Below are 288,358 nucleotides of genomic sequence, written 5' to 3' on the forward strand. Positions count from 1 at the left end.
CCATCATCAAACTCTTACCTCTCTTAATTTTTCCTTTCCTCTGCCCCTATGAGCAACTGAACTGAAAAGGGGACCTTGTGTATGCCCATGGGGTACACTTTTATTTGTGGAGGACTTGAGAGTCAACCTTATACATGGGCAACCTTATGTCTTGATGGATGGTAGATGAAGGACCAATGTGGGCTAGGAATTTGAATGGTATTTTTGTTGTTTCATAGCTAGACAGAACATTTGTCCACTCCTCTTAATCTATATAATAAGTTAAAGAGAACATTTCCAGGAGACCTTCGTCCTTCTGAGTGGGCATCATTTTTTGATCCCTTTTGCCGTGGCTTGGAATAAATATAGATGAGGCAATGGTTAGAAATTTATCCCTCATAATATGCTGTAGAGCAGATTCTACTGCAAAGGCTATAGTTGCACAACAGATTTCTCTAAATTCTCTTGCTAAAGTTGTAGTAGATAATAAAATTGCTCTAGATTGTCTACTGGCCAAACAGAGAAATATCTGTGTAGTTGCCAACATTTCTGTTGTACATGGAGGAATAATATATCAGGTATTATGCAGACTCAGTTATAGGAAATTAACAAACAAGTTGCTTGATTAAAACAAGTATAGGAGATTAACAAACAAGCTGCTTGATTAAAACAAGTAAACTTTTTACCTGGCTCATTCTTTGATCTATTTGACTTTAGTTGGTTTGGTTCATGGAGACCCTGGCTAAGGAGCATACTCCAAACTCTTGTTATTATCCTCCTGATAGTCATAATGGTAGTCTCCCTGATATGCTGTATTCTCTCAAAAGTTTGAAATGTATCCATGCAGCCATCCATAGAATACCAAATAGTCTCTTTTGACTGGAACAGCAAAAACTCAAAGAAATACATGATCTTGTGGATGGACCCTGTAACCTATAAATGACATGTTGACTGGAAACTCAAAATGATGGTAACTGAGAGTAGTGCTAAAGCCCTAAGTCTGTCACACCCACATCTAGGTGAGAACCTGACCAAAAGGGGGGAATTGTTAAACAAAATTATGGCGGGCCATTTTTTTGGATTGAGTTCATGCATTAGGCCCTAACAAAGCAGACCTAAACAAAATGGAGTCACTCTTGCTAAATGCCATATAATCAAATCGAAATTTTAAGAAAGCAGATAGATCCTAAAACAGACTAGTTTTGTTTTCTCTGAAAACAGAAGATTTCAACATAATAAGGTAGTTTTTTTCTGCTCTCTTATAAAAAAGTAACCTGAAGTAGCCTGATATTAACTAGTTTTTTCTATTGTTCTATTTCCTTGTTCCCACCTTACAAAACCCACTGTTCTGTTATTACCCAGAGGGAGTTGAGACCATATAAGTCCATTTGTGATGGTGACAGAGTGACATCAATGTCTACAATGGGGAAATTGTTATATCAAGTTTAGCTCAAAACTACCTCCTTACATATGTTAAGTTCGGCCTAAAGGTTTCTCCATGCATATATCCTATTTTATGTTACCTTTTTTTTTTTTTTTTGAGACAGAGTCTCATTCTGTCACCCAGGTTGGAGTGCAGTGGCGCAATCTTGGCTCACCGCAACCCTCAGGTTCAAGTGATTCTCCTCCCTCAGCCTCCCTAGTAGCTGGGATTACAAGTGTGCACCACCACGCCTGGCTAATTTTTTGTATTTTTTTTTTTTTTTTTAAGTAGAGACGGGGTTTCACCATGTTGGCCAGGCCGGTCTTGAAATCCTGACCTCAACTGATCCACCCACCTCGGCCTCCCAAAGTACTGGGATTACGGGCATGAGCCACTGTGCCTGGCCTATTTTACCAACAATTTTAAAACTAGTTTTTAACTAGTTGCTCAATTAAACTCTGTTAAATTTGTCTGAAGATTTTCTTTTAACAGCTTAAAACTGAACATTGACATTCTAGGTTTGATGGAGAGGACAGTCATGGAAGAATGTGATAGGACAAAGGTATGAGCTACGTATAGTAAACTGGGGCAAACTTGGCAGGGCCTGTTCATTCAGATTCCTCTCAGTATCCCTCTGTCTTCAGAGATAAGAAGGCTCCTTTCCTCCAAGTCATGAAAGGGCATCTCCCACATGAGGCTCTTACGGCCGCTTCAGGGGAAGGTTAGAGAGTTCTTCCTGCACCTGCTGTTTCTCAAATTCCTTCAGCTTAAAATATTCAATATGCCAAAGTACCATATTCTGTGGTTCAGTGTGTCCTGAACCCCATCAACCTCTTGGTTTCCCTGAAGAAAAAAATGAATGAGCATGATACCTGAAGCTAGACTATCCCTTAATCTATTCATTCATTTATCAAGTTCCTACTATGCAATAGACACTGTATTACACAATAGCGATTCAAAGGTAAATTAATCAGCTTCCTTTCACTCATGGGCACAGCCTTCTGATGTATAGGAAATCTTCAGGTTGTCTGTGTCACACAAAGCCAGGGAACATTGTTCACATTATGAATACATGCCTGGAAACCACCTCACAGGCTGCCCAAGGAAATATGCAATACAGTGAATGGTCCTGCCTTAAGTTTCTCAACTCTAACATTCAATGCACTTTGAAACAGAGCTTTAGGTAAGTTAAGCATGGATTTTTAACTTGGATAAAGCTAAATAAGATACTCATTAAAAAGATCTTATAAGCTTTTCAGTCTCTTAGATTTTAGCCTTAAGCAAGTCAAAAATCAAAGAAGGTGACAAAAGTAGTTCCTATTTGGGCACATTCCTAGTCTGTTTAATTCAGACCAGAGCCAAAAATTCCAATGGTTCAAGATGCCTCTGGATTGACATTTCCCAAAGGATGTTCCATGAAACACAAATAAAAGAGTTATTTGGGCAAGGCTTCTGAGGTCAAATAAGTCTGGGAAACACTAGGTCGAATGTTTTTCTTTATTGTAGAAAATCTGAATGACATGGAAGTGCTAGTAAGCCATGTGGATCTCAAAGAGAAGGGAATAGTATGTATTAGATCAACCAAACACTTTCTTCAAGAAGCAGCTGTCAGGCCTGGCCTTCTGTCAAAGACACTTGGGGCAATCTTCTTCCAGATGATTCTTTCACCTTGGCCAGAACCGCCTGTCAATGCACTTACCAGTAAGGGATGTTATATATGGCAATAAAGACTTGGATGGGGGAGGCACAGAGTGTCCCTCAGGGAAAAGGTAAACTTGAATTTTCTGATATTCTGTGGCACTGACCTTTGAAGAATAAGAACTGAGAGCACATGTTCAGCTCCCTGAGAATAAGAATCAGGTTCTCTTCCTCAGTATTTCAGGCAACACTCAGAGTAAATTAGTATTCAAGAAGTGTTTGTCCAACCCCATTAAAAAGTGGGCAAAAGATATGAACAGACACTTTTCAAAAGAAGACACCTATGCAGCCAATAAGCATACTCAACATCACTGATCATTAGAGAAATGCAAATCATAACTACAATGCGATACTATCTCACACTAGCCAGAATGGCTATTATTAAAAAGTCAAAACATAACAGATGCTAGTGAGGTTGCAGAGAAAAAGGAATGCTTATACGCTGTTGGTGAGAATGTAAATTAGTTCAACCATTGTGGAAGACAGCATGGTGATTCCTCAAAGACATAGAAGCAGAAATATCATTCAACCCAGCAATTTCATTATTGGGTATATACCAAAAGGAATATAAATTGTTCTATTATAAAGACACACACACATGTATGTTCACTGCAGCACTATTCACAGTAGGAAAGACATGGAATCAACCTAAATGCCCATTAATGGTAGACTGGATAAAGAAAATGTGGTACATATACACCATGGAATATACTATGCAGCCATAAAACAGAACGAGATCATGTCCTTTGCGGGGACATGGATGGAGCTAGAGGCCATTGTCCTTAGCAAACTAATGCAGTAACAGAAAACCAAATACCAGCATGTTCTCACTTATAAGTGGGAGCTGAATGATGAGAACACATGGACACATAGAGGGGAATAACACACACTGGAGCCTAACGGAGGGAAGAGGGTAGGAGGAGGGAGAGGATCAGGAAAATAACTAGTGGATACTAGGCTTAATACCTGTGTGATGAAATAATCTGTACAACAAACCCCCATGACACAAGTTCACCTATGTAACAAACCTGCACAAGTACCCCGGAACTTAAAAGGTAAATAAAATTTTTTTAAAAAGTGTTTGTCAAAATAAATGTAATGTATTAATATGCATACACATCGCTGATTTTACATGGGCATATGGGTTTCTATGCATGAGCAACCGCATTCATTTCATTCATCATAAGCATTTTGCCATATTATATTTCTAGCGCCACAGGCAGAAAAAACTGCCTTTATCATTTTCACAGAGAATATAGTACTTCCTGGTTCTAATTTCCTCTAAAAGCCAAAACACTGTAATCAGGAGGAAGAAAATCAGCCCTGCTGCTGAGGCTGAGAGGCACTTACAGGTAATCTGTTCAGCATGGAAATTGTTTCCCTCATGGCTGTGCTTGCCCTGAAACTTCCAAGCCCTGGTCTTAGCTACAAGAAAACAGATGGAGGGGCAGCAAATGTTACCCTTGTACCCTGGCTGATTGTGAAATAGCACAGAGCAGCCCCAGAAACAAATACACCTCGATTACATTTAGCTATTCCTTTAAGAAGAAAAAGCAGCCATGACCTGCTGTGGGTCAAATTTTGCAGATAGTATTATTTTTCTTCTGGGTTTTAGAGGATTTTCACATTCTAAAGAAAAAAGGAGAGACTATCTTCTAGAGAGACACAGCCTGCAACCATCGTTTCCTCCATTCTCTCCGGGCGTGTGCCAGCAACAAGTCCAGCATGTTAAGTATTTTGTGGGGCTATTTTTCTTTTCTAAAATGTCAGTGCTGTTGTAATCTAAAAGAAGAAACCAAGCCCCTAGGGGAGCCTTTGGTGAGAGGCTTAGTCATAAGGACACAGATATTGATTCTTACCTCCATTCCCTGAGCTCGGCAAGGACCTGGAGCTTTAGAGAAAAAGCCTTGATTTATTACCTCTATCTTTCGACTGAAATCTCTCCATTAACAAGGCCGAGCTAGTTTAAAAAAAAAAACTTACTGTGAAATATTTTTAATATACCTCAAAGTAAGGTAATTCAATAATTATGTCATTGTTTTGTCTATCCCCACTCCCTTCTCTTGCTGAAATATTTTATTTTATTTTATTGAAACGGAGCCCTCGCTCTGTCGCCAGGCTGGAGTGCAGTGGCGCGATCTCGGCTCAGTGAAACCTGCGGAGGTTTCAAGCGATTCTCCTGCCTCAGCCTCCCGAGTAGCTGGGACTACAGGCATGTGCCACCACGCCCGGCTAATTTTTCGTATTTTCTTTTAGTACAGACGGGGTTTCACGTGTTAGCCATGATGGTCTCAATCTCCTGACCTCATGATCCGCCCGCCTCGGCCTCCCGAAGTGCTGGGATTACAGGCGTGAGCCACAGCGCCCAGCCTTGCTGAAATATTTTAAAGCAAAGCCCAGATATCATGTCATTTTGTCCCTGCATACTTAAATATGCATTTCTAAAAAGAAATAGCCAAACTATCTCATTCAAAGTATGATATAATTCAGTGGGTTATCACATTTGAAATGCTATTATTTTCAAATTCTCCAATTGTCTTCTTTACGTTCATTTTATTCAAATCAGGATATTAAAAACGGGACTACATTTGGTCGTTTAGTTCTTAAGTTTCTTTTAATCTACAGCAGTAACCTTCCCTCCCCTTTTTTAAATGGTGATTGACATGTTGAAAAAGGGTTGAGCTATTTTAAAAAAGAAAAACAACGATAATATCCTTCCCTCTCCTTTCCATCCTCCCCTCTCTACCTAGAAAAGGGGGAGCATTAATATCCATAGCAGAGACCACTTGTTACCGATATTATTTCTCTCCTTCTTCAAAGTAATGGAATTTGAAGCTGGGCCCATGACTGTCCAATATAAAGATGACAGTTCCCAGCCACCCTTATAGTTAAGTGTGGCCATGTGTGCAGAAGTGAGGGTGAACTTTCTAAGTTCCAGAAATTGTGTTCTGCAAGGAGAGAGGCATGCTTGCCTCTTCCTCATTCTTCTTCCCCACTGCCTGAACTGCAGCCATGGGGTGACCATGCAAACAGGACAGCACCACAGGAATGGCAAAGCCACAGAAGAGCAGGTAGCAGGGTCGCTGCTGATTTTGTGGAGCAGAGCTGCCATTCCAGCTCAGACTTTTACATGAGAGGTAAATGTCTACCTTGTTTTTTGTTATTTGTTTTTTGTTTGTTTGTTTGTTTTTTGTTTTTTTGAGACAGGCTCTCTGTCACCCAAGCTGGAGTGCAGTGGTGTGATCTCAGCTCACTGCAACCACCACCTCCCAGGCTCAAGCGATCCTCCCACATCAGCCTCCCAAGTAGCTGGGACTACAGGCTTGCACCACCATGCCTGGCTAATTTTTTATTTTTTATAGTGATGGGGCTTCGCCATGTTGCCCAGACCAGTCTTGAACCCCTGGGCTTAAGTGATCCTCCCACCTCGGCCTCCAAAAGTGCTGGGATTACAGACTTGAGCCACTGTGCCCTGCTCAATGTCTACCTTGTTTAAGCCACTGTTACTTTGGGACTCTGTCACATGCAGCTACATGTATATGCTTACAAATTCAATATCCATATTTCATATGTCTTCAACCTGTCTTCCTGTGCTTTGGGGAATGTATTTTATCTCATTAATTCTGGATTTCCTCCAGTGTTAAAAGAACAATAATATTAATTCCTATCTCAGAGCATTGAAAGAATTAATTCATGCATGCATTTATTCAACAGATATAAATTGAGTATCACAGGTCACTTACTGTGCTGTGCACTGGGCATATAGTGCTGAATAAGACATTCTTCCTGCCCTGTAGAAATTGACAATCTATTAAGGGAGGCAACAAGTTACAGATAATCACTTTAAAGTGCAATCATTTTACAATAAAAGAAATTAGGCACAGTGTGCCATGAAAACACAGAGGAGGAACATCAGCTTTGAGGCCTGAGAGTAAGGCAGAATTAGATTAAAAGGAGTTTGCTTATTAACCATCAAGAGTGCCTACACCCATCAGGAGCTAAGCCTTGGTTACTATTCCTACTTATTCATCTAACAAATGTGCTAAATGCTGTGCATATAGCAATGGCTAAGACCTGGTCTGTGTTCTGCCTGGGGGAAGTACACAGTCTAGTGAGGGAGACAGATGTTAAGAGATAAATTATAAAATACAGTGGGAAGCATTTAAAAAGGATCTTAAATGTAGAGGTAGAAGAAAGGGCACAGATAAAAATATTAATAATAATATTAACCTCTGCTGAGTACTCACTAAAACCTCAGCACTAGGCTAAGCACTTTGTAAACATGCCTGGTTTTCAATGGCAATCACGGTAACACAGGATTTGAGCCAGGCACTCTTCAAAATACGCTGGATGCATTAATTCATTTATTCTTCACAATAATAGCCCAAAGAAGCAGGTAATATTATTATCCCCATTTCTCAGATGAGAAAACTCAGGCACAAGAGGTTAAACAACTTGCCCAAGGTCGTGTGGCACACCAGGATAAGAGCTTGGGCTCTCAGGCTCCAGCTTCACACCTGGCCACTCTGCTGGCACTGCCCCCGCAGAGCATCTCTCCCCCAAGTGGAGGGGAGAGAAGGCTTCCGGGGAGAGACAAGCTGATAAGGACCTGACCTCAAGTAGAGCAGTGGGGAGAAGGCAGAAGAACCTCGCTATCTAAGGGAGACCTGACAGGATTTGATGACCTGTTAGACATTGGTGAGGGTAAAGGGGAGGCAGAGTGAGGTTTCTGAAGAGAGACCTTGGGAGGGTCTAGCATAGGAGGATGAGACGATGACAATGTCGTTAATTAAGAGTATGAGAGGAGGACACGTGTCTTAAGGGAAAGAGAAAGAATCTTGTTTTAATCATGTTCCCTCTGAATGGCCCCATGAATATTCAAGCAGAGATTAAGAGCTGGAGCTCAGGGAAGAGGATACAGCCAGAGAAAGAGACTGCCTAATCATTAGCATGGTGTGGCTGGTCATACAAGCCATGGGATGAGATCATACATGGAGTGTGTGTATGTGTGTGTGTGGCAAGAACAGAAAATAACCAAGGATAGAGCCAGAGGAAACCCCAAGCATTTAAGAGTAGACTAAGGAGGGCCGGGTGCGGTGGCTCACGCCTGTAATCCCAGCACTTTGGGAGGCCAAGGTGGGTGGATCACTTGAGGTAAGGAGTTCGAGACCAGCCTGGCCATCATGGAGAAACCACCTCTCTACTAAAAATATAAAAATTAGTCTGGCGTAGTGGCATGCACCTGTAATCCCAGCTACTTGGGAGGCTGAGGCAGGAGAATCACTTGAACCCAGGAGGTGGAGGTTGCAGTGAGCTGAGATCATGCCACTGCACTCCAGCCTGAGTGACAGAGCAAGACTCCATCTCAAAAAAAAAAAAAAATAGTAGACTAAAGGAAGTGAGACCATGAAATAGATAGTGTTAGGCGAAAGTTTTCTCTTATTACCATGAACATGGATGCTTCAGCAGCCATCTTATAACCATTGTATATCAAGGGCGGGAACCATTAAGAGAATCACAGATATGTTGATCCTAACATAGGGCACCAAATTGCACAAGTAATCGACTTTATATAGACATTGAAAGAAACAACATTATTCGAGAACTTACTGTATGTTGTTTTGCTTAAAGTTGAAGTTTCCAAGAACCTATTGATAATGTTGAAGAGTTATTGTACTCATTAAGCAGTAGAGATTATTCTTAACTATAAAATGAGAGTAATTGTCACATAGGATGGTTGTGAAAGCCAAGCCTAAAACAGCATTTGTTGCATTCTCTACACTCATTAAGCAGATGTGGCACCAAGATACAAGGCTGTAAAATTTTCTTGGCCATTCACACAATAATTTGAGAATAGAATCAAAAAAAGCAAATTATATCTCCAGAGCAGGGGACAAATTATGAGGGGTAGGGTAAGGAGAATGGTAGAGTAAATGGAATGAATGGTGAAAATACAAACTTTCCTTGCCATTAGGTCCAAGGTGGGGAGGGAATGAGATGAATCCAGGCCAGTGCTGACACACTGTTGACACACCACAAGATCCTCCCATCTTGTGGTGAGATTGAGTTCTCTCAAAGAGGACAGACTACAAGACCAGTAGTTTAAAAGGGATAGAGGGGTTACATCTTGTGATCAGAAAAAGGGATTCTCCTACTTTAAAATTTCATAGGTGAAGTGGTTTCAAATAGTGGCAAGCCCAGAAGTAGATGGTTGTAATGCAGTGGAAGTGGAGGCTACTGACAAAATAATCAAAATTAATAGTTTACATTTTATTTTAGTACTTGTCTAGCAGATTCCAGGTGTACTGGTTTACTAGTGCTACCATAACAATGTACCAACTGGGTGGTTTAAAAAACGTAAATTTATTTTCTTACAGTTGTGGAGGCTAGAAGCCCAAGATCAAGGTGTTGGCAGGGTTGGTCTCTTCTGAAGGTTCTCTTCTTAGCTTGTAGATGTTTCTTTTCCCTATGTCTTCACGTGATCTTCCCTCTGAATTTCTGTGTCATAACCTCCCCTTCGTATATGGATACCAGTCATATTGGATTAGGGTCCAACCTAATTCAGAGATCTTAATTGCTTCTTTAAAGACCTTATCTCCAAATACAGTCATGTTCTGAGATGCTAGCGGTTAGGACTTCAACATATAAATTGTAGGGTTGGAGGACACAATTTACCATATAACACCAAGCAACATGTTAAGCTTTTCTCTATATGAGTGCTGTTTCTCTATACATCATCTAATTTTTATACCAGCCCTTTGAGAACAAAAGCATTATTTTCAAGTTTATGTATTAAAAAAATGAATAGAGAGATTAAGCTACTTGCTCAACATCTTAGTCAGTTTGGACTGCTATAACAAAATACTGTAAAATGAGTGGCTTAAACAACACACATTTATTTCTCACAGCTCTGGAGGCTGGGAAGTCCAAGATCAAGATGCCTGTAGATTTGGTATCTGCTGAGGGCCCTCTTCCTGATTTACAGATGGCTGCTCCCTTGCTTTGTTTTCACATGGTAGAGAGAGAGATCTGTCTTCTTCACTTTTTATAAAGACATAATGAGGATCCTACTGTCATGACTTAATCTAACCCTAATAACCTCCCAAATGCCACATCTCCAAATACCACTACATTAGGGATTAGGGCTTCAACATGTGAATTTTGGAGAAACACGAACATTCATCCCATAACACTCAAGTACACACTGCTAATACCCAGTGGTGCTTGTATTCAAGCTCCACTCTGATTCCCAGGCCCATGTGACTTCTTTTCTTTCTTTCTCCTTCCTTTTATGTAAAATTTACACCCTATCTACTTTAAAATGGATTAGAGGAAGCATCTTACAATTATATCTAACATGAATCAAAAATACTTTTTATCCCCAAGCTGTGTTGTAATAGGTAATAAAAAAAATAGAGAGGAGGGACTAATAATGATGCAAGGGAATCAATAATGAAATTTGAAGAAGACCAGTATGGGGAGAAGAACTAAGCAATCTCTTGAGGAGAGCTGTGGATGAGGCATAACTCCAGGATGTTGCATTTCTGATTACCTAAAGTATTTGTTTCTATTGTTGCTATATTAAATTATCACAAAGTTGGTGGCAAAAACAATAAATATATACTATCTAGCAGTTCCGGAGGTCTGAAGTTTGAAGTGGAGTCTTACGGGGCTAAAATCAAGGTGTTGGCTGGGATGCGTTTTTTCTGGAGGCTCCAGAGGAGACTCTATTTCCTTGACTTTTCCAGCTTCTAGAGGTCTCCTGTATTCTTTGGCTCATGGTCCTTTACTACATCTACATAGAGCACTGCTCCAACCTCTGCCTCTGTTCTTCTACCTCCCTTTTCTGACTGTGACTCTCTTCTCTCCCTTTTACAAACACCCTTGTGATTACTTTGGGCCCACTCACATAATTGAGTATAAACACCCCAAGTAAAGATCCTTAAACTGCTCATATCTACAAAGTTTCTTTTGCTACATAAGGCAACATACTCATAGGTATCTGGAATTAAGGCATGGACTTTTAGGGGGGACTGTCACTCATCCTACCATGCTGTTGTCCAGTGTTTAGTTCAACTAGGAGAGAAAGTACAATGGAAATTACTAAGGCAAGTTGCAGTTCTCAGCATTTTAAAACTTTTACAAGAAGAAATTAGGAGTGTAAGCACTGATAAAGCAGTCGAATAATGTTCCTTTATATAATAAAGTGTACAATATGTGTGGTGGAGCAATCAGATGGCTGCTCTTTAATGAACATTCCTAAGTATAAGATGTATGACTCATATTATGTTAATGTTTGGGAGCTTTAAAGCAGAGCATAAATTATGTTCATGATTCTTCCTTTATGTGAGATATGAAAGGTGCAATAAAATGTTACTAGTGTCAAGCATAGGATTTGATTATTTCACTACTTCTTATAGTAAAAATGATTTTAGGTGAGCAAGGTGTACGCTCTCATCTGGATAAATTAAACAATAATTTCCTTGTAGGGTGGTTCAGAGCCTAAGTGGAGGTAGGGGTGGTATGTGAGAGCACTTTGTAATGGGCACCTTAATTAGATTACCCATGGCTGCACCATCGTTCATCAGTATTTGATACCCACTTGTCTTAATCTGTTTTGTGTTACTATGACAGAGTACCTGAGACCGGGAAATTTATAAACAATAGAAGTTTACTGGGCTCACAGTTTTGGAGGTTGGGAAGTCCAAGAGCATGGCACCACCAGCATCTGGTGACAGCCTTCATGCTGTGCCAGCCCATGGCTGAAGATGGAAGAGGAAGACAGGGCAGAAAGCAAGGGGGGGCTGAACTTTATTTTATAACAAACCTGGTCTCTCAATAACTAACCCATTTATGAGATAATGACATTAATCCATTCATGAGGGCAGACCCTTCTGACTCAATCACTTCTTACTAGGCCCTACTTCCCAGCACTGTTGCACGGGGGATTCTGTTCCCAAAACATGAACTTTAGGGAACACATTCAAACTGTAGCATGGTTCCTTCCAGACTGATAGGAAAATTGCTCTTATCCAGCCCTCTTGATGTTAGAAGGGTCCAAATAACTTGCTTTAGCCAACAAAATGTGATTGAAGACTCTCCAGCTATACTTCCTCTGCAGTGGTGATTGTAGGAGCAAGCTTTGACATAAAGTGTGACAAGTACAAAATGCCTGAAGTCCTGAGCCTGCATATGGAGGACAGGCATACTGAAAAGAAGCTCAGAGTCAAAGAAGACTGTATATGAACAAGAAAAAGATTCTCGTTTAAAGCTACTAAAACTCTGGGGGTTGTGATCCTGTAGAATTAAACAACTTAATCTGACTAACATACTATTACAGAGATAAACCTTCAAAGGTGGAAAAAGCTGTCTTGAGGGAATTTGGCGCTAAACTGCTTCAAAGTTTCAAGGCTTTCAGGCTAAGTATGTGTAGTAGCAGTAATAAGGGTAATATAACTGTTGTTGGTGCTTATGAAACTCAAGGCACCATCATAATTACTTTACATTGTTTGTATCATGTCCATATCGTTAACACTGGTATCTGCAGTGCCAAGAACAATGTAAAACACAGCGGGCATATAATTAAATATCTGATGAATTAATACATTTCTGCTTTCTATTAGGAAAGAATTTTGGCATAACTTGAAGAAAACTAGAGTTTGATTAACAGTGAGTGAGCAGGTAACTTGCCTTTACATGGGCAGTTACTCGTTTTCATGTTTACACTTTAGTATTTATTGCCATTATCAGCCAATGTATTGAATGCTTACCCTCAGTAGAATATGTGTACTTCAATTTTTAATCATTTGCCTATGTGTTTTAAGACTGTTATATTAAAAAAAAAAGCATAAAAAATAATGTCCTTATTTCGTACAGGAAATGGTAAAAATATTAATTTATATTAGACATTAATAGGTCAGTAATGCTTGTTGCAATCTCTAGACTAACCATTAAAATTAGTAAAATAATGTGTAAGAAACTTATTTACAAAGAGGAAAGAACTGAATAATAAAAATAAATAACTCAAAAGAAGGCAAGAAAGGAGAGGAGAAAGGAACATGGAACGGGTATAAGTAGAAAGGTGTGGCAAAATGATAGTTGTACACCTAAACATATCTGCAAATGCAGTAAATGTAAACATAATAAATATTTCAATGAAATACGTAGATCATTAGACTGAAGGGAAAAAATGCTGCTTATAAAAGACACATTTCAGATGATTCAGAATAGTTACAAAGATGGAAAAGACATGGAGGAACTCTAAATGCATATTGCTAAGTGAACAAAGCCAGTCTGAAAAGGCTACATCCTGTATGATTCCAACTAGATGACATTATGAAAAAGGCAAAACCATGAATACAGTAAAAAGGCCAGTGGGTGCCAGGGTTAGGAGGGGGAGGGTCAAATGAATAAATGGAGCACAGAGGATTTTTAGGGCAGTGAAACTATTCCGTATGATACTCTAATGGTGGATACATGTCATTATACATTTATCAAAATCCATAGAATGTCAATGCCAAGAGTGACCCCCTAAGTTAAACTGTAGATTCTGGGTGATGATGATGTGTCATTGTAGTTCATCAGTTCTGCCCCACCTCATGGACTGCCCCTCTCCACCCACAGGTGGTCACCATCCTGAACCCTGTGTTCATCATTCCCTTTTTCTCTTCAACTTGTACTTTCTACGTGTATACAAAGGATATATTTTTGCCTATTTTTGAACTTTACATCACACCTGAAATCATATTGATGTATTCTTCTGTGAGTAATTTTATTTTGTTTAATAATGTGTTTTTGAGACTCATCCATATTGATGTGTGTAGGTGGCATCAACCATTTTCATTACTGTAAAGTAGATTGTATGACTTTACAGAAAAACAAATTTATCCATTCGTTTTTGACAGACATTTGGCCATTTCCCTGTTTCTTTTTTAAAGAGACTACGCTGGGAAGAATCCTTATTTATTTCTGTAATATATCCCTCACCACCTCACAATAAAGAGGTAAGGAGTTACTTCCTATTTCTTCTAGAGGCCCTCATGGTTCACTAATCTACAGATCTTAAATTCCTGTTAAACCAACCCCCATAAAACTCCTGTATCACAGTAGCCAACAGCTGATGCATTGCCTACAATTGGGCATTTAATAATTATGTGTTTCATTGAGGTGGAAAGCACTGGGCTTTTTAAAAGTCCTACTGCAGCTATGGGAATACTGAGAAAGGATTTAGTAATTCTAACTGAAGAGCTGGGGAAGGCCTCACAGAGAAGAGTGTTTGAGCCACAGCCTGTAGGATGGAGTCAGTCTTGGTAGGCAAAGAAGAGGGTCAGGCATCCAGGCTGATAGAAGAGCATGAGCAAAGGCATGTTCAGGGAACACTGGAAAATTTAATGGCAGCATAGACTTATAAGGTTGATGGAGGATAAAACTGGAGAAAGGGCTGGAGTCAGATCATGGAGAATCTTGAATGTAAAGTTAAGAATTTGGATTTGACTCTTTAGGTGATTGGGAGCCACTGAAAATTTCTGCAGAAAGAACTTCAGCTGTCCTTTAGAAAATCAGAGAGACAAACTTGGAGGCCAGTGAAGAGGTACTGCAATACTCAAGGTGAAAAGTAATGGATACTTATCATAGAGAGTAACAGCGGGGAATTAAACAGGAGGGGCTAGGCTAGCAAGTCATCAGGGAAGCTCAGACTTCACTGCTGATTTTCTAATTAGTAAATTGAGATGGTTTGTATAACTTAAGGATTACTAGAAAAGTCATGGGACTGCACATTTTTTTTAATCCAGTGGTAGGGGAAGAATTAGTCCTATTAAATAAATGTATAGCAACATGGGAGACACAAATTGGTTTGTAGTAATATCCTGAGTCATGCATTTTTAATATACTGCTTTCTCTACAGTCCTTCTTATGCATTCACCATGAAACCCAGCTTGAAATATCCCTAAGGGCAGGTCAGCATCCTTAGTAAATGGGAATATTTTCATTTATTCATTCAACAGATATTTATTGATCATTCACAATATGCTAAATGCTCTGTATGTAATGAACAAGACACAGTCCTTGCCCTCAAGTTGTTTACTGTCTGGGTGATGTGGGAGTCACATAGGAGAGGCTGTCTCAATGAGGTGGATGGCAGTTATGACAGAGGCAAGCAAGGGGTATCCACAGACCACTGAGGAGGCAACTAACTGAATCTTGAAGGAATAAAAAAGCATTAGCAAGAAAAGCAAGCGGTCAGTGAAAGGAAGGATAGTCAAGTCAAGAAAAGTCTGAATAAAAGCCCCAAGGTGAGAGAAGGGTTGGTATATTCAAGGAAACAAATCACTGTAGGGTGGGAAATAAGAAAGAGGTGGAAATGTGAGAACAGTATTTCACCCAGACTGTGCAGCCTCCCAAACCATCGCAGGGAGTTGGGACTATATCCCAGGGTAATGGAACCACGAAAATCTTTTAAGCCAGGAAGCAACAGTCTTGTGTTTTAGAAAGCTCACTCTGACTGCAGGAAGTGGGGTGGATTAGAGGGCGATGAGGCTGCAGCATGGGTGTTTACCATTCATAATGTGGCTGTTTCTGCCCAGAGCACCCTTCTGCCTATAGAAATCCTCCTCATTCATCAAGATTCAACTCCTGAGACATCTCCTCTGCATCTCCCACACAATCACAGTTAATGATTGCTCCTTCGTAAGTATCTCCGTTATCCAGGTGCATGTACTTCAATTTCTGTCAGTAAGTCCAGCTCTACAATACTTCCTGAAATACCAAAAGAATGAGAGCACCCTTTGTAAATTATAGCGTTATAGAAATGTTTGCAAAGTGATGACAGTAGCAATGAAGTTGTTTGCCTTTCTAGCTAGACTGAAAGATCTCTGAGAACAGTGATTGCATATTAAATCTTCCAAGTCCAAATGTTTCAGCTTGGTAAGTCTTCACGTAAAATGGTCTTTCCTGCTGGAGGGGCGCTGAGACATATAGTAGAAAAGACTGTGGAGCCCAACAGACATGGGTTGGAATCCCAGCTTCTGACTAGTGTATAGTTTTGAGTTCTTTTTACCTCTTGGAGCTTCAGTCTCCATATATGTAAATAGAAATAAATCTAACCCATAAGGTTGTTGTGAGAATCAGAAGTAGCATATAGAAAGTACCTGGCATGGTACATTGTACAAATTAGGCAGTACATATAATTGCTACTCTTAAGTTGCCTCCATTTGTATACCCATGCTGGTGAAACCAAGTCCCAATTTAGAAAATGATACTCTGGCTTCAGAAGGAGGAAATCATGGCAGACGGCAGGCAGGACTAGATTTCCCCTCCCACTCGGATGGGCAGAGCAGCATATAGAGTCCTGCATCATGAACTTTTGCTCCAGAACAACTGCAGGAATAAATCAGGAAAGCTAACAGAACCCACAGACCCTCTGAAGGAAACGGATTGCTCCTGCAGGACGCAGGAGACACCCCAAATACTGTGCTGGTATCCACAGCTGAGAAACCCACAAATGGTTCACATCACAAGACTGTGCAGACAACCCCAAGTACCAGCCCGAAGCCTGGTAGACTTGCTGGGTAGCTAGATCCAGAAGAGATAACAATCACTACAGCTCAGCTCTCAGGAAGCCACATCCTGAGGAAAAGGGAGAGAGTACTACATCAAAGGAACGCCCTGTGGGACAAAAGAATCTGAACAACAGCCTTGAGCCCTAGATCTTCCCTCTGACAGAGCCTACCCAAATGAGAAGGAAACAGAAAAACAACTCTGGTAATATGACAAAACAAAACAAGGTTCTTTAACACCGCCAAGAAATCACACTAGCTCACCAGCAATGGATTCAAAACAAGAAGAAATCCCTGATTTACCTGCAAAAGAATTCAGAAGCTTAGTTATTAAGCTAATCAGGGAGGCACCAGAGAAAGGTGAAGCCCAATTTAAGGAAGTAAAAAAAAAATGATACAAGAAATGAGGGGAGAAATTTTCAATGAAATAGATAGCATAATTAAAAAACAATAAAAACTTCAGGAAACAATGGATGCACTTATAGAAATGCAAAATGCCCTGGAAAGCCTCAGCAATAGAATCAAACAAGCAGAAGAAAGAACTTTAGAGCTCAAAGACAAAGTTTTCGAATTAACCCAAGCCAACAAAGACAAAGTAAAAAGAATAAGCTGGGAAAACTGGCTAGCCATATGCAGAAAACAGAAACTGGACTCCTTCCTTACACCTTATACAAAAATTAACTCGAGATGGATTAAAGACTTAAATGTAAAACCTAAAACCATAAAAACCCTAGAAGAAAACCTAGGCAATACCATTCAGGACATAGGCATGGCAAAAACTTCATGACTAAAACACCAAAAGCAATTGCAACAAAAGCCAAAATTGACAAATGTAATCTAATTAAACTAAAGAGCTTCTGCAAAGCAAAAGAAACTATCATCAGAGTGAGCAGGCAACCTACAGAATAGGAGAACATGTTTGCAATCTATCCATCTGACAAAGGGCTAACATCCAGAATCTACAAGGAGCTCAAACAAATTTACAAAAAAAAACTGCCTCAAAAAGTGTGCTAAGGATGTGAACAGACACTTCTGAAAAGAAGACATTTATGTGGCCAACAAACATATGAAAAAAAGGTCATCATCCCTGGTCATTAGAGAAATGCAAATCAAAACCACAGTGAGATACCATCTCATGCCAGTAAGAATGGCAATCATTAAAAAGTTAGGAAACAACAGATGCTGGTGAGGATGTGGAGAAATAGGAATGCTTTTACACTGTTGGTGGGAGTGTAAACTAGTTCAACCATTGTGGAAGACAGTGTGGTGATTCCTCAAGGATCTAGAACCAGAAATACCATTTGACCCAGCAATCCCATTACTGGGTATATACCCAAAGGATTATAAATCATTCTACCGTAAATACACATGCACATGTATGTTTATTGCAGCATTATTTACAATAGCAAAGACTTGGAACCAACCCAAATGCCCATCAATAGTAGATTGGATAAAGAAAATGTGGCACACATACACCATGGAATACTATGCAGCCATAAAAAAGAATGAGTTCATGTCCTTTACAGGGACATGGATGAAGCAGGAAACCATCATTCTCAGAAAACTAACACAGGAACAGAAAACCAAACACTGCATATTCTCACTCATAAGTGGGAGATGAACAATGAGACACATGGACACAGGGAGGGGAACATCACACACAGGGGCCTGTTGGGGAGTTGGGGGGCAAGGGGAGGGAGAGCATTAGGACAAATACCTAATGCATGTGGGGCTTAAAACCTAGATGATTGGTTGGTAGGTGGAGCAAACCACCATGGCACATGTATACCTATGTGACAAACCTGCATGTTCTGCACATGTATCCCAGAACTTAAAGTAAAATTTAAAAAAGAAAAGAGAGAGAGAAAATACGAACAATGCCTCCAAGAAGTCTCAGATTATGTTAAATGACCAAACCTAAGAATAATTAGCATTCCTGAGGAAGAAGAGAAATCTAAAAGTTTGGAGAACATATTTTGGGGAATAATCAAAGAAAACTTCCCCATCCTTGCTAGAGACCTAGACATCCAAATACAAGAAGCTCAAAGAACACCTGGGAAGTTCATTGCAAAAAGACAATCACCTAGGCACATTGTCATCAGGTTATCTAAAGTTAAGACAAAGAAAAGAATCTTAAGAGCTGTGAGACAGAAGCACCAGGCAACCTATAAAGGAAAACCTATCAGATTAGCAGCAGATTTCTCAGCAGAAACCCTACAAGCTAGAAGGGATTGGGGTCCTACCTTCAGCCTCCTTAAACAAAACAATTATCAGCCAAGAATTTTGTATCCAGTGAAACTAAGCTTTGTAAATGAAGGAAACATACAGTCTTTTTCAGACAAACAAATGCTGACAGAATTTGCCACTACCAAGCCAGCATTACAAAAACTGCTAAAAGAGCTCTAAAATTTGAAATAAATCCTGGAAGCACATCAAACAGAACCTCTTTAAAGCATACATCTCATAGGACCTATAAAACAAAAATATAATTGAAAAAAAAGGTATAAAGGCAACAAATAGCACGATGAATGGAATGGTACCTCACATCTCAATACTAACGTTGAATGTACATGGCCTAAATGCTCCACTTAAAAGATACAGAATTGCAGAATGGATAAGAATTCACCAACCAAGTATCTGCTGTGTTCAAAAGACTCCCCTAACATGTAAGGACTCACATAAGCTTAAGGTAAAGGGGTGGAAAAAGACATTCCGTGCAAATGGACACCAAAAGCTAACAGAAGTAGCTATTCTTACATCAGACAAAACAAACTTTAAAACAACGGCAGTTGAAAAAGACAAAGAGGGACATTATATAATGATAAAAGGCCTTGTCCAAGAGGAAAATACCACAATTTTAAATACATATGCACCTAAAACTGGAGCTTCCAAATTTATAAAACAATTACTAATAGACCTAAGAAAGGAAATGGACAGCAATATGATAATAGTGGGGGAATTCAATACTCCACTGACAGCACTAGACAGGTCATCAAGACAGAAAGTCAACAAAGAAACAATGGATTTAAACTATACCATGGAACAAATGGACTTAACAGATATTTACAGAACATTCTACCCAACAACCACAGAATATACATTCTAGTCATCACTGCATGGAACTTTCTTCAAGATAAACCATATGATAGGCCACAAAACGAGCCTCAACAAATTTAAGAAAATTGAAATTATATCAGGCACTCTCTCAGAGCACAATGGAATAAAACTGGAAGTCAACCCCAAAAGCAACCTTCAAAACCATGCAAATACATGGAAATTAAATAACCTGCTCCTGAATGACCATTGGGTCAAAAATGAAATCAAGATGAAAATTTAAAAATTCTTTGAACTAAACAACAATAGTGACACAACCTATCAAAACCTCTGGGATACAGCAAAAGCAGTGCTAAGAGGAAAGTTCACAGCCCTAAATGCCTATATCAAAAAGTCTGAAAGAGCACAAACAGACAACCTAAGGTCACACCACAAGGAACTAGAGAAACAAGAACAAACCAAACCCAAACCCAGCAGAAGAAAGGAAATAACCAAGATCAGAGCAGAACTAAATGAAATTGAAACAAAAAAAAAATACAAAACAAAAGACAAATGAAACAAAAAGCTGGTTCTTTGAAAAGATAAATAAAATTGGTAGACCATTAGCAAGATTAACCAAGAAAAGAAGACAGAAAATCCAAATAAGCTCAATTAGAAACAAAACAGGAGATATTACAACTGACACCACAGAAATATGAAAGATCATTCAAGGCTACTATGAACACCTTTACGTGTATAAAGTAGAAAACCTAGAGGAGATGGATAAATTCCTGAAAGATACAACCCTCCTACCTTAAGTCAGGAAGAATTAGATACCCTGAACAGACCAATAACAAGCAGCAAGATTGAAATGGTAATTTAAAAAATTACCAATAAAAAAAAGTCCAGGACCAGACAGATTCACAGCAGAATACTATCAGATATTCAGAAGAATTGGTACCAATCCTATTGACACTATTCCACAAGATAGAGAAAGAGGGAATCCTCCCTAAATCATTCTATGAAGCCAGTGTCACCCTAATACCAAAACCAGAAAAGGACATAATTAAAAAAAAAAAAACTACAGACCAATATCCCTGATGAACATAGATGCAAAAATCCTTAACAAAATACTAGCTAACCAAATCCAACAACAGATCTAAAAGATAATCCACCATGGTCAAGTGGGTTTCATACAAAAGTCAATATGAAACCCACTTGATCATGGGTTTCACACAAGTCATACACAAGGGATGCAGGAACGGTTTAACATACACAAGTCAATAAATGTGGTACACGACATAAAAAGGATTAAAAACAAAAATCACATGATCATCTCAATAGATGCAGAAAAAGCATTTGACAAAATCCAGCATTGCTTTATGATTAAAACTCTTAGCAAAATCGGCATACAAGGGACATATCTCAATGTAATAAAAGCCATCTATGACAAACCCACAGCCAACATAATACTGAATGAGGAAAAGTTGAAAGCATTCCCTCTGAGAACCAGAACAAGACAAGAATGCCCACTCTCCCCACTTCTCTTCAACATAGTGCTGGAAGTCCTAGCCAGAGCAATTAGACAAGAGAAAGAAATAAAGGGCATCTAAATCGGTAAAGAGGAAGTTAAACCGTTGCTGTTTGCTGATGATATGATGGTTTACCTAGAAAACCCTAAAGACTTCTCCAGAAAGCTCCTAGATCTGATAAAAGAATTCAGTAACGTTTCCAGACACAAAATTAATGTACGCAAATCAGTAGCTCTCCTATACACCAACAGCAACCAAGCTGAGAATCAAGTCAAGAACTCAACCCCTTTTACAACAGCTGCAAAATAAAATAAAATAAAATGCTTAGGAATATACCTAACCAAGGAAGTGAAATACCTCTACAAGAAAAACTAGAAAACACTGCTGAAAAAATCATAGACAACACAAACAAATGGAAACACATCCCATGCTCGTGGATGGGTGGAATCAATATCGTAAAAATGACCATATTGCCAAAAGCAATCTAAAAATTCAATGCAATTCCCATCAAAATACCACCATCACTCTTTACAGAACTGGAAAAAACAATCCTGAAATTCATATAAAACCAAAAAAGAGCCCGCATAGCCAAAGCAAGACTACACAAAAAAGAACAAATCTGGAGGTATCACATTACCTGACTTCAAACTATACTATAAGGCCATAGCCATCAAAACAGTATGGTACTGATATAGAAATAGGCACATAGACCAGTGGAAAAGAATAGAGAACCCAGAAATAAACTCAAACACTTACAGCCAACTGATCTTCGACAAAGCAAACAGAAACATAAAGTGGGGAAAGGAAACCCTATTCAACAAATGGTGCTGGGATAATTGGCAAGCCAGATGTAGGAGAATGAAACTGGATCCTCATCTCTCACCTATACAAAAATCAACTTGAGATGAATCAAGGACTTAAAGTCCTGAAACTATAAAAATTCTAGATGATAACATTGAAAAAAACCCTTGTAAACCTTGGTGTAGGCAAGGATTTCATGACCAAGAACCCAAATGCAAATGCAATAAAAACAAGGATAAATAACTGGGAGTTAATTAAACTAAAGAGCTTTTGCACAGCAAAAGGGATAGTCAGCAGAGTATACAGAAAACCCACAGAGTGAAAAAAATTTTTTTACAATCTATATATCTGACAAAAGACTAATATCCAGAGTCTACAACGAACTCAAACATATTACCAAGAAAAAAAACCATTAAAAAGTGGGCTAAGGACATGAATAGACAATTCTCAAAAGAAGTTATACAAATGGCCAACAAACATATGAAAAAATGCTCAACATCACTGATTATCAGGGAAATACAAATCAAAACCACAATGCGATACCACCTTACTCATGCCAAGAATGGCCATAATCAAAACATAATAGATGTTGGCATGGATGCAGTGAACAGGGAACAATTCCACATGGTTCATGAGAATGTAAACTATGGAAAACAGTGTGGAGATTCCTTAAAGAACTAAAAGTAGAACTACCATTTGATCCAGCAATCCCACTACTGGGTATCTACTCAGGGGAAAAGAAGTCATTATCAGAAAAAGATACTTGCACACACGTTTATAGCAGCACAATTCTCAATTGCAAAAACGTGGAACCAACCCAAATGCCCATCAGCCAACGAGTGGATAAAGAAACCATGGTGCATAATATATGATGGAATACTACTCAGCCATAAAAATGAATGAATTAGTTGCATTCTCAGTAACCTGGATGAAATTGGAGTTTGTTATTCTAAGTGAAGTAGTAACTCAGGAATGGAAAACCAAACATAGTGTGTTCTCACTCATAAGTGGGAGGTAAGCTATGAAGATGCAAAGGCATAAGAATGACACAATGGACCTTAAGGACTCGGGGAAATGGTGGGGTGGGGGTAAGGGATAACATACTACAAATTGTTTACAGTGTATATTGCTTGGGTGATGGGTGCACCAAAATCTCACAAATCACCGCTAAAGAACTTACTCATGTAACCAAACATCACCTGTTCCCCAATAATCTGTGGAAATTAAAATGTAAAAAAAAAGAAAGAAAATGATAATCTGAAGAAACAATAGATGAATAATAAAAGCTTCAATAAAAAAATCATTTTTCTCAGATGAAATTCAATGAACATGTCCCAGAAAGACAAACATGCTCCTCATAGTGACACTATATTCAAACAGAATATTCTGCAATGATGAAAATGTTATAAATCCATAATGATGAATATGTGGCCGGTAGCCACATGTGGCTCCTGAGTTCTAAAGATGTGACTAGTATAAATTTTTAATTTTAATTTTTTTCATTTTTTTTCCTTTTTAAAAAATTCCAATAGTTTTTGGGGAACAGATGCATTTTGGTTACATGGACAAGTTCTGTAGTAGTAATTTCTGAGATTTTGGTGCACCTGTCACCCAAGCAGTGTACACTGTAACCAATGTGTAGTCTTTTATCCCTCACCCCTCTCCCATCCTTTACTCTGAGTCACTACAGTCCATTGTATAATTCTTATGCCTTTGCACCCTCGTAACTTAGCTCCCACTTATGAGTGAGAAAATAAAATGTTTGGCTTTCCACTCCTGAGTTACTTCACTTAAAATAATGGTCTCCAACTTTATACAGATTCCTGCAAATGCCATTATTTCATTCCTTTTTATCTCTGAGTTATATATATATATATCTCACATTTTCTTTGTCCACTCATTGGTTGATGGGCATTTAGGCTGGTTCCATATTTTTGCAATTGCAAATTGTGCTGTTATACATATGTATGTGAAAGCATGTTTTTCATATGACTTATTTTCCTCTGTGTAGATACCCAGTAGTGGGATTGCTGGATCAAATGGTAGTTCTATTTTTAGTTCTTTAAGAAATCTCCATACTGTTTTCCATAGTGGTTGTACTAGTTTACATTCCCACCAACAGTGTAAAAGTGTTTCCTTTTCACCACATTCACACTAACATCTGTTATTTTTTTATTTTTTGATTATGACCATTTTTGCAGGAGTAAGGTGGTATCACATTGTGGCTTTGATTTGCATTTCCCTGATAATTAGCGATGTTGAGCATTATTTCATATGTTTGTTGGCCATTTGTATATCTTCTTTTGAGAATTGTCTGTTCATGTCCTTAGCCCACTTTTTGATGGGATTATTTGTTTTTTTCTTGCTGATTTGTTTGAGTTCATTGTAGATTCTGGATATCAGTCCTTTGTCAGATGCATAGTTTGTAAATATTTTCTCCCCCTCTGTGGGTTGTCTGTTTACTGATTATCTCTTTTGCTATGCAGAAGCTTTTTAGTTTAATTGGGTCCCATCTATTTATCTTTGTTTTCATTGCATTTGCTTTTGGGTTCTTGGTCATAAAGTCTTTGCCTAAGCCAATTTCTGGAAGGGTTTTTTTGATGTTTTCTTCTAGAATTCTTATGGTTTCAGGTCTTAAGTTTAAGTCTTTGATCCATCTCAGGTTGATTTTTGTATAAGGTGAGAGATGAGGATCCAGTTTTATTCTTCTACATGTGGCTTGCCAGTTATCCCAGCACCATTTGTTGAATAGGTGGTCCTTTCCCCACTTAATGTTTCTGTTTGCTATGTCAAAGATCAGTTGGCTGTAAGTGTTTGGGTTTATTTCTGGATTCCTTATTCTGTTCCATTGGTCTATGTGCCTATTTTTATTCCAGTACCATGCTGTTTTGGTGACTATGGCCTTATAGTATAGTTTGAAGTCAGGTAATGTGATGCTTCTAGATTTGTTTTGTGGTTGTTGTTGATTGTTTAGTCTTGCTTTGGCTATGTGGGCTCTTTTTTGTTTTCATGTGAATTTTAGGATTTTTTTTCTAGTTCTGTGAAGAATGATGATGGTATTTTAGTGGGAATTGCATTGAATCTGTAGATTGTTTTTGGCAGCATGGTCATTTTCACAATATTGATTCTAGCCATCCATGAGCATGAGATGTGATTCCATTTGTTTCTGTCATCTAGGATTACTTTCAGCAGTGTTTTGTAGTTTCATGGTAGAGATCTTTCACCTCCTTGGTTAGGTATATTCCTAAGTATTTTATTATTATTATTATTATTATTATTATTTTGCAGCTGTTGTAAAAAGGGTTGAGTTTTTGGTTTGATTCTCACCTTGGTCATTGTTGGTATATAGCAGTGTTATTGATTTGTGTACACTTATTTTGTAACCTGAAACTTTCCTGAATTTATTTATCAGATCTACGAGCTTTTTGGATGAATCTTTAGGGTTTTCTTGGTATATGATCATATCATCAGCCAACAGCAACAGTTTAATTTCCTCTTTACTGATTTGGATGCCCTTTATTTCTTTCTTTTGTCTGATTGCTCTGGCTAGGAAAATTTTCCTTCATTTACATTTAAGTAGCAACATATTACTAGTGTATGGCAGACATAAGTGACAGCAATACCTTAATGTAAGCATACCCTGCGAATGACCCTATGGTCTAAGAAGAATGTGTTTAGAGTTCCAAGATAAGGAATCCGGGAGTGACCAACCCAGAGATTCATTCCTTATCTATGAGGAACATCCAAACCCCCACCACCACCGACACATGCCCTCTGCCCATCCTGTGGAATGCAGCTCATACAGGGGCTCAAGGCCCTTTGTTTTGGGTTGAATGAAGGTTACCAGGTGGAGGTTGCTAGGGAGAGGATACTAAGTGAAAATGCTATATAAATTGCATACTTGTTAAAAGTGGTGGCAGTTCTCCTCTCTAACCCACTGCCACCAGATCTCCCTGTGTGTAAGTTCCTTCAATAAACCCTATGTCTCATTCACTGGCTCTGGGTCTCTTCAGCCTCTTGAACACAGTGCCATCCCTACTGAAGTCAATAGGGGTCTGACAAGATCGAGTAGATACCATGCTGGACTGTGTAAGTAGATGCTATGCACTGGGCTAGCCCTCAAATTGTGTGTTTTGGTGGGGAGAGCTTAGGAAAGGCATGAAGGGGCAGGAAGGATGGATGGGGAGATCTGTTTTCAAAGCTATACAGAAAAGTTATGTGAGTTTGAATACAGTCATTACAAGAAGTTATAAGAAGGAAGCCCCAAGTGGCCAGGAAACTAGGTAATAGAGGTTAAGGAAGGTAGGTCCCACACCCCAGGATAAGGACAGGGATGATCCTTGCTATGCGCAGGAAAAGAGAAAGCAATTCCCCAAAGCCGGTGCCAAACGCAAGCCCTATCTAAGTATAACAATCTTATAGTGTCCTTGCAAATGAATTACATCAGCAGGTCAGACAGTTTGATATGTAAGGGTTTTATGGTTTTGCTTCCTGTCCTTCAGCTGAACCCTAGATTTTACTCCACAGGGAATACATTTCTGGGGAGTGGTGAGCAAATGTCAGAGATGGCAGAGAAAAGATGAAGTGCTAGAGGAATGTTTTGCCTCTCAGAGGAGGAAACACCTGCTCTGAATTCTCTCCTCCCAGAATATGGGGCATGCATTTCACTCCAGGGCAAGAGAGGAAAGGGACCTGAGACCTTGCCTCCCTCTCCTGCCCCTCCTGCCTGCCTGCCTGCCTGCCTGCAGCAGGAAGACTGTCTATTACATTCCAAGTCCCCATGGAGACAGTCCCAGAAAAGTTCGCCTTCCTGCCTCTTCGTGGGACCATCAGACAAGCCAGAGGGGAAGCAGGCAGATACCACAACCATTGGCCACGTGGAGGAGGAGTAGCAGGCAAGCTGGAGACTGAGAGAAGAGAAGAAAGAGAGTGACAGGAACAAGGGCCGCATGAGGCAGGGGTTTCAGCTTGGTGGCATCTGAAACGTCTCGAAATTCTGGGGAATCAAGAGACTGTTATCCTATGAAACCCACACCCACCTCCTCTCCTGGTTTTTCTCCCTAAGTTTTTCTTTCTAAAGTTAAGCTTGCACATAAAAATGTAGCTCAATTCAACAAATGTTTATTGAGCATCAATGATTAGCCAGGCCCTGAGAGGTTATGCATGAATTCACAAAATCCCCGCCTTCCAGGAAGGAGACAGGAGGCATGCGATAACTGTTGTCTGGGAGATACAGACAAAGCACAGTGGGAGCGAAGGAATAATACTGGTCAAACATCCAGGGCAGTCTGCACAGAACAGTTGGCACTGGAACTGCACCAGAGACATGGAGATGCCCTCAATGATAGGGGGCAGAGTGGTGCAGGGCAGCCGTGGTGTAGAAAGGACAGGATGTGAGAGGAAAGAATGGTGGGCAGTCGGGCAGGAAGTGTGATGATGGCAGCACCTGGAAGCGGCTTTGGATGCCATGCCGAGTTCTTCAGACAGCAGGCGAAAGGTAGAGGGGAGCCAGAGAAGATTTTTAACAAAAAAGTGACATGCTCATTTATGTTTTATTTCTAAAGATGAGAAGACCTGGTCCCTCTTGTTAGGTTTGCAGAGTATAAATGACAAGCTACAGGCTTTTAGAAGGATGCTAGGGCAGTGGTGCAGAGATCAGAGTGGAATTCGAGGGACTACAACAAGGAGGTAAGTTAGGAGGCTGCCAGCCATGAAGCCTTAAACTAGGAGGGTGTGGATGGAAACAGAAGGAAGACATGGTTAGGTGGGAGATACTGAGTTAGCTGAATCAATGCAACTCAGTGACCCATAGGGTGGGGATGCAGAGGGATTATGAGGAGGGGCTGTATGAGGAAACAGGAGGTATGCAAGGTGAATTCCACAACCTGTTTGAAGGGAAATGAGAGGATCAACTCCATGTCTCTCCTACTTGCCCGGTAAAGTGAATTGGAAAAAAAAAAGGCATGAGAAATCTGAGGAAAACCAACTATATATCGTTAATATTGATCATCCTCCTGGGGAAGACCATCAATCATTTTACCAACCTATCCCATTAGCTCTGGATCTGCAAGGCACGTATATGCACACACTTACATACAAATGTGCCCACGCATGAGGCAAATATCTTTGAATTGCTACTTACTCTTACTGACCACCCTTAAATTGTTGTTGTCTAGGGGCAGTCATTCTGTATTCCACAAGGCAATATCTGATATTGAGGGAAAAATGAGTAGCTCAGAATTTACAAACATTATGGTATGTCCACTCCACAGGAAATACATTTCTGGAGAGTGGTAAGCAACTGTCAGAGACGGCAGAGAAAGGCAGGCATCCAAGATAAGCTTACATTTGGGTTTGCCAAATTTACGCAGTGAAGGCTAAAAGGAGGTAACCAGCAAATCAGGATAACACTATAATAGTTTTTTAATTTTTTGAATTTGGTGTTCAATGGTTCATTTTTTTTTAAATGGGCGCTATTAAGAAAGTGAAAGACAACCCACAGAATGGGAGAAAATATTTACAAATCGTATATCTAATAAGGATCAAGAATGCAGAATATACAAAGAACTCTTATAAGTCAAAAATAAAAAGACAATCAATTTTTTTTAATGGGCAAAGGATTTGAAGGGACATTTCTCCAAGGAAGTCATATAAATGGCCAATAAGCACACGAATAGATGCTCAACATCATTAGTCATTAGGGAAATGCAAATCAAGACCACAATGAAATACCACATCACATCCACTACAATGGCTATCATCAAAAACATGGACAAAAACAAGCATTGGCAAGCATGTGGGGAGACCAGAATCCTCGTACATTGTTGGTGGGAATGTAAAATGGTGCAGCTACTTTTGGAAAACTGTTTGTCACTTTATTAGAAACCAAACATAGAGTTATCACATGACCCAGCAATTCCACTTCTAGGTATATTCCAGGAGAATTGAAAACATATGTTCACATAAAAATTTATATATGAATGTTCATAACAGTATAGTTAATAATAGCCAAAAAATGGAAATAACCCAAATGTTTATCAACTGATAAAGGAATAAAGAAAATGTTTAAGAATATTAGTATTATATTACTCAGCCACAAAAAGGAATGAAGTAGTGACTGATACATGTTACAACATGAATGAACCTTGAAAACATTATGCTAAGTGAAAGAAAGCAGGCACGAAAGGCCACATTATATGAGTCTTTTTGTATGAAATGTCAAAAGTAGGTAAATCCATAGAAATAGAAAGTAGAGTATTGGCTGACAGGGGTTGGGGGAAGGGAGTGGAATGCAGAATGATTGCTTAAATGGTACAAGTTTCTTTTGGGGGTAATGAAAATGTTCTGGAACTAGGTAGTGGTGGTGGTTCCACCCTTGTGAAGATACTTAAATAGCTAAATTGTACACTTAAAAAGAGTGAATTTAATGGTCTATGAATTACATCTCCATTTTTAAAAAATCAGATGACTTCTTGGTCAGTGATCTAGGTGCTCTTTTGAGAGTAATTGCTCTTACTGCTTTTAATATACACTATGATGTACCTAGGAATGTATTTATTTTAATTTAACCTGCTCAGAATTCATTGTTCTGTCTGAATTTGAGGATTACAGTCTTTCATCAATTCTGCAGTCATTATCTTTTCAAAAATTTGCCTCTTCACTATTCTCTCTCTTTTCTCCTTTTGAGACTCCATTTAGACTCATGACAGATCTTTTCATTCTGTTTCCCATACCTATTAACCACTTTTTCATATTTTCCATCTTTTTGTCTCTCTTTGCAGCATACTGATTGATCTCTTTAGATTTATTTCTCAGGTCTGTTTTGAGCTATATCTAATCAGCTGTTAAATAATCAATTAAGTGTCTAATTTAATTTATTATTACAATCCACATAATATGAATTCAGTCTACATGAGGCCATATTATGTTTATTAATGCTCAACTGAGTATTTCACTTCTCCAGTAAGTATTTAAGCTCGAGATAGGCAGTGTTCCCATGTATCCTCTGTCAAGAAACAGTGTGAATATTTTCCTGTTTGTGCATGAGCAAAAATTCCTGGCCAAGTATGAGTGAATGGTAAACAAGCCTTAGAATTTCGAGATTGTTTATTACCCCAGAGAGATCTGAAGGTTTATTTTCCCAAAAACTATTATTTATTTACCTTCAAAGGATGTGGACACCTAGGGACCTTCCCCTTCTCTTCCTATAGAGGATTGGTTTACATTAGAGAGCAATGGTTTCTTTTCCTCTCTGCAGAGGAAAGGGCAGCAGTTCCTTCATAAACTCTGAGGTTCATAATTTCTGGGTTTCCCTCCAAAAGGACTGACTCCCTTTGTACATGCAAGGGGAATATCTGCCCTCATCACATCACCACAAAGGGGTAAGTGGAGCATGGAGAACCATTAATGTTACTGCTGTAGGTAAATAATTGGTCTGATCACTAATCTAGAAACCTTGTGTTTGCTATCAAGATAAAATAAGTATAGGGGCCCACCACGGTGGCTCACACCTGTAATCCCAGCACTTTGGGAGGCCGAGGCAGGTGAATCACTTGAGGTCAGGAGTTCAGGACTAGTCAGGCCAACATGATGCAAATGCATCTGTCTAAAAAAAAAAAAAAAAATCACTGGGCATGGTTGACAGGTGCCTGTAATCCCAGCTGAGGCTGAGGCAGGAGAATCGCTTGAACTCAGGAAGCGGAGGTTGAACTGAGCAGAGATCGTGCCACTGCACTCCAGCCTGGGTGACAGAGTGAGACTCTGTCTCAAAAAAAAAAGATAAAGTAATTATAGATAAACATATCCGCTGGGCGGGCAGGGAGTGAGGGACTGGCTTATGTTTTGGTCATCCTTACATTAAAAGTACAGCACGTGGAGGTCCCAGTTTCCTACAGGGGCTCTCCTATTAAACTCTCCGCTTCAGGCTTTTTCTCCTTTCCCCTTGCCCTGACAGGATGTGAGAGGGAAGCTTAGGATCAGTAGAGTTTGGTGTATGCCCTCAGGGTAAAAAACACTCAGAGCAATGTTCAAGTTTGAGTTCCTACTGTCACTTTTTTTTCCGCCTGAGCTAGTCTGGGTATTTTTACTAGGATCTTTGTTACTGTATAATTGAAGTACCATAAACTGCACATATTTGATCAATTTTGGCAATATACATTCATGAAACCATCCTTATAATCAAGAGAGTGAACATTTCCATCACCCCAAAAGCTTCCCCCTGCTCCTTTGTAACAATTCCTCCAACTACTCCTACTCCCATGAAACCACTTACCTAGTTCCTACCACTACAGATTCGTTTGCAGTTTCAGGAATTTTATGTAAATGCAGTCACACAGTATGTATTCTCTTTTGTCTGGCTTCCTTGACTCAGCACAATGGTGTTGAGTTACTCCATACTGTTGCATGTATTAACAGTTTGTTCCTTTTTATTCACTTTGGTTTAGGACTCTCAACTCTCACTGTTTTCATCCCAGCTCCAGCTTGCACTTAATTTTTTAAAAAATATTTTATCCAGACTGTTAAATTGTTTTTGGTAAGACAGCCAGACAGAGCATCTAGTTTTCCATACCATCCTTCCAGAAACAGAAATTTCATCTTAATGTTCTGTTTAAACAGTGTCTTCCAAGACCTCTTGAGAGGCATTGTTGAGGGAATAAATGAGTCATGAGTAATAGACCTAGTCCAGAATCCATATATCCTTGAGAATTTTATTTCTTTTGCTACAGTGTGTTTCTGGCATCTCAGCTTCATCTAGGTAGCATAAGGAATAGGGCTTTCCTTAGAGATCTACACGGGAGTTGAATTTGAGGCAGGGTTTAACTTCCTCCCAAATCTCCATCAGCCCTTTATTCTTTGATGTGGACAACTGGTACTTTTTCAACTTTATATAAAGTACAGGCAAATGCAGTTTCATGCATCCGTGTCTCTTTTCCCTTCCAATCTGTTTACACCTAATAATTTCCTCCCATACTGACATTCTAAACTACATTGTACTTTGTCAAAACTCATATAGCATACAACATCAAGAGTGAACCCTAATGTAAACTATGGACTTTGGGTGATAGTGATGTGTCAGTGCAGGTTCACTGATTGGAACAAATGTCCACTCTGGTGTGGGATGTGGATAGTGGCAGGAGGCTGTGCGTGTGCAGGGTCAGGGGTCTATGGGAACTCTGCACTTTCTGCTCAATTTTGCTGTGAACCAAAAACTGCTCTTCACTTCAGTTGCTGCTTCTTCCCTCACACTCACTCTTCAGCCTTGGAGTTTGATTTTTATTTTTCTCACTTACAGTAACCAACTTATCACAGTTTGCCCAGAATTTTTTTGGTTTTAGCACTGCAAGTCCCACATCCTGGAAACCCCCTCAGTCCCAGGCAATGGAGGACATCTGATCACCTTAGCCACCACCTCACAGAAGCTATCATGGCAAAGAACATCATGTCCTCTCTGTCATTCAATCCAACGGACACTTTTAAAACATCTTATTTTATCTCTCTGAATGTTTCCACTGTTCACCATTCCTTCCTGGCTCCTATGACTTCACTTTATCCTGAATCCCAGTGATTCCTTCCCAGAGGCTCCTCTTTTACTTTTCTCCCTTTATGTGTTTGCCTAAGGTTCAGTCCTCGGGCTGCATCACTTCTTACTAGTTCTCACAGTTTCCTGGGGTGATCTCATTCGCTCCGTGACTTTACCTTCCCTCTCTAGGACCACAATTCAGCCTTCTTTCTCTCATGAGCTCCAGACACCCCCAGTCAACTCTTCTGGATGCCTCGAATCAAGATTTGCTGTGCAGACTGGGGGCCCGATGAGCAGTCCCTCATTGCAGACTGCAAACAAAGCTCCTTTACATCAGGGTGCAAGGTAACTCTGGCAGATACACAAATATGAATGACACATGTTCCCTGGCCTTAAGATATTACATTTACAATAGAGTAGGAAAGACTGGTTGTTTTTCAACTCCCACTAATTCAAGATGAAAAGTACCATAAGTGAGGTCCCAGGAGGGTGACAGAGAGTTCAGAGGAGGAAAACTTTACATTTATCTAGGAAAATCAAGAGTGGTCCAAAGAGTTGAGTATTTAAGCTGGGACATGAGATTGAATGAGACATGCAATGATGCCAGGAAGGACATTCCCAGTGACAGGATTTATGTGTGTGAATGCACTGAAGCAAGCCAGCTTGGAAACTGGTGTAGCAGGCTGCCTGGGTTATACACGTATCCATGCCAGTGTACACACCCTCACAAATCAAGGTGGTAAATTAGAGATTTCCCACACTCCTATGTCTTCCCATTAAGGATGATCACCTGACAGCTTATAAATCTTTTTCAGTTGGCTTCATGATCTTTACAACCAGCACAGTTCATTTAGCAAGCAAACTCCAGCCTGGAGGAAGCAAATATCTCATGGGTCTGAGGGCTCAAGCCCAGGATTCTCTCATTTGCCCCTTTTCTCTGAGACCAACAGGCTTGCAACATTAGGAACAAACAATTTGGTAGAAGCAGCTGAGATGGCAACATTACCACAAAGATATGGGGCCATGCTGTGGTGGAAAGAGAACTGGATAGGGAGGCAGAATACCTGGATTCAAGCCTCAGCTCTGGTTTCTATAACATGTGTAAGCTGTGTGGTTTGCTTAACTTCGAGACTGTTTCTTTCTGTCTTGTATGGGAAAATGCTCACTGTTTTATGGGTTTGTTCTGAGGATCAAATGAGATAAATGTGAAAGGCTTTTGCAAAACAAAAACCATTATATATCATAAAATATCTGTTGCTGTTTTTTTCCTTTTTAATAACACACTTCTCTATAGAGATTATGACCATTCAAAAGGCATTTACCTCCAGCAAGGAAAGGGAAAATGCAGACATATATAACTATGTAACTGATCAGAGATTCAGCCAAGCCCAAACAAGTGCAGTAATGTCTGCCTGTGATTCTAATACCAGCAGTAGAATCTCCCACTGGGAGAAAAATTTAGATGTTGTGTGCACTTTTCTTTCCAGATCCTGGACAGCACACCTAGCAACCAAGAAAATGAGAGTTATAGCTGTTTCTTACATAATAAAGAGTTCTCAAGTTTAATTTTTAAAAAAATTCTCATTGTATTCCTCTCTACCCAACTCATGACATCATTTGTAGCTGAAAGTTCCACATGGGTGAGTCATCCCACACTCCAACCCTTAATTTCACTGACATTTCCTCCACACTACTCCAGCCACCCACTGCATGGTCATTTCCTGCCCTTTGCCATCACCAGAAAATGGGCCACTTCTAACCTCTAGATTCCAAGGACTCATTATCATTGTCATTTTAGCTCACTTTCTCTGGCACCCCACTAGTACAATTCTAGGACTTCTATAAGATCTCTAACCCATTGACTCCTCCATTATTTTCCTCTGTCTGCATACATTGTTATTATATATTATAATATATTACTATTATATATATTATAACTTCTATAACTTTGCAGCTTAGATTCAGAGGGCATCATTACCCCCACTCACATGCAAATATCCCTAACACCCCTGCCCCACTCTTTTCAAGGTTTTCTTCTTAACCCTGAAAGAACCTCTGCATCTGCATCTGATATTTAGCTGGGATGCCTCAGGACAGCTGTACCAGTGCTTACTGCTGGCATCTGCTCTGAATGATTTTCAAAGGTGGATTTACTGTGAATCTGATGAAGCCTAAGTTTCAGGGCCTCCATATGCAAAACACCTTTCAAAGATCCTAGCCATATGTTTATAAGGCCGTATCAGTTTTGTTTTGTTTTAAAAACAAAAAGTCATTGAGAAGACACTTGAAAATTTCTTTTTTTAAAGAAGGCCCTCTCCCCAAAATGTTTAAGCAAAACCAGGTCCACCCCTGCCAGGTGTTGACTATTTTAAATATCGCCCCTGATTATCACCCACGAAGTGGACATGGCTGTCTAATAGATGCAGCATACCCACACACGCTGACATAATCTGCTCTCTGCCCGGGTCTCATCTGCTTTTCTGCCAGGTTCCTCCTCACTCTCCAGCCACACTGGTCTCCCTCTGACCATCATCACTAAAGCAAATGCCCTCCCACCCCACGCTTGCCAGCCCCTCGTCTGCTTCCTTCATAACACGACAAAATGTCATTCTTTGATTTTTCCATTGACTTTTTGTCAGTATCCTCCATACAACTGCATTCTCCACAAGTACAGGGGTAGGGTCTGAACACCCACTGTGTGTCTCCAGGACCTACCACATACATACTTTGAATTAATTACAAATGACACAGACTGCCTGGGTTGTTAGTGAGATTGTTTCCTTCCTACCACTGAAGGGAAAGTCCGTGGAGGCATTTATGCCGCTTTCAGGCTGCTCTGAATTCCTCCTGTGGCTAAGGAGGGGGTGGTCTCCCAAGCACAGAGCAGGCTGGATTTCCAGATTCCTACAGAGCCCTAAATGCTTCCAAAGCCTCTTCAGGAAAGCATTGCCCGATGCTCTGGGAAAGCCACAATGCTCCTTTGCTGTCAGCAGGAGAGAGGCCTCCCATTCCAGTCCCTGGATGCCTCTTCCTTTGCCTGCAGCTTCTTTCAGCTCCTTCCATTAGTTAAGTCTCTCTGGTCCCTGAACAATTGTCCTCTGTATTAGGGGATAGCCCAGGGAAAGAGACACCCGCAGCATGACAACCACAGGGTGTACTACTTTATTAAGTTGGAGACTATTCAACACAGCATGCAAAATTATATACACGTTCATGCATATGCATGTGCATTTTAATTATGTAGAATTTATTTTCTGAATGCCTGGAGCTGAAAATATGGTAACCTTAATCAAGAGTTCCCTGAGGGAGGTGATGTTGACAGCTTGCTGGGATGTGAGGAATTCCAGGTGTATTTGTGAGGAAGTTGTTCTGTAAGAGCAGCTGCTTCTTATTCCCACAAGCAATTACTGTCAATAAACATCTCCCAAACCCATTTATGAATGGAGCACTGTGTTGGCACTGGGTCACCTGATCTTATCTGCCCACTCTAATTTCCATGTGCATAATGTACATTTTTCAGAACTTTCATATGCATTCGCTCATTCAATTCAAAGAATAACGATGACACGAGGAAAAGGGGGTATTAGGCCCCTTTTACAGAAAAGAAAACTGAGACCCTTTAGAACCAACAAGCAATACAAGGTAGCATCTGATATATGCCAAAGCCAATGCCTGTAATGTGTGTTCCAGGTTGAAACCTACAAATTAACGAAGTGTTGTAGGAAGGCAGCACAGTATAGAGGGAAAGGCCAGGCCTAGGGTTCCAAACATCTCTATCTGGTTCCAGCTATTTCCCAAACTGGCTTGTGTTCCCTGTCTACTAAATGAAGCCATGAAGCTAATCAGCGGTTCTTCACCTGGGTTGCACATTGGCATCATCAGGGAAACTTTTAAAATTCCCATACCCAAACCACACCATAGACCTATTAAATACAGTCCCTGAAGCTAACAGACTTGAATTTCCGCATTTTTTTTAATGCTCCCTGGCTATTCCAAAATGTAGTTAAAGTTGAGAAACTTGGCTCTGAACTAAATGATCCCTTGGGTTTTTAAACACACTGTAAACTTCTATCAGAAGACAACTTGCAGCCTCTGACCAAAATAGATGTTCATTAATTAAGTTGACTTCAAATAAACCCATTTAATATTGTTTAACGAAGTCTTTCCCAGCCATATATGACCACAAAAGCCTTTCCTCATGTGATAATTGTTAATACTTTACTAATATCCCAGAATATTAATGTATTCTGGAAAATACTCCATATAGGGTTTACCTTGAGAAGTCCCTTTGAAGAGTTTGATTCTCTAAGCAGTTTGGAGCACTGGAGATTCATGCCTTAGGAAACTCTCTTTAGCAAACTGCTAGCACCTCCCAGCACATCCAGATGGGATGATGGCCACTTCTACTTAACTCTTGTTTTGGGATTCAGTTCTATAATTAGCATCTTCTTTATTATATTCTGTGTCTAGAGGTAAGAAAAGAGGATGTTCTATGTATGTTTAATGTGTTTCAGATGTTTTAAAGAGCCAAACATGAAAGCAAACCTGTGAAAGTATAAAATACAGCAAAATACATCAAGGTACAAAATGCAGAAGCAAGAAAGGAAAGGAAAATAAATTTGGATACATCAAGCTTTCAAATGGTAGAAGGCTCCATAAACTAAAACTAAAAGAAATTATAGACTGGGAGGAAATATCTGCAGCACATGTAACAAATCATAAACATGTGGAATATGTAAAGAAGTCCTATAAATCAACAAGACAAAGACAAATAGCCCCAAATAGAAATAAAAGAAGATATGAGAAGGTAATTCACAGAAGAAAGACAAATAGCCAGTGTCAAAAGATGTGAAAAGATGCACAGCCTCACTAGCAATTAGAGAAAAACAAACTAAAATAATTACAAGACATTTTTCACACAGGAGATTAGCACAAAATGTAGGAAGATTAATAACAGCAGGTTTTCCTGAGGAGTAGCAAAAGGTATATACCTTGTGCACTGTTGGTGAGGATATGAATTGAAAAAGCCTTTTTTTGGAGGACAATTTGGAGTTATCTAAAAAAACTTGTAAATTCACATTGCCTCCCACCTAGCAATTGTACTTCTTGGTCTCTATCCTGCAGAATGACTTGCAAGTTCCCAGGAAGGCAGGTACCAGTATGGTCAATGCCATGCTGCTTATAATGGAGAAAAACTGGGAAACATCTAAATAGCCATCGAATGCCAAAAGAGAAACATCTGTACCCTTCCGGGGGCTGGTATATAGTGCTCAAAGTGGACTGCTTTATCTGCATTATTTAATTCCTTTTTTTGGACGTCATTGTCTTAATGATAGTGCCTACTCATAAAGTTGTTGTATTAGATGAATGAATATATATAAACTATTCAGTGCCTGTCCCATAGTAAGCACTCAAATAAATGTCATTGGTAGTATTTTTGTCATCTTTAGCAATAAAAACTGGTGTTACAGTAACTTCCTGTTACTCAAGAATGACATCTTCCCTCTCCTCTGTCACTGCTGTGGAAGGCCTCATGTCAACCACCTTGGCTTATGAATAGCACTACTTTTAAGTCCCTTTCTCCTCCATTCAACCAGGCTGTGAGCCCTGATTTCGGCTTTTCTGTATCAACATTACAGAGGCCCTGTTCTTTCTCAAGTCTCTGAGATGGGGAGTGCCACCACAGCTACTGTGGGGAAGAAGCAATCACTGGTCATCATGCTTAGTAATGGTGCTTGCTGACCGCCAGATCACTTCTCAAAGAAAACCTGTTTTCCCCTTCTTCAGGGAAAACCTCAGGCCCTGTTGGATTTGGGATGGGGATGTGGAAGAGGAGAAGAAAAGAGCTGAAGGGGCATCACATTCTTGCTTCAGACAATTTCTTAGGCTTAAGGGACAACAATTCAGCTTCTCCTTTAAAATACATGTACATTTAGCCCTGCAAGAATTTAACAGACAACCAAAAAGAAAATGCATTTTAATAGAATAATTTTTCCCCATAGCACTGATGAGGCAATGGTAAAGGGTGGCAGAAGGGCTTATTTTAGAGCTTGGTGAATTGGTGCCACCCAAAGAAGGGAATTCCACTGAATGCCCCAGTGGAGAATCATTGCTCAGGGAAACGTGGAAGAAGCGCAGAGACACAGACTCGAGGACGTTTGCAGTGCCTTACTGGAGGCCTTCTGACTTTTTCTCTCTCTCTCTAGTTGCTTCCTCTAACATGCTCTCTTTTGTCTTTTTTTACTTTAGCCTTGGGACTAAGAAGATGATACATTCTAAGTAAACCCTATTAGCTTTTCCTCCCTGACACCATCTCACTGAAAACGTCTTTCACCCAGAGCACTGCTTCTGGCCTGGATGGGACTTTTATCCTCTTTCGTCTCTTTCTGAATTTGACTGAGTTGACTTCTCTCTATCCAACCCTTTCAAGAGGTTTAATCCAGAGATCTGGTCCTCTTTTCCTCCCTTTCTTCTTTCCCCGCCAGATCACTTCTTTGGGATGGGGATGTGGAAGAGGAGAAGAAAAGAGCTGAAGGGGCATCACACTCTTGCTTCAGACAATTTCTTAGGCTTAAGGGACAACAATTCAGCTCAAATTTTCCCCATGCTCAAATTTTCATTTCTATTTGGAGGTGCACGGTCTTAGAGATTATGTTGCAGACTCCACAATTCTGGCAGGTAGCTGTGGCTTGCAAAGCTCTCTTTCTCCAGCTCCATCTCCTCTGTGGGCACCCTCTGAAGTGCCAGCTACCCTGTGGACACTGAAGGGTGAGGGAACATACCACTCTCCCCATTTCCCTTTGCCAGTACAAATCTCACCAGGTGTAATTCAGTCCTACCTTTCCTAAGAAGGCTTTTGGGACCTCCCCAGCCAGAAGTGATTTCCCCTACTGTGAATTCCTGTGGCACTTAATGTCTGTATCACTTAAACGGCCCACCATCTCTGTAGTCTGTGAAGAACTGTGATGACTATCAGAGATGCTTGCAGACAAGGCTGTATGCACGTGATCAGACAAACATCTCTACCTTCTAGGTGTAATGCTAGGCATAGGCAATGCAAAGATGATCAAGAAATGGTCCCTCCTTTTGTAGGCTTTTATAATCTAGGAAGGAATACACAAATTTAGCCACATTTTCTCTCTGTACACAAACCCCCTGGTTGAATTGAAGGGTGGAAATATTATCATTTGGTCCTTTTGGGGTTGATCTCACCTAATTCCTGAACTAGTAGGTGTGACTTGGGACCTTTGATAAGGTACATGTTACCTTAAGTCAGGGCAGTTTTTAGATGAATTCCTTGAGACAATTAGTTTCATGGGATAATTCCTCATGGAAATATTCCCTACTTTCTTTTCTTACCACAATAAAAAATATCAACTGGGAATGGTAGCTCATGACTGTAACCCTTTGGGAGGCCGAGGCCGAAGGATTGCTTGAGCCCAGAAGCTGAAGGACCAGTGTGAGCAACAAAGTGAGACCTTGTCTCTACAAAAAATTTAAAAAGCAGCTGGGGGTGGTGGCACGTGCCTGTGGTCCCAGCTACTCAGGAGGCCAAGGTGGGAGGATCACTTGAGCCCAGAAGGTTGAGGCTGCAGTGAGCTATGATCTCATCACTGCACTTCAGCCTGGGTGACAGAACAAGACCACGTCTCAAAAAAAAAAAAAAAAATCACACATACAGAGCAAACAACCATCACAACATCATACTAAAATACAGCTTAACAGAAAATGTTTTATAAGATATATATTTCACATTAAATATGCAAACCACATCTAAACACTGAGAATCCCTGGGTGATCTGTTTCTAAAACTCACTCACTCTGCTCACAACTGCTACCCTAACACTCATAACAGTTGGACCCACTTCCAAAAGCTCGGGTTTCCAAGTTTCTTAGCTGTTCTAACTGCTGTATATGTGTTGATTTTGATTCTCTTCAACCTGTTGTAGAAGCAGCTATATCAAGATTTTATGTTGCTCTTACCCACAAGATGCTCCAAGTATTCAGGTTGAGCAGAAAATACCCACTGCGTCTAGAAACACTGTGCCTCTGGATCCTCCTACTTTTAAGTCTCTTCCTCCACTTTTCAGTTTCTCTCCCTTTGGTTCAGAACTTTAAAGTCTGTGCATATTCTTTTAAAAGGTCATGTCACTGGCTAAAACTCTTCCTTTTCTGTTCCATCTTAGATATGTTCACTCTCTTTTCTTCTTTACTTGTGCTTAAGAGTCATTTCAGGTTAAGCTTGGGCCATTCTCCCAGCCTATTAATTTCAAAGGATTTGTCTCTACACATAGCATCCCTATAAGATGGCCCCCTCCCACGTAAATCCCTCCTGTTTCAGCCCTTACTCATTTGTCTCCAGTTCTAAGTTATCCCTCTTGCACCAGAATTCCTGTGGGGCATTCTGATTCACTCATAGTACTTACTACTTTCTGTCTCCATTTAGAATTACTCAGCCCCATAGCTGATATCCCTATTATATTAAAAAGTCCCTGGGAACAGGATCTATGACTGACTCATATTTCTATGAGTCAGTACCTAGTACAATGCCTGGCTCATAATAGGCACTCAAAAATTTTCATTGAATGAATTGATTGATAATGAAAAGATGGATGGATGGATGGACGGATGGATGGATGGATAGATAGATAGATGGTCAGGGAACGTGAGGCAAAATGAAAAAACTTTGGAATTAAATTCAGAAGAACGGAGTTCAGATCCAATTCTACTCCCCTCTATATGACCTTGGATATGCCACTTTACCTTTTTGGATTTCAATTTCTCCATAAGAAAAATGAAGATATTGAGACCTGCCATACCTAAGGTTGTTCTGAAGATCAAATCAGGCAATTTGTGAACTATAAAGAATCTTAAGAAAAATACAAGGAATCAAGTGGTGATTTGCAAACTTTCCACGTGAATTGTATGTAAGGTATTTAAAGGCATCTAGATTATTTCTTAATTTGTATGTGTATACTTCCCTCCTATTACACAACACTGAATGGATGTTCTAGTACCATCACAAGAACACCATGATCCTAAGCATTGTGTTAAATACTCACAATCTTTAAGCTGAAGACTGAAAATATAAAGACAATTAAGTACATTACCACAAACCACCCTTATAAATTGTACTCCCAGTAGCAAATAAGAATGAATTTTGAGAATTAGGTGAGTTTACAATATTGTTATCTTATATTACAAATAGATTACAACATCTTACACCACAAATTTGTGTTGAAAAGCATAAATTGTGTTTTACAAACACTGTATTGCTTTTCTCCTTCTTCCTTGGCAAGAGTTTGATGCTTTGCTTACCATAGAAAGAACAACATGCAAGTCATATCTCCCAGGCCTTATCAGCCTAGAGAGGAAGTAGGGACATGTAACCAAGCAGTAGTTCTCTGGCTCTACCTGTGATTTCCAAGCTTAGAGGACTTTTAGGGGACTTAAGCAGATATTCCCTTCTGCTCAGATCCTAGGTCTCTGGATCACTGTGCTTTTCTGCCATTGCTGGCTTGGCACCCTTCTCCTCCTGGAGTACACAACTGAAGTCCAAATGGGTGTATCTCTTACACACCTGCTGGTGACTCCAAGGATCACTAGGATCTATGTTGCAGCTCCTGGGAGGTAACCCAGGTCCAGCTCACTGACTAGTCTTCCATGATTCTATCCTTCTGAAATGTGGCCACTTCAAGCCAGGTGGAAAAATACTCCTTGCCTCCAAGGCAACTCTATTCTTGTTTCCACTCCCCTTTCCAGGTCTTGGGCAAAACTTCCTGGAGCAAAGGCAAGAACCCACAGAAGAGTAAGTAAGATACCCCCTATTGTAAGTATCCCCCAATAGGGATCGTTTGTCCATATCCAAGCCTGCCTCTTTCAACGGCCTCTTTTCTTAAATTAAGTTCCTTCATATGAAGATCCCTGGACAAGTGGACATACCCCACATGGACCTATCCTTCTCAATATATGAACAAGCACCAATGTATGTGTATACCTCCCTCCCATTATACAACACTGAAAATGGGTTCATTATGTTTCAACTGTGCTAAGTAAAGGCCTTTATTCAAAGCAGATTTTGTAAGATTTTAGACACAGTGTCTTTTTAAGAATTTGCCCGTTTTCCCCTCTTGTGGGTGGAGGCATTATGGCACAGTGTTCAAGAGGATGGACTTAAGATCCAGAATGCCTGAATTCAAATTTCAACTCAACCTTAAACAAGTTTCTTACCCCTCTAGTGCTAGTTTCCTTATGTTTAAAATGGGTCTTTAATAACATATATCTCATAATGTTGTTTTGAGGATGATCAAAATTGTTTGTAAACTGGATCATAAACCAAGCCTCAAATAATTTTGAAGTAATGAATTATTCAAAGTGTGTCCTCTGGAATTAAGTTAAAAATTAATAATGTAAAATCACTTGCTTGGAAATTAGGTAACCCATGGCTCATAGAGGGTGCTCAAGTTTTCCCCACTTGTTTTTTTTTCTGTTTTTTGTTTTTTGTTTTTTGAGATAGCGTCTCACTCTGTCACCCAGGCTGGAGTACAGTGGTGCAATCTCAGCTCACTGCAACCTCCACCTCCCGGGTTTAAGTGATTCTTGTGCCTCAGCCTCCCCAGTAGCCGGGATGACAGGTGCGTGCCACCATGCCCAGCTAATTTTTATATTTTTAGTAGAGACAGGGTTTTGTCATATTGGGCAGGCTGGTCTCGAACTCCTGACCTCAAGTGATCTGCCCTCCTCAGCCTCCCAAAGTGCTGGGATTATAAGCGTGAGCCACTGGGCTGGCCCCCCACTTGGTGTTCTAATATGCACTTGTACCCCTCAATTATCAGTAAAAACTGCTGAAGGGAAAAAAAAATTGCCCAAGTAGGGAACCTAATCAAGTATAATCTGAGTGAGAAGGCTCCCTCACCCATCACATGCAGAAAACTGAGTGAAATAGGATACTTACAATCATTGCTCGGGCTTCTTAAATCAGGTAGAAGCATATGTTCACACTAAACATGAGAGTCACCCCTCTTACTACACATATTTGCACAAGCTCACAACTAGGGCGTGAATTTCTATAATCACTTTCCAAGGAAACAAGCACGTTTTGCAGATTCCTAAAAATGAGGGTTTATAAACAAAGCACAGTTTACCCAGTTCATGCTTTTCTGTCCAATAAATATGGGAATCACAAGAGGGAAAAATCAGGAGACTAAAGATGCTATTTCTGCTTCTCAGATTTACAGACTGGAGGCCTTGCAGGGCAGAAAGGTGCTATCTGACTCACCAGTGTGCTAGCTGGAGGACTGTTTAAATTTTTCCAATTTGCACTTGGCTGGGACCAGAACATTTTGTATTTGCATCCGTGCCCAGCATTTCTGTCACCACGTATGCTAAGGATATATCTCCTAGGAAACATGAGAGATTGATGATAAAAAGTGAATCATCACCCAGGGTTATGAATTAGCCAATCCTATTCCACACAACAAACATTTACAGAGCAATTATATTTAGTTAGACACTGGGCTAGGGCAACGGTGCCACTAAATGTAAACATCCAGGTGGCTCATTATAGAGAGAGCATTGAATCCTCACATCAATTTCACAGACAGGCTGATATCACAGATAAGACATGAACAATGGACATGGAATTGGAAGGTCTGTGTCCTAGTCCTAGCTCTGGCACTTCCTCACTGTGCATCAGCAGGTTAAGTTTGTCACACAAGGGAAAAAAAGAGGAAATCATGCCTAATCCATGTCCAGCCATTTTCAGTGAGATAATGCATGTGAAAGCTGTTTTAGTAAAGTTGAGGAGGTTATTTGTGTAATACTGTGAAATGATCTCCAAGAATGTATTGTTAATTTTTTTAGAAAGGGGTACAGAAAAAATGCTCAATTTTTGTTAAAAAAAAAAAGAGAAAGGAAGAAAGCAAGAAAAAAAGGAAGGAAGGGAGGGAAAAAGAAGGAAGGAAGGAGAAAGACAGAAAGAAGAGAGAAGGAAGGAAGAAAGGGAGAAAGGAAGGAAGGAAAGAAAGAAAGAGAAGAAGGAAAGGAAGAAGAAAGAAAGAAGGGAGAAGAAGGAAAAAAAGAAAGAGAAAGAGAGAAAGAGAAAGGGAGAGAGGAAGGAAGGAAGGAAGGAAAGAAGGAAGGAAGGAAGGAAGGAAAAAAGAAAAAAAGAAAGAAAGGAACATCTACGTACTGTTAAATGCATAGAATATGTTTGGAGGTAAACACAAAAAACCAGTAACACATTGCTAATCCCTGAGAAAAGCTACAGTGTCTATAATAATGAGAGAGAATTTTTACTATATATCATTTTGAACTTCCAAATTATGAACCATAGGAAGTCATTAACTATTCAAAAATAATATTCAGTTTTAAATAGATTTAAATATTAAAACAAGTATTCCTAATATGCTGAGTTTTCCTGTGAAGATCAGTGCTCTCAATATACTGCAAAATTATATAAGTAGACTTTAGTTATTAATGTAAAATCAGTATATTAATCATGATAGGAAAACTTATTTACTAGCAGGAAACAATACCTTGACCCAACAGAGTCAAATCTCAATGGTGCAGTGTCAGCTTTCAGAAATGACATAGAGGCCGGGCGCGGTGGCTCACGCCTGTAATCCCAGGACTTTGGCGGGCGGATCACGAGGTCAGGAGATCGAGACCATCCTGCCTAACACGGTGAAAATCCGTCTCTACTAAAAACACAAAAAATTAGCCGGGCGTGGTGGCGGGCGCCTGTAGTCCCAGCTATTCGGGAGGCTGAGGCAGGAGAATGGCATGAACCCGGGAGGCGGAGCCTGCAGTGAGCCGAGATCGCGCCACTGCACTCCAGCCTGGGCAACAGCGAGACTCCGTCTCAAAAAAAAAAAAAAGAAAAAGAAAAAGAGAAAGAAATGACATAGAGCAGAAGAGACAAATTTTTGGTCACAGCCCTTCAGGAAACCTTAAGTTTTACACTACTAGAAGTCATGGCCAGTGATGATGCTGGGGTAGACATAAGCTAAGCTCTTTTCAGCTCCCTTCTTCAAATGACTCCAAAGGAAACAGGAAGTACATGTTCGATAGTTGGTTGGATGAATGGATGGATCATCCACTCTCAAGGGCTTATAAATTCAAAATCCATTAGTTCTAGTCTCTACTCTGAAATGAGAATATGGGACTGAGGCTAGAAGTATAACAGAATTCGTGGTCTTATGAGTCATTGAGGGTCCCTGTCTGTGTTCCCCAGCTCTGAAGCACTCTATTGAAAACTTCACAATTCGTGAAGAATTTCTGAAATGTCCCTAGGATAGATGCTGACTCTAATTGGAAAATTCCTTCACCCAGAATCTCCCTCTTTGATTTCCCATCTACTATTTTACTGCCATTTATTTAGGTCTTCTTTAATTTCCCTCGGTAATGTTTTATAGTTTCTATTATACAGGTTTTGCACACGTTTCTTTTAATATTTAGTATTATTTAGGATTTAGTAGTTTTATACATGTTTCTTTTAATATTTAGTATTATTATAAATATATTTATATTACAAATGGCATATTTTATTTCTAATTGTGTGAGATTCATTTAATTTTATATATTAACCTTGTATTCTGCTACCTTGCTGAATTCACTTAATAGATTCAATAGTGAGAGCTTTTTGTAGATTCCTTTGTATATTCTATGTACACAATCATGTCATTTGTGAATATAGTTTTATTTTTTCTTTTCCAATCTTTTGACTGTTTTCCTTACTTTATTGTATTTGTAGTGCTTTAAATATGTCATTCTGGTAGGCATCGTTTTTAATAAGTCTGCCATCATTCTTATGGTTCCCTGGAATGTTCTCTGAATTCATTTGGAATTTTCTCTTCATGCTTATATTTTAACAATCTGACTATGGTGCACGTAAGTATGACTTTCTCTGTATTTATCCTGCAGGGGGTGAGATTCGTGGATTTGATGATTAATGTTTTCCATAATAAAAGTTGGAAAAAGTTTTGGCCATTATTCATTTTGAATAATTTCTACTTACTTTCCTTAAGTTCACCGATCCTTTCTTTTGCAGTTTCCATTCTGCTGTTAAACAAATCCGATTTATTTTTTTCTCTCAAAGAGTGTATCTCTAGTTCTAGAATTTTCATTTGGCTTTCTTCACAGTGTCCACTTTCTGCTGAGACTACTCATCTGTTCACCCATTCTTTCCTTCTTTTTCCTATAGTTCATTAAACATATTCATAAAAGTTGTTTGAAATTCTTCTCTGCTAGTTCTAATATGTGGATCATCTATGGGTCTGCTACTGACCATTTTGGTTTTTTTCTCCACATGCCTTATTTTTTATTGTATATAAAAATATAGTGGAGATTGTAAGATTTGATTTTTTTTCTAGTGCGTGCAAGCTCTTTCCTATGTCTGGTAGCTAAGGTGAGGAAGTGAGCATCCAGTATTCACTCAGCATCACGTTTCACTGGGATAGGCCTCAGCTTTATTAAGATTGAGCTTACCTTAGTTAGCCCAGTCCCTAGTTGTGCTGTAGCTGCAGCAGCAGCTACCTAACTTCTTTGCTTTTATTAGCATTTGAGCCAGGGTGGCTGGGTTTCAGTTTCATCCTTGGATTCAATGACTGCAGTCTCCTGGTTCCAGGAACCATGGAAATAATCCATGAATTCCTTCTGGTTTTCAGTTCTGCCAGTGCCATATTAGTAGCAATTCAGGTAGGGGTTGAGGAGAAGCATCCGGCTGATCATTCAGGGCACTTTCAGAGTCCAGTGTCATACTTGCCCCACCATTACCAGTAGCTTGATGGATGTCTCTTCTCCCCAGCAAAGTCTTTTGATCTTTGTAAACTTTCTTTCTTCCCACTCATACCCAGATCCAGAGTTCGCCACCTGGAAACCCCTGCAGCTCCCTGCTTGCCGGTGAAGAACACTTCTCTGTTGAAGTCAGTTCATCAAGGCTTCCTTACATTTACTCTTTGGTAGTCCCGTTCATACCTATGATCTTTGTTTGATCCTGGAGTTACCATGTGTATAGAAGGTTCCTATTTTTACATCTAACCAGAAGTAGATATTATACATATTTTCTCAGTCTAGAGATCCTAATATACAACTATTCTCATGTTAGAATCTATAAAATGTTTAGACAGATATAGATATATAGATATAGGTGATGTGTACCTGAGCACTTACTCTCTACAATTCACTAAGGTGACTTATTATTATTCTTCTACAGATAAGGAAACTGAGACATGTAGAGATTAGATAACTTGCCCAGGGACCCCTAGTTAATATCCAAAAGGGCAGGGATTCAAAGTCAGGTAGTCTGATAATAGAACTCACTGTTATCCCCATGTTACACTGAGACATGGTGTCCTCATGATGGAAAGGTTAATGGCCACCACTCTAGAAGCACAGCTCACTTATTTAGCCATCATCTGTAGAATTTAATCTACTAGCTATTTTTTCCCCATTTCCAGGCTGATGTGTTATCCTGGCTGAGAACATTATGTATTTCATTAAATTACACTTTCTTTTGCACAAATCAATACAAAACCAATGATGATTCCTCCAAAAACACACACAGCATTACTGTTCCAGGTCTGTACTTTTCTTCTTCAGCATCATATCCCTGAAAGCTATAGAAGAATCACTTATTTTAACAGGAATGAACCTTTCTTTGTGACACTAATTGAAATATTGTTTGCGTTTCAGAAAATGGCTGAACAGAAAATGTCAAATGTAATTTGCCGGTGCTTTTCGCAAAGTCGCTGTCCACCTTAGGGATGTTTGGCTAGACATCCTTCGGCTCCGTTTGCTTAATTGGAGATTCAGTCATTGGATTTTTGTTGAGGGGGTGGTTAATGCCTTCCGCTTACCATGCCCTCTAGCTGCCCTGTTTAAATCACCCATCAGTCTATTTTGAACTTCTTCCCAAAATCTTTCCATGAGACCTGCCTGCTTTGAGATTAGAGCTGAAGCTGTTGTTCCTCTTGGTGTCAGTTACCTTAACAGATTTCAAATTGATATCCCACTGCGTCATTTTTATGAACAGTCATCCTCCATTCAGACAAGGCCCGCATCTTCTGGCCCTGCTTTATGCCAATAGCTTCATCTCCATTCCACTGCAGCCATCTCCTGACTCCCATGGCCACACCCAGGCCTCAGCATTACCATTGCCTTGATTTCACCACAAAAATATTAGACTTCAAAATCTCCCAGCCTCACCGCAATGTCATGAAATTTTACCTGTAGACCATAAAACCGTCCCAAAACCTTCAAGGATTCAGTATTCTGAGGACCTCACTCCTCATCTGGCTTCACTTTCTTTCCTGTCCATCCTGGATCCCAAGATCAAATTCTTCAAACCCATTGACAACTGTTTCTGCAGTTCCTCTCTCAACTATCACTCTGCTCCATCTGCTTGAATGGCTCTGAACCCTTCGGGAATCCAGCAAGCCTGTGCCTCTGCCTCTGATCCCTGACTGCCAAGAGTAGAGAAAAGCACATACCTTGCAGATTCATGACTTTGTCAGCTGAAGCCTCAGCTCATGAATCCCTTCACTGGACCCTAGTAAGTTCCCTTTTCCACTCACCATAACTTTAACATGTTCATATTTCAGCTAGGATTGTATTTGAGTACATATCACTGAAACCCAAATAACAGTGGTCCAGATATGCTAAAAGTTTATTTCTCAATCAGGTTGAAAGAAATTCAGAGGCTGACAATCCAAGTGTGCTATGCAGGTACCACAAAATCATCAGAACCTAGTATATTTTTGCTCTGTCATTCTCATCAGATGGCTTCTATCCTCAAGATGATCTCATGATCCAAAATGGCTGCCAGTGCACCAGTCATCGTTTTCACATTCTAGACAGCAAGAAGGTGAAATAATAACAGAGCAAGTAGGGCACACTGAAAGCTGAGTTATCTTCACTTAAGAAGCCTTCTTGTAAGTCCCATACAACACTTCTGTTGACATCCCACTGGCTGTAACTTAATCACATGACATTTTGTTGTAAGAAAAGCTGGGAAATGCAGCCTTTTAACCATGCTTGTTGCCAACCTAAACAAAATCAAGGCTCTTACAAGGGATGAAGAAGATAACGTATTTGGGTTAAGCCTCAAAAAGTCTCTACCACATATCCTTAGCCCCTCTAATCCCACACTTAATGCTTCTCATTTCAATCTGATGATTCAACCTTTTCACTAGGAAAGAAACCATCAAGTCTCAAATCTTCTAATATTGCTCCTTTTGACTTTCAACTTACTTGTTTATAGAACTAGCCCTCATTTCCTCCATTTCTGTGTCAGAGGAAGAATTGTCCCTACTCCTGCTCAAGGCTAAAACTTGTGCTAGTAACATGTGCAGTTTATTATATGTCAAGTATACATCAATACAGCTCTTTTTAAAATTTAAAGATTTTAAACTCATAAACTTCTTAATCCTTTACCATCTGTTTTCCATAGAAACTCACACTTTCCACCATCTACTCCCTCCATTCCTTCAATTCTTTCTTCCTTTCATTTCTTGAACATTGTTTTTTGTTTGTTTGTTTGTTTTTGTTTTCCTTTCTGGTTCTCCACCTGCTTCTTTGACCACATTTGTTCTGTCAATGTTTTGTATTAGTGTATTTTAGAGACTTCTCCAGACTCTTTATTTTGTCCTCTTCTATTCTTGGTTTCCCAGATATTCACATCAATGATTACAGTTCTATTAGAGGAAATGTTATGCTCCTGTCTTCATGTTTCAGGATAAAGAACTTCCATTCCCAAGAAAGAATAGTATTGAAAGAACCCTACTGAATGAACCCCTCCTTTCTCCCACGGGAGAAGTAATTTATCTGACTCCTATTTTTACATAGTCCCTTATAGGGGAGAGGTTGAAATGTTAAAGTCCATGGTTCCCATGTGGCCTGTCCTCTCTCTTTTTGTACCAGCCTGCCTGTGGAAATCACAAATTCTGCTCTTCTGTATATACTACACTGAACTGTAGGTCTGAGGAATAACAGGAATAACTTTAGTAATTTTAAATCCGAAGAGAGCTTTAGGAAACCCCAGTGTGGCAACAGATCTAAGCCAGCCTTGTTACTATTGAAACAGATATATTGATCTCCATCTATTGGTATTTGTATTTATTTCTGTCTGTCTTGGTCCTTAACTCAGAGAGAGAGAGAGAAATATGGTCTAATACTCCCTTAAGCCCCAGTGGGCCCCAACAACCACAGCTGTGCCAACTGCTCCCAGGCCTATCTCTCTGGTCGTGAATTATTATATTTTCAGCTGACCATCTGACTGTCCTCCTCACCCATCCCAGACTTCTGCTATATTATTTTTTGTTTGGCTGGTTTTAAAACATTGAGTTTTATGTAAGCATGATTTTTGAAGTTACAAAATGTATGTCTTTCTTGAGGCTCAAAATTATTAAACATTGGAGAATTGTGTAATTGATAGATTACAAAGTCGAGGAATCTCAGGGATAGGAAGAGCTAAGGAGTCATTTTTTCCATATTCTTGATCTTGAAAAATGGCACAAGTATCCACTCAGTCCCAGGAAGAGGACAAGATGAATGGCAGAACCTCACAGCAGCCTGAAACAAGAATTGGAAGACCATTAAGAACCCAGGTAGCTGCCCTTGTCTCCTTCTAAATTTTCTCATTATTCCAGGAGATATTCCCATGCCCTTCTCGTAAGTACTCCTTTTTGACTTCAGGTTGCTTTAGAAGATTTATATTACTTACAAAAATCATCTGATATTTATCACATTCTTTATACTTCTGATTATTTTCTAGGTTGTTCTTGAGCATGAAACAAATAAAGCACATATTTTTAAGTATAAAATAACATATCCACGTTATCCTGCATTTGCTTCCTTTTTTTCTCTCCTTCAGATTGTCTGTCCACACCGCAGAATCTGGAAAACTTAAAAGCTGCATTTCCAGACGTTTTTGCACCTAGGGTGTAGATACAAATTTTGTCCCACCAAATAGATGCACTTGTGCAAAATACAGAAGGCAGAAATGAGGTAGAGGCCTTTTCCCTGCCCCTTTTAGACTGGTTTTCTTCTGGCCAACATTATCTTGGAGACAGGAGCTATTTCTATAGCAAGGTTGCAGTGTCTATTATCCAGCTTCGTTGTGTAGAAAGTAGTTGCAATAGAGGCAGTGGGGATTGTAGTTTCTTAATCTGGCTTTCTGATCCTTGAAGGTGTCATTCAGATTGTGCAATGCAGGTCTTGACTATGGGGTGGTGAGTTCTTCTACTTCTACTCAAAATTTCCAGGGGTAGCTTCAGAGATGATAACTTCCATAGGGGTTAGGAGTTGCTGTGTTATTCTTGGAGTAAGGATTTTTCTCCTCCCACCTTTCCAATGACTTTTACTAGCAGCTAATTTCCTGCATTAAATCACATCTTGCATAAAATACCTAAAGTGGCTCTCTTTCCTGCACTGAACCCTAACTGATACACTATTCTATTTTCTACCCCCAGCATTAGCAAGGTTAGAATAGGATATGAATCATTTTCATGGCCAGAGACCCAGGAATGCCCAAATCCTGTTCTGCTTATCTTCCCTTCCACTGGAGTTCCTGGGGGAGCTGTCCATGAAAGGAATAATAAATAAAAATCAAAATACCACTTATTACTAGTTTTACACAGGTTAACACCAAATGCAATGCCTGGTAAAGGTTACAATGGGCCCTTTGACCCCAAATATCCATCTTACTGCTTTGGCTGGGATAGGCAGGAAGAATTGGTATAGGCAGTTGAAGAGAAGGTAAGACAACAGAGTCATCTAGAATCTGCTAATTCATCCACCTGTGAGAAGGAGGAGGGAAAAACAAATCTATGCATTTTAAGGTACAGTAACCTTGCTCACTAGTCCACATGGCTCAATGAACAGTCCGAAACTCTGACCACTTAAACTAACTTCTCTACCCATGGTGGGAACAAACAAGGAGTTGAGAGAAGGGGGTTGAGCATGGAAAGAAGTCACAGGGTATATGAGAAGGGGCTGGCCAGGCAGAGCAGAGAGGTAAGAACTATTGAATATCCTTCAGTATGTGTTAGTCTCTTCTTCTGCCCCATCATGGGTGTTTTGATGAAGTGTATATTTATTTACAGTTTTGTCTGTCCCTTTGAAGTTACTTGCAGAGCTAAGACTTTCCAATTTGTACAAGCCTGTAACAGGTCAAAGTGTGTGTGTGAAGGAAAAGGAAGGAATGGTGGTGGGGAAGCTGACCTGTGGGAGCAGTATTGATAAGTCAGAAGGTGTTGATCAATATCATCAAATGTGTATTAACTTTTCATTTTTTTATTAATACACATTGGTACATATTTATGGGGTATATTAGTCCATTCTCATGCTGCTAATAAAGACATACCCAAGACTGGGTAATTTATAAAGGAAAGAGGTTTAATTGACTCACAGTTCCGTAGGGCTTGGGAGGCCTCAGGAAACTTACAATCATGGTGGAAGGGGAAGCAAACACATACTTCTTCATATGGTGGCAGCAAGAAGTGCAGAGTGAAGTGGAGGAAAAGCCCCTCATAAAACCATCAGATCTTGTAAGAACTCACTCACTATCATGAGAACAGCATGGAGGTAACCACCCCCATGATTTAATTACCTCCCACCGGGTCCCTCTCATGACATGTGGGGATTATACAAACTACAGTTCAATATGAGATTTGGGTGGGGACACAGCCAAACCATATCATGAGGTACATGTGATATTTTATTTACATGCACAGAATGTGTAATGATCAGAGTGTTTAGCATCTCCATCATCTTGAGTATTTATCATATCTATGTGTTAGGAACATTTCAAGTCCTTGCTTCCAGCTATTTTGAATTATTGCTAACTATAGTCACCCTACTCTGCTATTAAACATTAGAACTTATTCCTTCTACCTAACTGTATGTTTTCACCCATTAACCAATCTCTCTTTATGCCCCCACACATATCCACACTCTTTACAGCCTCTTTTAACTATCATTCTACTCTCTACCTCCACGAGATCCACTTTTTTAGCTCCCGCATATGAGTGAGAACATGTGATACTAGTCTTTCTGTTTCTGGCTTATTTCACTAACACAGTGGTCTCCAGTTCCATCCATGTTGCCTCAAATGACAAGATTTCATTCTTTTTTGTGGCCAAATAGTATTCCATTGTGTATATATACCACATTTTATTTATTTATCCATTGATGCACACTTAGGTTGATTCCATATCCTTGCTATGGTGTGAGTTTTTAGGATTAATTGGCCTTAATGAAAATACTAGTAGACCCCCTTCTCACTACTGCACCTGACTAGTCTTAAAAAAAATATATGGGTGGGGGGAGGGGGGAGGGATAGCATTAGGAGATATACCTAATGCTAAATGACGAGTTAACGGGTGCAGCACACCAGCATGGCACATGTATACATATGTAACTAACCTGCACATTGTGCACATGTACCTTAAAATTTAAAGTATAATAATAATAAAACAAAATAAAATAAAAGAATGTTTTCATATGAAATAAATGTAATCATAGCAGATGTAAAGCAAAGAAAGGGAACAAAAAAAAAATACTACTAGAAACGTTACTAAACTACACAGATTTTTCTGGGAGGAAGAGACTGAGAGCAGAAATCCTGAATGTGCTTTCAATAGATTATTTGACTTAACCTCTCTGGAAGAAAATGAGTGACATGAACTTTAAAATGTTCTGACTCTACTCTGTACTCTGGAAACATCTCAGAGTTTTTGCCATCTCTAAAGAGCTTCCTGACCCAAATAAATCAACACCAGCCTCTACGCTGGTAATACCTACCTCCTTAAGACATCTCTGCATATTCTCTTTATTTTTGCCTGCACTAAAGAAAAGAATATGTCTTGCTGAAAGTAAAGAAGCTACACTTCCAACTTTTTTTTAAAAAATCAAGTTGACCCTATATTAAAATAGACAGGAGTAAGTTCATTATCCAGGAAATAAAATTCTATTTTGTTTACCTTATTGATGGTACTGTTTGCATTGTTGAATGATCTTATGGACTCAAGTTTACAGCCAAGTACTTAACTAACACTCTGACAACATTTAGGGCCTTACATTAATAGTGTCCTTGAGAATATATTCCAAGAATTGTGTCATTTCTATAAGAGATGAAATTCCTTGGGGGCAAGAACTGTCTCATTAACACCTACATCCTTCACAGCATAGTTGCAACATAGTGGACCCTAGAAATGTAGATGAATGGAGTGATGGTGAAATTGATGGTTAAACAGATGGCTGCACAGATGGTTGGATGGATAAATATGTTATTTTTGTTATCTCAATCAACACACTCCTTTGGAAGGGCTTCAAGATGAATCTGTATAATATTTAATTCTGCTGAAAGAGAGACAGGAGTAAATATGGTTATAGTAAAACTCAGACACAACAGAACAAAACGAATTAATATTAAAGTTTTTTAAAACTTTAAATTTTGAAGTTAAATGAACCCTACTTAAATGTTTTGCTTTTTATAGTTTAGAATCCTCTTTTCCATTCTTATCTTTTGTACCCTCAAAATAATGCTGTGTTAATATTAGCTCCAAGAAGGGTGTTAGAACATAGTTATGCTCTAGTCTAGAAACTAGCTACACAAAGTATGGTCCAGCAGAGCATCCCCATCTCCTAAGACCATGTTAGAAATGCAGAATCTCAGGCTTTTCCCTATACCTACTGAATCAGGATCTGTAGTTAACAAGTTCCCCAGGTGATTGATATACACATTAAAGTCTCAGAAACACTGGCCTATATTCTAGATAATAATGAGTGAGAAGTAGGCTAGTCCAGAAGCCTTGACTTCTGGCATCAGACTCTTAGTCTAAACAGGGTAATAAACCGCAAGTAGTATCTTGCTAGTGGAGAAGTCTAAGACACTGAGGAACAGATTTTGATATGTTGGACTACAGAGAATAAGATTTGGAGGTAGAGGGTGAAGTCTGTGGGGACAGGGGACAGTGTGTATGTGTATGGGGTAGATGGGATAGTACTAAAATTCATTTCATGAGTAACTAGCACCCACAGGAAATTCAAGTGGCTACGATCAGCTGATTGAAGTATAATGCAAGGTCTCTACTAGGTTTCATTGCTCTGAAAGAGGATGGAAAACCCAGGATACTCACATTGTCTCCAGAGAAACCTAACTTCCCTGATATCACTGATGAGCCCTTCAACTTCAGCAGGCACAGCCAAGCCCATGTCCTGCTTGGAGAAGGAAAGAACTGAGAGTTCACTGATGAGCCATGTCAGATTTTTTAAACTTTGGCCAGAGACCAAGCAGTCTGCAGTATGCTGGGTGCTTACTTCAAAAATTTAAGAAAAATCTAGTATGGGAGGACAGAGCCTAACAGTGAGGATGTGTGGCTGGTATTAATGTCCTGAAATGACATATGGAGAAATTGAGGCAGGTAGATAAAGTGTCTTACTTGCACTAGCTTGGTGTAGTGACCCTATGCAAATCAACTCACCTGTTAACTATATATTTTTAGTTATTTTCTTAGTGGCTGCTCTAGAGATTACAATATCCATTTTATTACAATTTATTTCAGGTTAACAGTGACTTAATCCTGTTAAAACATAGCCAACTTTGCTCCAATATAGCTCTATTTCCGTGTTCTTCCTTTGTGCTATTATTGTCATCTATATGGCATCTTATATAGTTTATAAACCCAGCCATACAGTATCACAATCATTGCTTTGAACAATCTATGTCTTCTAAGCAAATTTTTATTTAAAAATTATATGTTTATACTGTCATTTATATTTGCCACTTCTAATGTCCTTCATTTCTTTCTGTGGATTCCAGTTACTGTCTGGTATCATTACCTTTTAGCCTGAAGGACTTCCTTAATACTTTCTGCAAGGCAGGTCTGCTAGCATCAAATTCTCTGTCTTTATTTGGGAATGTCTTTATTTCACCTTTATTTCTCCAAGATAGTTTTGATGAATATAGATTTTTGGTTGACCTTTTTCTTATTTCAGCGCTTTGAATGTGTATCCCATGACCTTCTGACTCCATTGTTTTTGAGAAGTCTGTTAGTTAACCATATAATTGTCTCCCTGTACATAAGTCATTTTTCTTGTTTTCAAGGTTTTCTTGGGTTTTCAACAGTTTCTCTTTGATGTATCTAAGTGTAAATCTCTTTGTATTCACCCTACTTGGTGATGGTTGCATTTCTTGAATCTCTAGATTAACTTTTTTTTTTTTTTTTTTTTTTTTGAGACAGAGTCTCGCTCCATTACCCAGGCTAGAGTGCAGTGGCACAATCTCAGCTCACTGCAATCTCTGCCTCCCAGGTTCATGCCATTCTCCTGCCTCAGCCTCCCAAGCAGCTGGGACTACAGGCGCCCGCCACCACGCCCGGCTAATTTTTTGTATTTTTAGTACAGACAGGATTTCACCGTGTTAGCCAGTACGGTCTCGATCTCCTGACCTCGCGATCCACCCGCCTCCACCTCCGCCTCCCAAAATGCTGGGTTTACAGGCGTGAGCCACTGTGGCCGGCCAGACGAATGTTTTTATTATCAAATTTGCAAATTTGTCAGCCATTATGTCTTCAAATAATTTTACTGCCTTCCTTCTCTCTCCTTGACCTCTGCGATTTTCATTACATGCATATTGACAGTTAGTGTTGCCCCACAGATCTTTGAGAGACATTTTTCTTCAATATTTCTTCTCTATGTTTTCCAGATGGGATAATTTCTGTCTGTCTTCAAGTTACCGGATTCCTTATTCCATGATACCAAATTCGTTATTTATCCCATCTAGTAAATTTTTTGTTTATTGTGTTTTATAACTCTAGATTTCCAGTTTTATAGTATCTATTTATGTATTTATTGAGATTCCCCATTTTTTGAATCATTTTCATCACAATTTCCTTAAATCCTTTACAGGTAGTTTCCTTTAATTCCTTGGACATGTTTATAATAGCTGTTTTGAAGTCTTCGTCTGCTGAATCTATCATCTGGGTTCACTTAGAGATTATGCATATTGGCTGTGTTTTTCCTAAGTAAGGGCTGCACTTTCTGGTATTTGCATATCTCACAATTATTTTTTCAACTGGACATTAATCAAAAATTATCAAAATATATTGTAGTAACTTTGTTTTCTGGTTTATTTCTCTAAACTCTTATTGTTGATTTTTGTTTTCATTATTTATTTAGTAACTTACCCATATGTAATCTGTAGAATCTGTCTCCTCTGCAGTATGCAGTCATAGTTGTCTCTGCTTAGCTTTTTTTTTTTTTTTTTTTTTTAGAGATAGGGTCTCACTCTGCCATCCAGGCTGGAGTGCAGTAGCATGATCATAGCTCACTGCAGCCTTGAACTCCTGGGCTCAAGCTATCCTCCCATTTTAGCCTCCCAAGTAGCTGGGGGGGCCGGGCACAGTGGCTCACACCTGTAATCCCAGCATTTTGGGAGCCTGAGGCGGGTGGATCACCTGAGGTCAGGAGTTCAAGAACAGCCTGGCCAACATGGCGAAACCCTGTCTCCACTAAAAAATACAAAAATTAGCCAGGCATGGTGGCATGTGCCTGTAATCCCAGCTACTCAGGAGACTGAGGCAGGAGAATCGCTTGAACCCAGGAGGCAGAGGTTGTAGTCAAGATCATGCCATTGCACTCCAGCCTGGGTGACAAGGGTGAAATTCTGTCTTTAAATAAAAAAAAAAAAGTCTACCAGATAGCTAGGACCACAGATGAATGATATTATGCCCACATAATTGTTTTATTTTATTTTTGTAGAGATAGGATCTTGCTATGTTGCCCAGGTCGGTCTGGAACTCCTGGCCTCAAGCAATCCTACTGCCTCGGCCTCCCAAAGCACTGGAAGCATTTTTCAATCCTTACTTTTACTTTTTAGTCTAGTTTTCTAGAAGTTGCTCCTGTGTCTGCATAGCTTAGTAGTCAGTAATTGGTCAGAAAATGCTCAAATGCCTTCAGCCAGTAAGACTCCTAGCTATTGTTGATGGACCTGAGTGTGGGTCAAACTTTGTGCATACAAGTTTCAGGTGGGTATCAGGTTGGCCCCAACTTTTACTTTCCATTAGGCCCCACATGGACTTCTTGTGCATGCATATCCTCTCAGTCAACCAGTGATGTGTGGAGAGCTGATTTAATTCCCAAGGTCTTCCTGTTGAATTTCTGGCCACAATCCGAGGCTAGCAAAACTGTAGGCTCTTCTTGTGTGTTTCTAATTTTCTGATTTTACTGACGATGCCCTTCACTCTAAATCAAGTCAGTGCCTTCTGGCACAAGCAGATCTACCCTGGCAACACTATTGTGACAACAGATCTATGGTTATGAGGCATCCCCAAGCAAGAACATCACAGACTCCCATTGTTCTTACCCAGAGATAGGAACTTTGTTCTTACCCAAAGTTCAGCAGGGTTCCATGAATGAATGTTTCCCAGTTTGTTGTTGACCTCTGTCCATTCCCAGAAGACTAAAATGGTTGGTTTGGACAGTTTTCTCCAGTTGTTTTTGGGAAAGAGGATTTGTTATCTTCTCCACTCTGCATTACTGAAAGCCCTGCCTGAAATTCACTTTAAAGGGCTTCGGGTTTCTCATCAATAAAATTAGGTTTCTTCCTCCCTAGTCCTGTGCTATTTCCACTGGATCAGGGTTTCCAAATGTTTTGAGGAACTTGAGGAGTATTAAAAGATGACAGGAATGTATTACCTAAGCTTTGGGAAAGTACAACCTAACCTGACTCTAACTAGCTGAAGCATATTGGAAGGATACAAGGCAGCTCAGAGACAAGACTGCCACTAGCACAAATTTAAAAGGATGCTCCTCCCTCAAATGAAAGATGGTTCCATTAGTATATTATTGCACAACCAAGCACCATATTCAGGCCACCCAGGAAAAGTAGACACCAGGCAGGTAGCTACCTTACCTGCAAATGAAGAGAAGGGGAGGGAAAATAAATTAATGGATAAAACGAGGGGCAAGAGAATGATGGCTGTTATTTCATAAATTGAATGTATCTTTAAAATTGGCAACCCAAATATATGTGTCCCACTCATAAGAAAGTAAAACTAAAGCCTCTTGCTTGGACACACACCCTTGGTTTTCCAGGCCATACAAAGAAAGACTGCAAGGGCCCTGACAGGCAGAGCTACAGGTGCTCTGTAGAGATGGGGTCTTGCTATACACACTCGTGCCCACATTCCTGGCTGCTCGTCCATGTCCTATACTGGAACATACACACTGTTGGCAGAGACACACTCCATGCCCCCAGTCCTATTCCCTAGGCAAAGGGACTGTGTCTAGATAGGTTTCTGAGGGTATCTAAGAGCAGTGGAAGGATGACAGAAACAACCTCATGGAATTCTTGGGGTTGCACAGAACAAAACCAGGTTGTGAGTACATGGGCATCAGCAAGTGTGCGTGTAGGTCTCCAAAGTGAATGTATATTCCTGAATGCTGGTGCAGCCTAACTTCATCAGGAACTCTCCTCTACTACTTCCAGATGCAGCCAGAAATCCCAGACTCTCCATTATCCACCGCCCCTCCCAACCCCCATTCTCACAGGAGTTAATATAGATCTACAGCATGAATGTTTTCTTTCTTTTTAGACATGGTGCCCTTAAGCAGTGCGCAGCCTGTATAATTACACAAAGGAAGGCTGGAAAACCAGAATGTTAAAAGCCCAAGAAGAAGAGTAGCTCCAAAGATCCAGGAAGCAGAGCACCATCACCAGGATAAATGAATTTCAACTATATTGAATCACTGCATTGTTCCATTCAAGATATAAATTCCAGAGAGAAAGCATTTGATTGGTCCATCTTGGGTCACATGCCCATACTTTGGCCAGGGCATGGCAAGGTCCCCTGATTAACACCCACTTCGCACTGCGTCAAATCAAGAGGCACAGTTTCCCAGGCCAAAATTATGGTGCTATTCCCAGAAAAGAGAACACATACTGAGCAGGCAATAACAACAGATGGCCAACACAAAAAATTAATTAGGGATCAGATATCTTTACTGTAGGAGTAGGACTTCTCAGAGCCTTCAATTAGCAAATCTTATTTTCTGAATCCTTCATAGGAGATAAAATATAGAGCATGTCTCAATTATATTACCAAGAAACCATTTTCTGACAGAGCATTTAAAGAGACTAATGAGTTTCCCAAAAAACACTTTTAGGAAAATTAAATCCTTTCCGGTTTTCCACTAAATTGGCCTTTACAATTTTTTCTCTGGGTTTTGAGCATTTGTGTGGTTAAGCTGTTCAATGATGCATAACTTATGATATATTGTTTTTCTTTCAGTATAATTGAGCAATTTTATCATAGAAATTGCACTACTCAATTTTATTAAGAAAAATCTCCCTTTTCCTAAGATAGTAATATATTCAGATTTACAAAATATTTCAAGGCATGGATCAGACAAAACAAGCATTCAAAAAAGCACAATTACAAAATAAGAAAAAGGTGAACTATGTTCCAAAATGAGAGGAGTACAAACAATTTATCAATTTTACTGTTCCAAGTGATTGGACAAGAGCATAAAAATGCATTTAAAAATTTCTATTACCATAAAACTCATAGAGAGACATTTATTTATAGGAAGTAAAATAACAGAATGCTGCATGTAAAATAGGTAGCCTGTTAGCCCCAAAGCTAGAGCCATTTGGGAAAGAGTTCCCAGAAATTAATTAAGAGGATACACTGAAATCAACCAGACATGGGTTGAAATCCAGGACCCATTCTAAAGTAACTACGTGATCTTGAGCAAATTACAAGCTCTCTTCTGTTATCTTATTTCTAAAATAAGAACAATGACACCTACTTTAGAGGCTGGCTAACCAGTGCACTCTTCAATTAACTACTGTCTTACTATTTATAAAGTTTGGAGCAAATTAAAAATACTAATTGTCCCCTTAGCATAGCCTCCTGGCCATGTAGCATAGCTAATGAAATGAGTGTATGACAGTAAAGGGGCATGGATCTGGGTCCACCACAGAGGGAGGGAGGCATAGAAAGGGAAATCACTGAGCAAGTCACAGGCCTCAAGTTTGTGTATCAGTCTATACAGGCAGTTATAGGACCATGATGAAGAGAAGAAACTTTTCAGTCGCTCTGGGTTCTCATCCTCACTCCATCACCCACTAACTAGCTTTGTGATCTAAGAAAAGGTACCTATCCTCTCTTTGCTTCAGTTTCATCATTTTTAAAGGTTGCATTAAAAAGTCTATCTCACTGGATAGCTGAATCAAGTGTGGCTATGTGTGTTGTGTGTTTATCTCAATGCATGGCACATAAATGCTCAGCCAATTCTAGCTAGTAATCCTATTACTAGTAGTACTAGCAGTATTGATAATAGTAGTGGAGTTTCCAGGCTTTGGTTCAGGAATAAAATGTGTGTCTCAACATGATTAAGGATTAAAAAGGAAAATAAGAGTTATCATTCTATATAGATTGGGTTATCCAGGCAGCCACTCAGGACAACAAGGCCAAGATACAGATACAGAAACAAGGTACTTGTGGGAGACCAAGTGATAATAGCAGGGTAGAAACACAGCAACTAAAACTGGGACACGTAATCAAGTTTTAACTAGCATCAAGTATGGCATGATGCAATTGGGCTAAACTTGCTGACATAGAGATCAAGATGGCTCAGCTGTTGGTAGAGAACTCTGGGAAAGGCAGAGAGGCAACTCATAAGCACAGAAAAGGCACAATAACTCCTTATGTATGCAGAGGTCATTTATTCAGTAGTCTCTCTCACAGAGCAAGTAAACAAAAAGGGTTTCTGAGCAATCTTTGTCATAAAGCCCACGAAACAAAACACACATCTTCTACTCAAAAGTAATTTTTCATCTCTTCATTCAGCTCCTGTTTACTGGCATTTTACATACAATTTCCATGAGCATTTGTATCTGGTTTCCTAGCCCAGGACAGATTTAGGGAGAAATGAGAAACTTCTAGTGGCAGGAATCCTGTCAAAAAGGCAAGCACTGTAAAATTATTAAAAAATAGAAACAAGTCTTATAAAGCATAGTGGTCTTGTGCCATTGCATGCAAGGGCAAATTGCCTTGGATGCCTCATAAGCCAAGAAAGCACATTATAATACTAGATGTTCATAATGATAATTTTGAGTCTTCTCATCTTAATAAATAGTATCAACGATCACCAGTGGTCAAGCCAAACATCCAGAAGTCACTATCTTTGCCTTATCCTATATATCTAATCCATCAGCAAGTCTTGATGATCATAAAGCTAAAATATGCTCTGGATCTGTCTGTACACTTCTCGCCACTATCACTGTCATAGCCCAAGCCACTGTAGTCACTTGCCTAGATCACAGCAATGGCCTCCTAGCTGGACTCCTCAATAATCCATTCACCTTGCAGAAGCCAAAGTGAGCTTTTAGAGACAAACATTGTATATGTCAATTCCCTGATTTAAAGCTCTAGGAGCTTTCTACCATCTTAAAAGGGAAATCAAGATGCAGTATTCTGTTTCTGAGACCTGTAAGATCCAACAACTGCTTTCCTGGATGCTTATGTCCTCCTCCATCCAGTCACACTCTCCTCTCTGTTCCTTGAATATGCCAAGATCACAGCTGCCGGGGACTCTCTGCATTTGTTCTTCTATCTTTCTGGCATGCTCTTCCTCCGGATCTTCACAGACACCAGATCAAATGTCACCTCCTCCCACAGGTCTCTCTGATCACCCAGTCCAAAGTAGCTGCCCCATCATTCTATCATTTTGCCTGGTCTGATGTTTTTGGATAGCATTTAACACTCCCCAGATATTTCCTGTTTATTTCATTGAGCATGATCTCTCTCCCACACTGGAATGTGCTCTTGTCTCTCTCATTTGCCCTTGTGTCCCCAGTACCTAGAATAGTGCCAGGCACGAATAAATACTTAATAAGTATTTGTGAAATTTTATAAATGAATAAATATGCCTCAATTTGTTTTAAAAAAATAATAATCTTCAAACCTTAACCATTATTAGTGAATGCACATAAGTCATGTGCAGCCCCCTCATCACTAGTCAGGTCCTACTGATGGCTAAGAACCTCTCCTATGCCCGATGACAAGAGGTGTGAGTGTTTTCTCCCAGGAGAGCAGCATGATGGAGAAGGGCTTTGACAGAGGTGAATCTAGAGGGCGTGTGCAGAATAGATCAAAGGGGGACAAGCAACAGCCAAAGTGGTCAGTTAGATTCCTGTTTTATCTATCCAGGTGGAAAGTGATGAAGCCTGAATTAGTGGCAGGAAAATGAAGGAACAGATGCAAGGATCATTGTGATGAAAGAAATAACAGCATTGGAGGCTGATTAGATTTGCCGGGGGAGCCAAAAGAGGGAAGGAGCTCTGGGAGCTCAAAATCTGACAATGATCTTCTCCTACTTATATGAAGTCTGCTTCCTATAAATGACACCCTGAGTGATTTAATAAAGGAATACAGATTCATTAACTGAGATAGCAGTATGTTCCTCTTTATTTTCCTTATATAATACTTATGAAAATCCTACATTCTTTTAAAAGACTGGGAAGATTTATTTGATATCAATAAACATATCACTTAAAAATGTTTAAGTAATTATATCCATGTACTATATGAATACAATTATTTTGAATGAATTCAATGAAAAACAACAGTTTGGTCTTTTTTAATTCTTTTAACACTTTGATAACTTGACTGAATTTTTCACTTTACCTTTCCTTGGTGTGGTGCGTTCATTTTCTATTGCGGCTGTAACATTGCCGCAAACTTAGCAGCTTAAACACAGTTCTGCAGGTGAGACGTCTGGCCCAAGTCTTCTGGGCTAGCACCAAGGTGTAGGCAGGGCTGCTTTCCTTGCTAGAAGCTCTAAGGGAGAATTCATCTCCTGGCTTTTTCCAGCTTCTAGAGGTCACCTACATTCCATGGCTCCTGGCCCCTTCCTCCATCTTCAGAGCCAGCAACTTTGGAGGACCCTTATAATTATAATTAGATTGGACTCACCCAGAGAATCCAGGTTAATCCCCCATCTCAAATTTTCTAACTTAATAACACTGGCAAATTCCCTTTTCCCACATAAGGTAATACATTCATAGCTTCTGGTCACTGGGGCAAGGACATCTTTGGAAGGCCATTATTCTGCCTGCCACATTTGGCATCATATATTATTGTTTTGTCTATAAGAAGTAATTTTTTCAATGTTGCCTGATCCTGTGTCATACAGCTGGATTCTCTAGTAGCTACCCAAGAGAGGAAGAGCCAAGTGAAAATCCTGACTTGATCAATTTCATTTCCAATTTTTCAGAAAGGTATTTTAGTTCATTTGTGTAGACCTCCATCTTGTCCTAGAAAAATTTTAAGAACGCTTAAAGGTCCTTAAGAATTTGATAAGAATGATATGTCTGGTACAGGAATAACAGCTTCCTCCTCTTTCTTTCTTTTCATCTGGACTGTCTTGCAACCACAGAGCCTAATGGTTCAGAGGGCAGGCTCTGGAGCCAGACTGGTGCAGGGAATGGACTCATGCTTGGCTCTGTCACCTACTAGCTGTGTCTTTGCACACATTACCTAATTTCTCTGTGACTCAGACTCCTCATCCACAAAATGGGAGTTAATTCATGCAACCAATAGTTACTGAGCACTTACTATGTGGGAGTATCATTCTAAGCACTGGGAATTCAGCCAGGACTCACAAGTACAACATCACTGGTTGTTAAGAAACTCCTCATCCTCACCCCTTACTTCACGTCTGCCCCAACCTTTGCCCCAGAACTCTGGACTTCCCACAATCTAGCAACCAAAGGCAGTGTGCCTGGTTCAGCAGGGGCTCTCGGGAAGCCTGCCCCAGTGCTACTGCCTGCATCTGTAGCACCTGTGCAATAGAACTGTTCAATGTGTTTTCATATGACCTGTGAATGCTGCAGTGAAAAAGAGACAGATGAAAATCCCTTTTGGATCCTGGTAGAGAAACAGACAGTGAACAATAAAGAGGGTAATAAGGGCTATGGAGAGAAATCAATCAGGGGAGGGGAAGCGTAAATGTCAAGTTTAAATAAGGCAATCAGAGAAGGCTCACTAAGAGGAAGAAGGATGGTGGCCCTTATCTCGATCACTAAGGGGCTACAATTCTAGGGGGTGATGAGTCTATGAGGCAGATATCTGGTATCCAATGAGTTGTAAAATTGCAGCTGAACCCTTTTCTTACACACACACACACGCATACACATACATGCACACACATCGTAACCAGTAGGTACTGTTGTATGAATTCAGAGCACAGATATGGCCATATCTCTTTTATTTTTTACTTAAGTACTTAAATATCCGCATGCCCTATTAGCAAAAGTGGCATCTTGGGTTATCTTCATCTCTAACGAGTCCAACCATCTCCCTGGAGCTTACACAAGGCAACAATATTCAGACCTGTCCCTCAACACCAAGCTGAAAGAGAAGTGGTTCAATGGATCCAGGGCTGCATGTCTTTTGCCTGGTGTCATTGTAAGGGACTAGTTCTGCCCGCTCACCTCTTCACCTGGACTCTGAGGTTGCAAGTCTTTCAGATGATACTCTCATTCTCAGAAATTCTTCCCTTCATTCTTTTCACTGTGTCCAGAAGGGATAGTGATATGAATGATGCATTGTGTCGGAACCAGCCCTACCTCACACATTTTAAGGTTTTGATCCCATATCATCAGCCTAGATATCCCTACCTTGAGGTTGATTTTTATTTTAGGAACCTCATAGGCCTTCCTTGCCCTGGTTTTAAACGGAGCCCTTCAACCTTTCTCAGAAGCTTTACCTAACCAGACCTCAGGGAATAGTTTGGAATATTGGTCCCTTGTCTCAAAATGCCTGGGGGTCTTATGCAAATCAACTGCCATCTTCCTGCAGATCAGTTTCCCAAGTTCCCGCAATCGACAAAAGTCAGACATGCCCCAAAGCCAGAATAATGAGTGCCTATAGCCCTGTATTAAATGACTAAAGGGACCACTCAAGAAACAGCACAGCAGAGAGGAGACAAGCTTCTCTTGATAACACATATATCCAGACAGTCCTAACTAAAAAGCAAAGGCTGTGGACAAAATCAGATAATGCAGTGTGAGCTATTTGTATCTGACACATTTTCATTTGATCTGTCTAAACATTATAATACATCTCACTAATTTCCTCTTTGTCTAATTTAGGTAAGCCCTGGAAGACTTGAATAATTAAGATGTGCAGACAGGAATACAAATAGTATAACTCTCTTTAAATGTGGTGGTTACCGACAGAGCTTTCAGAAAGACATTTAGATATGAAAAACTCCATCACCCTCTCCTCAGTTAAAAATGTTTATTAATGCACATTGCTAGCAGATGGAAACCCTAAAGATCTCCCATCAAAAGAAGGGAGTATTGCTACTGTGGGCAAGCAATCCACAAAGTCCAAAGAAATCAACCTGTTTCCTCCCTTGTGCTGAAAAGAGGTGATAGCAGGATGCATTGTTTACTCTTAATTGCACACAACAGCATAGAGATGTAATAATTTAAAGCACATGATTTCAAAACCTGGGAGAAACACATTTCACTCATCAGAATTGTTTAATCAGTTGTGAAACACTTTGGAAAGAGGCTGATCCCTGGCCAACAATATCCATGGCCAACTTAACGTGTATATCGGTCTTCCCGGGTCTTTTAGTCTGGAGCTTATTGAAAAACCTCAACTTCCTTTCAGAGAGAACTGATTCAGATTTAGCTTTTTTGATCTCTGAACCATGTATGCCTAAGCCGGGGATAGCAGATTTTCATCTAAAGGGCCAACCTTGATCTATAATAAATTCTACATCTATATCCAGCTGACAGTCAAAAGTAATGTCTACTTGGGCACGGGAGGAGTGTGAACAGGATGAGGAGCTCATCTCTTTTGCCTCAGTATTCCCAGTGTCTTGAACAGTGCCCAGCCCACAGAAGGCACTCAATAAAAAGGCATGTTGAATGAATTAATTAATTAACCTATCATCTCCAGCTTATATCTTTGAAAAAACACAGTGTTGTAGAAAGCACACTAAAAACTAGAAGATGCTTGTTCCAGGGCTACCGTAACTACATGAGTAAGTCTCCTACCACCGCATCTCAGTTTTCCCCTCTGTAAACTGAATATAGCAACATCCACCCTGATTGGTCAGCAGCTGAAATAATGCTCTCCACAAAAAGCAACCCAGCACCATGTATCTTTCTGTAGTTTGATCCATCAGTTCACATTTTCCCATCAGCTTCTCAGAATTAATCTGCCTTTTTCAGCCTGTCTGACCCTCAGGACCTTTCTAAAGACAGGTTTGATGAGTTTTCAGGTGCATGCCCCTCCCGGAAGCCAGCCTCTGGATGGAGAAAGACAATCAGAATGCCAGAAAAGGTAGTTTGCAATGAACAGACTCATCAGTGATGAAATTGTTAACTCCTGAGCAAAATTACACAGAGAACTTTACAATAACATAATAAAAGGAGAACATGAAAAATCTAAGTGCTATACAGTGACATTTAGCTACAAAAGAAGAGGCTTCCAGGGGTATCTCCTTGACAACCAAAGGCAGAGTGGAGGAAGTGTAACCTTCCATAGCCTCTTTCTGTCAAAACAAACTATGACTTCATTACATCTGTTCTAAGCGGAGGCCTCTCCGTGTTCAAAAAAAAACAAAACAAAACATATTTATTCATTAGAACAGATTTCCTGCTCAATTTAAATGATTCAGAAATGAAAATTCTGGGAACATAGGAGAATCGGATTCAAACTATTTGGGACAGCATTGCAGCTTCACAAGGATTAGGCCCCATCTATCTCTCATTCCTTTTCTTTCACTCAGATTTCTCCACAGGCTTTGCATCCTCTTGGAATAAAATTTAAATCCTTGCAATGCTAACAAGGCCTACCTGTTCTGGCCTGGCTAACCTCCCCACCACATATGCATTTGCTACTCTGTTGCCCCCACTCACTCCACGGTAGACATACTATTCCTTAAACCTGCCAAACACAACCCCCCATCCAGACCCTTGCATCTCCTGCGCCCTCGCCCTGGAACACTTTCCACCGGAAGATTCAAAAGACTCTGACTCACTTTTTCAGTTCCCTGTTGACATGTTATCTTAACAAAAAAGACTTTCCTGGCCCTTCTATTTGAATGAGCAGTTCGCACCCCAACTCTCTTGCTTCTTTAACCCTTTTCACATTTTTCTTCTTTGCTTTTATACCATCTGACATTTTTTCCATAGGTGTATATACATATGTATTTAAACATTTATTGCTTATGGCTTATCTCCTCTTATTAGAATGTAAGCCTTGTAAGGTAGAAACATAATTTTTATTTCACTACTCTATCCCCAGTGCCTAGAGCAGTACCTGGTGTATACTCAAACATTCCCTGAATGAATGAGTAAACCCCTCTTCCCAGCCTACCCTTTCATGGTATTCAGGCACTCTTCCTCACATACATCATGCATTGCACCTCCATGCTTATTGCTGTTCCTCCCCCTGAAATACATTTTCCCTTATTTCTGGATCCCAGAGTAATTTCTTTTTTATTTGTTTGCTTGTTTTGAGACAGGGTCTTGCTCTGTCACCCAGGCTAGAATGCAGTGGTGCCATCATAGCTCACTGCAGCCTTTAACTTCTGGGCTCAAGTGATCCTCCCACCTCAGCCTCCAGAGTAGATAAGACTATAGGTGTGCATTATCATGCTGGCTAATTTTAAAATATATATAGAGTTGGGGGTCTTGCTATGTTGCCTAGGCTGCCAAGAGGGATTTCTGTCCAGCACACACAAGAGCTGAACTGATTGGGAGGAATGGGCAGGAGGTAGGAAGGGGGGAACTTTCCAGAAAAAGATTGCAGCAGAAAACAGTTATAATGGTGAACACAGGGAGAATTGGAAGAATAATTTACCATGGAGAAGGAGAAGGGAAAGAGTCAGAGGGGAGACACCAAGCAACCATCTCCACCAAACTCAGCCTTGTGGCTCAGACCTGCATTTAAGAGTCGGCAGGGTTGCCATCGCCTAGAACCTAGTCCTCCCTCCTCTCCATTCTTCTCATATTTCCATCCATCCAAATCTTTCTTACTGAGATCAACATAAATGCCCACCCTGTGGCTCCTCCACTCAGCCCTTCAGAGTCATGTACCCCTGCAGCTTTAGTGAGGGCCTCCACTCAGTGTTCATGAAACTCTACTCTGTATTTGAGAAAGATTTGTGGAGTTTTCCTACTTATTTTTTTCTCCAACTAGATAATAAACTCCTTGAAAAGCAAAGATGTACAGACTTTTGAAATATGTTTCAATTTTGACTTCAATACTGACTACCATATTTCATTGAATCTAAGCTAATATAAGATACATTATTTTATATACCACTAAAAACAGAAAAAGACTTCCACTTGATTGTAAGACACTGCCAATTGTAAAAAGCATCCTGATTTCAGAGATCTGAGAATGTGAAAAGGGAGCATAGAAGAAATGATGGAAGGTATGTGGTCTTAGACATGTGGTAAGCCTCTCTGAACTTCAGACTCACCATTCATGAAATGAAAACCATACTTTTTCATTCATTCAGCAAATGTGTATTGAGTGCTTAGGTGTTGGGAACTTTTTAAGTTGAAAGGAATAGTAACTGGCTCTGGTTAACATAAGCAAAAGAGGATTTACTGGAAGGATACTGGGAGCTCAGAGAAACAGGGGCTGGAGCAGCAGGCTTGGTGATGGCAGGAAGCAGGGGAGCACCAAGGCCTGGGAAATGGAAACCATGGCAACAGCTCTCACCAGGAGGGCTCTGGTGAGGACAGAGATGCTGGGATTCAACTCCTTCTCTTGTCCATGGATAACTCAGGAGCCTCTGATGGACGCAGCCTGCCCCCTGGTGTAGGGGTCTGGGGCAGCATCTGCTTGCTTTGGCTTCCACAGTAAGAGGCAAACACAGAATTTGCCATCCCATCAAGACCACACACAACAGAAGAGAGGAAATTCCCCAAAGTGATTTGGAACATTAGGAAGGTAAGAAAGGGAAATGGACAATATGTGGTCAAAACAGAAACCAAAAGAGATAAATTGCATAACATACTCCTAATATGTGCCAGCCACTATACCCCCAACAGTCATGGTCCCCGTTCTTATAGGGGTTACTGTTACTATCCAGTGAAAGAGGCAAATGAGAAACAAAAAGAGAGATAAAGAGAGAAAGAGAGAAGGAAGGGAAGGGAAGGGAAGGGAAGGGAAGGGAAGGGAAGGGAAGGGAAGGGAAGAGAGAGGGAGGGAGGGAGGGAAAAATCCAGATACTATCAATGAAGAAACGACTGCTACGGGATAGAATAACTGGGGCTGCTTGGCTAAATCCAGTTGCTCATTTTCAGTCCTCATTTTACATAAAACATCAACAGCCTTTGACACAGTTGATCACTCCCTCTCTGTGAAACACTCTCTTCATGCAGCTCTGGGGAAATCATGTCCTCATGGTTTCTCCTCCTTCGCCAGTTGTTCCTTCTCTTTGATGCATCCTGCCTTCATTTCCCCACCCTTAAGTCCTGGAGGGCCCCAGGGCTCAGGCCTCAGACTCCCACTTTATCTGTACTTGCTCCCTTGGTGAGTCCCTCCAATCTCAAGGTTTTAAATATCGGCATACTGAAGATGGCCAACTTTATTTATCCAGCCAGAACCCCTACACTGAACCCCAGACTCGTGTATCCAACTGAAGTCTCAACATCTCCATGGAGATGTCTAAGTTAAAGTTCAAACTTATGTCTAAATCTATTCCTCCACTTACCTCTGCCAAACCTGCCTGACCCATAGTCTTCTCATTCAGGAAACAGCAACTCCATCCTTCCAGAAACCTTGGTGTTATCTTTCGCTCCTGTCTTTCTCTCACCTCTCTCAGCTAATCCACTAGCAATCCCTGTTGGCTCGGGATATAATCACCTCTCACACCTCCACCACTGTCCCGCTGATCCAAGCCATCCTCATCTCTCCCGGACTAGTGTCATAGCCTCCTAATAGATCTCCCTGCTTCTACCCTTGCCCTCTATATTCTAACTTCAACACAATGCCTTGAGTGATGCTTGGATATCTAGATCAGATCATGTACCCCTCCTCAAAATCTTATGATGGCCCCGAAGACCTCAATCTTCCTCCTAACCTCTCCATCTTATTTCCTGGCTGTCTCATTCATTCGCTCTGCTCTAGCATGTTTCTTCCTCTAGGTTTTTGCAGCTGTCCTTGCCTGTTCCCAGAATTCTCTTTCATCAAGCTATCCACAGAGCTTCCTCTCTCACCTTCTTCAGGTCTTTACCAAAATACCATCATCTCAATCAGGCACTCCCTCACCACTATATTTAAATTAGCAACAATACCACCTCCAAACACACACTCACACATAATCCCCTTTCCAGTTCCCATTTTATTTTCTCCATGCCACTCATCACTATCTGGTATATTATATATTTTATCTATGTGTGTGTGCCCCACTAAAACAGAAACTGCATGAGGGCAGGGATTTCCTTCACAACTTACAACACTGCCTTGCACATATTAATAGTATGCTCTCAGTAGAAATTTGTTGAATGAGCCAAGTTGCCTGATATTTCTGAGCATCAGTTGAAGAAAAATGTAGGAAACAACCCTGCCTACAATATAAAATTTACATAAAAGGCCAATGAAATAGTGTGCCTTATAAACCGAGCTACGCTGTGCACGTGTGAGGAAGAATGACAACCTGCTTTCCACATGACCACATTTTAACACCCTGCTCGCTTAGCAATCTCTCACATAGACTGAAAACATGAACATTTGTTTTGCTACTCGCAATACAGGTGAAAGACCAAAAAAACTGTTTCCTTCCCTCTATGATAAAGGTACATTTCCTATCCATTTCTCACCATACCCTTATTACCCTCCCCTCGCAAGCTCCCACATGAAATAGAAAGCCCCCACTGAAAATCAATGTTATTAGATAATAATAGTATTAATTAGGTCAGACACGGTGGCTCATGCCTGTAATCCCAGCACATTGGGAGGCCAAGGCAAGAGGATCCTTGTGCCCAGGAGTTTGACACCAGCCTGGGCAACACAGGGAGATCTTGTCTCTACAAAAAAAAAAAAAAAAAAAAATTTGCCAGGTGTAGTGGCATGCACCTGTGGTCCCAGCTACTCGAGAGACTGAGACGGGAGGATCACTTCAGCCCAGGGAGGTCAAGGCACCAGTGAGCCACGATTGTGCCACTGCACTTGAGCCTGGGTGACAGAGCAGACCCTGTCACAAAATATATATAAATATATATATTTTATATATATATATATATATATATACATACATAGTGTTAATTGGTAACATTTCTGAAAACCTATTTTTAAAGCACCCAAATATTTTAGGCTTTGATAAAAGAAAGTGAAGTATCTGGTGGCCTGAGCTAGTAGGAAAGGGGGAAGAAGATAAATACAGTGGGGACAGCTGGCTGGCTTTGCTGTATAAATATTCCCTGTGGCTGAATCACAGGCACTAGCATCAAGTCAACTTCTTCCCTAGGTAAATCTGTGCTATATTCATACTGTGTGAAGCTCCAAACAAAATGAGTGCTTGGACCTATCCCACCTGAAAGGCTGGGAATACATGATCATAACAGATAGCAATTGTACATGTTCCAATAGATGAGGAAAAGCTACTAAATAGAGAGTAATTTAATTCATTGCAGTGTATTAGGAGGGGGCTGATTTTCCGGCAGCCACATTCCATTCAGGAGCTTCCTCCCTCTCCATCTTCATGGCTTGCCTGTCCAATCAGACAAGTCAATAGCAGAAAGACTCCATCTATGTCAATGCAGTTGGGAGGAAGGATTATCAAGGAGGAGCACCTTCCAGAAGCCAAGTACTAAGAGAACCTGAAAGGGAGTCAGTCATCCTCTCATGACTCATGTGCTTCACTTATTAGATCATGTCTGGCAGGCTGCCCACAACTAAGGCTGGCAAAGAATAGAGTCTTGGAGCAGGGAAAGTGGGGATAAGGGTCACTGTGGAAATAATAATAAGAGCTACCATGTATTAAGTGCTTACTTTGTCCCAGGACTGTGCTAGATACATTATAGGCATGCATTATCTAAGTTCACACTCACACCCCAATGAAGTTGGTACTAATACATACACAACATTCTACAGATGAAGAAAGAGGCTCAGAGAGGTTATCTAAGGCTTCCGATGTTACTCAGTTGCTTGCACTAAGTACCTTTAGAATTAAGGGGCTTTTCATGATATGATATAAGTCCTAGATAGTACATGCACATAGGTACACACTGACACACATGAGCCTTCTTGTAAGAGGCCACAGAAGGATCTTGCTCATAAAACTGCCTCCACCTATGCATATTAAGAGAAGAACTCAGCCGGATGGGCTGCACTTTCAGTGATTTTGACTAGACTCTGGTTGTGTGGCCCTCAAGAATCCACTTTGATGTAGCTAAGAAGGTATGGCTTCTAAATCTGGGCTTTTTTTTAAAGAAATGTTGCCACCTGGTGGACACCCAGCCAATACTTTTAAAAAATATTCATGAGCAATTTTAAAAACAAAGGGAAGGGTGATGTATGTTGAACTTGAGTTGTCTCTTTCGGCCTCAGCTATTTCAGCCTCAGCTGTAGGACTCTTGTTTGTACTATGCAATTAAATAGGGTTTATTCGTTTCGTAGACATGCATCAGGCTTCAGAATTTATGTTCACCTAAAAATAGGACTGTTATCCACTGCCGACCACTCCATACAAACCAAGTCCTCCTCTTGTTTCCACCATCTTGCTAAAGTCACCTCCATCAACCAGGTTTTTCAATCAAGGAACCTGGGAGTCATTCTTGATACTTCCATCTTCCTCTCCCTCCTCTCCTGCACAGCTTCTCATCATGTCTTATCAATTCTATCTCCAAAATACACCTCAGAACTATCCACTTCTCTGTCCATCCCCTGGTACCATCTCTTGCTTGGACTAATACAATTTCTCTGTTTCTGGTCTGGGCCCTACCCATATTGCTAAACTCACCTCATCTTACTCCTCCACTGCTACTCTACATTCCAGCTACACTACCCTTCTTTGGGTTTCTACAACATCCTCAGCTCTTTCCTGCCTCAGGATCTTCACACGTGCTGCTCTCTTGGGCTGAGTTCCTCTTGCTCCCACTGCACTTGAATATTACCTACCCATTTTTCAGGTAAAATTTGAAAATTCTTGACTCTCAATGTAAATTGAGTCTCCGTTATTCTTTTTTTATGACATTTGGTTTTTTGTTTGGTTGTTTTTTTCTTTCAGGGCACATACTTTTTGTGTTTGTTTTATATACTTTTGTGTATTTATTTTTTCTAAGTTTTCTAACTCCTCACCCACTTCAAGATTATAAGTTCCATGAGGAAAACAGCCATATCTGTTCAATTTACCTTTGTATCCCTGGTGCCTAGCACAGAGTGTTATATACAGGGTTTTTTTTTTAAGGTAGAGAGATAGAAATCATGCTATGAACAATATTACTACTATTATGAATACTACTACTACTACCCTCTACATTCTTTTAACACATAGTTTATTAAAAATCCTTGTTGGCATTTAACCAGAGGTACACAGATAGAAAATGCACATAAGAAGATGTTCAACATTGTTAGGGAATTGCAAATTTAAAACATGATGAGATACTATTACACTTCTATCAAAATGGCTAAAATAAAAAATAATGACAACAACACATGCTGATGAGGATGCAGAGAAACTATATCATCCACAAATTACTGATGGGAATGTAAAATGTTTCAGCAATGCTGCAAAACAGTTGGCAATTTCTTTTAAACTCAACATGCAACTACCATACCCGGTAACGTACTCATATACATTTGTCCCAGAGAAATTAAGACTTACGTTCATACAAAAACCTGTACACAGATGTTTATGGCAGCTCTGATGATAACAGTCAAAAAACAGAAATAGTCCGCATATCATTCAGTGAGTGAATGGTTAAACAAACTTCAGTGCATCCATCCCATGGAATACTACTCAACAATAAAAAAGGAATCAACTGTTGATAAACACAACAGCTTGGATAAATCTCCAGAGAATTGTGTAGAGTTTTAAAAAAAGCCTGTTTCACAAAGGTTACATAATGTATTATTCCTTTTTCATAACAACTTTTGAAGTGACAAAATTATAGAAATGAAGAACAGATTACTGATTGCCAGGGTTTCAGGACATGGTGGAAGGGAGTGTGATTATAAAAAGAAACATTACGAATACTTGTGATGATGTAAATGTTTTATATCTTGACTGTATTAGCATCAATGTCCTGGTCATAATCTTATACTACAGCTTTGCAAAAGTCACCACTGGGGAAAACCAGGAAAAGAGCACATGAGATCTTTTTATACTATTTCTCACAATTGTGTGCTATAAGATAAAAAATTTTTAACTCAATAAAAATTTCAATTAAAAAATATTTTAATGCTTTGCTGGTGACAAAAAAAATAAAATAAAAAAGGCCGAGTGGCTCATGCCTGTAATTCCAGCACTTTGGGAGGCCAAGGTGGGAGGATCGCTTGAAGCCAGGAGTTCAAAATCAGCCCGGGCAACATAGTGAGAACTTATCGCCATTAAAAAAAAAAAAAAAATCCAAAGAGGCTTCCATACATGGTGCCCCTGTCTTAGCGGTATAAGGTGCCATTTGTGGCAACTTGTCCTATCTGTGAGGGGTACCCCAGCACACTCCAGTTCCTAGAAATTTCACTACAATGGCAGGCTCCTGAAGTTTTGTGGAGTTTATTTCCCACCTTCTGGCCCTCTTTGTTGTATCAAAAGAGCTTAAGTTATTTGCACTTCCTACAGAAGTTCACCATATTAATGAGAGAAACAATTTGACAAACTGTCTTTTTTCTCATCCTAAGTGCTTCTATCACTCAAATCTCCACATGCTAAAACAGTGCCCGTCTCCAACATTGGCAGTAGCATGAGCCATACAGCCTCACAACATCCAGACATACTGGCTTTTTGTATTGAGGACACAGGAAAGAGATGTGGAAAAACATTTCCCCTAAAGCGTGAGCAGTGTTAGTCATGAAAGCACATGTTTATGAATGCAGGTTGTACTAAGCCAGGACTGAGCATCAGATTCAAGTGAAAGAGGTCCTTGTGCATTCCTTAAGACATTTACAAAGGTTTCTCCACTCATTCATCTTGATTAGTGGGCTCTGTAAGGCATGGGGTCCACGCTAAAGAGCCATGATAGAGGAGACCTCTCTTTCCTGAGTCTAATCTCAGTACTATCTGGCAGGAAACAGATCATTAATTTGATGAAAGTTTAATAGTGGCTACTTACAAAGATTGGACAGTGTTCATGGAAACCAGCAAATAATAACGTAGTATCTAGAAGCTAGCAAGAAGGGGAACCATTACCACCCTAGGCCTGAAGAGGTAAGGGTTACCAGAAGAGGGGGAGTTTAGCTGTGTGGAGACGGCCATCTGATAGGAGCTATGGCTTTCACTGGGGAGATGCAATGAACCCACTGACACCCAGCTGGGAAGAAATTAGGGCAATAAATATCCCAATCTCTTATTCCTTGATTTCCTTCCATTGGCCAAACCCTGCCAGAAGCTAGAGGACAAGGGAGCCCATTGGTGCAGTCCATGCTGGTCAGGCTGCTGGGGCACAGAGCAGGATCTAGTGGGGAAAACAAGATTTACGGCACAGTCAATTTCTTTAAAATCCAGAAATAATTAAATAAATAAATCAAGTCCCTAAACCTCTGTGACAGCAAGAAATCCAACCACCCTTCTAAAAAAGCACTGCCTTCCAAAAAAGGATTCCTGAAGAAGACGTAGGCTTCCTGATAAAGATACACATCTTTTGTTAGCACTTGCCACCTTGCATTCAAGATAGCTTCCCCATCCAGGTTTGCTTGTCTCTTCTTACCATCTCATAACTGCTGCTATAGGCTATTAGCTACTGTCTTGACTTGCACTGTCTTGTCTTGTCTTGTACTGGTACACTGTATTGGTATCTCAACTACAGACTCAACTTTTCCTTTCCTTCCCTTAGTCACTAGCCTGATGCTGGACTGTAGTGATTAACCAGCCTCACTAAAGACTTGAGGATATCCTGGGGTAATTATGATGCACTGCAAGAGTACCACTCAAAACCCAATGTTAGACATTTCTGTTCCTGGTATCCATAGACCAATCCCTGGTAACAGTCAAAGCCTCCTTAGCTGTCACTGATTTGAACCTCAGTACTGGACCTGCTTCCATTAAGATCAAAGTGTTCCCTTCAATTCTCCTCAGAGTCTTTGTCTTTCCCTAACATCGCATCTTTGGCACTACCTTCATACCACTCACAGGAAAATAAGACTCAGTTAACTTCAAAATAATCTCTCTACCCAAGAAGAGTATCTTTTAAATTTTATCATCCTTTGCCAGTTTTACTAAACTGGGCATCTTGTCTCCACCAGTCCTGTCTAATCTAGGCCCTAATTCTTGCTCTATGTAATAACAAAGGCCCACTTATATGTTTTACAAATAAGAACAGCTTTTTGCTCCAAAATTATGTCAACAAGTCTCCTAGATGAGTGTTTTTCAGATTAAGGGTCCTGACTCATTAGTGGGTCAAGTAACCCTGAGTGGGTTGCAATCAGCATCGATTTAAAAGATAAAATAGAAGAAAAAAACATCTGAATGCATTATAAACAGAAAAAAACTGCTGTGCGCAGTGGCTCACGCCTGTAATCCCAGCACTTTGGGAGGCTGAGGCGGGTGGATAACAAGGTCAGGAGATTGAAACCATCCTGGCAAACACAGTGAAACCCTGTCTCTACTAAAATACAAAAAATTAGCCAGGCGTGGTGGTGCGTGCCTGTAATTCCAGCTGCTCGGGAGGCTGAGGCAGGGGAACTGCTTGAACCCGGGAGGCAGAGGTTGCAGTTAGCCAAGGTCGCAGTGAGCCAAGATCACGCCACTGCACTCCAGCCTGGTGACAGAGCAAGATTCCATCTCAAAAAATAAACAAACATATAAACAAACAGAAAAAATAATTCAGATAATTCAATAGTAAAAAAAAAAGTTGTTTTGAATTTAGAATACAGAACTAGCCATAAGCAATGTTTAAATTTTTATCTAAATAGAAATGTTAAGAAGGGAACCTATTTTCTCTTCTCACACTTCCACCTTAACCCATAGAAAAAAGAACGCTTCCACCCAGCTTCTAGGAGAAAGAACATTTCTGCCCATACTTCTAGAGACCAACTCACAGATCCCTAAGGAGGAAGCAAGAGGATGCCAATCCCAGTGGATGGCACCTGGTTCACACTGGATCACTTCCTGATGGCTGCCTTGTCTGTGTCCTATGTCCTCTCCTACTACATGCGCCCACGTGCAGTGGGCCCATTTCCCCATCCTGTTCCCCTATGAGAATCTCACCTAGACACAAGCTGTCTCCTTGAGGGAGGCCTAGCAATACTTGTGCTCTCTGCCCAGCTTTCTGGTCTGCAGTGGTGTGGGTGAGGCAAGCCAGCCTTTCTCTACTGCACAGCTAGTTAGGTCAGTGGATTAGAACCTGCTGTGCAGGCCTAACCATTCTAGACTCAGCCAGTCCCCACTCAAGGGAGTAGAAAACTTCATGTTGGCTTCCAGACTCAACCCTCCAGCACAGCTAACAAGACAATCTCTGCTATTCTATCAAATACATCTGTTTTTTTTGTCTTGTAATTAGCTATTGATCTTTAGATAAGTGGCTCCCTCAGCAGGGAGCCTTAGAGGTTTGGGGTACCAAACCCCACTTCAAACTCCTAATGAGGAATACATATAATTCTAATAATAAATAAAACATGTTCATTTCATGAATATTTTTATAATTTCACTCATTTGCTGTAAGAATTTTAGCAAGTTTTTACTCTCTCTTAGCTTAGATTTTATAAAATAAGGTAGTAAGACTTGATATCTCATCCATAAAGTGGAAATGATACTTCATAAGGTGATAATAGAGATTTCATAAGGCAATGCGTATAAAGCTCTTAGTGCTTTGCACACAGTAAGCGTTTAATGTTTGCCGCTAGTGTTCCTATCATTTCAATTCTTTAAAAAACACTCTTTTATTCTGTAAATCACAATACATGCAGGCAATGACTAGAAATTTAGTCAAAAACATTCTCTCTACATTGATTTAAAATAAGAGATAACGTGAAAGTCAGTAATAGAAGAGAAAATAAAAATGTAATTTGAGGGAGAAGAAAGTTAAATAAAACATGTTCTAAGAATAAGGAGAAAGCAAGTCAATGAGAGAGAGAAAGAAAAAGAGAGAAAGGAAGAAAATGAGCCATAATACTGGGAGGCCTAGAAACATTGATGCTTATGTACCTTTCTGTGATCTCATCCTAAATTCAGACAATACATCTTGACAAAGATGTGACTATAAGAAATCAGAATCTGATACTACCATTACCCAGGCTGCCCCCACTTTTTACCTGTCAAGCAAATAACTTTGTGCCTATATAGGAAGTTGCTGGCACATGGTTAAACACAGTTGACCAAACACAGGATTATCTCTATTCCTCCTTTTTAAAAAAATCCCATTAAAATAACATTATATGAAAAACAAAAAGGTATAAGTCTATAGAAGGAGGAAAATGAGAGAAGACCACAGCAGACAAGAGATGGAAAGTAGATGAACATCCAAGTGACAAGGCAACTGGCTTAGCAGAACAAGGAAAACTGAAATCCAAATATCTAGAATATTTAGTAATCTGAATTACTAAATGTCTCTTTAGTAATTCAGTCTGTTAGGGGGAATGCCAACAAAAGCAAGCTAGCTTATTCCACTAAAACCCAGAAAGGCTCAGAGATTAGAGGCATCAGGTACTTTTGAAAATAGGAATGTAGGTTGAAGCTGAAAACAGGAGGTGTCTTAGTCTGTTTTATGTTGCTATAAAGGAATACCTGGGGCTGGGTAATTTATAAAGAAAAAAGGTTTAGTTGCTCACAATTCTGATGACTGGAAGGTTCAAGATTGGGGATCTGCTTCTGGTGAGGGCCTCAGGCTGAATACAGAGACCCCATAACGAGAGAGGAGGCAAGAGAAGTTGGGGGAGGTGCCAGGCTCTTTTTAACAACCAGGTCTCATGGGAACTAATAGGGAGGGAACTTACTCATTCCCAAGGAGGGTATTAATCTATTCATGAGGAATCCACCCCCATGATCCAAACACCTCCCATTAGACCCCACCTCCAACATTGAGGATCCAATTTCAACATGAGGTTTGGAAGGATCAAATATCCAAACCATAGCAGGAAGACTGGTTGAAAGTCTTTATGAGGGCCCCTTGGAACTCCAGATTTCTGCTACTTCCTTTTGCAGCCAGCCACTCATCCCTCTCTTAACCCTGGCAGAACACTGGACATGTATCCTATTAGAATGTAAGCTCCATGAGGACAGGGATTTTCATCTGTTTTGATTGCTAGTGTATCCCCAAGCACCTAGAACTGTTCCTGGCACAAAGTATTAAGGGGACACTCAATACATATTTAATGAATAAGTGAATGATCAAACAGTAGAATACAGAGTACTGTACTGAAAACAAGAAGATTAAATGAATATCTACATTAAAAACAAGCAAAAACCATGATGAGACATCCAGACTCCTGGAAGGCTGGCAGCCAGGCTTAAATCCTCCCCTTAACCCCAAGTGGGGTATCTGATCTCCTTTTGGGGGTATCCGACTAGCCCTAGAGAAGAAATCTGTAGAAACCAATAGAGTTCTGAAGACAAAATAGCCAAATCTCTGTTCTATTACCTATTGTCACCACTCCGTAAGTTCTGGACACACACAGGGGTTCCAATTAGAATCAGCCAAGAATCAGTCAACATTTAAGCAAAGCTGCTAACATGAAAGACACAGATAAAAAGAAGGTTTTAAAACACACAGAAGAAAAGAAATGCAAAAGAAACAATAAAGACAATAGAAAGAACAGGAAAAAAGTCCAATATATAATTAATACTTTCAAAGAGATGAGAAGATACCGTACCCATATAACCAGAATATTTACTATTAAAAAATAAAGTATATATGTGGAATCAATCAGTGGGGCTGAAGAAGTAGGTATTCAGAGAATAAAAGTTCTTTTTTAAAATGCCAAGAAGACAAAACAATTGTCAAGAAAAATAGACACTATTAGGATGTATATTTCTTAGAGAAGAAATCTATAACTTAGGAAGAAAATTGTAGACCACCATGACATTTAATTTGAAGAATTCATAAGTATTCTTCCTACATAGAGTATACAGTACCATTAAAATACACAAAAATAAATTTTATATGTTTTATAAGGACACATGCAAATAAAAAGATGTATACAAAAATTAGATATACATTAGACTTAGAATGTCTATGAGCAGGAAAGGAATGGGGTAGGAACAGCATAAAAAGGATATGAATGAAAACCATCAGCATAAACCTCCTTGGGAGAGAAATAGCAGATCTAAGCCTTGAAAAAAAAAAAAAAAAGAAAACCATCAATCAATCAATCAAATAAGAGATGGCCATTGCACAGATCAAAAATGAGCATAAGTCACCAACTGAGAAAAATGATTAGCTGAAGCTTTTGCACCTGAGTTAAAAGAGAGAGTGCTATTGCATTATTCCCAATTCTTTTGGATGCAAAGGACATAAACTCCACTTGTGCTAGCCTGAGCACACTGAAAGCAATGGACTGGCTTACTGAAAAACCCAGGGGTAGTCCTGCTGCAGGCAGAGTTGGATCCAGGTATTCAGATGATGTGTACAACTCTCAGGTCTGCTATCCCAAAACTTACAGAAGTAAAATAACCTTTTTACTTTGTTCATGAGTGTGTGTTGCATGTGCATGTGTGTGTGTGTGTTAGGAATTCAGTAAAGGCTCAACTGAGCAGTTCATTTCTAGTCTACTTGGTGTCAGATGAGGAGGCCAGGGCCAAAGGTTCCTCTTCCAAAATATCTTCTTCATTCATGTGTCTGGCACTTTGGTGTTCCCTGCCCCAACCCCTACACACAGACACACCCCACACAGTGTATTGTAGATTCATTTTTACTCTATTGCTACTTCTGTAAACTACTTTGATGGTAAATAACTTCATATATTTAAAGTTTGTTATTTCTATAATCTCTTTAGCAATTCAGTCTGTTAACATGGCACCTAGGAAATATTCATGGCCTTGTACTTGTTCTGGGTCCATAATTTAGTGGACCTGAGAGGCTTCACAGAGAACTAAATATATACAAATCTTGGCTGAGAGCAGACTCATATTCTTCTGAAATCAGAAGCCCTGTAGCCATATTCAGTGCAGTACACAATTACAATGTGCTACATAAATGTGCGGACTAACAAACAATTGCAGACTGGATTTTGAATCTACATAGAAAAACTCCCTTCTTTTCAACTTCAGCTTGCTGCAAAAGTTTTCTTATACTTAAGCCTCAGAGGTGTTGAGGTTTTGTTTGTTTTGCAGAAGAAAGAGGCACAATTAGAGGTGCCTCACAGGAAGAGTAAGCCAGCCTTAACTACAGGGAATTCAGAGATGAGATCTGTGATGTCCAAACATTTTTTATTATATACTTCATCGGTAAGAACTTCGAGCATGTAGTCCTAATATATGTGTCTTTGTAAACTATATACCTGACTTACCATAATAACAAAAGGAAAAGACAAAAATTAAATGTAGCTGTGATTTCTAAAATTTTTTCCTGTACCTCAGAGGACTGTCTTGGAGACTAGAGTCAGAAAAAACAGTAGAGAGGCTTTTGCAATTACCAAGTGAGGTTTTTAAGAAAATTGTTCAATTGTCAAGTCCATCTTTAGGATACTGACTAAATAATTTAAGGATGTTGATAGAAACAGTACCCTATCCTTCCCTTTTTTAGGAAGGAGGAGTAGGCACGTTATTATAGGATAGGAGGGCTGAACACTGCAGTATCCAGTGTTAGCAGTCTAAGAAAAGAGGTCAGGGTGGCAATTCCATTGTGAGACATAATTAATATTTGTTAAGGGCTTAGAGCCAATCAGATTAAGAGGAAGGGTCAAAATCATGATTCATTATTACCGCCATGTTCCTGAATTCCAAGCAGATTCCAAAAATGTGACCTAATCTGCCAAGAGCTTTGGCAGATTTACAGACAGACTAGCTTGAGTAAAGTCACCAGCATTGCAGTGCTCAAGATCCTCACTTTGCAATTGAATAGAACTTGGCCTACATTCTTCTGGTTTCAGAATAGGAGCCTCCACTCTCAGCAAAATCTGTTCAATTTTCCTGTTCATCATTCAAGTTTTCTCATGATCTCCATCCTGGTCTAGCTTTCATTCAGTCATTCAATATTTAATGAGTACTACTATGTGTCAGGCAATGTTATAGGTGCTGGGGAGGTAACAGAAAACAAAACAGACATAGTACTTTCCCTCATGGAGCTTACAGCATGATGAGGGGGGCAGGCAATAATATTAGATAACACTAAGTTAAAAAGAAGAATAACGCATGTTTTAGAGTGACGGGGGCAACTTCTACTTTTAGTCAAGATGGAGTAAAGAACTAGTTTTGCCCTCCTACCCGTAGCAACCTAAAAACAGGTAAAATAAATGAAACCACAGTTTGCAAAACACTGTGCATCAGGTGACAAGAGGACAGTGATCCCTGAGAGATGGGAAACAGATGAGGTGTATCCTACCACTCCCCCAGCACCCTCCCCTGAGGGAGTTTCCAGGCCACAGCAGAGAGGGGGAATTCAGGAAGAATCTGGTGGACTCCTTGAGTTAAGGTGATGGAGACAAGAAGAGATTAAGGCAACTAGAATTCCTAAGACAGAGAACCAGAGAGAAGAAAGTGTACAGAAAGAAAATCCAGAAACTAGCATGAGTATGGTGAGTGATGATGGGCTCTTGCTGGTGAAGCCACTACCCAAGGCTGAGAAAAGAACCATGCGCAAGGTATTAGAGGGAACAGTACCTGATGCTCATACAGGGCCAGGAAGAGTCCCTCTTTCCACCATCCAGGTTGAAAAAAATCTCAAGATTTATGGAGCATTGAATAGACACACAATCCCCTTTTGCTTCAATAGAGGCAAAAAACCTAGAGTGGTAACTGCTCCAATCCTGCTAAACAAATCTTAAAAGCAGAACTGAAAGGACAAATCTGTTTCCAAATAACTTAACTATATTCCAGAATAAAGCTCAAGGATATTTATAGGAATACAGAAATATCCAGCACAATCTATCAAAGACCTCTGCAAGTAGATCCATGCCCAAATTGGTATTGGGACTGCAGATGACTAATAAATAGAAGAAAATGTGCTCAACCTCCCTAGTAATCCAGGAAATAGGAAATAAAATAACAATAAGACACCTGTGGAGGATTTAAACAGGCAAGGAATGTGGTCAGAACACTCTTTAAACTAATGCACTTCTATTACCTTTAAAATTTTAATGTGGTATGTAATTCTCTGGGTAGTCTCAAGACAGAAATCGTTCATATTTTTATTCTCAAAAAATACTGAGATAAATGAATAATACCAACAATAATGCCAGGATTTCAGTACTCTAAAATATGTAATACTGGAACACTGAAAGAAAATAGCATTTTTATTACATTTTCTGAGATTCCCCCATATTCTGAAAAAATATTTTATTTATTTTGGGAACCGTGTAAATTGGAGTCACTGAGGTTGCAGGCTTGGCACTTTCCATTCTCACCAGTATCTAAAGCTAGATGAAATTAACAGGTTTGTTATCAACACGCCAGAGTAAATACTTTCCATTCCCTTTTTAACTTAGCTTACAGGTCCACAGAGTTGCCTGTGTACGAGTCAAAACCCAATAGCATAGGCTATAGGTGAACCAATAATCTAATCATATCACAGGCTGCTTTTCTTTCTGACACCGCAGGGGCCTATGTTTTCTTCAGGGAAGGTCTAAGGTAAGTGGCTGACAAAGAGCGTGTTTCTGTTGAATCATTTAATTACTTGGTATCTGAGTACATTCCATATCAAGGCCAATATCCAGCTTTTCTGGCTGAGTTCTGGAAATGAGCAAGGGCCTGGCATTGCTCAGACTGCCATTAGTTAGCCTTGCTCATGTGAGTTCTGCAAATGGGAGCTTTGATGCTGGATACTGCTGACTGTGAAGGAGAAAAATCCCCAAACCTCCTCTGTATATCTGGAGGCTAGATGGATCGTGTGGGAAGGGTGTGATGAGGGAAGGGGAAAAGAGAGAGATTTACTCCATCTAATTCCCAGCCTTTCCTCTGGAGCTGGACACCCTCCCCTCCTCCTCAGCTGGGCTCCTTCAGCTTCCCTGTTTTTTCTCCTCCAGGTCTACGTCTATTCTTTAGAACTTTGCCTCTCTTCTGCCAGGACAATTTATTTTGTCAAGGACTTCCTCAATTATTCTGTCTTGGAGAGATCCAAGCCAGGGAAGAGAAACCTCAGTTCTCCTCCCGGTACTTTCTCAAGTGGAACAGCATCTGAGGGCAAACTGTAGAATAAGATGATGATCTTATCAGGAGAATGAGAAGGAAGAGGAAGAGGAGGAGGAAAAGAATAAGGAAGAGGAAGAAGAAGGAGAATATACAGACCTTAGCTACCCAAATACTAATACTGTCACTTTGCTCTGTTATAATCACTACTCAGAACTGGGATATACTTTAAAATATACAGCCTATACATATTTTTAATAGAAATTCAGATAAATTGAAATCTGAAAAAGTAAAATCTAGGTTGCAATTTGCCATGCTGAAAACGTTTTCCAGTCCAATTGTCTACACCAGAGGTTGCTACACTTCTTTCCTAAAGGGGCAGATAAAACACTTTAGGCTTTGCAAGCCATAAGCTCTGTTACAGCTATTCAGCTCTTAACCTTTGTAAAAACAAAAGCAGCCGTAGACAACAGGGAAATGAATGAGTGTGGTTGTGTTCCAATTAAACTTTATTTACAAAAGATGTGGTCCTTTGGTCCTCTGGCCATAATTTGCCAACTCCTGGTCTGCACAATGCCTTTTGTCTTTTTATATTATGAAAGAAAGATACATTTACAATATGCAAAAAGACATGATTTATAGAAAAGCTACACATTCACTGTGAAAAAATTCATGCAGTATAAAAAAGGTAGGTTACCTGAAATCTCACCACCCTGAGAAAGTCACTGTTACTATTTTGACAAACATCATTGCAGATACACCTACAGAAGAGATTCGTGTGTATGTATGCTTTTTTATACATGAATGGAAGCGTCTCCACATGATGGTTTATAATCTGCTATCTATGCTCAAGAATGCATTGAGGGCATCTTTTCATGTAAACATATTTAGATCTATATCTTTTTTTCAGAGTGCTTTAGAGGGAGGTATCTTATCTCTTGTGATGGGCATTTGGGTTGCATCGCTGATATCCTCTAAATCTCTACTTTCTAAGAGACCACTGGTTGAACTCCTCCAATGACAGGAAATACATTAACTCTTGAGCCCATATTTTTTACTTCTAGACAACAGTATCTGGGGACTTCCACTCCCTAGAGCTAGAGGGCCTATTGCAGTAATAAGCCAGAGAGCTCATATTGAGTTAGTAATCAACTAACTTGCATGGGTGCCTCCATTTTGGGTCACTCCCACCCAGGCCTCTGAAGGTTTCCACCCATGTAAGCGTGGAACTATGCTAAATTGCCTTCTGATCTGTAGCCACAGTTTTGGTCATAGCTCCTGCCTATGGCAATACACGTTTCAACAGGTTACTTGGGGATTTCCAAGACTGTGGGTGCTTCTCCCTGACCTAACTTCTACATGGAAATATGGCAGCCTCCGACTGAGCAGAAAAACCAGTTTGGAAGACACTTATTCCCAGGTGACCTACTCAAAAGGAGGGAGCTCTCCCTGCCTTCCAGGGCAGGTCCAGACAAAGAGTGAAGCCATGTGCAATAGGACCAATAAAATCCACAGGGAGCAAAGCTGATATCCCAAAAATGTTGTTCTGAAGTGAGATCTCCATCTCTAAACAAATAAAATAAAAAATTGTTCTGAAGTCTGTGGAGACCTGATCACCGAGAGACTGACTGATTTGCCTCACTTTTTAATTTCTTCACCATCTCTTTCTGACTCATCCTTTAGCTACGGTGTTGTTATTGAATATTAAATAGAAATTCACAGTAGATTGACATATGAATTGCAATTCATTAAAAAAAAACAACTGTCCTGAATTATAAAACCACTTCTCTTGCTTGTCTCGTGAGGGATTAAATGGCCAAGAAAGCCACTTTTTAAAACTAAAATCTAATTTCCATAGAATTGGGACTTTAGAGCCATTCTCTTACAATCCCTTTATTTTAAAGACAAGCAGAGACCCAGCAAAGTTAAGTGACTGTCTCAAATTTACACAGCTTGTTAATGGCAAAGCCAGGACTTAATCCCAAAGACCTTATCTCATAAAGCATAAATTTCACTCCACTCCACTGACACTCTTTCATAGTTAACTGATTTATTTGTTTTGAATGCCACTGGGTGAGGGGGTAGAAAATAGTTCATTGACTATTTTATAGCAAGAACATAAAAAAAAGGAAAAAAAAATGTTAAAAGAAGGCTAGAGAAAGAAAAAAAAATAAGAAACCAAACAGGCTCGTGGAATTTGGCCCAACAGCATAGGGAACTCTGTAGACAATGTAGATCCACCCAGTTATCACAAATATGAGCAAAGGAACTGCAATATTTATTCCTCCACACTGGCTAAAGGCTAGGGATGGAGGTGGAGGACATTAATTCTACACATTTCCAGCTGCCCTGTGCCCAGGCAAAGCAAATCCTGCAGCTGGAGCTGGTACTCTGAGAATATGATGTGGGTGCTGGCGGGAGGGAATGAAAGCATGCCTGGAACCAGTGTGCACGAAACTGGAAAAGGACTGGAGGGGGTATCGCCAAGCACTGGCAGCAAGTGCTGGAATTAGGCATGTACTTTAATATAAACTAGAGTAGAAGATTGATGCTTGCTTTTCAAACCCATGATTACATGCTTGGAGTTACTAACTGCCAGGGTAATATATGTACAAAATAACAAAAGTGAGTCAATAAGAAATATAAATAAAAAATAGGAATTACAGTTGTATGAAAATGGAATGTGAATCCTTTAAGTTTGGGAAACATCAGCAGAGTAGAAAGGACACTGGATCGAGGGCATCGATAAAAGCACAAAGTATTGGGTCAGCCAGCCAAGGTTTGAATCCTGGCTCTGCCAGTTTTGCTCTGTAAGACCTAACCTTCCTGTGACTACGTCCTTAGGTTGTTAGGAGGATTAAAAGGTTTAATATATGTAAAGCACTTAAAGCAACATCTGCTATGCAGAAAGTGCTGGTTAAGTATTAGCTCTTATCATTCCTGCCTTGCTATTAGGTTGATGCAAAAGTAATTGCGGTAATAACTTCTGTACTAACCTAATACTATCTCGATCAGTGCTTCTCAAACTATCTGTGATATTTTATTTTCAATCTGTTGCAGGCTGATGCCTTTCCACATAAAAGAAAAATGAAATAGACATAAAATACAAAGCTGCATTTTAAACGATTTAACAGACATAAAATTACTCTGTCAAATTGCTGTAAGTTTCTACATGCTCATCTGCAATTTCTATGCTCATCCCTTTGTAGATGGGTAACGGTTTGCAGACTGTCACTATTCTATGAACCACACTTTGAACAGCACTCAACTAGAAAAACCTTCGACAAGCCGCTTAAGTTACTGGTGGCAATACGTGGTGTTCCAGCTTCCAGGTTTTTTCAAGAGACTAATGAGAGAAAAGTAAGAGTAAGTACATGAAAGCACTTATTAAACTATAAAGTGTCCCAGGAAGGAAAATTAGTAGCATAGCTTAGAGGAGTCTATTCTGTGGTCTGTGGCCAAAAAATACAAACTCCAGTATGCCACCCTCTCAGTCCCTGTGGTGTCAAGCTGTTCTGTTTCAGGTGTATCATTTGAACTGTTAGTACTTGTGAATCAGTCAAGCATTTCCTAATGCTGAACAGAACAGGAAATAAAGACCCCTCTGGCAGTCTGTGGCTTGCATCCCACAAACCATCGCCATCCGCAGCTTGCTAAGACCACACTCCTGGGGCAAGGCATGCATTCATACACCTACTCTACCTGTGACACCTCTTCTACATGTGCAAATGATTTCACTAAGCCTGAAACTTGCTTAGGGGTCAGAAGGAAAGCAAGAGGGAATATAATGCCCTGACTGCAGTCCCTAGTTCCCAGATTCCCCAGGGCCCACTTGTCCTCAGTTGGTGAAACTCAATACACAGACATCCCTCACCAATGCTTTCAGACTCCATTTCAACTGTGGACTCTGCCCACACTGGTTCTAAGTGACCTACTTTGGCCTCACCTCTTTTCTCTCCACCCTGTCAAACAAGAAAGCGGCTACCTAGGAATACTCTAAAAGTCCGCTGAGTGGTTTTCTGAACATCCAGCTTCTTTACTCTTTCTGGACTCCAAGAAGGCAAGCCCCCTGTCTGATTCATCTTTGTACCTCTCCCATCACCTTTAGCATCGCAGTTGGTACACAGCGGGTGCTTGGTAATGTTTGTCGAATGGCCGAAGGAATAGTACAAAATCTATGGAAGCAGAAATGGCTCCTCCATTTACCCGACCTTGAACCCTTCCAGAAAAGACCAACCAAATCCCATTAATTCATTAGGCAGAACTCTGCCAGGTACTGGACATTCGGAAACAAATTTCAGGGGGTCGGGGCAGATGGACGGGAAGCTCATGGTGGGTGGATGTACTACAAATTCTATAATCCGCAGTTATACCTCCACTTTCTGGGAAACGTCTCTCCGTGGCCCCAGGGCCCTTTAAATGTTACTATGAGTGTTTTCCTCCATAGTTTCTGGAACAGAACCAAACTTTCGTGTAGGGGTTTGGCAGCGCTCATCCTCACAGCCCTGGGGACCGCTGGCACAGGGGCAAGCGAGGCGTTCGCACGCGAAGGAAACTTGCGAGGAGTCAGGGCGGCCCCGCGCGAGGGCGGGTCGGAGAGTGGGGGGCCTCAAGTCCTAGAACTTCAGGTCCTCCATGAGAATTAGAGGAAGGGGGATGGCCAAAGACGACCAGACGTCCACCGAGCTTCCCCAGGCCAGGCCTCGCCCCTCCTCCTGCGGGGCCACAACGCGGGCTCCCCGGCCCGGGGCAGCACAGCCAGGGCGTCCGGGCGGGAGGCAGGGCCCGGCGCGGAGGAAGGAGCCCGGGGCCGCCGCCGCCCCGCCCACCCCAGCGAGGCGGAGCCGGCGCCCGGAGGAGCAAGAGGAGGAGGAGGAGAGGTCGGAGCCGTCTCCAGGAGCCCTTAGAGACCGAGTCCCGGCGGCGACGGCGGGGCAGCGCACCGGCAGGCGGGTGAGTACCAAGCGGCGGGCGCGGGTGGTGAGTCGGGTCCCCGCGGGGTCGGGGCGCGGCGCGGCGCGGGGCGTCGGCCAGCGAGTTCGGGGGCCGCCTCCGAGTCCCGGGTGCTGGGAAGCGAGATGGAGGGAGGGAGCGGAGGAAGGAAGGAAGGAGGGGAGAGTGTCCTGCTGGAGGGCGGGGACTGGTCTGAGCGCTGGGCGCCGGAGACCGGGGGGAGGGGGAGGAAGGGGCCAAGGGACACCGAGACCCAGAGGCAGAAACGGTGCGCGCGCCCTCGACGGGCGGCCGCCCGAGGTTGCGGGAAGCCGCCCCCACGGCTGTGGCTGGGGCTAGGGCTGGGGGTGGAAGGAAAGGTCTCCCCTTGAGCTCGCTTGCCTCCTCGCCAGCCTGCGGCCGTGCGCCCCGCGCCGGGGTGGGAGGCCCCCAGTGTTCCCAGCCGTGGCTTGTGGTGGTGTCAGGCGTTGGAGGAGGGCTGGCATGTGGGGGCGACAGGGACGCCACGCCCCTCTGCCTACTTTCTACCTCCCGGGACCAGCCGGCGGGAGCGCAGCCTTGGAATCCGCTGGGCGCTGGGGGTCTAGCAGGGAAATAGCGGGTCGCAGAGGGGAGAGCCCATATGACGCACCCCGCGAGGGACCCCCGAGTGGGGACCCGAGGCTGCTTTTCTGCAGACTGTATTTGCAAGTGGTAAGGGGGAGGTTGAGGCTTAGTCTTGGGTGATTTTTTTTTTAAATTATTGCCCCGACAGTTATCCCGTGGGGCAGGGTGACTTCTGTTTTTCATTTTAATTAGGGCATATCAATTAAAGCTAACTTTAAAACGCTGTCACTTAGCACCTCCCGTCACTCACTCGTCCCTCGCTTTGTGTGTCCTGTAAACTTGGCTTAAATCATTCATAACTCACGATAAGGAAGCCGTGATTCTTGTTCACGTCGCCGCAGTGGAGTGAAACTTTGCCCAACTGGGACTGAGTGGAGGCATTGCTGCGGCCGGTCATCTGGTGGTCATCCTGCCGGGCGTGGTTGTATACAAACAAGTGGGTCGAGAAGGAAATCTCTGAACACCAGAGGTAGAAGGGAGGTTCCTGCGCCCACGTGTCAGGGCGCGTTTAATGGCTGCTCCCAGCGGAAACAAACGGGAATTTATTAGACCGTGTGGAGTTGGACAAACTTCACATGATTAGCTTCCTTCCTATCAGTTACTTCCTCTCCCCCCTGCTGTCTTTGCCGACACAGTTTATATTTCCTGGGGCGGTTGTAGCTTCGCCTGAATAGGCTGTGTATAATGAATCTTTTGGATGTCGTCAGAGGCAGGGTCTGCGTCTGTGCCTTCTCTATTTTAAAAGCGGAGTTTGGCTTTGTTTTTAAAAGTGCTAGTCACCAGACTGCACCCTTGCCAGCGCTTCGCAGCTCTCGAAGTAAATTATCGCAGGATGGCGGCCCTCACCTAGGAGAACCAGGAAGGCAGGCAGCGCTAGAACGACGGGATTGAATTTTACTATTGCCAAAACAATCACATTCAAGTAAGGAGCTGTTTTGTTTTGTTTTTGTTTTTTTAACCGAATTATATGTACTAGCAGGCCCCTTTTCTAGTAAACTAACGTTATTCACACACACAATTTTTAAAGTAATCAAACATTTTACAGAGTCTTAAGTGATAAAAGGACTTTCAGATAAAATGTTCAGTCCCTTTGCCTTCTCTAATAGTTAACCAGCGCCGTAAAGCCCTGGTTTAAGTCCAAAAAATGCTGAAAAGTCTACTGCGTCGTTAGACCTTATAAATAATGCAGTCCTATTTTTGCTGTATTTAACTCATGTAATTTACTAGATATCGAACCCCCAACAGGGCACACAGCACTTAGATTTGTGTAGAAATACATGAAAATGTGAATCTGTGTTTCACAAGAGCCTGAAAAAAATAGAATTATAAAAATTTCCTGTCCAGAAAGCTCCAGTCTTACTTTAAAGCTCTCTAACAATTAGATTTGTGGATTTATGTTGTCACTTGTTAGAGAATATCGGTGGTTTATTAAAGTGTGAGAGCAAAGGGCTTCATGGTCAGAAAACTTGAGGAAGTGGTTAGCCAATATCAAATTAGTTTTTTTAAAAATTAGAATTATGTGATTTATTGTGTTTTGCTTTGTTTTGGAGTTTTATGTCAGCTTAAGCTTAACCTAGGAAGGCAAGTTGTGAAAGTCAAGTAAATTTTTCTGAGCCCTAACTTGGAAGAGAAGCTTGTTTAACAGTGATTTGGGGTGTTGGCTTTGGAGTCAAACAGACTTAGATGAAAATATTAGCTATTTAACCTTTTTCAGTCTGATTTATAAGATGGGGATAATAATGGTCTCTATCTGTAGGGCTTTACAGAAAGTATATGAAAACTTTGTCTTTGGAAAACACTTAAACTGGGCTTAACACGCAGTACATGGTCAAAATTATTAGCTATTTATCTAGCTTGTTCAAGCAGCAGGCTACTGGATAAATTGCAGGGTGGCAGCTTGAACCTTCTGGAAATGCTAGATAGAGCAATTTCAAATTCTACAGAAAGTAACTGGTGTGTGTGTGTTTGTGTGTGTGTATGTGTGATGTTTCTACCACAGCAATATGAATAATTATGATTAAAGGATTAATAGTTTTAATATGCTTTTAGTGCTAAAGTTACAGTTGCATAGTAATTTTGACAGTCAGAAACATTGCATTATCCTTTACATTTAAAGAGAATTTATATTTCAAATAGTTGTGTTTATTAGCCCTAGGTAGGAAATTAAGCCAGGAACAGAAGTATTCATCTTTAACCAAGTGTAATTCTTAATCAAAGTATGAAAACATGTGACCCAAGGGTATCCGGTTATTTACTTTTGCATGTACTGATGTCCAAGGCCAACAGATAAGCCATAAGAAGTGTTAGGCTGATTGTGAGTGGTTGTTTTATTTGTAAACTTTCATGAGATTGGGTGTTCAGTTAATTCAGGAAATCTACTCATCACATTGTTGACTCATTTCCTAAAATCTAAAAAATTTTTTAAATGCCTTCATCTTGCCAGGCGCTGTGGCTCACACCTATAATCCCAGCACTTTGGGAGGCCAAGGTGGGCGGATCACCTGAGGTCGGGAGTTCGAGACCAGCCTGACCCACATGGAGAAACCCCATCTCTACTAAAAATACAAAATAAACCAGGCGTGATGGCGCATGCCTGAAGTCCCAGCTACTCGGGATGCTGAGGCAGGAGAATCACTTGAACCCAGGAGGCGGAGGTTGCGGTGAATCGAGATCGTGCCATTGCACTCCAGCCTGGGCAACAAGAGCAAAAACTCTGTCTCAAAAAAAAAAAAAAAGCCTCCATCTTTAAAACAAACCCTTTAAAGCTTCTTGTTTTTGTCTTAATGCACGTCAGGTGCACAGAATTGGGCTGAACCAGGAGCTTAGCTCATGCCACAGATGATTTCTCATTTTACTAATTGCTCCACTGGGACACAGAGATGTGGTTTATAATAATTTTAAATAACTATAAAGGGTACAGTGTGATTATTAATTGTTTCTTGCCTATGACATTATGCTCTGAAACAACTGAAGCATTTGATTGAGTAAATTATTGATTCGTTTCGCTCCTAGAACATAACATAATGATTTCTGGCTCATACTTCTAGGTGAGTAGACTGTGAGCAAGTTACTTAATCTATGCTTCAATAAGTGTTGTGAGGAATAAATGAGCTAATCTATGTATATAGCATTTGGAATAGTGCCTGGTGCATAGTCCACATTCAATAAATGTTAACATTAAATTATTGAAATTTTCTCTAAATGTTGTATAATGAGCATGCATTATTTTTGTAACAGGAAAACAGCTATACAAAATTTTAATATTTCCCCCAAATCTAAAAAAAGCTCAGTAATTTAAATAGTCCTGCCAAATAGTACTTAAAAAGTAAGAGAATTAGGCAATCATCATTTTGTCTTTTAAATGTGAAATGGTTTGCAATGTTAATTTGTTAAACAAGTTAATTCTTCCAAATCTCAATTCCATTTTCTTTTTTATTAGAGACTTTAAAAAATCAGTAATACATGAAGTCTGTTACAGTTTAAAATGGGGAAAAGCAGTATGCACAGTTACATTGTGTTATTACAATTACAGCTAGCTTAAAAATTATTTTTAAACCATAAGAAAAGCCTAGAAGAAAATACAGACAAATTGGTGATGGGATTATGGTGCTCTCCCACCCCCAACCTGCTTTTCCCCTATTTTCCACAATGTGCCTATATATATACTAAAATATAATTCATTTGTGTAATAGTTACTAAACAAATCTGGTTTATTAACTACAAAAACAAAAAAATTTGCGTAATAGTTACTAAAAAACAAATCTGGCTTGTTAACTACAAATAGCAGGATTTTATTGTTGTTTTGGAAAAAGCACCAACTTTATGGCAGTTGAATGTCCTTCGGTTAAATGTCAGAACCTTTGCAGTGAGAATCGTTTAGCGGTAAAAGAGAAGGCCTTTCAGAAGCTTGTAGTTTGATCGTCATGAAGAATATTTGAAAAATCTACCAGTGGGTTTTTAGGATCTGCATATAGACCTAGTCCACCAACCTTGACTTTATGGAAGTTGTGACTTCCCAGATCCAGGCCTGCCTTGATGAGCTGCGTTTTTACAGCACCTTCAGTATATCAGACACCTGGAAGACAGTAATGAGGCAGATATTGGTGCACTTAGTTTAACAGGAAGGTTGGATAGATAAAAACTAATTACAGCACAGTTGTATATATTATATATCCTGAGCCCTTTCTAAACTCTTCCCATATACAGTCTTGCTCAGTTGTCATAACAGCCCAGAGGAGGAAGCTGAGGTTCCTTAAAGGTCTGAACCTTGCTCAAGTTGCAAGGACAGAATTTGACCCAGAAGCATCTTAACTCCACATCTCATGCCCTCTGCACAGAGATGGAGGTGCATCCAGCCAGAGGTGAGAGTGAAGTGGGCTTTGTGGAGTCAGTTTTGCTTAAAAACTATAAAACTAATCAAGAGAAACATGAGGAGGAGGCTCCTTTTAGGTGACCTTCCCGAGGAGAATCATCAGTGCCTCTCCATCAGGCTTGCCACTCTTTAGCCATAGCAGTTAACACTTCCAAATGGCTGCTGAGACCCAACAGGCCTGAAGCGCACATAAAGGCCCAGTCCTTGGTGACCCTGTGAAGTCTACCTCTTTCATCTCTGGACTTCCAAAGGGGGCCTGGATAGTACAGATGAAGGAACTGACTCGCTAAATCCTGTTCTAGAACCAGCACACACCCACAGATCCTGACCTCCCCACTTTCCTCCCTTAGGAATGACAGGAGAGTAGTTAACAGGTAGCATGGATCCAGGGCAGATGGTGGAGGTGACTTGACTTAAGATAACTTGTAGCTAGATTATTCCGTTTATTGGAGAGTCTCTCTTGAAAATCATTTCTGATGTCACTTAAGTGTTTGGTTTATCATGTTAGGCTTTATTGGGTGTCGTAAAAGTGCTCAGTTGTGAAGTGTCTGGTTACCATCCTGTGACAAGGAGGGTTTTTGTCTTCTTTTAATGGGTCTGCATTTCAGAGAATTACTGTATAATAAAAACTGGAGTGTTGGCTGGGTGCAGTCGCTCACGCCTGTAATCCTAGCACTTTGGGAGGCCGAGGCGGGTGGATCACAAGGTCAGGAGAGCGAGACCATCCTGGCTAACATGATGAAACCCCGTCTCTACTAAAAATACAAAAAATTAGCCGGGCATGGTGGCGGTCGCCTGTAGTCCCAGCTACTCGGAAGGCTGAGGCAGGAAAATGGCGTGAACCTGGGAGGCAGAGCTTGCAGTGAGCCGAGATCGTGCCACTGTACTCAAGCCTGGGCAACAGAGCAAGATGCCATCTTAAAAAAATAAAAAAAAACTGGAGTGTTGAAGACTGTTAAGAATTAATACTTTCAGTTCTGCCAGAGGGTTAGTATCTAAAAGTTCTAAGAGATTGGTTGCTAAAATCTTCTGTAATTTTCAGTTTCATTGATTGTATAATAAGTGGGTGACTTTGGGCCCAGAGAGTCAGAAGGCTTTGTATTCTGTATGCTTTCTGACACAGTAGGCCACCACTCCCCTTGCAGGCAAGGTCATGTAATTGACATAGGATCCCCTTTGGTTGACCGAAGAGAGAAGTATAAGCTCTGGTTGAACTGGAGTTTGCGTGATCACACATGCTCACTGGAGTGAAGTCTGAATCAGTTGCCATCTCTGCACTTGCGTTGTGTGTAGAGAATTGTCTTGATTCAGAATGGCTTTGTGCAAACTCACATGAGCCCATTGGAGGCAGAATCTTAACTTCATTGATGTGAAATAATCAGGCTTTTATTTAGCTTCAGATGGCACTAGCCAAGACGTCCTTGACCACTGGACACTAAACCCTTAACTCCCCACTGGGACCCCAAGCTTGCAGTTACCTCAAATTTTGTGTTGTTTTGGGGGGATAAATTATTGCAGAGGAAAAACATTAAGTTTTTTCTCAAATGAAGACTCAAACTGAAATCCATTAAATCCCAACATGAGCTAAATCTAAGAGTGGAAAGAGGAATCAAAATCTAAAAGCCTCTTGGACTTTATTGAGGCTTATTGAAGACCTTATTGAGATAACATCATCATACCAAGTTTAACCAGAATCTCAGACAAATTAGAAAGGTGTAACCTTTAGACTAGGTGCCTGAGCTGTGCCTAGACTAATGAAATCTTCTGAATTATTAGACCATGGCCTGCACATTAGACCATGGGGCTTCATGTGGGTATATAAGGTCATGATTGGCTGTGCAGATAAGTTGTCATGGGAGGGTTGGATGTCTGGCCAAGAAGCAGAAGGAATGGATTGTGACTTCTTGACAGGGATACCTTGAACTGTTATACAGGTTGTTCACTGCACAAAAGTGCCTGGGCAAGGAGGCAAATGGGAGGCTCACATCTGCTAAACAAACAAAACCACACGCATCCTGGAGTAGGATTGCCTCTGCTAGGACAAAAGGGAACTTCTTTCTGATGCTATCAAGCCTGCAAAAGTCTAGGTGTACATGGAGGGAATGCCTTTTTTTAACACACACAAAGGCACAATATGGCTACCAGCAGCTCTGCTTCTCAAAGCCCCTGTAGCCACAGTAGTCCTCTAGATGCCATCAGCTGGCAGAGTCTGTCACTTAACCATTTGGTTTATCATGTCAGGCTTTATTGGGAAACGTATAAACTTCATGAATGTCAGTGGAATGAAGGAATAAAACCATGTTTTCTGTGGTGTGTCAGCAAGGTACATGTAAAAAAGTAATACTGATTATATATGCTAGGAAACAAACATTCAGTGGTACACATTGCCTATGATGAGTTTCTCTTCAATTCATTATTTCTGAGGGGCAGGTCTTTGGGTGCTGTTGACGTTGTTTATTGCTACTTAAACACCAGCATGCTCAGTATTGCCTAATACTTGCCAGGGTCACCGGCACCCGTTGTGTAGTTGGCCTGGTGCAGGGAATGGAGTAGTAGTAACTCCTGGGAATGTGGAGAGGGATTCATGTTATTTATTGACCAGCCGTAGGCCTTTTTCCTTGGGGACAGGATGCAAGTAACAGTGGTTGCAGGAGCCTTTGGAACTTAACCTATGAGTAGCTGCTGCTTCTGGAAAAAGGCTTCTAGTTTAGGTTAAAAGGTGCGGAGTCTTGTTATCAAAGGTACCACAAACTCAGAGAGTTTGTCTGTGTTCCCCTTAGTACCAACTGGTACTACTTTCATGCTTTTTTAAGTTGATCCTTTAGAAAGCCTGTAGCCAGAATCAACTTCCTTCTCCTGGCTCCTCTTCTGGGAGGCATTTGCACAGCCTGTAGGATCAGCCATGTTTAGTGAATCTAACTGCTAAGGCAGTGGTCCTGAGGATCAAGGTGCTGGTTCATACTTCAGACCTAGGCCATCTGCTGTTTTCTGGAGACAATACACCTTGTGAAAAAAACTAAAAGATGCAGAAACGTGAATGCCTTTCACATTTAACCTGGTTAAATGCAGCCATCTTCAGACATACTCAGATTCCCAAAGCAGAAAGAGCAGAAGATGACAATTCCTAAGAATTTCTTACAGAATTTCTTTAAATAGCAAATTCACCTGTTGTGTTTATAGTATGATTTGATTACACAAAATTCCAGGAGTCTCAAGTTTTCAAGGAATATCTCTGTCAAATTCAGCAGAATATTCCAGCACATGCCTTGCCCTCTTTTTTAACATAAATATTTGATGAGCAGCATGCTTTATCCAAGAGCAAATCAATGCTCCTGGCAGGCTGCCTGGAAGGTAATCCTAGTGTTCCTGTCTTTGCCTCCCATTCACCTACAGTTCTCTGACTTCCTTATGGCTGTAATAAATATCTGGGGGCTCAGAGCCACCCACATCCAGCAGGTAATATAACACAGGGCAGAAATTACCCTCTCCACACTCACTGTGCTTACCTCCTGAATTCTGAACTGAGATTTCTCTGACTGACTTTCACGTGAGAACCTACCTGCCTAAACCCAGGTTTCTTCGACTCCTCCTCCTGAGCTGTTGAACTCCACCTTAGCTTTATCTCTTCCATGCCAATCTTGTCCTGTTCTTCACACTTCTGGGAAAATTGCTTATACAACTTCAATATTTTTGAAAATATATAATATATGATCCTCAAGAAACATTATAACCATATACAAAGGTAAACATTTTTGACAATTTCTTACAAGAATTCCCTACAAGATTTCTTTTCTTTTCTTGCTTCCTTTTTTTTTTTTTTTTTGAGACAGGATCTCACTCTGTCATCCTGGCTGGAGTGCAGTGGCACAATCATGGCTCACTGAAGCATCGACTTCCCTGGCTCAGGTGATCCTCCCACCTCAGCCTCCTGAATAGCTCGGACTATAGGTGCCTGCCACCACACCTGGCAAACTTTTGTGTTTTTTGTAGAAATGGGGTTTCACCATGTTGCCCAGGCTGGTCTCGAACTCCTAGACTCAAGCAATCTGCCAGCCTCAGCCTCCCAAAGTGCTAGGATTACAGGCCTGATCCACCGTGCCCAGCCCCAGGATTTCTTTAAATAGCAAATTCACAAAAATCAAAAGTTTTCAAATTCAAAAACCTTGCTCCCATCTTATTCCCATCCACGCCTTTCCCATATTCTCTGCAAGTAGCAACTTGTAAATACAAGCAAATAAGAATATATGGTATTTTAATTCTTCCTCCTTCTCTCATTAAAGGTGTTGTATATACTCTTCTTTACCTTACCTTTTAAAATTAGCGGTATGTTTTAGACATCTGTCTCTGCAAGTATCTCTTTCTCACACACACACAGAGTAACAAGTTTTCCATCATGTGGATGTACCATGGTTTATTTGACCAATCCCTACTGCTGGACCTTTGGGCTGTTTCCCAGTCTTTTGCTATTACAAACAGTGCTGTGATGAATAAAGATGTAATAAATCATTTTGCTTTGTGAAGGTGTACTTAAGGATTGATTCCCAGAAGTGGGACTGCTGAATCACAGTGCTCTGTAGTACCCCTCCGGAAAGATTGAACCATTTTGCCCTCCCATCAGGAATGTATTGGATGTCCTGGTTCCATACAGCCAATGGCCATAAAAGTGTCAGCTCTTCTTATTTTTGCTAATCTGGTTTCTGCACAATGGTAATTTAGAGCCATTGAAATATTTTTGATTATGAGTGAGATGGCGGTTTGGGGCGGTTCTTACATCTTTTCTAGAATGTTGATCCTCCTGTGGGCATTTGTTGACCTTTCCTCTTGCATACATCTCTGTCAGAATCTCCTAAATACAGACTTACAAATGTGATGGCTCTTTTGGGCCTAAGGGTAGAGTGGGCTGCCAAATTTGTCAGTGCAAAATCAAGAGAAGTGGAAAGTAGGGTTTTATGCCAGTTGCTAATGTCTGAATTAAAAATAGTTTTCAGCTAATGGTATTACTAAACTGGGGCTTCTCCAAAAAACATGATGAAGATGATCTTCTAGCCTAGAATTTCTCCCTCTCAAGCAAAAACAAAAGAGAGAGATTGAGAATATATACATTTCAATAGCATTTCCTGCAAAACTTAAAAACTTCCTTTTAAGAAGCCTAGAATTTTCCACTTGCACTGTATCTCCTGAAAGAAGGTTATACATGCGTATTTTGTTGTTGTTGTTGTTTACTGTCTGAATTGGGCTCCTGTTCTCCCTTTAATTTCACCATCAGAGCTCTGTCTACTGTATTTCCAGGGTGAAAGAGAAGATGAAAGTAAAAGCACAATGTAAGAAGTCAAACCAGAGCTCAGGATTCTACAAAGGATGTGGGATCAGAGTTGCATGGAATCATCTTTCTTTTTGAAGTGCTCTTTCAGTCAGCTCTTGGGATGCTATTTTAATATAAAATTAATTTTCATCTTTTAAAAACTAAATGCCATTGAAAGAGAGGGAAATTATGATTTGATGGGAAGATGGCAGTGGCTTTGTTTTTGGAAATTCACAAGAGGCAGTCTTATGAATTTGAGTATAAAGTTAGCCTATATCTCCATCAAAAAACAAAAAAAAAGCAAATAAACAAAACTAATTTTTAAACTCACAACAAAAAACTCTGTCTCTGGGAGTTCCTACACTAGCAATGAGTGGCCCATGAAAAATCCCAAAGGAAAAATTTTATCTTCCAGGCCCAGTGCTCTGTTTCTTTTTAGCTCCTGAATATGTACATTCTGATTTTTATGAAGGTTGGTTTAAAGCTCTCTGGATGTTTTGTTTTCCTTCTAGCACTTATCTCAATCGTTATATTAACCTACCTCACTGCAGTGTCAGCTTCATAAGGACAGGATCTTGGTCCAGTACCTAGAAGGGGTACCTAGCACCTTTGGGTGCCTAATCAAAAGGGGTTGACTGCTTCTGGAGCTAGCTGGGTCTCTGTGGTCCTGTATCAGACATGGGCCTGAAGGAGGTCATGTCAGCCATTCCTTGGCCTTTTGACAAGATACCCTAGCCCAGGGGTGTCCAATCTTTTGACTTTCCTGGGCCACAGTGGAAGAATTGTCTTGGGCCACACATAAAATACACTAATACTAACGACAGCTTATGAGCTTACAAACAAATTGCAAAATAATCTCATAATGCAGGGCGCATGCGGCCCGAGACGACTTTGAATGCGGCCCAATACAAATTCATAAACTTGCTTAAAACATTATGAGATTTTTTTTGCGATTTTTTTTTTTTTTCAGCTCATCAGCTATCGTTAGTGTATTTTGTTTGTGGCCCAAGACAATTCTTCCCCTTCCAGTGTGGCCCAGGGAAGCCAAAAGATTGGACACCCCTGGTTTAGAGCTTGAGTTTGCGGTTTCAGTCTCCTGGGCAAATCACCTGACTTCTCAGATCCTGTTTTCCCGTTTGCAAAACAGAGATAATAACACTGTATTTCAACAGATTTAAGATGTCATTGATTAGATGTGCCGGTATTCTATGTGCCATTATTCTATGTGCCACTAAGAAAAAAAAAAAGCTGCTGATTAAATTATAATGCACATCAGCTGTAAGAGTGTGTTAGTTTTTCTATGGCTGCTATAACAAATTACCACAAATTTAGCAGCCTAACACAACAAATATGAATTATCTCACAGTTCTGTACATTGAAAGTGAGGGTGGGCTTGGCTGATTTCTCTCATCTGGGTTTTACAAGGCCACAATCAAGGTGTTGGCCTCTTATTGGGAGGCTTTGGGAAGAATTCATTTCTAGGCTCATTTAGGTTGTGGGTAGACTCCAGTTCCCTGCAATTACAGGATGAGGGCCTCCGGCTCTTTGCTGCCTCTTAGCTGGGAGGCATCCTCGACTCCTAGAGATCTCCCTCTGGTCCTTGCCCTTGAGCCCATATCAGAACTAGCAACATTATGACAAATCCTTCTCATGCTTGGGATCTCTCTGATGTTTTTTTTGTTTTTGTTTTTGCTGCATCTCTTTGCCTCCAGCCAGAGAAAATTCTGTTTTTAAGGGCTTCTTTGATTAGATCGGGCCCACCTATAGGGTACTCTCCATATATTAAGGTCAGTAACCTTAATTGCATAATGCAAAGTCCCTTTTGCCATGTAATGTAATATATTCACGTTGCAGGGATTAAGACATAGACATCCTTGGAGCTTTCTGCCTACCATGAAGAATCATTCCAATTATCAGGGATCTTAAAATGTGAACAAAATATGCTTCTTAGAATTGATGAAACACCATATTTGGCTTAGGAATAAAACAGCTACTGATATATTTAAAGTACTTAGGGTGTTACTAGTAAGTGCTCAGATGTTAACTGTTGTTATAATTGACATCATTATCATAGTGGTCACATAATATCCATCATCTTTAATATCAATTAAACTTATTTCTACAGTTAAATACATTTATTAAACCCTAATTGAGAGAGTATAGTGTCCCGGCAGTAAACTGGATGAAGTTGATGATAGTTACCCTTTGAGTATCAGCTGTGTATCAGCATATGCTAGGAACTTCACATACACTTTCTCACTCCTTATAGTAGCTGAGCTAGGGAATACTGGCTCCATTTACAGGTGAGGAAGCAGGTTCTGAAAGGTTGAATACTGTGCTTGGAAGGTTATAGGCACAGTAGTGAGTGGTCTGACTCTGAAATCAGTACTCTTTTCATGGCACCGTTTTGCTGTCCAACAGCCTCTGGTAATACCACATTGAAAAGTGTGACAGGTGAGGCATCCGCCAGGTGGTCTGGAGGAATGGGCTTCTGGGAGTGGAAGGGACACAGGGAGGAGATACTGCCCTGTGTTGTCTCTCTCGTACTTGGATGTTTCTTTGCTATTTTTTGTGGACAAAGGCCCTGTCTCTTCATCTGTTTTTCAGTTGTTAATAAGCTCCAAGTTGATCTTTTTTTTTTTTTGAGATGGAGTCTCACTCTGTCATCCAGGCTGGAGTATAATGGCACTATCTTGGCAACCTCCGCCATCCGGGTTCAAGCAATTCTCCTGTCTCAGTCTCCTGAGTAACTTGGACTATAGGCATATGCCACCACACCCAGCTAATTTTTGTATTTTTAGTAGAGACAGAGTTTCACCATATTGGTCAGGCTGGTCTTGAACTCCTGACCTCAGATGATCTGCCCACCTCGGCCTCCCAAAGTGCTGGGATTACAGGCGTGAGCCGCTGTGCCTGGCTGATCTTTTTTTTTTTTTTTTTAATTCAGCAAATGTTTATTGATTGTCTACTTGGGGGATACAGCTGTGAACAAGATACACAAAATTCCTTGAGTAAAAATCACATGACGAGGTCAATTCAGAAAGGGGTAAGTGCTGTGAAGGTAGCAAAGCAGGGGACTGAGACAGAGAGATGGACTGGGGATGGAGGTGACCAGGAAAGACCACTCTTTGGAGGGGACATTTGAGCTGAGAGCTGAATGAGCAGGAGGCAGCCAGGTTAAATCTGGAGAAGAGCATTCCAGGTAGAGGGAACAGCCAGTGCAAAGGCACTGAGCTGGGAATAAGCTTCGCATGTTTGAGCACAAAAAGAAGGCTCCTGTGGTAGGAGTGTAAAGAACAATGAATGAGTGAATGCATGGTAGGAGATAAGTTTGGAGAAGTAGACAGAGAACAGATCACATAAGCCATTATAAAGAATCTGAATTTAATGAAAATGCAAATAAGAATTTGCAGGGAAATCTGCTTTTTGTTCAGAAATAAGCTGTAATGAGTGTGGCATTTTGCATACACACTGTGTTATTTTTGAAGGGAGGAAAGTTTAGGGTTTTGGAACTGCTGCTTTTTAAACTATTTTAAGTGTAACCAGTGCAAAGGGGAAAGAGGAGGAGGAAAGTGGTTTGGCAGAACTAGGGTAAAAATAGTGACTACCTGAATTCAGTAAACGAAGATCACAGTCTGTAGAATTTTCCTAAGACACAACTGTAGATTGTCTCAGGCTCTTCAAATTCAGATAGACATTTGCTGAAAAGTGATCTCATCATCTTCCCCTTAAAACCTGCTTTCCTGCCTGTTTTCTGTAAGACATTTCCATCCACCCGGGTTGGTAAGCTCTGAACCGTTGAGTCATCAGGAACGCCTCCCTCCCCTTCATCTCTCCCTAGCTCGGACACCCTGCCCCCAACTAAAGCCTGGGTCCACCTCCTAAAGCGCCCGCATGTCTGCTTCTCCCTACCCCCATGCCTCTCACCTGGATTGTTGCTGTGGCTTCCTAACTGACCTTTACCCTGCACACTGCCACCAGCATGATTTCTTGAAAACATAAATTTCAGTGGGTCACTTCCTGAACTCATAGACAATAGAAAATTGTCTATGAGTTCCCCAAAGGCATCGCAGTCTAGTAATGAAGGTTCACACTGCCCAGGTTCAAGGCCTCGTGATGCTTCTTACCACCTCTGGCTTGGGAATGTTTTTAACGGCTGTGTCTCAGTTTACTCATCTCTGAAACGGGTGTGATAATAGCACTTACCTCACAGATAAGTTATGAAATGTAAATGAGTTAATAGATGTGAAGCACTCATAACCATGCCGGCCACACAGAAATCCTCAGTGAACATTATTCTCGATCTCTCTTTCCTTTGTAGAACAAGCTCATCTTTCTTGTGGCTCTCCACAATAGCTCCTACCTCCACCTTTCTCAGTGCCAGGCAAAGCTTGATCAGCAGACAGACCTCTTTGTTAGCAATCTGCAGCTAGATAAGTCCATATTTGGTAATTTTTATAGCAATTTGACCATCATTTTACATCTGTTGAATCTGATTAGGAACTGGACTTGTATTTTGTCCCATTTTTGGCAGTTCCTTTTCGCTGAATTTTTATGAAAGAATTGGTCCATATTGAATTGGAAGTAAAAAAAAAAAAAAAAAAAAAAAACCCTGGTCTTTCCCCATGAATAATTTGAGAAGCACTTCTGTGTCCCCACACACCCACTATGTGATTCACATTGGCCAAGTTGTCCAAACTCACTGTGTAACCTTAAATCTCTCTGGATTTCCTCACACTGTTTCCTCTGCCTAGAATTTGTTAGACATTTATTAAGTACCTGTAATAAGTACAAGACTCTGGGGACATAAGGATGAATAAGGGTCTGCCTTTGCTTTTGAAAATGTTTCCTTCAAACCACCTAGTAAATTCCTACCAGTCTGTCGAAGCCTAGTATAGTTTCATTTTTTCCTTCATCCATTGAGAAAACATTTATTGACCAGGTGCAGTGGCTCACACCTGTAATCCCAGCACTTTGGGAGGCTGAGGTAAGAGGATTGCTTGAGCCCAGGAGTTTGAGACTAGCCTGGGCAACCTAGTGAAACCCTATCGCTACAAAAATTTTAAAAATTAGCTGGGTGCAGTGGTATGTGCCTGTAGTCCTAGCTACTCAGGAGGCTGAGGTGGGAGGATTTTCTGGGCCCAGGAGTTTGAGGCTGCAGTGAGCCATGATTGCACCACTGCACTCCAGCCTGGGCAGCAGAATGAGACATCTCAAAAAAAAAAAAAAAAAAAGAAAGAAGGAAACAAAAGAAAACATTTATTAACATTTATTAAACACCAGACACCAAACACCAACTGTTTACTAAGCACCTGCTGCCTTCCCTTTCTTCCCTAAGGACCAGTAAGCTAATGAGGAAGACAGACACAAAAACAAATAATGACAGAATAATAGGCATGTTATATGGCAGTGTGAATACAGAAGTATGGAAGCACAGAGGAGGGGTGTGCCGGGCTATGCCTGAGCCAGGGCAAGGCACTGGGGAGATCAGGAATGGGGTCATAGTTAGGGTGGAGACAGTGTGTGGAAAGATTATGATCCAGGTTTTGGGCCCACAGCCAAAGCCCAGCTCTGCCATTCACTAGCCATGTGACTTTGAGAGACTGCCTCTCTGAACTTGCCAGGTAGGTAGGTATTGCTTTCCTTATCTGTAAAATGGGGAAAGCAGTACTTACCTACTTCACAAGGTTGTTTTGAGGCTCACTTGAGATTGTATACATAAAGTGCTCAGATGAGTACCTGACCATCAGTGTTTACCTGATGTCACCTTCTTGTCCTCTTCTCTCCCCCATCTCTGGACATATGTAAATTTTCTGCTGTCTGGGTTCCCAGTAGCATGCTATTCAGCCATCATACTAATTATTACATTGAATTATGTAGCTTTATCTACCACATTTCTGTTTCCTCTGTGGAATATATTGTACCCCTTGAATTCAGTGGCCTTTTTTTCATCTTTATATTGTCAGTGATAGGCAGTGTCCCATGCACAGAAGATTCAATTAATGTCTAGAGAAGTTGTATTGTATCAAAATAACTTAAAGCACTTTGCACTTTTCAAAAAGCTTTCTGAGGAGTCTAGTCAAACATTAATTTCCACTTTACAGATGGGGACACTGAGGCACTTTCTAGAAAGCTTCTGTTACTTGCGCAAGGTCATGGGCTAGCAGAGGGCAAAGGTGGAGTTATAGCCCCACACCTCTTGTTCTCCTGCTTTTGTGCTGCCTCATTAAATCTAGTGAGCTGGGAGTTGTCGGGTGCTGGCCAGGCTCAGGACCTCTTGTCACCGGGCCCTACCTGTCCTGGGAGGACGGCTGAGTACGCAGGAGTCAGTCCTGGAGAGAGCCCCATCTATACTCTTCCCCACCCCTCTGGCTCACTGCTGCCCCACAGTTATTTAGGAGTCACACCCTAAGTGGCAGGGCCCACCTGGAAACCTGGGGTGGGGATGAGGGCAGAGGTCTCCAGCTGGCTTGAGCTGGAGGCAGAGGGCCCTGTCCTAAGAGTGAATAATTTGTAACTAGACTGGAGGGTGAGCGTGTCCAGGAGGAACAGGAGTCCAGATGAAGGCAGGGGCTTGGAAAGTCGTGAAAGCCCTTGCACGCATATCCAAAGAGCAGTGAATCTGTTTCTTAAATTTCTTTACTCCCATTCATAAACTTCCCAATACATTTCCCTTCCACCCTCTTTGAAAGGGTGCCCTTTGCACTCTGCCCAGGAGCACGTTCTATGCTCCAGTTACTACGGTTGGCTGTAATCTTCATTAGGGTGGGTGGGGCAAAGGGATAAACTCACACTAAGGACTCTGACCTAAACTTTCTTGACTTGAGGAAAGCTCAAAATGTATGATTTCGTACATTATCTTTTTCTTTCATTAGAAGAAAAGAAAAAAAAGTCTCAAGATAATAGGCTCTAGCAGCTTCCGCAGCCTCACTGAAGGCAGAAGGGACCAGGGCAGCGGTTCATAAACTTATGTGCATGTTAGGATCAGCTGAGGAGTGACTGAAAATCATGGAGCCCCGGCCGCACCCAGCCCTGGCATGGGGCCCAGAGGGTACAGTCTCTAATAAAGCTTCCAGGTAACTCCAGGGCGTGGTCAAGGCAGGAGCACTGGGAGAGCAGCCTTCTTGCTGCCAGAGTGTACTCTAAGTCTCTGCAGTGCAGATGATTGACAGAAGGAGAACTCGGGATTTGGCTGCTGAGGAGTCTTGTGGATCCTGGCTCATTTCCTCATCTAGTTAGGGAGTCTGTGAGAAGCCTTTGGGCACAAATCCTCCCTCATGCCGGCCCTCTGAGCCCCTCCCCCCAGCACATACCGAGCCCTACCTTTGGGCTGTCTAAATCTGTCCATTAAGAAAAAAATGAACAGAAAACTCTTCCTACTTACAAATTATTGGTGTATGCTGCTAGGTAAAAACAAAAGGAATGTCCCTGAAGGAAGAACGTCACCGCTTCCATTTCGACACAGTAACCCACAGGGTAACAGCACAGCACTCTGGGGATGAGGGCCACAGGTACACAAGGAGCCTCCGCAAGGCCTTGTCCTGGCAAGTCGTGTTTCATGGAAAGTTTTCTTGAGAAAGCTAAATCTGAGGATTCTGGGACATGAGTGTTACTCATGGCCAGCGTCATCATATGGAGCCTGGGATTGTTTTTTCAAGAGGCGTATGTAGGCTATTGAATTTTGACTAGAAATGGCTTTAGTGGTCAACATTAATTTTGCTTTATATCCAGCAGCATTTCTTATTTTTATCAGGGATATAAGTGAAGGAAAAATTGTGAGGGAAGGCAACCTGTAAAGTTCTCATTCATAGAAACGATTTGTGGCCTTGATTTCCTGGATACAAATACCATTTAAAAAATTTTTAGAGAGGTTTTGTTTGGATTGAATTTCCAATCCACATGTATTTCTCCATTCCCCCTTGAGAACTAGAAGTCTTTTGTATGGTAACACTTTCCAGAAGCACCTGAAAGGAGTCCTTTGGGAATGGCCACAAACTGGATAAAAATGAAAAATGGAATCTCAAAAGTGCAGCTTGGTTTTGAAACTAACTTTTTACAACTTTGATTATGGGAAGTAACTTTGTTGTGTGTCTGTTGTTGACCTGGCATTACAACTCCATTAGGGCAATATAATTAGTTCATTTTACAGAAGACAGTACAACTCAAGAGAGCTTCAGTAACTTGTACAAGGCTGCAGAGCCAGAATTGAAACCTGTGCCTGTTTGACTACACTACCCCTAGGACTAAAGAAACACATAACTCAAGTGTTAATTTTCTAATAGCTTTAAGAGACGTGTTTCCTTTTACTGTCCACAAAAGATTGTCCTGATAAGCATATAAAACATGAAAGCATATAAAGCATTGTAAAGCTCGAGAATCAGAATCTACAAGAGGACAGAAAGTCCAGGGAAGAGAAAGTGGAACTGTTTCCTGGCAGGTACCATGTTTATAAAAAGCCCAGCAATCACTTATGTAAATTCATTTTTAAACTGTCTCATGACAGCTGCAAAGACTGGAATTGTCAGTTCCCAGCTTCATTGTCTTTTTATTATTGTGACCCACCCTTGTTAAACAAGGAATTAATAGGTAGGAACAGTTTTGCTAATGGTTATTATGCCTTTAGTTGACTGTTACACTACATGCAGGATTTTTAGTTATTTCACCAGAAAACAATGCGGAAGAAGTTCAGAGTGAATGTTGGAAAAATGACAGAATTAAAGAGTTGGCATTCTCTAAAATTTCTAAACAGGAAGGGCTCATGGCTGGCAGTGTAGAAGAGTGCTAAGGGACAAATCTGAAAGCTGTTTGCTAAGCAAGCACAATTTTTTTTTGTTTACTTTATGTGTTTCTGTAATGTTTTCTAATGATGTTTTAAATTTTTACTTTTAAAGGTGGGAAAAGGTTCATTGTCAGTATTAAAAAGGGGGCTCATGTAGTATTAGAGAGCAGGAGCCTGACTGGCAGGGTTTAAATCCCAGCTCTGACACTTGCTACCTATGTAAACTTGAACAAGTTACCTTATCTTCCTCCTGGGGTTACTGTGAGGCATAAGTTTTAATTACATATATATGTGTGTATATACTATTATATACATATATATACACACATATATATATGAATACTTACAACTATGCCTGACACTGAATAGATTAGATACTCAATAAATGCTTGCCATTGTAATTAATTGGAACTTAATTTAATTGGAGGAGGTGATAGAGATAATGGGGGAGGAAAAGATGCAAAAGTTGCCACAATTCAGCCTTCTGCAAATTCTTCCAGTATAATTAATTCTGTTTAGCTCAGTGATTTGAGGTTCATGTATTTTTTATTCTCATCGTATTCCATGTTTATATTCTACAGTATGGTATAGCGGGATCAGTGAACTATTTAATTTTTAAAAACTTAACATTTTAACTCTACTTTTAAAAAGTGTTAAATGTGGCCTCTGCTGAAAATGTACTTTCAGTGGGGTCAAGGAAGACAGGAGCTCTGTGCTGGAGACAGAATTGTTCCAGTTTCCTTGGAACAGGGGCCTCCCATGCTTAGGCCCTAACTGATGCCTAAAAATCATAATGAACAATGTCGTTTTCATTCTGTGGTTAAAAGGAAGCATACCAATTCTTCTGGAGAAATATACTTTTTTTCTGGCCCTAAACTGCAACAGATTTATCATGTAGGTGTAGGTTCTTACGAGAGGGGCTTTGGGGATAGGTTCTTCACTATCTTAAGTGGTTCTTCCTGGTAAATATTTAGAGAAATTTTTCTTGTGGCTATTTCTTATGTTGACCCTTGAAATAATTAGAGGATGCTATTCTTATTCAGCAACTGCATTTCTACGGGAAATAATGAAGTCCAAGAGCATGTTCTCTTGATCTAATTTGATAAAGGGCCCAGTTTGGAAAGAAGAGTGGCCACAGTCAGGAGCTTGCCATCTGGAGCTTTGGGGACAGAATTATGGGATGTTACAACAGAAAGGGGCCATTGTCATTATGGAGTCTAACTTCTTTTTACAAATGAAGAAATGGATGCCCAGAGATTTGCCAAGTTCACATAGCTAATTAATTGGTGGCAGCTCCAGGATTCCTGATTCCAGCTGCCCATTCCAGCAACTATATCCTTGTCATGAAGAGTGTACTTAAGAGCATCTCTGTGCAAAACATTCTGCAATGAAGGACAGGTTCAGTCTGTCTGGTGTCATAGCCACCAGCCACTTGTGCCTCTTGAGCATATGAAATATGACTACTGTAACTTAGGAGTTAAATTTTGCTTTATTTAGTTTTAATTAAACTTGTTAATATATAGCTACCATTTTGGGTAGCTCAGCTTTTATAGACATATAGGAGGAGGAAAGGCCTTATCCTTATCTCCTACCTCATTCTCACCAAGTGAGAGGCCTTCTTTTCGAATGGCTCCTGTGCAGCTGCTTTGTGCCAAACCAAGAAAATCACTCTAAGTCTTATCTCCTCCCCTCCTACCTCTCGAGATGAAAGTTAGCTCCTCTGTAAAATTGACATGAGTGGAGTAGATGGCTCATTGAGGCCTCTTCCATTCTGAAGCATTATGACTTTAGACCTGGCTCTCTAGTGATTATCAGTGACCTTTAGCAGGGCACATAGTCTGCCCATACCTCAGTGTCCTTATCTGTCAGCTGAAATTAACACCCGTTCTGCCCTCTCTCAGATTAGGAGAAGCTCAAAGTAGAAAATCAATGAGATGAGCTCCATTTGCAACCTTTATTTTTTAATAATCTATGGTATCTGGAAATATTTTTGGTTTTGATACAGATTTTTTTTTCCAATAAGCTGCAGCAGATCCTCATTGCCAGAGTAGAGAAAATAATAACCCACAGCCCATATGAAATATGAGCTGGGAGACATGGTACTGATGAAAGATGACTGATTTGATCAGTGGGTGCTAGCTTTTATAATAACTTGCTTAACTTGGCATTCCCTAAGCCATTACTCCATAGTCAGCTGTTTATCTGGAAACCCAAAGCACATCCCTTTTCCTGAGAACTGTGACTGTCTATCTTGATTTTCCTTCTTTGGCTCCTTTACTTATTGTCAGCCTATGTAAGTTTCATTTGAATACTTGGCACTGCATGTTCTTCCGTAAACAAATACAGCAAAAACCCTCCCATGATTGTCTCCTTGGTTATAGCCGCTACATAAGTAGTTTTCAAACTTAATTCCTAGACAGTGATTCTCAACTGGCATGTCTACTGCTTACTGCTGAGCCTCAGCTCTCTTCAGGAGTATGCCACCAAACTTTGATTGAAACATAAAATGTGTTTTTGACACCACAGAGTAAGTAGGTCTTTTGACCTGATGTGAATAGGGTACAGCTTGCTCTGGGCAACAGGCAGTGTAACATCAAGTTGAGGCTAGATGTTGCAAAGATGTAACAAAGAGATGTTGCAAAGAGAGCCAGATGTCACTTCTGAAAATTTTTGTCCCAAGCATGTAAGATAGCCAAGTCAGGCCAGTGATGTGGTACTGGAGGGTGACCCAGTGCAGAGTGGCTTAGTTGTGGATGCCCCTAGAAACCCCGGAAGTATTATTTTACCGCAGCAGGGTTTGCCTTGTAATTATGGTTGAATCGCTTAGTGTTGTGTTAGTCCTTTAATTCTGTCAATGGTGCCACCAAAAATTGTAGTATCTCTAATGGCCAAAGAGCATTTCCCTGCCCCAGAGGTCCCCTGGGGATGGCTGCAGGGAACCAGGTGAGACCTCGAGGTCGCACATCGAGCTCTCCCTACCCAGTTCAATCAGAACCAGTTCAATTGTATGTGTTCCACGGATCAGCTTTCTGAATAAGATCCCTTTTGAAGAAAGGATTCCTCTGCTTATAAAGAAAAAAAGAAAGTTGAAAACTATGACTTCAGAGCAGCAGTTCTCAAATTTTGATGAGCATCAGAATCACTTGGAGGGCTGTTAAAACACAGATTGCTGGGCCCACCACCAGAGGATTCAATGTGCCTGAGTTGCAGCTTGAAAATTTGCATTTTTAACCAGTTTCCAGGTGATGCTGATGCTGCCGGTCCAGGGGGTCGAACCACTGATTCTAGCAAACAGAAATGTTAACACTAACTACCTGTTGTATTACATGTAATAAATTCAGTGTCATTTGGTGCTAAAAACCTTTTAGAGTATTTCCGTCCCCGTGTACAAAGAATAAAACTGAGACATAGTGAGTTTCAGTAACTCATCAGTCATCATTGCGGTCATCACAGAACTGGAGTTAGAACCAGGTCTGGGTAAGGCCAGATCCCTTCCATATCCAAAATGCCACTCGCCTTCCTTGTAGACCTGTCATTCCCAACCTGTGGTCCAAGGTGGGGAGGAGGAGGGAGAATTTATTGTATTGGTTTGCAAATCCAGATGTAAAGCAGACATTGCGGCAGACTAAATGTCTCACAAATCAATCTTTTTTTAGTTTTAATAAACTTTAAATTTTATAGCAGTTTTAGGTTCACAGCAGAATTGAGCAGAAAGTACAGAGAGTTCCTATATACCCACTGTCCCTATGCATAGCCTCCTCCACTATCCACATCCCACACCAGAGTGGTACATTTATTGTAATCAATGAACCTAAGTTGACACATCATTATCAGCCAAAGTTCATAGTTTACATTAGGATTCACTCTTGGTGTTCTACATTCTATGGATTTTGACTAATACATGATGACATGTATTCACCAGTGTAGTATTATACAAAATAGTTTCGCTGTCCTAAAAGTCCTGTGTGCTCTGCCTATTCATTCCTCTCTCCCTCCTAACCCTTTGACAACCACTGATATTTTCACTGTCTCCATAGTGGAATGTCAAATAGTCAGAATCATATAGTATGTAGCCTTTTCATATTGGCTTCTTTCACTTAGTAATACGCATTTAAGTTTCCTCTGTGTCTTTTAATGGCTTGATAGCTCATTTCCTTTTAGCACTGAGTAATATTCTATTGTATGGATGTATCAAAGTTTATTTACCCACCGACTTACTAAAGGACATTTTGGTTTCTTTCGAGTTTTGGCAATTATGTACAAAGCTGTAAACATCCATGTGCAAATTTTCGGGCATATGTCTTCAGTTTATTTTGGTAAATACAAAGTTGTACGATTACTGGATTATATGGTTAAAACTATGTCTAATTTTTTTTTTAACTGCCAAACTGTCTTCCAAAGTGGATGTACCATTTTGCGTTCCCACAGTGAATGAGAGTTTCTGTTGCTCCACATCTTCACCAGCATTTGGTGCCATCAGTGTTTTGGATTTTGGCTATTCTGGTAGGTGTGTGGTGGTATCTCGTTGTTTTCGTTTGTAATTCCCCAGTGACGTAATATTGAACCTATTTTCAGACACTTACTTGCCATCTGTATGTTTTCTTTGGTGAGGTATACTTTCAGGTCACTTTTGATCATTTTTCAATCAAATTATTTTCTTATTCTTGAGTTTTAAGAGTTCTTTATATATATTTTGGATAACAGTCCTTTATCAGAAGTGTCTTCTGCAAATATTTTCTCCCAGTCTGTGGCTTCTCATTCTCTTGACATTGTCTTTGGCAGAGAAGAAGGTTTTCATTTTAATGAAGTGTAGCTTTTTCTCTCTTTTGTGGTTCATGCCTTTGGTGTTGTATGTAAAAAGCCATTGCCATACCCTTGGTCATCTACATTTTCTCCTATGTTTTCTTCTAGGAGTTTTCTAGTTTTGTATTTTACATTTAGTTCTGTGATCAATTTTGACTTAATTCTTGTGAAGGTTATAGGTCTGTGTCTAGATTCTTTCTTTTTTTGGGGGGGCAGGGAATGTGGATGTCCAGTTCTGGCACTATTTGTTGAAAATACTATTTTTGCTCCACTGTATTACCTTTGCTTCTTTGTCAAAGACCAGGTGACTATGTGGGTCTGTTTCTAGGATCTGTTCTGTTTCGTTGACCTGTTAGTCTATTTCTTTACTAATACCACACTGCCTTAATTTCTCTAGCTTTATAATAAGTCTTGAAATCAAGTGGTGTCAGTCCTCCAACTTTGTTCTTCAATATTGAGTTGGCTATTCTAGGCCTTTTGCTTCTTCGTAATACTTTAGATTCAGTTTGTTTATATCCATAAAATAATTTTCTGAGATTTTGATTGTGATTGCACTGAATCTATAGGTCAAGTTAGGGAGAACTGACATCTTGACAATATTGTGTTTTCCTGTCTGTGAACATGGACTCTCTTTCATTTAGTTCTTCTTAGATATATTTCATCAGCATTTTATAGTTTTCCTTATACAGATCTTATACATGTTGTTAGATTTATACCTAAGCATTTCATTTTGGGAGTGCTAATATAAATAGTAATGTGTTTCTAATTTCAAATTCCACTTGTTCATGACTGGTCTATAGGAAAGCAGTTGACTTTTCTGTGTTAACCTTGTATTTTACAGCCTTGCTATTATTTCTCACTAGTCCCAGGAATCTTTTTGTCAGTTTTTTTCAGATTGTTTACATAGATGTTCATGTCATCTTTGAAAAAGGCAGTTTTATTTCCTCTTCCCCTATCTGTGTATCTTTTATTTCTTTTATTTACTATTGCAGTACCTGGGAATTGCAGCAAAAAGTTGAAAAGCAGTGATGAGAGGGACATCTTGGCCTTTTTCCTACTCATAGAGCAGGAAAGCTCCAAGTTACTCACTATTAAATATGGGCTATTTTGTAGATGTTCTTTATCAAGTTGAGGAAGTTCCCCTCTATTTTTAGTTTACATAGTTTTTTTTTTTTTTTAAATCATGAATAGATGTTGGATTTTGTCAAGTGCTTTTTCTGCATCTGTTGATACGATCATGTGACTTTTCTTTTTCAGCCTGTTGGTGGGATGGATTCCATTAATTGATTTTCAAATATTAAACCAGCCTTACTTACCCTGAGGTAAATCCGCTTTGGTAGCAGTGTGTAATTCTTTTTTACATTGTTGGATTCAGTTTGTTAATACTTTATTGAGGATTTTTGCATCTTCATTCATGAGAGATACTCTTTTCTCGTAATGTCTTTATCTGGTTTTGGTCTTAGGGTAGTGTTAGCCTCATAGAATGAGTTAGGATGTATTCTGTCTGCTTCTGTCTTCTGCAAGAGATTCTAGAGAATTGTTATAATTTCATCCTTAAGTGTTTAGAAGAATTCACAAGTGAATCCATCTGAACTTGGTGCTTTCTGTTTTGAACAGTTATTAATTATTGATTCAATTTCATTAATATAAATAGGCCTTTTGAGATTATCTGAGAAATCTTGAGATTATCTTTGAGATTATCTGAGATTATTTTGAGAAATCTTTTGAGATTTGTGAATGTTGGCAGATTGTATCTTTCAAGGAGTATGTCCATTTCATCTGGGTTATCAAATTTGTGTACATAGATTGTGCATTTATTCCCTTATTAGCCTTTTAATGTATATGGGATCTGTAGTAGTGTCCCCTCCTTTATATCTAATATTGGTAATTTGTCTTCTTTCTTTTTTTCTCAGACTCACTAGATGTTTATCAATTTTATTGACCTTGTCAGAGAAACAGCTTTTGGTTTCATTGATTTTTCTCAATTTTTTTTTCTGTTTAATTTCATTGATTTTTTTTGCTTTGATTTTTTTCTTTAATTTGAATTATTTTATTTTATTTTTCTTTGTATATTAATCTTTGCCCATGCTTAATTTGAATTTAATTTATTTTTTCTAGTTTCTTAAGGTGGAAGCTTAAATTACTGGTTTTAGATCTTTCTTTTTTTCTGATATATGCATTTAATGCTGTAAATTTCCCTCTAAGCACTGCTTTTGCTTCAGCCCATAAGTTTTGATTAGGTGTATTTTCATTTTTATTTAGTTCAAAATATTTTTAAATTTCAGATTTCTTCCTTGACTCATGTATTTTATAGAAGTGTGTTGTTTAATCTCTAGGTATTTTGAGATTTTCAAGTTATCTTTCTGTTATTGAATTCTAGCTTAATTTCATTGTTGTCTAAAAGCAGACATTGTATGGTTTATATTCTTTTAAATTTGTTAAGGTTTTTTTTATGGCCCAGTGTGTGGTCTCTGTTAGTGACTGTTCCATGTGAACTTGAAAAGAATGTATATTCTGTTGTTGTTGGATGAAGTAGTCTATAGAAGTCAATTATATCCAATTGATGGGTAGTGCCATTAAGTTCAACTGTTGGCTTTAATGATTGTCTGCCTTATAGATCTGTCCATTTCTGATAGAAGGGCATTGAAATCTCCAATTATAATGGTGGATTGATCTATTTGTCTTTTAAGTTCTATTAGTTTTTTACCTAGCTTATTTTGATACTCTGTTCTTAGGTGCATACATGACAAATATTGTTATGTTGTATTGGAGAATTGACCCCTTTATCATTATGTGATGCCTGTCTTTATTCCTAGTAACTTTCCTTGTCAGCTCTGTCTGAAATTTATAGCTACTCCTGTTTTCTCTGTTAGTTTTAGCATGGTATGTCTTTCTCTATCCCTTTACAGTCATCCCGTGGTATACACAGGGGATTGGTTCCAGGACCATCCCCTCTGCCCTGCATGTAACCAAAATCTGTACATACTTAAGTCCCACAGTTGGCCCTGTGGAACGCACACATATGGAAAGTTGGCCCTCCATATATGTGGGTTTCACATCCCGTAAATATTAAATATTGTATTTTCCATCCTTGTTTGAAAAAAATCCAAGTAGAAGTGGACCTTCTCAGTTCAAACCTGTGTTGTTCCAGGATCAATTGTATGTATGCACATAAACATATATCATTGGATATATTGTTGCTATTTTTTAATCAAAGTATTATCTGTTAAATCAATTAAAATTCACTTATGCATTCTTCACTTATGCATTCTCTGATGCTTTCTTTCTTTATGTAGATCTGAGTTTCTGACCTATATCATTTTCCCTCACTCTGAAGAACTTCTTTTAACATTTCTTACAAGGCAGGTCTACTGGCACCAGATTCCCTCAGTTTTTTTTTTAATCTGAGAACATTTTTATTTCTCTTTTATTTTTGAAGGATAATTTTTCAGGGTATGTAATTCTAGGTTCGTTTTTTTTCTCTCAATACTTTATATGATTCATTCCACTCTCTTGCTTATTACATGAATTCTGAGAAGTCAATGTACTTATCCTTGGTCCTGGATGGGTAAGATTTTTTTTTTTTTTTGTCTTTCAAAAGTTTTTATCTTTGATTTTCTGAGGTTGGAATATGTTATGCCTAGGTTTTTTTTTTAAGTATTTATTCTGATTGGTGTTTCTGAGCTTTCTGAATTCTGTGGTTTGGTGTCTGACATTAATTTGGGGGAATTTTCAGTCACTATTGCCTCAGATAGTGCTTCTGTTTCTTCTGTCCTTATTTTTCTAGCATTCTTGTTACATGTATGTTACACCTTTTGTAGACATGCCATAATCCTTATTCTGTTTTGCTTCTTTTCATGTTTTTTCTCTTTGCTTTTCATATTTTGAGTTTCTGTTGTCGTATCTTCAAGCCTGGAGATTCTTTCCTCAGCCCTGTTCAGTCTACTAATGAACTTATCAAAGGCATTCTTTATTTCTGTCTTTTAAAATTCTTAGAATTTCCATATTTCTACTTACATTATTCATCTGTTCTTGCATGTTGCCTACTTTTTCCATTAAAGCCCTTAGCTTATTAATCTTAAATTTAAAAAATTCCTGGTCTGATTATTCAGCATTCCTGCAATTTCTGATTCTGGTTCTGATGCTTGTTTGGTTCCTTCAGTGTTTTTTGTCTTTTAGTATGCCTTGTAATTTGAATGAAAGGCAGACATGATGTACCAGATGAAGGAAATGTGATAAATAGGCTTTTAGGAACATGGAGGTGAAGTGTGGGATAACAGAAGTGTTCTGTACCTCTGTGGTTAGATCTGAGGCTTTAGATGAGTCTTGCATCCAGGACTATGAACTCACAAGTGCTGCCCAGTATTTTTTCTTCCCTTAGGTGGGACAGGGTAACAGGAGAGTGCTGGAGTTGGGTATTTCTTTTCCCCAGATAAGTTAGGCTCTGATAAAACCCAAACAGATTAGGCTCTGGAAAAATAGTTTCCTCTGAGGGCAGTCCATATTAAGAAGAATAGAATGTTCTGGTATATTTCAAAATGCTTTTTTCACCCTCCCCCTGCTGGAAGCATGAGGGGGTTTTTCTTCCCCATTCAGTGAGGACCTGAGAGAGCTTCTAGAGGTAAAACTCACAAACATATGTCTTCCCCTTCCCCCATTACTAGATTCCCCTGAAGATTTTAACTCCCTGACTTGTCCACACTAAGTCTCTAGCAATTTGTTGGTTACAGCTCAGGTTTTTCCATCTTGGTGCTGGTTCCTACGCAGGCTTCTGCTTGAAGGTTTCTATTCCTGTATACTATGATTTTCTGTGTCTACCTGCCTATCTCTCCAACTTTTGGGGCAGTGGTTTGCCCTGTCACTTTACTTCTCTACTGCATCCAAGAGGAGTTGTTGGTTTTTCCATTTGTTCAGCTTTTTAGTTGTTAGGAGCGAGTGACAACAACTAAACTCCTTGCTTGCCCAACTGGCTAAATGTTTATTTTTCAAATGCATTTTTATGATAAAGACACTATGGAGTCATATCAGTTGTCTCAACTGGACAGAGTTAATGTGCACCTAGCATTTTCTCAGTGCACGCTGAAAGTACAGCTTCTCCAGCTGAGTGCTTGGAAAGTTTTTGGTTTTTGTTTCTAATGGCACGAAGTTGTCTTCATAACTAGAAAAGATGGGGAATTATTTCACTAAAGCACTTTGGTTGCCTTTTCTAAGTCTAGGGTCAGTGGGAAGTAAGAAGGCATAATATTAATTAACTGATTTTTATTTGAGGAGGTTACTGGAGAAAGTAATACTATCATGTTGCTTAATTCCACCAGGAATTCATGCCATGTGACCTCAGCTGCAGGGCCCCAGTGGGAACAGGATTTCTTCCCTCCTGCTCTCTACTGAGGCCCTGCCCTCATCTCTTGCCCACAACCTTTAACCTGCTTTCTCAGCTTCTACCTATCCCTCTTCTTTCTCTCTTGTTTGCCAAAGCCAGCCGTTCTGCCTGGACTCCATCCATCCTGTTGTCTAGATTCCTTACCCACCATCATCTCCTTTCCAGTTGCATGTTTTTTGCTTCACTGCTGTTTCATTCAAATAACGTGGGCTTGTTTTGTTTTGTTTTGTTTTGCTGGTACACTTGCTGTGTAGCAGAAACGTCATTCCCTCCTCTAACAGATGTGTTCAGGCCTGCCTCCTCTGCTCATGGTTATGATAATTAAACCCTTACCCTGTGTCAGACTTGTGCTAAGTATTCATCTTGCATCATTTACCACTGACTAGTTATGGGACATTGGATATGTTATCTACATTTTCTAAGCATCTCTAAAAAGGGAACATAACTTCGTAAGGTTGTTGTGAAGATAAAAGTAAAATAATGCTCGCAAAGCACTTAACACAGGGCCTGATATGTTGTACACACTCATTATAGATATGGCACAGGAGGCTCACCCATGAAGAAAGGGAGAAAAGTCATTGTCACCACTGTTTCCTCGTGATTTGCTTCTGCAGTCAGTCCTTCCAGGCTGCTGTTCTCTCACCCCTTTTACCGAATCACCTTCCTCCAGATCAGTGCTTCTCAACCTTCTTTTCATTGTCACCATATAAGGAGAAACATTAAGATAAATTAACTTTAAAAAAATTTTTTTTAATTTATAGAGATGAGGTCTCACTATGTTGTCTAGGCTGGTCTTGAACTCCCAGCCTCAAGCAATCCTCCTGTCTCAGGCTTCCAAAGTGCTGGGATTATAGGCATGAGCCACTGTGCCCAACCAACTAACTTTAAATTAAAATTTTCTCCCTAATGGGATAAATATCAAGGAATAAAATTTTGGGGATGTAGGATTGAGCTTTGGAGGGCCATAGACCAATGTAATCTAAGAAATGTTTTACTTGTATCCCCTGAGAACCAGCTTCTACTCCCTAGTGGGGGCAATGTCCCTCCAAGGAGAATGCCCACGTTAGACCCCCACCAGTGTTTTCTTTGCGAAATGCACTAGCTTTTTCTGGACTTTATCATTCTTGGTCTCTCTTAACACCTCTTAGCTCCTCTTGCTGCTGCTTCTGTTATGGCTTCATGTCTGTTTTCCTGGCTTCATCAACCATACAACAGGGACTGAGCGTCTGCTGTGTGCAGAGATGTCCAGGGCAAGGGTCATGTGTAGGGAGAGAGAGAGACACCCAGCTTTGCTATAGCAGGAAACCAACCAGGGAGTGGTGGGCAGGAGCAAAGTCCAGTGGGAGCCCTGAGAAAGGAATGAACTGAGGCTGTCTAGACAGGGGCAGAGGGTAGTGTGTGTGTGCTGGGGCATAGAGGATGCAGCAGCAGAGCCTTCAGAGAGGTAGCCTGGGACACTACTGCCTCAGGATGGTGAGAGAGCCCGGGCCTTAAATGATGCCCTCCCTAATGATTTTTTGTTTTGTTTTCCCATAATCTTAATATATGACCTTAAAAATAACAAGTGCCACTTTTTGAGAAACTTTGCTTCTGGGAAAGAGGCAGTGAGAGCAGAGCATGCAGAAGTCTGGAGCCTGAAAGCATGAAATCTCAAGTTTGGCAGAGCAGCAGGAGTGGCTGGCTGGAGATGGGGCTGTAGAGCCAATATGTGCCTGGCCGACAAGGGTTTGGAACCAATTAAATGGTTTTAAGTAGGTGCGTCCTTTTTGTCTCTCAGATCCTGTTTTCTCTCATTTTTCCATTTGCCCTAATTTGCAATATCACATGTCCTGCAAACAATATTGATCCTTCACCCTGTGCCCTTCTTCCTTCATCCATTCCTTCCCTGCAGAGAACCTCCAGGTCTTTGCCCTTTGGTAGCTACAGTACCAGCCTCCTTGGCCCCTTCATATGAGTTCATTCCTCTGGTCACCCAGGCTTGAAATCATGAAATGATCTAATGCCTTTTTCTCATTCTCTGGTCAAGAAACCACAAGCAGGGCTTATAGATTTGCTCTCCCTCTGGCACTGCCCAGGTTCACCCAGGCATTCCACAGATATTTCCTTCCCTCAGCCATATTTCCTCCTCTGTACCTCCCTCCTTTTTCTTCCTCACCCCCTTCCTTCTTTTTTCCTTCCCCCTTCCCTTCCTTCCTCCCTTTTCTTCCACTTTTTTATAGGCAAAATTTATTGAGCGAAGAACGATGCTGGTTGTCTTGTATACATTTTTTCATTTAAACCTCACAACAACTCTATGAAATTATAGATTATTATCATCCCATTCTGCAGATACGGAACGTAATAATCATACAGGAAAGGTAATTTCTCCAAATTCACACCGTTAAGCGAGAATTTGGGGAAACCTGTGAGGTCTGACACTCCCCACCAAGTTAGGCTTTTTCACTGAGAATGCTGAAATAGGACACAAATTGCTCTCTCCTCTTCCTTTTGTTCTCCACTCCAAGCCATCCCAGGTATCGCTGGGTATAATCTTTCGACAGCACGAATGTACTCATGTTACCGTCTTTATAAAAACTTCTTGGTTCATAGACTAACTGCACCAACATCCAAGCCTCCCACTGTATGGCCTGAGTTTCTATCACTTTGAAGAAATCAGCATGTAGGGAAGCGCATGGGATTTGGTGCCCAAAGACCTGGGTTCAATCCTGTGGCCACCACTTCCTAGCTATGTGACCTTGAACAGATAATTCATTTATCTGAGCCTCATTCATATATTCATTCAGTGAATATTTATTGTGTGCTTTCCATGTGCTGACCACTGTGTGAGAGTTCCACATATTCATGAGTGAAGAAAATGGGCATGATCCCTGCCTTCCTTGGCAGGGATGCATAGGTGAGGATGATAAGACCCATCTTCTGGGACCGTTTTGAGGAAGCGACAGGTAATTTGCACATAGTACACCTGGCTGTGTGAAAGACGCTACTCAACTGAGGTTGTGCTTCTCTGTTCTGCTCTAGGAAAGTTTCCTGCCCATTTCTGGCTCTTTGCTTTGTCTTGTGCTCCTCCTAACCTCCTTTACCTTTAAACATCCAGTGTAGTCTTGGTGGCTCAAACGAAAAGGTCTCCTAGACCTTTCCAGAACCTCCCTCCATAATATGAAGTTACATTTGTTTATTGAGATATTCAAGAACATTTATTAAACACTTTTTAAAACAGTGTTTTCAATGTGTGGTACATAGACCCTAGGGGTCTCCATGATCTTTCAAGGAGTTCACAAGGTCAAGTTTAAAATCATATTAAGATATTATTTGATGTTTTCATTGTGTTGACATTTGGAATGATGTTACAAAAACAGAGGTGGATAAAACTGCGAATTAAACAAGGCAGTAGTAATATCCCTTATCATCACACACTCAAAAAAACCAAAATGCCATTTTCACTTAAGAATGTCCTTGAAGCAGTAAAAATTAAGTCTCATAATTTTGAGAGCACATTTAAAAAATTCTCTGTGACATATTAAGGAAACTAAAGCTCTTCTGCTGGTAATAAAGTATGTCTCAAGGAAAAATGCTTGTGTGATTATTTCAATTGCAAGTTGAACTAGCCATCTTTTCACCTGACACTACTTTTACTTGAAAGAATGTCTGACAAGCTCTGATTATTCAGACTTGGATATTTGGCAGACATTTTCTCAAAAAAGAATAGTCTGTCACTTCAAGAAAAATGATTATATTTATTGCTAAAATAATAAAAATTCAAGCCAAACTTGGAATTTGGGAATACTTGTATCTGCCACCATGAGCTTGACCACTTCCCCATATTTCGACTTTGCTGATGAGATCAGGGATGACGTTAATGAGTACATTTTCAATATTGTATAATGTAATGTGTCAACATTTGGAAAACCTGTATAATTCAGTGAACCAATATTTTTCAGTGAACAATGTGTGATGTTAAAAACTCTGCATGGGTTAAAGTTCTGTTCCAATGCAAGAGAGACTAATCAATTTTAATATAGCAGAATACGGGAAGTTCATTGAAAGGATTTCAGCCAGCCTGTAAGAAGCCACTACTTATCAAGTTTTGGTTTAGTTTCAAAGAAGAATATCCACACATACCTTAAAAGACTTTTCATCTGTATCTGAGTGAGGCCAGACTCTTCATACACTAAAACTACAACAACATATCACAAAAATTGGATGTAGAAGCAGAAACCAAAAAAAACCAGCTGTCTCCTATTAAAAAGGTGTGCAAAGAGAATTGAAATTAAAGAGATTTACAAAACTGTAAAACAATTTTCACTAAAATTTCTTCTGTTTTGGAAAACATTGTTTTTATAAATGTTTTTGCCAAGATCTAATGAATTTATTACTATTATATTTTAATGGATTAATAAGTATTTTTTAATTTCTCAGTTTCAATTTCTAACAGTATATGTCAGATTAAGCTAGTAATTGAAAGCTTTTTGGGATTATCAATTTTTTAGGGCCCTGAGACCAAAAAGTTTGAGAAGTACTATAATAGAACTATCTGTAAACAGTTCTAGTTGCTGGTATACACGTGAAAACTAAGTCCTCTAGCAAAGTTTATCCATGAACGTGACTGTGGTCTGGGTTCATTGGCACTACCTAACTAGATACAAAGTCAGGACAAATAAACATGAAATGATTGTAGAATACTATACAATGCTCTGCTGTTTATGGCCAAGCCTGGGGATTTATTATCCTAAGTACAGTAAAGATGTGAAGAAGAGCAGTTCCCTGGAGAGACAAATAAACATGTCTGCCATGCCTTATAGCCCCTTCTTAAAAGGCCCAGTTTCTGCTAAGGGAAGCAGACTCAGACTATTTGGTAAAAATGGGTAGCCACGTTCCTAACTATAGTTGACCCTCGAACAACACAGAGTTTAGTGGTTACAACCCCCATGCAATCGAAAATGTATGTATAACTTTTGGCTCTTCAAAAACATTACTATTAATAGCCTGCTGTTGACAAGCCTTATTAATAACATATACAGTCACTTAACACACATTTTGTATGTTATATATATTACATAATGCATTCTTAGACTAAAGTAAGCTAGAGAAACGTATTAAGAAAAGCATGAGGAGAAAATATATTGACTATTTATTTGTTTATTTATTTTTATTTTTTTTTTTGTGAGACTGAGCCTTGCTCTGCCGCCAGGCTGGAGTGCAGTGGCATGATCTCGGCTCACTGCAACCTCCACCTCCCGGGTTCAAGCGATTCCTCTGCCTCAGCCTCCCGAGTAGCTGGGACTACAGGCTCGTGCCACCACACCCAGCTAATTTTTTGTATTTTAGTAGAGACGGGCTTTCACTATGTTGGCCAGGATGGTCTCGATCTCCTGACCTTGTGATCCACCCACCTCAGCCAACCAAAGTGCTGGGATTACAGGCGTGGGTCACCGTGCCCAGCCAGATTTACTATTTATTAAGTGGAAGTGGATCATCATAAAGGTCTTCCTCCTCATCATATTCACACTGGGTAGGCTGAGGAGAAGGAGGAAGGGGAGGGGTTTGTCTCGCTGTCTCGGGGTGGCAGAGGGGGATGGGGAGGCAGGAAGACAGGGTAACTTTATGGAAATACATCATAATTTCTGTCTGACCTTTTTCTCTTCCATTTCTCTAAAAATATTTCAATACATCAGTGGTCCCCAACCTTTTTGGCACCAGGGACCAGTTTCGTGGAAGACGGTTTTTCCATGGCCGGTGGTCACAGAGGGGTTGGGGATGAAACTGTTCCACCTCAGATCATCAGGCGTTAAGTTAGATTCTCATAAGGAGTGTACAGCCTAGACTCTGCGCATGCGCAGTTCACCATAGGGTTCGTGCTTCCTAAGAAATTGATGCTGCCGCTGAGTCCACAGGAAGCAGAGTTCAGGTGGTACTGCTCGCTTCCTGCCGCTCACCTCGTGCTGTGCAGCCCAGTTCCTAACAGGCCACAAACAGACCAGTCCATGCCTGGGAGTTGGGGACCCTTGGTGTAGGGCATTGGAAAGCAAACAGGAGAGGGCAGACTGAGGCAGAAAGTGAAAGGAACCTCCTATAAGTTCTTGAACATGGGAGCAAAAATGGAGTTTGGGCAAGGGTGGGCTAGTTTAATTAGTAGGATGGATCTGAGGAAAGGGCATTTGAGCCAAAGAGGCTGGTTTCAAGACCACCGTGGTCATCCAGTGGTGCCAGTGGAGACGCGTGTCACCTCAGCCCTGTTTACAATAGAAATTGATAAGCCTGGCCGGTGCAGTCACCTGAGGAAGATCTTGGCTCCGAGGGGATGGTTCTCGCGTTAAATGCTATGTGCCCGCCATGATATGGGTATGTCGTGCCCTGGTTGACTGGAATTGGACTGATGGTTATTTTTTCCATTTCCCATCCTATTTTCTAGGTCAGAACCTCTTCTGGCAAAGTGTAGAGAGTTTAACTGGGAATCATTTGATTGAAATAAGTTGGGATTTTTCAAAAGTCAGAACTATCACAGCAAGGGACTGTTTTCCCTAAGCTGCACACTGCTAGTTGTCTTCTATGGAGTGAGTGTGGAGGGTTACATTTTATTTTTGTGTAGTTCATACTTGAGTTGTTTGGCTTTCACAGGTGATTTAATTTATGGTTTTGTGCTGCCTGACTTTGAATCTCAGTGTTCAACAAGCCACGGGACTTCTTGCTTCTGAATGGTCTTGTGTGGTACTTGGTGAAGCATTTTGGGAGAGTATTTCCACCTTCCATTGACATACAAAGGGCAGGGGGTCTCTGCCTTTCAAGAACCTGTATCTTAATGGCAGGACAAGTTAGGTATGAGTAGAAAAATAATTTTGGAACTTATTCTGATGAGCATGATTGTCTGTGTTTTATCACTTAATTTTTAACTCATGACGGTATAATCCCGTTGAGAATGAGCCAGGGATTGAAATGTGGTTAGCTGAGGTAGGAAACTGACTATCTGATTTAGTTTGGATGTTTGTCCCCTCCAAATCTCATGTTAAAATGTGATCCCCAATGTTGGAGGTGGGGCCTAGAGGGAGATGTTTGGGTCATGGCAGCAGATCCCTCATAAATAACTTGGTGCCCTCCGCATGGTAATGAGTGAGTTCTCACTTTATTAGTTCACGCAAGAGCTGATTGTTTAAAAGAACCTGACATCTCTCTTGCTGTCTGGCTCACCAAGTGACACACCTGTTCCCCCTTTGCCTTTCACCATGAGTGGAAGCCTCCTGAGGCGCTAACCAGAAGCAGATGCCAGCACTATGCTTCTTGTACAGTCTGCAGAACTGTGAGCCCAATAAACCTCTTTTTTTATATAAATTATCCAGCCTCAAGTATTACTTTATAGCAACACAAAATAAACAACACTACCCCATTTCTATTGACCTTAGCAAAATATTGGCCATTAAGTAATTGACTTTACCTATCTGCACCCCACCTATGAAACACTGATAATTATAATACTTCTTTTATAATGTGGACATGAGAGTTACATGAACTAAAGCATAACCCAACTAGTAAATACGTATTTATTGAGTGCCTACTATCTGTCATACACTCTGTATTGAGGTCATACTGGAAAACATGATTGACATGAGCTCATAGGAAAGTGCTTACAGACATACCTAGTATGTAGTAAAATAGTCGTACTCGTTGTTATTATTTGAGAAAGGTACACTCAAGTTCAGGAATTCTTTAACGAACCAGAGTTAGCTAAAAGAAAGGTATGGAAATGCAGGCCTCAAGCAGAAAGCATCCTGAGTGTGCCAGTCTCAGCAGGGAATCGTTGTCCTTGAAAAGGAAAGACTGGGTTATCTGAATGTGCAATGTGAAAAGAGTATGTGTGTCGGGCTTTTCACATACACAGCATTCAGACACTGGGGATAATGTAGTATATGCTTAGCCTGACAAATAAATGAATCCAAATAAATAGATATGTTTAGCCTGCCAAATAAATGGATGTCTTTTGTCAGTAGGGCATTTATTTTCATCATAGGCACATAGAAGGCATGGTTTTCTAAATCGGTCACATGTTAAATTGTGAGCCTGCATTTCATAAGAATTCAATAACATCGATCATAAGAAGGGTATGGAGATTAAACAGAAGAGCCAGTTTTCAATTATTAAATTCTGAATTTTAATTGTACCCGTAGGAGAAAGTATTCTTGTGAGTTCAGCTTCACATTCTCATACCATTTAGTTTCCATGTGCATATTTTTGCATAGCTGGAGTTAGTGTATTTATTCTCTGTTGGTCTGCCTGCCTTTGCATCTGACCTTGGTTCATGTTGCCCTTTTCCTGTGTCCTCACACTCCACATCCTTTTTCTTGTAATGGCAATAAAGGAAACTCCTGTGCTGATAAGTGGCCATTGGTTCAACTTTTCATCCAAATACTGGATATTTGGGTTGTTTCCAGCGTTTCACAGATGAGAACATATTTGCTATAAACCTTGTGTCCAGAGAGCTTAGTCAGCAGCTTATTAAACACCTTCTGGAATGGGACTCTCTGCCAAGGTTTTTGAAGTGATACCAACTCATTAAATTAAGAGTCCTGAGAACTGGCATTCAGGATTTCCTGAGACAGCATCTTATTCTTTGGCTTATTTTTTCTCATACATTTAATCAGCAGATATGTATGGACGACCTAGTGAGTGCCACAGAGTGTACTCAACACAGGTAAGCAAGGTAGAAAAGGTCTCTGACTCGCAGTTCAGACAGCAGCCTGCAGAGGCAAGGTGCGTGCGGTTGAAAAAGAGATCATCATGGTGGGCTGCCATCTTGCAGGCATGGTGTCCGTCAGACTTCTAGGTGGAAAGTGGACCTTTGGTCTGGGTACATCAAATGTCAAGAAAAGGTGCAGTGTAACTAACTGCGGATGGCAGGGTTGGGAACGGTCAAAATTGCAGGATATTAAAAAGCAGTGCAGTTTTTGTTGTTTCCAAATCAGGCCAACAAAGAGATTACTGTTTGAAGCTGCATGGGATAGTAAAAAGCGCAAGGCCTTTGAATTCACACATCCTAGATTTGAATCCTAACTCTACACTTGTAGACTAGGTTCTAGGAAAAACATTGAAACCCTGTACCCCTGTGTCCTTATCTCTAAAATGGGTATCGTATTTTCTGTACTTTGGGTTTTTTGTATCCACAGTGCTTAGTGAAATGCCTGCCTCAGCAGTTGGTTGTTGTTAGAAAAAAAGAAAAAATGGGTTGTCAGGTAGGTGGGTGGATGGTTGGATGGTTGGTTGGTTGGATAGATGGATGGAGCGACCACTCTGGATTGAGAAAGCCGAAGGGCCTCTGTGCTAAATGATATAAATATAGCTGGAGCAAGTCATACTTTCCCTATAAGCTTGAAGTTTGCTAAACAAAAATTTTCTCAATTCTACGTTAGAGGAGACCAAATTAAGAAGCCTTAAGCCTTTCTTTTGTCATCTTATATATATCAAGACTATAAGTAACAGAAAAGCTGAACTAATTTGGCCCTAACAAGTAGGGAGTTGTTTCTCCACATCTTCATAAAGCTTAGAGGAGGCAGCTGCTTCTGCTGTTTGCCATGAAAGACCTATGCTCTTTTCATCTCTGTGATCCACCGTCTTTATTGTATTAAGTTTTTTAAATTGAGACATGCTTTCTCGTGGTCAGCAAGTGGGCGTCACGGTTCTGTGCCTCATGACCAGTTTCAAAGTTGGGAATCAAGGAGGCATGGATCACACTACCCCTGGCTTTTGTGAGGAAGCAGAATCCTTCCCCAGCATTCTCCTGTCATCTCCCCTCAGGCCTCATTGGAGTGAGCAGGGCAAGGACCCACCCTTAAACTACAGCTCTCATCTCTCCTGAGCTCACAGGGTCTCTATTCCAACAAGCCCAGGTTCTGCTAGCAAGGAGATGTTGAGGACTCTCTGGTGGATGGACAACCTTAGGTTGGCCACATTTTCACAAAAGTAATAAGCGGGAAGCAAAAGCAGACATTAAAGTTTAGTGGATATGGTTTACTTGTAAGACTTTATTATCTGGGTTAAGGGATTCAGGATTTGCGAGCCCCCATTTGGTGCCTTAAGATTCTGTTTATGCTGAGGAGAAAGGTTTTTGTGCCTGTTATGTCTATGAGAGTTTATCCCCCCTCCTCCGTTTTGGATGGCAAAAGAAAAGAGTAAACGAATTCAAATAGAGAAATATTTTCTGGAGTCAGTGGTGGGCCTCTAAAAAGCTGCAACAGTGACTAATGCCAGAAACTGTGTGCTGAAACTGGTCAAAGAACTGTTAACAAAATACTTCCCCAACAAAGTGAGTGAAGAGAAAAACATGTGAAACAGTGTTTGAGGAAGGAGGGGACAGGGAGGTGGGCTGGCAGTGAAGCTTTGTAAAAGAGTGCAGGAATTTGGGGGTCGTTCAGAATGTCACCAGTGTGGGGTTTATGTTGGCTCTTCCCAAGTTCATTATTCAGAGAACAGCGGAAGAAAGCCACTTGCACAGCCCGAGAGGGATGCAGACTACAGTGGAATTAAGTCCAGAGTTAAACTGCACAAGCACAACATTCTAGGAGGCCAGATTTGTAGTTTAAAAAAAAAAAAAAGTGCTTGACTTGAATGACCAAATACTTAGTATTTGATATCTACCGTTTTCTTCTTTTGGACAAACCACCTAACAAGCTAAATTCCCAAACAATTGAATAGGATTTCACATCACAAAGATCAACATTTTTAAGCTTTGAAGAAATACATGGAAATCAAAGTTCACCAAGACTTGCAGATGATTTATTGCATTTTATTTATTAAAGAGTTAAAAGGGCAGAACTGATACCCATCTGTGTTTTCTATTTATGTTATCACTAATGTTAGAATTTGACCAGATCTTTGAACTAAGCTGAGTCTGACTTATTTCTCAAATGAGTCAGGATTAAGAATATCCTATTTTTACACAATGATTCCTAAGTCTTATATATAAAAGATCCAGAAAGATTATGCTTTAAGAAAAGGAGAAAAGACACAGGAGACAATTTCCAGTTGACTGAACTCTCTGAAGCTGAGGTTTGCTAAGAGTCCAAGGTGGAATTCACAGAGTGACATTGGTCTCTGTGGGGTGGTATTCACTGTCACACTGGGAAAATGTCAGAGGCTGGGAGAATGACTGTCCCCTGGGAGCTAACTCTGTCCACTGAGTGTGTCATGATAAATGGGTTTCATTCATGAAGGAAACACTGCTCTTCTGAAAAGCACCAATACTGGCCAGGCAGCCAGAAAACCCAAATATATTGGAGACTCCTGGCAGAAGGGGCCTGAACTCCCTTCTAGTCTCTTCCAAGTAGTTGTCTTAATATTCCACAGTGTTTTCTGTGACTGCTAGGCCCAAACTGCGTGGAACCATACAACAAAAGTTGTGTGGCAAACTACTTGGCATTGAAATCTGAGCCAGCCTTATTCAGATACAACTGGAGGGGAGAAAAACTGCCACTACCACAAATAAGGCAGACAATGTCTTTATTAGCTTAATTGTGCAAGCATTTTTTAAAGGTAATAAAGCCTTAAGGCTTTAGTTAGAGGCAAAAGACTACAGAACATGCCAGATGCTTAGTAAAAATTCAGAATGTAGCCATGAGGTTTTATATATCAAAACACCCCAATGGGCAGATACCAGAATCTAGGGGGTAAGGCATACGTAGTTTAAAAATCATGCCTTATCTTATGATTCACTTGGGGAAAGAGGAAATGTTTATTTTTATAATACGAACATCAAGTTCAATAAAATATTTCTGGCCAGTTGAGGATATGCATTCATTCAGTAACCAAAAAATGTGTATTTTTTCTTGAATGCCTAGCCTGTGTCAGGCATTGCCTCAGGCACTGGGAGTACAACGGTAAACAAACAACATCCTTTTCTTATGGCATTGACATTCCAGTGAAGGAGAGGGAATAATTCAATAGATAGAAAATAGAGTGCCAGGAAGGGGGAAGGGGTACGTACCAAGAAGAAAAGCAAAGCAGAGTCTGGGAAGAGAGAGTAGGGCCTTTCTGAGGAGACAACGCTTGACCCAGAGACCTGAAAGAAGTGAGGCAGTGAGATGTGCAGGCCTGCAGTGTCTGTGAGAAGTTTAAGCAGAAGGAAGAACCTGTGTCAAGGCCCCGAGACAGAGCATTGCTTGGCAGATTTAAGGAGAAGAGGGGTTAGTGTGGCTGGATAGAGTGAGCCAAGGCCAGTTCTCATAGCTGCTGATGGGCCAAGGAGTGGACGTGAGTAAGTGTGTTAAGTATGCTGAGAATCTGTTGGAGAGTTTTGAGCTAGGGAATAATGACTGATGGAAACTAGATGGGGGGTTGAGGAGGGAAGCAAGTGTGAAGCCCAGATCAGCAGAGGGAACTCTTTAAGTCATCCAGGTGAGAGATGCTGCTAGTTTGCCCAGATGGGAGCAGAGGAGATGCCAACGCATGATTGGATTCTGGAGGTATTTTGAAGGTAGGGCTGACAGGATTTGCTGATTGATGGGATATGCAGTTGGTGAGAAAGGAGCCAAAAATGAATGAAGATTTTGACTTGAACAAGGGCATGAATGATGGAGTCCTACTGGTACCATTGATGTCCCCTGGGAGCCCCAAGAAGGGAGAGCAGTGTGGGAGATGATTGTGGCCAAGGCACAATTGTTTGTGATGCCTTACTAAGCATCCTAGGGGAGATGTTAAGAAATCAGTCAGACAAGTAAGTCTGACGTTCAAAGAGCAAGCTGAGACTGGAGATAGAGATTTGAGAGTCATCAGATTTGAGGAAGAGGAGAGAATTCAGCAAAGGAGACTGAAAATACATATCATAGTTTGCTAAGACACCTAAGGATGGGTATATCAGAATCTGATTAGGGAACATAAGGTTATCAGAAACGAGTGTGAATTTTAAAAGATTAAGAAAAACTGTATTTACATCATCAGTATCCACAATTGTTCCTGGAATTAGGAGATACATGTTCACAGGAGTAAAAGCTGGCTTTGACAAATAAGATAAATAGAACTGAATTTCAGAATTAACTCTTGTGTTACCCTTCCCATGAGCCACTATGAACATTTCAGTTTTAGAAAATTAGGTATAAATAAGTACATCCAGAGTGTGTTTTTCATTTATGAAAAATCTAGGGCGCTTCAAGTAAAGAAATAATCCTTGTGGGAAGGAAAACAAATACATATAGGAATAAAGTATGGGCTGGGCATGGTGCCTCACACCTGTAATCCCAGCACTTTGAGAGGCCAAGGCGGGTAGATCACGAGGTCAGGAGTTGGAGATCAGCCTGACAAACATGGTGAAACCTTGTCTCTACTAAAAATACAAAAATTAGCCAGACGTGGTGGTGGCACACGCCTGTAATCCCAGCTACTCAGGAGGCCACCCTTGTAAGGAAAGGACTGCTCTTGAAGAGCTTTTCCTTCCTTTTATTGGACAAGAACTGTGTGCCTCAGCTCTGAGCTCCCGCTGCTTTAGTCAACAGCACTGTAGCAAAAGCACAAGTATAGCCTTTATCTCATTCACTGTCCTCATCATTTTCTTTTTCGTAGTTCTGTATGGTCCCACCATCATTCATTCTATAAAGATTTGTCAGCCACTCTCTGCCTGTCAGATATTGCCACAAAGTAATATCCTTTTGTGACTGTATTTATTGGAAACTATAGTGCATTCTTGTTGTCTTCTAAACCTTCTTAAATCTGTCGAACAGTAAGAATGTAAGCCATTGCAATAAGTAAGGCATGGTAGAATTCCTAGTTAACAAAGATATATGAAAATGTGTATACTACTCTTCGTGTGTAAGTAAACTAATTTATTTTAGGAAGATTTTCAATGTCAAAAGTTAAAGCTGGCCAGGCACAGTGGTTCATGCCTTAAATCCTTATGCTTCGGGAGGCCAAGGCAGAAGAATGGCTTGAGGCCAGGAGATTAAGACCAGCCTGGAAAATGTAGCAAGACACTATCTCCTTAAAAAAAAAAATACAAAAACTAGCTGGGTGTGGTGAAGTGCCCCTGTAGTCTCAGCTACCAGGGAAACTCAAGAGGATTGTGTGAGCCCAGGAGGTAGGGGCTGCAGGGAACTGTGACCTGATCGCACCACTATACTCCAGCCTGAGTGACAGAATCAGACACTGTCTCAAAACAAAACAAAACAAAACAGATCAAAAAAGTTAAAGCTGAAAAATATTTGGTTAACTTTCAGTTAACAACAACAACAACTAATTTCAGACCACTCTTCTGGCTAGTTGCTGTGAAGTATGCAATTATTTGACGTTAGCACACAGATAGTAATCACTAAGCCCTCAGCTAGGCTTTTGCTTTGCAAATATTATTCAGTGTAAATTATGGCAAATTATATAGGAGCCTTTGAGAAGCCACTAAGCTATTCCAAAAGGTTCCGTGGTTCAAAGGATTCAAGTTAGCTTGGGGAGGTCAGTCACATGTAACTTTGCACCAGTTCCTATACAAAAACCTGTGTCATAAATCCCATTGCCCACTTCATGTGCCTCACAAACTCTGAGTAGGCTGACCAACCATCTTGGCTTGCATGGCACTGAGGGGATTCCTGGGACATGAGACTTTCCGTACAAAAACTGGGAAGTCCCAGGCAAAGCAAGATGAGTTGGTTTTTCCTAGTCAGAAGCTGGATCAATCAACAGAAAGGAATATTGATAAATACTGTCTTCTAAAACCAGCAACTTACCTGTAAAATGGAAATAATTCTGCCATCCTCTTAGGGTTGTGAATAAGGCCTGCTCACTCTTCCTTTATGTTGGGTTGGGTAGCTGGCTATTGGTTTTTCCTGTGAATTGGAAACCAGCATTGACTCTGATGAGGTTGTGGCCATGGTACAATTTGTCTTCTTGCCCTCTCTCTAGAGGCCTATTACCTAAAAGGGCCTTGGCTGTCCCCCCTGTCAGTGCTCTTTCTGATGTGAAGATGCTAGAGATTCTGGGTCATTTCCGTTGGTCCTGTGGTTTTCACTACAGTTACCTCCTTTAGGTTTTGCCTGACTATTGCCTATTTGTTAATAAGGACTCCACTTGAGAACTCTTTGCTTGACTATTGCCTGTTAGTTTAATAGGACTCCACTAGAGAACTCTTTGCCCCAGTGCACTCCCCAAGCTCTTTGCATCCCCCAGTGTGCTTAGGGACTCACTTCCTCTCAGGCCTTGGCACAAGCTGTTCCCTCTACCTTACTTGTACCTCCCTCCTGTCCTCTTGTGGTAAACCCTGGTCATTCTGTACAGTTTAGCTTCCACGCTGCTTCCTCCTGGAAGCCTTCTATGATCATTCCAGACTGGCATAAGTGTCCCCTGTGTTCTCAGAGTTAGTTGTACTTACTGTGATTAGATTATGTGCCACTGGAGCTATGGTGGCCTCGTGAGTTGTTTATATGACTTACTGTGGGTTCCTTGAGGAGGGGGACTATATATATGTATATATATATACACACACACACATACATACACACACACACACACTTATACACATACATATATACACACACACAGATATACACATATATATACATATATACACAGACACACACACACACACACACACACACATATATATAAGTCTCTGTTACCTAGGCTGGAGTGCAGTGGCTCAATATCTGCTCACTGCAACCTCCACCTCCCAGGTTCAAGCAGTTCTCCTGCTTCAGCCTCCCAAGTAGCTGGGAGTACAGGCACGTGCCATCATGCCTGGCTAGTTTTTTTTGTTGTTGTTTTTGTATTTTTAGTAGAGACGGGGTTTCACTATGTTGGCCAGGCTGGTCTCGAACCCCTGACCTCAAGTGATCTACCCACCTTAGCCTCCCAGAGTGCTGGTATTACAGGCGTGAGCTACTGCATCTGGCCCAGAGAGGGACTAAATTTTGTTCTCTGTTTTGTCTCTACCACCTTCCACATTGCCAAACACATAGTAGGTTCAGAGACACTCACAAGCAGCAGGATGGTGGAAGAGCCAACAAGCTACAAACCCTCTTCCTCTACAGTTTTCTTTGGCCTTGCTCTGTGGCTGTCTGTCATTGTCCCTCCAGTTCTCCTTGGGAGACACAGCTATGCTAGATCTTTCTCAAAAGAGCCCCATCCTCTCTATCTGGGGACCACCGTCCAATTTAGTGTTAGGTCTTAATTTGTCCCACAAGGCACTGGGCACGTTATGGAAATAGACACGAAACAGCTAACCTCAACTGCCAAGGGTTACATAAATATCAGTGGGGAGACACAGAATCTGAAAGTATTGTGTAGGCTGGGGTATTCAGTTTTGTTTATTGGTATATACATGGAATAAAAATATTTCTACTGGTAACATATTTCAATAAAATGTTAAATCATCCCCACTTTTGAAGATCTCATGGCTCACAGGCTATACTGTATTAAATTCTGAATTTTGGATGTTTTCATTTCATAATTTGATCCAGATTATTTTTCTCCCTAGTTAACATTCATCATTTCCTGTGAATTTTCCTAGTATTAGGAAACAGATGTCCCATATTTTTATCTGAGTTTTTCCCAAATGCTGACCAAGACTTTAGTACTTGTGTGCTGTGTGTGTGTCTGTGTTGTGTACACAGATAATTTTTGAGAAATAAGTTTTATCTGAATTTGCAAATAAAAGCATCACAGATATAGTTACATATTTATACAGATTTGTACATAGTTGGAACATTCTTAGACATTCTGTTTAATGTAGTTTAGTATTGTTTGGTTAATGCAGACTTCCAGCCTAAGAATGCATTAGAAGTGTCTCATGATAGTATGCTTGCCAAAATAAGGAATGGTGTAGCAAAGAGAATACAGTTAGTGCAACCTGTACTTTAATGCTCTTATTTTAATTACATTTTTTAAAAAACCGTTGTCTCTTAACTATGTAAAATTCTTCTCCCATATCTCTGTAAAACATCGAACGAGTGCTCCTCCATGCAGAGAAAGATGCCAGGTGATTTAGGAGATACAACTAAAATATGGACCACTGGTACCTTACCACCCAGTCAGAGAAGTGCAACACATTCCCAAATATCTGTGATAAAAAGTAGGAGGTAGAAAAGGTTGTAGAAATTCTAAGAGAAGAGTGGTTTCATTGAGCCAAAGAATGAGGGAATACTTGGGAGAAGAAGTGGTATTTTTGCCAGGTAAAAAATAATAATAATAATCAAGTAAAACTTAATTTAGGTTTAAATTATTTAAATTATTTTGCCTGTATAAAAAACTGTGTGAGGGTGGATCTGTTTTGTGAGCCATTGTTATAGTAAATTTGCTGAAATAATGCTAACATTTCTTGAGATCCTCCAGTGAAGTAAACATGGTTCTCTGATGCTGTGTGTAAAGGCTTTCTTATAGGAAACAATATAGAATTGGTGCTGTGAATAATAATCCATTTTGCACAAAATACTTCTCTTCACTTTTACCTTGCAAACTGCCTTTCACAAGGGGTCCTGTGACTCAGAGAAAGAGGGATTCAGAGTCTGGTTGTGGCCAGCTGCAGGATTCAGTGATCCTGTCTCAGTCACCCTGTTTGGATCTGTTTTCTCTGCCATACAGGCAACATTGTTATACTCCCCAGCTCATTCACAGGGTTGCTATGATGATCAGCGTGGATATAAATTGACTTTGAGACACAATCAAAAGCCAAACATTTTGCCAAGAAGCAATATCATAGCTCTTGAGGTTTATACAAAATATAGCTGTGACACATTATTTATGAAATGCTATATAAGTGAAAAGATACTTATCTTAAAATTGCATAAGTTTTGGGAATCTATTTGTAGCAAATGCATATATTACCTGTTGATTACTGTGCGCTATAAAGAACTTATTCAAACTTACAAGAAAAACATCAGGATCATAGTATATGAATAACCAAAAAATATAAAATTAATTGTTTTTCGAGGTGACACACCATTAATAAACATGTAGAAATGTTGATCCTAATGATCTTACAAATACAAAATAAAACAGTCTTTTTTTTTAAATAGAAATTGGCAAACTGCTTTTATTATTTATTTTTATTTTTTTATTTTTTTATTATTATACTTTAAGTTTTAGGGTACATGTGCACATTGTGCAGGTTAGTTACATATGTATACATGTGCCATGCTGGTGCACTGCACCCACTAACTCGTCATCTAGCATTAGGTATATCTCCCAATGCTATCCCTCCCCCCTCCCCCCGCCCCACAACAGTCCCCAGAGTGTGATGTTCCCCTTCCTGTGTCCATGTGATCTCATTGTTCAATTCCCACCTATGAGTGAGAATATGCGGTGTTTGGTTTTTTGTTCTTGTGATAGTTTACTGAGAATGATGATTTCCAATTTCATCCATGTCCCTACAAAGGACATGAGCTCTTCATTTTTTATGGCTGCATAGTATTCCATGGTGTATATGTGCCACATTTTCTTAATCCAGTCTATCATTGTTGGACATTTGGGTTGGTTCCAAGTCTTTGCTATTGTGAATAATGCCGCAGTAAACATACATGTGCATGTGTCTTTATAGAAGCATGATTTATAGTCCTTTGGGTATATACCCAGTAATGGGATGGCTGGGTCAAATGGTATTTCGAGTTCTAGATCCCTGAGGAATCGCCACACTGACTTCCACAATGGTTGAACTAGTTTACAGTCCCACCAACAGTGTAAAAGTGTCCCTGTTTCTCCACATACTCTCCAGCACCTGTTGTTTCCTGACTTTTTAATGATCGCCATTCTAACTGGTGTGAGATGGTATCTCATTGTGGTTTTGATTTGCATTTCTCTGACGGCCAGTGATGATGAGCATTTTTTCATGTGTTTTTTGGCTGCATAAATGTCTTCTTTTGAGAAGTGCCTGTTCATGTCCTTCGCCCACTTTTTGATGGGGTTGTTTTTTTCTAGTAAATTTGTTTGATTTCATTGTAGATTCTGGATATTAGCCCTTTGTCAGATGAGTAGGTTGCAAAAATTTTCTCCCATTTTGTAGGTTGCTTGTTCACTCTGATGGTAGTTTCTTTTGCTGTGCAGAAGCTCTTCAGTCTTAATACTATTTTATGTATAAAATATGAAGATCTCAGGAACTGTGCATTATTTTGCTGGTGATATTATTGTATGCTAATAAAAACCCTTTTAAAAGCAAAAACTAGTAATTTCACCATTAGGAATTTAGAGAAGCCAGAGAAATAAGATAAAAGAATAAAAAAGCTAAGCCATGAAGATGTCCATTGTAATCATGTTTGTGATAATAAAAACTGGCAGTAACTTAACTATCCAGCATTAGGGGATTGATTTAGGAAATTGTGGCTTTTCAACATGAAACACTTATGTCTATGTGTAGAAATACTGAAATATTTGAAATGAAATTTTAGAAAGAAATAGTAGCCATAATTCATGGAGTTTGTCCTAGTGGCACTGTGCTAAGATTTTCTTTTTTTATCCTTACAGCAAGTATATACAAAAGGTAATATTAGCCCCATTTTACACTTTAGGAAATTGAGGACTAGAGATAAATTGTTCAAGGACTTGCATCTCATTAGTTGAGGATCCGACATTCAAACCTAGATCTGTCCAATTTCGAAGCCTTTACTACTAATAGCATATAAACTATGGCCATAGTCACATAAAAACACATGTTTCTATCAAAGGTAACATGCAAAAATAAATAGCAGCACTAGACTGCTGGAAATATGGGTAAATTCCAAAGAAGCTTGCCATCCTTTTAAAACTGCCATTGTCCTTTCAGTACAAAAATGGGGAAAAAATTATGTTGAGTGTAACGTTTCAATTTCTTGTTTACTCTTTTTCACTTATTCTCTTAAAGTGTGATGAAATAGGAATCTATGTGTATTTTTTTTAAATTTATACTGTCTTTGGCATTATCAGAATACTTTTCCCCCAACTTATCTGCAAGTTAGTTGAGTACATATACCACCAGTTCCTCAATTAAAAACAAAACTTTGTCTTCAGAAGCTCTCTGTGGATTAGGACAGTAACCAGGTAAAAAGAATTTCTCCTGATGAACAGCTTAGACCAGCTCTTCCAGCCAGGAGCCAGTCCCAAGGTGGAGATAATGGGGTGGTACCATTTGGTTAAAATAGGCCAGTTCAACCTTTCGGGGTGTACCATTCTCTGGGACAGAAGCCGTTGTACAATGGGGCAAAATGCCAGCATTTTAACCCACTGTTTTTAACCTTTGGAGCTCAAGAATGAATTTATAATTCTTTGACACATATAGTATTACTTTACAAAGTTGGTAGCCCTCCAAACATCTAATAAAGACAAATTTGTAGGATAGACTTAAAGCATAGGATATATTTCCCTCAACTATGCCCCAATTTTGTGGAGAATTTACCTTTTATCCCTACAGTAGTGTCCTTTATGTGTGTCAAAAGCCCTTTTACATCTGTTTTGCCTTTTGAGATAACATCATATCAGAATTTGCAAGTGAAACCATATAGTACCTGTGCTGTTCCATAGAGTAGCTGCCTCTGTGGCTGCTTGGCCACTTGAAATGTGGCTCATACAACTGGGGAAGTGAGTTTTTAATTGTATTTAAATTTAAAGACCCACATGTACCTATTATTGGACAGCATGGTTCTAGACTTCTTAATGCTTTCTTGACATCCCCCCTTGGATGTCTCAAAGTTAACCAGATCACATCAGAATTCTTGATTTTTTTCTTCCGTCAATCTGTTTTCTCCCTGAGTAAATGAAACCATCATTGACCAAGTTGTTTGACTCCCTGTATCCACTTCATCAGCAAGTCTTAATTGTTTTACCTCCAGAACCTATACTGAATTCATCTATTTCTCTCCATCTGAGGTACCATATCTCACCTGAACAATCAAATGGCCTCATACTTGGTCACCATTTGTTCACTATTGCCTCTTCAATACTCCTCCCTACAGCTGCTGAAGAGACCTTGTTAAACTCTTCATTAGGTCACTTCACTCCTTGCATGTATGAAAAAAATTGTAGAACTTATTGTTTAAAATGATCTTATTTACTTATTTGTATACGTGTTTGTTTGCTGTCCCCGATTACAATGTAAAGGCCTCAAGTCAAGAATGTAATATACTTCATTCACCACTGCATCTCCAGCACCTACAACCATCCCTAGCACATGATTTACATTCAGTATACCTCTCAATAATAAATAAATTAATGTCATTATTTCTTACCATGTAAGGAGATGATATGGCAAGAGTCAGAATACAGATTTATGGTTTGGTTGTTAAGAACAAGTGATGCTGACATCCATCCATGTACATGGGAAGGTAGTGGATTCTTTTACATTCTAGATGCAGTATAAAGGGTGGATGTTATGGCTGACTGCATTTATCTGCAAGTGGGTAGGCTGGGCCACAATCCTGATACAATCTCTGACCAGGCTAGAGAGAGCTCCTTCTCTTCCTAGAGATCTGTATATGTTCTAGATCTTAAAACTTTTTGCCTTTCTCACTGTTAGAGGAAAGTATTCTTCTACAAGTTCAAATTCCATAGCCATCTGAGGGGAGTTTAGATAGTAATGGAAAGAAATATATCCTGGAACTCCAGGGTAGAAATATCCAAGCCATGTCCAGGCAGCCAAAGGAGATTTTTCAGCATGTGTCTTTTCTGGCAGTCCTTGATAATGGCCAGCCAAGACATTGGGTATGCTATTGCTTAAGCATGTTATTACTTAGTTCTACCTGCAAAGTCAAATAAAACTGATGAACTTGGAGGTGTGAGCAAGTCTGCCAAGCTCCGAGTTGCTCCTTCTCCCTCTGGTATTGAACAGGCCTAGGAAGTGACCATCTCCTTGGAACTGGCTGGATTTAAAAGATGAAGTCAAAACTTGCTTTGTTAAAGTGTGTATTTGAAGATTCTTTATCCTGGTGCGTTTTTATCAGGCCTGGGTTGATAGCCTTGGCTCCTATCCTTTCAATGCTATTCCAGTGTTCTCCTGTGTGTGTCTTTACTGAGTATCTACGATATACCAAGTACCTTACTAGGTCCTGGAGAGACAAAAATGAGCTAGACACATTATTAACCTTCAGGGATTCTGCAAACCTGTTGGGGGAGAAACCAATAAATGGAAATCTAAAATACAGGAGACACCAGAGTAAAGTAAGTGCAAGGGCAATGAGAGCAGAGGGAAGTGGACCCTAGTTGGAGGCAGGCATGGAGTGTGAAGTCTAGAACCAAATTGTCTGGGTTTACAATTTGACTCTGCCACTTACAAGCCATGTAACCTTAGACTACTGGCTTAACCTCTGTGCCTCAATTTGCTGTCCTACTAAATGGAATAATGAAAAGAACCTTCCTCATAGGATTACCAAGGGGATTAAAGGAGCATGTAAAGCACTTGAACAGTGCCTAGCACATAAAAAACCAGCTTTTAATATTACCAATAGTACAGTCATATGCGCATAATGAAATTTCAGTCAACTATAGGCTGCATCTGTGGCAGTGGTCCCATAAGACTATAATACCATTGGTACTGACTGAATGTTTTTAAAACAAAACAACCTATTTTAAGGATGATAATACCATGTTTTTACTATACCTTTTCTATGTTTAGATACACAAATAGCATTGTGTTATAGTTGCCTACAGTATTCACAACAGTAACATGCTGTCCAGGTTTATAGCCTAGACACAATAGGCTCTACCATGTAGCCTAGGTGTGTGGTAGGCTGTACCCTCTAGGTTTGTGTAAGTACACCCTACGATATTCACACGATGAAGTCCCCTAACAATTCATTTCTCAGAACGCATCCCCCTCCTTCAGGGACACATAACTATAGTAGTGTATAATTGCCATTTGAATTGAATGAATACTACCTTATTGGCGCTACTGCAGAGAAGTTGTTGCTGAGGCAGTCAAGGATGTTCACACAGACTTCCCAGAGGTGGTGACTTTTGAACTGAGATGTGAAGACCCACTGATACTGTAGGGAAAGGACATGTTGGGCAGAAAGAACAGAATCCACAAAGGCATAGGGGGTGTGCATTTTGGGACCTGTCAGTGAGGCGCCTGAGGGAGAGTCCAGGCATGAGGCCACAGGGGCTTTTTAGAGTAGTCTGAGGAGCTTGGCCTTGATCCTAAAACCTAGAGGAAGCCACGGAAGGATTTTCAGCAGGTTCAGGGCTCTCCATAGGAGACTGGGTGGCAGCACTTTGGCCTCAGCCCTGCGGTGCCACTGACCAGCCTCCGTCTCTGTGATTTGGCAGAAAGCTCACATGTGGGGGTCTGATTTTGCTCACTGAGTGTGATTCTTTTGCGGCCTGTGTATTAATAAAGTGAAAAAGATGTGTTTTCTTAGTTCTTTTACTTGATTCTTTCTAACTCCCTACCCCTGCTGAGACAGATATAGGAATATCTATCTAAAAGACCCATTTGAGAAATCTTTCAGCATCTGATGAAAGCATTAGGCCCTTCCCTCAGAAAAATCACCAAAAGAAGATTTTCCATGGACCTCACATTAACCTCCCCAGCCACCACCTTGGTCATCCAGACAAACCTCCAGACCCGGTGCAGCCTTTTCGACCCCACCTGCTGTGGTTTTTGTGCTCGGATTCCAAATTGTTTTAAATTTAATTTGCTGGTGCATCCAATAACTGTTCCATCTGCCATCACTGCTATTATCTAACCATGTTATCATGAGAGCAGACTTGGATCATTTGATGGTTATAATTAAAACTGAAAGTAATTATCTTATTTTGAGCTGTTCAAATTTAATTGAGAGGGTGGTGGGTAAAAGCATGGACTCTGGAGGCAAACGACTTAGGTTTGAATCCCATCCCTGTCACCGTCTCACAGTCTTGTGTAAATAATGTAACCCCTCTGTGCCTCAGTTGCCTCATTACAAAATGAGAATAATATATTTACCTCGTAAAGTTATTGTGACGTTTAATTGAGGTAAGATGGGGGCATGCCAAGAACAGTTCCTGGCACATAGTAAGTGCTATATATAAGTATTTGCTGTCATTATGTCTGATTTCTGTTAAAATGACATCATGAAATGGGACTAATGATAGATGACTGAGAGAAGGAAAATAGGTGAATAAGATCTTCATATGCGTCGGACTTCTTGAAGCCTTACCAATACCTGAAGGCCAAGATCCTTAGACCTGTGCTGTCTAGTATGGTAGCCACTAGCCATGTGTGGCCATGGACTACTTGAAATGTGGCTAGCTCAAGTTGAGATGTACTGAATCTTGAAGATTTAGTCTAAAAAAGGTAAAATATCTTGTTAATGATTTCTGTATTATGTGTTAACAATAATATTCTAGATAAATTAGGTTAAATTAAATATTAAAATTAATTTCTTTTTTGCTTTTTAAATGTGGCTACTAGAACATTTAACATTATGATTAAATGTATTTTATTATAATTATGTATAGTTATAATTAATATATAATATACATAATTATATATTGTTAATCTATTATTAAATATATTCAATATTATGTTTTAATAGTATGTGGCTTGGGTTATATTTCTATTGAACAACACTACCTTAGGCTCATCATTATCAATTAAGACAAAAATCTGTGTTTATGTATATGATCAGAAAGCCACTATTGGAAAGTCTTATACACTCCTCCTCTGCCCTTCAAGTTATGTTGGACCACCAGTGTTTTAGGTGGTGTCTTAGAGAGGGCCATGGCTGGGTCCTAGCATAAAGAGATTGAGACCAAGGCAAGGGCAACGGCTAGAGAGGCTTCCCCTGACTTGGAGAGGTTTGGAAAAAACACTACCATTTATAGTTACACTGGCCTCAGACTTTGAACACTCCCCGAAGTAGATGAGAGCATGCTCTCTCTATTCAGGAAGTTAAACTGTGTTGGCAAAAAATGTTCCCTCTTCCATCAGGAGCCAGAAAAAGCTTTTTTCATCTTTAAATACATGAATAAATGCTCAACGTTATGGCAGTCACTTGGGATCGAAAGCACACCCTTTCCAAATGTGATTTACTTATGGAATGTTTATTTAATTCTATTTCAGATTCATTCCACTTAAAACCTGAAAACATTGGACCACACAAAGTCTTACTGGTAAGTTCTTCATTTCTTAAACAAAGTGACTGTTTGACTTTATTTTTGAGATGATATTCACACTTCTAAGTTAGATGCTTCCCTACCAGTGCTATGATGAGATGTCTATTTATTTGTACTTTTCTTTAATCTCTATAATTTATGATGTTTCCATGCCTTAAAAAAACAGAGCAACCCATGTTCCTTTGTAAGACCATGGGCAGGATAAAGATCCATGATTACATGCCAAATACTATTAAAATAAAAACTTTTTTGGGTAATGAAACTATTTCCAGGCCCCTGTTGATGGGAGTATCCAAAACAACAGAGTGTTATTTCAGCCAGGGAATTCAGACAGTTTCTTGTAGTGTGTTGTAATGAAAATTGGCTCACAGCTACAACATAAAACATACTGGGGCTCTACTCTTTATTATTGCTCTATTTTTTTTCTCTCATCTCTCATCTCACCTAAATGTGATTATTGTGAGGTAATAGTTCTGCCATGGTAGAAAACTTCCTTAAGAGCTAGGAAAATAATGTACTTTTTAAAAGTGAGAAAGCTTCCGGGGCTTCATATAGCATCACTCCCTAATATTGTGGCTATACAGTTATTTGCAGTGTGTATCAGTTATATTATGCTGCATAACAAATCACCCCAAAATTTACTGCCAGCATTTTGAGTCAAAATTTACTGGCTCAAAATAACAATCCTTTATTTATCTTGCCATTCTGTGGGTTGGTGATTTGGGCTAGGCTCAGCTACGTGATCCTTCTCCTTTCACCTGGGACTATTCATGTATCTACAGGTAGCTGCAGTTCCATGTCAGCTAGGCTTTGTTTCTGGGGGTCACTGGCTGTCAGGTGGAGAGATAATGATGACTAAGCCATGTATCTCATCATCCTGCAAGTTACCCCAAGTTTGTTCATATGGTGATTGGGCAGGGTTCCAGGAGAGAGCAGAAGCATCTTGACACTGAGACTCAGAATTCACACAACATTGTTTCCAGTACATTCTGATTGTTAAAGAAAGCTATATGGTTAGCCTGGATTCAAGAAATATATGACAGAGGAGCTGCAGGGTCCCATTTCAAGGAGCATGGATACAGGGAGGGGAAGAAATGTAGCCATTTTTGGCAATCTGCTATAGTGTTTATGGGGCACATGGAAACAGCTGTGGTGAATGAGAAGAGCATGGAGTGTGAGAGGACTTAGATTCCCATCTTATAGTCCCATTCCTTCACCCCATTCTGACTGCCAACACTGTCAAATCTTAGTCTTACTTCTAGCCGTCTGGCATCTCAGTTCAACAAGTTCCTAGGCGGTCTTGCAAATACCAGGTTTTCTACCCTCCAGCCCTCCCTCCATTCTACACAGCACCACCACACTAGTCATTCTTCAGTTTATCTTTCAGGACGTTACTCCTCAAAAACCACCTCCCTCCCTACCTGCCATCCCCTACACCAGCCTAGGCTCTTCTCTAGCTTCTCCACTCATTTTCCGGCCCCATTCTCTCTTGTTCAAGTCCTGCTATTCCCTTTATTCTTGCCAGACAATCTATTCAGTATCTCTCTTGAAGATATTTCATTCCACTTACCCCTTCTCTACCTGGAAATCCTTCCCATTTTGCAAGACCTACTGGAATTTTCCCTTCTCCATGACATGGCCTTCCTTTCTATTCCTGCCATCTGTGATCTTGCCTGCTCTGACTTCCTTCAAAGCCAAACAGTGCCTTCTTTGGCTCACTCTTTTTCACTTGTTTAGTCTTACCTCCTAGCTCCTACTCACTTCCCAGCTTCTTATTCACTTAGCTCTTTGAGAGCTAAAGGCGATATATGCCTGCCTTGTAGTACTTAGCACAGGGCTGAGGGTACAGCAGGTACTTAATCAACCAAGAAGAAGCATGGGCATTGGACTTGTCCATCCACCAGCAGCTCATCAGAATCACACAAGGCACCTGTTGAAATACAAACTCATACAGTCCCTTCCACTGGGCCATCTATATTCATTAGGTCTGGGGTAGACCCCAGGAACCTTAAAGCACCCAAATGATTCTTTATTTTTTTGCTTTTACAATATCTTCATGACATTCAAAATTCTGATGATTCTGATGTGATTGCACTCTAGTTGGCAACCACTTGTTATGGGAAGAACAAGAAATTTATACAAAACCTGAGTTTGAGCCTGGCTCTGGAACCTTACTAACTCAGTCTTCCTGAGCCTCAGTTTGCCCATCTATAAAATGAGAAGAATGTTTAACTAGACAATTGCTAGGAAGATCAAAAAAGGCTAATGTATGTAAAAATACATTATAAATCATAAATATGATTAAAATGGATTAATTGATTGTGGATCTCCAGTCGGCCAGTGTTCCAAAAAGGGCAGTAGCCTGCGTGGTGGAGGTAAAAGGAATAGACAGTGAGTGATCAAATGGTAGTGGTGGGATTAACAATAACAGCAACAATAGTAATAATGAGTAGCTACTGTGTATTGAGCACTGTGTGCCACGTACTATGCTGCCTTACAGAGAATTACTTGAGATTTACAAGAAAAAATCTCCTTTTCAATTGCTTTTGTACTACTTTTGTAGTATATTCCACCATTAGTGAATTACTTCTATGGGCTTTTTTTTCCTCTTCAAAATGCCTGGTTAAAATGTACCTGTCCTTGAAAGAGACACTATGCTATTATCAACTGTTGACAACATACAGTCAAGCCCAAGGTTCTAGAGAGAGGAGGAAGGCATTTTGATTTGGTGGGAAGAGTTGAGGGAGGGAGAGCAACCAGTAGTACTAAAGAGAGAGTAGGTGTGGATGCTCAGAAATGGCCCAGGGGGAATGGCTGCCCATGGAGAATGGAGCGTAGGGAAGGTGAGCAGGAACACAGGATCCAGGGTGGGGAGAATGAGATATTTGCTGACTTGACGGGTTGGCCCAGGGCTATTCCTGGTTCAAGGCCATCACCCTGTGGCTGCCACTGCATGGCAGCATTTGTAAAACTTTCCTCCACTCACCATCTGGTTTGTTTCCTCTTATGTTAATTACTGTTGATCTGATGTATGTAGCTGTCTTCAAAGATTTTTGAGATGGCCTTTAAACATAGGTGTAAAATAATGCAATTAAGAAAAATAAGTAACGGAGGAAATCTGTGGGGAAGGAAAAGTGGGGTGAAGTCAGAGATAAAATAAGGCCCCAGTTCATGGGAGAGAGGCTATTCATTTGCTGGCAGTTCCCACAGACTTACCTCTGAGCTTCTGAGCAATCAGTACCAGAAGGAAAACATGCTCCGTTGACGACTTACGGTGGCTGGAAGATAAAAGCACACCAGTTACTCAGAAGAAGCAGGGTTGATCATGATTCAAGACTCAGAGAAATGTCTTCAGAGTACTCATAAAGATAATGCCACACAGAGTGGCCGACAGCATCCCTGTAGGTAAAACAATGACGACTGCCTCGGTGCAGGCGAATGATGTGACAGCTGAGTGCAGTCCAAGAGAAACCCTTCTAGGTTCAGGTGTGCATTTCTCTGTTGGTATTGCTTAGTCCAAGGATGAAATGTAATTGTTTCAGCTGAAATAACAAATAAATATATTCACAACCCTCCTCCCCTCCCCACCTTGTAATGGACTTCAGATTGTCATGACCGTCTTGATGCTGAGCCTTGGCATTTTAGTTGTGGACCAGATTGGGCACGTGAGTTGAAATCTACTTACCATCCCTGTTCTAAAAGAAAAATAACTTCCTGATAGTGCTCTGTGAATGTTATTTCTCTCAACTCTCAAGTCATTCTACACTATGACTCAGTCTGTGTTGTGGCTTTTGATACACAGAATTTACATTGACCCTGCATGATCCTCTTCCCTTGCTCCATGTCTCTCTCCTTCTCTTTTGAGCCCCATGGTTCTAGGTTCATTTCTTATACTGGAACATTCAGTGCCTTTTGGGGGCAGTTTGAGAGGCTCATGAGACTTGACTCCAAGTATTTGATGGTAGCGAACTATAAACTAGGCCACCATTGTCCATTTCTGGGTCCCTCCTCTTCTAATGAGTACCCTTAATATTTATTACAAGAGGAAGTATCCAATAGTATAGGGAAGGTGAGCAGGAGTGCAGGATCAAGGGTGGGGAGAATGAGATATTTGCTGACTGGCAGCACTGGTAAGATGAACCATTGGTGCCGAGAATGATAGGGAATAATGTTAAGCCTAGACTTTTTTGCAAGAATGTCGTAGGAAGAAAAAGTTTTAATTCATTCAGGATCGTTGTCAGAGAGGATCCCAGAATTCCACAAGAACTACCCATGAAGGAGAATTTCCTTTGGGACTTTGTTTTGCTTTGGATCAAGTTTATTAGGAGTATTTTGGTTGCAAGCAACAGAAATATAATTTAAACTAGTCTCTTGACTTATATGATTAGGATGGCCATGCTAGTAAGGGCTTCAGGCACAGCTGTATTCAGGAGTTCCAAAGATATCATCAGGCCATTATCTTTCACTCTGTCTTGACTTTGCTTAGCTCTCTCAGCTTCATTCTCAGACATGCTCTCCCTCACCATGGTGGCAGAGGTAGCTATCAGTACTGGGTTTCTGTCATTCTCACAGCTATGGGTGCCTCTTTTGCCATACTTCTAGCAGTAGTGAGTACCAAGGAGGGACCTTGACCAGCCCAGATTGGATTGCCTGCCTGAATCAGCATGGCCAGAAATATGCAGTAGACAATAAGCAGCATCACTTTGGCTAAGGCCTGTTCATGTGTCCCATGAGAGAGGGTAAATCCCACCAGAATTACACCGAATGGGTTCCCCATGGAAAAAGGAGGGGTAGTGTTACAGCTCTTTTAGAATTTGTCTAGCAGGTTTCCTCTTTTCACTGGAAGACTCCCCACGTTATGTAATAAATTTTAAAAATTAAAAAATAATAAAAAGGAGGGGTGTTGGTACCAGAAGGAAGGAAGGAAAGAATGAGAATGCCAAGCAGATAAATTTTCTAGGTACCAGAATCCATTAGTTTAGACATTCTTCATTTGGAGTCTATTAAACTTGAAAGGTTGGAAATTAGATTCTGCACAGTTACATTGACTACCTACTTCAGGTTTGGTGTCATGATCCAGACTACCAATAAGGAACATGTGGAGAGGACAAGGATGGGTAGCACCACTTTGGGATCTGGTGGGCAGCTCTTGGCCTGAGGACCTCATGTTGAATCCCCAGGATCTACAGGAGTAGTTCTTAATCTGGAGACTATGAATAGACTTCAACAGATCTGTGAACTTCTGTCATTATTTGCAAAATTGTACATATGCACTTTTTTTTGTTGGAGAAAGGATTATGTTTTCCATCATTATGTCACAGGACTCCATGCCTACCCCCTTCCCTGGGCCCCCCTTGCTTAAAACCCGTTGCTTCAGACTTACTCTAATTGTTTTAGACTTGGCTAGCTTAATCTTACACATTCCTTTCTTGTCTTGGCTCAATTAGTAAAGTGTAGTGTCCATGATAAACATAGCTCCTTAAGGAACAGACACAGTGACATCAGTGGCTGAGCATGTTGCATTAAATTATATGTTGAGGTTTTTAGGCACATATGTAAACTTTCCACAATCATAGTTGCCATTTACCTAATGCCAGGCTCTGTGCTAAGTGCTTTACATGCATTCTCTGAACTCTATATTTATACACATGATTTTAATTCTGTGAACCTCAGATCCACCTGCTGGAACCAGCCCCTTCCAGCTGCCTCTCCTGGAACACTGGATACAAATTCTGAGTTTTTCCTGTCACCTATGTCTGCTGTGGTGGGTCCACCTCTCTCCACCTTCCCGCCCACAGATGATAGCATCATAAAATCAGAGTGTTGTACAGGACCCATAAGATCATGCTTGTCAGTGGCTTTCAAACTCTGCTTTTTGGTTTTCTAGCTCAGGGACTCACGAGGAGGAAGGATGGATAGGACCCAAGTCCCTTTCCTGCTTCAGTCACAAAAGTTTTGCTGAAAACCACTCATCCGGGACAATACAAGAGCTCACAGATAGATGTCAGGCTTGAGGTTGAATACAGGTTCCTACTACTTTACTTACTTACCTGCGTGACCCTGGGCAAGTTGCCTAACTTCTCTGAGCCACAGTTTTCTTATCTGTCAAATATCTGCCTCAAGGAGTTGTTAGAGGGACTGAATGAGGTAGTGTCTGTGAAGTCCATGGCCCAGTGCCTGGCACTTAGTCAGGACTTAGCAAAGGTTAACTGTATGTAACTAATATATTGTACAATGTGACTCACCAGTCATAGTTAAGACTCAGCTTCATTCTTGTCTCCCACTGTTCATTTAAAGTTTATTCAGGGAGGTATGTTGTACCCTATTTCCTGATAATAACTTGATCAGGCCCATGACTTTTCTGGTTACTTTTCTGGTAATGAGAAGTTCTAAGGCCACTTGAAGTCAGCCTGCCTCTCTCTCTCTCTCTCTCCGTATCTCTGTCTCTCATTCACTCTCTCTCAGCACGCACACACACATGCACACAGGTTCATTTTGGAAATTTGAAATGCCCTTTTTGGTCTATAAACAGTCAGTATTCATTCCAAGGGAGGACTTCCCTCCATCCAGCCACCAAGGGCCACTTCCCCCTCCAGCGGCCTCCAGCTGCCCACTGCTCAGGTCTCTCCAGGTTGTGGGGTCAGGAGGAGTGTGCAGCAAGTCATTACCTGACTGTGACTCTCACACCTGATGCTAAGTTATCTGAGCCTGGCAGACAGGGAAAGGGGACTTTTTTCTCTCCTGGCTGCCTCCATGGCCTTCTCCAGGACTCCTCTGAGGGGCCTTGCTCTGGGCCCCCCAGGATTTGGGTGGTTCTCTCCTCCTGCTGCTGTTGCCATCCCTCAGCATCTTCTGGTTTCCAGTCGGACTCTCTTTGGGGTCCTCTCACTCTCATGCCAAAGCCCTCTCGGGGAGAACCTGTTGCAAAGAGACCCAGGCTGCCACTCTGGGTGTCCAGGGTTCATATTCCTTTCACCCTCCCCTCCACCATGGGGCAAGGGGACAGTACTCACTTTCTGATGTAGCATCCACCCTGCTGGTTTAGCCAGCGTCAGCTCCCTCTCACATTTTGGTTCCTGAGGGAGATGCATATCAAACTCACCACATACAGCCTTTGAAACCCTTTTCTCTGGGCTGGAGAAGAAAGGCTGAGCCCTCTCCATTTCACCCACCTTGGAAACCGTAGGAATCAGAGCATTACCAAAGAATCTTACTCACAGAATCCTCCATTGCTTTCCACCGTCCTGACCTGTTTGTGTCCTCCTTCTGGGTCTTAGAGCCATCTTCTTAGAAATTTCCGCATAATGATCAGATCCCTTGCTTTGGAATTTCCCATCTGTTACATCTTGAGGTGGTGGAAACCTTCACTTTAGCATCTTAACCTCAGACCCAGTGTGAGACACTTCCCTTCTTTTAACTCTCTAAAAGTGGTCCTTCATCTGGTGAGGAGCTTCCTACCTCCATCTCCCCTCCTTCCCTCCCATATCATCCCATTCAGATTTTCAGCTAAGTTGGAGTTGTTGGAAAGATGCTGCTCCCCCTGAGCCAAACCTAGCTTCCTGTGACGTTCTTTCTCTCTAATGGGATCTCAGGAGAGAGAGAGAGTGAGAGTGAGTGTGAGTGTGTGTGTGCGTGCCTTGTCTGGGAGAATCGGACATTGGAAAAATGGGAAATGTTTGGGAAAATTGGAATTCTTTCCTGGGCCTCAGAGATTCCAAAGCGAAGCTTAGACACCCTGTTATCTAAGCCCACAGGGAAACTTTTGACCTGTGTATCTGGGTGGGTTTCCTCTACCTGCATACCAACATGCACCTGTATAACTCCAGCAGAAAGCTAGTATTTGGAAACTGTGCTCATGCCATTTCTCATGCTCATGACCCTAACATAGTTTCTCTTGATCTGAGAACGTATTTGCTGTGCTTCATGGAAGCATTTTGATCAGGGCTCCATGCAGAGTTTATGAACTCTGCAAATTCAAGCCTTGCAGAATGTATCCTACCTCCCTCCAAAGACCCACCCTCACTTATGTAGGTTTTCTTTCATGCTCGTGTGACATTTGGAGTCAGCATATTTCTCTGCCTTCTCTGGCGCCAGCACTGTGAACTCAGCCTCCCTGCCAACGTGCCCTCCTTTTTCATGTGCGGTTGGACCACTGTGATGTTGGGTCCTGTAACAATTAGGTCACTCGCTGAGTATAGGCCCCCCAACCCATGGTGAAGCCAGCGTCTCAAATGAGCAAGTGACACATGCTGGGAAGATGCTTGGGTCAGCTAAAGTTGGAGTCTCTCTGGGTGCAGTGGCCTAAGAATGTATGAAATGCATTTTGGGTAGTTCCATCATGTACTAGTCTCTTGGCAAGACTGAACATTATACATCCAGATGTGGACCTGATTTATGTCCTCATTTTTACTGGCTGCTTACAAAGATGGCAAGATACAGCTCTCTCCTTTCCTCCCCCAGACCCATCATATGAGGTGATATTAGAGACAGAAGCTCAGATAGCAGAACTCAACTCCCCTGGGACTGTTCATCTATATTCTCTTGGCCTAAAAGCATATGGTGATTTGCACTGGCCATTCAAAGATCTAGATATATATTTGAAATAACTAACAGGCTCTTAGCTAAAGCATACTTTTTATATGTATACATTTTATAGTAGGGAAGTGGCTTAGTGTGGGCAGATAGACTAGAGTTCAAACTTTCCTTATCTATTGAGACACTTTGAACATGGTTACGGTTAACCTGAGTCTCAGTTTCCTCATCTGTTAAATGGGCATCATATCATTTGCCTCACAAGATAGCTATATTAAAGGAAACACTGCACATAGTGAACTTAGCCAGTGGCCCATCACATAATACATGTTCAATAAATGGTAGCTATTACATTGTTTGCATTTAACTATTATTATGATTTCTAAAAACCTTTAAAGCCTTGGAAAAAACTAGCCCCATTCCTCAGCCTGTTTTTTTTTTAATCAAATAGGAATTTGGGAAAAAATCTAAATATGTGCAATGATCTGCTTTTAAAAAATAACTATCTTGTGAAACTCACTAGTTCTTTATAGTATCGAAAGTGATTTTTGGCTGCTGAGGCAGCGTGGCACAGGGACTAACAATAAGGCTCAACCTGCCCAGCCTCAAATCTATACAAAATACCTTTGTAACCTTGGACAAGTCGCTTACCTCTTAAAGCCTCAATTTTCGCATCAATAAAATAGGGATAATACTGCATAGGGTTATTGAGGTGATTAAGTGAAATAGTCTATATGAAATGTTTAGACTACGTGTGGTTCACAGGATGCAAATAATGGTGGCTGTTATTTTCCCAGCACATTCCATTTTAGAAATAAGAATTTGCAGAAGACCAAGCACAGTGGCATGTGCCTGTAGTCCCAGCTCATTGGTAGGCTGAAGCCAAGGATTCCCTTGAGCCCAAGAGTTCGAGTCCAGCCTCTGCAACGTAGCAAGAGCCCATCTCCAAAAAAAGTTTTTAAATCAAATTTGCAGAACACTGTTTTTTGTGATAAATGGCTTTTATGAAGACATTTCTGTATGTAAGAAGTTGTTCTTACTGTTTTGTTCAAAAAGAAGAAAATTTATATCTGGTTTGCTTATAAAGTCCAAACTGTAGCACATGTGAAAACAAGCTACATCAACTAAACTTAACTTTCTTTTTTTTTTAGGCCTTGCCTCATTTTATTGTTAAGATTTAGGTAAGTGATATTGCCATCAGATAAGGAGAAAATTGTGTATTATTTTTACAAGGACTGAAAATATGCAAACAAACTATGTTTAGATAAATGCTCTCAATTGAGGTCACTTTATTTTGCTGTCTTTCAGTAAAGACTAGTATAGTTGGCACCTTTGTGCAGCCCAAGGAGGTCTGGAAGGGGGGTTGCATAACCTTCCCATGGGTGGAAAAGGAGGAGGAGGCAGAGTCTGAACTAGTGAGATGACCCAAACTGGTGACTGAGACTTGGTCAGGTAGGTGTGGAGAGCTGACCCGTGGCAGAGGAGTTTGTTCCCTTCACAGGGCAGCGCAAGTGTTTCTTTCAGTAGCTCCACCTCGGTATCTGTCTCCAGGCAATGGACAGTCCTAAGCGGGTGGAGCTCAGGCCCTGTCGTGCTGAACCCCTGTCAGCCTCATTAGAGATGGCACCATGTTCAGGAGGCCAAGAAGAGACCCAGAGCCAGCACACGTGACATGGGGTTTTACTGCAGGGGAGAGTCCAGTGGTGGCAGGCTGGACAAGATAACTGCATGGCCCAGCAGTTAAAGAGCCCTAAGTTTCAGGATCTGTCACTGGCAACATCCCATTCCAATGCCCTGTAGCTAATGTGATATTCCTAATTTTGTATGATTTTTCTAAAGAGGACCCCCAAAATTGTATAAGGCTTAGAACCCACAAAAACTGGATCTATCCATGGGTCAGGGACACACACACTGTGAGCCTTCTGCCTTGTATGGTTGCTAGGGTGCTAAAACTCACATTTGATTCTCCCTTGGGAATAGGCATTGCCTGTGTATGCCCCTTCTGTAGCTAGACCTGCATTCCCTAAGAGGACACCTAACCCTTTCCGTGAGGGGGAAGCGAGGCCCAGCGAGGAACTGCTCTCCAGGCATCTTCCTGACCACCAGATGCCATCCTCAGGGTAGAAAGGGCCTCGTTTGTGCAGGAAGGGAGGGCAGGCACTCAGACCTCCAGCAGCTTGCTTTGTGGTTTCTCAGAGGGAGGCCCTACAGAGGAGACCGGGTGGGAGGGAGCCCCGTGTGAGGCTTCACCTGGCTTCAGAATTTCCCCAGTGGAAAATTCTCCTGGAAAAAAAAAAAAAAAACACCGACATATATTCTTGAAAGTGTATCATCTTTGGCAAAACCATAGCTGTGATCTCAAGTTTGAGGAGAATGAGCTGGCCCAGCCTTCAGGGCTGTGCTGATTAAGCCCTGCTTATGCTCAGCCGTAATCACATTCCCTCCCTCTTACTGTGCCGAAGGGCTGGGCTGCTTTGCTCATCAGCCGAAGTGAAATGTATTGAGAAGAAGCAGGAGCGCGGAAAGGCCCCTTTGTATGTGAATATCTTTCTAGCACTGTGCGAAAATCCGGGTTTGAAAATAATTTCCCCTTTCAGTGAAATGCGAGCCAACTTCGCCCCCTAGAGGAGGACCAGAGAATTGTTTAAAATGAGCCCTCAAGGGCGTTTTTATTGTTCTGATTGATAATTTGGAAAGATTGTCAGCCTGTAATTAGGTGGGACTTTGAAAGGGGCTTGTCTATGAGGGCATTGTTTAGGGGGGTGTGGGTGTGTGTGCGCGCGCGCGCGCACGTGCCGTGTTTTGTTTGAGTTTTTGCCTTGAGATGTTATTGTAAACTTGGGGTTGAATACTCTTATAGCTATAAAGAGTAAAATGGTTTAAATGCCACCAGGCTTAAGCCTCACAGCTGTTACATTTATAGTGGACTTTTTTTTGGCCAGATTTTCACCACTACGTCTAGTTACAACAAATCATTGTTAGTCTTGAGTTTCGTTTCACTCCTTGGGGTTGTGGCAGACGTAAAGCCCACTAGAAAGCAGGAATTTTCAACCACAAACTGGATATGTATTAGAGATCCTAAATTATAGACTTTAGCTACGTCACCCACATTGAAATCTTTTTGATTTAGTCCTGCTAGTTTATTCGCATCGTTTCATTTACACCTGCTACTAACAACTGCCAGATTCAGTCACAGGTTGACTAGGTAGTAGTTATTTCACTACTGCTTCCTATACTTTTTGTGTATTTTTAAAAGAAAAATGCAAAACAGGCAGAAGAATAAGGGTTGAAGTATAAAAACCTTTCTATGTATTTCATCTTCTGTTAAAATATGATCTTATTCTAACACCTTTGTTAAGCGTTTGTTGATTATTCAGCTGCTTTTAATTACCAAATCTGACCCAATTACTTAGCTTCTAATGTGTTCCCTTTATAAATAAAGCCTTTATAATAAAAATCTTATCTACCATCTTTTGTCTGTAGGTAAATATGTGTATCATCTTCATTGTTCTAGATCTTCATCCCTCAAGTGCAATATACAATCATAGTGTTTATATTAGTAATAATTTTAATGTTTTTTTTCTTTCTCTGCTCTTAGAAACACTGAACTGTACTTCAGTATTTGATGGCATGGCATTGTTAAGAGATCGTTACTCGTGCATCAGCTTAATCGCCTACTGGGGGCTGTTTGCCTTAGAAGGATGTGAAAAGAAAAGAGTGTGCATACATTTTATAGATTATTATAAGTTATTTTTTCAATACTTGACAGGAGCATCTAATGACTACTGATAATATTCTTATATATTTTGTCTACTTTAATTTTTATATATTCTTATATATTTTGTCTAATTTTTCATCTCATGCAAGGAAATAATTTTTTGACAATATAATCTGTTGCTTTTTGACCCAAGTGTTTGGAAACTAATTGCCTGAAATACCAAACAGGCTTTGTTTGGAGAAAGACTGATATATTTTTCCCAGGTCTAGTTCCTGGACGATTCCTCTGTGTTCTTGCTACTTGACTCACTCTGACAAAGTCCAGAGGTGATAATGAGCCCTGGGGAGCTGCAGTTTCTGCTAGACCAGAGTAACTCCAAAGCACGAGCAGGTTGATTGTTTTTGCGTGAACACCCATCTTCCTTGCTTGTGGCCATAGCCACCACCCCGGTTATTGAAGGAGAACACACACACATATACACACACGCATATACACACAGCTGTTAGTACCTTTCTGTCTTCTTGGACATCTGTTCCCTTTCCACTGTTGAAAGTGGCCATTAATCTAGTGTTGAGACAGTCTCATTCATTAATGGTCCCTCAAAGTCAGGTAATTGCAATGCTGAGCAACATCAGGATGGTATCTAAGTTCCCTCTAATTTCAGAGCATTTTCAGGCTTTCATTATTATTCACAAATTATAATACGCTGAAGTTTAGACTCTGCTGACTAGGACAGACAGAGGAGAAGGGTAGGCTTTGGAAGTGGGTACTTGGGATAGGTCAGAATAAGGGTTCGTATTTTTAGTAAGAGCAATGTTTTGGAGACATTTTGATAGAATTTTATGGTAAATGCCAAGAGATGCCCCACCTCTTTCTCCTGGTCCCCCAGCTGCAGCTCACTGGCTCATTTGTCTTTCTCTACACACCAGACTATTCCCTGTCTACCTGGAGCACTGCCTCCAGGTACTCATTGTTGCACCAGCCTGTGTATTTCATATCCCTACCACAATCCATATTTTCTTGTTTATTTCTTTACTTGAGACCTTGATCTCACACCTAAACTACTGGCCCAGAATATACACTCAGTATTTACTGAGTGAATGTGAAGGAGTGAACGAATGAGAAAGCAAACAAACAAAGGAATATATTCAGAGGCATGACAGGAGCAATGCCCTTTATAACCACAATTTAAGGTGAAAGCCACTAAAACAGCAATGCAATACTAGCATGTCAATGCTCAAGGCTTGTTAGCCTGACATGGAGTTCACACTCCATCCTTTGTTAGACTGCAAATTGACAGAGCTTCTTAGACAAAAGTTGTTAATATAGTAACAATCTTAACATATTCTTTTAAATGGATAAATTATTAATATAAAAATTAATGGTGGAAAGCCAATCAGTAATTCATAGGGTGGGAGGGGGGTGGATTTGGAATTATAGCAAAATTATAAAAACAACCTAAAATTCTCTAATAAGGACATGCTTGTGTAAAATGGAATTTGTAGTCCCATCTACCCTGGAGGCTGAGGCAGGAGGGTTGTTTGAGCCCAGGAGTTTGAGGCTGTAGAGCTATGTGATTGCACCACTGCACTCTAACTTGGGTGACAGAGTGAGACCCTGTCTCTTACCAAAAAAAAAAAAGTGATGGATATTTATTTCTGTGGTATCCCTACCAAACATGCATAACCTGCATCAAATCAGGAAAAAACATGTGCAAACCCAAATTGAGGGACATTCTACTCAATAACCAGCACTTACTCTTAAATATTAATAATGTTAAAAACCAAGACATACTCAGGAAGCATGCCAGAGTCAAGAAGACTAAAGAGACATGACAGTTGAACATAATGTATAATTTTGTATTTTCTTTTCCTGTAAAGGACATTATTGGGATAATCACCAAAATCTGAATAAGGTTGTAGATCAGATAATAGTAAAATATCAGAGTTAATTTCCTGATTTGACTAATTGGTGTGGTTATATATGAGAATTCCTTATTCTTATTCATAGGAAGTATACACTGAAATATTTAGGAGTAAAACTTCATATTGATTCTCTCTCTCTCTCTCTCTCTCCTGGGAGGGTAGGGTGTTAAATATAGTAAAATGTTTACATTTGAGGAACCCAAATCTGGGTGCTTTGTGACTATTCTCTAAGTCTGAACTTATATCAAAATAAAAGTTAAAACATGATGCTTATAAAGACTTTATAATCACATAGGGAAATGCTTTTGCTAGAACGGAGCAAAATATGAAGTTGTGCAGCAGAGTATAATTTAGACTACCTTAAAAACTCAATCTGATCAAGGTTTCCTTTGATTTTTTAAAAAAGGAAGAACAAAAACTCCCAAGAAAATATTAGAAGGAAATATAACAGCATGTTAACTTTTACCTTCTATTCACTTTAATTATATTTTACAAATTTTTCACTAAATTGCATGTATTTCGTGAAAAATTAGGGGAAAAAAATTAGGGAAAAAAACTTTAAAAAGAGATAAACGCTAATGCTCAAAAATCTGAGTGAATCTTACTCTGCGCCTTTACCACCATATATACCCCATTCCAGTAGAAAGATGCTCTATATGTATGTATGCATGTAGAAGGTATATATGTACATAAATACATACTCTTTTAAACTTTTCTCTTGTTTTTCTTTACTTTTTGTATTATTTTCCCTCAAAATAATTTCTTGTATTTTGAGGGAAATCCTGTATTGGGCAGGATTATAAATGAGATGACCTCTTAAGCCTCTTCTAGCCTTACAGTTCCTTGCCTTCCTTTCCAGCTCTTTGGGAATCAGCACCTCCTCAATCCAGAGGCTGTGCTAGCTAGGTACCGAGTACGTAAGGATGGTTAAGCCACCCCACTTCATCTTTTAGAGATGTTTCAAGTCCACGGGGTAGGCAGATAAACAAGTCAGTGATTACAATCTTGTGTTAGGTACTGGGCAAATGTGGCAGTTCCTACTGTGGACAGCCTTGGGTTGGGGGCGGTGGTGGTGGTCAGGCAAAAGAAGGTATTGATCTGTAGCCCTAGAAAGTTCAGTGAGAGCTTGCCATTTGGAAAAGCTAGCAGAGCATTCTAGGCTAAACATTGCAGCATATCTAGTGTATGTTCTCACCAAGACCCACTGGAGTATCATTCTGGAGGCCCTGAATAAAGAGGCCAGAGTCTTACAAGACCTGGGAAGCTCTAGGTCCCACTGGGTCTGCTTTCCTGGGTGTGGGAGAGAGTGGTCTGACTGCAGGTGGCAGGAGTTGCTTTCTTTGGTCCTGGAGTGGAGCCGTGATTAAACTCAATGTCCCCATTTCCCATTTGCAGGATCACTGAGAGAGTTTTCCTGATTGTCCCTGCCTCTCTCCCTGCACCCTCCCTCACCCGACAGAAAGCGGATGGTGTGCACATACCCTCAGGGAGGGTAAGGGACTAAGGGTTAACGGGAATACCTCGTTGGAGAGTTTGCCGATCTCTGATATACCCTGCTGAACTGCTGGAAATGTGTTTTATTCATTTGGAATCATAAAACCAAAGAGCCAAGTCGACCTGCACTTGACCTTGCAGGCTTTGTAGATACTTCTAGGGACCCAGAATTACCCCAAAGCAATGTTGTTATTGAACAAGATGCCCCCTGTTTCCCTAGACAGTAACTCATCATTGAACCATTTGCCTGGGCCCATTATCCATTCCCGTCATGAGAGCCTGAGGACACCAATACATAAGGTTTAAATCCACCATTCAACAAAATCAGACAGAACAGAGATTCAGGATGCTACAGCTGAGTGAGGTTGGAAGCCTCTCTGTTTATCTTGGAAATCTTTTAAACTATTTTAGAGCATGATTTTTCACTCAGTTATTATTTGTATCTTAAAGCTGTCTCATAGGTTGTGAAGAAGATTGCCTGAACTGAGAAATTCAGGGCGTGGCACAGAGTAAGCATTCAATAACTTCCAGTTGTTATTCATAAATATTGACCAGCACAGTGTATAGAAAGGGAACACTAGACTCTTGGTCAGGAAAACCGACCAAGGTCTAATCCCAGCTTTACCCCAGAATCCTAGAAGTGAAGGGAAACTGATCTGGAAAGAGGTCTTAGAAATCTTCCAGTATCTAGCACAACTTTATTTCAGAAACTTAGACCTAGAAAGGCATAGGAGCCCTGTTTGTTACCCACAACTTAAATGTTCTCCTGCACATTTTCAAAGCAAGAATAATAATCGCACCCCCATTATAGGATTGTTTCAAGTCAAGGATGAAGCGAGTTGGTGTACATGAAACTCTTGAAGCAGAGTCCTTAATACATATTAGCTGGTATTGTTATTGTGGATTCTCTATTTATCTTCCCCTCCTATTTGACTGCAAGGATCCAGATGTGTCCTCCTTGCTTACTGTCATGTCCCCGGCATCTGGCACAGTGCCTCACTCAGGAGGTGCCCAGTCAATGTTTGTTGAATAACTGAAGAAAGTATCTTGCTGAGGATCAAATTTAGGCCAAGTCTGAATCAGAATATGAGTTCTAACACTAAGGTTCAGTATTTCCACACAGTTCTACATTAGCTTTGACTTTAGGCAAGTTGCTTCATTTCTCTGTGCCTTGGTTTCTTCGCCTTGAACACGATCCATCAGGTTTTTCCTGGTCATGAGCAATGTGTGTCTTAAAGCTAAAGACACACATCACCCGTCCATCAGCCTTTTCGGGCAATCCATGTTTGTGCTCCACTGGCCACTAGGTGTCGTGGTTGGTCAAATATCAGAGAAAGCAAAAAAAATAAAAATAAATTGAACTGATTGACCTACCAACCTACCAAATGATGGGAGTGAGCTTATACAGTTATTAGAAGCTAGTTACCTCTGGATGAGTTGGCTGAGTTGCCTTGGAAACGCAGGGAGTTGCCCAGGATTTGCATGCATGGACTTTGAAGCAAAGCATAGATTAGAGCCCACAGCTGCACTCACACCAGCTAGCACCTTGGACGCACTGGAACGTCACAGGGCCTTGGTTTCAGTAATGTAATGCATGTAACATGCTCAGCACTTCGCCACAGTGAAGGAAGAGCACTACAAAGTTAGTGGTTATGAGGGCTACTTCTGGTATTTGATACTGTAAAATGCTGCTTTTCTGTTCCTTGCCACGCCAACTGCTAAAGCTTTGAAGGCTTTCTGCCTTGCTCCCTGTTTTACAAAGCCAAATTTTTAAATAGCCCCTTAAACAGTAGAGTGGACAGGGTATCAGTATCAGGTTAAAAGGGCAGCCTAGAATATTTGGAGGGACACCAGAACTCCTTGGAATGTCACTGTGGAGCTTAGTCAACACAAAGCAGAGTGTTTTATACATGACTGGGACCCAGAGTGGAGGGAAGTGAGAGTGAGCATTGTTGAAAAATGGCCTTCACTGAAATTGCTCAAGTAAGGGATTTCTTTGTTACATGGACTGTCATTTAGATCCAGGTGCCTTCTTTTTAAAATAATTTGGGGAAGCTTCTAGGAATAACAATGACTAGTATTTATTGCACACTTACTATGTATAAGGTATTATACAAAACATCATACTTGCATGATTTCATTTAACTCTCACAGCAACTCTTTGAGGTACATATAGTTCTTATGTCCATTTTGTAGATGAGGAAATTGAGGTGCACCAAGATTATAATAATTACAGCCAACAGATATTCTCAGGTCACACAGGGAATGGGTGAAAGAGTCCGAACACAAACCCAGACCTACCTGATTCCAGAATTCGTTTTCTTAATGGCTATACTGTATTGTCTCCCACAGTACTTTGGATGCAGTTAGGCACTTGACCAGTGTTTACTGAGGTGAATAGTTCTCAGACTATAGTTAGCCAACACAGAGAAGACTGCCTACGCAGGAACCATAGAGATCTTGACACTCCTCCCACCCAAAGCCACACGCCCTCTGGCCTCCATTAGTACTATGGGATGTATATGCTGTTCCATGTGCTGGATTTCACCCCTAACTTCTTAAAACATTTTTTATTGTTGTATAATAGTTGTGCATATTTGGGGGATACATGTGGTATTTTGATCATGTATACAACGTATAATGATCAAATCAGGGTAATTGGGCTGTCCATCACCTCAGACATTTATCTTTTGTTTGTGTTGGGAACATTGCACATTTTTTTAGCTGTTTTGAAATATACAATAAATTGTTGTTGACTCTAATTTTTCTACTGTACTGTCAGATACTAAAACTTATTCTTTCTCCCTAACTGTATTTTGGGACCCCTTAACCAACTTTTCATCCCCCCCTTCCCTTTCCAGCCTCTGGTAACCACCATTCTACTCTCTACCTCCATGAGGTCTACTTTTTTAGCTCCCATACATCACTCCTAACTTTTTGTTGGTAATAAGGTATTCCTCCATTGGAGCAGTCAGGAAAAGGCAAATGTTTTTAAGACACGCTTCCACAGGGAGCATCTTAGCTGATTTTATTTGCTTCATGTTTTTCTCTCAAGGACTTTTTTGGGTGGGTTTGTTCTATAGTTGTGTCCAACCTCATCTTTCAAGCATCTAAAAGCCGGGGCTGACAGGTTACCAGAGATGAGCCCAGCCCTCTCTGCTGTACTATCAATGTGTGCTCCAGTGTGCATATAGCAGCCACTCAGCCCCTGTCCAGCATGCTCCCCAATCCTGACACCAGGCCAATGCCAAGCTGTGTGAAGAGCAGAGAGGGGTCTGCTGCCCAGGTTAGCGAGCTGGCCGCTGCCACCAGCCAATAGTATTTCATCGTCATGGCGAAATACTAGGTCTGAGGAGGGATAGCAGGACCCAGGCCACATTAATCCTTCTCCAGGTGTATTAGTTCAGTCCCAAGGGTTTGGTTGTTTGTTTATTCTAATGTGTTGCTGCAATAGGAAACCCAAAGCTAGGGCCGGACGCAGTGGCTCACACCTGTAATCCCAACACTTTGGGAAGCCTAGGCAGGCAAATTGACTGAGGTCAGGAGTTTGAGACCAGCCTGGCCAACATGGTGAAACCCCATCTTTACTAAAAATACAAAAATTAGCCAGGGGCGTGGTCGTGGGCGCCTGTAATCCCAGCTCCTCGGGAGGCTGAGGCAGGAGAATTGCTTGAACCTGGGAGGCAGACACCGCAGTGAGCCGAGACCGTGCCACTGCACTGCAGACTGGGCGACAAGAGTAAAACTCTGTCTCAAAAAAACAAAAAAGGAAACCCAAAGCTAAACTAAAACCTCCTTTTCAGACCTGCGATTCTGAGCACAGAGACTCGTTTATGTAACCCTTGTCCATTGCTGCATTTTCTTTTTAAGTGAGCTGAGCCATCTCAAATCTTTCTCAGAACTTCCCAACACTTCCCAGTGTCCTTGGGGACCCCTAGTTCAGCCTTCTCAAAGAAAGCAGTGCTTTTCCTTCTGAATTTTTCTCCCGGTAAATACAAGATTTTTTTCCACTGTGACCAAAATCACACATATCAAAGGAGATGGAGAGGGAGTTTGGAGCTTCTGGAGGGAAGGCAACAGTCAGTATAGAGCAAGGTCCCCCGGAAGGCAGGAGGGCATGAGGTGGAAAGCCCTAGTGGAAAGGCTCCCATTTGTGATAGTCCCTTTGGCCCTACTGCTTGGCATCTTCCAGCCATGTCGGTCTTTGGTTGCCTTTCCAGTATGCAGCTGGAAGCAGGTTGGTGTTGGCTTTGTCATTAAAGAGCTAGTGGACACTTGAGTGACGGAAGGAGACATGAGTGATGAGCCAAAGGAGATTCTGGGCTCATGCGAATGTTTTTCTTTCTCTTGTCTAGAGTGGTGCTTCCTGCCTGTTTCCTCATGTAGGCTGATCATTCCTAATCCAGGAATCTGAAATCCTCCAAAATTCAGAAATTTTTTGAGCACTGACATGACACCAGAAGTGGAAAATTCCCTGTCTGACACCTTTGCTTTGTGATGGTTCAGTGTATACAAACTTTGTATCATACGCAATATTTAAAGTATATAAAATTACCTTCAGGCTCTGTGTATAAGGCGTATATGCAACATAAATGAATTTCAAGTTTAGACTTGGGCCTTATCCCCAAGATATCTCATTATGTATATACAAATACTCCAAGATCTGAGAAAAATCCAAAAATTTAAAACATTTCTGGTGACAAGCATTTTGAATAAGGGATACTCAACTTAAATGGCACATTTAGAAAAGTCGTACTATAGCATGGAGGAAGATGCCCACAGCTGGAGGCTCTGGATGGTCCAGGCCCTGTCTGGCCACCTGGGGCTGAGGCATACCTGAACCTCAGCAGGGTACACCGGCTGAGAAGCCCTGGTACAGAGAATCATAAACCTTGCAGTGCAGATGACCCGGGCAGACCGGTTGATTGGTTTTAGAGATTGGCCCAGCTTCTTGATAGGACCTGTGAAAAAACTGGGGGTCAAAGAGGTATGACCCCTTGAACTAGATCACAGAGGAATCTGTGGCCATGCTGGGACCAGAGCCATTCCTGTGCTCACCTAACTGTGAGATGTGGTAAATGAGGAGTCGGAGCATCACATCACACACATATGCACACACACGTGCACTCATGCTCACACCAGGTTAAAACCATCACACCCTATCTTGTGGCCTCCAAGTCAAACCCACTCCCCATCCTGAACCCAGAAGATGGGAAACTGGTGTCCAGAGCCATCATCCTTTGAGCAGCAGCCACAGCACCACATGCTCTTGAAAACCCAGGCCTGACATTATTTGTCATTAACCTGTTTCCAGCCTGAGAAACCTGTGGTATTCCACAATGAATTACTGTAGCAGCCCCTCAACTGGCCTTGCTGACTTCAGCCTTGTCTCTCCTACCTCATATTACAGTCGGAATTAGCTTTTTATAAACTAGAGACCTGATCATGCTACTCTTCTTTTTATTTATTATTTTTTTGGTCCCTTCCTGTATGATAAACTTACCCTTTGTGTTCAGATACTCTTCTGAGAGACCTTCTCAATGCACCAGGTCTGGCCTTGGAATCTCTATTGCACCCTCTACCTTACCTATTATAACATTTACTGCACTCTTTTGAAGTTGTCTGTTTTTCTTCCTCCCACTCCCAGACTCTAAGCCCCTTGAGGACAATGGGTTCTTCTTACCTGGCTGAGCCCCAGGGCCAGGCACAAGTAAGATGGGCATTCAGCACACATCCAGTGGGCAGCTCTGCTGCTCAAACTTTTATTTTTTTGCTTCACTGTACAAAGCCTAGTTCTGCTTGTTCTATTTTAAGGCTTTAGCATCTTGGTGGATCAAGGCTGTCATATAAACAAACAAAACCTTACTACCAGTGATCTCCTAGAACCAGGATATATTTAGCACTATTTGTCGGTAATTACTGTTCGTTATGACCTTAGGACATTATAAAAGTCCTAAGTGCTCTTGACTCATCAGAGGCAAATTAAATTATTCCTTTAGCAAACATTTTGAGTATCCACTTTGCACAAAGCATGTGTTCAGTACAGTGAGGTATATAAGGATGGATGTGATAGGTTTGCCTCCTAGAGTGGACTGTAGAGCTTTTATATTTTGTTCATGTTTCTTCCTACATTGAACATTTGTAAAAATAAATGAAGAAATTAAACCCCTGAAGAAGGCCCATCTACAGGTTGTGAGACCTTATAGTGTGACGCCGGAAGACGGTGCTGGCTCTTCATTCAATCTCAAGAGTAGGACAAGCCACCAGCCTCTGGGAGATACAAGGACCTATCAAAATGCAAATGCTGCCCTTAAAAAGACCACAGTCTAAAACAAGAAACAAGATTTGTACCTAATAAGTACCTCTAAGACAAAATAGGAAGTGAAAAGTGCCCAAGAATCTGTAATCTGTTTGAGCTCCAAGTAACAGAAAACCCAATTCAAAATGGCCTAAACCAAAGGGAACTTACCATCTCATATAAAAAGAAGTCCACATGTAGTCTGCTTCCAGTTTGGTAATTCAGCAGCTCAACACCATCAAGCTCTTTCCACCTATTCTGCTATCCTCAGAGCATCAGCAAGCTCTCCTCCTAGGTACAGAAAGGTCAAAGGCATCCCATCCTCTCGTAACAACGCCAAGGCGGACAGATAAAGAACTGTTTCTTATGCATCTCTCTATGAATGAAGAGACCTTTCAAAACTCCCCAGCCAACCTCCCCTCATGTCTCACTGGTCAGAACTGGGGCACATGCCCACCGCTAAACACTCAGAAGTGGTCTGGGGCCATCCATGTGGCCTAGACCAATCTGGATTTACCTTCATCACATGAGGAAAGAGTGAACTTGTTCTACCAGCAGAGAGGAGGGAGTTAGATGGCTGTCAGGTAGCAGGCTGGAGTGCCTGCTACACAAGGAGTGATTAAAAACCTTCCACTGCTTAGAGGAGAGCAAGGGAGTCCTCACGGAGTGGCCTCTAATGCAGAAGACCAAAAAGTGTGCTCGGTGTCCTGATGGGAGAGACGGAGGTGCTGTGGCTTCCTGCATCAGCACTGCTTCCTGCAGGAAGCGATGTCTAAACTGTGGACAGAACTTTAAAAGGGGAGGGTCACAGTCAACTTTTCTTTACAGAAACATCACTTTGGGTGTGCAGAGTGGATTGAGGGGAGGTAGAGAGACCAGCTAGACAGCCATGGCTGTGCTACAGTGATCCAGTGGCCAGCTGCTTATACTCCCAACTAGGGTGGAGCAGTGGGGTAAAAATATCCTAATTTGAGAAATATTGAGGTGGCGTAAGCAGGACTTGGAGACAGAAGAAGGGGTGTGGTGGAGGAGTGGGGAGTCCAGAATGACTCTGGGGTGTCTGGCTTGGGCAGCTGCCCGGATGACAGTGCCACTCCCTGAGCTGGAGACCACAACAATAGGCGGAGGTTTGTGGTGGGGACAGGAATGATGAGTTCAGGTATGACTGGGGCTTAGTGTGTGGGAGGTAGGCGTGGTTGGGACCAAGCTGAAGAAGTGACCGGCAGTCATAGCACACAGCGCCTGTGGGCCAGGCCAAGAGCTTGCCCTCCAGCTGCCCAGAAATCTGTAAAGAGTTGGAGGTGAGGAGAGATGAAGGAAAAGAAATACCATGCGCAGAGGTGGGGAGCTCACAACTCTCCGGGCACGACCGGGAACAGAAAGTTGTTACACTGAGCTGTACAAAGTGGCCCAGAGGAGAGTGGGCAAAGGGGCGGAGCATGCTGGAATGACAACACCAGCCCGTGTAGGGCAGCCTCATGAAGAGGAGAAGGGAGCGCCTACCTTTACCCTGGCAGAGTGCTCACATACACTGCCACACTTAACGCCCGCCGCCTGTCCTGCTGGGCAGGCATTCTCTCACCGACACCACAAAAACAACTCAGACAGAAACCACCCAAGGGGATCAGGGCAGTTCTAGAAGTAGCTCCCCATTTTCCAGTCTCAGGCCAGTGCTCTCTCTACTACAGACCCCTTCAAAGATCTTTATACACCACTGACCGAACACTTTAGTGAGTGCTAGGGATACAGAGCACAGTCCAGTGTGGGAGGTACAGAAAGGCAAATCGCAAACCCAGCAGTGAAGCATGGAGGCAGAAGCTGAGCTGTGAATGCTTTTCATGCTTGGAGGGGAGGTGCATGCGAACAGCTGATTCATGGAAGGTATCGGGGCTGCCCTGGCCCCCGCTTCAGTTCTGGCTGGCCTGCCCACCACTCCTTACTTTATGAAGTAAATTTCCTCCAGTCGCAGGACTTGTCATGGGTCATGTTCACTGTAGGGCATGAATTGAAACTCAGCAAGTACAGATTGAGAATCACTTATCTGAAATGCTTGGATCCAGAAGTGTTTCAGATTTCAGGGTTGTTTTTTTTTTTCAGGTTTTGGAATATTTACATTATATACTTACCAGTTGAGCATCCCAAATTTGAAATGCCTCAGTGAGCATTTCATTTGAGTGTTATGTCAGAGCCCAAAAAGTTTCAGATTTTGGAGGATTTTGGATTTTCAGATTTGGGATGCTCAACTTGTATTTGAAAACAAGAACTTAAAAAAAAATTCTTTCAACATAACTACCAAACACCCACTCTATATTCAGCAGTGTTCCATGTGCTGGGCATTCAAAGGTTAAGTAAGACATGGGTCCTGCTGTTGTGGAGCTAAGTAGGGAAGAGGGCACATGGACAGACCATTGTAGTATGACAAAGTGAATGCAGTGGTGACGCTGTAGGAAGCAAAGGGAGGCCAATAATTCAGCATAGCAGTCACCTGGAAAGGTTACTGGAAGCCATAATACAGGTCAGATTCGAGCCACCTTTCCCTGCCTTGAGATTTTTGTAAGGACAAAGGGACATAAATTGGCACTTAGTGTCTAACAGTGTCTGGCAATGGATGATATCCCATATTATTTGTAGCTCAGATTCGTGGAGGAATTAGCTAAGAAGTATAGAGAGAATGTTGCTAAAATAAAGTAATGATACCTTAGTCAACTGTCAGTTACTTTAAGGAAAGAAATTAAAGTATATGAAATCAATTAGAACAAAAGTAGTTCATTGTTTCCAACTTATGTGATTGGAGCAAGGTGTTGAAAAGAAGTATTAACTAACTCATGTCTGGGCCCAACAGGAAAGAACACCATGACTCATTAGTGATAGCTGCCATGAGTGCTGATCCATTAGGGATGTCTACCATGAGTGCAAGAGGAAAAGAGGCAACCTCCATGCCACATGTCTGCATTCCTTAAATTAGAATAACAGCTCAAGGTACTGGGATCTGACTGCATGCGACCTGTTAACCCCAAACTCCTACATGCTTGGCATTTTTCAGAGACAAAGTAAACAAAGTAAACTTTCAAAATGTCTGTTGTGATCCTGGTACATTCAGACCAGTCTCTTATACTTGCTACTTCTAGACAGCTGCCCTCTTCTCTCCAGTGAGACCTGGAACCAGAGCAACATCCTGAAATGCCAAGGAAAGATGAATATGGGGTACTTAATTACTGCATTGATTCAATTATATTTCTCCCAATGGTGGGAGAGTGAAGGAGTATACGTTAGATTTCCTATAAGAGCTGATCAAAGAAAAGGCCTGCTAACAAGCATATGGTTATCAGAATTTCTCATTAAAGGGTCAGCGTAATCAATTGAGGATGGGCCACATTGAGTAACTATGAGGTGCTATGGGGCAGGGAAGGGACTGCAGTTTCTTATGTCTTGGTAATAACTCTTGCTGAAAGACAGATGTAATACGACCATACTGATACTTGTCATCCTTCACAGCCATTAACCTGGCATCTCTGTTGTGCCACTTAAATGCCGACTTAGCTTAGAAAGACAGCTGTGAACTCCAGAAAATGGGGAGAGGCTCACCTCATTCAGTACCCGTGTTCAGCACATTAGTCTTGAGAGAGGTTTCTGTTTGCTTATGGTTTGGGTTTGACTCTTCTAGAGCATCTGCATGATAACTCTTTCCACCAGCCATAGAGACACAAGAGATGTCTCACAAGCCATGCTGGAAAATCACTTAGATTTCTTTTCAGGATGCTATTGAATGGGAATAAGGGCCGAGGTATGGCTTTTCAGGTTACCTAAGTATCCCAGAAGCAGTACACCAGTCGACATTTGTGTGCATGTACTTTTGTACTCAAGACCCCAAACACAGCAACCCTGACCTGTTTGAAGACCCCACCCTGGACAGGGGACAGTGTTTCCCCAGAGCTGCCACTCTTGAGGCTCTGGAGGAGACTGGGTACAGAGACCCTAACTGTGGGACAGGCAACTGAAGGTGACTGTCCTGCCCCCTGAGCCATTGAAAGCTTTTTTCTTCAGATACTATATTATTCCCAGAGGTGCCATTAAACATTCTCCCTATGCTGTAGTGAGAAGTGGCTCACAGACTCTGCCTCTCTGTTGAACAACTATAGCTTTTACTTTGAAAACTAATGTCATTCATTTCTATAATGGCTAATAAATATTTTTAGTGGCCCAGAATGCATTTTAAAACGTGTGTGTGTGTATGCACGTGTGTGTGTGTGTGTCTGTATGTGTATCCATGTAAATGGGCAGTCCTGGTAGACTATGAGTGGATGCGTGGGTGGGTGGGTGAGGGGGTGAATGTGTGTAAATGGTTGGGAAAGTCTGGAGTGGCCCAAATAATAACTGAGGTTAAAAACTGGTGAAAAATATTTTAATGTAAAAGGAAAAACAAAAGTTCATGCATCTTTTTTAATGAGGAGCAAAAATAACTCCTTACCTGTTAGTGTTATTTTTAAAGTATATGATGAGTAATTTATTACCTGCTGCTACATATAGTGTCATGAAATATGAAAATACGACTAATAAGTGGGAAAGGAAATTTGTGCAAGTCAGCATTGCTGTAACTGAAAGAACTAGAGTTTATCCTGCACATATACTGGCAGTCTAATGTGAGTCTGAGGCAAATGAGAGAGCTCAATAAGACTGCATGTAAGTAGGTATAGGATATTCTGAGAAATAAGAGGGCCTGGAAACCTAAGCCCCAGTTATAACACTGTTTCTATGGGAAAATATGCTACATAAATACCTTCTTTGAAACCAACTTTTGAAACCCTGCCGATTTGTAAGTTAGGGGCTAATGATATAAAATGATCACCTACTGATCTGTAAAATTCTCAGCACTAGTCTGTCATCAAGCATTTATTGAGTAACTGCTGGGTGAATTACGCTGTGATGAGCATAGCAGGGTGAAACAAAAGAAATAAAGGAGTGTTTCTGCCCTCAAAAAGCGTGCACCTCGTTGGAGAGAGAAAACCTGCATACAAAGCAACCTGAGAACTTTTACAATGCCTGAGCCCACAAAGCAAGAGGCCTGCAGGCAGCAGTGTGAAAGAGGGATGTGAGGCGAGTGTGGTTAATCAGGAAAATGTGGGGTTCCACTGGCAGAACATGTTCCCTGTTCGTTTGTAATCCCCCAGAGACACACCAAAGACTCTCTCATTTTTCCTGGAGAGCCTCACACAAGCATGAAGCAGTAGCTGCGGTGAATGTCATATGATCCTGGCGTGCCAAGCAATTCAGAGCTACAAATGGCATGTGGTATTACCTTATTAGGAAAGGTTCAGGCTTTTTTCCTCTTTCTGCTCCGTTTTTGTTGTTTAAAGGAAGATAGGTTGTTGGCAGGCTGGGCAGTGGGTACCTTCTGTACCCAGAGTTTCAGTTCTGAAGCACACCCTGGTGAATCAGAGCTTTTCTGAGAGTGCCCAAGGTTTGGAGCCCAACTTTGTGTTTTTGTGTAAATTTCTGGGAGAGTCTGCAGATGGGACAGTTCCTAACCAGTGACTCAGCACCTGAGAGGCAGAGTCCTTACCTTATTTGTCAGGCAGAGCTGTCGCTTTTCATTTCTCTCCAGCCTTGAGGTCTCCAAAAGGGAGGAGGGAGATCAGGAGAGGGGAACAAGTTGCGGATAAAAATTCTCAGTCTGGGGCTGTGGTGCATCCCACTGGGAATGCCGATAGCCTGTGGAGATGGGCGTGTGGCTGAGGCTGCCTTGCCAGGTGAGGCATCCAGATCAACCAGTCTGTCCTGATTGGAGGCTCCTAAAATAAGCCCTTTGCTCTGTCGTGCAGGCTGCCTCTGAGACGTGCTTCCTGGGGGCAGCAATCAGCAAACAGTTGTACCCAGACCCTTCCTCCTGGTACTGTATTTTAGCTTTGAGAAGCACTGAATCCGTGTTACTATATATGCAGTGGGGGAAAGGATGATATTCCTCTTCAAAGGATTTACATCATCATCAGTAGCAGCAAACATTTATTGAGTGCTTACTGTGTTCCAGGCACTCCATATGCTTTGTCTCATTTAATTCCCTTTACAGCCTTGGAAGGGCTTTTTTATTATTAAAACTCCTAATACTGTTATCTTAAAATAATAATTTTACCCTAATGTAAAGTTCCATTTTGCAGGTGAAAAAAACAGAGGTTTAGGGAAAGGTTAAGCGACCTATCCATAGTCTCACTACGAGCAAATGACAAAGGCAGGATGCGAACCCAAGTCTGTCTCCCTCCAAACTAAATTAGCAGACTATTCTTCTTAGACACCTTTTTATTTGCGGTTACTATAAGTAATGTCTGTAGACCTTCTGCTTTATTCTCCTGCATTATTCAGGAAGAAATGGAGGGTTTGGTTGTTCCCCACCCCCTCCCCTCCAGGGGAGTGGGAAGAGGGAAAGGCCTTGGAAAATAAGTCAGAGATGATTTTTTGTTTTTTTTAAGGAGAGTTTGTAAGGGAAGTGTTGAGTTGGCCAACCGAAAGGGAGAGGCTATTCTGGACTTCACATGTGTTACGGAAGAATGCGTGGTAATGAGTGGGAGAAACAGAAAGTAAACCAGTACAGGGCAGGATCAAATAGAAGGAAATGTGATAGCAAAGAAAGGGGCAGTCCTGCCTCCAAAAGTAGCATGTTAATGATTAGCACTCTGCAGACTTTTCAGATCTCACATGCTCTCAGCAGTATTCAGAACTCCCTTGTTTGGGGGAGAGTTTTGCTTTCCAAAACACAAAACCATGACATTTAATTCTCAGTTTCTGTAGGGACTAGATGAAATCACCACTGGAAAAACAAGAATGGCAGTGCATGTTAATTATTTCAGGAACTCTTAGAGGGTGCAAATAAAACAGCTGCCATCCCAAAAGATGCTGCACTTCTTCCTCCACCCTCTCTTCTTATCCCCCCAAGCACGATTTCTGCTTTTTGTGCCCTTCTTGCTACTTCTTTTAAAGAACTCATATCCCTGTGTTTCACTGAAGAGAAAAATGCATGCAAGAGATTATTGTTATTTTTTTATAAAGCATGTTACATCTTCCCAGTAGCCTATGGTATGGTTTCAGGACTACTCTGATTTTTGTATCTGATTGACCTTTGATTGGTAGCCACCAAACTCTGGAAAGCCAGGAATTTCTTTCTTGATCTGTAACCAAACTTCCAAATGCTCAGAACTTCCACTCTTCAAAGGAAACATATTACAAACAGAAAACTCCTTCGCAAAGTGAATTGTAGTCCACCCTTTAGGTTCTCTCCTTTCCCTGCCCCCACAAAAAGGAAAGTTCTTTATCTCTACCCTCTGCCTTTCTCTCCCTGCCCCCTCATGCGGACTAACAGTCTCTTGTTCTGATATAGAATGTTCTGTAATTATTTGTCCTCTGAAGATTAGGATAATAAAACATTTCAGCCACCCTCTTTTGGGTTCCCACTTTGCCCCAGTGAATAGAACTGTGCCCCACCATCCTTCTCCTCATAGCCAGCAGCCTCAAGTCCCACAATAGCTCTGCCTTGGTACAGGGAGCCAACATTGTTTGCATAGCATACGTTCCTGGACAATTAGAAGATCCAGTTTAACCGTCAGAGCATCCCCATCAGTTTGTGGGTGTTTGTTCCGGGAAGAGGAGGAGAGATGGTGACTTTTGTGGTCCACACATGATGCTACCCACACACAAGTTCAAATCTTTAGAGATGAGCTGAAAATTGTGTTGCTAAAGTTCACATGTAAAATCAGACTTTTTAGGTACTTCAGTCTTTCTGTCCAGAAGCAGATAGCATTAATATTTGCTTCTTATAACACTACTTGCCCACCTCACTCTCATTAAGTGAAAGCTTTTTTAAAATAGCCCAATTTCATGTAAAATTAATATTCATTAATCAAGATACTGTAATAGCACACCTTTCTGAAAATACATTCTGGTTATGATTGGTGTCTGATGAGGGAGGCTTTAAAACTCTTATTCCAAAGATGATACAGTCTTGGGCCATCGAACACTCAATAGATTTTTTATGGGCTAGGCGCGGTGGCTCACGCCTGTAATCCCAGCACTTCCAGAGGCTGAGGCGGGCAGATCACTTGAGGTCAGGAGTTCGAGATCAGCCTGGCCAATATGGTGAAACCCCATCTCCACTAAAAATACAAAAATTAGCTGGGCATGGTGGCACATGCCTGTAGTCCCAGCTACTCGGGAGATTGAGGCAGGACAATCACTTGAACCCGGGAAGCAGAGGTTGCAGTGAGCTGAGACCGCACCATTGCACTCCAGCCTGGGCAACAGAGCAAGAGTCCGTCTCAAAAACAAACAAACAAAAAGATTCTTTATGCTTTTAAAACTGCATGTTAGGAATTATTTGCAGTTTTGTGTGCATAAAAGTTGGATCCCAAAATGGTATCAGGAAAGATAGGAGTAACTAAGTTGAAACTCACCAGTTTTTCTTCTACTTATTTAGAGTGAATTATAGCACGGCCTCCACCACCAAAAAAGAAAAAAAAACCAAACACACTTTTAAAGTATATTATTTGCTTTAGGAATGTTTAGCTGCCTTTCACTTTCAAACTGGAATTTAAGCCTTCTACATCATTTTACCCCCTTTCTGTTGTCTCTTTTCACCTTTCCTCAGACTCTGAGAGAATAAATGTTTTAGAACTTTGGAATCAAAATAAAATGGCAACCTCCTTGAATTACTTACTAATACTCTCTGGGTCTTAAGCATAATTTTTTGCACATAATTTAAAAATCAAAACACCAACTGGTGGATTTAAGCCAAACTCCCTATTTTTAGAACAGTATTTTTTAGATGGTAGATTTTATTTTAGACCACAGGGATGGAGAGGAATGAGGGAGGCTCCTGAGCACTTCTCCATCCCTTGGTGAAGAGCTGGTGTGACCACCTCCCCCGCCCCCATAGCTCCCTCCGAATGCCTTCCTCAGCACAAGCCACTTCCGTGCCTTCATGAGTTGATTGCTGGGAAGAAGGGATGTTACAGGCTTGCTTAGTTTAAAAAAAAAAAGTATTTGGTAACTTTCAATTCTGGTGAATTTAAGTGCTCATTGAGCTAGAGGGGAAAGTGGGGACTTTTTAAAAAATTAAGAATGGAAGAGAAACGTTTCTTTATTCTCGCAGGAATCAACTTAACTATGCCTTTGTCAGCAGGTAGTTTATTGGAGAGTCAATTAAAAAAGAAGGCTCTGGCCTTTAATTATCCCAGTTGGTATTCAGCTTTAGAAAGTCTGTGGACCTGCTGAGTATGTTAATTTAACAACTTTATAGTATCTTAACTCTGCCATTTCTCCACCCAAACCACCTCCCCAAAGAAAAGAATTTAGAGGAGTCAGATGATACAATACACCAAGAGCTTTAGTCCTGCATACCTTGTTTCTTAGGACTTTGGACTTTCATTAATATCTTTAGGTAAGTTTGTTTGCTTCTCATGTAACTTCAGAGTCATTTATTCATTGGTTCATGTATTCATACTTTCCACAAATTCGGTCAATAAGTATTTATTAAGTACTGACTCTTTACCAGTTGCAGGGATATAGACAGAGATGTCCTTGCTTTCAGAAACCTTAGCTTCTAGGGGGATGGAGGAACAAGTAACAAACAAGGAAAACTACATCAGACAATGATAGGTGCTACACGTCATTTCCACAAACATCTATTTATGTATTTATTTATTTTTTAGATTTTTACAGTGACTTAGAAACCACAAATACTTACTAAGTATCCATCTGTTACCCAGCAAAGGAGATGCCTATGGAGAGCCCTGTTTGCAAAGGGGCTCTAATGTTCCCTTTCTTACTTGCCCCCAACCCTGTGAAATAAGGGGACGGACACCATTTTCTCCATTTTAGAGAGAAGAAATAGAGATGCAAAGAAATAAAGCAGTTTTGTCCAAAGTTATAAAATTCGTATGTGGGAGAACCAGACCCTGTGGGGCTTGGACGCCATTTCTGGGCACTTTCCTTCCCGATGCCATGCTGCCTGGTCACCGGGGCAGCTTTCCACCTGGGAAGAAGCAGGGCCCAGAAGAGTGAAATGCCTTCTCCAAGTCACGCAGTAATTCATGTCAGATCTGAGACTAAAGCCCAGGACTCTTCCAAATGTATTCTTCACATCAACAATTCAGATGGAAAGCTATCAGGTCCCACAACAGTGTTTGTGGTGGGCTTGCTACGTTGGCAACTGTGAAAGTTGATTTATATAAATTTTCTGTGATGACACATCTATTACCCTGGTTTATTTGTCATCTGTGTATAAGTACCCATACAAGAGAAAGTTTTACATTTTTATTTATTTCACACACTTAAGTAAATACTTACCATGTGCCAAGCACTGTGCTAAACACTTTACAAATACTAATACATTCATTCCTCAATACAATCCAATAGGATAGGTGCAATTGTTATTCGCATCTTACAGATATAGAAAGAGGTACAGAGAAAATAAGCGACTTGGCCTCAGTCATATAGCAAGTAGGTGGCAGAGCTGGTCAAACCCAGACATTCTGGCTCCAGCCTGTGAACTTAGCCACTACTCTTGCTTGTAGTTTTAAATAGGATCACATTCTCTCTTAGGAGATGTGCTGGGAGGGACAGAAGATTTGGAGGTAGAGATTCAAATGCCGGATCTACCCCTTGCTAAGTGTATAATTTGGTGCAGATGACCAAAGCTCGCTCTTCCCGTCTGTAACATGGGACATGTTACATACTTTGTAGGGTTCTAGTGAGGATGAAATGAGATATTGATAGCATCTGCATGGCCTTTCACAAAAAAACCTGAGTCCTCCTAGCTCCTGCCCCATGAGTAGCAGTCACATATGTGTGATTCTGGAACCGGTGCCTTGTCTCTGTCCATTTCCATGGCGCTGCACTAAGACGTGGGCCCTCTGCAGACTATAAACTGGTGCTCCTTCTTACAAACGTTCTTCATATATCTGAAAATCAGTTATTTAAAGAAGTGCCCGAGCACAGTGTAGGGCACAGTGGAGAGGAAACACCAGGGGTAGCCTCTGCCTTTCCTTGGACACCTGAGAATTTCATCTCAGGCTCTGGAGTTGCGGACAGCAGTTGGCAGTACAAAAACTCTGCCGTTTAACCCAGAACAATCTTGCTTAGTAGGCACCCGGGGAACCAGCATTTAAGAGCAAAAGTTTGGAATTGATCTACCTAGGATCACATCCCAGCTCTATGACTTGCTAGCTGTAATTTACTTGATTTCTTCATGCCTTTGTTTCTCCATACATAAAGTGGGAATGATAGAAGTACCCCCTCATAGGGTTAGTGTGAAGATTAAATGAGGTAATTCTTGTGTAGCACCAGTACCTGGTACATAGGAAGCATCCAGTAAATACTGTTACGTTTATTGTTTGTACTGTCATCATCACTCAAGCAATGCCCTTTGAGGATTCTCTTCCCCACGCACACACACACAAAAACTCACTCAAAGGAACACACCCAAGTGGCTTACTATGTTATTTCTACTAACCGTTTTCAGCACTTCACTGACAAATAAATACCATTTTCTCTATTGTGATATATTTCCAGAAAATTGTTTAACATGCAACTAACATTCTCAATCTCTTAAAGACCAATATCCTTGTAAAAAGCTGGATGACTGGTCTGCCTCATAACTTACCTCCTGCTTATAAACACGAAGAATTCAATTTATTGATGAATAGAAATATAGAAGTGTCTTAAGCGTTACAGCAGCCTAAATTAATTGCTCTTTGAGTTTCTGAAGTTTTAAAAATATATGCCATAAATAGGGCTTTTTCAGGGGAGGTGGGGGGCAGTCAGGAAGCAAATTCAAATGGAGGCAGGTGTGAGTAAACCTAAACTGTCTTGTTTCCCTGGGTCTTACTTTGCAAAATCCCTGTATGCAAAGGCATTCTGGCCTGTCACGGTCTTTATCTAATCTAGGCTTTTCTGAGTTTCACTCTTTACTTCTGTTGCATTTGGCTGTGTTAGCAGCAAATAAAAATTCTCTGTCATTTGCTGTATGGAGGCATTTATGCTATGAGGTTAGATGCAGTTTTTATTGTTACCAAAGATGTATTGCGTTTTGTTATATTTGTTGTTTTTATGTTATTTTGCCTACCCAGCTGACAGTAGCATGAAGAACCTTGCTTCTGCTTCAGGTACTAGCTTCAGTGCATACTAAATCTTGACGCTGAGATTTCAAGATTCAAATTCCTAAAACACTAGATAGCATTTCATTCTCACCCAGCTGCCCCTACTCCTATTCTCCTAGGCTGCAGATCCCGGAAGGTGGCTTCATGGTAACACTCTAGAAATGTTATTCTTAGTGAACCCAGTGTAACTGAATTTTTTACTAAGCAGTCAAAAAGAAACCTTTATTCTTCCTGATTAGTAAGTAGATAGCTTGTATCTTTACTCTTCTAATAAGGTAGTGTATTCTAAACACCAGTGTTTTGTATGCCACCATCAGAGGATTTATCAGACCTGCATACCATCTAGTATCAGATGTTTAGTGTTTTTCTTTAAATCCATTTTAAATCAACTCACTTTTTAACTTATCCTTGTGTCAAACAATATCATCCATAAAACCACTAGTTTGATGTGTAATTATCTTTATCTTTTTCAAATAAACATGAGCTATTTCTATTAAAATAAATGTATGCCCATATACCACCAGAAATCATTATATGTTTCCAAGAATGGAAAATTGCATTATTTGATGTAGAAAGCAATCAAGTGGTATAATTTGCCAGTGATCTTCCCCTGAAATTTAGTGACTTTATTTATAATAAAAATATTTCTTTCTCTTTTTTCAGATAGCTTATATCGCTTTATACACACTGTTTTTTGCCACTTTTCTTCAGCTTCTTTGGACCCTACCTATCATTTCAGGCCCCCAAATTTATTCTTCTTTTGAGATAATAATCGTACTTATCTCATAGAGTAATTGTGAGAACGAATGCTTTGAGCACAGTGCCTGCCACAGAGTTAGAGCTATAAGCTTCTCTTTGGTCTATGTGGGAGTTTTCTTCCCAGGTGAATTACCAGATCCTTAGGGCCAGAGAATTCCTGAATTCTCTGTGAGTATATAGTGTAGTAACTTGCCTCTAGAAAATACCAACATATATTTATTAAATTATTAAAGATTAGATTGTTTTAGAGTAGGTCAGGGGAAATAAACAGAACTTGGGTCATGAGAATAAAACATTTCTTGATATTGATTGATTAATGCACATTGTGGTGGATGAGACTTTTTGTGAATGTTGTGAACATTTACTTAGATCATTTCTAAAAGGGTGCTAGAGAATCTGCCAGTTCACCCTAATTGATGCCCCCTCTAAGTAGCAAAGCAGAAGAACTAAAATTCAGTCTCAGCACTTTAAAGGTTTTGATTCCTAAACTTGGTGTTGGTCCCACTGCCTGCTTGAAACATTGAAACAACTTTCCAAAAGATGACTTACCCCAGGGTCACAGCCTCAGCCACCTGTGGGCCCAGGCAAGTAGAGCAATGCAGCAGGTGAGGCCAGGCCATATCCAAGTGCATCTGCTACTCAGCTCCAACTGAGCAGCCACATGGGAATGTGCTTTATGTAAAGAAGCCAGAAATCTGGATTTTTATGTGAAAACTCCCAATTTCTGAATGTTAGCTCCATGAAAAAAATAATAATAATTCTCTGTAGGCCAAATAAAACAGGTCTGCAAGCCAAATTCAGTCCTCCAAATGCCAATTTGGGACTTTTGACTTAGACTTTACTTCCTTGATCCAATTCTAGAGCTTTTTCAAGTTATACAGTATTTTTAAATAATTTATTCTAGTATCAAACAGCTAGCTTAATTGTTATAGACTCAAAGATGGTGGAATTAAAGACCTTTGATGATCATTTTCTGTTTGGGGTGATCCCAGCCCCTCCAGAATCTGAGAATGAGCTGTTAACCCTAAACATAGCCATCAGTCCTTCCCCTCTTGGCAAACAGAGGAAACAGATGCCAGGCAGTTAATAGCACTGGTAGCTGGTGAGGGACTTTGGATAGAATATGGTGAACTTTCTTCCAGGGTCAGTGCATTTTTGTAGCACAAGGAGGAACAGCTTGGAGGAATTAAGTCCATGTAGTCTGCACGTGTCAGTGACCTTACACAAGAAGGCGGTGGCCATGAAGTCCAGGTGTGCAATCAGAATGGCCAGGAACTCTGACTTGTTTATTTTTCCCAAAGGCCAGAGAAGCTTTAAAAAGCAAACAAAACCTTAAGTTGTAAAAAATGCTTTTCAGTTCTTGCCACTAATCTTTAACTTAAGAAGCATTTCTCCGTCGCGTTTCCCCAGTCTGTATTTTATAAAAATGAACTGAGGTTCAAATTAGGTAATAAGCTGTCTGATTAATGCATGACCTTTATATATACACTGAAATAGAAACAAATGGGAAGAATAGTTTTGGGGAATAGTTTTATTCTTTAGTTTGGGTTTTTTTTTTAAGAACTAGTGGATAAAAATATAAAACATAGATGATTCCCTGTTCATTCATATTCGTGGTTGTAACAGCAAAAATACCATAAATTGGATGGCTTATAAACAACATTTATTTCTCACAGTTTTGGAGCAGTGGAGATCCAAGACCAAGGCTCTAGCAGATTCGGTGTCTGGTGAGGTCCTCCTTCCTCATACATGGTGCCTTCTTGCTATGTACCACAAGGTGGGAATGGCCAATTAGCTCCCTTGAACCTGCTTTATAAGGGCATTAATCCCAGTCATGGAGGCTCCACCCTCATGATCTAATCACCACCTCCTAATACTGTCACCATGGGGTTAGGATTTCAACATATGAATTTTGGGGAGACACAAACATTTAAACCGTAGCAATTATATATGTAGTAAATTTTAGAATGAAGCATGATCTTTCCTTACTCCAGATCAGGGGTTGGCAAACTTGTTCTGTAAAGGGCCAAATAGTAAATAGTTTAGGCTTTGTGGGCTACACAGTCTTTATCACAACTGCTTAACTCTGCCATTGAAGGGCAAAAGCAGCCATGGGTAATACATAAACAAGTGAGCATGCCTATGTTCTCATACAACTTTATTTACAAAAATCATCAGCCAACTGGATTTGGCCCACTGGCTGTAATTTACAGACCCCTGCCCCAAATCAGCAGGGAAGATATATAGGAGACTTGTTCTATTTTTAATTGTTTTTATCGTTCAAACAACAGTGGTAAGAGTATTCATAGCCCTGTATAGCAAATTAATTCATTTGTGTATGTTCTGCTCATTCTTTATGCATTTTGTATATAATCTTATATACTCTGTGAGTAGCACGGATAAAACTATACATTTTTTACTTAATGTAATATCCTAAACATATTTTATATAGTAATACAATCTTGAAAAATCATGCCTTCAGTGGTATATTTATCCAGCTGGCGTGCCATAATTTATCCATGCCTATGTTTTGTGAATTTTTATTGTTCATTTTTAATTTTTCATTAAATAATACTGTAGTGAATATCTCTATACACATACTTTGGATTATTTCCTTAGGATAAATTCCCTGTGATCAGATTATTTTTGAAAAGGATTGAAAAGCAGCTTTAAAACAGAGTTGTAAATATTTTCCGGCCCATTGTGGAGTTCTAGTTTCACAATGGCTTTCCTGGCTGGGTTAGGTTTAAATTAAGCAGGTCATTTGGTCTTCAAATATCTGAACTCACTATGTCTGGTTTATGCCCAGCTCTGATCTGCTCTGGTTTGTAGGAGTAAGAACATAACTCTTCCCTCAACCCTGAAGTTCATCTGTCAGATATTTTGAGTACTCATGAGTACATTTCTAACTTACAAGTACACTGCTTTGACGCAGGCTCTTCCTTTGAAGATGTAGCTCATGAACACCACTTTCAAAAAGCCATCTCTGATCCCAGGACAAGATAGAGCCCCTATTCTGTGATTTTCCAGCGTAGCTGTCCCAATACTTTTCATCAGTCGTGTGATGTCAGCCTGCCCTCTGTCTTCTATCTCTATATGGGACCTACCACATAGTAGGCGTTCAATAAACTTAAATTGAGTGAAGATCATACCGGTCATTGTGATCAACTCTCTGCGGATATCACCTTGAGGGAGAGGATTTCAGAACAGGAAGAATCTTTGGGGCCTGAGCATTTGGGTGAATGGTATTACCATTTTAGAGATGGTGAATGCCACAGGAGGAAGGATTTTGACAGGCATACAGGGTGGGATCCAGAGATTTCTACATATTAAGTGTGTTGTTGCTGGGGTTTTTTTGTTTTTGTTTGTTTTAATTGACAGAGTCTCACTCTGTTGCCCAGCCTAGAGTGCAATGGTGCAATCTTGGCTCACCACAACCTCCGCCTCCTAGGTTCAAGCAATTCTCTTGCCTCAGCCTCCCAAGTAGCTGGGACTACAGACGCCTGCCACCACGCCCAGCTAATTTTTGTATTTTTAGTCATGATGGAGTTTTACCATATTGGCCAGGCTGGTCTCAAACTCCTGACCTCAAGTGATTCGCCCACCTTGGCCTCCCAAAGTGCTGAGATTACAGGCATGAGCCACCATGCCCGGTCCCATTTCTGTTCTTTTAAAAGCCAAGGTGTTGCTGTGTTGCCCAGAATGGAATGCAGTGATACAATCATACTTCACTATAACCTTGAACTCTTAGGCTCAAGCAATCCTCATGCCCCCAGCTTCAGGAGTAGCTAAGACCACAGGCACATGCCATCATGCCCAGCTAACCTTTTCAATTTTTTGTAGTGACAGGTTCTGTGTATGTTGCCCAGACATGTCTCAAACTCCTGGTCTCAAGTGATCCTCCCGCCTCCCAGAGTGCCGGGATTGTGGGTGTGAGCTACCATGCCTGGCCTACACGTGTAAACTTTGAGATGCATTTTAGATATCCAAGTGGAATGTTGAGAGGTCAGGTAGAGATTAGAGACCAGAGCTCCAGGGGGAGGTTGAAGCTGGAGATAAACAGGAGGGGAGGGCTCAGGATCGTTGTTAAAGACTTGATATAGACCAAAGCTCAGTGAGGACAGTGACTGAGTCTATTTATTCACCTCTATATACCTAGGACAAGCATTCAGTTATGTATATCTAATCAATAAATTAATCTGTGGCTATTGTTGCACAGTGATTGTGATTTAGTACAAAACGAAATCACTAACTGATAATTTGCTTTATTGTTCAAAACAAAAAAAATTGAAATCTGGTATGTAGTTTCTTAGAAATAATTTGCTAATAGGGCTGGGCACAGTGGTGCATACCTGTAATCACAGCACTTTGAGAGGCTGAGGTGGGCCCAGGAGTTCAAGACCAGCCTGGGCAACATGACGAAACCCCATATCTACCAAAAAACAAACAAAAAATAGCCTGACATGGTGGCGCACACCTGTCCCAGCTACCCAGGAGGCTGAGGTGGGAGGATCATCTGAGCCTGGGAGGTTGAGGCTGAAGTGAGACATGATCGTGCCACTGAACTCCAGCCTGGGTGACAGAAAAAAAAAGGAAAAGAAAAGCTTTTATAATAAAGCTTGACACTGAAAAGAATCTTAGAGGCCATTTAATGCAAAGGTTCAAAGTGTGCAGGCAAGGAATGGTAAGGGGAGTGGACAGTTTATTGCAAAGGGTGAGCCCTTGTTTACAGGGGCCACATATTGACAATAAACTGAGTAACAATGTCTTAAATGTAATGGCACCACTCTTGTTAAAGTATATGAAGATGTTGTTGCAATTAATAAAGAGAACATTTTTGTTAATTTCTTGTTATTATGTATTTTCATAACCAGTAGGCTCCAAAAAGACAGCTATCTTTGGAGCAGGGAAAAGCTAGTGCTTATACATTTATAAAAGAAAAAAAAAAAAAAGTCTTCATATTGAAAAGAGGAGGAAACACTGATCTAGTCCAAGCTCTTTGTTTTACTGATGCAGAAAGGGAAAGGGAAGGGGATTGAGTAACTTGCATAAATTACACAGTTAACCAGCCAACAGCTGAACCTAGATAGACCCTCGGTTTCTTGACCCTGGGCCCGGAGCTCTTCTTACCATCCATGTGACTGTTTATCTTTCAGAACCAACTTTCTTCAGGCCAATAAATGAGGTATTGCCTTAGAACAGAAATCATTTATATTTGGCCATGGAATTATGATTTATTTTTATAATGATTAATTATGAGAATTATAATTAGACTTTGCTTTAGCTAGTTTCAAAATCCATTTATAATCCCCTAAGCACAGGCCATTTGGCAATGCAAAAGACTAAGTAGCCCAAGAAGGGTTGATGAAAGTATGATTTTTAATTTGCAGTAGATAATTTACCTAATGAGTACTACTTATATAGAAAATTAAGACTTGGTTTTAGTTGCAAACATCATTTTAAGGAAGCTTAGCAGCCTATGTGGAATTTCAGGAGTGGACACATCTGAATATCCACAATTCTTGGTTTAAATTCAGGCTGCACAACTTTAGTACCTATATGATGTTGGCCATGCTCACTCACTCCTCCAACCCTCAGTTTACACATCTGCAAAATGAGATACTTCTTTTCCAGTGTTGCTGTGGACATTAGCAGGCACACACATTTGGTGCTTGCACAAATGAGGTCCTAAGAGTTGGATCCCTCTCATCTTACGTGAGGAAACTGAAGCAGATTAGAAATGACCCAAGGAAACCACTCCGAGTTCAGTCTGGAGCCCACTCCCCTAGATTTTAATCATCCCCCAACTCAGTCCCTATCTGCTGAGGTTCCTGGATCCAGACGGTGCTTACCAAGGAACTGTCTGTCCCCACCACATGGATGGTTTTCCTGGCAGAGGTGTGCCCTGTGAGGGGGTCACTGCTCCTGGGGTTGGCATCATGAGGCTGAGCCTGCAGGCTGCACAAGTATGTTCCACTGAGAGGCTGCCCTGCTGACTCCATTACTCACGCATCCCTGCCACACAGTGCAGCTGGGCCGTGGCCCCAGCACAGGGTTCATTTACATAGCTGCACAACAGGAAGCAGTCTAGTGTTTAGAGCTGCCCTGGCCCACTGAGAGCAAATTGTTTCAGGTGCTGTGGTGTGGGTTCTGGAACTGTGGGCTGTGCCTTTGGCGTCCACGTTAGCATCAGGAAGCAGTTGCCTTCTACTGCAACATTCTCCCTGCCTGCTGCTTGGTTCGGGGGTTGGGATTTTTGTTTTGCTTTGGTTGTTGTACACTCTCACGCTTGGCAGGCACAACCGGAAGAAGAGGTGGGCGTTGTGTCAGGCTGGGAGGGAGTGCTTTTGTGGAGCCAGGGTTCCTAATGAACAGACTCCTAGTTCTTCTCCCACAGTTCCTGCAAGTGAAATGGCAGATGTATGAGTCACTTCATAAGATGGGAACAGGAAGACATCCTGTTGATGCCAAGCCATTTTCAGTTCAGTGATGAGAATCTACCCCCCGCAAGAAAGTGTGTTTGTATCTTCCTCCTTTCCCCAGTGCAGAGGGGGTCAGCACCTGGCTCTTTCCCTTGTGAGAACTCCTCCACTTGGTTTAGTGCCCAGGAAATCAGCCCTGTCTCTCATTTGCATCTGTTATGTTATCAGAAGATCCTCTTTGCCAAAGATACTTTCTGTCTGAACTATTTTTAAAAAAATATTTTCCCTTGTTTTTTCCTTCTTTAGAATAATATTGTACTCTGTGATGGTTTAGGATTTTCTTTCATGGAAGAATTTTTTTATGTTTTTCTCACAGGAGCTTCACTGTTGTTAGTGAAGATCACTCAGAAATTATAGTATTTACAGTGATTCTCTGCCCCTTTTAATTGAATTCTCATAGTTCCTTTCTTAAATTATTTGGTATTCTTTATAATCATTATAAGAGGTCACATTTATTGAATGTTTGGAGGCAGGCACAATTTTAAGCACTTTACATATGCATTTCATCCTCAGATAGTTCCATGAGATGTAGAGACTGTTGCTACTCCCATTTTTGCAGATGAGGACGCAGGCTGCAATTAAGCAACTCCAAAAGTCACACAGTTAAATGGCAAGAACCAGAACTTAAGCCCTGTTCCTAATAACTCCCTTTGCCAGCATTCACTCAAAGTGTGATCAGCAGAACAATGATCTCATGAGATGTTCCTCGGAAAATATTTTTATGTGCAAATAATTTGGGGAAATGCTGCAAGCCACAAGCCTCTTGCCAGATCATAAATGTATCTTAGTGCAGGAAAGACCCTGAGAAGTCTTGCATGAAAGAAGTCTGCTTATCATTGTGTGAACTAGGGCTTTCCAAAATACATGGCATGGAACCCATTTCAATATATACCTATTAAATTGTAATACATCTGAGGCCAGGCGCGGTGGCTCATGCCTGTAATCCCAACATTTTGGAAGGCCAAGGAGGGTGGATCACCTGAGGTCAGGAGTTTGAGACCAGCCTGACCAACAAGATGGAACCGCATCTCTACTAAAAAAAATACAAAATTAGCCAGGCGTGGTGATGCATCCCTGTAATCCCAGCTACTCTGGAGGCTGAAGCAGGAGAATTGCTTGAAGTCAGGAGGCAGAGGTTACAGTGAGCCGAGATCACGCCATTGCACTACAACCTGGGTGACAGAGTGAGACGCTGTCTCAAAAAAGAAAATAAAAAGAATAAATAAATAAAAATTGTAATACATTTTAAGAAACAGCATACTAGTCTAAGAAAGCAACTAGAGCCAGACCCTGTAGTGTGCCTGTAGTCCTAGCTACTCAGGAGGCTGAAGCTGGAGGATTGCTGGAGCTCAGGAGTTCAAGGCTGCAGTAAGCTACGATCCTGCAACTGTACTCCAGCCTGGGTGACAGAGCAAGGCCCCATCTCTACAAATCATAAAGAAGGCAACATAATGTGATGGCTAGATACAAGGGCTTTGGAGCCAGAGTACGTAGGTTCAAGTCCCATATCTGCTACTCCCTAGGTAAGTTATTTAGCTTCCTGTGCTTCACTTCCCCTATCTGTGTAGTGGGGAAAATACAGCACTCTTGCATAGGGTGACTGTGAGGGGTAAATTAGTGCATCTAAAGGACCTGGAACACCGTTGTGCACATACAGAAGTAGTCAGTGTTCTAAATGTAGCAGAAGGAGTCAAAACATTTACCACTGTGGGGTCAGATCACAGCCAAAATGCTGTTTCCCCAGTCTTCAGAAAACCTATCAAAGAAGAAGCATGCCCTCACCCTCCTTTCCTCTAGCACTCTCTCTAGCTGACCTGTGCTCTCTCTGCCTCTCACCATCTGCTTGTACTAGATAGCAGCCCAGACCTGGGCTCAGGTCTAGGCAGTAGGTCTCTGCCCTGCCCTTGAGTCAGGAATAACACACACTCCCGCTGGGACACAGGACAGCTATCAGGGTTAGCCACACACTGTGGGTGGCCCCGGCAGAATCTGCAAAAAGAACATTCTGGTGAGAAAGGAACTCAAGTTTCCTGCATTTGAGCAAGGCAGCTGCCTGTGCAAACCGTTGGCCCTAGATTTCCAGAAGGCAAAACTATCTTCAAGCATTGCACACTCACTGAACTTGCCACTGCCCCATTTCACCTGAGACTATCCTCCAAGGAGAATGGGTGCTGTATGAGGGGCCTTACGATTCTGCAGGCTCATCTTCTGGGCTGATCTCTCAGTACACAGCCTGCCTGGGCTATTTGTTGGAAAGTCCTGCAACAGGCAGATAACATTTGGTGGGGTTTTTCTCTTTCCCCTCCCCTGTGTGTTCTGAAGTTGGTCCTGCAATGACTCCCAGGAAGATTTGGGGGAAGTCCACTGGGGAGAAGGACAGAAATTGCAGAAATTTACAAATTTTCAAAATTGACTTTAGGTATTGTTTCATGTTGCCCTTTTTGTTTTTTTTCCTATAAATTTTAAGAATTTCAAAATGAAAAATTAAAATTATAAAAATACACTAACCCTCTGTATGGGCAAGGGTGGTTACTTGTGATATGTTTATTATTGAGTGAAAAATGCAATTGCAGAACCATATGCAAATATGATTCCATTTGTTTAAAAGATGCATGCACATCATATACATGCACGTGTATATGATTGTATGTTTGCAAAGGCCAGAAGAGGATATGGAAGTTTGAAAGAAAAAGACTATATTGACAATAGTTACCCCTTTAGAGTGAAATTTGAAGGCAAGAGTTTTAACTTTGTATTCTATACACATGCATATAGTTTGAATTTTCAACATTTTTTTCATTTAAAAAAAGAAGAAGAAAAGGCAAACACCCCAAACCAGCTCCAAAAATAGGGCTAGACTAAATACTGGTGGCTTGTGATAGGTGTTGTTGCCTAACTGACTGGAGGGCTTTGCAGTAAGAGGGAAGGAAACTCAGATCAGAAAATGGGCTGATTCCAGTCACAGTCAGCTCTGCACCATGCACACTAAACTGGGCTGTGCAGTGTGTGGCTTGGGAGCCTGTGCAGTTGCAAGTGGTGCTAAGTTTTGCTTTTCCTTTCCCACGCCCTCCCTCGGGTAAGCCACACCAGCTGCTCAGATCCTCCAAGGTTCAGCTTCCCATGTATTGCCCTTGGCCATGATAAAGCACTTAATCACTCAGGCCTGGACCAAATGGAGGGGCCCACCCCAAGCACAACTGCCAGGAGGGCAGTAGCTATCACTGGTCACCCCTGCGGAAACTTGCTGCCCCTGCAAAGGCCTTGAGATGAGTGGAGAGAGCCTCGTCTGAGGGTCAGGAACCCGGCTCCTTTCCCTAGTCCTGGGGGACCTTGGGCAAGTCATTAAATCTCCTTTTGCCTCAGTTTCCTCTTATGCTAGCCAGACAAAGTGATGAGGTGTGATAATAGACATGAAAGAGCTTCAAAAGCAAAGGCAGTGTTATACAAAGAAAACAAGCACTGTGAACATTATTAGCTGTAGTGAGCTATGGGACCTGCCACTCAGTTCCTGAACTGACTTCCCTCCCAATGGAGTGTTTTGTTCTTTCTTGATTTGGAGGCAGAGCCCCTTTCTTTGCAGTATTTAAAGTACTTAGTCCCCTCTTTTAAAATAAGAAACCCAAGGGCCTGAAAGGTTGAATGGTCTGTCTCTTTTCCCCACCTTCCAGATCCCATGGGAAGTCAGGGAACAAGGCCAAGGGTTAGGCTGGACTTTCTGATTTCATGTTCTAGGTGCTAAGCATTAAACAGGCCTCGCTTGATAGTAATAGTCGCTTTATACTGGGGGTCCCCTGATAGTCAGTTCTTTTGAGAACATAGGATGTGGGACAATATTCCTCACGTACACTTCATATAGCATCTTAAGTAACTTTAAACATTCTCCTTTATGACTGCATTTTTTTCCTCTAGATGTCTGTCATTCAGAATAGTGAACACTTAGGCATAGACATAGAATCTAAAGGCTGAACGGAATACCTGAATTCATCCAGCTTATTTATATTACTCCTGTGTGTTTTTTCTTTTGCACCTTCCCACCTTCTTTCCTTATTCATTCATAAATGATTTTAAGTGGACATTGCACATTCATTAAGTAAATATCTATTGAATGCCACCGCATGTAAGACAGCATGCTAGCACTGAAACCATTTTTGTCTTCCATTAGGCCAAGTCAAGTTGGGGTGGAGAATATAAAAAAATAAGCATACAAAATAACCGTATTATGAAGCAAAAGGCAGTGAAATACCACAGAGGCAGAACAATGCATTTTACACCCTCGAAGGAGGAAGAGATCATCTTAATCCCTCTGAAATACTAAGGCACATATCTGATCATATCATGCCCCGCTTTAAATTTTTCAGTAGCTTTCAGTTGCCTCCAGCATAAAATTCAAAATCCAGAGCCTACACCCTTCCAGATCTTCATGGTGCCTCTGCTTCGGGTGAACCAAACTGCCTGCCCTTTCCTGCACATGCTCATGGCTTTCACAACACTTGCCTTTGTCCCTCACTTAGAATGCACTTTCCTTCTAGCTCCAGATCCTGCAGGGCAGTTCCACCTCCTCCGTGAAGCCTGCTGGAGTTTCCCCCAGCCAAAAGGAATCACTCTCCTCTGAACTCCCCTTGGCCTTATCTCTCTCTCTTCTTTCTGCTTAAAGTTACATGTGGATTTTATGTGTGCTTAAAGTTACACCTGTTTTCCTTCTACTGGATAGAAAGCTCCTTGAGAGCAGGGATTAGTATTTGTACATCCTCAGGGCCTTCCAGAGCATCATAGCAGTCCACTGATAAATAGCTGTGACAGGGAGCGAAGGGGTAATTTTTGGTTGGGGAATCCAGAAACTTGGTGGTAGAGGTGACCTGACAGGCCCTAGAAGCATGAGTAGAATCTCAAGAGGGGGAAGTCAGAGAGGGGAGGGCTTTCTGGGGGGAAAAAATAAAAACAAAATAGGAATAAGTCACAGAGTTAAATTCCAGTGACCATTTGAGGAGCAGCAAGGAGAGTGATTGCTCTTTACTTTTTTGGTTTGCGGGGCCCCTTTGAAAAGCTGACAGATGTTCTGGATGAATGCTATGGAATACCATGAATGCCTCTCCCCAGAAAATATATATTACCACAACATTTCATAGGAATATCTGGACCCCTTAGGAGTAAAGAATCCCCACAGTAAAAAGAGAAAAAGTACTCTGAAACAATAGATTACAGCCGTATTGAAAAGGGTTCCTGGGCCCCAGTGAAAGTTGCATTTAGTGCAACAGTTAATTGGGAATATTTGATGAATTGTTTGTTTTAAGCTTTTTATTGAAGTAAAATATTATACAGAAAAGTACCCAAATCATAATGATTTAACCATAAGTGAAATACACAGCCAGCACTTAGAAGCTGCTTTGTATTTCCTTTCCCACCTTTCCCTTCAAAGGAAACCAATATCCCAACTTCTAACAGCATAGATCAGTTTTGCCCGTTTTTAGTACCTAATGTAAATAGACTTATATGGTATGTACTCCTTTTTTTGGCGGGGGTCGGGGGGGGCGGTTGGGGGGTGGCATCTTGCTCTGTTGACCAGGCTGGAGTGCAATGGCATGATCTCAGCTCACTGCAACCTCCGCCTCCTCCTGGGTTCAAGTGATTCTCATGCCTCAGCCTCCCGAGTAGCTGGAACTACAGATGTGCACCACCATGCCCAGCTAATTTTTTGTATTTTTAGTAGAGATGGAGTTTCGCCACGTTGGCGAGACTGGTCTCGGACTCCTGGCCTCGTGTAATCTGCCTGCCTTGACCTTGTAAAGTTCTGGGATTACAGGCGTAAGTCACCACACCCAGTCTCCTTTTTCACTCTTTTACATTTGGCTTCTTTCACTCAATTTTATGTTTGCGAGACTCATCCATATTATGTGTTTTTAAAGGTTGTTAATTGCCATTTGCTATATAATATTCTATTGAGTGACTCATTGTGTTCTCATTTTAGTCATTTGGGCAGTTTCCATTTGAATAGTGCTGCTGTGAACATTCCAATACCTGGTCTTTTGGTGAAAATAGGTACACATTTCTGTTGGGAATACACCTAGGACTAGAATGGCAATACCTAAGTCAGTACTGCCATAATTTACATTCCCACCAACCAGTTGTTGATTTTTGAGGAGGATAATATCATTAGAGCTGAATTTTAGGAAGATTCATCTGGCTGTGGTATCTATGGTAGCTTGCAGCAGCAATTTCAAATTATCTCAGGAAGCCCTGGGAATCCACAGAGTCCCCTTGGAGGCTGCCACCGGGGAGGGAGAATGGAAAGCCAATTAGTAGTAGTGCTCTGAGCACCCCTTTCCCACACAACCTCCAACAGAGCAGGCTGGCTCATACCTGTTTAATTTGCCTTTGCCAACTGTCTGATGGATTAAAAGCCTTGGAATAGAGCACAAGGGAAACCAAGAAAACCAAGGCCATTGCCATCATCTCCCAACACATATCAAGGGAGGGCCTGAGTGAAAGGTTGATGCAGGGGACTCGGAAGGGAGGTGCTGATTAGAAAATAGAACCAATAGGGCTAATCAACTCTGGCTGCGAGTGGGCAAAGGTGGTGGTCTCAGAAACAGAACTAAAGTTTTGAGTCTAGGTAACTGTAATAAAAGCTATTTTATTAGCAGAAAGAGAGAGAAGCTGAGTCCAAAGAACTGGCCTCCTGTGTAGAGGAAGGGCACTTCGACTTTTTCAGTTCCAGGACCTGGCAGGCCGTCTGGATGAAAGGATGGGGTCTCACAGACAGGTCCCCAGGACCATAGATAGATCTAAGAGTCCTCTGCAAGCCCTTGGAGGTGGATGAGAGGAGAGATGACAAAGTGAGGAAAAAACATGCACTCAGGCAAAATCTTCAAGGACAACTGAGTTGAGAGCACTCAGAGCAGGAAAGATGTCAGCCCGGAACATGGGGCAGCACCTGTCAGAAATGTGAAGACGCGCCCAAGGGAGGGCCAGGATCTGAAATGAGAGCAGTCCAGGGTAGCAGTATCAGTGCCAAAAGACGGACTTGTTCAAAGAGTTCTTCAGCATTATCTAGAATCATGAAATTTCACAGAGGTGCCTCTTAACTGTCACTTATGTTCCAGGTTTTCTGTGTATTGTGCTGTTTCTCTTTGAACTACCAACAGTGGTGCCTTTGCACATGGTAACTCAACCAGAAAACTTGCTGTCATACCCTTCCCCAAACCATTCTGGCTAAAGGAGAGGTTTCTGTGTGGGGGGGCCTGTTTTCTTGAAACATTCATTAACACTATTTTCTCCCCTGAATGCTTTTCTGCTTTAGAGCTCCCTTGGTAAAGAAAGCTGTCCTGCCCTGCCTCTCTCCCATAAGCTGGTCCCCAATTGTGAAGTCTCCTGGGGCTTCAGAAGCTGCCAACTGCTGACCCGTCTCCCTTCCCCATGTGCATATTTCTGTCAGGCACTAGATGCAGCTGTTTGTGTCACCTCTAAGGTTCACCCTAGTGACATTTACAGTCCCCGTATTGATCATTATGATAACATATAAGTATCAAAAGCTTAAATTGGTGGCTTGAGTAGTTCTGAAGAGCAAGCAAGGGAGGGCTATTCAGAGAGAAGCAAACAAGGGGTGCAGAGTATCTCTGTTGTTCTCCTTTGTTGGGGACGAGGAAGCTGAGACCCAGAAAAAGAAGTGACTTGAACAAGGCACCAGACAGAGCAATCAGGGAGACCACGCCTTGTGACTGACAGTTCTGCTGTGTTCTAGTCCCATGGCTCTTAACTAGGAGTGCAGCTCACACTCATCCAGAGCTTTTCCAGAGTGCACTTTTGCCAAGTCCTACCCCGATACTCTGACTCTGGAGGTACGGGGTGAGGCTTGCACCTGGATGCATGAAAAGAGCTGCCCAGGTGATTCTGAAAGGCAGCCCTGTTAGGGATCCATCTTCTGGTGGCTTTGTGATTTCTGTCTTTCATTTTGCCCTACCTCTTAAGTGCAGGTATGATCTGCTTCTAAGAAAATGTCATTAAATGGGTTCTGTTTAAAAGGGGAAAAACAATATTTTCCTCTGTTTAATGTCCAGGAAATTATTAGAAGTGAAAATACACTAAAAAGAGGAGAAGCAACTGATAGGGCACTAAGAAACAGGATTCTTAATGAGGCAAAAGGTTCTGTTTTTTCCAATTAACTGCAAAAAAACTTATCACATAAATTTGCATGCTAAATTCAACAGGTTCATGCAAGACCACAAGTAGAAATGAAAATAAAATTAAGTAATTAATTAGCCCTATCTAATATAGATGGTATGAGAAAGCACCTTGTAAATTGCTATCTTTTGATGGCATTATTATTATAGCAGGCTTACCACATTAGAAATACAATACCAGATTTCTACACTGGGTAAAGGTGGAAGGGACATACAAAGATGTGGCAGCATCTACATGGGACACATAGGTATGTTTTCCCAGAATTCAGCTGGGAATCATTTTCAGTTATAAAGCCCTCCAGCTCATGAAGGCACATGCATCCAGAGATCATGCGAATGCCGGATCTGCTCATTTGTAAATGCTGACACTGACAGGTAATGGTTGTTTATAAGAATTATATGCATGTATTTATTCAATCTACCAAAATCAATCTTATAATTTCTACATGTAATATAAACACATGTCATTTATTTTGACTTACATTGTGCATAAAAGTGTTTCAAAGAATCTCACACACTTGTGAAAACATTCCAAGAACAGACTTTGTATAGAATTTGCTTCAACTTTCTGAAACTCTTATTTGGTCACAGACAACTAAATACTGGTCTCCTGTGATCTCTCCCAGGAGTTTAATCCCTGGACCCATTGAGTGCTAGAAAAGTTTAATTGACTTTGCAATTAAATAAGTAAGTAAATAAAAGGCATAATATTGTTGTATTACCTATTAGGATTTGCTTTAAAGTGTATATTATGCCCAGTGCCACTCATAAGATGAATTACCCTTGGACGCAGCCCTATTTCCCTCCACTTTAAGTAATTGACCTGCACAGGCAGATTTAAGCAATGGAGGCACTTGGCGCACTTCTTTCTTTCCAAAGCTTGCAGGGTCATGTGTATAATTTCCAGTATTTGTCCTTAATACACCAAGAACAGAGATCAGAAGAGGAGCGGCTTTTGAAACCAAAGGTAGTGGGTATCCTAAAACCAAAGTCTATATCACCCTCCCTTTCACAAGTACAAGAATGATGAGAACACATGCACTAGTAATGTACTTTGGGAACTTAAGTAGAGTTATACTCAGAACACACAAGATGTTGTGCAAAAATGTTATATTTTGATTTAGAGATGTGTATTACAGTTCCTAATTGATATTTAACTAGAAAAAAGCTAAACAATTAGTTTCTCTGACTTAACCTTTTCATTCAATAGATAATACATTTGGGAAAGTCTTCTCTGGAGGAATCTTTTTGTAATGTGACATCATCTCATTTGTTTCATAAATTCTGGCTTTCACACATTGGGTTCAAGCCCTTATCACTCAACTAAAGCACTGCCACAGATTTCTGTGTCATCATTTCACCAGATGAAGTGTTTATTGAGTTCTCACTCTGTGCCCAACCCAAGGCATATGTTGTTCCTGTGTTTCCTGCATTATGAAAAAGAATGACAAAGCTGTCACTTCCTGCCAAGACCATCCATGTGACTCATGATAAATCAGCACACACTTATTCTTTGTGTATTGCATATGGAAGATATAAAGCACAATATAATATGAGGTGCCCACCATCAGATAGAGGATTCGACTTAAAAGACTCTCATGGGTGAAGTAGATGTCAATACTTGTGAAAAGTCTGCTGACTATAGTTTTAAAAAGCCAATGCTTGGGACCCATGGTCTGGTCAGTTACTGATATACCAAAAGAAGCAGAATATTTCAAATAGGTCTGGCCCAAGAAACCTGGGGCTGAAATTAGCCATGGAAGTTCTTTTAGGGGGATTACAGACAGGAGTCCTCCCACTCCATTCCACTTCATGCTCTCATTTTGTGATATTCTTAAATTTGAGTGAGTAAAACTTAACAAGCAAGTTGTTTATAGTAACATGAGTATTTAAATTGGTGTCATCTTTTCATTTGTTGTAAATGATGCTCCGTCATGTTTTGTTTGACTCAACCACATATGTTAAAAGTTCTGTACCTATTTAAAGAAAAATTTTAATGAACTTGAAATAATATTTCTGAGAAATTTTATGTCACTCCTTAAGATGAACTGGAGACATTCTGAAATACAAAACTCAGTGAACTAAAGTATAAACGTACTGTATGGGTGCCATGTTATTTAAATTGTATTGATGTTGCTGATTGGGTTTGGACTTTAAATGGCTTGCTTTGATTTCTGTCCCATGTTTTCCCTCAAGTAACATTTTTAAAAAGAAGCTGTTAATCAAGTTTGCTTTTAGAGAGAGAATTCTAATCAATTTAGGGAATGAGTTAGAACTGTCAGAAGTTGACTTGGGAACATCTTGTATCATCAGTCCTTTCCCCTTTGAAAATATATAAACATTTAGATACTGTAAGTCTCAAAACAAGTACTTTAACCATGAGGGCCAACACAAAATGTTCACCTTGCTGGTCACCCCAGAAATTCTACAGACTTTGACCTTTTTCAAAGTACAGACATGTTTGACAGACATGTTTCCTCAAATCCAGACATGTTTAAAAGGTGGTGAGGGCATGTTTCCTTGCTAGCGTGTTATGGGAGAAGGTGAGATGAGGGAAGAAAGAAAAATTAAGTATCCTATTTTGCATTTTTTGGCATGTCAAAGTTAGGAGTATCTGCACCACAGTATTGAGCCTTTCCTTTTTCATGGGTACCTCCAAGGAATGATGCTTCCTGGCAAGTAAAAATTGGATGTCTGTGACCCATAGCCTGAGCATTGTGTGAAATGGGCAGAGGGCCCAGATTGTGGCTTTTTTAATCCTGTCCATGCTCCCTCAAAAGGCAACTGCTTGCTTTGTGCTGTGGACATTGGACATACTTGTTAGATCATGATCTAAAGAAGGAAATTGTAGATAATAATTAACATGTCTTCCATTCTTTCATGACAAATAACTGATAATGTTAATTATCATATGTTATGACATGTTTAGGACTATAGACTTTTAATTTTTTTAATTTTCAAACATATATAAAAGTAGAATGAACCTCATGCAGTTTAATTGTTGAAGTGACCCAGCTGCAGCAGTTAACAACTAACTCATAGCCAGTCTTTCTTCATCCATATCCCCACCCACTCTGTACTCTTATAGTTTCTATCACTGTAGATGCATTTTGCCTGTTCCTGAACTTTATTATGAATAGAATTTGGCCAGGCGCGGTGGCTGACACCTGTAATCCCAGCACTTTGGGAGGCCAAGGTGTGTGGATCTCCTGAGGTCAGGAGTTCGAGACCAGCCTGGTGAACATGGTGAAACCCCATCTCTACTAAAAATACAAAAATTAGCCGGGCTTGGAAGCACATGCCCATAGTCCCAGCTACTCAGGAGGCTGAAGCAGGAGAATCACTTGAACCTGGGAAGCGGAGGTTGCAGTGAGCCAAGATCACGCCACTGCACTCCAGCCTGGCGACAGAGTGAGATTTCGTCTCGAATGAACGAATGGAATTGACAGTGCATGCTCTTCTATAACTGGCTTTTTTGTTCAATATAATATCTGAGAGATTCACCTGTGTTGTATGAGCAGTTCATTCCTTCCTGCTTTTCCACCACTGTATCCTCCAGTTCTGGTTTATCAGCTCCTCTTTTGACCAATTTCTGAGCGCAGTCCTGAGCTCATCCCCTTCTGCCCTCTCAGTTACCCTCTTTGCACATCTTCACTCTCCCTAGTTTCTCAACACTCCTCCTGTTTCTGGAAATGCTCCAGTGCCAACCATCTCTGAAACAACCCTCCTGCCCCTGAAAGTTTCGATACAATTCCTTGTCTTGACTACACTGCCAAATTTTTCTAAATATTCCTCTATAGTCACTGCCTGGTCCCTGAATTAATAGTTCTGTGTTCAGCCCCTTATCATTTGACCTCCATTCCCTTCAAGCTGTGGAAACTACTCAGCAGTCCCCAGTAACTCCCAGTCATCTGTGAGCTGTTCTTGCCCTCTACTTCCTTTTACCCCGTAAAGTGACTAATAACTCCTCCCCCTGGTTTTGTGAATAACAATTACTAGGTGTTTTTCTTTTCTTAATCATAAAAGTATCATATGTGGTTAAAGAGCATAGAATCAGGAGCCAGGCTGCCGGGATTAGAGTGCTGACTCCTCCATTAACCTTCTTTCTGACCTTGGCCGTGTTCTAAGTGGCTGCCTCCCTCAGTTCCCTTAATTCTAAACTAGGAAGAACAATGGGAATAACCTCATAGCATTGTTTTGAAAATTAAGTTAATATCTGTAAAGCCCTTAGAACAATGCTTGGCAAGTGTAAGTGGTATATAAATATTAACTATTAATTCCAAAAAATGAAAAAGTCACAACTACCAGAGTACATAGAAAACAACACTAAAAATCCCCTAAAATTCATACAACCTGGCAATAGCTACATCTTGAAGTACATTCTTCTGTTTTCTTGGTATAATATGTTTTTAACTAAACGTATTTATACAGCATTAACTTGCCCTTCCTCCCTAACACTCCCTCTGTTTCCCTACCTTTTGTGAGGATGTTGCCCTGTCCAGGGTGGCTTCCCTCAGCCTGTCTCTGCTCCTTTGAAACTGCCCTACTATCCCCATCCAAGTGAGAAAGGCTCAAAGCCATCCTCTGCACTTTTCTTCATGCACCCCTTGGAAATCAACAGCCATTTCTGCGCTGTCACTCCCATTCAGCCACAAGAATGGAGTCTTATTCATTCTTACATTTTCACAGCTCTCACATCCAGCTTTTAAAAAATTTTTTGCATTGTAATTGCTTCCATCTGTTTGAAATCTCATGCACTAACTCCTAATAATAATGATGTTTGATAGATAGATGAACACTGGGTGGTTTCTATGTGCTGCCTCTTTATTATTTAATCATTACAGTCCTGTGAGATAGGCACTCTTGTTATCCTGTTTTACAGATAGAGAATCTGAGGGTTCAGGGAGAGTGATTTGTTCAATATTATACAACATTAAGTGGCAGAATCCCAATTGAACCCAGTTTCATCTGACCCCAAGCCCTGACCATGTTGCCTGCTCCTGAACCTTGTATGGAAATAGTCTGCTTTGTCTTTCACTGTCTCCCATTTCTGTTCCACCCTGCATAGGAGGTTGCTCAATCATTTTCCCCACAGTGTTCCCTTATGCCTGCTTTTTCTGCTCGGAAACCTTTGGTGGCTCCCATTCCACATGAGAAAGTTAACTTTAATCTGCTCTCTACCACTCCCCTCAGTAACTGTTTTGAAATTCTCCCCACCCCCACCTGTCAAGTTCCTCCCCTTCAAGGATTGACTCATTTAAGACCTCTCTCCTCCATCTGTCTTCTGGCTACTCAAGTCCTCACTGACCATCCTTTCTCTAAGCACCTACTGCTTGCCTTTGGCATGTTTTACTGACCCACTTACATTCCTTATTTATGTGCAGGACTCAGTCCATCATGCTGGAGTCGTGAGCCCTTTAACCACCAGCCCAGTCGCCCACATTCATTGTTTGTTGGTGAAGCCCAGCCCCAGCTGGCGACTGCAAATGTCAGCGAGCTGTACACACTCTTCTCTGTCCTTTCTCAGCCTTTTTCTCTCCTGAATCCATTTCTCCTGCCCCTTCAAGAAGCTGACACAACTCAACGCAGAGGAGTGGCTCCCTAGGAATTTAATTTCTCTTCTCCTAAAATGGATGCAGCAGCATGTGCCTGTTGCCTCATTTTCAACCCTCCCATCAGGTGTTTGGGTTTTTTGGTTTCTTTTTTTTAAGTGCGTTCTAAGGAAGTGGGTGAGCTCCTATTTGCTTAGCAATATTAGAAAGCATGCCCTCTTCTTAATGTGGGTCAGATGCTAGGGCTTTAAGACTAGAATCATAAATATCTCTGTTGTTCTTTCTGTGTTCTTCTGCTTTGTCAGCCCACCAAGAACTGGGGGTAGATTAGCTACATTGTGGGCAATATCCAGGGTAAAGGATTCCATTTCAGACAACCTCCAGCCCTGCTCAGCCAGGGGAGCAGGGAGCAGGAATGCTGATGGGAAGGAATCCCAGTTGGTCACGTAGGGAATTACAAGTTGTCTGGGTTTAGGTATCAAAAGGGCCACAGACCACTTCATCACAGATAAGAGGTAGAGCCCTCAACCAGGGAATTTGGAATATTCTGCCTCTTTTCTTAGGCAGATTGATATTATGTCCCTTGCCAGGAATAACCTTCTTAAGATGTAGGGTCTGTCTGTGTATCCCCCATTCTCAGCTTAGTCCTAGGATAATGCTAAGAATATGGATCAATCTTGGCTTAAATAGACTGATGCTAATTTACTTGATAGCTGGATCATCCTTCTGTTGAAAAGCTCTATCTAGAAATTACCTCCTTCTAGTCGGGTGGTCCTTAAGCTTTAGGGAGCATCAAAATCATTCATAAGGATTGTTAAAACAGACTGCCAGGCCCACTCCCAGAGTTTCTGATTCAGTAGATCTGGGATGAGTTTTGTGGATTTGCATTTCTAAGGGGCTCCCAGGCGATGCTCATGCTGCTGGCTGGTGTGACCACGCGTTTAGAACCATAGCTGTAGTGGACTTCCTTGCTGGAGTCACTCCACTCTGGGGCTCCTTCCTTCACACATGCTTAGCACCTTGGAGTACTGTGAACCTGTGTCCTGGATATATTCTTAAGTTGTTTGGAAATATTCTCTCACTTCATATAGTATTGTTTGCTCCTAAAAGCAGTGAGTTCTTTTAGGGCAGGAATTTTTTTCTTCTGCTTCCCTGATCATTCCCACTTCCTCTCTGCAGGCTCAGAAGCTTTCTGAGGGATGCAGGAGGCCTGCAGTGTGGAGTAATGGCTAGGAGCACCAGGCTTCATGTCAGCCCTGGAGCTTATTAACTAGGTATCCCTGAGAGCTTCACTTGGAAAATGGGTTAATAAAACTAACTTTACCATGGTCTTAAGAATATATTATTAATCAAAATAAAGACAAGGTTCAGAGCAAGGTGTATAATATGCCCCCATTTCTATTTTTAAAGACAGATATAAGCATAATCATGTCTATATATGCATGGGATGTCAGAAGGAAACAGGAAAAGCTGATAACAGTTGTTGCCTGGGAAAGCCAGGAGTACCAGGAGACCTAGTTTTTGTCGTATAACCTTTTAGACTGTTTAAATTATTTGCTCATGCATATATTCTTTTAGAATTTGAAAACTAGTTAATGAATAATAGTAATGCCTTTATCAGGGATGTTGTGAAGAGTAAATAAAATAATTTTATCTAAAGCCCTTAACACAGTGCCTGGCACAGAAAAAGCACTCTAAATGTTAGCTTTTGTTTTCAATATTAAATAATTGCTGAATTTATCCATTCATCTATTCATTTATGGATAAGCACATGAGATATCTGGCTCTCCTAAGCCAGCCATGCAGATATCAGCAAATCTTTTGTCAGCCGTCTTGCTATACTAGGTAGAGAGTAAAACTTGTTTGTAAACGTCGTTCTTAGTGTTGACTGTAAACACATGTCTGTGTGTTACTGGATTCTGGTCCAGCAGAGCACAGAAGGGGCTAAGTTCCACTCCTTCATGGGTCCCCATCCGAGGGCTACTCCCCATGGGCCCGCCTTCACCAGCTGAAAACTTATTTGGGGCACAGGATGAGGGTGCATGGTCCCTTGGAATCTTGGTGCCACACAAGTGGCCATCTCATGCTGGAGGTGAAAGTTCAGAGCACCAGCAACTGGCCCTAATCAAATGCATGGAAACATCAGAAGCTCCACCCAGGCTTCTCAGAGCTGTGCAGGCCACCAAGCAAGTGAGCATCTGTGGGCTCAGAACAGTCAGTATTTCACGGGATACTTGTAGGAAGGAGCAGCAAGGTGTATCCTGTTTCTAAGAAAACAAACACTGGGCACGCAAACACCCAGGGTGCGAGACTCAGGCTGGCTGATGTGTTGGTTGCTACATTGCATGTCTTAATCTAATCCAGTTTTAATTGAGGCCTCATTCTCCACGTTAGTCAATATGAGGGAAGATGGCATGGGATAACTCAGCTGTCTGCTTAGGGCATGGCTTTAAAGTCAGATATCTGGGTTGAAATCCTCTTTCTGCCATGTAATAGCTGTATGATCTTGGGCAAATTATGCAACTGTCCTGAGCTTTTGGTCTCAGTAGGTATGATAAACCCAACCTCCTATAGTTGCAGAAAATATCAAATGAATTAGTATCTGCACAGAGTACTTGACACAGTAGCTGGCATATAGTAATGAATAAGTGTAGTTGCTATATTATTACCAAGCCAACAGTGGGAAGACAATATTTATACACAGTAGGCACTAAATAACATACAATTAACCATTGAAATAAATGGTGTTATAGACCTTTTTGAAAGCTTGACGGTGGCTATAAATCTTGTCCTTCGGAAAACAAAAAAAAGCAAAACATAAGCACACACACCAGATTTTGCATACAGTTTTAGGGCATTAGTGCACAACTCCCATGCCCACCTTTTGCATTCATGACCCACCCTCAGGAATCCTTGAACCCATAAGATGTAAGCATGTAGCAGGAATTCATGAAGGGAATTAATTACTATAAACAAAATTAATTAGGGAGACAGACCTTCCTTGAAAGAGGTGATGTGAACTAGGGCCTACAAAAGGAGAATTTAAATAGGTCAAGAGAAGAAGACAGAGAATTGGAGTGGAGGCTCGCAGGTGAGACTTTAAACACAGCCCATGAAGCCAGGAAATGGGGTGACACTCCCCTGATACTATGACAGTATAGCAATAGAGGTTCTGCGCCGGGCCTCTGGAATCAGCCTGCCTGGTCTCAAATCCCAACCAAGCAGCTTGCTAGCTGTTTGACCCAAGACACATATTTAACCTCTCTGTCCCTCAGTTTCTTCGTTTGTAAAATGGGCATGAAAATAGAGCTTACCTCACAGGGCCATTTGAGGATTCAGTAGGATAATGTATTGACATTGATGGGCATATAGTAAGCTCTGTGTAGAAATTAGCTGCTTTATTATTAGGATTTTTATTATGGTGGCAAAAACATTAGAGAGGATCTTGAGTGTGAAGCCAAGCCCTTTGGATTTTTCCTGGGGGGTCCTGGGAAAGCCAGAGAGGACCAAACTGAAAGGGGTACTATATCTGAGCATAGTGATCAGGGTAGATCAGATTGAAGAAGGATTAGGGGCAGGAGTGCTGTTACAAGGCTCAGGCAGTAGTCCTGACCTGAGCTGCAAAGAGCCAAGACTCAGGTAAAATAGAAGACAGGAGAATGGGGAAAGTTAAAATGGGTTGGGGGTGGGGGTGGGTTGTCAAAGTGGAGAATTTAAGATTTTCAGAGTCCAGAGTTTCAGGTCACACTGTCTAGTAAGGCAGCCACTATCATGTCCAAATTGAGATGTGCTGCAAGTATAGAATATTTATCAGGTCTCATAGGTTTAGTACAAAAAACATTTCAATAATATTTATAATGATTACATGTCAGTTTTTTCATATTGGGCTAAATAAAATTAATTTCACTTTTTTTTAATATGGCTACTAAAGAATTTTAAATCACATACGTGGCTCACATTTTTATAGGACAAAGATGGTCTGAGGAGTTAGAAAGAGGGCAGAAGCAAAAGGAGGCCTCTGTGACCAGGACAGTGGTGGTCAGGTTGAGGGTAGACAGTGGTGTTTCATTGGGTTTTACCTGTGTTGTGTTTGAAGCAACTGTGGACCATTCAAGCTTAAAATTAAACAGGCTGTCATTTACACATTGGAATTCAGGTGAAGGGTCGGGGCTGCATGTGAAGTGGGTTGGTCATAGCTGAAGTCATAGGGTGGAGAGAGCATCATCTGCCTTTCCTGAGGACCAGTGCATGTCAGGCACGTGCTGAGCAACTCATATGTGCTCTCTCAGTTCATCCTGTAACAACTCTTTAAGGTAAGTACTATTGTTATTCCTTCCCATTTTACAAATGAGCAAATGAGGCCCAGAGAAGTACAGCAACTTAGCGTAATAAGTGATGAGCCGGGATTTGAATTTATCTGGCTATAAAAGCACATGTTCACTGTGCTAGAGTTCCAGCCCCTGAGAATACCTACTCAGGAGAAGGAGCGAGAGCTGTACCAAAGGAATATCACTGGACAGGGCAAGAACAGGAGAGTCTAGCATCACTGACGCCAGGGAGGAGATGCTTTTCAGAAAGCAATGGCTGTTAACAAACTCAGGCTTTTGTAGCAAAGAAGTATGTTAAATGGTAAGAAAAATTTCAGTCTGAAGAACACTTAATCCTGTAGGTTAAGGTAATTAAAAGAAGTTAGAATTTTTGCTTATTCAGAGCTTTGAAAAGTTAAGCACAGAAAAAAAGTAGTGTCTTTTTTTTTTTTTTTTTTTTTTTGACAGAGTCTTACTTTGTCGCCCAGGCTGGAGTGCAATGGTGCAATCTTGGGTCACTGCAACCTCTGCCTCCCGAGTTCAAGGGATTCTCCTGCCTCGGCCTCCCCAGTAGCTGGGACTATAGGCATGCACCACCACGCCCGGCTGATTTTTCTTTTTTTAGTAGAGACAGGGTTTGGCCATGTTGGGCAGGCTGGTCTCAACTCCTGACCTCAAGTGATCTGCCTGCCTCGGCCTCCCAAAGTGCTGGGATTACAGGCATGAGCCACCATACCCGGCCGAGTAGTGTCCTTTTAAATTGACATTTTTTAATCCCCAGGCAGGAATAAACATGGGGAGGATCAAGAGGCGGAGACTCTGATCATACCATAAGCCATTTCTTCAGAGGACCTATATCAGAATCATCTAGGAGGCCTTTGAATACAGATCTGTGGGCCCTTCTCCAGCCCTACTGAATCAGACTTTCTTAAACAAGTGCCCCAGGTGTTCTAGACACACAGTGAAGTGAGGAACTCGCTGCCCAGGCTCTGCAGCTCACTCTCCTCTGGATTTATTGCCGAGGATTGGCTCATTCTCATGGATCCTTGCCAACTTCTCTTGGGCACAGGAGAATCATCTTGTGTCTTTAGCAATATTCCTATGTAGAATCTGGGGCAGTTGTTCTTATAAATAAGAACAATTGATTCTCCTTCGCTTGGGTCTTCTGTCAAAGCCACTTAGCTTCACACTTCCTACTGACTTTGCTATGGGGATAACCTGTCTGAATGAACAGCAACCCCTGAATGGAGGCCATGTCTTCTGTATTCAGTGCTTCTGGCTGATACTTGGCCTCTCCTTTCTCCCAACCCCTTCCTTGTATTCTTGCTGTTCAGAGGCAGGCAACAAAGGGTGGTAAGTAAGACCATGATCTTGAGAGCCAGGTAGCCCTGAGTCTCTGCCATGTAAATCTGTGTGATCTTGGGCAAGAATTTTTTAACCTCTCTCTGCTTCATCTGTCAAACAGAAATAATAGAAGGATTCATCTCTTAGAGTTGTTGACAGACTTAAATGCAATGCTGCATGGAATTTACTTACCTGGCACAGACTCAGCACTCGGTAAATGGTGGTAATTGTCAAAATTAATCATTATAACTTATTATCTTTATTATTATTATTCAGGGACATGTACCCTGGATGGCAGATAAAATCAACTAATGAAAGACACCAGATAGGGACCTCAAAAGGATTTCCAAATCTGAAAGCCTGCTGTTTTTACAGAATGAGCTCTGTTGAGGTTTTCAGAGAGAGGTGTTCTCATTCTTTCTCATTCTGCTGATTGTGAACCTATGTAAACTTCTCTTTGTAAAGCTCTAGATACTCTGTCTTCCCTACCCGAAACCACATTTCCCACCTCTCTGTGCAGCCCCTCCTCATCTCTCCCTCTCATTTGCCTTGCCTGTAAGCCAGCAACATGTTCTCTTTTGCTCTTTGCTCTCATAACTATGCCGGACCAGGGCAGCACTTGCAGCTGACCACAGGTTCAAGCACCCTGGCCTCATAACCTGCAACTTTGGGGAGAAAGAGAAAGAATTTTATGTCTTAACTCCTTCCTCCCTTCAAGTTTTAGAGTTTGGGATGTCCAGCAATGATGGCATGGTAATAATCCAAATAATAGCTAATATTTATAAGTTATTTGCAGTTTACAAAGCAACAGATTAACAATTGTGAATCAGCCAAGGTTCAGTCACAGCAAACAGAAGGTGATCTTGGCAAAGTTAGCAGAATGAGCTTCAATAAAGAGAATTAGGTGCTTGCACAATCATTGGAAGGGCTGGAGGAGCAGGCCCACGATACAGTCCCTGGGAACAACTCCAAGACACCACTGCAGAACTGCCCACGGGTGCCCAGTGGGGAGTAGAGACTCAAGAGGCTGCTGCAGCCATGCAGCTTCTCAGTCCTGTGTTGCTAGTGACTGGACACTATGATGCCTCCACTTGCCCTAAGAGCAGCTTGCCCACCACCCTGCTTGTCAGCAGAAATAACCCAAGCATCAAGAAGCTGGCCTCCTCACTTCTACCTGCCAGATCGCTCCTAAACGCATCGAATTGACAGAGACTGCGTCATCTGGAGCTCTAACATCAAGAAAACCTGGGTGTGATAGTGTGCTAGGAATGCCATAACAAACTGCCACAGACCAGGGGGCTTAAACAACAGAAATGAATTTTCTCACATTTCTGGAAGCTAGAAGTCCGAGATCAAGACATTGGCAGGGTTGGCCGCTTCTGAGGCCTCACTCTTGGCTTTTATTAGTAGATGGTCGAGGCCAGGCACGGTGGCTCACGCCTGTAATCCCAACACTTTGAGAGGGTGAGGCGGGTGGATCACGAGGTCAGGAGTTCAAGACCAGCCTGGCCAACATGGTGAAACCCCGTCTCTACTAAAAATACAAAAATTAGCCAGGTGTGGTGGCGGGTGCCTGTAATCCCAGCTACTCGGGAGGCTAAGGCAGGAGAACCGCTTGAAATAGGTGGAGGCTGCAGTGAGCCGAGATCGCGCCACTGCACTCCAGCCTGGGCGACAAGAGTGAAACTCCATCTCAAAAACAAACAAACAAACAAAAAAAAGATGGTCGTTTTCTCCCTCTGCGTTCACATGGTCTTCTCACTGTCCCCATCTATGTCCAAATTTCTCGTTCTCATAAGGATGCCAATCATTTTGGATTAAGGTCCACTTATGACCTCATTTTAAATTGATTGCCTCCTTAAAGACCCTGTCTCCGAGTACAGTCATGTTCTGAGTTACTGGGGGTAAGGATTTCAACATATAACTTTTGGGGGACACAATTCAGCCCATCCCACTGGAAGATGTAGTTTTCCACTTTCCAGCCCCGCAGTCCAGTGAGGCATGCTAGAGGAGGGTAGAACTGCTGCCTGGCCCCAGTCCATTGAGGAATGCAAAGTGCTGGGTGTACTTCACACAGTGTGTAAGAGGATGCAGGTACTAAACACTCAGAAACCAAGTATCCTTTGTGTTTATTACACTCACATACTTATTTTATCTGATGCTCTTTAACAGTTCTTTGAGATAGGAAAGTATTGTTATCCCCATTTTTCCAATGAGAAAGCTGAGGCTTAAATAGGTTATCAGTCCTCTCCCAAGGCCTTAGATCTGGGAAGTGGCAGGACGGGAGTGAGCCCAGATGCCCCCGGCGAATCCCTGAATGTGTCCCTGGAACTAAATATCCAAGGCATAGTGTAAAGGCAGTGCCACAAGTTCAAATAGAGGGCCTGGCAGGTGTACCAGCAAATGCTTGAAGGGGCAGCTGCTGCTCAGATCCAGCCCAGTTTTATAGGATTTTCTGATTTTTCCAGAAGTCTTCCTTTTAAAATGAAATCTCTCCATTTTTCAAATGTTGACATTCAATTTAAAGTTAAAACACACACACACAATTGAGTTAACACTGTATGGGGCCCAACCAAACACATCTGCAGCCTGGATTTAGCCTGCAGGCTTTGATATAAATAAGAACTGCTTGTGAAAATAGAGGAACTATTCTTAAGAACCTAACTCTGCCTTCTCACTAAGGCCACATTAGATAGCTCTTGCTACCTGGTCACATTACCTTGAAATTCTTCTGTTGTTTCCGGAATCTTTCTCATTTCCCACAAAGCACATGTTTTTCATCTTGTTAGTGAGCCTAGGGGCCGGCATTTAGTAAACATTTGTATGTGCAAGGGAAGGTGCTTCTGTTTCTCCCCTGACAACCCTATGAGGTCTGCATTGTAGTCCCTCTTTTACAGAAGAAGAGACAGATAAAGAGCTAGAGAAAGGCATTGAAAGTTGAAGGCAAGACCAGAGAGTAAGTGGGAGCCAGTGGCTTTTTTTTTTCTTTTAACCTGCTCTTTTATTACAGCCACAGGGGTGTGTTTGCTCATGAAAGTTGGCTTCACTCCAGTGATTCAATTACTGGCCAGGCCATAATGACTTGTGATTCAGACCCTGGGGCTTCCTGGTGCCTTCCTCCCAGAGTGTGCTCTGTGACACTCTTTCCATCCCCACCCTGCTCTCCCTGCTTCAGGCCCCTCTTGACAAAGATGAAAATACCCATGTTTCCATAATGGACCATCATGTTCCTGGGAATTTCTAGGAACCTGAGAATTCAGATGAAACACAGCATTAAAACCAATGCGAAGTATTTGAATAGCTAAATACTACATGTGTTTATTCAAATCTGTTACCCATATGCAAAAATGAAAGCAAGGCTGCAGAAGTGATAGCCAGAGTGTTATCCGACTGGCAGTCTGCACAGGCATGCACAGGCCTTGGCCCTTCTGGGTGGGATAGAATACTTGGTGGCTCAAGATCTGCAGATGCTAACTTCAGTCCTTGTCTAGGAGCCGGAACTTTCTTGTTTAGCTTGTATACATGAGAAGGGAGGTGTTACACAAACACAAGGCAATCAGCAAGCCCCCTACTTTAGGTCACCGCGTGTCAGTCACCCCTGATTAAGAACCACATAGTGGGCCAGGCGTGGTGGCTCATGCCTGTAATCCCAGCACTTTGGGAGGCCAAGGCAGGCGGATCACCAGAGGTCAGGAGTTCGAGACCAGCCTGGTCAGCGTGGTAAAACCCTCTCTCTACTAAAAATACAAAAATTAGCCAGGCTTGGTGGCAGGTGCCTGACTCCATCTCAAAAAAAGAGGGGGAAAAAAAAAAGAACCACACGGTAGAGCATTCAGTGATGCCCTGAGTGTTTATGAATCAAACTAATTGGAATTAATCCTTTCCTTGGCGCAGTGGGAAGGGTGGCTTCTAGAATGAAAAGGCTTACGAACTGGGTTAACTTTTTTTTTTTAGATGGGGGTCTCGCTCTGTTGCCCAGGCTGGGGTGCAATGGTATGATCACAGCTCACTGCAGCCTCAACCTCCTGGGCTCAAGCGATTCTCCCACTTCAGCCTCCTGAGTAGCTGGGACTACAGATATGTGCCACCACTCCTGGCAAATATTTTTGTTATTATTTGTAGAGACTAGTTTTTACTGTGTTCCCAGGCTGGTCTCAAACTCTTGGACTCAAGTGTTCCTCCCACCTTGGCCTCCCAAAGTGTTGGGATTGCAGGTGTGAGCCATCGTGCCCAGCCTGGGTTAACTTTTGAAGCAAGATTTTCTAACTTTGATTGCCTCATCTAATAAGAAACCTTTCAGGATTATAGTGAGGCTTCATGGAATAATGCATATGCAAGCAACATGTGTGCTCACAGGTTCCATACAAATATCAGGTATTGTTTGCCTTGGAAGCTATTCTTGGTGTAAGAATAAAGGAAGCTTTTTATCTACCTAGTAGAACAAACAGCCAGACACCCTCACCACTGAGGGAAGACCAAAGAAAACCCTCCAAAGGCACAGAGATATTTGGAGATATTTGTTTCCCCAGGCTTTCTATCTTGTTGTGCACAACCCAGCTGTTGAGGAGCTGCAGAGCAGCTGCAAGTCGGAAGGAAGTCCTTAGCTAGAACTCCAGCTCCTGTAAGCACCTCTGCCTCTCAGGGATCACACAGTGGCCCTCTTTGTGCAGCCATGTGGCAACTCAGCAAACCAGAGGCTCCTTAACTTGAAACGGTCTAATTTTGATCTGCTTTCTCCATAGGAAGAATGTTATGATCAGAAATTATCTTCCTTTCCAGTGGCCCAGTGTACAGCTTTTTCTAAGAATGACCATGAAGGAGTTCAGGAAATGCCACCCAAAATATAACACTTTGGTGTGCTGATTACTTTGAACTGAGGACACTTGGGGAACAGCAGATGTAGGCAGAGGCATTCTCTGAGCTCCCCTTATCGGCCTAAAGACAGATCCTCCAAAAGGAACTTAGTTGTCACAAATATTCTCCCGGAAATCTTATCAACTGGGAAAGATTAACTCAGATCCCAAGAGGGGAGACTGGAGGTGATACCACACCCAGACAGACTGTCACCTCTTCTTCCGAGGGCTGCTGTGAAACAACTTGTATTAACTGAGAATTTCTGTGTGCATGAGAAAACCACCTTTATTCACCATTTATCTCTTCCCCTTACCTCCCATAACTCATGTTGCCACCACCCCCCAGAAACCCTGAACCCCCATTCTTTTCTGTAGCTCAGGATCTTATGTGAGCTTTCATCATCTGACCACTTTGAGTCTCATATTTGTGGCACTCCCGTGTGTACATACATAATTAAATACAGTTTTCCTCCTGTCAACCTGTTTATATGTCAGGTTAATTTGTAGCCCAGCCATAGAACTGAGAAAGGTAGAGGGAAGTCATTTTTCATTCCCCTGCAATCACAGTTACCCCCATTTAATCGACTTCCCAAAGCAATTGCTATACAATATTCATAGAAAGTTGTTTGTGTTTAATAAATCTATGAAGGTGTAAAAATTACCTATCTCCTAAACTTTAATTTGTATTCTGGGTGAGGCTATCCATGTTTGTACCAGCAGATGGGAAGGGACTTTCAGAAGAGAAATTGAATTAGGAGCCTGAGAGGGGTAGCAGAGCAGGAGAAGGGGCTAGGCTATGCCTGAAGCAGAAGGGGGTGTCTAATGGCTTGTTTAACGTTGCCTCTGTGAGGGCAGGAGCTGTGTGCCTGTCCTACCCATTTATTCTCAACATATTGTACTTAGTAGCAGTAGCACTCAATTAAAAATGTGTTGCATGGACTTTGTCGAGCCTGGGACCAGCAGGAATACCCCATTGGAAGGGAGCAGGGAGCCTCTGAGTAACAAGGTTGGAGAAAGCCCTCTGAAGAAGCAGGTCTGAACGCAGATATCAGAATGAGGGAAAGCTGCAAGAAGCCTGAGCTGGCAAGCGTGAATCATGAATTGCTGGCTGTTTTTAGTCTTGACTATAATATAGTCAGGAAGTAAGAAAGACCTTCATGTACTAAATGCTGAGTGTCTCGCCAACTTCAGAGGGACCTACCCGAGCATTTTATAAATATTAATAGAGTCTGACTGTAGACTGCTTGCCAATGGCCATGCCGGGTGGGAGCAATTACTGGTCCAGTCCTGATATGTGTGAATTGTTCTGCAGTTACCGGAAAACTTGCTTAGGCCTTGGAAACTTTATGCCCTGGAGATTGGGAAGAAGAGAATGCTTGACCTTATCCTCATGCAAAGGGAACATTTAGAAAGTCCTTAGGGTGCAACATAGAAAACACAGGTCACTGAGAAAGGGTGTCATGTTCGCATTCTGGAGGCTGGGGGCCTCAGAACCAGCGCCAGTTGGAAGGGGAGCCCAGTTTTACTTGCTGCAGGGAACTATATATATATATATATATATATATATATATATATATATATATGTATATCTGCAACTTGCTGTGAGTCAGAGCTCTGCACACTGTTCAGGGTGAGGTTGCCTACTTCCTCAGTTGCATTTCAGATGCTCTGTTAGTAAGTGCTGGTCTGGGAGCACAGAAAGGGATTGGGCCAGGCCACTGGGTGTGAGCAGAATCAGAGAGACCCTAGGCCTCTCTTTTGGGTGGGGCAGGGATGACTGAGGAATCCGAGGAAGAGGTAGCTACTCTGGGAATGTGTTGAAATGAGCTTGTCCAAGGCTTAGCACAAGGCAAGCCCACCCTGCCCTGCCACATGCTTCATCCTCCTAGTTTTCTGTACTGCTAGAGCTTCCTTATTCCTAGGGAAATCCTCTGATGGCTGTCACTAGTCTTTGCATTGGGCTCTGACACTAGTGGCGCAAATTGCCCAGGGAATCTAAAAAGGGCTTGTGCCGATAGCCCCACCCAGACCCGCTCAGTCAAAACCCTTGAGGCTCATTGACCAGTTGTTGGGGAGGTGCAGAACAAACAGGTAAACAGGGAACTGCAATTCACTGTGCTGTATGTGACCCCCAAGGATAAAAGTACTAGCAGCTGCAGTTCATGGAATGCCTTGGTCCTATGCAAAACACTTGATATGCAACGGTAAATTGAATCCCCCCAAAAAATCCTTTGGAATGTGAAGGTTGCTTATTAGGCTGATTTCAAAATTTTGCACACAGTTAAAAGCACAATTTTATTTGTGCATTTGACCCAAAACTTCCTCTGACCACAGAGGCTACAAGCCCTACCCAAGTCGTAGAACTCGGCCTTTGGGAATATTCTAAGTCTGGTAGAACTCAGTGTGGAGCACCGTGGTGCCCACATGATGGATGCCCTGGAGTCTGGGTTGCTAGTGTTTTTTTGCAGCTTTGTCTGGTCTCAGCCTTTATGGCAGAATTACATTATTCAGCTGTAGCCTCTCCAAAAGGTTGAGTCAGCCTGGGTTTGCTGCTGGCGCCACGGAGCCCTAAGACTTTGCTGAGCCCTCACATAGCGCCGGGGAGGCACACCTACTGTCCACCTGCTCCCATGAGTCATAAAACTGCCACACTGCTGCCAGGCCTGCCAGCCCTGCGTTTTCCTCCAGTTGCCACCCTGATGAGAATGAACTTAGCCATATAGGTCAGGGCACCAGGCAACACTTTTCCCCCAGCCTGCCTTCCTCTTGAAATGTGCTATTGGACAACCAGTTTGTAAAGCAAGGGCCAGGATGTTTCTGTTTCCATTGCTTTACACCAGGTGGCTAAGGAGAGAGGGCAGCAGGGCAGCCTAGAGGCCAACAGCTCAGGCTAGAGAGGAGAATCAATCCAGGAACATATGATGGAGTAATAGGATTAGCAAGTGCCCAGACCATCACGATGAGACCAGGGAGAGGTCAAAGGAGGGAATAATAACATTTTATTAATTATTTCAGACTGTAGGCTACTCATATATCCCACTTGACATTTACAGTGGATCTATCACGGAGAGTCTCCACTGAAAGTTTTCACTCTTTCATGAATAAAGACTTCCTTATGTGCCTAACACTTTCAAAACGATTCCACATCATGATAGTATCTAAAAATAAGCACCCTTTATTCAAAGTTCTCTAGAGGAGCTCTCTTCTCATTTTCTGTTGCCAGGACTTTGATCAGCCTAATAGTTGGGGGCAAGAGCCCAAAAGAAATGAAATCAAACCTTCTGTGAAAGTAGGTAGCAGTAATATTAAACTGACATGTAATATGCCTCCCATAGCAAATGCTCACTTTTGCCACAGGTCCCCTAAGTGCTACAAGTGTTTGCATATTTGTTTCCTCTTAGGAAATCCTAGAAAAGTCTAGTTTTGTGTTATATGTTGGGGTGCATCGATTAAACTGCTAGTGCTGGGCTTCTGCAAACTAAAGATTTATGTAGGTGCTCAAATGGATGACAAACTTAGATACCTAGATCACCACTCAAATTTCTAAGGGGTGTTTTAGTAACTGCCTCCAAGAAGCTGTGATGACTAGGAAAATCCATCTATTTCCCTTTAAGTAGAACATATTATTATGAATGTTTAAATAACTTAAAGATGCCTGTTACTTGTCTTTAAAAAAAATTCTCCTCAGATTTCAGGTAAAAACAATAATTGAAGATGTCCAGCAAAACAGCAAGCACCAACAATATAGCCCAGGCAAGGAGAACTGTGCAGCAGTTAAGATTAGAAGCCTCCATTGAAAGAATAAAGGTAAGAAGCCCTGACTGGATAACATATGCTTTCTGCTCAGTTCCCCCTGTTCCTTGTGGGCTGGACCACTTGTCAGAGAAGATAATACCATTTCATTCCGCTTGCTTCCAGGATTTTTCCAGAACAGGCTAAGAGTCTCAAAATCCTAACTTTCATTTTCCTATATAGCATGGGCCTCACTTCAAAAGTGTCTGCATTAGCCTCTCTGTTTGTAAAACTCTGGACAGGATTTCCTGAGGACCTGTCTCCCCTGAATGAACATGGTCAAGTCCGTTGATCCCTGTGTTCTAAAGTGGGACAGGGGTTCCAAGTAGACTTCATAAACACCCTAGTCATTCCTCTGGAATTTAAGTGTTCTAGAATTATCAGTGCAGCTGAGGCAGCTTCACCTAAGAAGTCAGCAGTCTAGGTTTCCTTTTTAGGGAAATGAAGTTTTTAAATGTGTTTGGCCCTCAGTGACCACTTTCTGTGCCCAGAGTAATAATGCGAGCTTTAGTTGAGATCCCATAGAGAAACTGGAATGCATTTCTTAGATCACCTGACTTCGAAGTCTTTTCCCCTAAATCCCAAGAGAGAACTAGGCAGTGAGTGCCCTGGAATGTTATGACTAGTTCTTCCTTGAAACTGAAGCAGTTGGCCGGGTGCGGTGGCTCACGCCTGTAATCCCAGCACTTTGGGAGGCCGAGGCGGGCGGATCACCTGAGGTTGGGAATTCGAGACCAGCCTGACCAACATGGAGAAACCCCTGTCTCTACTAAAAATACAAAATTAGCCAGGCATGGTGGCGTGCGCACACCTATAATCCCAGCTACTCGGAAGGCTGAGGCAGGAGAATTGCTTGAATCTAGGAGGCAGAGGTTGCGGTGAACCAAGATCGTGCCATTGCACTCCAGCCTGGGCAACAAAAGCAAAACTTCATCTCAAAAAGAAAAAAAGAAAAGAAAAACTGAAGCAATCACTTGATCCATTCCTCTGGGCCTGGAGATAGTCACCTGTCTTCCCAGCATGAGGCTATCTGGGCTGTGCTAGACAGGGCTCAGCTGCCCCATTGCTCTTTGCTTAGGGCAAAGAGATCCTATTCTGTAGGATCTCCCTCCCAGACTTCTGAAACAGGGCATGATATTTTCCGTGTTTAATTCATGCTGGAGTAAGGTACTGCCTCTTCCCATGCTGGTTTCGTCTCTCTTTTTACTTCCGCAAGCCCGATCTCTAACAGTAAATCTTGAAGCTCCACAACTTGGCTCCAGAGTTTTGGCTCCGAGCCCATCGTTCAGTTCTTAAAGTCTGTTCTGCATTCCAATCTGTTTTTTCTGGGTAGAATTTAAGACACAACCTTCCCTTGATTCACAGATGCTTTTTATCACCTGGCCCCTAACTTTTTATTTTGAGACATTTCAAACCTGCTGAAGAGTTGTAACAACAAACATTTATAAACCGTTTACCAGGATTCACCAGTTTTTAACATTTGACCACATGTACTTGCTTGCACTGTCTCTCTCCCTCCTTCTGTCTGTACACACATACACGCAAAACATATATAATGTCTTCTTTAAACCCTTGAAAGTTATTTGCAGTTCAGGATTATCTAATAAGAATACCTCACACACAGTCCATTTTTGAAGAATCCAGGCCACTTATTTTGCAGAATCACCCTCACTTTGGGTGTGATCGTTCACTGATTGGACTCCAGTTCAATGTTGGACAGGAATGCTAGCTCATTAGCTGGCGGTGTGTCCTCAGCACTCCCATGAAGGGATACATGGTGCCAGCTTGTCTGACCATTGTTAAGTTGCTTGGTTAAGAAAGACCTTACCTGCCAAATTGCACCATTTTAAAGGTACCATGTCCTTTTTTTACCTGACAAGAATCTGAGAGTGATGCTTTGAGACTCTGATTTTCTTGTTCAAATCAGTCTTCCATTCAATAGCCTAGCATTCAAATACGCTCTGAAAGTGTGCAAGTAAAATATTTTCTTTCTTGTTTGTTTGATTTATCTCCATGTCAGGTTTCGAAGGCATCAGCGGACCTCATGTCCTACTGTGAGGAACATGCCAGGAGTGACCCTTTGCTGATAGGAATACCAACTTCAGAAAACCCTTTCAAGGATAAAAAAACTTGCATCATCTTATAGTGGAATAGAGAAACAGCTCCTCGCCTCTTCCCAACAAAGCAAATTATGAGCAGCTCCTTGAAGAGATTTACCTTCAGCTTATTTGGTAACCACTGCTAATAACTAAAATGTTCTCAACTTGGAATAATGGACTCTGAAGTCTCTATTTTCCAAGTTGTCCTTTCTCTTAAAATACCCTTTACTGATTTAATACAGAATAACAATCTTATTTTCCACTTGGTAACTATGGCTTTATGTTGGGTTACTGTTTAAGGAAAGTTGATCTGGGCCTTTTTAAAAACATAATTATATACTTTAGAAATACAAGGGATTCCGATATGTCAGGACCTAAATTGCCTAAGCACCTGTCAAATTAAAATTCCAAAATTCATTGAAATCCTAAAGCCTTGATATTATATTCTTTATAAGGCATGTGCCAGCCTGTATAGTATACAAGAGAGAGGGGTGTTTGTGTATATATATATGCCTTTGTGTATACACTTATCAAAGCTATTTTCTTATGAAAACGTCCCTCTCTCCATACCATCAGTTTCTCAGTTCCAGAAGTTATACCTTTATTTTGAGCTGTGTATAGGTAGAATAGAAAATTCCTTTCATATCGTTATTGTACAAAAAGTAAAGAGTATCCTAAAGATTGTATTCATTGTAATCAAGTAATGCAGTCATCTCTCCTCTCTTGAAATCTTGCTGGACCTCTTAGGCTACAATAAACTATACCAAACTAAACTGACAGTCCTTCGATAATATGAGCATTAATTTACAAGGACCCGTTAGGGCTTCAATGATGCTGAGTCTGGAAAAGGGGAGGAGACCCTTGGGAGGACCCCAGGCAGCTGTGCTCCCAGGGCTCATGTTCTCTACTGGATTAGGGATAGGCACCTCTGAAATCTCCACCCTGATGATTGGAATGAAACGGAGTGAACATGAGCCCAGCTGAGAGAGGAGCAGGAATGTGTGAAAAGCAGCTGCTCTTCTTGTCCCAGCTTTGTGATTGAGCCCTCTGTCTTGCTCTCTCTGCCTTCCCTGTATCTTTCCTCTCTTACCAGAGCATCTGTTTGCAGAGGTAACGTTACCTTCCCCAGCCACAGGTATGAGGAATACGGTGAGGAAAAATTAAAAAAAAAAAAAGAAATGCAAGCTGTCAGGATGCTTAAGCTCTTTTCAGACATCTGCAGTTTCATCCCTACCTTGTTCACATACCATCCAAGAGGCACATAGGCTACCCAAGAGAGCCTTGGATTCAGTGGTACACTCCTTGGGCCCAAGGGCTTTAGCAGCTGGATATGGGGTTCCTTGATTTTCCTCTGGGCCCAAATATAGCCCTCACACCCTTGGAATTTCCGGGTATGGGGGTAGCCCCAAAAGGAGGAATCTCCTATGGCCAATAAGGTATCTTGTCTTTATCAAAGTAGAAGAGAGGGTCACTTCGGGGTCAAATCATACACAAGGCCTTTGATGCTTTAATTCTTCTTCAGTTCATTAAAAGTAACTACTAAGGAAAGGTTAAAAACTTCCCCTCAAAAAGGAATCAACCCCAGGAAGTGATTATTTACAACGATTTTCCCAAATTTTGTACAATCTGTCCTGGAAAGCAAACCCCTTTTAAAATCTAATGTCCGGGCTTTGAGTATTAGCTCATTTAGGGTGGACAAATGCATTACTGTTTTCAAACTGCTCACATTTATTCAGTATTTCTCCAAGTTGCTATCTACTCAGCCTTATGAATGCCCCTCGCTTTTCTAAGGCCACGTGAAAATCACAGCACTGCCCTTAGCCTTGTGTCATCTGCTTTTTCGTTCTGCGATATGCCCGGTTCCCAAATCAATTATAGGTACCTGTTAAGGAGAGAGGAAGATTTTACCTCTCAAAGGGTGAGATTTGAAATTTACACTAAAAAGACAACTTTACATTTAATGCTTCACTTAATGAGACATTCTTTTTTTATAAGTCTATTTTTCTACTCAGTTTCAGAACACTAATCTGATTTTCACTCTGATTTTTAACGTTTCTTTAAATATTTATAATGTAGCTTCTTTCAAAATATTTTCATGAAAAATTACTTTTATTATACCATTATGTGCATGTTATTGGTAGCAGGCATAGTTTATTATTTAGTACTGAAACATGCTCTTTTACCTAACAGTAAACAAGTATGTTTTGATATATATCTGTTAATATGCTTATAGTGATAAGAAATGGACTTGAGGTCCCAGGAGATTTCATTTTATTCACCCTGGTCAGATACAATAAAGGCTATGAGTATAAATACATAACTTCCTAACCAGGTGTAGGGCATGTTCATGAATATCAAATCTTTTGATGCTGGACCCAAGAGAGGAAAAATTGTAGCTAAATGTTGATTTACTTATAACTAGACGTCTATGTGAGAAAATATATGTATACATATATATGATGTGCAGAAGTCACTTTTATTTATCAGGCTTTATTCTCCTTAGAAAGCCACAGTTTAACTGTCTGCAGCAGTTGGTTTATGTTAATGATAGACAAATACCCAGTGTTTGTTACTTTTTCCAACTACCACTGTAATGATAAACTTTCTCACGTATATACATGCAACTTCTTGGCTTCATTTCCATGAAGCTGTTTCAATATATTCAGTATACTTTGTCCTTAATGCTGCTTCTGTTAACAGTGATCTCTTTCTTTTTTTCATTCTTATATCTTCATTAGTTCATCATAAATCTGTCCAGTTGAGGCCTCAGGACCATGGCATGATTTCATAACCCCGAAGTATTTTACAGAAACATTTTTTAAATAAGGGAAATATTTTATATACCAGATGGTTCACAAGTGATGGCTCATAGCTAGTTTTTTTTTCTTCTAAAAAATGTCAGGTTTTTAAAATCACTTACCTTATTAAAATGAAAAGTGCCATACTTACCTTTTAAAGGAAAGACCTGACTTGCTTTTTCTCTATTTAGACTGTTTTTGTACTTTACTAATCTTTAAACTATCAGGAAAAAAACCAAAACTTTATACCAATGATTTAGTAATTTTGAGGCATAGGGTAGCTTACATAGTGGAGGATGTGCCAAATATTCTCTTCAAATGCCACCTTCTCAATCAATTTATAACTAAAATAGTGTTATCTGACTAATTCCTCTGAATTTTGATGTAAGATCTATATAGGCCCCCAAAATGATCATAGTACATGCCAGTCATTTCTCAGTGAAATAAATATAATACCAGAGTACATTATGGGTTTTATTGCTTTCTTTTATGGTAGACCTGTTAATGGGGAAAAAATACATCAAATCAAATAGAATCTTATATCTGTATGTTAAAATAGAGCACTTACCTGAAGTCAGTGGCCTGGATCATAGCCCTGGATCATTTCCCAGTCTGTCCTGTGCTGTGTGACCTTGGACAAGGCGCTTCATCTCTCTGGGCCTCTATTTCTCCATTTGTAAAACAAGTGGCTGCAGTAGATGATGGCTGAGAGCCTTTCCTGTTCCCAGATGCCTTGGTCCAAAGACCCCACCCCTCTGCTGGTCCTGCCAACGTGTTGGTGCTATAAGCTGCTTCAGATATAAAATTGGTTTATCTATAATGTTTGTTCATTTAATAGCTTCTAAAAGGCCTTTTTGTTATACAGTGCTTTTTTTCTAGTTTTATGGACTTTGTTACTGTAATAATGTCTTGTTTTTAGCCATGTAACTACAAACAGATATTCTCTTGATGTCTTAGTAAATTTGCATTTGATATATCATTGATGAGATTTTGTTGTTATGTAATATTCTTTGGCTACGCATCTGTCCAGCATCTTATTAACCATAATACTGTGATCATTATTTGGAAATATGTCCTATGGAAAGAATAAAAGCATGTACTTCACAGCTAGCATGTTCACAGATTTGAAAGAAGTTTCATTAAAAGCACCATTGCTTTCTGTACTGCGTCAGTGCCTCATTGTATCATCCTACTTGTGTTTTGCTCAATAAATGAATAAAAGACAATTTCTCTTCCCCTTTCCCTTCCTTCACTCATTTAACATTTTCTGAGCACCTCCTGAGAGCAAGCTGCTGAGAGTCAGGCTCCCATGACACCCAAATGAATAAGACTTACACCAGCCCATGTCACAGTCTGAGCAAGGAGGATGGGAATGACAGATATGTAAACTAATCATCGTAGTATCATGTGGCAAGTGCCATAACTCAGGTGAACACAGAGTGCTGTGAGAGCCCAGAGGAAAGAGGGACTAGCTCCACATCAACAAAGACCTCTAAAAAGGCTTCCAAGGGTGGTGATGTTTGGGCTGAGTGAGAGAAGAACAGTATGCGTTGGAATGAGGTCCTGGGAGGAGATGAGAGGAGAAAAGAGGACTGGAAGCCAGTGTGCAGAAGACCCCCGATCCCGCCCTCCCATCCTGCTTGCCTATCCTGAAACCAACAAGGGAGCTAGAGAGGCTGCTGAGGAGTGACGTAATGACTCTGACCTGTGGAGGGCTGTTTCCCATCCTGAGACTAGCTGAGGCAGTGGAAACTGATAACAAATGGAAAGGTCATTAGATGGTGGTGACTCATATTCACTATGTGTTTGCTGAAGGTGCCCTGCCTCCTCTTCTGCCCCTTCCCCCAGGGCTGGGATTCCCACAGAGATGAGGGGAGGGCAAAATCATCAAAGAACAAGGGCGGGAGGCAGCCAACAAGCCCCAGGCTATGAACCGGACACGCTGCAGAGATGGCCCCTGCTTCTGAGAGCCAGCACTCCACACTTACAAAAGGTAAGGGCAAAAGACAGTCCCTGGGCCCTTTCTAGTAAAAGACTGAAGGATTTAGATACATCGGTTTTGAAAAAGAGGCAACAACTAACAAGCACTTTTTACTGCTTCTGACCAAATTACAAAGTTCTTGTAACTCAGTGGAGGAGAGTTGGGGATGATGGATGGGATTGGGTAGGGGTGAGTTTTTAAAAGATGGGGGAAGGGAAGGTAATGAAGCTGGAAGAGGCAGATGAGATGTATACTTAGCCTTAACATGGACAAGAAACCCAGGCCTGCGGGTAGTGATTGGAACTCAGTGTGGAGATGCATGTCATGGGGCTTTCCACCTCTTCTGGATATGTGCCATGATCAGTTTTTCCCTGGCAGGAGGGTCAGTTACACATAAACACATGGATATTCCCTCTAAACCTTTCTATTTGGGGCTCTATAATCCTTGTTTGGGGCTAGGCGACCGTCTTTTGAGTATTTGTCCCTCATTCCCTATGCCAGGATTATAATCTGTTGGCTTAAAACTCTGACCATGGCCGGGCGCGGTGGCTCATGCCTGTAATCCCAGCACTTTGGGAGGCCAAGACGGGCGGATCACGAGGTCAGGAGATCAAGACCATCCTGGCTAACACGGTGAAACCCCATCTCTACTAAAAATACAAAAAATTAGCCAGCCTGGTGGCGGGCGCGCCTGTAGTCCCAGTGACTCGGAAGGCTGAGGCAGGAGAATGGCATGAACCCGGGAGGCGGAGCTTGCAGTGAGCCGAGATCGCGCCACTGCACTCCAGCCTGGGCAACAGAGTGAGACTCCGTCTCAAAAAAAAAAAAAAAAAAACAACCTCTGACCATCTTTGTGGAGCCTGGTCCCACCGTCAGTTCTAGCTGTCTTTGCACAACCTGGCATGGCTAGGGCCTTGTGCTTGTTTTCAGAGCGTGACCATATTTGCTACTGTACCCCTTTATCACTGTGAGTAGCAAATAACTTTTGCCTTCAGATGAGCCCTCTGTTACCCTAATTACTTTCTCTTTATCTGAGTCATTTAAATCCATGAAGGTCGTTTAACTTTAGGCCAGCCCTGGGCAACGTGCAGTTAGTCAAAGGAACCCTCACCTCAATTGCCCATTTTTTTCAAAAACTTTTTCTGCCCTGGAGGAAAATGCAGTCCAAGTAAATTTATGCTAATGTGCAAATGAATTAATATATTGGCCTGCGGAGGACCACTGGCACTGTCAAATACAACTCTGGAGAGAGTGATACTTAGCACAAAGAAATGGAAGTTCATAGTAAAGTTTAGGCATCACTGAGAATTAATTTTACATATGAAGCATTCCTATACCCTTTAAATCCTCCTAGACAATCTATTGAATGATGAAAGCGATTAATTGAAATGGTTGACATCCATAATGGAAGATGCCAGGTTTGTAAGTCCAAGAGATTTGCAGCTGAGACATCTATGTGCACAATGATACTTTTTATTTTTATTTATTTATTTATTTATTTATTTTTGAGACCGAGTCTCCCTCTGTCGCCCAAGCTGGAATGCAGTGGCGTGATCTCGGCTCACTGCAACCTCCCCCTCCCGAATTCAAGCAATTCTCCTGCCTCAGCCTCCTAAGTAGCTGGGATTACAGGCATGTGCCACCACGTCCGGCTAATTTTTTTGTATTTTTAGTAGAGACAGGGTTTCGCCATGTTAGTGAGACTGGTCTCAAACCCTTAACCTCAGGATATCCACCCACCTTGGCCTCCCAAAGTGCTGGGATTACAGGTGTGAGTCACTGCCCCGGCCCCACGTTACTACTTCTGATCTCTAGAGCCAACCACCTCCCATCCCTCCACACACACACCCCGCTTAGTGATAGGAGGGCATTATCCGCTAAATGACCTTAAATATGGTCCTAACAGAAGACATTCGCCAACTATGTGACATCACAAGGGCACTATGGATCCATAAATTTGTGTACTACGGCAAGCCTAAAGCAGTCACTCCCTGAACAAATGTGGGCAGTGCTACCTCCTCTAAGCCAGGCACTGACAGACTTGTTCATTAATGTCCCCGACCTTAAGTAAAGGTTGGCATGTGAGATTTAGGTAATACACATGTTAATTTTTTAACATTTTACTAATTGTGTAGTTTTATATGTATTAGGAAAACCAGAACTAGCACAAGTTGTGATAGAAAGTTTCCTTCTAAAATAGATTTAAATAAAAAGTAAGCCAATTTGTATTTTTTAAAATATAAGTATGTAATAGCACGCCTTTGATTTGGATATGGAAAAAATTGTCATGAAGCCCTACAACACAAGCAAGTAAAAAGACAAGCATCCCCTTTGGGAATCAGCTCCAAGAATCACCCATGTAGGCCGGGCACGGTGGCTCACGCCTGTAATCCCAGCACTCTGGGAGGCCGAGGTGAGCGGATCACGAGATCAGCAGATCAAGACCATCCTGGCTAACACGGTGAAACCCCATCTCTATTAAAAAAACACAGAAAATTAGCCGGGCGTGGTGGCGGGCACCTGTAGTCCCAGCTACTCGGGAGGGTGAGGCAGGAGAATGGCGCGAACCTGGAGGCGGGGCTTGCAGTGAGCCGAGATTGCACCACTGCACTCCAGCCTGGCGACGGAGTGAGACTCTGTCTCAAGAAAAAAAAAAAATCACCCATGTAAAGCAGACAGGTTCACATTTCTACTTTTAACCTTGAAAAATTTTCCCATGGCCAATGCACTAGAAGTGCTTTGTTCTAAATAAACATTTTAGATCCGACCTTGGTGATGTATGTACGTTTCAACACTGGCCATGCAACATCTGTCAACATTTGTAGACATCTGTGCAAGGCAATGAGGAACACTGAACTCCAGACACTAGGCTGGGCATTGTGCATGTGTTCTCCCATTGAAGCCTCAAAACAACTCTTTAAAGGAAAGTAGATGTGATTTAACCCCATCTTACAGATGAGGAAACTGAGGCTCAGAGAAGTTAAGAAAATTGTGCTAGATCCAACAACATAAAAGGGTGGGTCCTAAGAACATACACCCAGGCAGATTCTACAGCCCATGGACTATCTTAATATTTGTAGTATGGTTTGAATAAGGGAAAACAAACAGTAACTTTGGTAATTGTTAGATTAAGTAAAAGGTAAGGTAAACAAATAAGTCCTTTACTAATCATGAGTGTAATACCCTGGGCCTTAAGAATAAACAGTGCTATATTTCAGGCATTTACTATGACTAGGTACTTATGTTCTTAGCATTTTGCATCTGTTTATTTTTATTTTGGTGGGGGTGTGGTGGTTGTTTTTTGTTTTTGTTTTTGTTTTGAGACAGAGTCTTGCTCTGTTGCCCAGCCTGGAGTGCAGTGGTAAGATCTGGGCTCACTGCAACCTCCGCATCCCAGGTTCAAGCGATTCTTCTCCCTCAGCCCCCCAAGTAGCTAGGATTACAGGCATGCACCACCATGCCCAGCTAATTTTTGTATTTTTTGTAGAGACAGGGTTTCACCATGTTGGCCAGGCTGGTCTCGAACTCCTGACCTCAGGTGATCCACCCGCCTTGGTCTCCCAAAGTGCTGGGATTACAGGCATGAGCCACCGCACCTGGCCTGCATCTGTTAATTCATTTAATTCTCACAACAAATCCAGGAAACAGCTACTCCTATTATTCCTACTTTACATATGAGGAAATAGAAGCCTGGAGAGATCCAAAAGTATATTGGATATGCTTTCAGAAAACCATTTTTCAGGGTAGCCAGTGTGACGTAAGAGAAAGAATACGTCATCTTGGAATCAGGAAATGCATGTTCTGGACTGATTACTACTCATTTACTGTGCAACCTTAGGACACTTATGACCTCTGATTCTACTTCCCCATTCACTTTTAAAAAAAAGATTTAGGCTAGGTAATTTTTAACATTTCCTCTAGCTTTAAATTGTATATAAATCTGTAAATCTGAGAGGAGATCAACCCTCTTGCCATCTCCACCCCAAGTCATTGTACATTTTCCTCCTTGAATTGAAAATCAGGAGAAGAACCAAAGTCTAGCGTATGGAGCCAGAGGAGGGCATGTGGGTTTGTTGTGTATAATTATAGGTATTTAAAAGATATTTAAAGAATCACCTCCTGATACTTCAGCTACTGGCTCATCAACAGGTCTATAAAGAATTTTAAGGAAAAATGAATTATAGAAAAGCATTTTGAATATTGACAGCCTACCACTAATAGAATTAAGGAGTAAAGTTCTTTAACAAACTTAAAGTGTCAGTAGCACCTTATGAGTTCATAAAACATAACTACAAAAAGAAAAATAGCCCACTCAAACATTAAATATGAATGAGAGTGCTTTTGGTTTATAGAAACAGAACAAAGAGAAATTTATTTATTTGTTGAGCTCCTACTAGCACTGTGGTAGGTATGTCCTAGGATAAACCCAGAAAACACAAGGATAGTGGGAGTGGGGGTAACAGGTGCAGGGGCAGTAGGAAATAAACAGATAAATTGCTATGCAATATGGTAAATGCTATCATAAGAAATTGTTCTGCCTGAATGAGTCAGAAAAGATTTCATAGAAGAGATAATATATTAGTTGGACTTTGAAGAACAAGTAGGAGTTTGTTGGTAAAGAATAGGGAAAGGATATTCTCAGCAGTGAAAAATAGTGTATGCAAAAGCCCCAAGATCTAAGGAAGCCTGGAGTGTTAGAGCAACAGAGATCTTTGCAACGGAAGTATGGGAATGAGAATGTGGACAAGGCTGGGAAGGAAAGTTGGGTCAAATAATCAAAGGCCAAGAGTTTGTACTGAATTATATGGGGGGAAGGGTAGTTGTTCAGAGATTTTTTTTTTTTTTTTTTTTTTTTTTGAGACGGAGTCTCACTCTGTCGCCCAGGCTGGAGTGCAGTAGCGGGATCTCGGCTCACTGCAAGCTCCGCCTCCCGGGTTCACGCCATTCTCCTGCCTCAGCCTCCCGAGTAGCTGGGACTACAGGCGCCCGCTACCACGCCGGGCTAATTTTTTGTATTTTTAGTAGAGACGGGGTTTCACCGTGTTAGCCAGGATGGTCTCGATCTCCTGACCTTGTGATCCGCCCGCCTCGGCCTCCCAAAGTGCTGGGATTACAGGCATGAACCACCGTGCCCAGCCGGTAAGAGATTTTTAAGCATGGTCTTGACATGAAGATAATTAGAATGAACAAGGAAAATAAACTACTGAAGAAAAACTGGAGGTCGTGTTTCTAATTTCTGTGGGGAGTAGGGAGTGGAGGGTGGTATTCACTATTCTTTTATTAGTTCTTCAACTCCTTTCCATTCCAAACCCTTATCACTCTCCTCCAACCCCACCCCCTATTTACATCCTCTGTGATCTGTTTCTGTCTACCTCCTCAGCCTGCCTTTCTCCACTCCCTTCCTTAAATACTTAATCCCCTAACAAACACCACAGAGCCCCACACATGCCACACCCCTCACCCCAATGAGTCCTAAATGCTCTTCAAGAGTCACATCAAGCATCACCTTCTCCTGGAAGGTTTCCTGACCACCGCCTACACACACACACACACACACACACACACACACACACACACACATTGTGCATACCCATGCTTGCCGTGACACCACTCTGGCTTGAAAATTATCTGTGTCTGTCAGCTTCCTATAGTTCCTATAGCAAACTGCACGTAGCAACTGTGTCATAATCATCTTTATGGAGCAAGCTCTAGCACAGTACTTGATACACGGTACTTATGTTCTCACAACCTTGATTTTGAACAGAAACTGTTCTGATAGCCTAAATGACAGATAAAGAACTAAATTAAGTTAATGGAAATGGAGAGGGGAAACTAGATTAGTGAAAATTAATATAATTTAATTGGATGGTGTCTTGCTGAATTCAGTTATGTTGGGCTATGTAGTTTACTGGGTGGTTTTTTTTTTTTTACTTATATAACTAATTTGCAAACAGAACAATTAAATATTAATGGAATATAAACAGGCATAGAAAATCACCAGTTCATGGAAGATGCAATTATTATTAGCTTACATATATTGACTGCTTCTAGGAACTGAGCTAGGTTCTTTCTATGCATTGTTTTCTTTCCTTTTCACCATAACCCGATGATATAAGCCTTGTTTATTTCCCCAATTTTACAGGAGAAATAACTGAGGCTTCGAGAGTTACACTAACTTTCCCAAGTTCCAGCTAGGATCCAGGATTCAAGCTCAAGTCTTTCTGCCTCTAAAACCCAATGTCTTTTTTCTTCATTTTTGTTATTCTTTTCTTTCTTATAAAAATAGGGTCTTGCTATGTTGCCCACGCTGATCTCAAACTCCTAGCCTCAAACAAGCCTCCCAGCTAGGCCTCCCAAAGTGCTGGTATTACAGGCTGGTATTAAGACAATGGCCTGGAGTGGCGACCACTGTCTTAACTGCTGTACTCTTGTTCTTATCTTTTGCTAGCCCTGTCCTTCACAGTTATATAAAGAAGCAAAATCAAATCAGAAGACCTCCAGATGACCCATTTCTTGCTGAGTGCTTATTTCAATGATGGTAAGATGATTACAATATGGTGATATAATCATGTGTTAAGTGATGATACTAAGAAAGTTTGCTGCTTTTCTGTATAAATTCTTTCTCAGACAATTCTAGAAAAGATATTAGCATAAAAGCATGCAGGGACACAAAGATCAACTTTTCAATGATGCTTAGAACTTTCCCAGTTCTAAGATGAAAGAAGACAATTCTTAGAATTCTCCCTTGACTGTTTTTTGTCTCCTTTAGCTTTCCCAAGGCTCTGCCCCACTTATTGGATAAGTAAAAGATTCGATTCAATTAGTTTCATCCTTCCCCAGTCTAATCTCTGCTGTCTGGTTGGCCTCTTTGAGAGACTGACCTAGCATCAAGAGGACTGAATTCACAGTAAAATTCTGATTCTTCCACTTCCTTGTCATGGGACCTTGGAGGTGTCTCTTGATTGCTCTGAGCCTCAGTTGCTTTAGCAGAGAATCAAATGAATTAATAAATGTGAAAATCCATGAAAGGCAGAAAGTACTAGTGGTTGTAAGAAAAATGGAAGTGGCCAGCCATGGTGGCTCACGCCTGTAATCCCAGCACTTTGGGAGGCCGAGGCGGGAGGATCACCAGGTCAGGAGTTCAAGACCAGCCTGGCCAACATGATGAAACCCTGTCTCTACCAAAATATAAAAAATTAGCCGGGTGTGGTGGCATGCACCTGTAATCTCAGCTACTCGGGAGGCTGAGGCAGGAGAATTGCTTGAACCTGGGAGGCAGAGGTTGCAGTGAGCCAAAATTGTGCCACTGCACTCCAGCCTGGGCAACAGAGTGAGACTCGGTCTCAAAAAACAAACAAACAAACAAAGAAAAAATGAAAACTGGAAGCCCCACTTACTTCTCAGCACCTACTGTGTGCCTGACACTGAGCAGTACTCATAGTATAACAATAACAGATTTTAATCATGCTTGTCAGCTTCTCCCTCGTCTTCAAAGTGCCTAGCACCATGTCTAGCACATAACAGGTGTGTTGATCTGTCAGTTCAAGGAGAGGTAAGAACCATTCTGTTTGCAGACTCTCCCACATTTTGTGTAGTGATCACCTGAGTTAACTTGAAAATTATCTGTCTCCAGGTAGCAAATGGTTCTGGTACACCTCTTCATGGGAATCCCTGCAATTTTTGCAGAGAAATATGCATCCCTTTTGGTGGGCTAACATCAAGGGAAACTGGAAACTGACCATGTAGAAGCTTCTCCCTACCTAATCCCTGAGATTTATAAAGAGAGCTCCGAGAGAGCATTCATTATTTCTCAAACTTCCCTTATAAGAATTACCTGAATTACTTGTTAAAAACATATACATATATATATAATTTTTTCTTTTTCTGGGGCTTGAATCAGGAAAAATAAATTCTGAGCCTTATTCCAGCCCCACTTAATCTAAAGCTTCCGGGAATGGGTCTTGAAAGTTATATTTTTAACAAGCACCTCAGGGCCTTATTTCATCCAAACAGTTTGAGAAATTCTGATAGTGTAAACACTTCATTTTACACAGGAAGATTCTAAGCCGCAGTCTGAGTCGGTGGGGTGGGGGCGAAGGGTGGATCTCAGATGCCTAACAGGATGAGGGAGGGAAGCTTACATGAGTCCAGCAAACTAGAGTTATAACAGGGAGGGGTGAGGTCTGTGGCAAACCGGAAATCCAAGTCCAAAAGGGAGGGGCCTCCTCTTGGCTCCAGCGAATTGCCACCACGCAGTATGGACCTACGGTTGCCAGTATAGCACATTTTCAAGAAACAATAAAAGTCTGGATTTTGCTAAGAAATTTTCCCATTTTTAAATGTTTACAACTGATCTTTAAAAATTGTTATACATTGTGTGATCCAAATTTCTCTTGGCTACGAGTTTCCACCCCCACATTAGGACTTTGTAAGCTATAGCGTCATCTTTTCGTTGTCTGTCTCTTGGTGGTGACAGCATCTGTCTCTTCTCTTAGTTTTACCAATTAATTTTAATGGCTTTCTATCATCTAGTAGAAAAGAAGCTTGGCCTGCCGGAAAATCATGCTCTGGTTTCTACCATCTTTCCCACTCCATCACCCATCACTGGAGGACATGTTTGCATCCTGGTCTTGCCCCTTACAGTATGATTCTGGGCAACTTAAGATCTCTGTGTGTCAGTATTTTCACCTTCAAAATGGGGCTAATAATAGTACCTACTCCCACAGGGTTGTTGAGAGTGCTAATGAGTTCCTGTTGATAAAATGCTTAGATCAGTGCTCAGGATGTAGTAAATCTTGTATGAGTGTTGCTGTCACCCAAAAGCTAGCTCCAAACATGCCTTCAGTGTGTACCTTCCTGAGCTATAGTTCCTCCTCCTGAAGTAAATGCCCTTCACATTCACCTGGCAGATCTCTTCATCTTTCAGGTCTCACTGAACCTGGCAAACATTCCCTGGCCCCAGGAACACTTAGGTCTTGAATATACCTCATTATCACTTATCACCTAGTATTACAGGTATCAGGTATCCCTACTAAACTGTACATACCCTTAAAGGCAGCTGCTTTTTCACCTTTGTGGCCTTGGGACCTAACATAGTGCCAGGAAAATGATAGGCATTCAATAAGCAGCATGATTGAAACGAACATGCTTATCTTTTTTTAATGTGCTTAATGATTTCCTTATAGATTGTCAACTTAAGGAGAAATGCTCTAATAGGCTACATCTTTGTATTCTTCATAGCACCTAGCAAAATTATATTCAATATTCAATCAATCGATCACATTTTTGTGCTGTTTGCAAAATACGATGCTAGCTTATGAACAAAGAGTTTACAACCTTTTTCTCCATTCCATTCCTATATGCCTTCTGGAGATTTCTATCCTTTGAACTTCCAGAACAGTTCTCTGGGCCTTTCTTATGTTGCTGGTAATTTTCTGTTTTGTATTTATGTAGTGATACAAAGTCCTTGAGGCCAGAGGGTGTGTCTGATTTTTTTTTTTTTTTTTTTTTTTTTTTTTGGTAGACTTCAATATAGCCAGCATAGTCCCTTGTCCACAGTAAGCACTCACTTAACATTTCTTGGTGGTTTTCATGAATACGACCTTTTCACAGAGGTTCTTATGTTTACCAAAGTATTGTTAAAAAGAAAAAAAGTATTCACTCCTTTGAGGGATACTTACTTGGTGTCAAATCATGCCACTGAGTTTTGTTCATTTGAAGGAGCTTATCTCCCAAATTTCAGTCTTTTACCATATATCAAAGAATAAAATTCTACCTATATAAATGAAAATTAAGCAATTATTTCACAAGGGCTCCAGTAAGGCATCTTAAAACATGCTTTGGAAATATTTCAATTGACAGTATACAAATAATTCTTTCCTAAAAAATGACCCTTTTTTCTTTATTTGGGAACTAAGGTATGTATCATAGGAGATTAGCTACTTTCATGGGTCCTTTCATTATTAAAGTTTAACTTACCAAGAGCCTAGGTTAAGTGTGGAAAGGAGGAAGCAATGCTATTTATGACACTGAGGTGAAGTTGCCAGTGGAAAAATTAGGTATTTTCCACTTTTCAACATTCAATACACCTTAGGTAGATGAGGGGATTTCTGTTCTTGTTGTAACGTAGCTTGCAGTAAGTAGATTTGATGGTTTTTAAGGCAACAACTAAAGAATATTTGCATCAATTAGAGATAGAAGCCATCCAGGTAATTTTATATTTGTTTAAAATTAACTGTTTCATGATTGGGTTTTTCAATGCTGTGTTAACTTTGTGTTATGCTCAATCAGGAAAGAAAAACAAGAGTTTAAAATTTTTGAAGAAACCAAATGGCATTACAGTAATTGTTGAGATTTTCCTCAAAACAATCTGAAGAATGTATTAAGTACTATTACATATCTCTAAGCATTATGAATTTAGAATAAAGATCAAAAATTCTTTTTGAAAAACAGTTATATAGATGTACATGTCATAACACAGGTCTCTCTGATGCCTTAAGTTTTCCTATTGCTATCACCTGGGTTTTAGAAACAGCCACACTCCATTGAGCACCTATCATGTGCCAGGTAGTTTGTATTCATTATTTCTAATCACTCATTTATTCAATAAATATTAATTCAGCACCTACTGCTTGCTGGCACTTGTGTCCACTACTGGCCTACGATAATGAACCAGACATTACCTGCCTTGAGGGAGGTTGCAGAGTTGTAGGAGAGGCCACAAGTCTGCAAGATAGGTAATCTTATCTCCATTTTACATGAGTAAAACAGGATGAAGAAGGACTAATCAAGGCTAGCTGCTACTGTGCTCGTTCCACTAAGCAAAGCAGCTTTATCCACTGTGTGTCTCCACTTTAATTCATTCATCTCTGCAAGAGGGTTCTTACCAAATCGTTGTGAAAAAGGGCTGAAAAAAACCTTACTTCAATGGAAAGGCAAAACACCTTGTTATTTAAAACTCACTGCTCTCAATCTTTTGGTAATGTAAGAAACAAATATTAAATACCAGTTATGTTTTGGAGTGGGCACTGGATTTTAAAAAGATACAAGAAGCCTAAATAAGCCTAAAAACCCACATTTCTAGCAGATGTAGAAAAAGTCACTTGTGAAAAGATACAAGAAGCCTAAACAAGGCCTAAAAACCCACATTTCTAGCAGATGTGGGAAAAGAGAGTCATTTGCAAGGTGAAGGGCTCATGGACCTATGTATTCATAATATATGCAGAAACTTGGAGCTTTTTGTTGCTATTAGTGGGTTTTCCCTACCCTTTCTTCTGATTGTATGTAGTCATGACTAGGATGAAAGACAGATGGCAGGGGAGCCATAAGGGGGACGGTTTGAGAAATAGGACAAGAAAATTCCTGTGGACAAAAGCAAGGCTAGGCCTTGCCTCCATAAGCATTTTTGCTTTCTTTGGTCTATGCCTACAAGATTGTTGGAGCTAATTATCAAGTGACTGTTCTAACTAAAAATGATTGTTCTACTGAAGACTTTTCTTTTGCTTTTCTTCTCTGCCATCTATTCCATCTGATAGAATTTAAGCAGACCCCTCAGAACCATAGAAATGTTCAGCTGGAAAGCACAAAGCTTTAGGAAGAGACTAGGGGCAGCAAAAAACCTTGCCTGGCCACTTCCCTGTTTGCTCTGTAAAAATGGTTCTGCAAAATGCACAACCTTGGATTCTTAGTCACTTCCTAACTGGCCTTGTCACCTACAGCTGCTCATCCCAATAATCATCTTTCACAGACCCTGGTGTTACTTTCCTAGAACACTGATCATGCCACTTCCTTCAGGGGCTCCGCTATCTGCCTGAAGTTTACAGAAGGAAGCCCAAATGCATAAGGGTAACACAGAATGCCTTCACAGCCTGGGCCTAATCCCCACCTTCCTTTTCAGCCCCGTTGCTCCCTTATCTTTCTACACCAGAGACACACACAGAATCACTCTGTTTTTACTGACCTGGTTGTGGTCTTTCAGGCCTCCACACCTTTGCACAAACTAATGCAGCTGCTAGCAATATCCCTTTGCCCTCTGTAACTAGGGAAATAAAACTCACTAAGACCAACATAAAATGATCTCTCTTCAGTAAAAACTGGTAGGTAACTTTAGTCACTCTGTCCTCTCTGCCTCCTCAACATTTTGTGTATAATCTTATTACAGCGCTACTATCATTGATCTTTAATTATTCAAATTTTGCAAGCTGAATCTCTAACCATCCCTTTTTCCTGACAACTCCAACTCCTTTAAATCACCTGCTTTCTGATTATAGACCTGGTATAGAGCAAAGCGTCAGTAAAATGTGTTTAATAAAGTACAAGTTAAAAGAAACAAGAGCACACAATAAGAAATGATGCAATTATTCATACCAGTTTATTGTAGGTATTGTGTTTCAAAAACTTTATAGCATAAATAACTTTTCATGTCATAAAATAACTTAGTAGAATTTATAATAAAACTTTGAGAATTTAATATCTCATCAAAATACAATAAAATATGGTTTTCAAATATGATTAACCCTTTTGGCTTTTCTTTTACTTGAGGGCATATAAACCAAAAATACCCAAACTATGGCTGCACATTTAAACTTTAACATATTTGGTTTATTTTAATGTAACTCAACCATTCTAAATTAATACATAGTTTTCCTTCCTGCATGGTTCTTTGTAATTTTTGTTCCTTTTGACTTATTTTTCTGTTTCAACACAGCTTCCTTCTTCATTTTCACCTCTTTCCATCTGCAAAGTCATCTATCTCCGGGCCCCCAGAACATGTAGTTGAACTCACTCAGCCCCTTGGCATCAGTTTCTGTAATCCTTGCATCAGTGTAGGGAGTAACTGCTTGAGTAACTACAAAGGTATTTCAAAAACTTCAGTGCAATTTGGTTCAGTTATTTTCATTCAGATGCCATCACCGTTCAGGGAGATTAATCACTGGAACCCATTGATCCATGTAGCGACTTTCCCGGCAAAAACAAATAAGTTGACTTAAGGCAGGATCCTTCCATTGAGATGAATGTGGATTCTGGAAACAAATTTATAAAAATAAACTTATTTTAAAAACCAGTATTTTCTAGTAATTATACTTTTGAGGAGAAAACACTTGAACATTCTATATTTTGGCTATGTGACATGGAGACAAATTAGAAGCACAAAAAAATTAAAGTTTCTTCAAGGTAGTTGGGTTCCCTGCAAAAGCGTTAAGGGTAATTACCTATTAAACTACACATTGCAAAGTCTGAACCCATGCAACCCAAGCTGAACCACATACATATGTTTGCATATCTGTTCAGTTTTGCATGAGAGTATCATTCACCGGTTTGCTCTACCAAACTTGTTACCCTGACCTGAGTGAAACAGTTTTGAGAAAGATTTCCATGCTGTGTGCACAATGAGATGAGAGCTGCACAGCAGTTAACTGGAATTGCCATCAACCATACTCCAAGAGACAGAATAGTACTTTTAAGGAGTAGCAAAATAATCGGGCTGTCACTTGACTAGACCAGTCAAAAAAGAGCAAAATTTAGAAGACAAAAGTAGCACATTTACCCCTGAAAACATAACTTCCCTACCTACCAAAGGTTTTTATCAGGAAAAAAAAAAAAAAAAGACCCATTAAAAAAATGCAAGATTGCAGAGAAAAAAAATTCCACTCTATCCTCTTAATGTATTTCTAGGGAATTAACAAGGTTTGTCTCCTACACAATTTCTATTTTTAGCTCTGACTGGCAGAGAATGAAGCTGACTCCTTAATGAGGGGTGAGCCAGGAATTCATTTGGCTTTATCTAATCTGCACTGCTAAAGGAATTAGTCACGGGAGGCAGTGCAGATGTAGGTAGGGAGTAGCTGGGCTGACTGCTGACTCACAGGGATCTCTTCCGCTGCTGGCAGTCCCCAGCATGCTTAGACATGTTCTGTACCACAGAAAATCCTGATGATGAAACTAGTACATCTCGGCTGAAAGTCCAGCCACACTCTAGTCGGGCAAAGGCAGCCACCCTCCTGACCCCCACCTACCACAGATCCACAATCAGGCAACCCAGCCCTGACTCCCGTCCTTCCGGGGCTCTACCCTGCAGGCTGCAGTCCCCCAGTCCCTTACCGTCACCAGCACGCAGTGCAGGTCCGGGGGCTGCTCGGCGCCCTCGCTCGCCGCGGGGCCAGCGTCGGTCTCCAAGAGCAGGAGCTCCGCCAGCCGGCCCGGGTTGCTGACGCGCAGGATGTTGATGTCGTTCTCGCAGCAAAACGCCTGGATCAGGGTGAAGTGGATCTGCAGAGCCACATCTCTGTCGTCGTCCTCGTCCGCCGCCAGCAGGCACAACACCACGTTATCGGGGTCGCTGGGGGCAGCGGGCGGGGCCAGTGAGCGCAGCAGCGCGGGCGCCCTCAACCCCTGCCCGGGTCCCTGGGGGTCGCCGCCCGGCCCGCTCGCCCCCTCCCCTCCGAGACAGGCAGAAAAGCGACAGGAAGTGGCCCGGCCGGGCGAGGGGCGCCCAGCCAAGGCGACCTCCCGGGCTGGGGCGGGAAGGGGTGCCACGGGGGACGCGCAAGGGCCCCACTTACACGTTGAGCAGCTTGGCCGCTTCGTACACCCCGACAGTGATCGTGCGCTGACTCAGGGCTTTGCTGAGCACTTCCTCCAGGGCATCCCCCACCTTATCCATCCTACACGCGGGCAAGGGCGAGGGGTCCCGTCAGCCCCGGTGCCCTCGGGGCCATCGCCGCCCCCCTCGTCCGGCACCACGCCCCTCCCTCTCGAATGCAAGCACCACCGCGCACCTGGGCTCTACGAAAACCCGGCGCTCCCGCGGCCCCGTCACCCCCCATGACCCCTGCACGCCCAAGGACCAGGCGTCCCGTGAGAAGTCCCGAGAGTGCCCCTGCCACAGGCTGCCAGCCACGGGAGCCGCACGGGCAGCGACGGCCACTGCTGCCCTTTGCAAAGGCCCCGGCGGGGCTCGTTCGGGTTGGGGGGCACGCTCTTTCAGTCCGTGGGAGCTCCACGGAGAGTCCCGAGGGAGCAAGGGCGGGAGTTGCCCTGTGCAAACTTTTCTGCTTCCTCCCCTGCAAGCCTTCCACAGCCCGGCTGCACCGGGGAGCGCGGGGTAGGTAAGAGAAGTTCGGGCCGGAAGAGTCCGCAGGCCGACTCACCTTTCGGTCTTCTGCTCTCCAGCCGAGAATTCCTCCAAAGTCATATTGCAAACTGCAGGTCGCCCAGGGAGAGAGCGCGGCGTGCGGGCTGCTCCTGCCACGGCGAGCGCGCGGGCGCCTGCTTTCTGCACTCACTCACAGGCGCCGCTCCGGCAGCTCAGGCCCTGGCGCTCTCCGGCCGCCCCTCGCCCGCCCGGGCTCCTCCTCCTGTGCCAGCCGCCGCAGCTCCGGCCACCCCTCCCGCCTTGCTTGCTCGCTCGCTCCCCGGACCTCGCCTCGCCACGGGCCGCACGACACTAATTGGGCAGCTGCCTCCCAGCCACTGCCTACCAGCCACTGGAGGACAAAGGGCCCCGCTCTCCGGGGTTATCCTGCCAACCCTCAGCCAACCACCTTCCGCCTCATTTGCATGCAGCTTGGCCATTGGGCTATGCAAATCAGCCTGCCCCAGCAATTTGACCCCAGCTCCTGGAGTCAGGTTGAGAGGAGCGGAAAAGGGAGGAGCCACGCGGGAGGCGAGCCGAGGGGGCGGGGGCGGGGGCGGTGCCGAGAGGGGAAGGCGGGTCCCGCGCGCACTCTTATCCGGTTGGCGGGGACCATTGGGAGTGGAGGGCTTTAGCAGAGGCTAGAGGTGGCCTCAGCTTGGGCTGAAGCAGGCTGCCAAGTGTTCTTCTATAATAGTTGCGGCACTTTTTTCTTATTATCCTTTCATGTCTTTTGTTTTAAGGGGTGGCTATTAAAATCTATTTCCAGGGTTAATGCACTGAAGTCTAGTAATTATTAGTAAGCAGGTTACATTAAAAAAGTGTCTCCAGACCTCCGGGGCAAAGTTTACCTCAGAAGTGTTGTTTATCTAAGTCTAGGCGAAGCTGCTTATTAGCAGTAGTATTATTTCGGTGCCCTGATGGCTGGTTTGATTTATTTTTGGAAAGCTGCAAGGGTTGGAAGCTCAAAAAAGAAAAACCAACCCGTTTGTATTCAGGGATGGCAGGGAACCAAGTTAGAATCTTTTCCACAGAAAGCAGAACGGTTTCCCACCTGCCCGGTGTAACTGGGAAATCGTGAGCTGGTCTGCGTGGGGAGCTGGTGACCACATGTGGGAATCCCTGGCAACCCAGATTCTCCTTTCTCAAAGAGCCTTGCCCAAACAAGGATCCTTCTGGACGCCCACCAGCTGAGAGACAACCATCTGACACCCACACAGCCCACAAGTCTAAATTCAAAATGCTCTTGATATGCCCTAAGCTTCCTTTCCTAACGTATGTCGTTACCTTCCACAGAGAGCCTCCTATGATCTCACTGTGAATTATTGATGTTAGATGCTGAATCATGAAGCTGTAACTATAGGAAGTTTTTAGTCATATGCTAAAATTTCACCTTTGAGATAATGGCAACTTGTAGGTGGAAAGCAGACCTTTAAAACTGCAAATGGTAGTTACACATTTTTGAAAAACAAACTTTAATATATAGACTCTCACTGAGTAGTTCAAAAGTCCCTTCCTTTGTTTTATGGTTTATGCAATAAAAGCAAAAACATTTCTTAAACCTACTGAAGTCATCAAAAGTGGTGAAAATGGCTCCCACATGCTTGCATTCAAAACAGTGCTTGCATTATTAAGGTTGCTGTACAGCCAAAGGTCACAGAAGTAATTTCTGCAAAGGTACCTGGAAGTTTTGCACCCTTATGTTTTTATCACTCTAGACAAAATATTCTCCAGCTCTCTTGATCTTAATTTGGTGGAAAAGAAAAGTGATAGGTTTTCTGGTTCATTTATTTGAGTTGTCATTTTGCACTCATTTTTTCACTGTGTTGTCAGCCATGGACAACATTTGAGTAAAGAAATGGTCATGGTCAGTGCATAATTCACCTAAGCATGACTATGTATCTCATATCTATGCCTTAAATCTTAACATTTGATGTCTTTCTTAAAGAATTCCTCAACATTGAACTTTAGGTAGGTTACCGAAGCATTTTCAGTTTTGCAGACAAAACCTGAATTACACAATCTAGCCTGAGTCATCATTTGGCGATTGTTAATATGTTCCGTGGAACTCCAAGGTTCTATCCACTAGGCATTTCTTAGAGGTTCTTGGGAAGAAAATGTGATCACAGCAAGCTGACAAAGAATTAGGGAATCATGTGAGTTTCTTGACAGCAAGGACTTCATCGGTTTGGTGTCCTCAGCTCCTAGTACAATACCTGCATTTAGTAGAAGCACAGTCAAGGTTTATTGAGTTGAATAGAATCTGAGAGTTAAATAAGATATCAGAATCCTGCAGTCCTGTGCATTGCATGAATTCTAACATATTGCACATTTAACGTTAGTTAAAAAACACTTTTGCCTGTCTTCTTCTATACCAAGAACTGTACAATTCCTGGTCCTTTGCCTTTAAAGAGCTTAGGCTGTTATTGGTATGTCCACGCTTGAACTGGATTTTGGGACAAAATAGTATGCACTGTCATCAGCTAGCTATGCTGAAAGTCCCATGACTTCAGTCATCTGAATGGAGGCTGTAGGACAGTAGAACCGGTGTATTGTTTACACCAATTCAAATGAACCACAGTCCTAAAGTGCCCCACCCAAGTCGACTATATCCAGTAAAAATGTGATATCAAATGGTTACTTCTTATTATAGGCTTAGTCCTCCACTCAAAAATTATACTGCATGCTGTATTTGACTTCATCAGAAAGTTATTTGCCCAAGTATTTTGGGGATTTTCTCTGAGATAAGCTTGGGCTTCCAGTATGCAAAAATATTCATTTGTCATTCTTTCTGACTCAGATATGTTACATCATTTTGCCTGATTGCTGAGTATACCTAGAATGTTTTCTCAGTGATTATCTTCAAAGTTGGGCCTCATGGCTGGAAGTAAAAACTGCATTTAGCTACACAGTTAGATTGTAGTTACACATTAGAATGGACATAGTTGATTTATCATAACTGTTTATTAGTCCTGGAGGACATTGGTAGTCAATGGTAAATCAGAGAAATTTCCTATATCAATATTATATATATATATATTTCTTTATAATCAGTGTGATAACTCCAATATGTGATGTCATTTTAAAAACCACTACAGGTAACTCTGACAACTGCCAAGTACACAGGAGTAGAATGCTCTTGTAGTAATGTTTGTAAAGATACCAAATGATTATATTTGGAAATCATATGGAAATATATACTCAAGAATTGTTCAATTATTTTAGCACTGCTACCTGCTTTGCATATTAAAGATCTTTTTGATATTTTAGTCATGCTTATCCTACATGCATTCCTACTACTGGTTCCATAATGCAGAATTATTCTTTCTTTCTTTCAAAAAACAATCAATGCTTTAACATCTGAAAGAAATATAATGCTTGTTATTTCAGTATTAGATCATTGTCCACATTAAAGGAGAAGATCAGTTCAACTATGATGGATGTATTTTCCACCTACCTAGAATTGTATTGTATTATTTTTTCTTGTTAAAAATCATAAGGTTCCTTGTCAGGTGCAGTAGCTCACGCCTGTAATCCCAGCACTTTGAGAGGCTGAGGAGGTCGGATCACCTGAGGTCAGGAGTTCAAAACCAGCCTGGCCAACATGGTAAAACCCCACCTCTACTAAAAATACAAAAATTAGTTGGGGCCAGGTGTGGTGGCTCACACCTGTAATCCCAGCACTTTGGGAGGCCAAGGCGGGTGGATCACCTGAGGTCAGGAGCTTGAGACCAGCCTGGCTAAGGAGTTTGAGACCAGCCTGGCTAACATGGTGAAACCCCAGCTCTACTAAAAATACAAAAATTAGCCAGGCGCGGTGGCAGGCACCTGTAATCTTAGCTACTCGGGAGGCTGAGGCAGGAGAATCACTTGAATCTGGAGGTGGAGGTTGCAGTGAGCCGAGATGGTGCCATTGCACTCCAGCCTGGGTGACAAGATTGAAACTCCGTCTCAAAACAAAAACAAAAACAACAACAAAAAACTAGTATAATATTCTTAATGCCATCTTTTTTGTGTGTTCAATAAATCCTTATCCTGTGGAAATTCTCTTCAGCTATTAAGAATCATGGTAGTAATCATAGTGTTGATTTGAGCTTTGGGCTGGCCACCTTGTGCTGCCACCAGCTGCTCACATTTCACCAGCCAAGCAAGGCCCAGCCAGTGGAGAAGTCAGATGAAGAGACTAACTAGAACATTCTTCAAGATCAACACCCCCTAACCCCTTACCTCTCTGTCGGTGTGTATCAGAAGGCTTCTATCATGGGAGGAATGTTCTGAGAGTCTCTGCTTTGTAGCCTAATCACTGGTGAGGAAAGTAGGTGGTCTGAGTTGGTGATTGGCCACTGATAGGTTGTTTTTGCACCTTGAACAGATTTGTGAGTTTGCTTTTTTCTTTCTTTTTTGAGACAGGGTCATCCTCTGTCATCCAGACTAGAGTGCAGTGGCACTGTCATAGCTCACTGCAGTCTTGAACTCCCAGGCTCAAGCGATCTTCCTACCTCAGCCTCCTGAGTACCTGGGACTATAGGCACATGCCATCACACCAGCCTAATTTTAAAATTTTCCAAAGAAACGGGGTCTTGCTTTGTTGCCCAGGCTGGTCTCAAACGCCTGGGCTTAAGCAGTCCTCCCACCTTGGCCTCGCAAAGTGCTGGGATTACAGGTGTGAGCCACTGCGCCCAGCCAATTTGTGAGTTTTCTCTCTCTGAAATAAAAGAAACAATTCTATTCACCCATCAACTTCATTGCAAAGTTTTCTTCTTCCTAACTTCTTAACAGCTCATGCTTATACCTCTTCTCTGTACTCACTCTCTTGGTGACCTCATATGGTCTCATGGCCTTAATTATTTATATGCTGATGACTCCCAAATATATTTCAAACCTGGTCAGTCATCTCTTCTGAACCTCAGCGCTTATTCATCATATCTGCATCAATATATAGTAAGCATCTTAAACTTAAAATGACAATTGTTGCTCTCCTGATTGTCTGGCCAAATCTGTGCCTACAATAGGTCAATGGCAACTCCGTTCTTCCCACTGTTCAGCCCCCCACACCTTGGTGTCATTCTTGATTCCTTTTTCTCACAACCACATCCAGTCCATCAGTAAATCCTATAGGCTCCACTTCAAAATGTAAAATAATTCAACCATTTCTCATCACCACTACCACCAGCATCATCTCCCACCTAGGAAAATGTAACAACTGGTCTCCCTCTGCTTTTGCCTTTCCTCCCTTCACCTCCAGCAGCCAAAGTGATCCTGTAAATAGTAAGTCAGATCCCAGTCAATTCCTTAACCCAAAGTTATCAATGGCTTTTCTTTTTACTCAGAGAAAAACCCCTAGTCCTTACTATGGCTTAAAATACCATATAAAATCTGTGCCCATGATGAAAATGTCCTAATATTGATAATGGTGACAATTGTACAAATCAGTTAATATAGTAAAACCCATTGAATAAAATATTTAGGGTGTGTACAGAATGTGAATTATATCAATAAAGCTATTATAAGAATCTGATCCCTACAGCAATCTTATCTTACACTGTTCCCCCCATGCTCATTTCTCTCTAGCCATATTGGACTTCCTTTTGCCTCAGGGCCTTTGTACTGACTGTAAGCTTGGAATGTTTTTTCTCCTGATACCACATTGCTCATTGCCTTCCAGCCCCCTTCCTAATGAGCCATACCCTGCTCACTCTAGTTGAGTTGCAATACCTCTACTCCCTGGCACCACTAATCTCTTAAATCCTGTTTTTTTAAAAGATCATGTCACAATCACCTTCAAACATATATATTTTACTTATATATATTGTTTGTTATCTGATTCTCCTCCTGCCCACTCCACTATCCAAAAATATGGGGTAGAATTTTGTTTTGTTCACTGATTGGTCCCTAAGTGACTAGAACAGTGCCTATACAGAGTGGACCCTTAATAAATATTTGTTTTTTGGTTTTTTTTTTTTTTGAGATGGAGTCTCACTCTGTCGCCCAGGCTGGAGTCCAGTGGCGTGATCTCAGCTCACTGCAAGCTCCGCCACCTCCCAGGTTCACGCCATTCTCCTGCCTCAGCCTCCCTAGTAGCTGGGACTACAGGTGCCTGCCACCATGCCTGGCTAATTTTTTTTGTATTTTTAGTAGAGATGGGGTTTCACCATGTTAGCCAGGATGGTCTCGATCTCCTGACCTCATGATCCACCAATAAATATTTGTTAAATCAGATATTATTGAATGAATAAGGTACACAGATTTTAATATATAATTGATGAATTAGAACATAAGAGTTATACAATTTGTTGTCTTTTTTGTATGTTAGAAAGGAAGATGTCTTGATCAAATACTGTTTTGGGGCTGGTAATTTTTTTTTCAGTCCTCCAAGACATCAGAAAACTACTTGTATTGTTTTAGTTACAGAGGATTGTGCACCCTTATCTGCATTCATATTATTCTCATAGTTCCTCCACCCCCATCCAACTGTTTTTCTTATAATTTTTTCAGGGGTTATAAACTGGCCCATTTTGTAAGCTAAGGATTTTGACCTGTACTGTATACACATATAAAACCCAATAGATTAAAAGGTGCTTAATTGCCAAGCTTCAAGTCTTGTTCTTTCAATGTAGCATAAAGAGATTATAATGATGAGGAAAACAACTCTGAAAGGTTTTATGAAGGTCAGTTTTGAAGTGGGAGATTTAAAAGCAAAGATGGGTTATGTTGCGGAAGCAATATACAAGAAACACAATTGGAGATGAAATTAAGGAAATAAAGTAGTATTTAGGAGACTGAGAATGAAAGAAAAAGAAATAAAAGAGAATAAGAGCATTCTTTACTACTATTTGAACTTCTACCTCTCTCTCTGGCTTTAGTGCTTGTAAGCATTTAGTCCTGATTAACTGGAAATTTCTGCCAGTAAAACTTATTCTTTGAAATAGCTTGTAAGTTTTTTTTGTTCTTTGAATAATATGCATTCTTTTATTTTGGTTTGGTCCTCATGTACTTTGGCAATAAAATGTCAGTCTCAAAGTCTGGAAGATATTAAATATTAAAACAAGTTCATTTAGGATCAAGCTCTGTAAGACTGTGATGTTTTGAAGAGGGTCTGGGACATGGTCTTTTGGAGTGCTCATTTCTGTATAGCTGGTCTTAGATGTGGGCCACAGCCATGTTTGTGTGACAGTAGTCTTTCTGGCTCCCATGTGACTTTGTATGTAAAGGTCCAAAGTAGCCTCATTTTTCAGTAACCAAAGAATGTAGTCTTTCTGGCTCCCATGTGACTTTGTATGTAAAGGTCCAAAGTAGCCTCATTTTCAGTAACCAAAGAATGTAGTGAATAGTCTGCTATCTGGCTATCCATTATGAACACTTTACTTCTGTGCTTTGTGGACCATATCAGTTTGTGGCAAAGTGATGGATTGTGTTTAACATTCTGTTGTTGACCTGTAAGGATTTTTGCCATATGTTCCAGCTCATTCCCTTAAGATATAGGAGGGGGCAATCTTATTAGTATCATTGTCCACTAAGCAGAAATGTGTCAGAGATTTTGCTTTCTCAGCTGGAGACTCCCTCTTGGCAAGCCGTCCTCCCTATTTTAGGAAGCATCGCCATCACATACAAGAAGGCCAGTTTATAAGCTTATTTGTTTATATTGTATATCTGGTCTGTATTTATGGAAGTTTTGAAATGATGCTGTAAAATTAAGAACTATGTGGCTACTTTGCAGACATAGTAACAATAATAAATCTAATTTGATGTCCCTCCAAGAATGTGGCTTGAATGATAGAATCTTTAGCAGGTTGTTTACCCTCGCCATTCCTCAGTTTCCTCATTTGACAAATATTTGTGAACTCTTTTTAATTTTGAAAAGAACTCCCTTTCCCCAAAATCCACAGTAGGCATAATCCCCACATATAGATAGATAAAAGTGGAAGTGTTGTGGCTGCAGTAGCCGGATGGCAGTGGGGGTGAAGGGCAGGGATTGGCAAGTTTAGGCTCCCCCTCACTCCCCTCCTGCAATACACCCCATAGCCTCTGAGCCATGCATATTGGTCACAATGGGAAATGTCTGGTTCCCTAAGACCCTTCCAGCTCTAACATTTTTTTCTTAATAATTTTATTATTCTATAATTACTCTATATTTTTTGCAGTCACCGAGAAACCTCAAATACCTTACCTTACCACAAAAAAAGTTATTTTTCTGGGCCTTAAAAATTCAATCACCAGATAATGTGTCTAAAGAATTTAAAAAACATTCATGTTCCTCTGCTTTGATATCAATTTTCAAACATTTCAATCTGTTTCCATAGGTCAGTTGAAGTTATGTTACAACTTGCCTTATTAACCTTAATTTATTGTCTGGTTACCAAATGCTATGGAGTATGATTTGGCACTGTGTCTTAATAAACAGGTCACACCTGGGAGCTAGTGAGACCTCTCCCATCTGAGAAGAAGGAGCTACAACAGATGGTAAAACGACTGAAAACCAGGTGGGGTCACTGTTTAATGACCATCTGAATTAAGTTTGGTTAATTTGGCGTGTCCCTAATTATCCCTAGCAACTGGACCCTCTACTCCATTTTATAAGTTTGGATTTATATCTTTTATGTAAACTATCAAAACAAGTCCATCTGTGATCCTGAAGCTGTATTTGCCTTAAATCTAACCACAGGGGAAATCCTAATTTATTTGGTTCTAGCTATGAGGAATCCTTAAACACTGGGTTTTTACAGTGCTCTGCAATTTACTTTTTCTCAGGTTGTCACCTATGATATGAGCATTGCCCTTCATTCTTCTCCAAGTTTAATGAAAAGACACTTAGCATAATTTCCAAAACTCAGACATGTCAAAACTTCAACCTATGTGCATCCCTTTAGAAGATTTTCTCATGAAATCCGTGTGCAGCAGTGAGTTGGCTTCCAGGGATGTTTAGAAAATTCAGAAGTTATGCTGTCCTCGACACTATAATAGATTCAAGGCCTGCCAGCTCCTTTAAAGACACTTCCTCCCCTACCCCCACCAGACCTTATTTTTGTTTGTTTATTTGTTTTTTGTTTGTTTGTTTGTTTTAGGCAGGGTCTCCCTCTGTCATCCAGGCTGGAGTGCAGTGGCGCAATCTCAGTTCACTGCAGCCTCCAACTCCCAGGCTCAAGTGATCCTCCCCTAGACTTTATTTATTAATAAGAATATTAATTTGTGCTGGGATGGTGGCTTGCGACTATAATCCCAGCTACTCAGGGGGCTGGGGAGGGAGGATCACTTGAGACCATGACATCATGTAAACCAGGAGTCCAAGACCAGCCTGGGCAACACAGTGAGACCTCCATCTCTAAAAAAATTAAAATAAATTTTTAAAATATAAAAAGAAAAAATACTAATTTGCTAAATGCTTATCATGCTTAGCACTATGGTAAATTTTTATTTACATGATGTCACTAAGCCCTCACAACAATCTATGAGATAGATACTATTATCTTCATTTTATTGCTAAGTAAGCTGTAGCCTACTGGAGAGGTTAAACTAGTTACTAACTCAAAAGACCCCTAGCTAAATGGCCAGGGCAAGATGCAAATGCACATCTGTGGGACTGCAAATCTCACATTCTTAACCACATATTATGCTTCTCTAGAACAGCTGTGGTTCACGTGGCATCAGAGTGTAGTGTTCAGAATGCAGACTCTGGAATCAGGCTTGGGCAAGCCATCTAAGCTCTTTTGCCTCTTTTCTGACAAACGCTGTCTCTTAAACTTATGATGAAAATCAAATGAGACAAAATACACACAGCACTTAGAGTACACTGCATGTAGCAGGACACCATGAATATTAATTAGATGGCACCCATTTTCCAATGTCCTTTCTAATTTTCTTTGTTCTTAATTCCTTCATCTAAGTAAAATATTGTATTTATTTCCATTTTCTCTAACATTTGAGGCATCATTGCTAACGGCAAAAGTACTGACTGGACTTCCTGGTCCTTACTTACTGCTGTGAAAATTCCCCTGAATTTTGATGGAAGCCACAGGTAGATCCAATATACATGTTCCCTTTCTAACTATAGATGAACCGAGGTTCCCCCATCAGTGCATTTTAGATCTTTAGGCCGTTTTTTGTTTTTGTTTTTGTTTCCTTGTTTGTTTGAGATAGGGTCTTGCTCTGTCGCCCAGGCTGGAGTGCAGCGTCATGAACTCGGCTCACTGCAACCTCGGTTCACTGCAACCTCTGCCTCCCGGGCTCAAGTGATTCTCGTGCCTCAGCCTCCAGAGTAGCTGAGACTGCAGGCCTGCGCCACTATGCCTGGCTAATTTTTGTATTTTTAGTAGAGATGCAGTTTCACCATGTTGACCACGCTGGTCTTGAATTCCTGGCCTCAAGTAATCCACCCATTTCAGCCTCCCAAAGTGCTAGGATTAGAGGTGTGAGCCGCCACAACCAGCCTTTTTAGGCAGTTTTGATAATGTGAATCATGTGTTTCTGTGCATGCTAAGGAACAGGCTTGATGTTATTCAAACACTTCTCGTGTGCATGTTTTTTAATACAGAACAATGAGTTTCTCAAGTTCACTGTAAAATACTCTTATGTTTTCTTTTATCCTCTGAGAGCTTCCTGTATTTGTGAGCTCCTTTCAAATCAGCAACTGCAGCCTCGACATCTGGATCCTCCCTGGTGTGGGGAACATAAATTAACTGGTAGCACCCTGTAAATGTTATGGGCAGGAGGAGTTCAGGGAGTGCACAGAGGCAGGCCAGGGTGCTTTCAGTATGTAGCAGCTGGTCCCGATGTAGTGCCTCAGAACTGGGTTTAGCTGACGTCAGATAACACTGATGTGCACCAGATTGACTTGTAGTACCAGGAAAGCTGACCCCTCCCACTTCCCCTACTGCCCCTCTGCTTGCCAGGATGCTGGAGACCATTATGAACTCACAGTTGTCATTTGATCTCCATCTGGCTGCTGTCACTAAAGCTGCCTTTTATCATTTGCCAAAAAGTGTAAAGCAAAAGACATTTCCCTTTCTCACAAATCTTTGCTTCTAGTCCTTGCCCTTCTCATTTTCTGGGTAGTTCCAAGTAATTCTCCTTCTGTCTGAGTCTATGTAGCACCATCAGGAAACCAGCAAAGGACTCACTAGAATATTTACCCATATGCCATCTTCTTGGTGAACTAGATTTAGCAATGGATTTTTTAGGAAGTGTTAGAGGTGGGCTGTGGCTTTGCTGACTTCAAATATTATGTCTTAAGTTTGATGTGGTTTGAACTGCTGATATAAATGTGAGATTTGCGTGTATGAGCTCATATTGTGGTAAATTTTATGAGGATGTAGATCACAACAGTCTAGCCATACAATTATGTGGGTCCCTGTATTAAATTAGAATCTACCCAAATTAAACAATGAATATAATAGCAACATGCCATAAATTGGATCTTCTAACAGCTTAGTAATATGAGGGGAATAGAAGAATAAATTCTGAGGTGATACTTGTTGTACTTAGTCACTAAGAACACTAGAATGTTAGTTGAAGCTGATCATAAATCTGGTACCAGCTTAAAAATTTACTGTTAGTGATCATCTAGCAGTTAAGATTTAGCAACATTAGCAAAAGATCATTCTTTGTCAAGAAAACTCTTTAGGGATGACATTTGATATTCAACAAGTGTTGATGGTAATGATGATGGAATATTGTACACTCCAAAATTTTGGAAACAAATTTAGGATTCTGATTTTTATGCAGTTTAGCAAATTAATTCTTCAAGAGGTAATTATAAAGAACCTTTTATGTATGTTCTTAGTATACTGTTTATAAAGAAATTAGAAGGCACTACACTCTATATGAATCCATAGTGTGTATGTATGTGTGTGCAAAAAAAAGTGTGGATGGATATACCTCAAAATGTAAGCAATGTTCCTTTTTATTGTCCTTCCTTCCTTCTCTCCTTCCTTCCTTTCTTTCTTTCTTTCTTTTTCTTTGTTTCTTTGTTTCTTTCTTTCTTTCTTTCTTTCTTTCTTTCTTTCTTTCTTTCTTCCTTCCTTCCTTCCTTTCTTCCTTCCTTTCTTCTTTTCTTTTCTTCTTTTCTTTTCTTTTTTGACAAGGTCTTTCTCTGTCACCCAGGCTGGAGTGCAGTGGCCCAATCATGATGTGTATGAGCTCATACTGCAACCTTGACCTCTCAGGATCAAGCAATCCTCCTACTGAGTAGCTGAGACTATAGGCACATGCTTAGCTAATTATGTTTTTTAGAGATGAGGTCTCACTATGTTGCCCAGGCTGGTTTCAAACTCCTGGATTCAAGCAATCCTCCCACCTTGGCCTCCCAAAGTGCTGGGATTATAGGAAGAGCCTCCGCACCTAGCCTCAGTGTTCTTCTTTGAGTGATGAGATTACTGGTGATTTTTATTTTCTTATTTTGCCTACTTTTATTTGGTGATGTTTTATATAATAAGTGTGTGTTACTTTAAATATATTTTTAATTGAGTAATATTTATCTTCAGTGAAACACACAGATCATAAATGTACAATCTGATGAGTTTTGATAAATGTATATTCTTGTGTTACCCAATCAAGATATAAAGCCCAATCAGGACATAACCCTATTAGTGATATATCCCCAATCAAGATATATAAAGTTTACATTACTTCAGAGAGTTCCATTCTTTCAGTCTCTTAAAAGAAGCTTCTGTGTAGATTAAGATAGGACACATACACACAAAAATTGAAACAGTTCTCTGCCTTCAAGGATCTTACCTTTTTGGTGAAGAAATGAGAAAAATAATAGAGAGCTTAGCACGGAGCATTTAAGGGTTAAATTATGTAGCTCAAAAGAACTCAGAGAAGAGCCAGATAATCAGGTAAGATTTTAAAAGAGCTTAGATCTGTTATTTCATTCCAGTAGAAAAGGTGAAAAGTTTACTAGACTATAAGCTCTAAAAGGTCAAGTACTATGTTTATCTTGTTCACTGTATTCTAAGTGTCTTACACATTGCCTGGCAGAGGGTACTGACTCACTAAATATTTGTGGACTGATTAAAAGGGTATTATTTATTCAATTACTCTGTCAACAAATATTTATTTACTCTTCCAGTAAATATTTGTTAAGTTCCTACTGTGTGCCATGGATTGTGCTAAGCCCGGGAGGGAGATATGATGGTAAAATGATAGACATGGTTCCTAACCTCATGGACTTTACAATTGTATCTTGGTGGAAGACTGATACTGTATTAAAAGTGTTTTAGAGACAGATAGAATGGAACTGTGAGGGATTAAAGAGGAAGGCATGTGGTGAGCCTGCAAGCATATTCAGAAGTAGAACTGAGCCTTGGCAAATGATTGCCTGTGATAGATAAATGAGTAGAGGTATCAAAAGTGACTTCAGATCCTGGAATAAGCAACTTGGTTAATGGTAGAACCACTTAATTTTTTTTCTTGCAGATCATTATGCTATAGAGGCCAAGATTATGGATCCACCATGGTGAGGGTCAGACATCTGTTGGCCATGGTTCAACATGCAATGGTATCCATTGCATACCTTGGGGCAAAGGCAATGATTTACAATGCTGGTGCAGGGCAAAATGGTGACTTGAAAGGATTTTTATTTGGTGCCCATTACCTGTTGTTCTGATTACCTTTTCTTCCTCTTGCCCATGTTCCTCCCTTTATTCCACCGACCCTCATATCCTTTTCAGGTATCTGATAACTCATCCCTACTAAGGTGATTACTGATCATTGTGGCTGTAAGGTGGAGACGCCTTTTTCCCACCTCCCAAACCCTTACATACTCAGAATGTTTGCCTTTTAAGAGGAATGGAATGGATATTAGGGGCATAAGGATGGGTCACAGAGCCAGTTGTTATGATTGTAATTTCTTGGTGAAGGAGTCTGCCCTTATGCCTGTGCCAGTTAGACCTATCCTATTGCTTTCTATTTCCCTATATTCTCTACCTTGCCCTTTTCCAGTATTTTTTTGTACTCTCTACATGTTAGTTGTCTTTATTTTGAATCCTAGCTCTGTGATCTTGAAAAGTTTACTTAACATTTATCGACCTCCATTTCTTCAACTATAATTGGGAGATACATCAATGTCAGTGGATTCAGTGTCTTCACATGGCAGTTTCTCAGGATTAGTTGCTTTTCCCCACCACACACTTATTGGATCCATTGCTGAGGGTTCTAGACTCAGGAAATCACTCTCAGGTATACTCAGCTTTTATAGACAAGCTTAATGGTACCACCTCATTGGATTTGAGAGGCATTTCTCTCAACTCTGTTCCCTCTCTTACTTGCCCAGTTTCATTTGTCTCACCAAATTGTAAGTGTATACCATTGGACACAATAATTATTAAGGAAGAGTGTACCTGGATTTGCACAAATCCATTCCCACTGGGATCAAAGCAATTCAATAAGTCTCTGCACTGATTACCAATCACAAATGTCCTTGTATATGAAGACTAATCCTTAGTTTGAAGACTAATCCTTAGTTTGAAGACTACACATGTGAATCAAGCAAAGTAACCCAAATCATTATGTGTATGAATAATATATGTGTTTATCCAAATTAGTTAATAAGAGCCCAGCATCCATTCATTCATTTTGTTATACATAGTTGTTAAGCACCTAGTATGTGCAAGGGAGTGCACCAGGTACTGGGTCTACAGTATTGAATAAGACAGATTTCCAGTGGAATTAATATTGAGATGTACTTGAAACAACTAATTTCAGACTTAATTGCTCAATTGTAATTGTGGTAAGTTCTACAAAGAAACAATTACAGGTTGCTATGAGAGTTTATAGCAGGGGATATGATCAAGTGAGGAGGTCAGGGAGAGTGGGAGAGACTTCTGAGGAAATTACTGAAGCACTAAATATGAGAGCTAAAAGCATTTTGTGGAAAGAAGGAAATGTAAGAGCTCCCCACTTGTTTGTAAGAAGATTCTGAGTTTCCCAAAGCTGGTGTTGCCATCTCAGGATCTGACCCTGGGAGAGCTGATTTCAGCCTAGGGACTTCATGTTCTGAAGCTGAGATCATGAAGGATCTTCTCACTTGCTTATACCCAAAGGGAAGAAACTCACCCTCAGAAGCCAACCAACCAATTGTAATTGAGGGAAAAGTTATAAAGGTATTAAGCATCATTTAATTTTGCTTACCAAAGACATACACAGGCTACCCAGGAACCTGACTTCACTGAAGATCTGCTTGGGGACAACCATGTTACGCATCTTTGAGCTCACTCAGTCCTCTGTTAACCTTACAATGCAGATAAAAATCCCAATTTACACCCAGGATAACTGAAGGTGAGAGGAGTTCAATAACTTGTCCACACCTGTACCAACCTTCATCCATCTGATTTGAAAGCTCATGTTCTTTCAGCTACACCAAGCTACCCCATTGTTAGCATTTTGTTAGATGACTGCTGTCTTCTTTAGGAACAGTTAGAACAGTAAAGAAAAGTTTGAAGTGTCAGTTATCCCTGGAACCAGAAAAATAATCTACTATGTTCCCATTTTTAAAAACTGTTATTTAATGAAGGGGATTATGAGTCATAAGCAGATCAATACTTTGACTATTTAAATTTGTGTATGTTGATATTCTAGTTCCCTAAGTTTTATGAGCAAAGAGGGGAAAGGGAAGTTAGCATGATTAGGACACTTTCCACAAATGGACTGAACCTTCAACAACTGAACAGAAAAATGTACCTTTAGAGGGTTAAGAACAGGTAATTTAGTTGTGTGAACTATTGTCAGCCTCCAAGGATCTAGGTGTCTTTGTATAAATGTCTTTGTATAAATGAAGCCAGTATTGGTGTTTGAACTTCCAAAGAACTAATGAACTAATGTGTTATTTAATTTTATCCTTATTATATTGGAGATCACATTCAAATAGTGCAAGTAAACCAAAGAGAATTCAAGAAGCTTCTGGGAATAGCTTGATAATTGAGAAATTCCACTGGAAGTGTGTAAGGATCATCTCTTTTCATTTCATAGGAAAAACTCAAGTGACCCAAAAGCCACTGTTCTTTGGAAATAGATCAAGAAATAAATAAATAGACTGTTCATGTGCCTCTTTGCTTATGGAAGTTACAGAAATGGAAATCTGCACAATGGCTTCATTCCTTGCTGTTTGTGCATTAGCCTTCTCTAGGCTGGGAATGTCACTGACAAAAATGATGCTAAATAATTATATCAAGCACTACTTTAAATTGGTCTGGCAGGCTGAAGCAAAATGGTAAAGTTTTCTCCTGAATGCCACACCCTTGGTTGCGCCTTTCATTTATTCCTTTTCCCTCACGTGCACCTTGAGTGTCAATGCTGGCAAGCCATACCTTCTATTTATTTCTCAGACTGCTTTTCTTGGATATCCCCACTGAAAAGACCAAGGTCAAAGCTTGAGCCTCTCTGGCCCATATAATGGCCACTGCTGCCATGCTGTCCCCTTGTTTTCCTCTCTTACCCTCCAGTCTACTTTCCATAGGGCTGCCAGAAGTAACCTCTTACAAATTAATGCAATCAGGTTGCATCAATGCTGAGATCCCTTCTATGGCTTCTTGTTAACTATGGGACAAAGTCCAGGCTACTTAGCATAGTATATCATCTGGCCTTTGCTGACGTCACTGGTGTCATTTCCTGTCTCAGAAAGTACTTATTCTCCAGGTACTTCTTGTTCCAACAATACTGAAGCATTTATGGTACCCAGCATGTCTGGCTTCATGGGTGGGCAATCTATGCTGTTTGAGAGGGTGCTGAGCTCAGAAGGGCTCCATTTCATTTAATGCTCTGCTATAACTATTTTGAACTAATTATTGCATGAAAGAACCCAGGTCTTCATGCTGGCCAGGCGCAGTGGCTCATGCCTGTAATCCCAGCACTGTGGGACACTGAGATGGAAGGATTGCTTGAGACCAGGATTTTGAGACCAGCCTGGTCAACACGTTGAGACCCCATCTCACTTAGATGCTTTTGCATATGTTCCCTCTCACCACATCTTCATTTTGCACTGGGTCCTGCTGGCCAAACGTCATCTTGGTTCACTCCTATGTGTGTTGTTTCACTCCTCTGTCTGCCTAGTCTATCTTTCCCTTCACTCCGTTTCCTGTGCTCTTCTTTGTCTTCCAAACCTAATTTGAATACTACTTCTTTTTTTTTTCTTTGAGACAGTCTCGCTCTGTTGCCCAGGTTGGAGTGCCGTGGCATGATCTCGGCTCACTACAAGCTCTGCCTCCTGGGTTGATGCCATTCTCCTGCCTCAGCCTCCCAAGTAGCTGGAACTACAGGCACCCGCCACCAGGCTCAGCTAATTTTTTTGTATTTTTAGTGGAGACGGGGTTTCACCGTGTTAGCCAGGATGGTCTCGAACTCCTGACCTCATGATCTGCCCACCTCAGCCTCCCAAAGTGCTGGGATTACAGGCCTGAGCCACCGCACCCAGCAAATACCACTTCTTTAGTGAAAGCTTCCCTGATCATTTGTCCCTCCATCCTCTACCACATTAATCACTTTTCTGTGCCACCCCTTTATATTGAACATGTACCTTTTATAGTCCTTCCAAGTGCAGAATCTACCTTGAAGGGTAGGTGCTGTGAGGTTTAAATAAGAAAATACATGTAAAATGCTTAGAGCAGTGCCTGGCTCATAATAAATGTTACCTGTTTTTATGCATTATTCTTTTTGATGTTCCTGGAACCTAGTAGAGTGACTAGAACATTTATTCTTAGACATTTATTAAATACCTACTGTATGCTAGGGTCTGTAATGGCTTCCTGAGATACAAGGTAAAATAAGACATATCCTTTACTCTTAAATAATTTAACTTTAGTCAAGGAGAGGGATGAACCACTAATAATCATGGTCCAGTAAAAAAAAAAAATGCTAAGTGCCAAGTATTTCAAGAGCACAGAAGAAAGATATTGGGATCAGACTGAGAAGTTGAAGCTTCATCTGAATTATGCAGGATAAGTGGGAGCTACCTGAACATGGAAAAGGAGAAAGATTATTCTAGGGAGAGAGAACATATGCAAAAGGCACATAAGTGTGAAAAGTCTTGCATGTTTAGGGAACTACATGTCATTCTATGTGACTGGAGCAAATGGTGTTTGGTGAAGTTCTAGAATGCTAGATCATCAGAAAGGACTAGCAAATAGATTTTCACTCCTGTCTATTGGTGGTGGCTGTCTAGAACATTGTGTTGTGAAGGATTCTGAAGCCACGGCCAGTCTCAGCGGGAAATAGTGATGGGATACATTGATTCCCTTTGTTGTGGGGGCAGAAGAGGGAAGTGGGAGTCTGTATGTCATATATCTGCCATTATGATGGATTAGGTAGGGCCTCTTATTCTGTATTAAGAAGCTTGGATTTTATCCTGAAAGCTATAGGGAATTACTGAAAGATTTTAAGCATGGGAGTGACATGATCATATTACATAGTAGGTGCTCCATAAATGTTTGTTGATTTGAACTGACTATGAATCCCACTTTACCTATTAATGATTTAGTGTATCAAATAGCACTCAAATGATCTGAACCCAGCAAATAAACTATGTATAATGGAGCCTATCGTGCTCAGTGGCTCTGTGCTAAGTGCCGGAAGAATTAGAATAACATCTAAAGGTGCTTAACATGCTCCCATGGTGTGGCTCACATAGGAAAACAGTCTGCTTCACACTGCAGTTTTAATCGGAGGATTAAAGTGGTGTTAATAATTTATGCAGCTATATTGTTTCATGCTATGCGCTGGAGCTATCCCAAAAGGAAGACTTCCAGGGGGCTTTTTGAACTTTTACCCTCCTGCTGGTTACATATAGTGAGAAAATGATTGGAAGAAATGAATTGCAATGTTCTTTAGATATAAATATATTAATATATTTCATAAATATTACTAATAGATCTTTTATTTTAACTAGGTGGAAAGTGCTGTGAAATGTGGGCTACAATTGCAAATAGATAACCAGACTTATTATCCTTATTAAGAAAATAAATTAAAACCCTATACATTTGGCATTTGTTATCACCATCATTATCTTTTAACTGTCACTGGTAAAAGAATCTTGTGAGAATTTTGCTGGGAAACTGGCTAGCCATATGTAGAAAGCTGAAACCGGATCCCTTCCTTACATCTTATACAAAAATTAATTCAAGATGGATTAAAGACTTAAATGTTAGACCTAAAACCATAAAAACCCTAGAAGAAAACCTAGGCATTACCATTCAGGACACAGGCATGGACAAGGACTTCATGACTAAAACACCAAAAGCAATGGCAACAAAAGTCAAAATTGACAAGTGGGATCTAATTAAACTAAAGAGCTTCTGCACAGCAAAAGAAACTACCATCAGAGTGAACAGGCAACCTACAGAATGGAGGAAAATTTTTGCAATCTATTCATCTGACAAGGGGCTAATATCCAGAATCTACAGAGAACTCAAACAAATTTACAAGAAAAAAAACAAACAACCCCATCAAAAAGTGGGCAAAGGATATGAACAGACACTTCTCAAAAGAAGACATTTATGCAGCCAAAAGACACATGAACAAATGCTCACCATCACTGGCCATCAGAGAAATGCAAATCAAAACCACAATGAGATATCATCTCACACCAGTTAGAATGGCGATCACTAAAAAGTCAGGAAACAACAGGTGCTGGAGAGGATGTGGAGAAATAGGAACACTTTTACACTGTTGGTGGGAATGTAAACTAGTTCAACCATTGTGGAAGACAGTGTGGCAATTCCTCAAGGATCTAGAGCTAGAAATACCATTTGACCCAGCCATCCCATTACTGGGTATATACCCAAAGGAATATAAATCATGCTGCTATAAAGACACATGCACATGTATGTTTATTGTGGCACTACTCACAATAGCAAAGACTTGGAACCAATCCAAAGGTCCAACAATGATAGACTGGATTAAGAAAATGTGGCACATATACAGCATGGAATACTATGCAGCCATAAAAAATAATGAGTTCATGTCCTTTGTAGGGACATGGATGAAGCTGGAAACCATCATTCTCAGCAAACTATCGCGAGGACAGAAAACCAAACACCACATGCTCTCACTCATAGGTGGGAATTGAACAGTGAGAACACTTGGACACAGGAAGGGGAACATCACACACTGGGGCCTGTTGTGGGGTGGGGGGAGGGGGAAGGGATAGCATTAGGAGATATACCTAATGTAAGTGCCGAGTTAATGGGTGCAGCAAAACAACATGGCACATGTAGCCTAGAACTTAAAGTATAATAATAATAAAATATATATATATATAAAGAATCTTGTGAGAATCTGTGTTTCTGAAAGAACACACAAAGTGAGGTTGTTTCCTCAACACATTAAGTGTAATGGCCAAAGGCATATATTTCTATTTATTTTTCCTTGATTCCAAAGAGACTTAGGATAGCATGAAACAATGCAAATAATACAGTGAGGAGAGTTAATTTAAAACAACTACAAAGGTGGAACAAAGAGAATTTTTAATGTAAGAAAATTCAGTGGGATCTATGCATGAGATTAGTATACACCTTATACACATGTAACATGTAAGAAAATTATGTATCTCAAGATACTCAAGTCAACCAACACTTTAGTTCTCTTTTTTGTTTTTGAGATGAAGTCTCACTCTGTTGCCCAGGCTGGAGTGCAGAGGTGTGATCTCGGCTCACTGCTGCAACCTTCTCCTCCTGGGTTCAAGCAATTCTCCTGTCTCAGCCTCCAGAGTAGCTGGGATTACAGGCGTGCACCACCACACCCGGTTAATTGTTTTGTATTTTTGGTAGAGATGGGGTTTCACTATGTTGGCCAGGCTGGTCTCGAACTCCTGACCACAAGTGATCCACCCACCTCTGCCTCCCAAAGTGCTGGGATTACAGGCGTGAGCCACCATGCCCGGCCTTGTGTTCTTATTATGTACCAAAACCAAAACTGAAGTAATTAATATTTCTGATTTAATTTTTATAAATAAAAAGACTAACAACAGATTTTTCAGATACTGCCTAGAAATGATTAAAAGAATCACTGGAGATACTGAAACTAAAATTAAAATTTATACTGCATCGATTAATTACTTCCCTCTTCTTTATGGGTCTATCTGCTTTGTCTTTGTAGCTTTCTGGCATTATCCTCCTTTGACTTCCTGTCATTATAAAGGCTAACAATGGTCATAGATCAGGATGAAAGAGTTTCATCTTTGTGTAAATATTCTTTCTTGCAGTCACATTTCTGGGGTTGGGAGTAAGAGGAAAGAATTTGGAATGCAAACAACTTGAACTGACAGTGTTTTTCTGTATTACTAACATCTAGCACAGTTCCTAATACATAGCTGATCCTTAATAATTGTGAGTTGAAAGAAGAAATGAAGCTTCACAGAACTTATTAGTCCTTACAAAAATGCATAACCACTAAAGATGTATGCCAGTGTGATATCTTTATCATTACTTCTGATACTCAATTCTTAATTTGTATGGTTGTGTTACCTGAACATTTTGTTCTAAAAGCATCTAGACTACAATGCAACCCTAAGAAGAAGGTATGTTAGGAAGACAAGATGTGGAAATCAAAGAAAAATCAAAGAGAGAGCACTCAGTAATTCCTCTTCCTTTGCTGCTCCATTATTTATTATTTTCTTAATTCATGTTTTGTAAAAACAGGAAGACTTTTAAGTCCTCCAACAAAACTCTCCCACTCTCAGCCAGCTGCCTCTTATTCTCAAAAAGGATTTTTTAGCTTCCATTTACCAAGTCTTTAGAACACTCAAAAAGTTTGGGAAAGAAAGAGTAGACCACTGTTTTTGTTGTTGTTGTTGTTTTGTTTTTTATTTTTTAGTACACTTTGTGCTGGGTGCTCTGTTAGGTAATTTAGCAGAGATTATCTGATTTAGTCCTCACAGAAACCTTAACAGGTGAGTATCTTCCCAATTTATAAATCAAGAAACTGCTGCTCAGAAAGGTATCCGGCTTCAAGGATTCAGCTGCAGGTCTATCCTCTACTGCGCAAGAGAGTAATTCTCCCACTCTCAAACCTTTGTGTTTGTTTGTTTGTTTTAATTGTTGATCAAAAGCTTCTATGCTCCATAATCATGAGGACTTAGTATTCCTCCCCTGGAGTAGGATTAATATTTATATTTCCAATGTATCTGGCATTAACTGTTACCATAACAGATCAATCCAGTTGGCCAAGTACTTTACAATGGTCTATTGTTTGAGCAGAAAAAGGAGGCAATGGCAAGTATATGGAATAAAAACTTTCTCTACTGTCACAGACATGATAGATCTCTAGTTCCACAAGATGACCATTAGAATGTGTTGCTCAAATTGCCAATACGATGATGATACTGATGATGAAAATGATGACAATAGTAATACACTCATTTCCTGAGCACCTAACATGTGCCTACAACCGTTTTAAACATTCCTATTGTCTCACTTGATCTTCCTGATAAAGTATGAAGTAAGTGTTATCGTCCTTACTTTACAGATGAGAAAACTGAAGCTCAGAGTTGTAATTTGCCACGTTCTTATAGTACAAAATGACAGAGCTGGGTTTGAACCGAGGTTTGATGCTCATCCCCCTGTCTTTAGCCATGATGCCACATAGCCTTCTATAATAACAACTAACATAATGGTACATACTATCACTTAGATTTTAGTTGTGCTTTCTTGTCTCTACCACAATTGCATTTGCTGGAATTCTTTTTGGAGTGTGTGTGTGTGAGTGTGTGTGTGTGTGTCTGTGTGTAGTAGGTGGTTGTATTTATTTCTACTTTATAGGAGAATTTTACCAATAATTCCATGACTTTAATACTCTTCATGCCCAGGATATGCTGGTTTGTTGTGTAACTTAATTTTTCTATAATTTATAATGCTCATTTCTGAAATAGTCTTCAGAATATGCTATTATCTCATTTTACTTCATTCATATATCTATGTATATATTTTTATATATTACATAAAATACATGTGCATATAATCTCATTTGCATTATTTTACCTTTAAGGTGAAATGGTGTCACCCCTCATAATCCAGCTTCTGCTACTTTTCGCTCATCTGATAGGTGTTGAGCCCCAACTGTAAGTTAGATACTCTGCTAGACATCTGGGACACCAAGATGTAAGGACATGGTTTCTATACTCAAGAAACTCATGATAACTCATTCTAGTTTATGTTTAAGGCACAGATAAGATTGATACTAAGTCTGTGAAATAGTCCAAGTTTAATTTGTGGAATATATCCAAGTATTCCCCTTCTCCATCTTGCATAGAAACCCTACTGTGATATGGCAACAGTCTATAAAATGCCTATGTTTAGCATGCTACAATAAGAGATGCCCAATAACCTAAGGATGAATTCTAGTTAGTTTCTGCTTAAGAAATTCCCCAAAGTCCTGGAACACAAGATGTTGAAGGGGTTCCAGAAACTAACAGAGAGATCACCTTTATAACTATTGGAAAATTCTGTTACTTTAATGATGTTATCCAAAGCCTTGAAAAACAGACCCTATATTCAAATCCTGGCTTCTTCAGCTACTATCTGTATCATGTCGCTATGTTATACAACCCTTCCTGAACCTCAATATCCTTATTTGTAAAATGAAGATAATAATGTCTTTTATTAGTTTGCTTATGTATTCACTCATCCAGAAAACATATTCTTCAATGCCTACCGCATCCCAGGCATTGAGCTAGACACTAGATAAACAATGTTCAACAAGATAGCCACTGTTCCTACACTCCTGAGCCTTGTAGCCTGTTGAGAGACAGAGGCTGTAAATGAACTGGGTGCTATGATGAAGAATAAAGTAAGGCAATCTGCTTTCAGGTGGGTAAGTAGAGAAGGCCTCTCTGTGGATATGATATTAGACTGATACCTAAAGAATGCAAAAGACAAGCTTTGTAAATGGCAAGTGAGAAAAGTGTTTCAAGTAAAGGAAATGGTTTGTGCAAAGGTCCTGAGCTAGTAGAGTTTGAGAAAGCAAAAGTAGCCTAGTAGATTAAAAAATGAAAAGCAGGGGTGGTGGTGGGGGGGCATTATCCTAAAAAATGGACATTGTCTACCCTAAAACCCAGTAATTTCACTCATGGTATATAACCTAGATAAATTCTTAAATATGCCTACTAGGAGACATATATAAAATACTCCTAATAGCACTAATCTTTGTTCATGATAGCACAAAATTAAAATAATCCAAACATGGACAAAAGAAAGGATAAGTAAGTTTTGGTATATTTGCACAAAGGAAGATTATACAGCAGCAAAATGAATGAATTGTAGTTAGACCAATGAAGATGAATTTTATAAGTAAACTTTGAGATGAATACTGAGTGGTCGTGACCACGTTGTTGACCTCAAGCAGCAGTTGGCTTCTCCACATGGAACCCTGGAGTTGGAGACACAGAATATCCCTTCCCACTCCTGTTTTTGGCTTTGTGAGAAACCTTCCCATCCAACATAATGGCTAGCAATGTTATCAACAAGTCAAATCCTCACTCCATGAACCCCAGAGTATTCGTTGGGAATATCTCAACACTCTTGTGGTCAAGAAGTCTGATGTGGAAGCAACCTTTTCAAAGTATGGCAAAACTGTGGGTGGCTCTGTTCATAAGGGCTTTGCCTCTGTTCACTGTGTTCATGAGAGAAATATCCAGCCTACTGTGGCAGGAGGGGATGGCAGAATGATTGCCAGCCAACTTTTAGATACTAATCTGGCTGCAGAGCTGAAAGTGAACTGAGGAAAAGCCAGCGTGAGATGATCCGCAGCGGAGATGTATGGCTTCTCTTTTGACTTGGTCTGTGACTTTCAATGGGATTATTATGACAGGACGCACAGTGATCCAGCACATGCTTCTCCTCCTCCTCCTAGTGCTTGGGCTGTAGTACCCTCAAAACACCAGCATGTATCAGGAAACACCTCACAAAGGGGCAAAAGTGGCTTCAATTCTAAGAGTGGGCAGTGGGGATCTTCCAAATTGAAAGGAGATGACCTTCAGGCCATAAGAAGGAATTGACCCAGATAAAACAAAAAGTGGATTCTCTACTGGAAAATCTGGAGAAATTTGAAAAGGAGGAGAGCCTACAAGGAGTAGAGTTGAAGGATGTGAAGACAGATGACGGGCAGAGCAGCAGCTCCGTGAAGTAAGATGAGACTAATGTGAAGATGGAATCTGAGGGGCTGCAGATGACTCTGCTGAGGAGAAGGACCTGCTGGATGACGATGATACTGAATGTGGGGGTGACCAACTGGAGATAATCAAGGATGATGAAAAAGAGGCTGAGAGAGGGGAGGATGACAGAGACAGCGCCAATGGTGGGAATGACTTTTTATTTATTTTTTTTTTTGAGACAGTCTTGCTCTGTCACCCAGGTTGGAGTGCAGTGGCACAATCTCAGCTCACTGCAAGCTCTGCCTCCCAGGTTCAAGCAATTCTCCTGTCTCAGCCTCCCAAGTAGCTGGGATTACAGACACGTGCCACCATGCCCAGCTAATTTTTGTATTTTTTTTAGTAGAGACGGGGTTTTGCCATGTTGGCCAGGTTGGTCTCGAACTCCTGACCTCAGGTGATCCACCCACCTCGGCCTCCCAAAGTGCTGGATTACAGGTGTGAGCCACCACATCCAGCTGAGAACAACTCTTAAACACATGATGGGGTTTAGAAATCCTATCCCATTATTTCTTTACCTAGGCGGCTGTCTAAGATCAAATTCCTCACCTGATCCTCTCCCCTGGGATCTTCAGCACATGCTCACTGTTCTCCCCATCCTTGTCCTTACCATGTTCATTAATTCATATTGCTCTGAGCCTAGTCTCATTATCACTTCCTTTGAGGCTCCTAGTAGTTTTGTTAAGTCTTACCCTGTAATTTTTGCTTTTAATTTTGATAGCTCTTTATGACTTATCGATTAAAAGGATGTATGGTTTTTATCAACTGTCTCTAAAATAATCTCTTGTTATGCAGGAGAACAGTTCTTTTCATTCATACATGAGTTCAGTAGTTGCTTCCCTAACTGCAAAGGAAATCTCATTTAGTTCAGTAGCACTGGAGGGCAGCTTTGAGTTGGAAGTATGTGGGTTATACCCACAGAAGTATGCTGTGTGGGGCAGTGCAGCGCAAATGTAACAGTGTATTTTTGTGAATGAGAGTTGGCATGTCAAATGCATCCTCTAAAAAAAATCAGTGTAATAGTCTTAAGATAGTTTTCCAAAGTTGATACTGTGGGTTATTTTTGTGAACAGCCTGATGTTTGAGGCCTTTTCCCCACAAAATAAACAGGCCCTTATTAAAGGAGAAACTTGTAGAAAAATAAATAAATATTACTTTGAATGGAGAAAAAATTACCAAAAAACAACCCCAACTTACAGTATTATTTACTGTGCATTTAAAATAATCTTAAAATACCCCAAATTTAAAAATATTATAAAAGTATTTTTAGAAAACAAAAGAACTGAATCTCCTGCTTCTGGCCAACATGTTAGAACAGACAGCAAATTTACTCTTCTGCCTCAACAACTTGATAACTGGAAAAATACATGAAACAATGGTTTTTGGAAATTGGACAATAGGCAGAGCAGGACTGTAGTGTGTGAGTGAAGGAAAACAAACCAGGTGAGCTCTGTAATTGCACCAGCTTACCCCCTGAAGGGAGTTTTCAGGCAGTAGCACTGAAAAACTGAACCCCAAACAAAATCCAGTAGTAATGAAGAAAGCAGATTGTTGTTTGGGGAGAACAAGGCATCCACAATTTACAGAGCAGAGTAGTGTAGAGGAGGGAGCTATACAGGAGAGCTCTGGGGATCTGCAGAATGATCTATTTAACCCATTTATACCTGAGGTTGCAATTTTTTTGTATTTGAAAAATCAAACCTTGGCGATGACATTGAGCAGTAGGATATAAATAACTCCCACATGCTTAGCGTTCCATTAATGGAACACTAGGCATAAATGGGAGTGAGAGAGAATTAACCTGAGGTCAGGGAAAGACCTACCAGAAGGGAGTAGGCAGAAGAATTCCTGGATCTCACATAGGACTGAGAAATGTTCTTGCTTCCACAAGTCAGAGTGAACAGGTCTCATGATATATGGAGCATCAGTAGGAAACTAAGAAGTAAAACATCTTAACAGTCAGCATAAAACCTTACTAGAGGCTGCTGTGGACCCAAAACCACAAAGCTTAAAAGCAAGCTTGAAAGGATCCAACTGTTATCCAAATAACTGCATACCAGAAAAAAGTACGACATTATTAAAAGAATACAAGAAAATCTAGCCACCAGCGACATAAATTGACAATGTCCAGTATCTGAGAAAAAAATAAATAACCATGAGAATGCAAAGAAGCAGTAAAATAATATCCCAAAACATAGACAAAAACCAATCCTTAGAAACTGATGCAAAAATGATATCAATGATGAAACTAGTGCATAAGAATATTAAAACCACTCCATATGTTCAAAAGGTAGAAGAAAATATAGCCATAATGAGAAGAGAATTTGAAAATGTGAAAAAGACCCAAATGGAACTTCTAGAGATTATCCAAAGTAAGAAATTCACTGGACAAGATTTGTGTCTTTGAATTTAAAGCACATCTAAAGTAAAAACCAAATACTGAATCTTGCTTTTTTGTCCAGTCTGACAATACCTGACTTTTGATTAGAATATTTAGGACATTCACACTAAACATAACCATCAAGTGCTAGAAAAGTTAGGCCATTTTGCTGTTTTTCTATTCATCTCGTCTTTTTGTTCTTGTTGCTCCTATGTTCCTCCTTTACTCTTTTTTGTGCTAAAAATTTATTTATTTAATTTTAAGTTCTAGGGTACACATGCAGGACGTGCAGGCTTGTTACATAGGTAAACATGTGCCATGGTGGTGTGCTGCACCTATTAACCCACCACCTAAGTATTAAGCCCAGCATGCATTAGCTATTTTTCTTAATGCTCTCCCTCCCCTAACTGCACCCTCCAACAGGCTCAGTGTGTGTTGTTCCCCTACCTGTGTGCACGTGTATGTTCATTGTAGCACTATTCACAATAACAAAGCCATGATATCAACCCAAATGCCCATCAATGATAGACTTCATAAAGAAAATATAGTACATATATACCATGGAATACTATGCAGCCATGAAAAGGATTGAGATCATGTCCTTTGCAGAGACATGGATGGAGCTGGAAGCCATTATCCTCAGCAAATTCACACAGCAACAGAAAACCAAACACCTCATATTCTCACTTATAGTGGGAGCTGAATAATGAAAAATTTATTCTTTTATTTTAATTCCTCTTCTGACTTGATAGCTATATTTATTTGCTTTATTTTTTAGTAATTCCTCTAAAAATACCGTATGAGACTGAGTGTGGTAGCATGCACCTGTAGTCCTAGCTACTTGGAAGGTTGAAGTGGGAGGATTGTTTAAGCCCAGAAATTTGGGGCTGCAGTGTGCTACGCTGATCAGGTGTCTGCACTAAGCTTGGCATCAACATGGTAACTTCCTGGAAGGAGAGAACCACCAGGTTATCTCAGGATGGATAAATCAGCCCAAGTTGAAAATAGAGCAAGTCAAAGATCTGATGCTGATTAATAGCAGGATTGTGCCTGTAAATAGCCATTGCACTCCAGCCTGGGCAACATAGTGATAGCCCATCTATAATAAAAATAAAAAGATAGGCCGGGCACAGTGGCTCACGCCTGTAATCCCAGCACTTTGGGAGGCTGAGGAGGGCGGCTCATGAGGTCAGGAGATCAAGACCATCCTGGCCAACATGGTGAAACCTCGTCTCTACTAAAATACAAAAAATTAGCTGGGCGTGGTGGCGTGCACCTGTAGCCCCAGCTACTAGGGAGGCTGAGGCAGGGAAACCGCTTGAACCCAGGAGATGGAGGTTGCAGTGAGCTGAGATCATGCCACTGCACTCCAGCCTGGGGACAGAGCAAGACTCTGTCTGAAAAAAAAAAAAAAAAAAAGTGCTCCTCAACTGATACACTCAGATGGCAGAAAGTGAAAGTCTTACTGGCTTGAGGTGTCTGAGCATAGCCTCCACCCAACATATTGGCTTACCAATAACCTATGCTGGTGCAGGGGAAAGCCTAAGGAGCCCTCAATCACTTCTCCAAGGAGAAAACAAAAAATTAAAAACTGAGCAGAGACATCAATGGCTGCACACTCCGGGAGAGTTTTGCTCTTGTTGCCCAGGCTGGAGTGCAATGGCTCACCACAACCTCCGCCTCCTGGGTTCAAGCAATTCACCTGCCTTAGCCTCCCGAGTAGCTGGGATTACAGGCATGCATCATCATGCCTGGCTAATTTTGTATTTTTAGTAGAGACAGGGTTTCTCCATGTTGGTCAGGCTGGTCTCGAATTCCTGACCTCAGGTGATCCACCTGCCTTGGCCTCCCAAAGTGCTGGGATTATAGGCGTGAGCCACCACACCAGGCCGAGGAGCACATTTAAAGGTACAGCAGACTTTCAAGTCTTTTCAGACTTTTAACTTTAACTGGGCTCTTTGGGATGCACACATAGCTTAGCATTTATCCAGAGATATGTGGAGATTTTATTATATCAGTCTTTCTATGGCTCTCTCAGGTCTGTTAATACAATTCTTCCATATTAGCTGTTCTGCCACCCTTCTCAAACCAAGACAACCACTTCCAGCCGTTAAAACTGTAGGTTCTTGCTATTCAACATGGATATTTGCATAGGAATGCCTCCTGTGCCGTGTCCAGAACAAAGAAGGCCACAGACTCAGTCTTCTTATTTGGTGTGGTGAAATTTTCATGAGTAAAACTTCTAAAATTGTTACTTGACTTTGGTCATTTACCAGTGCTCCAAAATGGTTGTTTTTAATAATTTTGTCCAGCTTTATAATTGTTTGCTGTGGAAAGAAACTTCTCTACCTCTTCTCCATGCCACCATTACAGAAAGTAGAGTCTCCAAGCAGAAATTTTTTTTTTTTGGTAGAAATTGACCAGCTTATTCAGATGGAAATACAAAGGACCTAAAATAGTCAAATAATTTTGAAAAAGTAAAACAAACTTACTCTACATGACTCCAAGACTTACTCTACAAATGTTATGGTATTGGCATAAAGAAACACATAAAGATTAACTGAAAAGAGTAGAGACGCAGAAATGGGCCCACTCATATATGGTCAATTGATTTTTGACATAAGTGCCAAGGTATTTCAATGTGGAAATAATAATTTTTCCAAAAAATAGTGTTAAAGCAATAGGCCCTTAACTTACCCCATACACAAAAATTCACTTGAAATGGGTCGTAGACCTAAATATAAAAGCTAAAACTATTAAACTTATAGGAAAAACAATTTAGCAGATTATTGCAATAACTTTGAAGTAGGCAAAGATTTTTAAGATGGGATACCAAAAGCCATAAAAGAAAAAAAATTGGTAACACTTAAAAATGTTTAAAAATAATATTTTAAAATTTTAAAACATTTATTCTTTGAAAGACATTGTTAAGAAAATGGAAAGGCAAACCACAGACTGGGAGAAAACTTTGTGAAACAAATATTTGATAAAAGACTTGTATCTAGAATATATAAAGAACTCTTACAACTTAAGAAGACAAAAATCTAATTTTAAAAATGAGCAAAAGATATGAAAAGATACTTTATCAAAGAAAATATATTGATGACAAACACATAAAAAGATATTCAACATTATTAGTTAGTAGAACAATGCAAATTAAAACCACAGCGTGATAGCGTGATATCCCTATATAGTAACTAGGATGGCTAAGGTTAAAAAAAAAAAAAAAGAAAACTGATCATACCAAATGTTGATGAGGAGCACCCAAAACTCTCATACGCTGCTGGTGGAGATGAAAAAATGGTGCAACCACTTTGGAAAAAGCTTGATAGTTTCTTATAAAGTGAAACATACACTTTCCAAACAACCCAGCAATCCCATCCCTGGGTATTCATCCAAGAGACATATGTTCTTGGATATGTGAAGACATATGTTCACATAAAGACCTGTACTTGAATAGTCAAAGCAGCATTCGTCATGATAACCTAAAACTGCAAACAACCCAAATGTCTCTCAACTGCAAATGGATAAACACATTGTGGTATATCCATATAGTGTAATACTCTTCAGCATAAGGAATGAACTATTACCACATACAATAGCATAGATGAATCTCAAAAGCATTATGCTGACTGAAGGAGGTCAAACACAAAAGACTACATACTATATGATTCCATTTATATAAAATCCTAAAAAAGGTAAGACACTAGTTGCAGAAATTAGTGTTTGCTGGTGGCTGAGGGTAGGGATAAAAATTGACTTGCAAAGAAGCAAGAGAAAACTTTTTGGGATGAAAGAAATGTTCTGGATCATTACTGTGGTGGTGATTACATGATGGCATATATGTAGCAAAATTCATTGCATTGTATTTTTTTAGACATGGGGTCTCACTATGTTGCCCCAGCTGACTTCAAACTCCTGGGCTCAAGAAATCCTCCTGCCTCAGCCTCCCAAGTAGCTGGGACTACAGGCATGTGCCACCATGCCCAGCATGTACTTTTAAATTATGTGAATTTACTGCAGGTAAGTTATTTGACAGCAAATCTGATTAAGAAAAAAATCAAGGGAGTGATTAAAAAAACAAAATTTAGGATAGTGGTTACCTTTGGAGGGGATGTAGGGAGACAGAATCTGAGGGATGCCCGTAAGAACCTTGAATAGTGGTGATGGTTATGTAGTTTTTCTGTGTGTTCAATTAAAATGTAAAATAATAGAGAGAAATGAGCAAATGGGGAGAAGAAATATGGACACATGTAGACAACCTTAGAAAATCAAGGTAGCAGCTAAGAAAGAATGTGATGTTAAGGCTTTTGCTTGTTTTTAAATATAGGAGGTGCTAGAACATGTTATACCAATAAGAATGACTTACTAGACAGACAGGGAGAGAGACAGAGAGAGAGAGAGAGAGAAAGGGAGAGAGAGAGAATAATGATGGAAGAAAAAAGGGAACCAAAAAGGAACAAAGTCCCTGGGAGAAGAGAGGATGGCTTCTAGAGCAAGTGAAGGGATCAGCCTTTGTTGGTGGGAGGGTCCCTTTCTGCATGGTAACAAGAGGGAAGAAGGAGAAAATGGACCCAGATTCAGTTAAACTTAGGAACTCAGTGGTGGGAAGATGAAGCAATTTTCTTCTAAAATTTTTCATTTTCTCAATAAAGCATAGTTGAGGCCATCAGTAGAAGTGGGGAGGAGTAGGAGGTTTGAGGAAAGTGTTAGAAATGACCATCCGGAGAGTACAGTGAGGATCTCATCATAGAATGCATGCTTAGTGCCAGGTGTATAACATCCCTTCCTTCCACCTGGTGCGCCCACTTCAGCTAAACTCAATGCCTCTGTTGATTGAGGGTTATTTACTCCTGTGGCTGTGGTCTAGAGTGGAGAAGTGCTCCGTCAGTAGGTAATGAGTAAGAGTCAGCAGAGGAGGCAGCTGTCTTCCTGGCAGTCTCCTTACCCTGGATCGGTCATCAAAAACATTGCTGGAGATCTGTTTACAACATTTTGCAATTCAAGAAGGGTAAGGGAGGACTTCACCCTTCTTGCAGGAGACCTGCAAGTTTCGCTTGCTAATTTAATGTTTCTAGGTAGGCTATTGCTAAGCAGTGTTTTCTTGGGTAGTTTCTGTTTTGGGCATTTGTACATGGTGCTATTTGATGCGTACTGAATTGATCAATTGATTGCTCATTTTATTGTGCTTCCACTGTCTGTGATATCCTGTACTATAACATATGTTATATGTGTGTGTGTGTATACATACTATAACACATAATATACCATAATAGTATTTCCTACTTAGATAGAACTTGTGCTTTACCTTTCTGCCTGCCTGCCACTGAGACACTTAATAAATGTGGCAGGAACTAATCAATCAATGAAAATGTATTTATCAAGTAGTTATTATGGTGCTTGAGAGACAGGCTCAAGTAGCAAGAAGTGCAGACAGGCACTGCCACCAGCAATCTGGTTGTTAAGACTTACACATATTAAAGAGATAGTGTGGTGTAGTATCAATGTACAGAATTTGGAGTTAAATTTGAAGTTTGTAGAAACTAACTAGATTCATGACCTTGAGCAAATTGCTTTACTTTCTGTGTCTCAGTTTTCTTGTTTTTTATTTTTATTTTTATTTATTCATTTTTTAAAAAATAGAGATGAGGTCTCGTTATGTTGCCCAGGCTGGTCTCAAATGCCCGAGCTCAGGTGATTCTCCTGCCTTGGCCTCCCAAAGTGCTAGCATTACAGGCATGAGCCACCACACCTGGCTGGTTTTCTTTTTTAAAAAAAGTAGGGACTTGGATCATAGTAAGACATGAATAAGTTAATACAGGTAAAATGACTAGCATAGTACCCAACCATAGTTAAAGCATAATAAAATTAACCCTGTCACATGGAAATATCTTGTTAATTAAGTGCTACATTTGAGGTGCAGACAGTCATTTTATCTCCTATCAAATAGAAACCATTGTAGTACATATTATCTGTATTAATTCATTTGGTCATCATAATACCCCTGTGAGATGGGAGGATTTTTATGCCTATTTTACAGATGAGGAAACTAAAATGTAAATACGTTAATTGACTTGCTCAAGGTCAGACAACCAGTAAATGGCAGAATTAAGGAATACAAACCCAGGCAGTCTTTTAACTAGATGTTAGTAATTGTAGTGATATTAATAGTACTACTAGTGGCTGTTGTAGGAGTGAGAATAACGAGACAGCACTTTGGTAGGGGTAGGATCTGAGATTGGCTTTTAAATATAGCAAGATTTCTGTAGGCAGAGAGAGAGATGACGTTTCCCCAAACAGAGGACAATCGTGAGCAAAAGCTCAGTCTGGGCAGGTGCAGTCTTGCTCACAGAATTAGGCCTTTTCGAACCCTGCAGAGGGTCTGCCTTATAGGGAAATAGCGTAAGACGGGGTCCAAAAGAATGAATTAGGGTCTGATGTGGCAAGAAGTAATTACTGATAAGGCATTTGCTTTGATCTGGGATTCCAGCCTGGAACTCGGGACGTAGGCTGGGGTAGAAATGAAGATTTGGGATTTGTGTGTACAGAGGTGGTAAAAATGTCCTATCTTACATCCTTACAGAGCTTTAGCATTTGCCTGATGCTTTCCCATCTGACGTTTTGCTGATCCTCACAATAGCTTTATCACTGGGATGGGCAGGTAACTCCTATTAAGTGAGTTACCATGTGTGAAATGCCTGCTTCTGAGTGGGGACTTCATTAAGGTCACTTCCTTTTTTCATGGACAAGACAATGAGAGTCAAAGATGTTAAGTAACTCGCCCAAGTTCACAGAGCTTCTAAACATTGGAGCTAGGACTTGAAAGCAACTCCTTTGCTCTCAGCTGATTCAGTTTTCCACACTTTCCATGGTAAGCCCAGTAATTATTTCTAATACTAAAATTTATTCAACAAACAATGCAATTGAGCTCCGACTGTATGTCTCACATAGTATCAGACTATAAGGATGCAAAGATAAATATGTTTACTTTTTTTTTTTTTTTCCAGACAGAGTCTCACTCTGTCGCCCAGGCTTGAGCACAGTGGCATGATCTTGGCTCACTGCAACTTCCACCTCCTGGGTTCAAGTGATTCTCCTGCCTTAGCCTCACAAGTAGCTGGGATTACAGGCATGTGCCACCACACCCCACAAATTTTTGTATTTTTAGTAGAGACAGGGTTTCACCATGTTGGCCAGGCTGATCTCAAACTCCTGCCTGACCTCAAATGATCTCCCTGTCTTCGCCTCCCAAAGTGCTGGGATTACAGGCATGAGCCAACGTGCCTGGCCTCCTTTTTTTAAATTTTTTAATTTTAATTTTTATTTTTTGAGACAGGGTCTGCTCTGTCACCCAGGCTGAAGTGCAGTGGTGTAAACATTGCTCACCACATCCTCGAACTCCTGAGTTCAAGGGATCCCCCCACCTCAGCCTCCCCAGTAGTTAGGACTACAGGCGCAGGCCACCACACCTTACTTGTTTACATATTTTACAAATATGCTCACAAACCATTGGGGAAAGTAGGGTTTACATTTTTCAAAACCTAGAATTTGGCAAGTGCAGAGATGATAGTGGGTGCACAAGTGTTATGGAATGGGGGTGGGTGGGGGGAGGACAGCTTCACAGAGAAGGCAAAGATTGAAGTGAACCATGTATACAAAGTATGCTCTTACTCATGGTCTGAGTCTCACGCTTAACTCTCCTGGGATATCAAGTGTTAGTAGATACACTGGAACTAATGAGCCTCCCACAGGAGAAGTGCAACAAAGAAGCAGGGCAAGTGGACACATGTGGCAGCCTGGGAGTACCCCCAGATCTCCTTAGAGAGAACCAGAATGGGAGGAGTGTAGTAGCTGACAGCCTGTAGCTGCTGCCCCTTTGGGGTTCAACTGCAGCATTCCTACTGAGGCGACACTCCCCAGGCTGCTCCCAGCCAATGTCAGAGCATGGCAAAGGTACTAGAGCCAAGCCATTCCTGCTCAACATGGGAGTCTTCTGACAAGCACTCTGCTCAGGAGCTCAGCAGCCTGGTCCACTCTTTCTCAGAGGTGCACAGCAACCTGGCACTCTTCCTAGCCAGTCCTCCTTTCCCCTCTCCTTCTATAGGTGGGATTACAGGTGGGCCACCGAGCCTGGCATAATTTTAGTGATGAGTTCTTACCATGTTGCTCAGACTGGTCTCGAACTCCTGGTTTCAAGGGATCCTCCCGCTGTGTGAGGCTGTCCCTACCTCCTCCTGATTCTCCTTCAACCGACACAATAGTGTTAGAGAGGGAGAGAAACCCAGAGTAAAACTATTGGGAAATGCCTTTGTTTCATAAGTGAGGAAAGGAGGAGAATGCCGCACATCACGGAGGAAGGGGAAAACCAGCAGAACCCCTGTGGCCGAGACTTCCAGCACCTTTCAGGAGGACAATTCCCAGTTGGATTCTAAGAGAAAATAAGGGTAATGAGAATGCCCACAGCTATATGCCAGGAAGACAATCAGGGCTAAAAATTTAAAAAATAATAAATAAAGTGATGATTGAATGAAGGAACAGAGATGGAGAACTTATTAGGGTATTTAAAGCCAGCAACTGCAACAGAAAACCCTAAATTCTCAGGTGGTTTAACCTAATAAAAGTTTGTTTTTCACTCACAGCAAGACCAGTTCTGGTCATGAGACCCTTCTCTACCTCGAGGTTTGTCCTTATAAAGCAAGAGTTTGCATTGGTGCCAAAGAAGGGGAGGAGAGGACAGGGGATGGAGGTTTTGACAAGGGTCTGACTTGGCAGTGGCCTGCATCCCTTCTCCTCACATGTCATTGGCCAAAATCTAGGCACATGGCCTCAACCTAAGAGGGAGGGTGGAGAAAAAATCTGTGCCTGAGTGCCCAGGAAAGAGGAAAATAACACAAGAGTGGGCAAACCCATAGCATTATCTCTGCCACATGGAACATGCCACCACAGTGTTTTGCAATTAGGAACGCATTATAAACCCACATAAAGGTTAATATATACATGGGGATGGGGTGGAGCATTTAAACCAGTCAAATATTTTAACAGACAGATTGCAAGATTGCAAGGAGCAAGGGAAAGCAGGAGGGATTGCCAGGAAGTGGAGATAACAACGCCACCTCCAGGAATCTTTAGGTGCTGTCCACCCACCAGCCTCTGATCCCAGGTTGAACACTCCTCTCTCATCACTCATCTTGCCAACTGTATGCAAAGTGCTTGCTCTCTTCCCTAGGCTGTGAACTCTTCAACAAGGGGATGTTGTGTGCTTCATGTCTGTATCCCCAGCCCCCAGCACAGGGCGTGGCACAGAGTCACTGTCAATTGAATGAATAGAAAACATTCACCACTCTGGAGATTATGATTTAGGGGATCTGGAGTGGAGAACAGGTATCCATACTTTAAAAAAAGAGTTATTTATTTACTTAAAATTGTAAAATATATATAACATAAAATTTACCATTCTAGCTTTTTTTTTCTTTTTTGAGATGGTCTGGCTCTGTCATCCAGGCTGGAGTACAGTGGCATGATCATGGCTCACTGCAGCCTCAACCTCCTGGGCTCAAGCAATCATACTGCCTCAGCTCCCCAAGCTGGGACCACAGGCGTGTGCCACCACACCTGGCTAGTTTTTAATTTTAACTATTTTTAAGTGTAGAGATTTTAAGTAAACTCACTTTGTGCAAACATCACCACCAACCATCCACAGAACATTTTTCATGTTGCAAAACTGAAACACTGTACCCATTAAACAATAACTCCCCATTCTCCCCTCCTTGACAACCCTTGGCAACCACCATTCTACTTTCAGCTTCTGAACTGCACTACTCTAGGTACCTGCCATAAGTGGCATCATACAGTATTTGTACTTTTGTGACTAGCTTATTTCCCTTAAAATAACATCCTCAAATTCATCGATGTTGTAGTATGCGTCAGAATTTCCTGTCCTTTTAAGGCTGAATAATATTCATTGTATGGGCATACCACATTTTGTTGGTCCATTCATTGTGGACACTGGGGTTGCTTCCATCTTTTGGCTATTGTGAGTAATGCTCCTGTAAACACAGATGGGCAAATATTTCTTCAAGATCCTCTTTTCAATCGTTTAGGGATTTCAATACTTTTTAGAAGCTCTTCAGGTGATCTAAAACACAGCTAAAGCGGAAAACCTCTCTTTTACGTATAGGAGAAGAAAGTCAAGGGGATGATGAGGGATTTGGGGGACTATGAAACAGTGCAAGGCTTGGAGGAGGCAGGCATGAGAAAGAGAGGGGAGAAACAGAGGACTATGAAGAAGAGAGGATGTCAGATTATGTAATACCTGAAGCTGACATGATGTTATCTGCTGACCAGAGCAGGGGAAAGGGAAAGAGAAGATTGACAGCATTTGCTGAAAGGGATCCAGTTGGGAGATAATGGGAAGAGAGATGATCAAAGTTAAAAGACAAGTAAAGGACCTGGGGGCATTTGTGTGCTGGAGGAGAGGGGGTGGAAATAGAAGGAACTCCTTTTTATTAAAATGAAGCTCACTTGAGAGCAGACACTTAAAAAAGTTTGTGGCAAGTGGGCTTAGAAATGGACGAAAAATCATTAGCAGGCTCTAGGCTGTCCAGGCCTCACAGTGGACGTGTGGCAGACCAGGGCTCAGGGCCCCAGGATAAGGGAAAAAGGGATCATGGAAATGATCCAGGTTTGGAAATGGGCCAGAGGATGTGGCAGAAGGTTAAGGGAGGAGAGGGAGGCTAAGTGCCAAACGAGTGCTGAGTATTGCATACCTAAACAAACCCATGCCCTCATAGAAATTTCCTGGTAAAAACAGGGAGAGTCACTGTCACCTACATAGATAACATTAAGTGTTCCATCAAATCAATCAAATTGCCTCCCCTGAGCCTGCCCTTGCCATGAGCCTCTCTATCCCTGGACGGACTGTCTTCCTAGCGACTGGCCGCTTTCCTTATAGATTAAGATCTTCCTTGCTGCATTCAGAAACCAGAATTCTCCCTTTGTCCTGCCACATTGTTCCCTTACACTGCAGCCAGCAGCCCAATCCAGGGCCACCAGTAACAGATGTCTAACACCTCAGGGAGTCCCCTCAATGGGTCAATGGGGTGACTTTGCACTTCTAGAAGTCCTTGCCCCCCCTCCTATACTATGGCAGCTGTGGGCTGAAGTGACAGTCCCCAGTGATCTCATTTTGAGCTCATCTTTATTTTTTTTAGATAAAACAAGGTTTTTAAAACACTTGTCCTGAAAAATCCATTCCCATCATCCTCCCTTCCTCTTAGATGACCCAATATGTCTTATCGATCTGGAACTTTCTTTATCTGGTATCTAATGGCTCACATGAAGCTTTGTTCCTATTTCCCTGTGATGCTCCTTTTACCCTCAAGCCTTTGTTGGCATTGTTCCATCTCTTTTCATTGCCTTTGTGGATCTCAGCTTTATCCCTGTATAATTGCGCAGACTACCTCCTGCCTGCTCTGAGAAATCTGTCAGTTGCTGCCTGCTGCTTGCAGTCTGTTATCTTTTACTTGCTTCACTGGGCTTTTGGCTGCCCTCTGGACATTGCTGCTGTTCTAGGACTAGATATAGATCTGTTTTTTTCCACATTTTATTGCCTTTTTCTCTCTCTCTGTTTTCCCCTGCTTGCAGGCATGTTAGAGGCTCTCCAGCAGGCAAACAGCCTAGGGAAACCACCATCCTACTGGCATCCTTGACGTGTCCAAACTGATGGTGTCCTTCAGTTGCAAATGTGCAGGCAGCCAGGCAAGGGGCCAGCTGACTCTGGAGCAGCCCAGTCCTCAGAGGATATGGAGGGAATTAACTTTGTTTAATAAATAAAATAGCCTAAGTTAACTGTAAAAAATGTGAGCCTGGGAAAAGAAGATGTACTGGGAAGCATTCTCTCATTCTTCCCTTTGTGCATGCAGGGGAAACACTTCCATGTGCCGTGTGGCTTCTGACTGATAATGGAGAGTGAGGCCCTTCCAATGCTCTTCTTGGAACTGCCTGGAAAGTTTTTTGCTGCATTTCTTTTTTTTTTTTTTTAATTATACTTTAAGTTTTAGGGTACATGTGCACATTGTGCAGGTTAGTTACATATGTATACATGTGCCATGCTGGTGCGCTGCATTTCTAGTTGGCTTCCACTTTGCTCCAGCTTCTGCAGAGCTGCTGACCTTTGATCCCTTCTGTTTGCCTCTAGAAACTGGCGTAGGCCCTTGGCTTCCCATGTTTGTACGTCAGCATGCCCTGGGGACTTAGGCTGCTGCAATTCTTGGCTGCCACACACTAGCTTTGGTTCCATTTTGAACTAACCAGCTATAGGCACTGTGGTCAGGCTTTCCCTCTCTGTCCAGGCCTTCAGAGACTACCACATTTGGGAAGTGGAGGGGATAGTAGAACAGAGTTCCAAGGAATATTTGAAGTACATTTGTCCCTAGGTGGCAGAAATGTAAGAAGGGAGAATTTTCAAGGAAGAAATGGAAAGAGATTTAGAATAAGTTCTTTGCAATCTGAGTAAAAGAAATATAGGGGGAAAAAACTAGAGCATCAATAAAGTGAGTAAGAATACCATGAATCCAAAATTGGTAATTTTAATCCAAAATTTAAAAATAGGGATAAACATTGGATCAAATATTGAAGTAGAACCTAAGAATCTATGCAATATAATAGTAGTAACCTAGACCATCAATTTGCAACTGGCTTAAGTGCCATTTAAGGTAAATACCACTCCATGATCAAGAGAGTGAGGATGTCTGTCTTTACTCTTTTATTCTTTCACTGACTTCTTTTATAGATATTTTTGAACAGCAGCCCAGTACCTGGATGGTGCTAGATGTGATGGAAGATACAAAGAAGAACACATGGGGTCTGCCCTCAACATAGTTAGACATATAAAAAGTCAAGTTAGGATAAAGAAATGAAGAGTGTTTCAAGATAGTATATGATTAAGTATCAATTAAGTAAGTACTATGGGCCTGCAAGAGGGAGTACCCCTGCAGGCTGGAGGGATCACAGAGGGTTTATGGAAGAGATGGGCCTCAAAGGAACCTGGGTAAGTCAATAAAATTGTAAAGGAAAAGACAAATTCTCATGCTTAGTGATGACTTACTGAGTTCTCATTATGTACAACAAACTGTAGAAGAGCTGTCTCAAGTAGTCTTAGGCTAATGTCCCCATGGGCCTAAGATTGCAGCTGCAACTCCTTACAGAGCTGCATTTCGAACATAAAGAAAGGGGCAAGGGCCAAACATGTTCTCCTTGTGAACTCTCTCCATTTAGGGAGAAAGTCTTTGAAAAAAGATTTACCCTGAAATCTCACTGGCCAGAACTAACTCTTATGCCTACCCCTAGGCAATTACTGGCAAAGGTTTAAGCCAATCGTGATTCTTCCCTGGGCTGGCATAGACTGTGCACAGCTTTGATAAGATCAAGGGATCCCCATTTACTAACTGAATAGAACCAGAGTTCTGTCTGGCAGAGAAGAAAGTGAGGATGGTGGTTGAGTAGGCAGTGAACAGTGTTTGCCACATTTACCATTAATGAACCCTGCCCATGTGGCTTCTCCACTGGCTGTAGCCAGTCCTTGACCTTGGCCTTCATTTACAACTTGGAATTTTTTCCCTATTGAAAATTACTGTTCCTGCACAATGGATCTGACACATGCAAGGAAAGCAACTCAAAATTCCATCAGTAAATTCTTATTCGGCGATCCCTTGGTCACATAAGATTGATGAATTGTCATACCTTTATGTATTTTAAGTTTGAAAAATGTTTTAAGTTAGGTATCATTTTTATGACTCCTTTGAACTAAACTGGCTAAAAATTAACCTACAGACCTCTAGTTTCAAGACAAGAATAGATAAGTCTTTAGACACATCCAGATAAGTTTTAGATAAAAAGGCTTCTTATATTGTAGTCGCTAGATATATTTTTTTTTTTGGTCTTAATTCCCCATTGGATTGAAATCCAGAGGGCAGAGTTCAATGAGCTCTAGAACTGAGTGATCCAGTATAGTAACCACTAGCCATATATGACTACTGAGCACTTGAAATGTGGTTAATGAGATGGAGGAAATGAATTTTTCATTGTGTTTTAATTTTAATGTAAAGTCTGATTTTATTATTGAAAAACTTTTAAGTATGTTTGGAATAATTTATGTATGGGAATATCCTTTCTCAGCTGTAAGCTGTATGAAACCTAAAAAAGCTTGACTATTTCCGATGAAAACGTAGTGTTTGAGATGAGTTGTGTCATAAGTATAAAACATATACTTCATTTTAAAGATGTAGTATGGTAAAAACTATGTAAATATATCTCTTAAATAATTTCTTATATTGACTACATCATGAAATGTCAATACTTCAAATATACTGGGTTAAAGAAAATATACTATTTAAATTAATTTTACCTACTTATTTTTACTGTGTTTCAAGGTGGCTATTAGAAAATTCTAAATTACATGTGTGACTTTTGTTATATTTCTCTTGGACAGCGTTGCTGGAGTATATACTGAGCACTCAAATGTTTGTTGAATGAATGCTTCGGTGACTTGACCAAGGTCACTCAGAAAGACTCAAGACTGAGTCCCAGATTCCCTTTCTCTCCATGTCATCTTCCTTTCCACCATTCCTTGTGGCCTTCTGTATCCCATACTGTGCTTCCTGGTCACACTCTTATACCCACCTGCAGGACAGAAACTTTCCTCATGGAGTGAGTTTTACAAACTCTGAGGAGAGGGAGAAACATCTGTGTTGAGGGTGTGTAAAGGCAGCAGCTTATAGAAAATGGAGCTCCCTTTGATAGAGAGAAGTAAGTGACTTAGGATGCCAAATCTCAGATGACCCTTTTGTTTTATATTTTGCCATTGCTGGGTGTCTTTTCTGAGATCGCCAGTCAGCTCATTGAATGTTCTTGTTCCAACTTTCTCGTTTCATAAAAAGGGTGGTTTTACACTTCTGGACAGATTTCTTGCTATCCCCAGGGCCCTAGTGACATAGAGCAAACAAGAGCAACGTAGGCTGTCTGAACACAATGGGAGGAAAGCCGAGAACCAGCGGCCACCCACGCTGCTCACCAGAGAAGACCAGCACTCCCCTGGCTCAGAGAGCAGTTGCTTTGTTAGACCCTACACCAAAAGATTTGCTCTAAACCCGCTGAGACCATTCCCCCAGATTGCAATACTTACAGAACAGCGCTGCACACTGCTCTTCATAAAACATGCACGAAACCAGCTGGGCCTATGAATCATCCACTGAAGTGAAAGCGCTGTAATTTCACATTTCCAATTTTTGGTCCTCATGTTCAAGCTGAAAGTGCCTTTATTTTTGCAGGATTTCATTCAATAGACATTCTTTCATCAAATATGTATTGGATACCTGCTATATGTCAGGCAATATGAGATGCCAAGAAAAATAATACATGCTGATTTATTGGTCTATACTATATAACAATGACTTATGTAGCTGACCTATAAATAAGTTATATATTTATTTATCTGAACTATCATAGACCAAGAGAGGCACAGATAATTTTTAAGAGCACAACCCAAAGATGCATCTTTACATAAGAAGTATACTCACCATTCTGGTTCAAAAACAAGGTCTCTCTGGACCAATTTTTTGTCTCTGGCAGTGGCATTAAAACACTTGGTGTGATTCTAGGATACTTTCTAAGGAACTAATTAGAGATTATGGTTAAAGATGTATGTATACTGATGTCATTGCAGTGTTATTTAAGAGAGAAAAGAAAACTCTCTAAATAAGAGTGGTTTAGTAAAATTTGGGCCTGTCCTTATGATGGCAAATCATTACAAATCATGTTTTAAAGAATATTTAGTAATGTAAGAAAATAGTTCCCTTATATGCGAAGACTTAAAAGTCAGGATATAAAAATACACATTACAGGTGTTTTCCAGTTTGGAAAAAATATCTATATACATATGCAGAGAAAAGACTAGAAGGATATATACCAAAATATTAGCAATTTACCTCTGAGATGGGGTTATGTATGGCTTTATCTTCCTATTTACATTCTATAGTTATAAAATGTTTAATTGTTCACTATTTCTGAAATATGAAAAAACAAACTTTTAATTTTTATTCATTTTATTTATTTATTATTATTATTATTACCATTTTAGTGAGGGAGACTTGCCATGTTGCCCAGGTTGATCTTGAACTCCCAGCCTCAAGCAATCCTCCTGCCTTGGCATCCCAAAGTGCTGGGATTACAGGCATGAGCCACTGCGCCCAGCCATAACAAACTTTTAAAAGAAAATTGGTGCAGGGCCATTATTTTCCTCTGTGGAATTAATTTTTAAATTTTTAAAATACCTAGCCTCCCCCACTCCTCATTTCTATAGTTCCTTAAATAATTCATTCTGGATTTATCACACTTGACTTTATCTAAAACTTTTGAACCAATTTGTAACTGTCTATGACACATTTTGTGGACAATTAAATCCATAAACTTACCTCCTGGTATCACCTGGGGTAATACTATCAACCTTTCTGGGTCATTGAGAAGCCTAGATGAAACGAAAAATGTGTGAAGTCTAGTTGAGTGCTTGGCCCATGATGAGCCTGTGATGAGCCCTCGCTACTGTTCCCTACCTGGCTTTCTTCTCTTCACAACTCCCTGCCTTGTCTAGCATTTGTTTTCCGTATAGTTAAAAATCTAGGCCAGGTTCGGTAGCTGACACCTGTAATCCCAGCACTTTTTGAAAGGCCAAGGCAGGTGGATCACCTGAGGTCGGGAGTTCGTGACCAGCCTGGCCAACATGGTGAAACCCCATTTCTACGAAAAATACAAAAAATTAGTCAAGCGTGGTGGCGGACACCTGTAATCCCAGCTACTCAGGAGGCTGAGGTAGGAGAATCACTTGAACCTGGGAGGTGGAGGTTGCAGTGAGCCAAGATTGCACCACTGCACTCCAGTCCAGGCAACAAGAGTGAAACTCTGTCTCAAAAAAAAATTTAAAAATCTATTGCTTTTTATTGTGGTAAAATATACATATTTTTAAGTGTACAGCTAAGTGGTATTAAGTATATTCACATTGTTGTACAACTATCACCACCATCCATCTCCAGAACACCTTCATTTGCCTGAACTGCAAGTCTAGACACTTTAAGCACTAACTCCTCATTCCCCGCTCCTCCTAGCCCCTGGCAACCACCATTCTATTTTCTATCTCTATGAATTTGACTAGTCTAGGTACGTTTTATAAGTGGAACCATACAGGATTTGTTCTTTTTGACTGGCTTATTTCCCTTAGGATAATGTTCTCAAGCTTCACCCATGTGTCCGAAATTTCCTTTTAAAGACTCGATAATGTTCCATTGTCTACACATACCACATATTGTTTATACACTCATCTGTCCATGGACTTTGGGTTACTTGACCCTTTTTTGGCTATTGTGAATAATTCTGCTGTGAAAATGAATGTATAGATATTTGTTTAAGCAACTCTTTTGCTCAAAGGAGAATTGCTGGATCATATAATATTAGGTTGGTACAAAAGTAATTGCAGCTTTTCCCATTCCTTTTAAAGGGAAACATTTTTTGAGGAACTGCTAAACTGTGTTCTGTAGCAGCTCTACCATTTTACTTTATATGGTATGATTTTTATTCATTTTTGTTTTTCCTAATTAGATTGCTATCTTCCTGAGATCATTTACCCTATGGCATTCACCTCTGAATCTCTCAGAGCCCCTACAAAATTGCCTCAAGCATTATAGATGCTCAATAAATATGGGAATAAAAGGTTTGTTTCAAGCTCCTGGAAGCTCATCTCCACTCTCAGTGTGTTCCTTCTTCTCATCCTTGTTCTTTCCTCAGCTCTCATATTCCATGATTTAGTAGACCTCTGCTAATAATTTCCATATCTTTAATGATTTATAGTCTTTGGCCATGCAGCTGTTAAGAGCCTGGACACTGAGGTCAGAAAGACCTGGCCTCAAGGCCTGGCTCTACCACTTACCAGTTGTATGACCATAGGCAAGCTTCTAATCTCTTATTTCGGATATTTTTTGCTGCATAATGAATCACTCCCAAACATAGTGGCCTGATCAATGGCTATTTTATTATTTACTAGAATTCTTTGGGTGTACTGGGTCAATTCTTGTATTCCACATTGTGTCAGCTGGGGTCACTCACATGGCTGCGTTCATCATTGAGCTTGGCTAGGTTTCCAGTGACCAAGAAGGCCTCACTCACATATCTAACACTTCATGTCTTGGGTAGCTGAAATTGCTGGGGGCTGGCTGGGTCTTCCCCTCTTCCTTCTTAGTCTCTCATAAAAATTGGACCCTTTTCTCCATGTGGCCTTTGGCCATGTGGCCTTTCTCTCTTAACAGGTTTTTCAGACTTCCTGACATGGCAACTGGCTTCAAAGAGAGCGGAAATGGAAGTTGCCAGTGTTCTTAAGACGTAAGCCAGAACGAGCATGTCATCACTTCCAATTCATTCTTTTGTTGAAAGCCACCACAGGCCAGCCAAGGCTCAACAGGAGGGGAAATAGACTCCAACACTCAGTGGGAAGAAAGGGCATTTGCATATTGGGATGGAGGAATTCATGGCCATATTTGCAGACAACTCATCTCTAACCCTCAGTTTCCCCATCTGTAAAATGGGAGATAATAATAATAGCTATCTTTGTAAGGCTACAGTGATGATAAAATGTAATAATGCATATAAGATGTGCACTAATTGTGATTCAAATTATTCTTATTTTATTATTTCTATTTTATTCCAAGGTTGATGTTTTTCAAGTTCATTTTGAAATTCCCTTCTCTTTCTTTATTCAAGAAGATCAACACACTGCTAATCATCACCACAAAGAGTACTGCAATCAATATAAGAATACCTACCCTCCCTGGTACAAGCCAAGGCTGGCTTCCCAGGAATCCTCAGGGTTTTCCAGCCTTTGTGCCTGTGCCCCACTTCCCTCTTGAGGTGTGGCTCTTGGACTGAAAGGGCGTGACCATCTTTGGGATCCACTTTTGAAATCCTACAGCTTTCTGCAATTTGTTTTTATAAAATCACATTATGCATCTTGAGAAATATTAATGCCTTCTCTCTTTGAACTTTGAAATTTCTTTCATGAAAGAAAAATAAAAAGCAGAGGTTATTAGGATGACATAATGCGCTCACCTCATAATTCAGATATTCAAACAAAAATGATCTTTCTATGCTGATTTGGTCTTCCTCACCAAATCACCCCCTGGGGAGTGGGAGGAAAAAAAGTATGCTCAAGAGTCAGCCTGATTTAAAGAGTAGTCTAACATGATCATTTAAGCAGTTCCTTTTAGATGCTGTACCATGTCTCTTGGAGAAGATGCTGTGTCTCCCTGACAGCCTTTCTTCCTCCTGGTTTCCTCCCTGTGATGGTTCCTGGGTCTAAGGGGGCTGGCATGGCTATTGCTGCTTACTGGACAGATGGAAGAGCTAGAGTCCTTGGGCCCTGTCCGTCCTCTGCTTTTCAGGGTAATGTTCCTTGTCTGCCTGCTTGCTGCTTCTTCTACAGGCATCAGAACCTGAAGTCCAAGGCTGGTAACTAGTCATTTCCTCTCTGGGTTTGGGAACGGGGTGCTGCCCTTGCCTCATTCAATCTTGGCTTAGCTTTTGTGGGTGCCATGGCTGCTCTGTGGCCTGGCTATGGCTCCCTAGCTATCCTAACCCAGACAGTCAGTGCTGAGCCCTCTCTCTGGGGCAACCCTACCCTGATACAGTAACCCACTGGCATTCTCCATGGCTCACCTCTCAGCCCCTGTGGGTCCAGCCTCTCTCTGACCACGCTGCCAGTGCCAGCCCCTCATTCTTTCAAAGCTTTTGCTTTCAGAAATAATGCCTTGGTGAGCATATTGTATGTGTCTGTTGCTTTCCAGGAATACATATAGAGAAATAAAATTGTGGGATTTTAGGTTACACACATTTTTATATTTTAAGATAGTCCCATATTTACCTCGAAAGTCACTGTTACCAATTTACACTCTATCTCTCCTCATGCTTGCTAATTCTGGAGATTAGCAAATTGTTTACAGAGTTTGTCAATCTGATGGTTGTTAAAAAGGTATTTTAGTATTGCTAAGCATTTTTTCTTTTGTTTATTGACCATAAACATCCTGTGAATATCCTGTTCATATCTTTGACTTTTTAAACCAGGTTTGTTTGTTTGTTTTTGTCTCTTTTTTTTCTTCTTATAGGTTGATATATCCAGGTGTCTTAGTTAGCCTGGGCTGCCATAACAAAATACTATAGACTGGGTAGCTAGACAACAAAAATTTCTCACAGTTCTGGAGGCTAAAAATCCCAAATCAAGATGCCAGAAGGGTCAGTGTCTGGTGAGGGTTTGTTACTTGGGTTGCAGACAATGCCTTCTTGCTGTGTTCTCATAGGGCCTTTCCTTAGTGTTTGCAAGGAGGGAGGGAAGGAGAGAGAGAGAGAGAGAGAGATAGAAGGTCTCTTCCTCTTCTTAGAAGGCCATCAGGCTGCATGGCCATGGTAGCTCACACCTGTAATCCCAGCACTTTGAGAGGCCAAAGTGGGAGGATTGCTTGAGCCCAGGAGTTTGAGACCAGCCTGGGCAACATAGGGATACCCCATTTCTACAAAAAATGAAATTTTTTTTAAAAAGGCTACCAGTCCTATTGGATTAGGATCCAACCCTTACGATCTCATTTAACCTTAATTACCTCTTAAAAGCCCTATCTCTAAATATAATCACATTGGGGGTTTGTGCTTCAACATATGAATTCAAGAGAGAACACAATTCAGTCAATAACACCAGGATACCATTCTTTTGCCTGTTATATGTGTTTGCATTATGTATGTGTATGTATACACATACACATATACATCTGCAAATGCAAATATTTTCTCCTAGACCATAACTTTTGTTAATGAAGCCTTTGTCATTGATAAGTTTTTACTTTTGATGTATCAAATTTATTCACCTTTTTCTTTGTTTTTATGACTTAAGAAGGCCTTCTATACATGTAAGGTCATGAACATACTATTTGTTCATCTATATTTTAGGAGAACTTGCCTATAAGCCTTTTGAGCCTGATGCCCTTGCATGGACTGGAAGGAGGTACACATTTAACTAACAGTTCAGTTTCTTGAATGGTTTATTAATGTTTTCTTCCCAAAGTTTGGTTATTTATATTTTCTTAGAAAATCCTTTTCGTCTGGGTCTCAAATTCCTTGTTATAAAATTGTGCATAATGCTCCTTTTAAGTGATCTTTTATATCTGTACATATATCCCTTTTCATGCCTGATATTGCCTGTTAAGCAATAGGCAATATTGCTTTCTCTTTTTATTAACTATTCTAGCCAAATAATTTTTACCTTAATACAAGGCAAATCTGTGGTTTTATTGATCAATTTTGCTGAGGTTTTTCCTGTTTCATTAATTTCTGCTTCTATATTAATTTATTTCTTACTATTTACTTGGCTTTATTTTGTTTTGCTTTTTAATCTTTTTTATATTTCTAATAAATAAATGTAAGACTAGAGGTTTTTTTCTGAAAATTGCTTTGGCCATATTCCATTAGTTTTGATGTGTGTTACTTTCATTGTGGTCTAGTTCTCAGTGGTTTACTTCCTCTTTAAACCAAGAGGTCTTTAGAAGTGTGTTTTTATAGTTAAGGAGTATAGATTTTTTTTTTTTGGCTCCCTGTTAATTTCTAAATTTATTGCATTCTGGCTAATGAATGTGGCCTGTATAATAACAGTTTTTAAAAATGTGTTGTTATTTCCTTTGAGCATAGAACACAGTCAAATTTGGTAAACTTTGCATGTGTGCTTTTAACTTTTAATAATGGCATAATATTGAATGTTTTTACCTTCCAGTGTTGTAGCTTCTGAGATAGGCGGTTGCATTTGGTAGCAAAACCATCATTGATTCATTTAATCAAAAGGTATTTATTTAGTGCCTGCATGGTCTTGGGACTGTAGGTTGACAGTCTGGTCAGAGAAGCAGACACAGATTATAGTAAAATAATGGGCTGAAGAAAATGCATTTGATTCTCTGAGTGTGTATCATAAAAGACCATGGGCTAGGGAAAGGTTCTCTGCTGTTTGAACAGAGACAAAGGGTGAGTGGACGTTAACTAAGGAAAGGGCTGGGGAAGTGCGGAGAAGAGTGTCCTAGGCCTAACAGCGTGGTGTGGAGCCCTGTGTACAACACGAACAAGGTGTGCTGTCCCAGAAGTGCCAGCCGGTCAATGTAGCTGCAGCTCCCCAAGCAGGGTGTTTGTGGTGCAGAAGGAAGCTGGGAAGAGTGTGTGTGTGTGTGTGTGTGTGTGTGTCTGTGTGTGTCTGTGTGTGTGTCTGTGGCGCGCACGGCGGGAGAGAGGGTGCAGAATACGTAAGGCCTTATAAAGAATTTGTGTCTTTCTTTAAGAAAAAGGAGAAGTCCTTAAAAGAGTTAGGTAGGCTCACAGGATCGTATTTGTGGTTTTAAAGGGAAACTTTATGAGGAACTCTTAATGTTTGTTTGCTCTGAGGACTTTTTTTAATTCGTTGATGGTGTACATAGAGAGGTTCTATTTCCCGTCTCTCTCCCTGTCTTTAGTGAAGTTGACCTAGTTGTGTGAAGAAAATCATTACCCAGTGCATCTTCTATTAACAGCCTGCAAATTACCCTGTGCCTCTGGAACCAAGTCTGCACTTGTTGTAGATTAGAATAATGATAAAAACAATTACATAATAAGAAGATGAGTAACAGCTATCTTTTTTTTTTTTTTTTTAGCACTTCCTATGTGTCCTAGCTCTGTGCTAAGTCCTCTACAAGTTTTATCTCATTGAATCTTCACTACAACCTTAGGAGACTTTTTTTTTTTGGCTACTGCACATGTCAGTCACCTGCACTCAACAAACAGGTTGCCCTCAGTGGCTTTGATTTGCCCAATATGATTATCCTCAAATACACACACACACACACACACACTAGTGTGCAACACACACACACACCTCTGACTGCATCAGGGATGCACCCGGGGCCCAACAGCAACCATTGGCAAGCCAGCAGTTCATAGGGTATCAAAAAACAAAAAGCTTTATCCACATTAATTCTTGCTTTTAGAAAGTTCAAGTTGAGAAAATAGAGGAAATCTGTTTTCCTCTATTTCACCGTAGAAACTGAAGTTGAAAGATGAGAAGCCAGAGAGTCCATGGCGAGCCTGAGTGCGTTGAGGGCATGAGTTAAGTCATGGATGTGAGTAAGCCGAAGCCGTGAGGGAAAGAAAGGATACCTGGGGTGAGGGAGAGAAACTACTTCATGAAGGAAAGAGAAGCAGATCAAGGGGAGGCCAACACTTGGAGAGTGGTATTAATAGTCACATGGGTGGTGAGCACTAGAGTAAAGATCCACACATTCCTGCCCTGGGGCCCAGTTCCAGTCTCTGAAAGGCCCCCATGCCCTGCTCCGCAGAATGGTTCCTACTCTCAGCTTTCATGGGATGCCTAACCCTCATGAGGCCTCATCAAAACTTCATTACCAGAGTGAGCCTAAAAGAGTCTCTGCTCCATGGGACCCCAGGGACAGTGTTCCCATGTCCAGATAAAGAAACAGATTCAGAGAGGGAAAGTAACTTGCCCAAATTGCCACAGCTAATTGGCAGAGCAGAAACTTGAACTAAAATTAGTGTGATTCTTTTTTTGAGACAGGCTCTTGCTCTGTTGCTCAGGCTGGAGTGCAGTGATGCAATCATAGCTCACTGTAGCCTCAAACTCCTGGACTCCAGATATCCTCCCTCCTCAGCCTCCCAAGCAGCTGAGACCACAGGCGTGTGCCACCACAGAGGCTAATATTTTCTTTTAGAGATGAGTTCTCACTATGTTGCCCAGGCTGGTCTTGAACTCCTGGGCTCAAGCAGTGCTACCACCTTGGCCTCCCAAAGTGTTGGAATTACAGGCATGAGCCACCATGCCTGGCTCACTTAGTGTCATTCTAAAGCCCTCATTCTTAAACATACTGTTTATTAAAGCAGCAGAAATTATCTGCTCAAAAATATTTGCTCAGTCTATTAACTTCTCCTTACCTTGAACACAAACACAAGGGACATACGACTTTCATATCAATAAGCCAAGTTATTTGGCATTATTGACAAGTTGTCAAATCTTACAGCTTAACAATCTTTAACATAAGAGGACTATTGCTTTTGAGTGGACTGCACAAAAATAGTTTTTCCACCTAGTCAGCTATGGGGTGGGTAGGGAGTGAGAAGCAGCAGGGATACTTTAGGAGATAGGTTTATATAGTTTTGTCCAAGAACTGGTTAAAGCCTTGCAGGTCT

General features: G+C 41.0%; 2 protein-coding genes, 1 non-coding gene and 1 pseudogene across 6 annotated transcripts; 3 read left to right on the top strand and 1 right to left on the bottom strand.

Annotated features, from left to right (window-relative positions):
* Positions 1-90,749: 90,749 nt before the first annotated feature.
* On the top strand, positions 90,750-220,604 carry GNG12 (G protein subunit gamma 12). Of its 4 annotated transcripts, none has more exons than XM_034967237.3 (5): positions 90,750-90,918; positions 145,119-145,168; positions 154,855-154,884; positions 214,441-214,559; positions 216,565-220,604. In XM_034967237.3, the coding sequence occupies exons 4-5, from the start codon at positions 214,467-214,469 to the stop codon at positions 216,688-216,690; spliced, it is 219 nt and encodes a 72-aa protein (XP_034823128.1). In that variant the 5' UTR covers positions 90,750-90,918; positions 145,119-145,168; positions 154,855-154,884; positions 214,441-214,466; the 3' UTR covers positions 216,691-220,604. The 4 variants fall into 4 exon arrangements, with proteins under 4 accessions (XP_034823128.1, XP_034823134.1, XP_024782155.1 ...); XM_024926387.4 differs by lacking the exon at positions 90,750-90,918 and adding an exon at positions 92,096-92,446; XM_034967243.3 differs by lacking the exon at positions 154,855-154,884 and having other exon boundaries at positions 90,757-90,918.
* On the top strand, positions 149,963-150,023 carry LOC112438400 (U7 small nuclear RNA). Its single transcript, XR_003026827.1, has one exon. It is a non-coding gene; the product is annotated as a U7 small nuclear RNA (small nuclear RNA).
* Positions 220,605-233,768: 13,164 nt separating the features above from the next.
* Positions 233,769-236,928, bottom strand: GADD45A (growth arrest and DNA damage inducible alpha). The gene is made up of 4 exons (XM_003807870.6): positions 236,572-236,928; positions 235,984-236,085; positions 235,523-235,760; positions 233,769-234,444 (listed from the first exon to the last, which is right to left on the bottom strand). Exons 1-4 carry the CDS (start codon positions 236,613-236,615, stop codon positions 234,331-234,333), a joined length of 498 nt encoding a protein of 165 aa, XP_003807918.1. The 5' UTR covers positions 236,616-236,928; the 3' UTR covers positions 233,769-234,330.
* A 24,049-nt stretch (positions 236,929-260,977) lies between these two features.
* LOC100995688 (heterogeneous nuclear ribonucleoproteins C1/C2-like) lies at positions 260,978-262,474 on the top strand (annotated as a pseudogene).
* Positions 262,475-288,358: the final 25,884 nt, after the last annotated feature.

This window comes from Pan paniscus, chromosome 1 (genome assembly GCF_029289425.2).
Source record: "Pan paniscus chromosome 1, NHGRI_mPanPan1-v2.0_pri, whole genome shotgun sequence".
Taxonomy (NCBI): Eukaryota; Metazoa; Chordata; class Mammalia; order Primates; family Hominidae; genus Pan; species Pan paniscus.

Coding starts and splice junctions, on each gene's coding strand:
- GNG12 (XM_034967237.3), top strand. CDS start 214,467: ATGTCCAGCAAAACAGCAAGCACCAACAATATAGCCCAGGCAAGGAGA. Junction 214,560..216,564: donor CCTCCATTGAAAGAATAAAG/GTAAGAAGCCCT, acceptor TCTCCATGTCAG/GTTTCGAAGGCATCAGCGGA.
- GADD45A (XM_003807870.6), bottom strand. CDS start 236,615: ATGACTTTGGAGGAATTCTCGGCTGGAGAGCAGAAGACCGAAAG. Junction 236,086..236,571: donor GGAGAGCAGAAGACCGAAAG/GTGAGTCGGCCT, acceptor GCCCGCGTGTAG/GATGGATAAGGTGGGGGATG. Junction 234,445..235,522: donor TGCACTGCGTGCTGGTGACG/GTAAGGGACTGG, acceptor ATTTGTTTCCAG/AATCCACATTCATCTCAATG.